Source organism: Balearica regulorum, chromosome Z, assembly GCF_011004875.1.
Source record: "Balearica regulorum gibbericeps isolate bBalReg1 chromosome Z, bBalReg1.pri, whole genome shotgun sequence".
Classification (NCBI taxonomy): domain Eukaryota; kingdom Metazoa; phylum Chordata; class Aves; order Gruiformes; family Gruidae; genus Balearica; species Balearica regulorum.
The window spans coordinates 16,229,325-16,515,840 of NC_046220.1; the positions used below are offsets into that span (position 1 = coordinate 16,229,325).

Here is a 286,516-nt window from a genome sequence, read left to right on the forward strand (position 1 = left end):
AGATGATGGATCCTGGAGATCCACTTGTGGCAGAAAGCAGGTCGACCTGCTCCTGAAGCTGGTGTCAAGGACCTCTTCTGGCAGACCTTACAGCAGCTTGCCTGGTATTGCAGATATGAAGGTTAACAGCCCTTTCTGCTGAACTCCATGGACAACACTGGGGTACATAGGACAGGTACAGGCCCTCTCAGTTGCCCCAGTAATGAATAAAAACTACCATCAGTCTATGGCCACTCTGACATCTAAAGATGAGTATCATCTCTTAGCAGTGTTTGTCAGCCAAAAGTTGCAAGTGTGGTCTCACCGCTCACTTTTAGCTGGCAAAACTGAAGTGGCAACATGCTAAACAATTTGGTGCCAGACGAAACAAACCTAGAAAATATGTCCTTTCAATATCACCTTCCTTCTCCTTGTTGGCTATTCTTACTATCCTGCCTCATGAAGCCCAGACAGAAAGATGAATCACAAGAAGAAAATACAGAACAACTCCATTTGATCCTACTCCCCCCATCCTGCAGAATTACTTCATTTGCCAGTAGTCTGGAGTGCATTGAGCCAAAAATCTCCGAAGGAAAGTACCAGAGCAGTCTGCCATAGAAAACACATAGCTCATATGTCAAAACATCAGGGGGTGATGTGAGGCTTAAGGAGGAGGGAACAGTGCTGCTGCTTGTGTAAGAGCTGGACCAGATCACCTCGTGTAAACAAAGCCAGCAAGGAGTTTTAAAGGCAGACATGCCCTCATTCACCTCATATGGGATGCAGGTATTTTCCACTGAAGCTACGTCTACAGGAGTTTCTCTTATCTGGTAGGAGAGAACTGAGCACAAACAGTACAGAACGTGCTCTAACTTTGAGATGCAGCATTTCTTTCATCTTGTCTTAAGTAACATTGCTTTCTGATTTATGTCCCATATATTAAATAATTTACAACCAAGGGACCTGCTGGGCTGGCTGGCACTCTCAGTTTTTGTGCCAGGCACATAGCATAGACTATTTGAGTTTCTTTTCTTCTTTTTAATATTCTGAAAAAGAAAGGGTTTGGATCCAGTTAAAGAAGTTACTAGGTTTCCTGCTTGTGCTTTCATTTGTTTGGGGTATTTGGTTTTTGTTGTAGTTTTTTTCCCTTGTAATTAGGGTAACACAGTTTATATTGCCTTTAATCACAGCATACACACTCTGTAATTACTCTGTAAATACATGCATATGAATTGTTTATATGTGTGGAGGTGGGAGAGCAAGAAAGTGGATGTAATTATGTGTATAGGGAAATGTAATGATTAATTATCTGGAGTACATAATCTTAGCAAGAGGCTTGATAAAGTGCAAGCACAACTGTCTCTCCTGTGTGTTAATTACTTCCAGAGAGCTTGATCCAGCTGTTTCTACTCATGCAAATTCCCATTCCAGTCTATCTGAAGGGGAGTCCATAGGCTGAAACCTGTGAGTGCTTTCCCTGAGCAAACAGCTCTCATCGATACACATTCACCCAGAACACATGAAGCTGTCTTTAGGTTGTGTGGCTCAATCTGCATTTAGAGCAGCTTAACCCTTCAGCTTTAAGCCAGCAAGAATGAAATAAGGGGTGTCGTCACTGCAGCTCTTCTGGTTCAGAGGAGGCAGAAGGGAGCTGCGCCCAGCTAAAAAGAACAATTTCCCCTGCTGCCTGACCCAGAACATCTGAATCAGTGCATCATTTATGAACGGTCTGTGTAATAACCAAGCATGTGAGAGAAATCCTCTTTCTGCACTGATGACAGAGGGAATAGAGCCAAATTTTCACACCCTCCATAAAAGGTATCAAGGCAGCTTTCCAAAAGAGCCCAGCTGGCAGTGGGCTGCATGGAGGAAAAGTTTTCTTTTTCCTTCCAGAGTTCAATGCCTTAGCAAACAGTACCTTCCAAAAATTGCAACGGAACCTAAATTTGGAAATTTTCAAAGGAAATGCCACTGTGTTGATGAACCAGCCACTGCTTCACTCGTTTAGGGCAGCAGCAGCAACAGCAGCATCTGGGTTCCTCTGCCTGGTGCCAAGATGAGCAGTACGGCTAAACATGGTGCGCATGTGCTCTGCAGCGGGGAGCAGCGAAGGAGCAGAGAAAGAACCCCTAAACTCACTGAATATACGGTTGTGCTACCCAGGCATGATGCAGTGATACCAGACTGACGTATATGATTTCTTACTACACATGTAAACTACTACAGGGCTTTTCTTTCTGGTTAACTATTTTTAGTGCAGAAGTTTTTCTTTTCTAGTGTTGTGAAAAACACATTTCCTGAGCCCTCAAATAAGGCTCTCAGGCAGCAATACCTTTTTATTTCTCATCCTTGCTGTCACTAGAGGCCTCATTTTGCTACCAGTTTTGGTGACAAGCAGAGCTAGCATGAGGATGCTTCAAAGTGAGCAGAGGAAGTAAGCCCCAGCTTAGTTCTTCACTCTCATAGCTCCTGCTTCTGATGACTTTGGGGCTAATAAGTGGCCATTCATGATGGCCTCCTTCCCCTCCCACTACAGACCTCCAGATTTCCTCCACAGAGGTACCAGCCACACAGCAATGTAAGCCTGACTTGTCTGCATGCACACGCTTCCTCACACTTCTCACAGTTTTTCCTTTTGGTGACTAAGTCTGTCTGTCATTTCTTGTATGAACAGATGACATCGGAAAGTATGTTTAAAAAAGTTCCTGTTGATTACTGCAAACTTAGATCTGTGGAGAAGCAAGTGTGAATAACACAACTTTTCCTAACACTCCACTCCTACATGCTCATCCTAACATTTCAAGAAAGCTAAAAGACCTGGCAGGAAAAAAATATCATGGGACTTGTCTTGCACAAGGACAGATGTAAGCATGTGCTTGCTGCACCAAGGACATGCTTCTGCATTGCTGCACTGCAGCAGTCTGGTTCAGGAAACAGGATACAGATATTTGGCTTTCTATCACCAATTCATACTGGATACCAGTGTTTTGTATGACGATGTCATTGCTTGCTTTGCCTGACTGAATGCAGCTCTCATTTACAGGGAACTTATTTCACTGGTTTGCAATTATCCCATTTTGTTGTTTATACTACCCCATTTCTCTCTTAAAACATTCCAGCCTGGCCTAGCTCTTACAGCTCATGTACCAGGTCACAGTGCAATGCTTGTATGTTTAAAAAGCATCTTGGCATAAAACTGAGGTAAAAAACTTTCTTATGATGTTTGCTACAAACCCAAGCACAAGTTAATTTCAGTCAAAACGGCTCACCAGACATGAATGGCTCACAGAGAAAGTAATCTGAGAATGGTTTATAAAACAGTGTCAGACATTTGGTTAAGTACAGCTGAAGCTGCATTAATCCTTATAATTTCATTCGAATTCTGTATGAAGAGGAACACTTCAATATCTCAGTCAAGCTATACTGCAATATTGCCTTATCTTTTTATAATTTCATATCTCTCTTGTAGCACATAATAGGTGGGAAGTTATAGTCTAAGACTTCTGCAGTTCTCAGTTAGCTGTTCACTACACTGAGCCTAATGTCTCTTTTTAAATGTTTCTTCCTTCTTGACAATCTGTTCTGTAAGCCAATGATACGAACATTGGAAAACACCAATAGCTATTAAATATTTGAGAGCAATGCTACACCCCTTTCTTCATAGTGTTAGAGAAGTCATTTATCCTAATGCTGCTGGTGGCATTCAGAACATTCTCAATCAATAGGTGGAATCTAATTTCACAGCCCTGATACCTCCACAGCCAGATTGTCTCAGCTGCAGTGACACCTATCAAAATGGTGTGAGGTCCAATCCTCGAACAGATGCTCTTTTGCTGAAATCAAGTAGAGCACAATTTCTCTACACTCCCACCTCTGAAAAGGCACTGTAGGAACATGCACGTCTCTGAAAAACACAACATTGATACCAGACTTACTGTAACTCACTGAAGTTTGTCTCATCCTTGGCAGCATTGAAAAAAATACCCTAAGTTAGTGGTTTGAAGTGAAAGTTGCTGGCGCTGTTACCTCACTCATGCTAAGTATATACCTTGACATTCAGGGAACTGGACCACAGTGATAACCATATGCAAAGTGTCCAAATACCTATGAAACAGACTATATTAAGGACAGTGTGACATCCCGATATAAACTAAATTTTACTTTAGTTTTCTATAAAAAAGAGTTAACTGCAGTTCTTCCGTAATAGGTGATAATTCATCATATCTCTGACATGATGGAAGTTACAGGACTCACAGTACAACCACTCAGGCTTTTGGTGTGAAAGATATCAGAACTACTTCAGGAACACTTGGAAAATGCAGATAACTTAAACAAACATGACAGGCTCTATGAATGGAAATTTAGCAACTTTAGCTTCATCAAGCACTTCCTTCCACTCCCAGAAGAAAACGCTAGCTAAAGATACGGTGAGGGTCTATAGACATTGTCACCAGATTTTCAAAGTTCCCCTTCCTCAGTCAGAGAGCACAGGCAGCTCACACGGTAAACAGGTACTAGATTTGAAAGCCTTTCAGGCTTTTTGCAACAGTGTGCAAAATGCATTGCACAAATCAAAGCATAAGCTTTAATTATGTGAGCCTGAGTGAAAGTTTGTTGAGTGAGCCATCAGTAGAGTTCAGGCTTCTTAAATAATAAGCAGGAACTTGTCTGATACTAGTTACGCACAGGTAAAAAACACAAAATCACTTCAGTTAAGTTGTGCTTCAGTTGAAGGAGGTGCTTGAGGGTGATGTTCAAGGTACAGCATTCTTGGTTCCTTACTGTTGTTGCATTAAGAATTAGAACTATTTTTAAAAGAAACTTGGATTATTTAATGGATTCTGTACATCCATCTGATCAGCAATAACTTAACATAGTGCATGATTCAATAAATGTCAGGAGCATTGATAGTACTGCAGAAATGTTGAGGAGCTCATAGTCAGAGGCTCACCAGAGACCTCTTGCCTAGACACCTAAGCTACATATCTCCCTGGAGAGAAAATGGAGATCTCTAACCTGGAAAACCATGAAGACTCTTCCTCCCTTGTCTCCTTCAGTGGGCAAAGGCAACACTGATCAGTTCCATTATTACAAAATCTGCTCACTGGGGAGTGACTGTAGCGTTTTGGGAAGCCATGCCAATCTCTGGAGTAAGAGCAATCTTTCCACTGTTGTACTGCCCAACTCTGCACAGACCTACTTCTAGTTACAGGTCACCAGCCAAGGTCAAAAGTAAGGCTTCCCATATCCATAAGGTGGCATTTTACACGTTTATCCTGTTTACCAATAAGCCAAGAGAAAGGTTTGGAAAATTGAGTGGGATCACAGTGCTTTGTTCTGAAAACTAGTCTATTTAATGTCACCTTTTATTGGTCCAGTCTGCTAAAGAGGAGTTAAGAGGAAACATGCTACCCAGCCAGAACAGCAGCATCCTGCAGAAATCCTGCATCTGCTTTCTTCTAGTTTAAATGCTTACAGAAGACGGGGGGGCAATCAAAAACCACGTCCAGCCTTATCACATCTCACAGTTCTGAGGTTTTCCATAAAATGCTCTTCCCCCACTGATTTCACTGGGGTTACACTGATACACACTAACCCACATCCTGGCTGTGTGTTCAAAAGGGCAAAGCACAATGGTTTTATGACACATTTTAATCTGCTATATGATTGTATTGTATTATTGAAATATGATAAATGTAAACCTTAACCTGGATAAAGAATAAAACATAAACTGAATTTACAATAAGGCAGAAGGTAAATATGCATTGTCTTCCATTGCTGAGCCAACATAACTCAATTAAAATACATGTGAAATTAAATTTTCAGTTGCTAAAAGCAACTTGTTTAAATACAGAAGTGCAATAAACCTACCAATACCCACTGCTGAATATTTGTGCCCACTCTCGCTTTTGAACAAATTAAAAGTACTAATGCATCAGATCAAACAACAAATATTGTAATAGAAAAACAGTATTAAGGAAGGAGAAGCCTATAAAATAGAAATGATTAGAAGCACAGTTCCAAATCTTAAGCACTGTTTTACAGAGAATTTTTCCTTTTTGGGAAGATGTATATACATTCACTAGTCACAGCTAACTTTGGACTCCTTGGTGTCCTTCATACTCCTTTCATTCAGCTTTAAAGCACCCTTTGACTTTGGTGGGCTTTGAATCAGGCCTCACAAGCTGCAGGCACTGTAATTAAATGCCTTCTACTTTATAATTGGCATGACTATTAGTGAATCAAATCAAGTCTTATGTGCATGTCTGCAGTAAAAACATTTCTGGGGCAGATCTTAGACTAACAACAAAGAGTCCTTGCAGTGGAAAAATACCATGGCTTTTTCTGTGATAAAAATCAGTATAGATATTCATGATGCTACACTTTTTAAGAATGGGAGTGACTGTCATAATGAAGCATGGACTAAGGCCATGATCTAGTATTACTCTCTGTTATTCTGTTACATAGGTATTGGCACCAGGACCCAGGAGGTTTATAAATGCTACTCAGTTATAATGAGAGGGTTTCACATTCAATTTTGTGTTTGTGTAAATGATTGCCCAAGGTGCAAATATCAGATCCTTTGCAAATCCTTGCAAAGCAGATCCTTTGCACCCTGAGCAGTCTGCCTGAATTCTGGAAAGGGGAAATAATGCAGACTGGGGCAGTTGTGGGTGCTTTTAGCAAATGCTGTAATTCATGACCTGAAAACAGATGCTTTAGCATCAATCAAACACTGTAGCTATGGCCTGTAGCTCAGTTTGAGGAGGTTCGCCCTGCACCTCTCACAGCTGATCCCATCTGCTTTAGCAGCATAAGTTGAGAGAAACACACTGCAGCATTTCATCTCTTGTGTTTGGTAGTAAGCTCTGCAGCAGCACTGTACAACAGGTATAGATACAGAGGAAGATGCCTAAATGAGTTTTCAAGCTGTTTATGAGTGCTAGAGAAAAAATCAAAGCACCTACTACAAGCTGCTGTTGAACATCCTATTGCATTTCGCTCAGATTTACCTTTGTTTGCCAGAAGATTTAAATAACAAATCTTAACACACTCTGTGGAGTGACAGCCATGCTTCGCATGTACGTCATGCCCCACAGGTCCCCAGCAATGCAGTGTACCATACATGCACACGTAGAAATCTCCAGGAAAAAAGTTAAAATACAAGACAATCAGTAAGACCATTTGAGGACGTAACACCAGATTCAGACAAACAGGCAAAGCTGTGGAAATAGATTGTTTAATTTTGGTGAAAAGGAGCTGGGTCAGGAAACACAGAAGCCAAAACTTCAAAATAAAGTAGCAGGGCAAATGATCAGTGTCCACCTACTCCTAGCTGAGCCACACATCTCTGCACTAGGCTCTGTTGTCATTTGCCTGCTCTGCTCCCAAATCTGTGGTTTGCTTCCCATGTGGATGAGTGATCCAGCTTCAGCAGGAGTGGAGGGGATGCTGACATCAATGACCCCTTGTCCCAGTAGTTAGGAAACTCCTTTGGCCTGCAGGAGCAAAAGATCTAGACCCCACATGCTGAGGAGGAGGTTTTCATCACACGGTGAAAAGAAGATATGGAAACATCATATGGAAACACACCATAGACAGGAGTCCAGCATCAATCTTTAAAGACAGACTCTGCATCTAAGGCTTAATCTCTACCTTAGAGGGAGGACATTTATTGGAAATTAGAGAGAATCCAGGCTTGAGTGCAATATCTTAAGTGCAACTGTCAAAATTTAGAAAATATTTAATTATTTTTTAGCATCTTTATTTTCTTTTTTTGTTTTTTTTTTTTTTGTTTTGTTTTTGGTTTTGTTTTCCTTTGCACAGGAGTTGCTGCCTAAGCAAAAAGCTAGTTTGTGGGGTTTTTTAAGTATGTTTTGGGGGAAGAGTGTCCAAAGCAACTTTCATGTGACAAAATGGCTAACTGCCTGACGATCTTTGAATTCATGCCATTTCAATTAAAAAGGTTTTCAAAAAATGTCAGTTTTCACAGGAGCCTTGTTGAATGTAACCATAAGACAAAAGACAACATCCACCATGTTAATTAAATAGGAGAGAGGGAAAGAGAGAAAGTAGAAGCTAGGACTTAATTAGCATAACAAAGATAATGGGGAAAAGAAACCCTAGAAATACAAGACAGGAGAATAGTAGGTCTTGCCAAGGACAGGATGGATAATAACATTTTCTTCTCTGATGAAAACACATTCTTCACCATCACATTCTTTCCACTTTTTCAAAAGTAAAATGGAAATGTGAACTTTTTATTCACTCATGAACTTCCAGTATTTAGGGGATAAGACAAATGGGAGATTAGCTGCTTAGAGAGCTGTGTAAGGAGTTAACAATTAAAAAAAAAATTTTTAAAAAAAGTCTTTCCATGCAAAAGAGAAAGTCTTATTGGTCTTATGTATCCTGTGACTGTTGCTTGTCATCATGTACACTTCAGCAGCTCCCGGGTGGCTGGATTTCCTTTTCACAGAGTACTGCTGCCCCAGTTGCTGCAGGGGCTCCTATTTTTCTGGGCAGCAGGAAAGACAAACAGCACAGCAAATTTCTGCAAAATAGCAGAGGAAGAAAGATTTAGCAGTGAAGTCAACTGTTTGTAGTCAAGCTGGTAAAGAAAAGAAGTTAAAACATCATCCCAATTTTCCCTCCCCTCCTATTAGAGGAGCACGCAGTGCCAAACTTAGCAACCGTAAAGCTGGTATAGTTTTAGCTTTGACCAAGGACCCTGGCTGGTTAGCCAGTGTAACACACTATGTCAAGGTGTGTTACAAGGGACAGTTGATTCTACCTCCCAAGCAGATAGGAAGAGGAACTAACAATGTGTCCAAAACATACCCACAAATTCTTTGCATTATTAGAACAGAGGAGAACCCCAAGCTGATGCCTACATGGAAGCTGTGCTGTACCCTTAGTGTGATTACCACCAACTTAACCAACAGCTTCTCTGGTCTAACAGTGTGACTGAGCAGGGACTGAGGGCCCATTCTTCACAGCTGCTAATTTTTGTGTGTCTTTTATATGCTATTTCATGCATATTCATAAAAGAGTTCATTTGCATGCTAGCTTACAGGTACACAGAGATTTTGATTTATTCTTCTACGGTGTGGTACTTGCCAGGACAGAAAGCTGTATTGCACACTATGTTGTGTTAGTGATAAAATAAACACAGCACTTGAATTTAACAAAATAATATTAGCCAGGCTATCATTTATCCTGCACCTGTTTCTTTAGCAGTTTGAGGACCTAAAAGGCAAAGTAGGCTGTAGAGCTGATCCCTCTGCCCAAAGGCACAGAATGCATTGAATTGTTTTGACAATGGTTTGGTTCATTTTATTTCATCACAGTAGGGAACAAAGTCCTCTGCACCAGAGAAAACACAACAGGGAATCACAGCCAGGATTATAAGCATCAGTTTATGGAGGGGAAATTATTTGAATGTCTCATTTCTGTTGAACCTTCTTGTTTCCAAGCCATGGAATAGGCTCTGAGTTGAAGCTGCATGGGAGACAGATGGGGGCTGGAGCCATAGCCCCCAACACCTGCATTAATAACAGCATGACCCTTGATGAAAAAATATGAAAGTCCTGAGCAGTGATTTCCATAGTATTTGAAGCCGACACTTCACAGACCGGTGTTTCCTGCTGAAGAATTAGCTTGTGAGCTAGCTGCATCCCACTGAGTTATGTTTTAATCACTAACACTGTAACTACAATAAAGGGGACACTCACTGCCTTTAGCGTACCAGTTCTCTCCACTGTGCTTCATTCATTAGGACCAGCATCTCCTGATTAGCTGCAGGGAGACCCCTGGAGTCACATTAATCCTGTCAATTCAGGCAGTCGCTGCGGCTCTGCAGGATACAGCTGCTGACTGCAGGATTAGAGAGATGCTCTTCTGCTTGGTTTAAGCTCAGCACGGGTCCAGAGGCGAAAGAAGCGAACACCTCCCCCCTTGCGCTGTGCTCGAAGGGCTGCACAGAGACACAGCAGTGCCCTCACCCACACAGGCAGCACCTCGGCAGGAGGGCAGGAGGGCTGAGGGGGTGCACTCAGGAGCCAGGAATAGTCACAACAGCACTCATGGCCTCAGCAGCCTTCCAGCACCGAGATCTCTCCTCAAGCCAGTCACCTACGGTCCGCTCGTGGCCAGTGGGGTGGAGAGAACCCAGAACACATGCGCTCATGGTGACCACAACTGTACCTCCAGCGCCTGGAAATCCAGGGAAATGGCAATGGGGCACTCCCTGAGCAACAGCGTGCGTTGAAACTCAAGCAAGTGGCACACTGAGCCTCTCCCGGGTAGGAGGACCTGCATGTGCTCAGGAAGCTTGGTGTTTCCAGGCTGTGCCAATGCACTTCTCCTGCAGATCAGCTAGGCACGTGCAAGGGAGGCAGTACTGCAGAGGGCAATGCCCATGCTAGATAGTGTTTCCTCACCATGCTGCTGGGAAGCGATATCAAATGTGGCTGGGCAGCTCTCCCTTCAAAGACACTTCCAAAGCAGAAAGCCAAGGGACACAAGCAAGTCCATAGTTTATTCCAGGGAAGTTTCTGTCAGGCTTTAAAACACTTTGCAGTGTGAAAAGGTAGTTAGCATTTCAGATAAGCCCAAACTGGCAGCAAGAAGGGCCAGGTTCTGCTTTCAAATTGAAACCCAATGGCTAGAAAGGACATATTGCAAGGCACCAAACACAGACCTGAGTCAAGGGCAGTTAATGACTGCTGTTGCTTTTGTTTTGCCTTTATCTGCACAATATCCCAGCAGCAAGCCCAGCCCAGGGAAACTGTGGGCTCTACCAGAAAGGTGTTCCTAGCACAGCCATGCTGATTTCAGCTTGTTCACACTGCTGAAAACCCTTGAGGACAGTTCACTTGAGCATACCTGAACCTCCTGCAGACCAGTGCAGGCACAGCATTGCAATGCACCATATCTAAGAGCTCCAGGCACTGACCGGAGCTCATCAGCGTCCACCGGTGAGGCTGCCCTCATCCCAGCAAAGTGATGACGTGAAAAATGTGAAGATGCAGCCACTAATTAAAATTAAAGAGAGAGGTAAACAAATAGTAAGGGAAACAGATGAGGAAAAGGGCCATGGAGAGGAAGGAGGATGAGCTAGGATTTAAGGATACCTGAGGGGGAAAAAAGTCTGAAGGGGAATGGTGCAGAGGAGAGAGGAAAGAGGGTGAATCCAAAGTCCCAGGTGAAGACATCAGTCATCTTTAGGGGCTGAGTGTCCACAACGACCACCCCAATGGAGATCCCGCCTTAGGAGCACTCCTGTCTGAAGGGCAGTCCTATCTGCATCAATTCAGGCACTCAGGGAGGAGATCCTGCCCAGACATCCCCTCTGTCTGTCCCTCCCTGTGAAGAGGCCATCTGGGGCTGCCTTGCAAGGCAGAATCACAAGGTGTCTGACAATAAGCTCCTCTTTTCGTCTCCACAACACTTGAGAGGCACTCTAACATCACTGTGATGAATAAATAGATGGCTAAATGCTGCTGTGTACAAACAAGCTGGCTGGGTGGGAAAGATTTCCTTGGCAGTTTGCTTTCTTTGCTGCTGTTCAGCTGTGGGCAGCATGAACTGGGACTTGTATTGATTGTTCTGCCTGTAATTTAGCATAAATGCAAATGCAGGTTGAGACCCAGCATGTTCTGTTTAGTAGAAACCATAAAAAGAAAAGGAAATTGCTATAAATTAAATGTTCCTGTCTCTTCAGGCATAGAGATGGGGATTCAGATTTATTTTAGCCATGGCAGAGAGAGGCAGTGACAGCAAAATAACACATTTATTTGAGATGGATTCACTAGAAGCTTGCATCAGTAGTGAAAGTTTTTTATCTTTGTAAGTATAATAAGAGACTTTAATATATTGACAATAGATAACAGCATAGAAAACCTTTGCAAATAAATAACATGATAGCAGCCATACATTTCAGACCAAAGGTTCATCTAGTTCAGGATCCTGCTTTCAGCATGGCTGCAAGCTGAAGCCCAGAGAAGAGTGAGGACAAGGCAAGTACACCTAACAGTCCCCTCAAAAGCTCGACCACACCTCTATTTGCAGCGCTGGAATCTTCCTGAGCCTGATGCAGGTACATCTTTGGATGCGTCTTTGTATGCCTGATGGTTTCCATACATCTGAAATCAAACAGCACATCTGGCTTCAACTTCCTGCCAGCTCGGCACTTCTGATGCAAACAGCTCTTTCAATGCAAGCTGAAATTTATTTAAGGTAGAAGGTTGTCTCCTCTCCACAAATGACTTAGATCAGTGATCTCAGTTCTCTCCATGTTTGATAGATTAGTGCTTAAACAAACCCTACAGACTGCAAAATGCCATTGAGTAAAGCAATGTTCAGAGAGGAACAGAAAACATTTTTTTTTTACTGAGATGCATGACTTTAAAATCCATTCCTACCCTTGAAAAGTTATTATGTGGATGCGAAATCCTTTACCTTTAGTTGGAATTTTATTACAGAACTTTCTCAGCAGCAAAAAGAAGTTTGATTTGCTTTGCTTTATTATGGTTTAGTTTTGTCAGTACTGCAGAGCCATCATGAATATGGAAAAGGGATCAGGTTTTGTTTTGGTATGTGCATCAACAATTGAATTATAAGCCAAAGGGACAAATTCAGACTCAGCTAAGTTTTACATATGAGACCAATAGTAAAATTAAAACTAGGTAAAATGAGCTTAAAGACATTAATACATCTGAGGTTTTTGTGGGCTTCCACTTTATTATAGTATGAAAATTTATTGGACGCAATGAGATGAAGGAAAAATACTTTTCTACCTGCACAATCCTGGCCTGGTTTTAGTGGTCTTGTGTCAAAATCAGCAGATCAGTCTGATCCCTTGTGTTCTGTCACAAAAACCAAGTGAAATCTAAATTAACTCACACTGGGGCAACTAAAGCAAAATTCACAGAGCAAAGTGCACAGCAAGAGCAAAAAGAAAAAAAATCTTCTCACGACTCTCAATACCACCACAGTAGCATTTCTCAGTAGCAGCAGAGAAGTGAGGCTTAGGTAAAATTAACCTTGCTGTCCTTACACTGATAAGCATGCCAAGCTGGCACAGTAGTGCTCCAGTGCAAATAGCCTGGGTAGGGCCCCGGGTTCCCATGTCCCTCAGAGGACACTTTGCCTTAGGAGGCAACAAGCAGTCCCTGTCTGGCTTCACTGACAGCAGCTGCTGTTACCTTGGAGGGATGCTGTCAAAAGCTCCCTTAATTCAGAAGACTACGTGGATAGTAAGATGAGCTGCAGCAAAGCAAGGTGAGATGAGTCATGATGTTGGTCAGACCTGCATGGCTTTGAAGGGATATTGCATATTTCCAGAGAGAAGAAGCATGTGAGACAGGGAATGCTGGAGTCACGGAAGGCACTCACCACTTCCCCAGACACACCTGGAGCTCTGGCAGAGACACTGCAGGATTATGCAGCATTTTATCCAAAAGGGAAAAAAAAAAGAAAAAAAAAAAAAGCCAAACACAAACAAACTCTAAGCACAGTAGGAAACTCCAAAGCCCATAATCCTCTCCCTAAGAGAAATGAACAGCAAGGTAAGTCCTCAAGGCATGATTACAGAGGCAGACACCCACAGTCTGCCACCTGTATTACTTATCTGCTCGACTTCACTGCAGTCTGCACTGTTGCAGCACTTCAAACTTCATAGTATTATCACTCCTAAGCCTTTTGTAAATCCTCCGTTCTAGGAGTTATATGGTAATAGTAGAATGTGTTTCCAGTTTTGGAAAAACAAAGGTTTCCAACGTCCCTTGATGCTGAGAAAAAGTCACTACAACACTCCATGGCTGGGTTACCTCTGCAAGCCAAGCCACCTCCCAGTGCCACAACTGTTTCACTTGTGAAGTTGGAACAGCCAATCCATAAAATTAAATGAGAGTGAAAATAAGCACCTTTAACTTTAAGAAGCAGTTAAAATCTGCTGCATTAGGATGAGCAGACTTTAACTCAATTCCCAGGATGTCTGAAACCCTCTAGACTGCCCTGGACTGAGGAGATAATGTAGCTTGGATAGAGCAAGCGCAGTTGTCTTGCTCTGTGCATCATCAGGCATTGCAGGCAGGTTATGACGGCAGAAACACGCAGCAGAGCGGCCTCTTCCTGAGAGGCAAAGGCAGGGATTAACGTGGGTTTTGGATAACCAGAACACAGGGTCTGTTATCCAGCACTGACAGCTTGGAAACATCTTCTTATTTTTTTACTGGAACCACCATACTTATTTGTTTGTTTAGGAGCACTGAGTCTGCCTTTGTTCTGTGAGATTTGGGGATGGATTGTATAGTCTAACCCATTTTTTACTTCCCTTTGTGACACCTGTCAGTTACTCAATAGCTGACAGCAAATGTTGTTTTATTGATTTATTTTTCTAAACACTACAAATCATGCCAGAAGATGGATGTGAGCCTGTTATAGTAAAAACATTTCTTTAAAACAGAAAGAAGGAAAAAAACCCAGCAAAAATAACCAATGAGCCAAGCTCGCTTCCCCCTCTCTCCTAAGGTAAATGGATAGTTGCAAAAAACGTGTGATTTTTTTTTTCCTTGGTTAAAGCTTGCCATCTGGTGGAGTGAGACCAGATCAGCTGCTCTGCTCTGGGAGGAAAACAGGGAAAAACACCCTCTTTCTTACAGAAACAACCGTCCGGTCTTCCTATAAGACAGAAGCTGGATCAATCAGACACAGCTGACCTTGTCTGCCTGGAAAGCTAAATACAGAGCTGAAGAATGAATGCTGGCACATCAGTAGATTTTGAACCTTGACGCCACAGAAGCTTTATTTAATTTGATCAGTTCACACAAGAGGTTTTAAATTGCCCTCAGCAAAGACACACTGCCATTCTCTCATAGATTTTTGAAAGCTAACATTATTTATGGTGTATAAGCTAACTATGTTTTATGATTTCAAATGAAATGAAAGGGAATCTCTAGTGACCAAACACCAGATAAATACAAACACTTTTGCTTTATCCTTGAATTAGCCCTTTGTGAGGCTTCTTACCAGCCAACTGAGTTATTCACCTAAGAAGAAAGGCAAAAGAAAGGAGAGACAAAGAGCGGGGGGGGGGGGGGGGGGGGGGAGGAAGAGAAAAAGAAAAAGAGAAATAAAGGGAGGAAGGGTAGGAGGAAGGGAGGAAGAAAGGAAAAGGAGAGATAGAGACAAAAATGAAAGAGGAAGAGAGATCAGAGCCTTCACAGAGATTTCAATTTGATTGCACCAGTGATATTCTTCATCCCTTGAAGAAGCTGTTTCAAAACGGTATGTTATGGAGCTGCCAAGGAAATATGATCATCTTTTAATTGCTGTTCTTTGTCCTGTAAAAAGAGCAGATAAAATATACTTATAGCCTACAGCTATTTAGAACTATCTTTCCCTCAGTTTCCCTCAGACTGGGTAAAATTTATAGTTAAAGTAAGGTTAATATGGCAAGATCTATTTTTAAAGCAAGCAGAAAAGCACTTTTGAATCCATGAGGTCTTTTTTTCCTTCTGCTTTATTAGAGAAAAAGCAATGATGATAATTATCGTTTTTTCCTTCTCATACCACTGGGAAGAAATGGGAACAGCAGGGCCTTCTGTTCCCTTCTACCAAGTGCTGGAGCTTGAAACTTTATTCTACTTGAAGGAAAATACTTCTGCTTTTAAAGTGAGATCCTGTTTATGCTGAAGCCAAAGCCAGAAATCTCTAGCCAGGGTCCTGAGGGAGTGTAAGCGTTTTGCTGGGCAGCACTGAGAGATACCAAACACCCTCCTTCCTGCTCTGTTCCTCACCCTAATCACACTTTGCGGTTATCAGCTGAAGATATACACATTAGTCAGTATATTATTTGTGGGAGCAAAAGCTGACTGACTGCTCAGTTCCTCTCCTAAATGGTATAGCCAACCACTCCCTATGAAGAACAGAAAGAGGAGGGAGGGAAGAGCAGAGGCCATGGGAGATTCCATCCTTCTTCCCGCCCTCCTTTGGTGCAACAGCCCAAAGCATCTCTAAACCCATCCAGTTAAAAGAGCTGTGGAAATGCAAGACAGCCTGCACTCTGTCCACCCCGCCCCTGGCTCAGAGAGCAGTTATGATCATGGCTGCTACTCATTTACTCTGCAGGCAGAGCCAGAGGGTGAGTTACGGTGCGATACAAAGGTAGCCCTCCATAAAAAAAAGGGTCTCCAGACCCATTCCTTATCTGTGCGCATGTGTGCTTGCTTAATTCACTTGAGTCCCTGATGAGTATCTGTACTAAAGAACTATTTGCCTTCCCCTTTTTAAATTCCTGACAATGCTACCCATCAGCAGGTCTCAGGGAGCAGAAACAGCGGCTGCAGTCCAGAACCCATACCTCTTTCCAGACAGCGCAGCCCTCTTCCCAATAAGGCTGTCTAACCCCAAATATACCAGACATCTCTCCTAACACAAGGTTGCTGTGGGGTGCTTGCCCTCAAGGTTTCTGAACACAGAAAAACTACTGCCCGAAGGCAGTGGGTAAGAAATAGGTCATGTGAGCTGTTATTATTATTATTGCTCTAAGTGACTTCAGACTTTGGAGCATGTAGGACTAATGGCAGTCAAGGCAGAGCATTAGGAAGTCTGTAGCAGGGTAATTCCACTATTGCAAGGAATGAACAGACATGTTGTACTGTTGCATGAGGTTAAAACAGCAAATACAGTCCTTTGTGTGTAAAAGCACCATGTGAAATCATTGCACGCAGTGAGAAACAGCACAAACTATCTTTTCTGATTTGCTGTTTACATAGACAGACCATGCCTCGTGGTCAAGGAATTTTTTTATCTATTGTATTTTTGGTTCAGCTGGTCAACCCCATTTTTATCTTTTTCTCCAGGATAGGTTGCTGGGGAGTTTAGGTCCCTCAGCTCCTCACCTTCCTGAGTCCCTCACTGTCCTCAGTGCTCATGGCTCCAGCTGTGAACCCACCTGGATTAGCTCAATGCAGGAAAATACATAGTACATTGGAATTAGGAATGTCTTCACTGAAGTCTTCCTGATAATCAGTTGCCCCAAAAAATGTAATATCTAAGAAAAGGAAAGGCAAAATTATAATTACTAATATAACACCCTAGAATTTATATGGCAAAATAAAACAACTTGCCATATAACAAGGAAGACAGAAAGGAGACATACTCTTACAACTGCAAGCTAAATTTGTCCCTCATCTGTGAAAAAAGACAAGATGCTGTAATTGATTTAATTGATTTACAAACAACACCTGTTGGGGACAATGTGAATGCTATCTACTTTTAGTTTCCTATTGCATTGTTGCAGAAACTGGGTTGTTTTTTCAGGCTACGTGGAGGAGCAGAAATTTCTAGAGAACAATGAGCCAAAATTCTTTTAAATTAATGAAAAGCCACTGAAATATGAATGGATTCAAACTGAAATAGATAGAATTAGATCTGATTTATGAATAACTGGCAAAAGCAGTATTGCAGCTCTCTAGAACAAGTAGCTGAGTAACGATGCTAATAAAGGTACCCTGTAAGTGACATGTAAGTGTGATAACAGCATCACAGAATCATATAATGACAGAATAGTTGAGGTTGGAAGTGACCTCTGAAGGTCATCTAGTCCAACCCCACTGCTCAAGCAGAACCACCTGCTTCAAAAGCTGGATATTCAAAATATCTGCAAGAATGGAGACTCCACAATCTTTCTGGGCAACCTGTGCCCTCACAGTGGAAAAGTATTTCCTGATGTTCAGAGGGAACCTCCTGTGTTTCAGCTTGTGCCCATTGCCTCTGGTCCTGTCACTGGGCTCCACAAGAAAGAACCTCGCTCCTCTTTGCACCCTCCCTTCAGCTATTTACATATATTAGTAAGATCCCTTCTCTAGGCTAAACAGTCCCAGTTCTCTCATTGTCCCCAGTCATTGAAAATTTTTGTCCCCAAATTGAAAATTCCAAATAAACTTTTCAAGGTCACCTAACTGTTGCCCTTGAAGGTTAGCTCTCACAAAGCCGTGGAGTTTTGAAGTCAATGAGACACCTAGGGTAACTCACAGTAGGGCGCAGGCCATGACTTCTCTCAAAACTTAGAAATTTGACAGTCTGTCCACATCTTTAACCACCTTACTGCTTGGAGAGACAGCCTTGCTGTGTGCCAGCACTGCTCAGCAGCAGCCAAAACCCTGGAGTGCTACCAACACCTTGCTGGCTACCGACACACAGCACAGCACTGTGGGGGCTGCTGAGGGGAAAATTAACTCCAGCTCAGCCAGACGCAATATGCAGGCACAACCAAATCTGCGGGTTCTTACCCTTGTGTTGTCCGTTGGTTTCAATAGCACGGCCTTAGTGGCAGTGTCAGGACACAAGGAATCCAAAAAAGGGGCAGAACTCTATTAAGTCGTCTGCTTTTCCAAGGCTGTCTCCATCCAGGGAAGGGCCACACATCCTTTCAAAAGTAAGGCTCCCCTTACCTTTGAGACTGGGACGTTCTCCTCCCTCCTTGGGACCAAGAAGAGGAATTACAATGGCTGGCAATGTGATCTAACTTCGACATGCACAGAGAAGAAGTGCAGGTGTGCACGTCCATACCCTCTTTGTAGCTGACAATATGCTCAAAGGGCATCACAATAATACTCTTTGACCTGTCCCTTCCCATCACTCCTACTGATCATGTGGCAGATGTTGTCAAATAAAGGCTACCTTGGTTTACACCCACTACAGGTTTGCACACACTTTTGAACACAATTTCAGCTGAACCCAGCAGCTCTTTTGAATCCGGCAGCTGACCATGGGAGCTGGAAGCAACATCACCCTTCTCATCTGAGCGTGTAGTACTAAAGTCAGCTCTAGATCTGTCTTGCAGATCTGCAGACTCCAGAACAAAACAGCTGTGACACCAAATATACACTAACTTCCACCCACACCTCTCCTTCCAGACCAGATCAGCAAATGCAAAGCAAATGCATTAAAATTATGAGCACTGGATCTCCAAATGTGCTTTAAAAGTAAAATTATATTAGCATGACAGTTCAAAGATCTTTCTCCCTACAGTTTCCCATTTTAATTTTTACATATATATATATATGATATTCTGCTACAAGTTCAGGTTCTCTGAAATCACAGAAGCAAAAGAAACTCTTCATGGAGTCAAACATGGTCTGAATACATTGAAGAACTGCTCTAAGTAGAAACAGCAAGTATGTCTTTAAAATTATGCAAAAGCAAGCAGGAGGGAAAGAGTACAGGGGAGAGTGAAGGTAATCCTCTGCAATAATATGATAAGAAAGCACATCAGAAGAAGAAAATTGTGTCAAGTCATACAAGTAAATGAAATATTTAAAATTAATCAAAATATTTAGGTCTAGAAGACCAGTGCAGGCAAGTAAAATAGACATAATGATTACTAATTAATTGTGTCACATGTGTTTACTGAGTGATCACTTTTATTGTTTTGGATTTCTAAAGACTTCTCATCACTACTGCATTTAGCCTACACTGTCATTTGTAATCATTTCTTATTCCCATCTGATTGCCACTCATCAGAACATTTGCTGAGCACAGCTCGATAATTACCCACTGCAGAGCACAGGGGGGTTCCCAATCCCAGGCACACATGAAAGGTGAGGAGGTAAACCTTTATGGGAAAAGGAGGGTTTTAATTATTTAAAACAACAAGAGATTTCTCAGGTAAGAACTCTTCTCTTGTTCCTCCCAAACTCGCTGGCAGGGGAAAAAGATAATTTTTTCTCCCTTTCCCCACCTGACACACAGTGTTTCTACATATGAAACTAATTGCTTAGATGCAGCTGCGGATGCTGAATTTGTTTGGTTTAGCTGTTGGGTGAAAACTTGAGTGCAGCCTAACAGCTGGGAATTCACCAGTAAGCAATGTATTGATACATTAGTTATCCTCAGAGCCCTCCTCTTCCCTTTCATAAATAAGGTCTGACTGATGGTTTTTTTCAAAAGTTGCTTACCACAAAGGAGGCAAATCGTGATCAACAGAATGGAGCTGGCACAAGGGGGCTGAAGGAGCTCAGAGGACGGCACCATGCACAGCTGGAGGAAGCTCCCTGTTGGGTCAGAGACTTCAAAGACAGGTTCAAACAGGGAGAGAAGGCGGGTCAGTCCATCAGCTGATGGAGATGGAGGCACGTGTCCCCATTTACCTTCGTGTATACAGGCACATTAGCCAGGAGCTACAAGAATTGTTCTATATGCCACGTATCTCTACCCCATAGTCACTTGGCACCATCACCCTTTCCCCATCCATCTTTCAGCCCACACAGTCCTACCATGTTGTAGACGTCAATGTGATGTCACGGTTCAAGGGCCATGGAGTGGAGGCTTCACCTCTGAACTGAAAAGCAGCCCAGCAAAGCAGTGAGAGAGAGCAAGAGCTGGCTTGGGTATTCTCAGAAAGGGTCTTGCTTCTCCCAGATGAGCATGCTGTGGTGAATAACTCCCATATCTGCAAAAAATCATTTCTAAGGATTTAATCATAAAATTGGTTGGAAAAAATACTGTTACATAGACATCCCAATGAACCTAAGGAGCTAGAGAAACACATGGGACAGGAGAAGAAAGTCATTTATATCCCTGCCTCTTCCTCTTCTCTTAAAGAAAGGACCCCAGGTTTTGCAGCATCAAAATCTTAAAGATGCCTTGTGCGCTTTACCACAAGGTTCCAACATTATGGCCTATTGCTTGTAGCATCTTGTCTCAGACAAGATGGTATAACCACACTCTTAACATCTTGTCTCACTGATGTCAGTGGCAACCTCTCTATTCCCTTAGTCAGTGTAAAAGGAGACCTGCAATCTGTTGTCAGTACGCCCACCTCACCCACTCGTACGTCAAATGTCCTGTGCTGGGTAGAGAGTTTTAGTAATACAAACAGATTACTGTCAATCCAGATCTGGAAATCAGGGGTGGTTCTTAGAAAAATGTGTGGTAGAGCAGCAAGATTCTTCAGTAACTGAATGGGTAAAAATATCAAGAGAGGATAGTATAGCTGTGATGTGAAAAGTAGCGCTTTACTACCATAAGCTTATAGGATTACTATTCCTAGAGGGCTTTCCTATTTGGCTCTTAAGATAACAGAATTAAAGGGGAGGTGGGGAGCGGGGTGTCATATCCTTGCAGCTGTATAGATATAAAAATATGAAGTTTCTCCCTGCTGTGGGTGGATATTAAATTCTACTTCATTATATCCAAGCACCACCAAACCCAGTGATTTAAGAATGAAAATGCTATGCAAATTCACGGCTGCATTATTTTATAAATCCTAACTTTATTGATTGAGCTGTCAGAAATATAAACACATTCATTAATGGTGGAGGTAATTGGACCAATCTTCAAAATGCAAATTATCAAAATAAAATCACTCTATTGCCAGGTTAAAGAAGAGAGAAACATTTCTCTATCTAATATTATCCTCTGGATAACACTATTTCATGCACTGATCCCTGCCACAAGTCCAGAGCTTTCATTTGAACTGCAGCACACTGCAAACAGGTCTGAGATTAACCCCTTCAAGCAATAAGGAGATGGAGAATCCATCATGCCCCTAGATATTTTCTTTGAAGCTTAATTAAAGTTTAAGAACACCATTAATCATTTCTCCTGTAATTTGGCTGTGCTTCTCCTTGCCAGATTATTTTATACATGGCGTGTTCAATTTCATGAATAGATACAGGAGAATACACTATGCCTCCAGCAATGGCTGCAAGCAGTTTTATGAGAAAATGGTTTCCTAGTATCCATAATGACACTCAAGACATTTCACTGCAATACAATAAACACGAATGGCAATCTGCCATTCAACACCAAAGATGTTCCCAGCCTGATCACAGGGACTGGTATTTGGAAACAGATGATGTTGGCATTTTCAGGCTCCACTCCACAAAGAGGAGGTTGTGGAGGAAAAGGGCAGTTATCAGAAATACAGAGATAAGCAGACTCGAAAGGATCAGCCATGCTTGCCAAAGTAAAATTAGGATTTGGGGATCATTTCTTAAGTGGGTAAGAAAAGTATGTGAGGTGAGTGAAATAGTTTATAGACCTAAATTAATTGTGTTTCCCTGAATACAGGATGACTGAGGGATGCCCCTCCTCAGGACTTTACCCTTGGCTAGTTTTTATTCCTACAGGGAACACCAGTGTCTCTGGGCACTTGCCAGTGTTACTGCTGAGCTGGATCCCAGACTTCGGACCTCATGTCTGCTGAGAGAGTAAACTTTGACTATATCTACACGGACAGCAACGTCTACTCCCAGACATCCTTGACACATCTTGGAGTCACATTGTAAAACCCCTAGCTGGCTTCAAATGTGACCTCAGCGTGAGCTACAAATTTTGGCAGGCATGATTTAATAGTTGCTAAGACAAGTCAGACCCAGCAGGCTGCAGGACCTGCAGAGGGTTTCCAGCCCAGCCCAGTGTAGCTGAAGCAGGTCGGCTGCCAGAGCCAGGGTGCTCCCCTCGCAGCCCCACCGAAGCAGGTGGCTGCCATTCCCCTTTCCCTGCACCAGCTGGAGCAAGGCTGAGCACAGATTCCCCACAGGAGCACATCTGCATGCACACATGCCTGTGCGCACATGTAAAATCAGTACACCGCTGATAGGACATTATTTTTTCCTCATTGGTCCCAGTTTCATGGAGCTCACACCTGAATTTTCTATTTCTCATGCTGTTTCCAAGGTCATCCCAGTCTAACATGTTACAGCTGATGCTGCTGCCTTTGCAAGGCTCTGTTCCCTAAAAGGTCCCCAAAGCACACCTCCAAATATCTGTAAAGCTCAGGAGTTTCTCCCCCTTAACCACTCGTGAAATCCAGGCATGCCTCACAGTATTGTCTATAAGTTTTTTCAGCTTCTTGGTGTGTTATCCATCACATCCAGCAACTTTTCATCTCATGTCCAGTAGCCTCTCATGGTCTGTTCGGTGAGGTTAAACCTCTACCCAGTGGCTAGTAATCTCCATGCATGCCTAAACAATATTTTCTTCCACATCACTGATGAAAAAATATTAAATATGGATTGCAAATCAGTCCCTGGAGACCTCAACTAAGAACAGTCAACTGGATGATGTGTCAACAGGATTAATTTTCTTGATCTTTCAACAAACTGCTTCTAAATTAGGTTCATCCAGCATACACTGATTTTGAAAAATGCTAATCTTTTTACACACGTATCATGCAGGACTGAGCAAAATGTCTTACAGAAATGTAAGCATATTACGTCAACACAATTCTCAACATAAAAATTAGTTGAATTTATTCATTATGTTACTACCTGTTTATTCCTCGTTGACTATGTCACCCCAAAAACTTTCCCCCTGATTATTTTGAGCAGTGGCTCCTACCTACTTCAGTTATCATATTTTCCTTTTCTGAGCACTCTCTTCTCTGTTTACTGAATGTTATTTGTTTCTTTTAAAAGAACAAAGGCTGATGATCACACTTTTGTATTATTATCCCCTGTCCTGAAATGTGAGGAATTCTTCTGCTTCTCTGTAGAGCTCTGCACAGAGATTTTGCAGCAAATTATGAAACCTAGTTTATAATTGGCTTTCTCCACAAACTCCCTCTTGGGAAAGATCGTTGAAAGCTTCACAACTCTATGCTGATTTTGGAAAAAAGCTTCACTAGTTCGTGCCTTCGCATGAAAATCATGCAATATGCAGACAGCTTGCACAATTTTACCGGAGCTAGCAGGAAGATTTTCAAAGAAATGAAATTGCATTAAAATGTGCTACTTTCTGGAAGCCAAGTGTTTTTCAGAGACCGATTCATTGCAACAAAGTCCTCCTCTAAATCCTCTTGCTGCTGTCAAGGGTAGACAGGGAAAAACCTGGGTATTTATGAATCAGTCTCAATAAAGGAAAACAAGCTCAGACTACTGCCTTCCTTGTGGGCATCTTCATTTGAAATTCTCTCTGGAAATTGCATTAGTTTTCTTATGAGAAGGTCCATATAATTTGCCTAATTATCAGCCTGACAGCTTTACATACAGCTTATATGCAGAAAATGAAAGGAATGATGAGGGAATTTCATGGAAGAGCTTTTATTTCCCCTGATAGAAATATCATCTCAACCTAATTTGCATGTTAACATTTCACATCGCCCTCCATATCTTATTGGTGGAAATATATCCACTCTCGTCTATTCCCATAAAAACAGAAAATGAGAATTGACATTTGTTCATCTTGTTCCAGCAAAGCAACTTCAAAAAGAGTGAATTTGGGTCAGACTAAGGCATTGCCTATCATAGAGATATTCAGACTTTTAAATACAAGTGATTTCTTTTAGAAACAGAGTTAAAAGGAGAAACATGATTGCATTTCTGCACCAAAAAACAGAAAATATCTATGGGTGAACCTAGCTGGTCATTCCTTACCCAGATTTTTAGAAGTGCCTTTTGATTTGCAAACCTGAGCACTGTCTAAACTTTTGAGAAGGCTGACAGCTATTGTAAACCAGTAGGACCTTCTGATTCTCATATCCTCAGGACTTCTGAATGGCAACCTGAGTAATCACAGGTTACTTGGAAAAGTCTCCAGTCACTCTCTGTCGCATTTTCTCCCACTTTAAAATCCATAGTACACCCATCCACAGATGAAGTGTTTTAACACTTCCAATGAAAAAAAGAGTGTGATTGCAGAGGTCTGTATTAGTGATCACTTGATATTGATTTACAGGGTATTTACAAATCCATAAATGGTTGATTTAATCAAAGCTACTGGGCTTTTTACATTACTGTACTTCATCTAGTGAAAGAATAATATTTTGTGTAATTCTGGACTAACAATAGCACTGCTGCCGTCTCCTTCAAAAAACAATTCTCCATTTTATTTTTACTAAGTTCTATGTGGCTAGAAGATGCACAGAAATTAAAAATTTAGAAGTCTGAATTCTGGGCTAAAAAGGAAAAGACAAAAGTATGAAGGGCCATGTAACTACACGTGGTTAACATTATTTGGGTTCTCTGCTTCTCTGCTGCCTCATGCTTTCTATTTAAACTGCAGTGTGTGCCACTAGCACACATTTTTGTAGGTAACCAAGACACCGTGGAAGAATTTGGCTGTATGTCATAATATAAAGTGAAAAGTTCAGCTATATTCTCAACAACAGTTTTCAGACTTCCTGGGGGTTTTGTGTGCTTAGATATATAACCTAAAATTTAAATATATATGTTTTTACACAGCATATGATACACATTCTCTCTAATATTTTACTCTTTTCTGTTATGTACAGAGACTTCCAAACAGGTTTTTTTAAACATGTAGTGTGCATTTAATAGGAAAATTATTACAGATACATTCTGTTTCTTGACACAAACTGTACTGGCAACATTCACATTTTCAAACTGAGGTTTTCAAGTCAACTCAGCAATAACGCTTTAAGCATAATATACTTCATTTATATTCTTCCTTGAGGGAGATGGAAACACAAACACCATCTTAATTAATTCATAAAGGACAGATTTAGAGTTATCACTAAATCTGTCTGCAAAATACCACTTGGGAAAATATAGGCAAGTGTCATTACATGTAGTGACAACTATCCTGCTAGAGAGTAACTTTAGAAACCTACAAGCCTAAATCATATACAGCATGGAGTAATTGCTGTTGTTACTGCACTTCCAGTGTGAGCATGGAAACTGCTGATCCTGGTTTATGTTCAGCACTCAAAACTGTTCCAAAGTGAGCCTAAAATAGACTTACTGAATGCTTTCAGAAAACTATTTCTGTTTTATATCTAAATAAACGGGTGAAAAAAGTTATTTTAACCACAATCCATACCATGACTTCAATCTCCTGAAAGATTTATATACATATATTATTTGGCTTCTTGGGTCAATAATTAATCTAAACATCATAATTTACTTCATGGATAGTTAACATACATTATTGGGCTGCATCCAAGGTAGGAAGTAAAAAGCACGTTTGCTATGAATAGTTGACACAAAGCAGATGCCATGTAAATAAGATGCAGGGAAACACAAAGCAGCAAGTTAGGAGGCTACATACATATAAACGAGCTGGGCCTTGGAAAGCCACCTTATGCAAAGCAGTAATGTTTCTCTCATTCTAGTCAAGTACCGAGCCTCTTGCCGTAAGAAATGTGCGTCCATCAGTGCTGTCTAGTCTTTCTATAGGCATAACACATAAAAAGACTATTACAATTATTTGCAATTATTTAATTCAACTCTTCTCTTCAAAGCTTCACTTTGCTTTAAAGATTGACCAATTCTAGTGCAAATTAATACAACTGATATTTTATAGCAAAGCAAGTTTCCCTTGCTGTTCCTGCTCTATGCTCAGAAATCTTGACAAATTGGCATACATCAATAACAGCAACATTCATTTTAGATTGCTACTGCTCAAATCTCAGGTGAACCTTCATGAACAAATCTTTTTTAATTATGCATTCATTTCAACATATGTTCAGCACACAAATGCTGCTCATTAAAATTTACCTGCATTCTATTTGGTATTCATTATTGTGCAGCATTCCCTGGAAAAAAGCTTCCAAACCACAGAGTCTCACCAAATAGCTGCACTAGCAAATGCTTTTCTAGGTTTACACACTAAATACATGGTTAAACTCAAAGCACTAAAATTTCAGCTTTGTGAAGAAATCAGTTTTGCAGGATGGAGGAAGGTTTTTTCAGTAATCCAAATGAGCTGATAGCAACTAGGCATCTTCAGGCAAGCATATCATCCTCTTAAAGCAATTTCAACTTCAATTTCAGGCTCTCTACAAGAAATAATTCTGTGAAATCCTACAGCCATTGTTAGGAAGAGGCTTCTGTGGTTACAACAGTCTTCTCAAGCCAGCAGAGGAACTTCTCAGGAGGGGATGATCATAGAAACATGGAAACATGGAAACAGAGAAACAACATAGAAACATAGAAACAACATAGAAACATGGAAACATAGAATAGTTTGGGTTGGAAGGGACTTTTAAAGGTCACCTAGTGCACGCACCACCACCCCACCCCCCAATGAGCAGGGCCATCTTCAAATAGGTCAGGTTTCTCACAGCCCCGTCCAGCCTGACCTTGAACATTTCCAGGGATGGGGCATCTACCACCTCTCTGGGCAACCTGTGCTAGAGTTTCACCACCCTCATCGTAAAGAATTCTTTCCTTATATCTAGCCTGAATCTACACTTTTTTAGTTTAAAACCATTACCCCTTGCCCTATCGCTACAGGCCTTGCTAAAACATCTATCCCCATCTTTCTTATAAGTCCCCTTTGAAAGGCCGCACTAAGGTCTCCCTGGAGCCTTCTCTTTGCTCCTCTGTCTGACAAGCTCTCCGAGGCATGGAGGAGCACACCCTGCAGGCATCAGTCTCCTCCCTCTACACCCCCTGCCCAGATCTGATAAGCCTGATCTTTCCAATCTGCCCAGGAAAAAGTGGAGCTCCTGTCACAGCACAATTACATTTTAATGAGCTGGTTTAATGTCACTTTTATTTTAAACGCATGGGAGGATAAAGCTTTCAGCTTTATCATAAATCTACGCAGTTCAAAGGGAAAAAAGGTGCCTCTCCCACCAGTGCCTCTGTACATCATCGCGAGCCTCAGCCTTTGAAGGGAGCTGCGCTGATCCTGGGCTACCACCATTAGAGGAAACCTTGCTAGCAAGTCCTGACACAGCAGGATCAAGTGCCTCCTACGGATCTCCTACCAGGCAGGTATTAATCAATCAAGCACAGCAATCCACATTAGAGTTTTAAACGGGTGAGGGAAAAGCTGTTTCACTCAATGACAAATTACACAGAAGAGAAGAACAACCTACTGGTAATTGGTTGTAACTAATTAAGCAAGCTGAACACAGAGCCTACTAATGATAGCCAGTTGCTAAACAGCTATGATTGTTAATTGTAAAAGTTTCTGGAGCCTTTTGACATGATCTCTGGCAGGATATATGTGAAGTCACCTAGAGGACTAAATTAATTGCAGCTTTGCCATGTCCAGAAAGAAAATGGGGAGGAAAAATACAATGCAGCTTGAAAATGAAAAGGTGATTATCAGAATTAAATTAATCCTTTTAAAGGGAACAAAGTCAGACACAGGACTTGATCAGCAGAAGTATGACAAAATGGGAGCAGGTGTTATAGGACTTGTCTTAAGAAAGTTCTCTTAAGTAAAAGGTGCCTTAAAAACAGCAAGTGAACCATCTTCATTTACTCAGTATGGTCCCAGACAGCTATCTCCAACAGCAAAGCAGTGATTCAGGCTCTATATATCTAGAATAATTCAGGAAAAAAGAACCAATTTTAAAATGAAACTTTTTTTTCTTTTTAACAGCCAAACTCTGTTTGAAGTCAAAGAAAAATAAAATTAGGAACTAGATACCCTGATGACTCATATCTGTCTCTGTTTTTCTCCTAGGTATCTTCCCACATTCATCCAACATGCTGACCAAACACCTGTAAATCTGGTAACTGATATACCAAGAGCAAGAAGAGATTCACTACACTGGACCAGGGCCACAACCCAAGTGTCAGTCTGCCTGGGTTTCTCTTTTGCAGCAGGCACTCTGGTACACAGAACATACTAAGGCCTGTTCTCCTTAGCAGAGAGTCAAAGTCTTGCTCACTTTCAACATTTTCTGTGCACATTATTTCAATCACCAGTCTTTCCAGTATGGATTATTTACCTTTCAGGTATTCCAGAAATGCATCTATTCTGTTTGCTCTTGCTGCCTGTCCTAGTTTCAGTTGAGATAGAGTTCTCTTTCTAGTAGCTGCTACAGTGCTGTGTTTTGGATTTAGTATGAGAATAATGTTGGTAATACACTGAAGTTTCTAGTTGTTGCTAGGTAGTTGTAGTGTCTACACTACGTTCAGGACTTTTCAGCTTCTCGTGCATAGGAAGCTGGGAGAGCACAGCCAGGACAGCTGACCCAGGCTGGCCAAAAGGATATTCTCCACCATAGAACCTCCTGCTCCGGACATAACTGGGGAAGCAAGCCAGGAGGCAGGACCACCACTCAGAAACAGGCTGGGGGTTTTTCACATGTTGTGAGCAATTGCATTTGTGTATCACCTGGTTTTATATTTTTATTATTTTTATTTTTATTATTACTACTACTACTACTGTTGTTATTTTCTTCCTTTGTTATCCTATTAAACTGTCTTTATCTCAATCCACGAGGGGTTTTTTCCGCATTCTCCTCTGAGTCCCACTGGGCAGGGGAAGTGAGCAGGCAGCTGCGTGGTGTTTAGTTACTGGCTGGAGTTAAACCACAACACTGCCCTAACAGATTATGTTTTCTGAAATATTTCATACAGTTAACCCTGCAACGCCATTAATGAGCTCAGATATTTACACTCTTCCAACTTGGCTTATGTAGTGGCCTCCATTACTATGTAAATATCAAACCAAGTTAAAACTTAATTACAACTCAGGTTCAAAACATGTCACTGCAATTTTCAATGTAAAAGAAATTCTCGCCTATGTTTCACAGTACAGAGTCTAATATGTCACATCATAATAGAGAGAAATCCCTGGAGGACACAGCATTGCAGGTCTTGTTAGCCAGGGAAAAAAGGTATGAAATGTAATCAGCCTGATGTAGTCTCTTGACATTCCCTTGGAGGACTGAATTATCTAACGTGAAGTCTAAAGCCAAAAATCAAAGGTGAGGTTGTGTTATTTTTGCTTCCTCCCTTTCTTCCTTCTTGTCACAGCTGAACATGGTTCACCCGATACACTCACAGTTAGACATTTACACCCACATTAGGCTCCTAAAGCAGTTCACATTTCTAAATTCCTGAGAAACCTAGCAGCTCCCATTTCAACTAACATCCTAACTTCCGATAACCATTATTTTGAATCTCTGCAAAAACGGTAAGGTTTAACTATAAGATAGCCACTGAATCTTCTATTACCTATTTGCCTCCTCAAGTGCATGACATTTTATTTTAAAGTGTTCCCATTATGTGTAAGTGTATGGTCAGGTATTACCTTCTCTGAGGTAGTAGCACTCTGGCAAGGTTACATGACTGCTGTTGCTCTTCCTATAAGCAAAATAATTGCCTCCCACCCTTCCAAGATTTATATGCATATCATAGAGCCTTTTAAGTAATTTGTGGATGGCAAATGTTTCTCCTCTCAGGAAAAGTGCTTGCATCCCCCATCATTTGAAGAAACAGGGAGTCATCACATGACATGAGGATTTGATATGATAATGCAAATCTATCTTTTTCCCCTTCAGCCACTCCATTACAATCCAGGATGTTATCTTCAGTATCAGGATTAACAGATTTTGCTCAGGTTGCTCCTCCAAGCAAGTAACATAAACTCTTTTCAAAGTAATGCAAGGATCATAAATCTCTTACTTCTTACAGATAAAGTAACTTTTCTTTCAAAATAAGCATGCTTTGTATGCTTATCTGTATTAAATGGCATTTTATGTTGGACATTTGAGAATATCTTCATGACCATCATGGCTTTTAATAGAATCTCATCTATGTAAGCACGGTTTGGAGGTTGTCCTGAGCAGCAGATACACATTATCCAGCTACCTACAATGAAATACAGTGATTTTTTTTTTTTTTTTTCCATATTAAAATTGTTATCTGCTGCAATAGCTCTTAGTTGCTTATCAGAGCTCGGAGGTGATTTGTCACACTGGAGTTGTCCCCATTTCCTATAGTGTAGTTTTCAGTCAATGTAATTATACTGCCCTCCTGGTTCTTGACCAGGTAAATAACGGCATAATAATGTATAATCCAAAATCTGTGTGAGAATACTGAGAAATTGCCGTGTTGCTGTAGAAAACAGGGTTTACTCTCAGCAAAACTAATTGCTCTGCAATAATCTTGTTTGTATCATAAGTACTCAGTAATCATTTGCATTATATGCAAGACCGTGAATGTGGGTTGAAATGCTCTCTCTGAGCTTTAATGATGCAATTTGTAACAACAGAAACAAAGTTTGGGATTGGTTCTTCAGAACTTGTATCCAAAGCAGTGATCGGGAATTACCAGTGAGACAGGAGAGCAGGGTCATTTGGTGTGGACAAAGCCTTATTCTGATGCCTGGGAGCTCACAGGACCTTCCATGGCTAAGCAGAGCTGGCAGGTTAACGCGCCTACTGGCACATCCAGCCAGGCTGTCATAAAAACACAGCATAAGCAGCGGAAAGGTGAGTAGCAAGGCACCCGCACAAGCCTCACCTTTGACTTCCAGCACCTGCACACCATCCTCTGCAAACCCCCTGAGGGCAGAGAGTACCACCCACTGTGCACCCCTGAGTCTATTCGGCAAATCACCTGGACACCTGCAGTAATACAATAAATTGCCCTGTGAGCAACCCAGGGACTTATTTCCAGTGAATTTGATTGTTCTAGCTGGCTGACTTTTAACTGAAATATACTGAGGAAATGCTCTGAATGAAGTGTGCTCTGCCATGCTTCATTAGGCAGCAGAGCATCTCTAGCATGGAGAAGCCATAACTGAGGAATTAGGCCCCCAGAGGCTTAGGCAATTGCCCCACACATGTTTCCAATGTATCTGCTCTGGCCTATAGCAGGGCTGTGTTCAAATGTCACCTTTGTTGGTTTTTTTCTTTACACAAGGGGATCAATGGTGTCTTTTCATTTACCAAACTAAGCTACTTCCATGAAATTTATAGGAATCTGGTGTCTTTGCCTACAACCAAGCCAGTAACCTAAAGATGGACAGAGGATAGGCTTAAGGGCTGGGACATGTACTTTCATACTGAATAATTATCAAGACATTATCTGGCACATTTTTTTCTGATGACAACTAACTCCTACCAGGCAAAGTTTGGGCATCATTTCAAGAAGAAGCAATTCCAAAATACAGCAAAGGGACAAGCAAAAGAGAGATTAGCCATGTGAACATGAGTTTTGGTCTGGTTTAACTATTATTAAAGATTGACGGTTTTGAAATCATCATCCCTTCAAGTTAAACAAAAACTCTTTAGAGGATGAACTCAGACAGACTCTCACAAGTTCATCTGGCAACATAAGCACGTAAACCCCAACTGTTTGAAAATATATCAAAAGAGTAGAAGCACTTCTTGGCAACCCAGTACTAAGGTGTGGGGGGTTTACAATAAAATGATTGAGTTCTCAGTGTTTCAGGAGGCCATTACATGCCATTCCCAGATTTACAGATCAGAATCACTAGCTTCAATAATCAAATGAATTATTGAAGAAAAAAATTGTTCTTCTGTAGCTTCTTTTATTTGCAGTACTTTAGCAAGTCCTTACTATCTTTATTTTATGGATGGAAAAACTAGGAAAGGTGAAATGTCATCCCAGAATTATCCAGCAGATGAGTTATCTGAAGGTAGGGTATGCTCCCCCTCCCTAAATATTTACATTTGCTTCCTTTCCGTCCTCTAGGAGCTGATAATCTTTCTCTTCCACAATTACAAATTCCTTTTTTGGGGGCTGTAACTGCCCTCCACTCATCCAACTAATATTGTTAAACCTGAAATTACTTTTCCCAGTCTCAAGCTCCAAGTTTTCCATGTCTGCCTGAGTAAGGGGTAGTTCATCTGTAAGCTTACATGTGTTTTCCAGTTACATGAGTCAGTCTAATAAATGGCAGCACTTCTTTTTACAAACCTTTGTTACGGCCTTAGTTCAACACTGCTACCAACCTACCAGAAAGCCTATTTAACAACTGGATGTGCAAACATGAGCACTGAAGATAGGTCTAGACAAAACAGTAATATCCTTAATAATCCTTGACAATCCTTGGCAGAGGAACCCAGACACCATAACTGAACCCGGATTTGCTGAAGGCCATGTAAGATTTCAGTCATATTGTCAAGAATTCAGCCCACACTACAGTCTGCAGGCTTAACCTCAGGCATATCTGTTGTTCAACAGTGAAAGATGACAATAACCCCTTATCACTCATTACAGTTTTGTGAAGAGAAGTGTTGGAAGTCTCAGAAACCTTGATCTCTTTCTTCTGCAGCCAAGTAGAAAGACTTCGGCTCACATTAGAAAGCTGATTTTTAAAACAACCAACCACATGCACAGTAGTTGCATTAGGTAAGGCTGTAGCAGCTGGAAGGCAGGATAAATGTGAGCAAACCTGCACAAGACTTTTGCTTCATTCTTGTCCTTTCCTTTCTCAAACCATGCTTCCTAGCCAGCTTGCTGATACCCAGCAGAGTGGAAGGGTGGGTTAAATGCTGCAATACTGTTGGGGTTTTGGCAAGGAAAAAAGAACAAGAAAGTCAAAGGCTGCAGCACATCACATATACCTCTCTTTTGGTGTTAGACCAGCAGGAACAGACATCTGAAACATATTTCACACAGGAAAAACAGTCAATGGACAGCTATGTGATGTAAGATTTATGAAAGGTGAAGTAAGCACAAATACAAGGCAAGGGATTCCTTCATAATAACGGATGTGTTGTAAGGGATATAAAAGGAATGTCCAAAAATCAGCTTGATGTTTTCTGTCAAGAACAACTAGAAAAATCCAATGAGGTCTTGACAGCCAGTGGTCCTTGCCCTCTGTGTCCAGACCACATGGACTCGCACATTTTGAAGTTTATGATTTTGTGAGTGTTGTAGAGTGAATGCATAAAATCAGCTTGCTTAAAAACTTTGTAAATACATTTCACATTCCTCTTCCAAAAGATTTTGCACTGAATTTTGTGTTAATTTCCCTGCAAGGGAGTCAGAGACTTGCATGCCTGGGATTCTTCTGCAATTGGGTTTGAAAATGCAGAGCAGGAAGACTGGAACAAATGGCTTCACAGCAATGCAGAAACTGTTCCTTATGTACAGAGAAGAATGGTATTGTCTTCTCTCCATCCTTGTGAGGATGCACCCCCTCAGGAGCTGAGAAAGAGTAGGTCCTGAGGCTGGTTATTCCCAAGCTTTCCCTGTACCAACTTCCTAAAAATCAGGAAGACATCCCTGCTCCATTAATCTGAGCTCAAAAAAAATGCGGTCTTGTGGTAAACTTTTTTTCTCTTTTTTTTTACTCTTGTGGTAAACTTTTCTTTCTTGCAGAAAGGAACATGCAGTGTTGAGGCCCATACTTGGTCCTTCTTACCACCTGGCAACAATCTCAGCAGAAAGTCCCATGCAACATCCAGCTTTGGCACGCTAGTCTAGAGGGAGTTTTGTCAATGAGAGTAATGATTTTGAGATTGTCACACAGATACAACTAAACTGATTCTGAGGATTAGTACTGCAAAGGACAGCCTCATTAAGTCTCGCACTGAAATGAGTCAAGAGTGTGCACGTTTGTTCTAGTGCATGGGATAAAATCCTTCTGTATATATCATTGTGAATAATTAAACAATGTTGTCTGTCAACCAAGAAGATTATTTCTACTCCAGGGTATCTCGCAGGAGTATTTTTATTCTAACCACAGTGGGTTACTGTAAATAGGGTAAAACCCAACTAGGAAATCTACTTCTTGATTCTGTTTTTTCACTCCAGTTGCAACTAAAATGTCTCTGTGAACATCCATGTAACCTGAGGTAATAATCTTACTCAATGAAAGTAACTTCTTCATAAAAGCAAGCCTCTGGTGCTGCCCTTGTCATTTACATTGTGGAGGAAAGGCTGGAACAGGCTATATTTAGCAGCTTTGTGCCTAGAAATGTCCGATGCAGATATATACAGTGATGGACAACAAGTCCTTGGTTTCTGCAACTGAAACATCATCTGTGTACTCCATTGGAGCTTCCTAAGATTTAGACCTTGTTTAGTTATAGTGTGGTTCTGTCTGCACTGGATTACCATGGCCATGTTTGGAGAGTGACGCTAGGAGAATATGGCTTATCAACTCTGTCCTCTCTGCACTGCAGCTATCACTTGAAATTGAAAAGCAACCACCACAAGTGGCCTCAGGGTATGTAGCAGTAACGCAAGGAGTGAAGAAAGCCAACAGCCAGACTAGAAGAAGCTACCTATTTAGCAAAGCTTCAAGGGAAATCTAGATCAAAAGAAAAAAGAGATTTTAAAAAAAAGGGAAAAAATTGCTGGTGATAATTGTACAGTGTTCTAAACTGTTTTCTAACTGCTTCAAAATAAACAAGCAAACAAAATGTGTTTGTGTGATAATCGATCCTTGTTGATCTCCAGTCATTTTACAGAACTGAAGTCCACATCTCCACCCCTGTCAGCCAAATATGCTCTTGACCTATTTCTCACCACCTCTGTCCTACTGAAAGACCTTGGAGAGAGACCCCCCCAAGGAGAAATGCAGAAGTGCAAACAAAAGAGGAGTTTGCTCTACTCTGTGAAGGTTGTTGCCTGGACTTTTGGGTCTTCTGGAATTCCTGTGTGGCCTGAGTTCCCTTATCATTAGTCCATTAAAGCGTGGAGGGCTTCCCCTCCCTCTTGGTCGCCATGGCACTTTGCAAAACTTTGCAGTGCACCAGAGCTGGGGTAGGATGGAGCCCTGGCTGCACACCATAACTCAACAGCAAGCTTAGAGCAGGTGATTGCTCCTTACTGCTACTTGCTGAGAAGAAATTACCAGTTTCTGAGATTAAGTTCGTGGGATTTTGCCTTCCTGAGATGTAATTCCTCTTGTTGAGAAGTTTTGTGGCGGCATGTAGCCTGTTACTAGGAACTGTGTCTTTCAGCCCTGCTGTAGGCACCTCTATGAGAAGACAGTCTGCTGAAGCCAGCTCCCCTTGGACAGTTTAGGGTTAGAGTTTGGCACCACAGGAACACCCCAACAACCAGTCATGTAACTTTCCTGTCACATAGTCCCTTCCTTTCAGTCCATGTACAACTCAAACCCAACCCCAACTTCAGGGTTTATTTCCTCAGGTCAGGCTGCAGGGATTTCGGTTTCAGGTTTGTTGCACCCTCCAGTGCTGTCTTCACTGACCTTTACTGTGTGGAAGTCATTGCACAATTTACACATCCCTCAAGTGTTTTCTCCTACCGTGCCAGCCCCTGGAGCAGCTCCTTGCAGTCCTATTGATGTCTGTCTCCACGAAAGACATTGAGCAACAGAGCAAGAAGGGACTCATGCCTGTTGAGTCACACACATTTCTGGATGTACTTTTTTTTTTTCCTTTTACATTTCTCTGCCTGCCCTGAGAATGACTCTTTTTTGTGCCAGTGTCACCAGCTCACAGGTGTCCTGGTTCTGGCAAGGATAGAGTTAATTTCACAAGGAGCCAGGACAGGTGAGCCAAGCTGGCCGGGGGCTATTCCATACCATGTGACATCATGCTCACCATAAAAGGGGGCTAGGTGGGCAGGGGTGGGTTTGGCGTGTCGGCGTGGCTCCGGGACGGGTCGAGCGTCTGGTCGGTCCGTCGTAGGGTCAGGATCGGTAAATCGTGCTCTGTTATCACCCATTGTTAATATCTGTTATCAGCACTGTTGTTGATTGTTCCCCTCTCCCTTGCTGTCCCAGTAACCTGCCCTTATCCCAACCCTCGAGGCTTTGCCGTTGTTTTTCCGTTCTCCTCCCCATCCTGCCAGGGGAGGGGTGAGCGAGCAGCGGGTGGCACTTAGCTACCGGCTGGGGCTAAACCACGTCAACAGGACAGCGCAGGAGAAAGGAGAGTGGAGGAGCTGGCTGCCTTCTCTGCTGTGCACCCTGCTGAGGGCTGCCGTACACAGCATGGGGCTTGCCTGCTAGCATGGCCAATGTGAGTTACGTGGGATGAGTACTTGGAGATGAGCATGGTGGTGATTAAACCATTGCATTTATTCCATGTTCATTTCAATTTACAGCTGACATAAGTAAAAGCAGGTCTGTGTCACTGGCCCACTGAAAGCATACTGCCTTCATGTTAAAGGTCAAAATATGTTTGTGACAGCCCAAAGCAAACAGACCTCAAGCCAAAAGCCTATGCTTGCCTCTGGTCTCTGCTATCTGAGCCTGGAGGTGAGTGGAAGTGTCTCCTCCTGCCAGGAGGCAGGGCTCAAGCAGCACTACCCAGCTGCCTGCCCTCTTCCGCATTTACCACCAGCAGTTCGTCTCATTCATCCCGGTGGAAACCTGCTGCTTCGTGAACCAACAAACCTTGTCGTATTCACCTTCACAGCATGCTGAGCAGGCAGGAATAAGTGTTAGTCCAAGGTCTGCAGCAAATCTGCAGCTGACTGTTGGCCTCCTCCATAAGAAGAGATGCTTTCACGGCCTGTGGCAGGGATCATGAAGGAAAGTTGGTTCCTATGCTCAGTTTCCCACTCCTCTGACATTTTGGGTGGTGTGTCTCAGTGCCTCACTCCCTGGAAATGCAGTGGGAATACATTTACAGATACCGCAATTACACATTTGGTAACCAAGCTGCGCCATCCCACCCCTTACCAGTCAGCTTACAAATCAGCTGACAGCAGCACCCACAGACAGGTTAGCACAGACCCCACCAAGGCAGGACCCAGATTTCTGACATGTAACAGTGCTCCACCTGACAACCTCATGAGAAGTGGAAGCTGGAATTTACCCATCTTGCACACCTGAGGAACAAAGCTTGTGCAGGACTTGGCTCTCAAGTTCAGGGACACCTACGCACCTCCAGTTCAGCATCCATTACATGTATGGATTGATGTAGTACTCTACAATTCTCTGGCAGATACGCAGCTGTTTTGCAGAGCACTGCAGCACAGCAACATGTACATTTTGCCAGTTCACTAGCAGTAAAACCAAATTAACAACTGAGAAGGAACATTAATTTAGCTTTTTCAAAATAAGGTTTTTGCTGGAAGCCACAACAATCACCAGTTCAAATCCCCAGCTTTTAGCAGGTAAAATTCCTGCCTGAAGAGATTGATCTGTCTAAACCAGCTTGCTTTCTTTTTTCTTTTAAAATGGTATTAAAGTCATTTCTCACTTTTCCCTTGAAAATAATTAAATGTTATTGCTTGTCAATCTTATTTAAGTTTTTTTTCACTGTCTCTTTGCCTACCACATCTCTCTCTGTCATTCTTTCCCTTTAGGTCTCAATTATTCTCAAGTATTATGTCATTAACATTATTACTTATGCACCAATAGCAGTACAGATAAATTAAGTTTTGCTTTCTCCTATTTGCCATCTGAATTATCACATTAAAAACTAAATAAATAAGGGCTTACCAAGAGCTCCTCTCCTCCTGACCCTTCTTGTTTTCATTAGTTTATGAGTGTAGACATTTATAAACAACAGATTTCATGAGCTTCTGAGACCTGATGTGATGTTAGATGTATTTCCACATTGGAAAAGAAAATAGTTCAGGACAGGGAGAAGCTTGCTTATAGTATTAAAAACCATGGTGACCCTGTCGCTACAGAAACAGGCAATCTGGATCTTGTACATGGCACACATGAGCTTTTGGGAACTGTTGCCATATACTGGAAACAGACAGGCAATTAATGATGGCCTGTTTATGCAATACATGTCTGCTTGTAAGCTGTTTGTGAGTCAGGGGCCGTGCTCTTGTGGGCACCCAGTGTGTGAAGTGTTTTGGCACATCACTTCTTTTTGGCTACTTCTTAGGAAGACTTCTTGACATTTTCTTTGGACACATGGGACATAAGATACATGTCTACTTCCTGACTGGTTAGTGAGAAAAGCACAGGCCCCCAAAGCAAAAATGTACCTTCACAAATGATCTTTCCACAGACCTCCCCCAGCATTACCACAGTGCGGAGAACCGTGCTATGTAGTAACACAGCTCTCCTTCTCTACTTCCCTTCCTCCATTTTTTTATTAGCTGCTGTTCTTTGCATTACAGGAGTCTGCAACAGTCCAGCCTAGATCAGGATCATGTTTCTGTCATGGTTTAATACCAGTCAGCAACTAAGCACCACACCGCCACTCACTCGCCACACAACTAAGCCGCTCACTCACCACCCCCATCCCACAGTGAGACTGGGAGGAGAATCAGAAAAAAAACCAAGTAACATTCATAGGTTGAGATAAAGACAGCTCCGTAGGACAGAAAAGGAAGAGAAAGAACTACTAGTAGTAGTAGTAGTAGTAGTAGTAGTAGTAGTAGTAATGGAACATACAAAACTAGTGATGCACAGTGCAGTTGCTCACCACCCACTGACCAGCCCATCCCCAAATAGCGATCCTCCCCATGGCCAGCTCCCCCAGTTTATATACTGAGCATGGCATGATATGGTATGGAATATCCCTTTGGCCAGTTTGGGTCAGCTGTCCTGGCTATACTCCCTCCCAGCTTCAGTTGGTAGAGTATGGAAAGCTGAAAAGTCCTTGACTTAGGGTAAGTATTACTTAGCAACAACTAAAAACATCAATGTAATATCAACGTTATTCTCATACTAAATCCAAAACACATCACTATACTAGCTACTAGGAAGAAAATTAATGTTACTTCAGCTGAAACCAGGACAGTTTTGCAGGATAGCATATGAATACCTAACATGAGACAGTCTCTACCCTCACAATCTCAAACTTTCACTGAAAACTTACAGGAAAAGAGGAAAGCATCACCATCCCTATATCATAGAAGCTTTCCATCCCAAGCAATGCAATTTGTGGCAGCACTGAGGAATGAACCTCAGCCAGAATTTCACCATCATTTTAAATAGGCATTGCCATTTATCACTGGCAGAAACAGCCTTGCATCTTGCCCTGACTGCCTGGCTTGCTGGCATTCCAGCCCTTCACCTCCTCATGATAGAACAAACATTTTTACACCACAAAGTGAAGTATGAGATAAAACTAAGAGGCAAAAGCAAGAAGCTGTTTAGTCCACTCCATTTCACTGGGGAGGCCCACCAAGCAACCATACAATTGCTTTCACTGGCATGAGGGAAGAGAGAGAGATCAAGGAGCCAACAGCAAAACTGAGTTTTCTAGAGGCAGTGCCAGATCATGTAGGTTTGTGGCCATGGCCAAGCTACCCTGCATTGCCCAGTCTGCTTTCTTAGCCAGGCAACAAGCTTTCTAATGCAAAGGAACATGAATTCTGCCTTGCCTTCCTGGTGCATTTGCAGCATAGCAAGGCAAACCTGTGCAACCTTCAATCTGTGCAAATGAAGCACCAGTAGGAGCAAAACTATACAATTCAGGGGAGAACTTCCCGTGTGATCATGCAGGCTCCCCATAAGACTGTAAACAGAGTGCCTACTACCACAATGAACACACTGGGTTCCCACTGTACAGTAACCGTGATATCTGTACACATAAATCACCTGTTAAAGCCTCACAGGGCTCTCAGGTGTTAATGCAGTACTCACCAATAAGAAGAAACATCAGTGTGCATGCCTCTGAAGACTTTGTCCTTAAAAATAATCAGAAGGAAATTCATGATCCAAGCAAAAACAAAAAGCAGACAGGAGTTATTTGCAGAAATTGTGTTGCCTGCTAGGACAGCTCATCAGCAGCCACTCCATCCAGGACCCTCTTTATGGGTCTTGGACACAGAATGCTGCAACCCAGCCCTGACCTTCGTTTAAAGTCATTTGTGCTCACAGGTGCCAAAGTAGACCTCTTCCTGCTTCCAAAATGTATGGAATCCTCTGGATTGCAGAAAATGAGTGCACAAAAAGTTATTTTGCATGCCTGCTGCAAAATCATACTTCCGTCCCGGGTCTCACCACACTATATGTCAATGTAGTACAAGACATCCGTTGCTGAACTTGCTGCAAAGTGCACCTCGGTGCAAAACCAAAGCTGTGAAAGATGCAATTAGGGACCTATAACAATTTTATTTTCTGGATCCTGCATCATTCTGTTTTTTCAGGAGTAGTGGGGACAGCAGTCTTTTCAGGTATCCTACTGCTCTTGGGAAGGTGCCCATCCTATATTGCCTGGCAGAAATTCTGATTTTGCACCTTTTCATTTCCGTCCTCTTCATCCCTTCACTTCCCCATCTAAAACACAAAACAGTTCAGAAGAAATAAACAGTGCGTATGCTGCACACAGAAAATGTACAGAGTGCCTTTGCACAGTCCTATGATGAAATCGGTTATTTATGAAGTGAAAGCTTGGTCAACAATCCCTTACAAAGTGGACAAGTGTCTTTCTATCGTCTTGAGGGGGCTTTGCAACAAGGCAGAAATTATTAGTGAACATGTACTACTGGGATGTGTGAAAAGAGAACAGTAAATGCCCCAAGCATTTCCCAGAGCATCCCACAGACTCCTGCTGAGGAGGTGGTTCAGGGACAAGTTTCACAGATGGAAGAGAATCAGCTGAAATCCACAAGGATCCAGCACTTTGCTGAACACATTGACATGAATTGCCCATAGAATATGATTTCTTTTTTTGCACCTCCCTCCATTTTACTAGCTTTTCCTCAAGATTTACAGTCATATAAACAAGTTCACCTCTTCCACTGACCTCATCCTTCCAATTCCTCTCCAGCTGTTCACTTTAGTGCCAGTGTAATTATCTCCCCAAAATACAAATAGATAAACGGTACAGAGAGGCATGCAGAGAAGCCATTTTGAAGCATTGTCAGAACCTGTTAGTGTTCTGCAAAACCCTTCTGAAATGAAAGACATTCAATAATGTTGCAATGCAGAGAAGAAGAGATCAATCAAGCTGCATAAAGTCTCTCCTTCCTACTGTGCTCATAGCTTTTTCAGACAGAACATCCTGGCCCCTGTATTATGGGGCTTTGGAGCTTGGGTTTGTTTGTTTATTTTTCTATAAATGAGTCCAGAAACAAAGGCATGAGAAGGATTTACTGGGTCATGGGAGACAGACAGGACTGATCATGGATGAGATGATTAACCACAAAGTTTAGGGGGAATAAGGCCCATCCCAAAGATAGACAAAGTGGCTGTAAGAAGGACCCAAATATAATCATCTCCTCTAGTTCGTAAAACCTACCCCTCCTGTCAGTTCAGAGAGCTCAAGAGACCATATTTATCAAAGACAGGCCACAAAATGAAAGGGTAGGTAGAAACTGGAGGCGGGGGCGGGCGGAATAGTTTACAACTCTAAAACACACTTTAGTTCAGAGGTGCAGGATGCTTTTCAGATGCTGTTTGAATAGTGGATAATTTACAGCCAGGGCTCAAACCAACATCTGCCATCTGGGATGTTTAATTCTGCCGGGAATCTGAGGAACAAGAAAAGCCTTATTAGTCTCAACATGCCTCTATTACGTTTCTCTTTTGAATCTTTGTGCTACAACATCTGTAACCTGTGCGTCTCTCTCTTATTTCCTAATAAAGGTAGATAATGGCACTGTAGAAACAGCACTGACATTAGCGTTACAAAATAGCAAACATGAAGGTGTTGTTGACACCATGTTATTGTGATGTGTTTTTATGATGACTTGAGAAATGCAATGCTTCTCTCTGATAACTGAATTTTCAGTGGTATTGCTCCACCGCAGAATTGCTCAGTTCTCTTCCTTCGTAAGAGCAGTGGAAAGAAGAGTCACAAGAAAAATGCATTTCATTTTGCTGTGCAAGTGAGTTTCTAAAGTGATTCTTTTATCCGGAAATTAAAAACAAACAGTTAAAAAGAGAAAATGCTCATCTTGCAATCTCAGGACAAGCAAACTTATCAAAAGAACAATTTTATAGAAGTCGTTATCCTGGCTCAGACCTCAGGCATGTTTAGACCGATACACTGCTCAATACTGTAGACTTCAGATGAACGCTAATAAACAAACTTCTAACACACACTGTGACAAAATACTTTGCCACCAAGGGAAGGTTTTTTAACCCCATCCAGTTAAATTTAACTCACTTTCTACATTTCAAGACTTTGTAGAGAGCAGTTGCCAAAAATCTGCCCATGTAACCAAAAAAAGTTTAACCTTTCTGAGAACTTTGTATTTATTAATTCGCGAGCTTTAATTTATTTGTTATCATTCAAAAAGAAACTGTACCTTTCTGCTCACTTTAGATATATTGTCTCCATTCCATGGAACACCCCATACGTCCAGATTCCCTTTGGGGAAAAAAGGGAAACATGAGCAGTGAGAATGTTTGCCCCTTTTCCTATGTTACTTCTGTTCAGTCTTACTTGTTTCCTCTTTCAGCTATACAGCTGCAGTCTTTTACAGTATCTCCTTCTTAGTCTCCTCGTAAGCTAGTCCACAGCTTATTCCCTGCTTCCCATAAACCATCTGGGAGACTGGAGAGCAAGGGAAGCACCACCACCACCCCTTTTACCAAAGCAGCATCCCTCGATTAGCTGGTCTCCAAAAACATGGGATAAAGAGGATTTCCCAGGAGGTGCAGGTAAGCTAGTGAGACAAAGTGTTACAGCTACACACACACACACACGTGCACACACACACTGTCCAGTGAATTTCAGAATAAATTGTCTAAAACCAGGACAATAAAATGTATTTACACTGAACTACCTATTTGAACATGAATCTTGTGCATGTTAAAAAAACACCCTGATTTCAAGCCTAGATGTGCCACTGATCAGAGACAGACTGCCATTGCATTGTTCCTAGGAGTGAAATATAAAAATAATAATTCACCAGACTAATTGGACAACATTCAAGTCAGCAATTTTTCAGGTCTTTGGGATGTGGGTTCTAACAAAAGTGATGAAGCTGTGATATAGATATGCTCTGTGATGCCTCATTTAACACTACCAGTGATGAATACTATGTAAAAGACTGTCTAAAATACACACTTACACATCTTAGGGGGATGTACTGATTTAAACCATTCGAGGCTCTGGTTTCCTGGTTTCAGACACTGGTTTCCACTGTTCTGCAATAAACTGTAAATTACTCCCTGGTCCTAGGTTTGATCTTGAAGAATGGATATACGAATCTGCTTTTTCCTATTATCTACACCTAATCCACAAATGGGCCTGTTAGGGATGCAGCAACAAATTTTAGCTCTTTCCTTGGCAGAGGTTATAGATCCCAGGTGCTTTGCTGCATTTCTGTGAAGCTTCAGAATATGCTTCCTGCTGATACACTGCAAGTGAATTAATGCTTCTTAGATGGAAATCACAAGAGATAAAGACAGAAGTCAGCTAAACTAAAATAATATTTTTCTGCTTGTATTTCCAAGAGGCAGCAAATAAGGTTCTGGACAGAAGATGGAAATATAAATAATGGGGTTCTACAGCAGTAGTAAAACACTCTGTTCATCAAAGCTGAAGGGCAAAACACTGAAAATGTCTCAAAACTGGGTAAAATTGGAAAGTGTAATAAGTGTATCATGAGTGTACTTTGCTACCCTCTCGTTGGTGTAAGACAATGCTCTATAAAGAGAGAGAAAGCAGATTTTTTTTTGTTATTGTGGACCCACTGCAAGGAATTACTCTTTAATTATGAAGGATAATGCAGAATAGACATATTTAGTGAAATGGAATCATCTATTTCATATGAGCAGTCATTCGATGAAAGTCTGTTTCCTTCAAATGGTGTTATACCATTTTGCACCAATGATGGATTTATCCCACCCTTTTTGTATTAATTTATTTTAATGAGGTTATTCAGTATCTTCCATCTGTGCAGCTGTTACTCATTCCATCCTCCCTACAGTTATTTTAGCACATCTGTAAGCTTCACTTCAGGCAAGGCAAGAGCTCAGTTTGTCTTTTGCTAAGTCTGGACTGTCTGATGGTGACCAGCCCAGCACCGTGTTGCCCCATGGATGGGACAGAGAAAATGAGTTCTTTCAGGGACAATGACCTCCTGTGACTTATTATACACATGGGGTTGAAAGGTTGTGTGTACCCTTTCACATTAATGCAAACAGAGGTCTTCCTGCAGATACTCTGCAAGCTGAGAACATGCATACTCCATATATTTGACAGAGGCAGTGGCAGGCTGAGGTCCAAGCACTGGGGCTGGCTCTAGAAATGTGTGAGAATCCACCTGGTGAGTTAGGAATAAGCAATGGGATGTTGACACTAGGCCTGGGAAGAATTAGGACTCATCTCAACTAAGCACACAAAAACTCCCGCACTTAAGCAAAACCAGAGCTCTTGTTGCTGAGGAACATTTTTTTGACCCTTGCAATACCAAAACTAACATAGCCAGTTCAAAACCAGCATCTGTTTGAAAGAGGTACACTGACCTACAGATACCTGTCAACGCTTCTGTCCAAATAAAACTCAAATTCTTCCTTTTTCCTACCTCTTATCAAATTTTCTACCCTTTTTTCCCCACTTTATACCAGAATTGCTTCTCAATGAACCAGCCAGTTCATAATCACAGAATAGATGGATATCCATAGCCTCCACAACATACAGAGAAAATATTAGTATTTTGCAAAGCATAGGACATTTTTTTCTTGGTAATGTGCTTTAATATTCAGCCTCTGAACCACCTCAGGAGTATGAAAGCTGGGAAATGGTATACCTAGGCATTGTTCAGGGCCAAACACTGCAGTCAGTCACTACAATGTAAAAAGTACGTGCAGATGACCTCTCCTAGACTGACATAGAGCAGATCTTATGAAGATCCTTATTGTAGCAATATTTCATTCTCTCCAGAACTGCACTGTCACACAATGCACAATGCTTCCAGCTGGCTTGAATGAGCTGTATGCACAATGCCTGCTACTGCTTTCTTTCCATAGTCTTTTTCCTTTTGGTCATGGGCAATGAAGTCAATAAACCTGCAGTGTCTTTCCTGAGTGTTTTACAAAGACATAACACAGTGTAACAATTACAGTATCCAAGAAAAAAAAAAAATTGTGTGCATGCATATATCATATTGCCTACAACAGCTTGCAGAACGATCAGTTCTCTCCATTTTCTTTCACTACCTTCACCTCCATCTCTTCATTAAGTCAGTGAGCTTCTTCTGACCCTTCCCACCCCTCTGCTGTGAATAAATGGAAAACCTCTTCAAAAGCTTGGTACTGACAGATTCTGCTTTCTCAAACACTAATGTGCATGTAACCTGCTGGTCGATGTTTTGTAGAAATAATGATGAAATATTCATGGGAGCATGATGGCAACAAATAAATGTAGCAAAGAGAGACTACAAAGCAAGACAAGAAGTCATTTATCACATTATTCTAAGCCAAAAAAAAATGAAATAACAATGCAGTCTTCCGAAGCCTGCTGGGTGAAACATGAGCCTTCAGTTAGACCTATTGGTATCAGATTCCTTTCTATTGCCATAGCAAATCAATCTGCTGGCCTCTGTTTGCTCCTTAGTATGATAGCTGCCACTGTAAAATCTCCTGAGTACACCAAAATAGATAGACCTTCCCTTATATAGACAAGTCGCTGTCTAGATAAGGCTGAATAATAACGTATGTAGCAAGACTGATAGTTCAAAACCAAAACTAACATGAATGAGAAAATACTGCCATGAAAACGACTCAGAAATCAGGGTAGCAGTCGTGGTACCTTTGGCAAAGTCTAAAAAGAGTGGCAGGGCTAGTTTCAGAAAGACATTTAAAAGTTTATTCACCAATACTCCTTTCCGTCTTAGGAAAGCAAAAAAAAAGTCAACGGGGTATTTTTTTCTGGAAATTGCTAAAGCTTCACAGTTGCCAGAGACAAAGTGGGATTCCAATTTTTAAGTACTGATTTCCACTCACACAAAGTAGATTCAAAGCACTAGGCAATCAGGATGGTAACACTTTTACAATGGCTTTGCAGAGGTGTAAATGAGACTAAGCAAAGACCATGGCACCTGACGCACAGACCACAGTTAGCTGCGAGGATATGAGAGCAGGTTGCCCTTGTCTTCACTACTGCAAAGTCACAGCATTTTGATCACGGATTTGATTCATCCCATTTATTGCCTAAAATGATAAAATGTTTTAGTAAAGCAAAGACTGTGAAAATTCCATCTACTGCTTAATCAGAGCTGTGCTTATGTGAAACCTTGAACCGCAATTTGAAAAACGATGGTCTATTGTTCTCTGCTTCACAAAATCATAGAGCCACCTCCCAGAGCAGCGGGGGGGGAGGTAGGAGCCCCAGGAGGCCCCTCATTCATCATCTGCACAGAGCAGGAGCTCAGCCCTGGGCTTGCAGCCACCAAGGATGGAGGCCCCAGGGCCCAAGGGTAGCTCCTCCAGGGCTTGGCCACTATCCTTGGAAAGCAAAAGGAGTTTCTTACATGCATCCAGGCACTGCTGTAAAGAGCTTGTCCCTTCCCCATCTCATTGATCCCCTCCCCAGAGGCATCGAGGTGCTGCTAGGTGCCCTGAAGCTCTCTCTGCTCCCAGCTGAATCAACCCCAGCGCCATTACCTTGGCATTACCTGCAAAATTGACAGAGTGCCTCTTGTGACCTCCCCAGCTCACCACTAGAGATGGTAACCAGGAGAGGCCCCAGAGGAGGTCCTGTGGGACCACACAGAGCACCAGCCTCCCAGCACATATAGCCCAGTGACCACCACCTTTGAGCTCAACCACCCAACCAGGTATTTACCCACCTGTTGGAACACCCACCCAGACTCTAATGCCCTGTGTGGATTCAGCGACATTGTGGGAGATTGTTGGAAGTCTTGATGAAGCCAACACACATGATATCTCCTGTTCTCCACTTATTCACAAATCTGATCATTTTATCACACAAGGTAACCAGCTGGTTCAGGCATGATTCACCCCTGGTCAATGATGCTGACTGTCCCAGTCACAAGTAATCCCTGACCTAACCTTCACTGACTCACTGGTTGTCCTCCTCCTCTTTGAATCCTGTTTCTGGAGAGCCCATGAGTGAAGACTGAGGCAAAGACAACATTGAGCACCTCAGTCTTATGTGTGCCTCTTTTTATGTAAACTGTCTTCCTTATTCAGCCCACATTTTCCTTGTTTAGCCTTTCACTGTTGATGCAGCAGCATGACTTACAAGATCGGATTTTGATATTCATTTTGCCCAAGACAGAACAGAAATGACTGCTATAAAAATAAAGAATGACAAATTCATTGGTATTATCTGACAATGACAAGTTTTAGATTACACTGAGAGTCCATCATGCACTTACATGACGCAAGAATTACTGTAGAAGTGTCCCTTAAAACTGTTATTTAATGAACAAAGAATCCCTTTTCCTATAGAGAAATTATTTCTGCAGATCTAAGGTTTATTTAATCAGAATCAGCTTTCCCATTTCCATTCTTTTTCCTTATTTTCATTCCATGCTTTCTTTCAATTGAGATCCCTGGAGATACTTTACCAGGAGATTGCCATACTTAGACTTGATGTTCCTAGGAAAGCACATCAATGTAACATTTCTGAAAGGCCAAGTTGTTTCCTGTTGTCCCTTAGGAGACAATATCACTTCGTCCTATCGTTGTTTAAATGTACCGAGAGCTTTTTGGCGCTGTGCCTGAACAGAGCTGTCAAGATTGTAAATTCAAGTTATAACCCAAGGAGCATTCACAATTTTATCTTATCCTGAGCTGCCTAACATCAAAAGAAATATTGAGAACACAACCAGCCTTCTGCATCGCTGAAATGTGCAGCTGCAGAAGCCTCTAATTCAAAGCAGTCAAAAGTACAGCAGCTGTTTTAGGGAAGGTTATAAATGAAACTCTGCTCCTTGCTGTTGCTGCTGTGAACCAAGGTAAGTCCACGTGGTAAGACTTTGTGTCAAGATGAGCCGCTCTGAGAGGCAGAAATGGAGGTGTATGCATAAGGAACATACTCTGGCAGAGGGCAGTGCAGCACTCACTTCCTTATTGCTGCCATTACAGAGGTTTCTCCTCCTCTTCAAGCGTCAATGGGCTTGACCTTATCAATGATGTCTGTAGTCCGAACTCATGTAGATGGAACTGGCATAGACATCTGGCAAACTGAGCCCAAACCTCCTGAAATCTTAGGCAGCCCTCCAGAGTCCCAGTCCATGGCTTGACCTACTTCATGGAAAGAAAACTTGATTCACTTCTTGAGTCGTGATGCTTGGATGCTGTCACCTTGGACAGACCTTTTGGGATGTATAACTTACTGTCCATCATTCCTCATAAAAATCCACTCTTTTAATTACAATTTTCACATCCCAAGGGCTTAAGTTTACAGTAATTGAAAAGTACATCAAAGCATGGAGTAGGACTGACTCCTGGATAATAATTCCCTCCTGTGGCATCATGGTTTTGAAAGAGGACCCCTGCTGGAAAAAGACCACTCAGAATCTTCTTATAAACACATGAAATGTGTTAAAAAGCAATATTTTTAAATTGAATTCTTAGGTTTTCCAACTCAAGTATGCATCTCTCTGACTGGGACATGGGCCAAGCTTGGAAAAAACTCAGATGCATGACTCTGCCTGAATTTTCATGTCAGATAGCTCCGAATGAGACACATGAGGGACGTAAATACATTTTCTGTATTTTATATTTGCACTCTTACTGCAACTCTGTTGAGAGGCAGTATTTCCTGGTCTTTTTTCCTTCCTTGTCTTAACATGAAATAGTGTTCATCAGCGAAATACCATTTGCTCATAAACATACCACCTGACTCTACTACTGCCTGTGTATTATAATATGCAAAATACATATATATATATACACATATATATATGTAGGAACAAAAGTAACTTTTTGTGTATGTGAGTTTTGCAAACATCGTGATGGCAAATGCACAGGCATATAAGCTAAAACATTTCTCTCGAGTTCCATCTTTTCAAAAGCCGTACGCATATATGTGCCAGTTACTACAGTGCAGAGGTTATTTATTTCACGTTTATTTAAAGGTGTGATGTGAACAAGAGTGTTGACCCCTCTCGCTCACTCCTCCAGTGAGCACAATAGGATTCTCCATAGGATAGGTTAGAAGAAGTGTCCCAGCACCAGCATTCCCAGGAGAAGATATGGATTCACCAAAAGATCTTCTGGGGCTTCAGCCCCTGCATTAAACCCTATTGCTCACTGTTTCACAGAGAACTGGGAATTTGTGGCTACCCAGTATAGCATCGTGAGTCCTACTGACCCCACAGCCTTACACAAGGCTAACATGGAGCACAGGAGAGGACCTGCAAGCTGTGCAGAGCTGGGGCACATCTGCTCTCCCCATCTGCACTTCTGTGGTGCTGGTTGCCCAACTCCCACAATCTATCTCCACCATCCTGCAGCCACAGAGCTGGGCCCACCCCTGTCCCACACAAGGGTCTTCCAATGTCAAAGTGCATCTCTACAAGGGATTTTCTTTTAAGGCTTCTGACAAAGAGCCTGCCTCCGTGTATTGAAGTCTTAAAACAAGAGCCTAAAAGTTTTGTTATGAGGAAGCATTCATGAACAGTGATAGACACAGTTTCCAGAGGTGTTGATTATTCCCATATTCCAGTTACTCCAAAAAAATTGGGTGTTTAGTGGGTTTCGGATTAAAAATCAAAGCACACTTACAAATAATGGATTTAGGCTCCACAGGCAGCCATCCTTCTGGTTTCTTTCAGCTTTCTGAATTCTTTATTCCTGAAACTTTAGCATTTTCAAGATACAACTTTAGGCCTTATTATATACTGCTGTAACATTTACAGCTCATACAACTTAATGCATGATGACTACAAGGTAAGATATAAGTAGCTGTGCCAATGATAAGCATGCTCTTGATGTATGCTGTGCTGCATTTTGTGTCATAACGACATACTGGAAAAGAGTAGTGAGTGGTTACATGGTCACAGTTACAAGTAACTGTACAATAAATCATATTGCCCAAATCTCTATTAATTGTGTTGTAAACCTTCATACACCATTGAGAATATACCTTCAATTTAAAGAAAAAAAAGAAGCTATCTTTTAAAATAATTGTTAGACATTTGGTTTGTTTGGAACCATATGTAAAAATGACCAGACCAGTACTTCTAAGACATAGTAAGCTTTGGCCTCCCTATTGATTCAGTGATTTCATTTAGAGATGGAAAAGACAAAATTCAGCTCCAGGATGCTTAGTTCTCAGTGGAAGGTGTGCGGATCCACAGCCCTGGGTTAGATCCCTCTCTTCAGCCAGTTTCTTACATTTCTGTTGAGTTTCCTGCTGTATTGACAACAGGACTGTGATCCCAGCAAGAAAGGCTGCATAACACCAACACAGAACAACGGTGGCAGTGTATCGAGAAGGTAAAGCATGGCCTTAAGATTTTCCAGTGGGGCACTCTGTCCACCTGCCAGCAGTTCTGTACATTGGAGGAATCCTGAGTACACTAAAAGGAAAGCAGCACATTTTAGAAAACATTGGAGGGCTTCACCGGGTTTGGTTTGGGTGACCAGTTTGTACAATTGAGTGCATAAACTGGATTAATATGGCAATTGTTCTTTCCCATTCCTGTTAGCATGATGAAGCAGTAAGCAAATCTCATAATTAAAGAGTGTCTGTGTAAATGTACATCCTCTGGAAATAAAAACACAAGATCCAAAATAGCATTAATTGTTCTTTGGTAAAAACAAAGATGTAGTAGAAATATACAAATCCAATGCCACAAAATGCATCAGTTGCCTTAGAATACCCAAATTCTCAGTAGCTCTGAAAATACCAGGACACAAAGTTTGAAAATGGGATTAAAGTTAAAATGGTTAATTTCATGGAACTGTTTTCTCATTTCAAGTTGGAAATTTGACTATCCTAAATTATAATGCTTCACACTTAACTTTTTTCTCCTTTAAGTCCCGGAAGTCAGATTAAAAAATACATCGAGCAATACAAATTAATGGAAATATACCCCTGCTGCCAAACTGGTTGTCATAGAAACAAATGCCATTACATTCAGAAAAAGGATTAAATAGCCAACAGAACTAACCTTCCCACATGTCAAAGCATGGAGAAGCTTCACATGGTAGCACATTACAGACATGCCTCACCCTTGGACACAAGTAGCCTTTCCTTATGAGAAGATCACGGTTTGATCTCCATGTCAGTTCAGCTCATGGAGTTTCAGTGGGTAAAGCCAGCTGCTGTAGTTGTTTCCAAAGCCTTATTAGTTGGAATTCATTCAGATGAAGTAATGAATTAAAATCAGACTGTAAAGAGGAGCCTTTCTCTGGTGCCAGACTTCTGGCTGAGGTCACTAAGCTCAGCAGCACAGACCACACGAGAGGTAAGGGGGCAGCTCTTTTGCACAAGCATCAAGACAGGGTATGTGCTACCCTGCCCAGGACCACTTGCACCTAAATTCTTGCTCTCATAAAAGGGCAAAACTAGGCTCCAACTCTAAGATGATGCAGATCTTTACAACCAGGTAACTCTTTGCATGCGTCAGTTATTTGGGAGAGAGCTAATCATAGAATCTTAGAATGTTTTGGGTTGGAAGGGACCTTTAAAGGTCATCTAGTCCAACTCCCCTGCAATGAGGGGGCAATGAGGGACATCTTCAACTAGATCAGGTTGCTCAGAGTCCCATCCAACCTGGCCTTGAATGTTTCCAGGGATGGGGCATCTACCACTTCTTTGGGAAATCTGTTCCCGTGCCTCACCACCTTCACAGTGAAGAATTTCTTCCAGATATCTAGTCTGAATCTACCCTCTTTTAGTTTAAAACCATTATTCCTTGTCCTATCACTACAGGGCCTACTAAAAAGTCTGTACCCATCTTTTTTATTAAGCCCTCCTTAGGTACTAGAAAGCTGCTATAAGTTCTCCCCGGAGCCTTCTCTTTTCCAGGCTGAACAACCCCAACGTGCTCAGCCTGTCTTCATAGCAGAGGTGCTCCAGCCCTCTGATCATCTTTGTGATCTCCTCTGGCCTCGCCCCAAGAGCTCCATGTCCTTCTTGTACTGGGGCTCCCAGAGCTGGACACAGTATTCCATGTGAGGTCTCACCGGAGCAGAGTAGAGGGGGAGAATCACCTCTCTCAACCAGAATCACCTCCCTCAACCTGCTAGTCACACTTCTTTTGATGCAGCCCAGAATACAGCTGGCTTTCTGGGCTGCAAATGCACATTTCCAGCTCATGTCCAGTTTTAATGCTGACACCTACTTCACCCTGATTAGGCTTTAGAGTAAATCAGGTATTGTGACACACAGGAATAATTCATTCCTTTTAGAATATCTATTTCACGGAGCTGACTTTCAGTCTGTGATCTGCACACCCTTTATGGCTCACAGACGATACCTAGTGCATCTGAAAAAAGTAATTAAGAGAAGCAAGCTGTTGTCTGTTGGCCTGAATTCAGGATACAGGTGTCTGCATCTCCAATCTCCATATATTTTAGGGGCCTACAAACAAAAGAAGGCTGAAAACCACTGCTTTTCTGGCCCTGACTGTACTTCACAAGGAAGACTTGATTGACTGAATAATCCCCATTTGTCCTTGCCTTACACCAGTGGAATCTTCCCTTTAGTTGGAGGACCTTTCACACTCATGAAGCTGTGAATACCTCTTCTGCTAATCACATGCTGAACAGACATGACACTCAAGTCTCAGAAGACTGAAGAAAACTTCCTCCACAGGGTACCTGGACCTATCCTAGTTGGACTCCCTCGTAAGAAACCATGGTGGACCTAGCCCTGGGAGGGACCTCAGCAAAACAACACCTGTTTACAACCTTAGAGCAACTCCTCCGTGACCCTACCTCACTTCAACCGCTGGACTGCGATGGTAAATCTGGAGCCATATATTTCCATATCCCAGCCCATCTTTGAAATTTTCCCTCTCTTTGCACTGACTTTAGAGCAAGTACACAGAGACTTAAGCCCCAATTTGGATATCTCAACCCTTTCCCCAATGTTAGGAGTGATAGATCCAAGCAATGGTCTGATCTGTGTCCTAGAACTGCAGCTGTGCTGACTGGCCCCTGCCCATGCCATAGGTACGTGTTTTGAGGGAAGGGGAAGGTGAAATTATTAACTGACTGAGATCCATGCCATGTGTTGGCAATGTGCTCACTTAATGTGCATCTTATAAAGCTACTGTGCTCAATCGATAGTCACTGTAGGGAAACATGCACTTTCACTGTTCATGCTCTACTGACACTGGAAATTCAACATTGTTAATTCATCTCACAGCTACTCGGCTTACATGGGGCCTGATCAGAAAGCAAACCAAAGCTTCGCCCTTGACTTCAGCAGACTTGCAGTTGGGCTGTTTCACTGCTCTGTTTGTGCTCCTGGACCAAACTGTCATGCAGCACCTTTCAGACCAGAGTGAATGTTTTTTATTGCAGTACTATATTCTCTGGAGGAACAAGTTTTATAATGAAAGCACTGACACTGACCCTTAACTAAAACACAGCTTTAGATGCTGCTATTGCTCTGCCTTAAGTCTCCTATCAGCTTCACAGCAATAAAGAAGAAAAAGCCAAGTCTTATGGTGCTGTCAGGGAGCATTTCAGTCATGTTCTGCACATATTCTTTTTATTCAACTTATCTTTGCCAAATTTTAAAGTCTATTTCACATCCTCTCTGAATACATCTGCCATTGTCATGGCACTACAACTTCACTTGCTTTTTGGTTTTATGTCATAATTAATTTGCCTCTGTGCATACAGTTCATAGGCTGATTTATAGCTTTAAAATAATTTCTAGGCATGTAGGTCAATTCTATTCCAAAAGCAAATCACAAAGAAATCTGGCCTTTTCTTCTGTCCTATGGAACTCCTCTTCATGCCTATATGTATATTAACATTGAAGAGCTCTAAGTGGCCAGACCCTGAAGAGGCCTCACCTTCCCCACTTCTGCCACAGGCTTTGCTATTGCATGCATCTCAAAAGGAAAGAACTGTGCACAGATAATTTAGGCAAATTATCCCTGGTCAGGAACTCAAGGCTCAAGCCTATGATTCAACACTCTGCCTGTGCTTGTCCATTATGCAGCACGAATAAAGCATGACAGAGAAGGCAGACTTTGAAAGCTCTGGATGTTTCAAGCATCTCCTGCCAGCCAGCCCTCATTGCTGATCCATCATTTCACAGATGAAGCACTGCAGAGAGCTGTCAGTATTGCTGTCATTATGATGAATGAGGCCACTAGCTACAACTTTCTCTAACAATATATTGAGCCCATCTATTGTCAGCATTTACAACACCCCTCTCCCAAGGTGCTCCTGGGCAGCTACCACTTTACCAGTTTGTTTATTTGAACTTGCTGGAGGAATTCTTGGAGTAAACACTTTATGATTAGAAATACAGGGAGTGGCTCATATATTAGAAAGTAGACATAAGCATTTGTAGCAGTCATCCAGTTAAATACAAAGATGCTTAGAGATCATATGCTTAGCCATTTTAGCCATTGCAAACTATATTTTAACTATTTTACCCACTCATTATATCTTTCATTACAAAACATGTTAACCATAAAATTGTATACATAGCCAGGTTTTCTAAACTCCCTCACCACTGTGGTATCTGGTTCTGTGATTTGTTAAAGTATTGTCTTCACAGTAGGACAGGCCTAAAGCCTTTCCACTAGCTTATCACCCACTCCTCTCCTACATCCACATGTGGAATATTTAGTAAGCTGGAAGAGCAAATTGATGCCAGTTCAAAACAAGGGAGTCCCCAAGCTGAAACTAATCGGACACTGGCAAATTTTCCTATATGTTTGCCCTGTTCCTAGTTTCCCCTACACGTCTGTTTTTGATTACTACTGAAGACAGAATATTGCCTTAGACAGACCTTTGGTCCAGTTCACCATGACCATCTTTATAGTCTTCACAGTGAAGGAAATGGTCTGTGCCTTTCAATACTGGCTTGTGAGCTATATGTGTATGCTTATATAGTTCTATGGTGTTATCAAGTGACACACTGATGCACTGCTAAACTCATCAGCATGGCTGAAATACTGAAGAGTTTCAAGTTTATGTGAACAGATTCTTTTTATTTTATTTTTTGCAATAAAAGCCTTATAAAATGAATTTCTGTATATGTTGGTCCCTGAATCTTTGTTGCACAATATTTTGTTCAGAGAAGCACATATGTATTACTTCTGTTTATAAATAGCTAGCTTCAGAAACAAAACTGAAATCATTTAATGATATAATTCCAACTGCAGAATAATATTTTGTTGCATAATCCTAGGAGCTCAATGGCAGATCTCAAGTCCCTTGACTCCACTGTAACGATCTCCCACAGCTGCTTTCAAATGCAGCCGTTAATCAGCAAGTACAAAATATTAAGCAATGTATATTGTCTTTGCTGTGGTTAAATAGGAGACAGAAAAAAAGAGGAAACTGCTCAACAGAAGCCTTGATTTTCCAGTTCTGAAGATAATATAATAATAAAAATAGCAGTAGCCAGCCTTTATTACTGCTCACATTTGTTTTTCGAAGGGAGATCCATAAATCTGATGCTTCTCTGAATCACAGTACTGAGCACCTTGTTGGAAAACTTTTCTGAGTCTGGAGAGGTGAAAAGAGAGTGGCTTTTACCTAACTCACCCCTGCTGAGGCTCTTTTGAGCCTCACCATGCAGGCTCTTTGGAAAGAAAAAAAATGTACAAAACTTCCTGTTGCTGCCTATTTCAGAAACAATGCAAACACACTCAGCTCCACACTCAAACCAGCCTACCAGCAAAGTACTTACAGACACATCAGCAGTAGTGAGTGTTAGTGTGTGTGCATGTGGCAGAATGAGAAGAAGGTAAGAGAACACAGAGATAAGAAGAGAAAAAAGAAAAACTGACATAACAATACCTCATCACAGTCCTGCAGCCATCAGAGGGATAGAGCTATCACTCAGACAGGATGTCAGGCAGGGTAAAGATAAAGAAGGACTAATACTCCTTACAAGAGAGTGCAAGCCAATGTTGCATAGAGTGGTACCAGGGATTCAGTGTCTCTGCCCTTCCCTGAGGCAGAAACTGCAAGGAGCTGGGCTGCCAGGTACTATCAGAGTAGTGTAAGACTGATGGCAGTTGAGAAGGTCAGCAAGAGCGTAGAGAGTTGGAGGTGGACAGGTGGAAGTGAGAGGGCAGGTTATCAACCCTTGAAGAAGCATCCTGGCAAACAAGTCCCAGTCTGGTGTTAAAGGCTCAGCTCCTGAGTGCATGGAAGTATGTAAAGCATTTCCTGAATAAGGAATCCCCTGAAGCAGGTACGCATGATGTTCAGCAAGTGCTGAACTAAAGTGCATGCTTAGTTCACAGGCATAGCGGCTATTTAAGCATTCCCTCCCTTCTGTCGTACAGCATCATTACAAATTAGATTCCTGCCCCCGAAACTGCAACAATAAAGCCTCTGCTTTGCAGTGTTATTCCAAAGAAGATGCAGAGAAATGGGTCATGACACCTTCAGCTGCAGAGCTAATCCATCATAATGCACCGTAGCTCCTACAAATTGCTGCCCCAGGCAGATAATGGCAAGCATTTCCAATCATCCCCAGATGGCTAATACGTGGCAATGGTTTGTAACCTGCATATGCTGGACCACCACAGCTGTTCCACTGAGCTATCATGCAATATTGATGGACGCTCTTTTTTGACCCAGAACATTGAACATGTTTAATAGAGAAGTATTGCCACCAAAATCATTCCCCTTCTTTCCTCCATATCCCCAATTCAAAGGTCAGAAGTAAAATCAAGCTTTGTCAAAGCTGTTTGGGTTTCTCACTTTTGGAAGGATATTTGTGCTTTCATCTGACAGCTCAGTTGAAATATTCTGTCCTATGTCAATAGAAAGGATGGTTCGGCACATTAACAAGCAGTCCACAAGTGAAATGACTCTCAGACCCTTACCACGAGAGTGTAGAGGTTCTCTTTGTGATGCTGTACACATCTGCTGCTTTCTCTGCCCCAAACCTAAGATCTAGCTTTTCTCTGAAATATGAAGATGTTTACTGTTTACTTTTTTTTAAAAGCTGCGTCTGAATTTAATCTTTAAGAAAGCCACAACTGAACAGAGGATGGCCAACCATTATCACCACACTTGGTACCATGTTATACATTGTAATGTCTCTCTCATGGGCTGAAGACAATCCCATGTTCAAGTTCTGCCAGAAAACCCTTCAAAATTATTTAAAGTAAAACAAACTCACTCCAATAACTTAACTATGTATGTGTACTTAAGTATGTATATGTATGTTTGTGTGTATACACACTGATGTATATACTTACGGTCACATATGAGTTATGGACAACTTAAGAGCCCAGCCCATGGAGGTTTTGAAATCTGCAGCAATCTTCCATCTAACTCCAGCAGATTGACATGGTTCAGCACCAGCCGCAGCTGAGCACCACGTGCCGCTCGCTCAGCCCTCCCCTGGCAGGATGGGGAGGAGAACGGAAAAACAACGGCAAAGCCTCGTGGGTTGGGATAAGGACAGGTTACTGGGACGGCAAGGGAGAGGGGAACAATCAACAACAGTGCTGATAACAGAAATTCACAATGGGTGATAACAGAGAATGATTTACCGATCCCATGACTGACTGACTGGACACTCAGCCTGTCCTAGAGGCACACTGAGCCTGCCCCTGCCCGCCTAGCCCCCTTTTATGGTGAGCATGACGTCACATGGTATGGAATAGCCCCCGGCCAGCTTGGCTCACCTGTCCTGGCTCCTTGGGAAATTAACTCTATCCTTGCCAGAACCAGGACACAGATGGAGCTGAACATTTATTTTGTTATTCATTTTCCCCTCTTTAGAAGCCTACTAGTACTCAATTTGCCCCATCTTCTATTTTCCTTTTTAGCCTCCCTTCCACATTACTTGCCCTTGGCATTGTTAACGGTCTATATTCTCACTGATGTTTTGCTCATTCAATGATTTTAAGACTGAAAGGTCTGTTAAATTGTTTGATCTGATTTCCTACGTGACCCAGTCCAGATAAGCTCACCCAGGTACTTTCACAATGGGCCCAGTGACTCACATTTAACTAAAATAAGCACCTTGTCATAATCTGAGGACATCACAGGACAAAGGATTCACCACAGCCTTTTTCTGATAGTGTCCTTTGGATGTCAGTATTTCAGAACCGAAAAGGAAGACTTACTTCCATTTTGCTCTTTCCTACCTTCATTTTCTGTCAGCACTTTCTGATTTTTCTCCAACAGTTTTGTGTATTTGTAGTTTATACTTAATCTTCTTTCTTATATGCAATTATGTGTAGTTCAGTACAACAGGAAAATGTAAGACTTTCTGTTTATACTGAAAATTCAATAAAGAGGTCTCATTATGAGGAAGAGATCCCACTCTGCAGTACCCTGTACTCAGAGAGATCATTTTCATACTCTCTACCAGGGAACAAGATATCAAGACACCTAGTCCTTTTATAAAGTATAAGAGGAGCGAATGAAAGTAAAGTTTGAGACAGGGAGGTGCTCACCCAACTCTATGAATGATGTTGAGCATGGTTGAGCAAGAATGACTGAACAACTCTTCAATGATTTCTTCTAATAAAGGACAGCTGGATTCCCAGCTATTGTATTTCAACATAGCACTGCAATCTTCAGGAAAAAAAATTTCACCTGCTAATTCCTGATAGTACACTGATGAAGTCTCACCTCCCATTCCTCCCTCCTCAGGCACGTGTTTATGTCAAGGTTATAAAATGCTTTTAACAGAGACATGTGAAATACTACACATAGGCAGAAATCATCACCTGAAAAATACGAGGAGGAAAGTACATAGCATCTCTAAGGAGATCACAGTGAATATATTGAGCATGATTTCACGCATTTCTGTAGGAAAGCAAGCATCATACAGGCATTCAGACACAGGGCTACAACCAAGATAACATGTGAATGCACCCTTGTCCTCTGGGAGTCTGTGTCTAGTGTTGCATCACAAGATTTGAACAGACCAATTTAAAAGGACCCAGAGGATCCAGTGAGGAACAAGAGAATGAACTGAGTAGTTGTTTCACCTACAGAGGAGGGACTTAGTGGTCTTCAACAGGGTAAAAAGCTATGGCAGAATAAAAAAAAATAGTCTGTTTTACAGTTTCACAAAACAGTACAAAAAGTAACAGCCTTAAGTTACAGAAATGGAGAGCCAGCCAAGACATAAGTGTAAATCCTGCTGAGGGTGAAGATGGAAAAGCATTTGCACAGATTGCCTGAGGAGGACACACACCTCCATCAATGGAGGATTTTAATAGGCTAGACAAACACCTGCCAGGAATGGCATGGGTGCAGTTAATGCTGCCTTGGGCAGAGGGACAGATTGATGGCCCCTTTAGTCTTTTTCAGCTCTGCTCTACACATAACTGGAATCAAAACAGCTAATAAGGAAGAGACATTGGAGTCGACTGCACTTACTCTCCCCAGTGAGTTCCAGATCACATTTGCTTGGATTTTGTAAGACTGAAATACATTTGTTTGCTTGTATAGCAAAAAATCTTCTACACAAATAACTTATAAAGCATTTCACATCATGGCAAATTACAGCTGTAAATGCAAATACAAGTAATATGTGGGGAAAGATTATGATATAGCCTCCAGGTATCATCTGGAGTCCTATCTGCTTAGTTTATTGATAAAAGATGAGCTACTTTAAACTGTCAGTGAAATGTCTTGCCATCTTACCTGCAAATTAAGCTATGTTCTTTCTATTTGGAATGTCATTGTCAATCATTAAGGTTCAAGAGCTGGAATTTTAACTTGTGAATTTTCTGATTGTTCACAGGGCAAACCACCTTAGCTGTATTGCCACTGTGTCACTATTCCTAGGGAAAATTAAAAAATTAGTGGGAAGATATAAGGATTGATGAAGATGAAGATGAACAAAAGACAAAAACCATGCAAAATAGAAATTATTACTTTAAAAACACCAAAAGAGTGAGAGCAAAGTCATTACAAGTGGCCAAACTTATTTCTTCCCAGTCACAGACTGTAAAAACCAGTATGGCTCGACTGCAAATTGCAGTGTTGACATACATCATCTGAAAATCTGTCCCACTTCTTTTATCTGGAGTTACCAAAGAAATGCATTTAGCCTGGTGGTGGTAACCAGAAGTCATTGTATGGTGTCATCTCCCAGACAGCCACACTTAAAAATGTTTCATCAGTTTTGCTTTTTGTCAGCAAGATGAACTGGTGATGGCTATATGAGAAAGCAGAGAAGGCCATACAACATAGCTGCCAGCATCAGGCAACAAATCAACACTAAGACTAAAGACAAAGCCACAAGGCTGGTTTTATCGTTCTGAATATATTACCTTGCTGTTTAGCATCAGTAATGAAAATAATGGCATGGCTTAACTGACAAACCATTAATTAGAAGTTTATGGTAGCTCTCAGTTCTCTATTCAAATCTAATCACAGCTGCTAGCTAGCATCATTGTTAACAGTTCAGCAGAATTGCTTTCTTCTACAGACTAGTACCAGGAAGACCATACCTAGGACATATTGTCCACATAGTGTTGTGAAAACAGTTAAAATAGCATTCATTCCTATTCTCAATCCCAGACTATATCCCAGTCCCAGGCTCCAAACAAGTTGACAGTAGTTTGAAGGCTTCCTGTTGTGCCTCCACTTGTTACTTGGCGCTCATTTGCATGATTTTATGCATGATGACAGGAACATGCAAAATATGTCAGGGTTCAAATACCTCATTTAATGTTGAGCATATAGGCTAAAACCAACATAGCTAAATATGGAAGCATATCATCATCACTGAGCAGATGTAAGAAAGCAGCCCCTTCTCCAAAGATAAATATTAGCTACAAGAGCACTGGCTGTTAAATTCTCTTATCATATACTTACAAGAACTGAATAATACAATAACTTTAAAAAAAATCACTCCCAATAAGCTATTCTTAAAGAAACTAAGGCATTTATAACACCCAAGTTCTAAGTACCAGAACGTTCTCTTAAAGGAATCCTTGTGGGATGGAAAACACTCCTCCTTTCTCAATTCTGGCAATAGCTTATAGCAGAAAGCTGAAAATGAAAGGATTCATTTTTTAATAGGGCATTTATTGTTCCCCAGAAAGGTTTAGGCATTGAATAGAAAATCAAATTAAACCCAGGTATGTTATGAAAGTAACCTCATTAACACAATTTATTTCACATGCCAGGAGAGACCTAGGATCTCAGATGTTCATGTTCTGTGATAAACAGTTCAATTTAACCTGCATATTTTTATATAAATCATCAATCTAAGAATACTCTAAAAGCAAAGATGTATGGAATTTGTATGCTCTGATCTTTTGTTAGTTTTGGTTTTTTTTAATTTCTAAATAGCTCAGTTTTCACACTTCATCTTTTATTACCATTAGATAAGACCATTTTCATCTTTACTGTAGGTGTTAGAATGTTTTCTTAACTGTTTGCTTGGACTTGCCATACATGAAACAATAGTCCCCTCTTCTGGACTGCAGTAATGTTGCACTTATTGCAGAGAAACTGCAGAATGGAATTCCTGTTAATGTTTACTGAAGGTTTGGATTTTTTTCCTAATTAAACAATCTTACAGTAACAAGAAAAGCCTTAAGGTCTATACACAAAGAAGTCAAGCACATAAAGAAAGAGAGGTGAAGAAATCAATGAAGTATTGGATTGTGGGTTTTTGCATTTGATTTCAGCTGAAGGCACTGACAGCTACAACAGCTGTAAGTAAGGATCTGTCACCATTTCAATAGCGAAACATGAATTCTCTGGAATGCATTGACTCCCAAACTCTCAGTGTTTAAAACACAAAACAAAAAACAAAACAAACAAACAACAACAACAACAACAAAACAAAAAAGAAAAACACAACCACCAGACCTGTACAAATCACTGAACTGGAAGGAGGAGTTTATTTTAAACCAGTGTTTAATTCAAGGTCTTTTGCTTTTAGACCTGAGCATGGATTATATAACTATAAACCAGCTACAGACTAGATTAGAAATAACCACCCACTGAGAGAAGGAATACTAGACAAATGAAGTAAGGAAGGCAGAAAAATCCCAAGGGCCCAAATTCACAAAACAAAATGGCCCCTCAAAGACACCAATCCTCATCTCTACCTTGAGCAAAGCATTAGGAAACAAATTTGCAAAGGAGCACAAGCATCTGAAACTAACTTACTCTCTTCCAAGTTCCAGAGTTTTGTTTGTGAAAAGCAACCCAGAAGAGTAAAGTATACAGTATGGAAGAGCTGAAACTCCTAAAGAACCTGCAGCTAAAAATGAATGGCAGCTACAAAGTCAATCTTCAAACAGATGGTACTGAAGTCCCCTCTAGAACAACACATGCAGAGGATTTCACATTGCAAGCCTTGCTTAGCAGACCTCCACAATTCTTGCCTTGGCTGGCAAGCAGAGCATGGGAAATGATGGCCTCCACAGAGGTCTCCTTGTGCCCTGAGAAAAGCAGAGGACAGGAAGGTGTAAGAGGTGCTGCCGTGGCTGTCATGCAGCCTTGCCTCAGCCTGCTTTTGTCTGAGGGGCCACAAAGGGAAAGGCTCTCCAGTGGGGGCTGCCCAAGTGGAGATGCCAAGCAGCCAGGCCCCAGGAGAGAGGCCAGCCAGAAGCCCACAGGCCTCAAGGTCGGGGCAGCCCCCAGGGAGGAGAGCTCTCCACCCAAAGTGGGGCAGGGTCTCCAGTGAGGCCAGGGGGTGAAGGGGTTCTGCTCCCTAAACAGCCCTTCTTTCCTGAGGCAGTGGGCAGGGGGGCAGGGGGGTTGCTGCTTCAGGGTGCACATACTTATAGACTGGCCTCCTAAACTGCCCCTTTCTGATGGCAGCTGAGATGCATGGGGCATGGACCACAGGCATGGGTATGTGGGCACCAAGAAGGCACCATGCGGACTTTGTCCCTGGCAGCCCTGGCCGCGACAGCAGCCACACAGCCCTTCACCCCGGAGGTCATTACCCCCACCTCCTGGCCAAAGCTCCCATACTGTGTCCCAGGAAGCTGACCTGGTGAGCCCACCTCAGCGCAGAGGCTCTAGGTCTCTCTGCTCTCCCAGACCACCCACCTGGTGAAGTATCGTGGAGCCTGGCCTGCTGGTTGCTCAGACCTTGACAGCCAGCGTGTTCCCTTGACAGCCAGCACTGGGGCCTGGCACGCAGGCTGCGCACATCATGCCCCACCACACTCCCTCACTGCTGCCTGGGGCCTCAGGTCTCAGTGTGGCACAGCTGGTACCCTTCCCACGCCACAACGCCAGGCCTAAAGCCCTGTCAGGCTCTGGGCAGGACCTCCCACAGGCAGGAAGGCCATCGCTGGCCTTTACCCAGGACTGATGGCACCTGCCAGCTGCGGTGCCGTGGCCGCGGCCCTGCACTTTCCACCCGTGCATGTCACAGTAAAACCAAATGTAAACTACAATATGAATCAAGTCATCATGCTGCTGCAAAAGTCCATTGTGTAGCCCTACCCCTGCTGGTGTAAGGCCAGGCAAGAAATATCTAAATAATGCACTTTGGCTGATAAGTAGGTTGTGATTGTTAAAAGCTGACATTTAACTGATATATTACTAGTTCGCTCAGTAAACCATGAAGAAACATTTGGACTTGCCAAAAGTAACGGGAAACTAGGGGAAAGGTAATTCCGGCAAGGGGAATTGTGACCACCAACCCATGGACCACCTACCCCAATTATACCACCTACTCAAAAGATAAAGGCAGAGAAAAGAACTGAGCATGTATTCTAGTTTGCATGCTAGGCGAAGAAATCTAAACCAATCATTTAATAGAATTACAATGCATGTGTATTAGAAAGATGAATATGTTAATGTTTTCTGTATAAATAAGCATTGAACTGGAGCTTTGGGGTGTGCTGCCTTAGGACAGACACCCATATCTGTGCAAATATGCAATAAAATACCTCTGCTCTGTGTGAATGTTGGCATATTGCACACCAGGTAAACGAACCCTCAGTTTTGGGACAACACGCCCACACGGATGGTAAGGATCAGCTGCCACAGAGCTCACTGCAGCAAAGGGCCTGTATTTGGACTACGGCAAATGTGACACTTAATCAAGACATTCCTGAACAGACATTGCTCAAAACAGCTCGTTAGGAAAGCATCCTCCCTTTCAAATAAAAGTGCCCCATTGAAAGGAAACAGTAAGACTCTGCAGAGGTTCATATGGACCTGGGAAGAGCAAAAGTTATAAATCCAAGTCCAACTCTAGAGCCTATAATCCAGCAAATCAGAGCCTTAGTTAAATAGCAGAAAGTTTTATTCAAGACTCCATGAACTCCAAAGGTTCAGAGTCTATTAGAAAACTTGCCCAGAGCCCATGCAGACTCCAGTGTGTCCTTCAGGCAGGCAGAAAAGACAGATATGCTTCTCTTCCATTTTTTTCTGTGCTTGATTGGTTTAACAATTGGCTGCAAAAAAAACAGTGAACTTTAGGAACAGGGAACTGGGCAGTGGAACTTTTCTACTCTGAAATCTAAAAGATACTTCTCCAAGAGATACATACTCCCAAAATTAGTAACCCAATGCTTACTGTTGGGATATGTGATAAAAAGCTCATCTCCACAGATACAAAAGAGCCTGGTGCTACAACGACGCAAGAGGAACATCTTCTGTAGCAACACAGCCACCTTTAGCTACCTTAAGAAACAGGGCTCAGTAGCTGGGATACTGAGCTGCTCCTTTCTGGTCCTGAATTAAAATAAATAGCCAAACATGTCTGCCGCAGTTGGCTTCCAATGGGGAGAGAAGCAGATGTTTGAGTCAGGTGTTTCTTTGTATGTTCTTTTTATGAAAGGATCTCAGACACCTGTTCCATCCCTATACGATGAAACAGGCTAGAGACAATTATTTTGCTCCTTTCCAGTGAAAAGTAGAACTGAAACTCAGCTTTTCTTCATCCTGTATTACTGGCACTTCCACTAACTGCATCTGATTTTCATAGTGGCTTTGCTCTTACTTTTTTTTTTAAGCCTGTCTTCCTCACTCGCAGAGACTTGCAAAGCTTCCCAAAGAATTGTGACATCCCTCTGCTCACAAAGGCCAGGGCCAAAAGTGCTGTCAGTGCCCGGGTATGAGCTGCCATGATTCACTTCCGTGGCCCTAAAAACAACTAAATCCCTTTTCACCACTCTGCTCAGATCAAACGTAGGCATTCTCATCTGCCCCTCATTTTTTCAGGGTGCTTCACGTCCTTAAAAAAGAGCTCTGTATTTAGCTTGAGAAGGACTGCACTTTTAACTTCACCACCACCAAAAGCAGTTGTGGGCTTGAGAGCAAAATTTATGGCTGTATAAAACTCTGTGGCACACCTCAGATCAGAGTGTGTCCAAGCCTTAGGAACACCAGCGTATTACATTCCCTCCCTTGAAATCTATTTTCAAGTAGCTTCAGCAGCAATGGAAAGTAAAATCAGTTCCTTATGTTGCAGCTTTCCATAAATGCCACTATTTCCACCACTTTTCAGACTCCAGCTGGGACAATGCATCTTTGCTTAGTGCCCTTGTTCATAAAAATAGTGATTGAGCATAATTTCATTCAAATCTTCCCAAAGAAGCTGCCTCACAAATCACAATGGGTGTATTAAACATTCTTTTTGTTAAAGGCTCAGATAAACTCACACGAAAAAATTCTGCAGGAACATCTTGGTAAAAATTTAAGAGAAGAATCCATGGTCCCAGCCTCTGGCAAAAAAAAGCTTCCTGCAATGAGTTGGAACTCTCCAGCCTTACGCACACATGCTAGACTTGCTGCTAAAATGTACCTAAACATTTTGCTGCATCACAAGAAGATACACAGAACCTGACACAGAAATTAGGCTTTCTGAGCTGCATTAAGTCAAAGAAGCTAATGGACTCTGTAAAAGCTGTCAGTTGGAAGTGAAGTTTGATTCAAAACACACGACCTTCACATGTAGGTGATTTTATCCTACAGACTACCTCTTACATTTATACACCTGTATCTTTTGTTCCTTACTCAAGTTGGCTTATATGTCCATTTGTGTACCAAGTCCTGCTGAGATATGGAATCAGCACAAAGATCTGACTTTGACATGTAAAACACATAGACCTGAAGCTGAGCTAAGGTACTGCTGATATTTTCCCATAGACCTTGCAAAATTTGACCGAATATATCCACGTGGGTCAAGATGGTGAAAGTATAATGCATCAAACTAAACACAGAGCAGAACTCTGTAGCCGGAAGCACAGTCACCCACTATAATCCAGAGGGAAGAATGTAACTGGCAACATTTAAAGCAGACGAGGGCCCAAGCTCTCTCCTGTTAAAGGAAATAAAAATTATACTGACTCAAGATACCTCTACTGCCCCTCACCTGTGCCTTCCATACCTGATGGCTGAGTGCTGGGAAAAACACAAAACATGGATAACTCCTTGTGCTGTTAAGCCCCTTCCTCTGTGGATCCTCAGGGGTGTTTGTGGTTGGATCAGAGGTTATTGGATGTGCAAATCTCTGCTGAAGAAAAAACAGGCAAAAACAGGAGGAGAGAAAATCAGAAGAGGAAACCATCTTGATTTATGCATACACTCATTTTAAGAACTCACTTGAACAGGTTATTGTGCATCATTTTCTTGCAAATAGGAGTTTGAAAAGAACTGGAGGTAGTGTTATTAGCCATGTTGTGATGCTGAAAAATGAAATTCAGAAACTTTTCTCCTCTGCTTCTACATGAGGAGCTTATTCAGGGGAGCTTTCTTTGCTCACAGAGGCAGCAATTGTCAGCAGCTCAGAAGAGCAGTGTTTTAAGCATGGTCGCTCCAGCCATGTGGCCTTGGTCCCAGCCTTGCCAGAGCAAACAAAAAGGGATTTCTTGGGTGCACATGAGCTACTTGGGACCACTAGGAGGAACTGACAAGTGACAAGCGACAGTTAGAGGAGACTACGGTTCACTACAGGGGTCAGAAGCCCCGTATCTGCTGACCAGATCTATCATCTGGGGAGGTTTGTTGCTTGCCTGGGGCTCTCATTAAGGATGCTGTGCAGAGGCTACCGAGGCTCATCTGGCCGTCTACGGTACAGTGCTGCTTTCTCATTTATGCACCAAAGATACTGCCAGGGGTACCTGAGAAGTATCAACTGTGCAGGTTCCAGGGGCACTGCTTAAGGAGATGGGCACACAAGTGTTGGTTTTCTCCATTGTGCCGAAGGAGGGACTCAACAGATGCTGTGGGTGAATCACTGGTTGCACATCTGCTGTTCATACCAGGGTTTTGATTTCCATGAGCATGGTAGCCACGGCAAGAATCTGAAATAGACCTAAGGAGAGTGAAGCTGGCAGAGGAAAATGGGTACTGTTGTGGTGGGTATCTGCTGTATACCAGCATAGGGAGGACCAGGTTAGGGAGTACTTCAACAAGTCCATGGGGCAAGATGGATTGCACCCAAGCATGCTGAGGGACAAGGTGGCTGATGGCATTGCAAGACCACCCTCAATGATCTTTGAAAGATCATGGTGGCAACTGAGAAAGGTTGCAGGTGCCTGACTCTCAGTTCTGTCTTCGAAACAGGCAACAAGGAAGATGCAAGAACTTCAGGCCTGTCAGCCTCATGTAGTCCTTTGGAAGATGGTGGAGAAAATCCTCCTGGAGAACATTTCCAAAGGCGTGAAGAATCAGAAGGTGCTCAGGGCTCAGGAGCAGTCAACCTGGATTTCCAAAGGGGAAATCAAAAGCTGTTTACAAAACAAATCCAAAGCTGCTGAAGCTCTCTCCCTTAGTGACTTGAAGGATGGGACAGAGTGCATGCTCAGCAAGTTTGCAGGGTGCACATGAGTGGGAGGAGTGGCAGGTGCAGCAGACACTTGTGCCAACCTTCAGGGGGACCTCAACAAAAGAAATGCAGAATTGGGCAAGGAGGAATGTGATGAAACTAAGCAAGGGCAACTGCACTGTATCTGAGGAGGAGTGGCCCCATGCACCAGTACACGCTGGGTACTGCACAGATGGCAAGCAGCTTTGCTGAGAAGTTCCTTGGGGTCCTGCTGGACAATAAGCTGAGCTTGAGCCAGCAATGCTGGCTGGCTGCAAAAATGGCCAACAGTATCCTGGGCTGTATTTAAAAGATGATTGCCAGTGTGTCAAGGGAAGTCACCCTTTGTGTCCCCTCAGTGCTGGTGAAGCCACATGTGGAATACCGAGTCTGGTTCTGGGCTGCCCAGTACGAGCAAGTTGTGGACAGATTGGAGTGACCCCAGCACGGGCTCTGAGATCCTGCTCCAAAATGGTGCTGCAGCTTGCCCAAGAGGCAACTCCTGGCACTGGAGCTTTGCTCTGGTGCCCCTGTGTAGCTTGCAGCCGCCTCACTGCTAGGGGTGGATGCTGGCCAGCCCAGGGCCAAGAAGAGTGACCTGCTCCTTCTCCCTGCAGGGCGAACAAGGGGATGTCAGCTCCATCCTCGCTTCTGCTCACAGCTCCGTTGAGCACACCAACGGAACAGACCCCCAGGGTGGGAAACAAAATGAGAATGACAACTATCGTGTGGGTTTCAGTGGAGTTTATTTTGCAGTTGGCAGCTGCTCTGGAGTGGAGGGTGAAGGTGAGATGTTTTGTAGCCCTAAACCCAGCAGGCAAGTAACAATGCAGGGCTGTGTTTTATTTTGTCTTTGTGGTTCAGTGGCCATGACGCCAGGACAGCAAAAGTGCTGGAGGCTATTCCTCTGCCTCCCACACTGACCTGCCCGCTGTGGCCTTTTTCTAGGCTTTTCTCAGAGCAGTGAGCCAGTGTCAGCACCAGAGGAGGGACACAGTACCCTCGGACTTGTTCTACGGCAGCACCTGTCCAGCCACCCTCCCCAGCACAAGGTCCCTTATGAGACAGAGAGGTCAGGAGGTGACAGTGCCAATTGCATGGCTGGTGCACAAAGTTCCCAGCGCAGACTTTCTCCAGCAATTTCCATCTTTTTTTTTTTTTTTCCCCTAAGACTGGTCTGAAATATGTTTTGTCAAACAAAAGTTACATCCTGAATGCAGCAATGAACATCTCCATGCCCAAAGCTGTGACTGACTGATCAACAAACCTCTACAAGTGGAAGGAGACTCAGAGCAGTTGGGCACAGGCAATGAACTCATGATGCTCAGAGAAGAATATAAGGAGCAACTACACCTGTTGTAAAGAAGGCTGAACTTATCTCAATGGAAAAGGTATCGGCTTTTGGTTTAGATTAACTGCCATATCAGTTGAGTGATCAAATGGTTGTGTAGGTAGCCTGAGTTAATCAAAAGATGTGAATGATTTCCTGAGCCAGACAGACCAGCATGGGGCTCAGCCCAACATAAAGCATGAAAACTGAGCAGCCAACAAAACAAACTCTGAAGAGAGCTACAGTCTTGAGCTGGCTTCAACCCATGTGTTTCTTCCTGGTGATTGGAGATACCCAGCATCATGACAGTGTGTATAAAGACCAGTAATGCGAATTTTGTTTGTACTGTGATCCAACTGATGTTGCAACTGCTATATTGTGCTTGTGTTGCGATTGCTGCTTCACTCCTCTGAATCAAAATCCCATCTAACATCAAATGTCCTCAAATAAGTACATTTGTTAACAACATATTAAACCCTTCTCATGTGGAACACCTAAAAGAGCCTGGTCAGAGTGCATTGGACAAGAGAAGCACGGGGACTGCAAGGCGGCATGGTCAGGAAACACTTCACCAAGCAGTATGCATCTCCAGGGGGGCTCAGTTTGCTCAAGACACCATACACTGCAGTATAATGCAGAACGGTTTGAAATGGCCATCCCTTTGTAGCATCAAAGGTAGATGGGAAAGATGTAAGAAGACAGGCCCATGTGCATAACACTGTGTACAACCTGCCTACTAATGTAAGGCCACAGCTTCACGCAACCAAAACAGACAGCAGGTGACACTCATTTGTGACCTTGATTCAGCTTAATTTTTAGTTGCTTCAAAAACACAGTAAAAAACCAACAACTTTGCATGTATCAAAAAGTAAAACTCTAAATATATTTATTATTCAGTTCCATTTGCTTTTCATTGCACAAATTTGGTTTTTATCCCCATGTTTTACAGTTTTTTACAAAGCTGTCAGGAGTTTTAGAAACTTAAAATGATCACTTAAGTCTATTTAGGCACAGTTCATTAACACATAACTCCACTTCCTCCACTTTTTTTTCTCTGTGTGAAAGATTTATGGTTGCACTTAAGCTCCAAATTGAAATACATTTCACAGTCTATGCTTTTACAGGCATACTGTCTAAAAAAGAAGTTTTGATTAAATAGTCTTGCCTTATCAAATGTTGCCAGCAAAGCCTAAATGAAAGCAACTTCTTTTCCAGAAATGCTGAAATCAATACAACCCTAAGATAAGAACCATAGTGTCCAACCATTTTCTATGCTAGCTAGTCATAGGATAACAAAGAAACAGTCCTTAGGAGGATTTAAAAATCCCCTGGAAAAATTACATTAACTTGGAAATAATTTAAATAATTTATTCTGTATGAAAAATAAGAAAAAAAAAAAAAACAAACCAGCAAATAAAACACATATGGTGACAAGGAAAGTGTTGTATCCCCTGGACTGCTGAGGCTGTGTCAAGTGCTCTTCCTTCTGATAATGACAACTTGAAAACCAGAGTGGGTATCCCTGGGGCTACCCTCTATGAAAATAGCTTTGAAGTTTGAAGCTGTCAGGCCTGTTTGACATGGCTGAAAAACGGTGAGCTTCTTGATTTCTTACATAGCTCTTCTCTTTGGTGAGAAAGCCTGACCACTTCTGCTGTAAGATTCATGTGTTTGGATTAAAGCTTTTTATCTGGGGTGAGCTGCTTTTCCACATAACTGCATACTGCAGTGTTCCCAGGGCACAGGAAAGTCCATTCTAGAGGATCTGAAATGAGCTGAAGTTTGTTTCAACAACTTTGTTATATTATTTTTTACCAAAAGAGTGATGTTAAATAAGTGGCTGATGCTAAAGGACTCTTCCCAAAGAGCATTAACATCTACCCCCTCTCTATAATGCTGCAGAAAGAAACAGTATTTGTGACTTTTTAGCACCCAGATCTGTTGTTGCTATTTAGAAATGAATGAAATATTTTTGAAAGCTGGGTAAAGTCTTTGCAGCAGAGCAAAAGGGATGCAGAAATCTTTATGTGAGTCTCATATAAGAGTTTTTAGTGCCCTTGAGCTCCCTGGTGGCTATTGCTTTCAGGGACAACCAGAGGGGTATCTCACATGAGCACAGGCAGTGCACAGCCTTTAGGTCCCCTTGCTAAGGAGTCCTGTTTGTAGGAATTTCTGACTATGGAGATTTTTTTTTTTTTTTTTATACTTTGGGAAATCATTAAGCTTCAGGGAACTAGCAAAGCATAGTATTCATTTCTATATGTGTCACAACAGAGGTGCACAGTTACAGATTAAACAGTGGTTGCTTGCGCTGCTTGGGTTTAAGACATCTCCATGAGGTCTGCATTTGGGGCAAGGAAAAACATTTCCCCTCCGGTGCTGCTGCTGTGCTCAGACCCTGGGGACAACTGACAGTGTGTTCTCTTGCCCCACACAATAACAAATGAGAGGAGACCCCCAGGCACTGACGAGGCAGGCAGGTCTGGGCACTCCCTTCGTGCTGCCACTGGCCCAGCTCTGCACATTGCAGGCAGACTGCATAAAACTGGTCACAGGTGCCAGCCCTGAAACCAAGGATGGGACCTGCATCCTGCAGCTGCTCTTCCCCTAAGCAAAGGGCTGGGGAAGGCAGCGAGCTACAGAGCTGGTGCTGAAGGGCACAGATGAGTGTGGCTGTAGGGCTTGGGGAGATGGGGCAGCCCTGGAGGATGCAGGGGGGTGGATGACACAGCTGGGAAGCAGGACCCTGCAGCTGTCAGTGGCTGCAGGCATGGGACAAGGCGCGCTGGCACATGGGAGCTAAGGAAGCAGCAGCTGCGGGCAAAAGGACAAGCAATAGTCCAGCAACCAGGGAGGGCTGTTCGTGACCAGCCATGGTCCTGTGATCCTCTTGTCACTGACACCACACTTCTAGCACCATTGCTGAAAGGTCAGCAGTGGGCTGAGGGTCCAACCCCCCGTCATCCTTTTGATCCCTCTTGGCAAAACCCCCGGCACCAACAGCGTGGGCAGATTCATTTGTCCGATGAGCAGCGCAGGACCATTGTCCCCAGGTGACTGTGGCTGGTCTTTGGCAAAGGGAGGGCAAGGCAGCTGCTGACTCAAAGGACCCAGAGACCTCTGCTGCACCTGCAGCTTCTCTGGCAAGAACCAACCCACATCGCTACCTCTTTAAGGTAGGACGTCCAAACACCAACTCTCCTTTATCTGTCACAAAAGTGCTGGCCCTTGGCAGCCCTAGTGCAGCCTCCCGCTCAGAGCGGGACTATCCCCAGCACCAGGTCAGGGCAGCCACAGCTTTGCCTAGCCACTTGGCTGCAGGGCTGAGCTGTGAGGCGAGAGGGGTGCATGAGGATCGCTTCAGAGCTAGAGGTGCCTCTGAAGTTCAGCTGCGGAGTGGCCTCCCAGGGCAGGAGGACAGCGGCCATGGGAGCCACAGTGGTGGGTCCAGGGGTGGGAGAAGAATCTGGCAGCTGCCTTCAGTCTCCCACCCATGTCATGTGGAGGGGTAGCAGAACAGGTTGTTCCTAGAGCTTAACAGGTGGCTTCTCCAGGACCAGAAGAGCAAGATTTTCCAAAGTCTTTCACTATCATTAATGCATGAGCTTCTGACATGAGTGAGCAGGCAAGCAAGGGGAGTTTGAAGAAGTGCAGCAAGTCCATCAATAACTGTCTGGTGTTGATTAGGGAAATGTGACCACCACAAGCCAGGGAAGTCCACGCTGCCTGAAGCATCAATTTTTCCCCCAGCAAAAACCCTAGGAGCAGTTATTCATAGGAATTAGTCTGCTCCAGTTGCCAGGGGTGCAAAGAGCTGCAGGCCAGCACCCTCAGTAACGGCCTGCGTCCATGCAGAGGTTTCTGAGCTCCAGCTCCAGCTGTTTAATTTGGACATCCCTCTGGTTTACCACCTCACGTAGTCTACGGATTTCTTCCTGTTGCCGGTAAAACATCTGCAAGAGCTGTAAGAAAAGTCACATTTTACTTCCTTTACACTAAGAAAACACAGCCTAACCTGTCAAATGCCACCAGTCCTGTCACATCACTTCTGAGAGAAACAGCATATAAGGAGGAGGCCTTCAACCAACAGACTGAACATCAGCAGTGCTCCAGCTGTCCACTAGCCTGGGCTGTGAGTGCAGGTCTTTGTGACTACCACTTAATAATGCTACATCTGCTTCATTCAGTGGCAAAGATCAGAAAAAATAACCTTCATAGCACTGATCACTCAAAGAGAGCCTAGACACAGAGCGTATTTGGAGTCTAAATTCCTGGATCTACCACATCTCCTACTCTGACCTTGGGCGAGTCCTTTTACTTCTCTTCTTTTTTCCAGTTGATCATGCTCTGTCCTCTCAAGTTGGGACTAGCCTGGCCGTTCATTGTGCATACAGCAAAGCGTTCAGCTCTGCACAGGTTGCTTCTGTAACCTCAGGGTGCCAGCTCAGAAACATGCAGAAGAATATCCCTTTTCATACTACAGCTGTGGAAATTCCTGCCACATCAAGCTGCAGACACTAAAATCTTTCAGAGCCAAAAAGGAGACCTGAGCACGGCTATGGGAAGGAAATCCTTCCAGGGTTCCTAAAACAAACAAGCTGCACATACTCAAAAATGTCCTTGAGCTGCCAATGACAAGGGACTTGCAAAACACTACAGAGATCTACCACTGTACAAGCTCTGGTTACTGTACAGGGAGGCGGTTGGCCATGGCTGAAGACAGATCATGGAGCTGCCAGGACCTTTTCTGGAGCCATTCCTGGGAGCAGGCTGTGACCAGCAGCCAGCCTCAATGGCACTGCACTGCCAACTTGTCCCCCAGCAGTGAGCAGCTGAGGCAGGGGCAGAGCCAGTCCCTTTCCCATGCCAGGGTCCACAACACGGTTGGACACTTAAGACTACATGGATGCGCCATGGCCCATGGGGTACACCCACTCCTTCCACAGGTGTCCCTGCTGCCTCACTAGGCTCTCTGAGCACAGCTTTCATGGAAGGGTTACACTGCATAAACTCCCTTCTCTTCTCCAGAAACTGGAGGTCACAAGGACCTCCTTGTCCCCAGCCAGCCACCAGGGTGCCACAAGAATGCCTAAGAAGTGGGAATACTGACTGTTCCCTCCTTTCCAGATCCCCTCAGATGGGATTCTGCTGGGACACATTTCTGCTTCGCATGTGGCAGCCAGGGCATGCAGAGCTTCTGCCCCCACAAAGAACGAAGAGCTTGCACTGGCCCAGGTCTGCAAAATAAATCCTCCTCTGATTCTGTCACCTTGTGAACTGCATCCTTTTGCCAGCTGACTCTGGGCTTCCCCACACAACCCCAACCCTTCACCCCAGACATTCACACCTCATTTTCAGTTTTCGGTGGTGGACACTCAAATATGTCAAAGCCATTGGAGAGGCGCATTTGCTCATTTTTTGGCAATTTCTCCTCCACTTTCAGCTGTTTTCTGCTGTCTTCGATGTCACTTGGCTTCTGCATGTCCTCCAGCAGCATCCTTCCTCCTCGACCCTGCTGCTGGCTTAGGTCAGTAGTTTTCATGAGTGGCTCTGGCTCAAGAAACTGTGGTGAGGCATTCACAGCTCCAGAGCCTGGTCTCAAAGATACCAAGAGAGGCCCTAAGGAGGGAGGCAGGTGACAGGTTAGCACACTCAAACCACACTCAGAAATAGCTGTAAGCAATTCCTTCAAACAACCTGCAGGGATAAACATGGAGGTACTTGACTGGAGCGGCTTCCAGAGTTCACAGCAGTGAATATTTTAGCCACCAAGTTATTTTAGCTTACAGTCATATTTGTTATGTCTCTCCTTTTCCTCCCTTCCTCTTTCTCTGGCACTTAACAGGCCAGAGAGCCAGGCAGCTTACCCAAGCCCTGGGGAGCTGAAGGGCTGGGGAGCTCTCCACGTGCTGACCTTTGTTAACTCCGTTCAGCCACTCCTGTGCTGTCAGTGCTGGCTGGGCTCCTGTGGTCAAGGGGTAGATGTCTTCCTGGTATGACTCCGACTGCAAGCAAACAAAAGTCCAGAGTCACTATGTCAGTGAGGTTTTGGCTTGGAGTGACCATACTTGATTGTGGCAGTGAAAGAAGTTTGTTCCCTTCAGCACAGGGAGTGTCATGAGCGCTCACCGGCATGGTCATAAAACCTTCTCACCGGCTCTGAGCCTCTTTCCTCCTCACCCAACTCAGAAGTGCATCTAAAGAGTGATTTTAATTCCTGCCAGTGAGGCCTTTACACATCCTGACAACAGACTGGGGGAGGCTGGTGACACAAGCTAACCCAACTCTCATGAACTCAGTGTTCCTGAGGATGAAGAAGTGGATGTGAAGGATGGATACAAGTCACAAATCATCAGCTGATCACCAGCTGACAGAAATTGGCCGAGGCAATAATGTTGGAGGAGCATGCCTGACTGGTATTTGAAATGAGCATTAGCTCTGCTGTCTCTCTGAATTCAAGGCACTCATAACTTCCAATTTTTCTGGAAGTACAGGGTACAGTGCTGACATTCACGATGTACCTTTGCTCACACAGTCACATGGGAGCTACCTTGGCTAGCTACAGATTCATGATCTGGGTCATTCTCTAGCCACACCAGCTCTGAGACTTACTTCTACATCACTCTCAGTGCAATGGGTCATGTCTTACATGCTGCAAAACAACTGCCTGTAATACACCTGCACCCACTGGGTATAGACCTGGGAACTCACCATTCCCTTTTTCCCAGGGAGGTGCTTCTTCCTTTCACAAGGAGATTTTCATGTCATCCAACCTCTCTCTCTGTCATTATGTCAAACAGGTGCCACCAATGGATGGTTTACAGCCAGCAAGTTGACCTGACAGTCAGAGAGAGCCCTTGCTGCACCCAAGCAGAGCAGATCGGTAAGCATGTCTTAGAAAGTTGGCCATTACACAGAGACCTAACTCTTGAGTTACCCAGCCAGAGTTTGTTGGCAGGGCTGCCCCACAAACGGACCAGCTTTGTCCCTCAGACCAGGAGAGAGAAAATCTCTTGTTCTACCTACTCTCCTGCCCCCAGAGTCACAGAGAGGAGGCACTGCCCTCTTTTTCACTGATATTTGTCCCAGACATGAACACGACCTGAGATTAACTTACCCGTCGAGGCACAATCATGGAGATGGGCTCAATCAGGCTTTTAGTTGGGATCAGTTTGTAGAAACGGAAAATCTCACAAGCTGACACTTCAAGTCCTCTCTTTGGCATCATTCCTGGTGGGATAGCATGAAAGAAACAGTGTATAAATCTCACTAGGAAAGTTAGTGTCATCTACCATGGAAAAGGGTCACTAAACAACAAAAGAAGTCACAACATCAGGTCCACAGCAGCATGGTCTGAAATTTGCACCCAAAACTGGTTCAGTGGCACAAATGACAAGACTGAATAATTTTTTTTTTGTCAGGTCACAGAGTTACATACAGGGTCTGTGGTTCTCCTGCTAAGCCTCCTGTTCCTTATTCATTCTCATGAGGTGCAAATAGAGTTACCAGGACTGAGCAGAACTGGCAGGTTATGCCACAGGATTTGACTGTCAGGATCAGCAGGAAGGGATTTCAGGACACCTAAATACCACCACGATAGCTATATGGGTCAGGCTGAAAGCCCTTCTGGCCCAGTTTCTTCGCTCCCCAACACTGTTCCAAAGCAGAATGGAGTATGAGAAGGGTGCGAACATCTACTTTGTCAGACAGCACCATTTGTTTTTCAGAGACTGCTAAGCCACACAAGGTCTCTAAGTACCTAGCAACCTCAGTGGATTTTTCTCCCATGAGTTTGTACAGTCCAAAGCCTACAACCATGTCAATTCCCTAAATAAAAGACATTGCCTCTCTTTGGAGACCCTGCTTCATAGTGTCCTACAGAAGCCTTGTTTTCTACTAATACCGAATTACTTCATTAAACAGTAGATTCTATGTGAAGGACTGTTGATCCTCACATTACGCATTCATCTAAATGCAAATCTAAGCTCCACTCCTCTACATTGTATTTTGTTTTGGCAGTATCGGAAAAGAAGCTATTGTGCAATAACCTTAGCAGTATTTTTCATCAGCAGAACAGATCAGGTTAGTAAAGTAGATTTGATACACTCAGGCCTTTTGAAAATATTTGTACACTTCCTTTTCATGGAAAGATTCTTAAAGAGACTATGACATTAAAATCACGATGCCGTACATTGGAAGGATTACAAAAGATGAATAATGGAAGGATCTTCCTGTTAAGCTTTAAGTAATTTATTCTTTTTCAATAACAGTGTGTTGGGTTTGCGTTGCAAGGTTTTGGTAGTGGGTGGGGGCTATAGGGGTGGCTCCTGTGAGGAGCTTCTAGAAGCTTCCACAGTGTCTGACAGAGCCAATGCCAGCCGGCTACAAGATGGGCCCGCCCTGGCCAAGGCCGAGCCAATCACCGCCTCTGTGATAACATATTTAAGAAGGGAAAAAAAAATACAGTGGGAAAAAGATTTTGCAGCCGGAGAGAGAAGTGCGAAGATGTAACACCAAGGTCAGTGCAGAAGGAGGGGGAGGAGGTGCTCCAGGCGCCAGAGCAGAGATTCCCCTGCAGCCCGTGGTGAAGACCATGGTGAAGCAGGCTGTCCCCCTGCAGCCCATGGAGGGAGGATGAGGGGGTGTAGAGATTCCACCTGCAGCCCGTGGAGGACCCCACGCCGGAGCAGGTGGAGGCACCTGAAGGAGGCTGTGGCCTGTGGGAAGCCTAGGCTGAAGCAAGTCCCTGGCCAGACCGGTAGACCCGTGGAGAGGGGAGTCCACGCCAGGGCAGGTTTGCTGGCAGGACTTGTGACCCCGTGGGGGACCCACGCTGGAACAGTTTTCTCCTGAAGGTCTGCACCCCATGGAAGAGACGACACCGGAGCAGTTTGTGAAGGACTGTAGCCCGTGGGAGCGACTCCATTTTGGAGCAGGGGAGCGATGAGAGGAGTCCTCCCCCTGAGGACAAAGCAGCGGCAGAAACAACAGTGCGCTGCACTGACTGCAACCCCCTTCCCCCGCCCCCACCCCCCGTTGAGGGGGGCGGAGGTTGAAGCCCGGAGTGAAGTTGAGCCCGGGAAGATGGGAGGGGTGGGGGGAGGTGTTTTAAGACTTGATGTTATTTTCTCATTGCTCTACTCTGTTTTGTTTAGTAATAAATTAGATGAATCTCCTTTCTAAGTGGTCTGTTTTGCTCGTGACGGTAATTAGTGAGTGATCACTCCCTGTCCTTATCTCGACCCAAGCCTTTTGTTACACTTCTCCTCCCCATCATGCTGGGGGAGGGGTGAGCGAGCGGCCGCGTGGTACCCTGCTGCCAGCTGGGCCTAAACCACGACACCAGTACAAGAGAAGGTAGGCAAGCAGTAAGAGTGAAGGCATAAAGATTTGGAGCACCCATTGGCAGAGAAATCCCAGAGTGGAAACAATATCAACAGAGTTCAGTACCAAAAATCTTGGAGCAGATTCACAAAGGGCAAGGAGCATCCTCCACCTTTAAATCCAGACTATCCACCTTGAACAGGTATGTGACAAAGGATGCAGCAATGTCTGGTAAAGCTGCCCAGCCCATGCTCTGCTGGTCAGAAGGGACCCCTCCAAGCTGTGACCCTGTAATACCACCTGTGATATATAGATGAGCTGGGCCAAGCTGACTGTTGTGCACCTGTAAACCTGGGTGGAAACTGGAATTTGACTCACTCTCTTTTCTAAATGATATTTTGGATAGTCCTAGACTCTGACAGCCACCATCCTCTTGTAATGTTAGACATACGCTGCCACTCACCAATTCCTTTCTGTGGTAAATGAGAACGATATTCCATCAGGTAGTTCAGGTATGGTTTCTCAGGGCTTATCTCATAGTACCGTATATTTCCATCACCCTAAAGGCAAAGAAAATGAACATAAATCAGGCTCTGCTGTTCAGTATGATGGTCTGAGAAGAATGCCTGACCCCAGAAGCCATGCAAGGTCAAGAATGAACCAAATATTTACCCCCAAATTCCTTTGTGGGAAGGTTAGGGCTCTGTAGTGTACCTTCCCACAGTAAACATGGTATGTTTGCAATGGAAAATGTGGGCCGATGCTGCAGCGCTCTCAGGCCCCATCCCATCAGCCCATACCCTTAGATTAACGTGCTTCAGGAGCATCTTTGACTTTAGCCTGACACAACACAGGCCAGGAAAAGAATCACACAGGCCACCATTTCTGACTTGGAAAGCACTTACCTTTCCCACAACATAAAGCATGTGTGTGTCTGAGTCATAGAAAGGAAACAGGAGTCCTGAGGAGCCATCCAGATCTTCCTCCAGTAAAGGCACTGAAAGGTCATTCTGGGCAGGACACAGGAAAAACAGACACCTGTGATCATCTGTCAGTCACCTCAAGTCAGGGACACCTTACCTGAACCCCCCCTGGCAGCAGCCCTGAGCAGAGGGCCATGCACAGACTTTTTCAAAGGTTTATGGGTAGGAAATGGGTGCTCTGTCCCTGGCTCTTGAGTGAGTGCAGCACCTCAGGACATCAATTCCTACCACTAGAACACATCAGGCACCTGATGACAAGTAGATAAAATAAGAAACACTGCCTGCCTCTACCTGGGCCACCAGACGTCAGGAGATGGAGGGGCCTTCGCAGCATGTCTGCATCACACCTGAATTACTCACGTTCCCTCACTACCTCTAGTCGAGGCAATACCTCCACAATAGTGTACTACCCACCACAAGAACAGTCTACAGCAGCCAAGCAGCCTCAATGCTGCACAGTGGGAAGGTGCCCATTGCAAGGGCAAAAGCTCCCATCAGCCTTTTGCAGGTAAGCCAGGTAGGAGGACATAGCACACCACTCCGTACACAAGGCTGACATGTCTTGTACAAAGCTGTCTCTGCACTGCTGAAAGGAGCAATGTCGGGAAGCCCAACAGGGCAGAGTGTGGCAACCCACAGCTGCCATTGAGGCTACTGTCACATAAATATGTATTTAGCATAGGGTTAATACATACTTTTTCCTGAAGAACTGCCTAGCTGCAGTCTCCAGAAAGTCAGAGCTTCTGTTTAGATGCAGTGACGGCATGGGTGGATGTGGACCTCAGAAAAATGCCTGCTGGGCAGTCCTGTGCCAATGCCTGTCCCTAAGGAGGCTGCACATACCTGGCCTCACAGGCCTTCCCACTGTGTTCTCAGACTAAGTGTGGCCAGCTCCTCCAGCAGCTCTGAAGGCAGTGAAGTCCTGATGTGAGACCCATGGTGTGTCAGAGCACTGCTCAGCTTTGTGGAAAGCCTTTGGATAGTAGCACAGTCCTTTGCCTCTCACATATGCAAAGAAGCCGTGTTCAAACATAGCCAAATGGCAAATCATAGACCTGGTCTACCAGCTTTGGCTGGTACAAAAGGTAACAGCACAACAAAGAGGCAGATTGTGCCACAGGGTGGTTGACATGGAGGGACAAAGTGAGATGCTGACAAAGAAAAAGCATCTCACTACATATAAGAGAGGTAGAGGAGAGTGGGGTTTTGTAAGGCTAGTAGCCATCATGATCAGCTGTCATGTCTTGGAAGTGACTAATAAATGCTACCTCTACTGTCAGGAATCATCAGAAATCAAAACCACCACATATCTTTTTCTCCATTGAGGGTTTCACCTGAGTAGGCTGTGTCTAGACCTCATTTCTCTTTGCAGTACTAGGAACAAATTGCCAGTAAGATGAGCAAGAGGTGCTTTTAAGTCAGAGCTGCAGTGACCACCCAAAGGTCTTTTGAATTGTTTCTTCCTGTACTCAGCACAGCATTCTCTTTGTTCTGGTGGATTTCTATGTTGAAAGCTTTGAAAGCTTCTTCAGAAACTCATATTCAGTTAACAGAGTCATAGCAGTAAGACCTATCACCCATTAAGAATTTAAAAGATGACTTCTGAATTACTATTATAAACCAATTCTTGGGTATTTGGCGGGTGGAAAAGTTATAGCGACAGCAAAAAAGAGAAAACTGAAGCTGATATGGTTAAGATTGCTGGTCCAACTCACTTGATCCCATAATGCAATTTGCCTATTATTCCACCGAGATGTTCCAGTAGAGAACAGCTTTTTCACATTTCCAAGGAACAAGACTTTATTGACTCTGTGAGACTTGTAGCTGGCTTCCTATAGGAAGAGAAAGGACATTGCGTGAGTAAGACACAACCTGTTGCAAAGCTGCATTTGACATTACATGACACCCCTGATTCAGTCACATCTGAAAGATCTGCTCAGCCTGGTTGAACTGCCGTGAGCAGGATTGCATGGGGATCCAAGAAAGGCGGCCTAAACTCTTCAGGACCATTCCCAAAAGCCCAATCAATCTAACTATTGATTCGCATACTTGCCACACAGCAATGCCTATTAGCTGTAGGCAGGATATTCTGCGTATACAAATTTGTGCAAATACCTACGAAACGCAGTCAGCTTCATCTTACCAACAGACACAAAGTACAGGCAACAAACCTGGCAGTGGGCCAAATGTACAGTTGCATCCACCTGTCCACTTGATCTCTATAAGCCCTCCCAAGGCATCCCACAGAGGACTGCAGAAGGGAGCTATGAAAACAGTGCACTTCAAGAAGGGTTTCAGGGAGCAACTAGCATGATAGCAAGATGCAGAAACCCTGTTTTCAACAATGACAGCAAGTGTTGCATGAAAAGTAGAAGGCAATAGCACCATCTGGTACCTTGGCAACACAGGGCACAGATAATTCTTCTTTAATGGCAGTGAATCTACCCAGAAGTGGAAACACTCCAAAGGGTGAGATCAGCTGTACCACAAACCTCTGAACCCAACCTACTTGTAGGACTGTTCCTGCACGAGGATCTATCAGGCGTATCTTTCTGTCCCTACAGGCTGTGGCAAGGAGACTGCCATCTGTGTTGAACGACATGGAGAGGACCACATCTTTGTGAGCATCAAGGATCTTCACTGGGTTCGAGATAACAGCCTCCTTGGTGTCAAGGTTCCAGATCATTATCTGGGGCAACAGAACAAAAAAATCAGACCTCTGCTGCCTGACCAATTGGGAACTCAGGCTACCCTATTCATTTATTTCTCTCTTCTCTACATGCATAGGTCTTACCATCATAAGTCGTTGTTCTCCAGCATTTAAAATAATTCCTGGTACTTAGAGCAATAAATCAGGGACACTCAGAATGTCCAATATTCTAATTTCCTTTGCAACCACATTTTATACATAAAAATGGCCAGCATCAGTGCAGATATTTGCACTAGCACAAGAATGAAGCCAAACAAAAATGCATAGTATTGCATATTGTATCCAATCCAGTAAAGGAGAAGGACAGAGTAGACTAAAGTTCATCACAATGCTGCAAAATTAGCAAGTCCTTTATGAACTTGTAGCAATGTCCTTTTGCCTTTGGGGTCACCATGGAATTTTCCCCTAAAGAAGGCTTCTGAACTCTTTAGCACTATCTTACAACTTGAAATTAAAACAAATTTCAAAACACCCCACCAAATACGGTGTCCCAGGAGCAGAGCTCCACAGAGAACAGACTCACCTTGTAGTCATAGCCGGAGCTGAAGAGGATGTTATTAGCAGTGGGATGCCATTCAATGAGGCCCACTCTTCGAACATGCCCAAGAAGTTCCTTCTTTGGACTGGTAATGTTTCTTGTTAGCAAGTGCTTGGGGATGTCCCAGATTTTAACCTGAATGGCACAGGATGGGTCTTTGTGAGATTCCTCAGTAAGGAGCTAATTTGGAACTTACCAGTAACTATTATTCCCTTCGTAGTCAGTAGGAATGCTCAATTCTCCTGGCTTTATTGAATAAAGCCTTTAAATTAGTGTCTTTACTTTTATGTGGGCCTGAAGACTCCTCTTAACTCTCTACATTTAGCCAGAAGTTCTACCAGTTTGTTTTAACTTGTCAATCCACTCCTTACACCTGGCCCAGCTGTCAGTACAATTACAAAAAGTTATTCCCACAGATCTTGCAGACCTTGCCTTCTAACAAACTTTGAGCAGAAACAAGCACATCTGAAAAACTTCAGCAAAGAGTCCCAGAAGATGTTATAGCAGTGATTGATCCAAGAAGTCCTCCACTCAATGCTACCTGATGAAAGAATTGAGAACTCCCCTGGTCAGATGACAGCTATAGTACTGTTTGTCCCATAAAAAACTGCACCAGTGTTGAACGCTTTGCAAATGACACAGCCATTTGTCAAAGTACACAGAAGCCCAACCAGGTGGCCACACAGTAGATGCCGTGAGCAGGGAGAGTGGCCAGCACTGCACTGACGTCACTCAACACTGGGAGTGTGCTGTCTCATAATAGGTCTACCTGCAGCCTTGAGTTCTTCCAGAAGGATGCTGCATGAAGACAAAAATCCTCTGTCCTCCTGGGGTGGAAGAAGACAGTAGAGGAAACCTGCAAAAAACCTATGCAGGTGAAACAAAAGAGTCTTTCTCACGCTAACTCTAGAAGCACAAGTATTTAGGATGCTAACAGATGATTAACCCTTTGGCTCAACAAAAATTACTATGCTTGTCATAATTTTTCTAGGACTTAGCCTGAAGCAAAAGGGAAATGCTCTTTGAAGTACATAGTTCATGGAAATTAGCCACACCTGCCCAAGTCTCCCAATGGCCAATGAGGATCACACCTTTCTAAGTCAAAGGAGAAGCACAAATTCTGGGACCTGCTGGGAAAGATCACGAGCACCCTTCTCAACAGTGTTTATCCCACTGAGGAATCAGAAACTTAAGGACCATGGGGTCCATAGAACTTCTACAGTGGTAAAAGCATCACTTCAACAGCTATCAATAAAGGAGTGGGGCTGAGAGAGTAGGAAGAGTTGTGTTCACACTGAGAACAACTGCCTAGAATGAACCATTCACTCCCCATGTTATGAAATGATTGGCGGTAAAAGTAGGGAAAAGCCCCTGGCTGGAATCTCAGGCTGCATTAAATGGCAGAAATTGCAATGCTTAGTGTGTAGAAAAAGCAGGTCTTGGAGCCAGACCTGCCAGGCCAAGTAGGAACAATTCATGAGATGTCTACCCTGCTGCATCTTGAAGAAAACCTGACAAAGCAAAGTAAAAGGCACAGACTTGCCCCTCTAACCACAGGGGAGAAGATCTTCAGCAAGCTGAATTCATACATGACTGATGATTTGCCAAAGGAATAGAAGGGGTAAGAGGATAAGCCCTCTCCCCATACTATTCAAACTCTCAGCCCCTGGCCACTTGCATCGGCCTCAGTCCTAAGCCTGGCTGAAGCAGCAGTGGGAACTGGAAAAGGCACTAGGTGTTCACAGAGACTATCCATCCCCTCCCATGCCCAAAAGTACCACTCTACAGGCTCCAGCTACAAGCCACAAAAGATAGCTCTCCACCAAGGCAAGCTCCAGACAGACTAGTTAATGGCCAAGAAAGTTCTGAAGAACGTGGGTGTCGGAAAATTTGCACCATCTTCACAGAAGTTTGTGGCCTTCCTCAAAAGTTTCAGGGAGACCTGGCCCAGTAAGACGCACCCTTGCACACAAGCCAGAACAGTGGCTTATGCTAATGTTGAGAAATGGCAGAGAGCACCAGGCCTTTAACAACAGACTGCAAGGAAGGCTTTGGCTCTAATGTCCAGCCCAGTGGAAGTGGCGGACACCGCTGGGACCCCAAAAACTTCCTCAGACTTCTCTCAGGACAGAGAAAGTGTTGCTGTGGAGGTACAATCTGTTGCTGTGGAGGTACAATCTGTGCCTTCTAGTACAAGCCAGGACAAAACGGATGTTGACCCCATGGAGTGGGTCCAACAGCAGCTACTGAGATGAGGAGGGGACAGGAGCACAGCAAATCTGTGGAGAGCTGGAAAGAAAATAATTTTTTCAGCACAGGAGTGAGAAGGCAAAGGTGAGCTCTTCTGGCTGCCCTTCAACTACATTGCAGAAAGGCAGAAAGAAGATGCAGCCAGACTCTTTGGAGATGCACAAGGAGAGCACTAAAGGCAATGGACACAAATGGCAGTATGGGCACTCCCTGGAGATCAGAAGAGCCCTATTTTCCCCAGAAGGGTACTCAACCCCTGGAAGAAGGGCCCAGTGAGGCCATGGGATCTGTAGCCTTGGAGATCTTCCCAACTCATCTGGACAAGTCTTTAACTGGCCTGCTTTGAACAGAGCTTGGCTAAGTGACCTCCACAGGTCTAGCTACCAGGTACCAGGAAAGACAGTCACACTAAGAAACACAGTCTGCTGTCCTCACTACTTAGGGGACAGGGAAGAGGTGTCACTACACTGTGTCACTATGCAGGGGACCCCTAAGGTCCCATTTCCTGGTGCCAGGATGATGACGGGAGGGTAGTACCAAAAATGAGAATACAGTCACAAACAGCAAGACTTCTTAGAACAACTTCTGATGCTGAGACCAGTGACAAACTCAGTGTTTCTGTTCTTTACCCTGGAGAATGATCCAGTGCCAAGTTTCAGTAGGAAATTGGAAAAGAAAGCTGACAGAGAACAGCCCTTCTGCATAGGTCCTGGGGTCCTGGTGCACAACAGAATAAATATGACCCAGCAGTATGCCCTGGCAGGGATAAAAGAAAGCAACATCCTGCTCTGGAACAACAAGAAAATAGCCACTAGATCAAAGGAAGTGATTTACCCCTTTACTTAGCAATCATTAAAAGACAGCTGGAATACTGTATCCATTTTTGCACCTCGCAGTGCAAGAAAGATGCTGATAAGTGAGTCAGGTGGAGGCCATCAGGATGCTCAGGATGCAGCAGCACTTGCCCTGTGAGGAGAAGCTGAGAGAGATGGCCTTGATCAGCCTGGAAAAGAGACAGCTTCAGAGCAAACTGATAGAAGCCTTCAATACTTACAAGATTACTGAGAAAATAGAGCCAGGCTCTCTTGAAGCGCAGGGCGGGACAATGGGATAAAACAGACTCTGACTACGCCAGGGAGGTTCTGACTGCATATAAGGAAAAAAATTTTCCCATGGGAGCAATGAAGAACAGGAACAGGTTCCCCAGAGAGGTGGTGAAATCTCCATCCTTGGAGGTTTTCAAGACCGAGCTCCACAGACCTGCACGTGCTCCCTTTCAGCACAAATGGTTCTGTGATTCTGTAACCACAGCAGGAAGCTTTGAAGCTTGTGCTCATTCCTCATCTGAGGCTCAAAAGAGAGGTGGTGCCTTCCTGCCACAAGTCCTTTCTGAGACAGCATGAAAACCTGGCATACAGGTTGGAAGATAAAGTAAAACCCTCACAGGCAGCCCAAAATCGAAAGAAGCCTTCAAAAAATATGTGAATATCCAAAGAAGCAAAGGCAAGTCACTAAACAGGAAGGACAACTCAAAGAGCCTAGATTTCCAATTCAGGAGTGGTGTTTGGCAGTGCTGAAATGGCAGAGGATGTGCACCAAGCCAGGGCTGGAGGAAATGACAAGAGAAACCTCCCTGATGCTGCGTGGCAGAGGGTGAATCTACCCAGTGGGAGAAAAATACATGTGAGATCTCTGGAAAAAAGCACAGTAGTTAGTCAGGTGTCCTCACTATCACAGAAGCCAACATCACACTTTTGACAGGACATGGAAAGCAACCTTTCAGCGGGTAGATATGGGCTAAATTGTCCCTTACAAACATGAATCTTTCAATTCCTAGCAACTAGTCTGCACCTTCACTAAAGTAAAATATGTGACTACATCTTAGTCATACTAACTTCAGCCAAACCACTTACTGCCTAAAACTTAAAGCTGATATGATGTATTCAATATCTTTTTATAGGTTTGCACTAGCATGAACTTTTGCATCTCTGGAGTCTTTCTGTGGTTTCAGTAGGAAAATGCATATTTCATTTATGCCTTTTGCAGAATAGTATGACACAGATTCCTCAGCTACCCCATAACTGATCCAGCATGACTTTACAGAGTCACTGAGTGTAAGAATAAACTTAAACTTGCTCTGCAGGGAATTAATCTAAAATAGCTGTTCCAGATTAGGTAGTGTTGAAGCTTTTATTTTAAAGTAAACGAAGAGTTTCATAGCAAGTAAACTTGAATAGTCATTCCATTTTAAATTCATATTCTGTTTTTATCATGCAAACACACCCCAAAAAACCACAAGCCCCCACAAAACAGATCTTCCTCCTCCCACCGATTTTGGTACATCATCTGGAAGGGATCACACAGGTCTAACATGAAGAGAAAAACAGGAATCTTACTCTTACCTGACTTTTTTATAAAAATATATATATATATGTATGCTTTCACATCTCATCCATGGGCCTTTTGGTTTCTTTTTTATTTCTTTCCCAAAAAAGGACATTAGCCAGGTAGTAACACAGAGTACAAATGGGTAAACTTACTGTGGCATCTTCTGAACATGAAGCTATTACAAAGTCATTGAACGGGTTCCACTTGATGTCCAAAACATTCCCTTTGTGCCCACATATTTTGGGATAATGTGGGTCAAGCTTGCCTGTCTGGAAAAAAAAACCCAAATGTCATCAAACCTAAGGTGAATTACAGGACATTTTCAAGGAAGATCCAAGCCAGCTCCAGCAAGAAACCTCTTTCTGCTTGTTATGCTCCAAAGCCCTGGGTGCTCTCTATCTGTTGAAAATCGATCTTTGCTGTCCCTCCAAGCCAAGTCCTGATGACACCAGCAAAAAGAAAGGAAAGAAGTTCTCAGGCCTTCCTAAGTACACACTGCTATCAAGAAATCTGTATACATGCAGCAATCAAGACTGCTGTAGTTAGAAGACAATGTTTGGCTCAGACACTAGAATAAAACTTAGAGGGGAAACATTTATGAAGGAGTTGAATCTTCCACTTTTTTTTTTTTAAAGATCTTAGGGGAAAAACAACAGAATCTCTTTCAGAAGATGTTTCTTATAAGCAGGGAAAGTTTTAGCTTATATTTTTTAGCCTCATCAGTTAGCATTTATTTTATTTTTTAAGCAAAAAGACATTTGTGACACAACTTACAAATGTAGTTTTTCTTTACCCAAGCTATCCACTTCTCTCTGATGGTGTTCAAATACAGCCATTCACTAGATTCAATCAGCGTTCCGGACTCTTAAAAAAAAATGCCACGTTTGGGCAGCGTCTTCACTGGTGCAAATCTTGCACAAAGTGCCCTAAGGCGCATTGAGGGTCTTGTTCCACATGGGGGCTGTGTTGCATCACGATAAACCCGTACTGCAGGCACAGTCTCTGCTACAAAGTGAAGTTAGTTTATTTATTACCCAGTAGGAAGTGTGCTGGGGAATTTATTAACACTGGAGCAGGTCTTGCTTCTCCCTGTCAGGAGCAGAAGTATGGGGAGCTCCAGCAACCACCTTGCATCCCAGACATCTATCCAAGAGCAAAGGTCAGTAACCTAAGGAGAGAGACATGGTGGCAAGCTGGTGATGCTTACCTTACTTTTATCCCACTCAGAAGAATCATAAATCAGAATGAATGCAAATGCATGCACTCCTGAAAAGCAGACACTTCTATTGGTGTAATCCCTGCACCACTCCGGAGGTGGGACTTAAGAGTGCACAGCAGAGGGGAATCAGTGCTGGCCCTAACCTGGATGTAGCTAGGATGTAATTTTCCCAGCCTTGAAAATTTGTATGGTTTTGAATGCAGAACAGGACATGATGTGTAACTATTCTGGCTTCACTGGAAAGTTTGTCATGTAGACTGAGACTAACCTGCTTTAAACTGAACACCCAGAGAGCTTTGAAATGTAAAAGACTGTGCTTCTTTAGACTACAGTCTAAAACAATTCCCTTTTATAACAGTGACAATACAAAGTGACTTGGGAAGGCAGAAGAGAGATAAAAGGCCTTTAATAAGCAGCGTTCCCCCCGCCCACAGTGTCCTTTTGCAGGCTTCAGGGCTTGGTTTCCAGCTGGCAACTCAATGGGCTGGGCAGTCAGCTCCACAGGGATCTGTTGATCCCTATGGGAAGTCCATCCCCTCCCAGAGCTGGCTGCCTGTCTGTTCCCCACTCCATTGGGGAGACTCCCAGGCTGCCCTGAGCCCACTCTGCCTGCTCCTTCACGCAATACTCTCCTACCCCCACATTCCCAGCACGCTCAACTGGCCCTGGAAAAGGAGCCCTTTCCCTCCCACCCACCAGTCCCACCTGCCCCAGTGCAGCCCTGGGACAGAGCAGAACCCATAACACATGAACCCCCAAGCTGCCAACAAATATATACGGCAGGTAGGGCTGTTGGCCTCAGAAGCACATCTGCATGTGGAAGTAAAGCTCCTCATGTGCAGGGCAAATTTCATTCACAGATTAAAAACCATTTCAGTAACTAGATGTGTTGGCACTCGTGTAGAGGTACCTGACTTCCACAGTTACTTGCAGAGCTTGAAAATGATTAATTTTTCAACCACTCACTTTCTAAGCTCCCAGCATTTTTGAAAAGTAGCCAAACTCAGAGTTCCTTGATGAAAACAGCTTCTAGCGGGACAGCTGTTAAAACTCTACCAGCAGATCTGTACAGGGTAGATTGCTGTGAGATGGGTCAGCCCCACTTCTCAGATGTTCTCCAAAAGGCACTAACACACCTTGTCGTCACATCATGGCTCAGCACTCGCATATTGCGTCAGTTAGGTAAGGCTTGAGGGGTCATCCCGGGTTTCATTTCATAGTTCTTGTCCCCAGAGAGAAGGGAGCGGGGTTTGTGTCTAGGAGGTCCACACAACCACAGACGTCCTCCCTTTCACACCTGGTGCTGACACACTGAAAGACTGGAGACTGCAAAGACTTGGGCACAAATATCTCCCTGTGTCTTGGAACTTTGTTCTCATTTTGCTATCCCTTTGCTTTTTACTGCAAAGGAAGAGATAGATGCAGTTTCAACCAAGTCTGGCCATCAGAGAAGGAAAAAGGCAGGTCTTTGGCTTTCAAAGGAAGGCCACAAAATTGCTCTCTGGGTCAAGATCTCTCCTTGGCGTGCAATGTATGCACTTCCCCAACACATCTGTGCCGGATACCAGTCTACACCCAGGCCGCTCTGTGGGAGAGCAGCTCATCTCCCAGTTACAGTCACTGAGCCCATGTCTCCTCGGATTTGCAAGATTTACAAAGTCTGTTCTGGGCATCAGGCAGCTGCTGTGGCCACAGCACTTCCCTCTCTGCCGAGATGTGCTGCCACTCCACCTGGATGGCTTCAATGGCACATCTTTATGAGGACCTAACCGACACATCCTGCAACAGAAGACCATTCTCCAAGTGGTGGCAAATATTCAACTAAATACTCTTCAGGCTGAATGCAAAGGCCTGCTGAAAGGAGAGTATCTATGGCAAAGAGCTCTTTCCCTACATAACCCCTGCAGCACTCAACCCTACCTTACCCCCAGGCTCTCAGAGAGGAAGAATGGTGCAGAAGGCAAGAAGTGGTATTTATTCAAGGAGAGATGAGAGAGTTTGGTGTCCATGACTCAGCAGGAAAGGAGCACAACAAACAAGCAAGGAGGCATGGTTAAACAGAGCGAGGTTGAGCCTAGATTCGAGCACATCCTGAGTCAGGCAGCCCCTCCAGCAGCACAGAACTCAAAAAAAGCAGCAGAGGGACAAGAGCAGCTTCCCAGGCAGGTTGTTCATCCTCCCCATAAAGTGCAGCCCTCCCTGTCCTGGTTACCATCTCCTGCTTTGGCTAAACATGTCATCCTGGCTCTTGGACTTTTCCTCCACACTGTGGCTGGCTTGGGATGTGGCTGCTCCTGTGAATCCAGTCAAAAGTAACCACAGGCCAGCTGTCCATCATGAGAGGGCAATATTGTCCTAGGCGTATGTCTCCAGACTGAGCTGCCTTTGGTGCCCTGGCAGCCGGGGGCACAAGGCAAGAGACCATTGCACTGTCTACCATGGGTCACCACACAGAGGAGGAGGTGGCAGCCACAAATATCACCACCAGGAGCACAAGTCAAAAGCTGCTGCTTTTCACCAGGTGGCATCAATTTGGAACTGTATCATGAAAAAAAGTAACTGGCATCGCAGCCCCCAGACTCAGGGAATCCCTTTCTGTGGGTGGCAGAGGGTGCTCTTCCCCCCCAGCATGGGTCAGGAACAGGTATTCGAAGAACAGCTGTATGACGCACAGCATGTACAGATCCTTTCCCTGATCCACCACCAAAGGTAAACCCTCAAGGGACTTCCTGAACTACGGGACCTGCATCTGAACAAATACAGTTCGTAGACCAACTCCTCTCCATAATTCCATCCTGTTTGAACCCCTTAATTTTTCTGGGCTCATCAGCACATGGACCAGTGACCTCCACATCTGGACTGCAGAAGCATTCACATCTGCTACTAACAGTCTGCTCCCTGGTCTCCAGGATCCCCTCCACCACACAAATCAAGAAGAATTGCTCCTTACACTTCTTCCTCGCCCTCTTCACAGTTTTATATATCTTGCTCATTTGTCTTTTTTCCCCAGACTGATTGAGGCCTAACCCACAAAGTCTTTCCTCGTATGAAATTTCACATTTGCATTGAAGTACTTTAATTTTGCTTTTCTGTATCTTCTAGTTCCATCATGCCTCTGACTTCTGCAAGCAGTATTTCGGATCTGGGTGGAATATCTGAGCGAGTGTTAAGAATGGAAGAATTGATACAAAAGACTAGCCGAGCTGAGAAGAGGTGAGAAGACAAAAGAATTAATAGTAAGCAGTGCAAGCACCTTCAGCTCGTTTTGCCAACACTTTAAGAGCTGGGTCCCACCCCACATCCCACAGTCACCAGCTGCCTGCTTATAGATGCAGTTCTGTGATAAAGACAAGTTCTTCAGCCTCAACAGATCATGGTCGAGGGGGCAGAACTGACTCAGTCAAGAAAAACAGGGTAGTGGTTAAGTTTAGAAGGACTGTCTCTGAACAGCACCAGCAGTGAATGAGCTGAATAAACAAAGTCTAGAAAGGCCGGGAACTGTGCTAGGTTCTTCAAGCATAGCCAGTTCACTTTCATCCTTAGCAAATATACATTGAAAAAGTGGCATTGCAATAACACCATCAATTAACTTTTAATTAAAGGCTGAACCTTTGCCTTTCATCTGCTCTGTCCTGATTCCAGAAAGCTCATAATCTCATACTGAATTTAATCCACATTATGCATGCCTAATTTTTTCTGAAGCAATAAACATCAGACAGACAGCTTCTCTCTCTCATCAGATCCCAAAGTCATCAAAACCCATAAACATGGGATTTGTTTCTGAAAGGGAAGCTTTTCTGGCATCAGTGGTTGAAGCTTAAGAGCTTTATTGCTTGATAACTATGTGTCCATTCCTTCACAAAGGAGAAGGAAGAGCAAAACATACCATATTCTCCTTTGGTCACAGCTGAAGCCATGCCACTAAAGCACCTTTCAGGTTTTGCCCTCTGTATCTACTAACTGCTTCTTTATTTGCAATTTCTCCTAGGAGACAAACATCTGAACATCACAGTTCCTGCTGATTACACAAGAAAGGCAAATGATATATGACATGAAGGAAGGTGTTAAAAAACTGCAAGTAGCAACATAAGATATCTAAGTACACACTTCCCAGGAATCACCTGTTAGGGCACCTGAGGCCCTTTCCATCATTTTGCAACTCGGGCAACAGCACTAACTGAATATTCTCCATGTGATCCAGCTCCCTAGAAAGCGTGGCTCTCCTCCAGCCTCTCAACAGACTCACGGAAGGCAGCTCACCTCAGCTGAGCTTACCTGGTGGATGGGAATGACGAGGAAGGCCCCCCCACCTGCACACTCAGTCACCACTGCAATAAAGTGGGGGTTCACAGCGCAGAAGTGGTTGTCATGGACGTTACGGGTGATGGGCACGCAGTCGTAGCACTTCTCCTTGCTGGCAGCCTTGCCATACACATGGCGGAACTTGGAACTGCGGTACTGTGGGTGCCACGACATCTGCAAAGGGAGAAACACAATGCTCCTTGATATAAGGACCAGCAGTCCCATCAAGGCTTGCGGACTCCCACTCCCCTCTCCCCAGCACAGGCTCACCCTCCCCGTTTGGGCTCCTCACACCAACCTTCAGCCAGCAACTGACAGCCACATTTTTCTCTACTGGTCTTCACTCCTTGGGCATGACCTGTCTCTGCACCCATTGCACATCTCTGATGGAGAGAGGAGAGTGCAGGGGAGAAAAGACAGCTCCTTCTATCACCAGCCAGCTGGGCTGTGCATGCACCAGCAGTCCCTATCACTGGAGCAGGGTCACATGGCAGCAAGTTGAAGAGGAGATGAATCCTGGTAGCACAGAGCTCAGGAAGCATGAAAGAAACAACACCTTGGGTGAGGAAAGCCTGAAAGATGGTGAGTGAACAAGTCAGTCTGGATGCATGCTTTGTTTAGCCCTCAGGTGGTTTAGAACAAAAAAAATGAGCCTAAATTTTGCTCACGTGAAGGGAAAAAGAGGTTTGACAGATCGTAGGAATAGTTACAGTCACCTGTTGGTTTTTTTCCCACTGACAATGACATTCTGCATGGCTGGTTTATAACTGCGCCACAGCCTCTGACAGACATCATTTAAAATGGTGTTTAAACGATATACATAAAGGACACTAAAAAAAAGAATCCCTTCCCACAGAGAGCCGTGAAGCTTAATGGCACTGATGTCAAATAAGAAACTACCAGTGTTGGTCAGAAAAGGCAATTCAGACTATTTAACTCCTGCTCTTTCCACAAGACCTAGACAGTAAAAGGCACATGGCAGGAATGGTGAGAAGATGCTACTGCCCAAAGGAGAATAAGTGCAGATCAGGAAAGAAGTTTATGGGTGAAAGAGAGCCCCACACAATCAGCCGGGAGTATGGGCAAAGACTGGGAGAGGGCTTGGTTTTGCCCCATATCAATCTGTTTGATGTGCATTTGTTGAACAGTATTATCAGTGATACTGGATCAATGATACTCCAGTTTGAGAGGGGAACCCAACCAGCTTTTGAGCTACAGCAAGACTTAGGCTGCTCACTCACGTGGGTAAGTCATTGAAGGGAATCATGCACTCAGTGGCAGGAAGCCAAGTTTATCATCACCTGACAAGCAGAGGTCTGACCAATTATAAAGCAGAATGTCCTTGATGGCATGGTATTGCATCCTTCTGGGATGACTATTAAATCCTAGGAATCTGTATTGCTTGATCCTGGGCAGTAGAACTGGAGCTTTACAAGCACCCAGCAACACAAAGAACCACAAAGCTCAAATTCCACATTGCACTGGAAGATTTGGGCTGTGAATAGTGCTAGGGCACAAGTCCTGTCCTATTGCCTGCCTCCTCCCAATCTACTGGCACATGTCAGAGCCAACCCCACCTTGGGCAAATACACATGCCTGTAAAAAATTGGCCCTGGCAGATCACCAGTTGCTTTCACAGTCATTTTTCTTGCTCACTTTTATCTTGGCATGTTTTACCTACATTAACCCTGCATTTGTCCATATTCTTAGCTGATTAAATTTCTTGTGCAGGAAACATTAGGTGCAAAACATTCTCTGATGCAGTGAGGGCTACCTATCCCAAACAAAATCAACGAAATGCAAATTATTTGAAAAAGAAAACAGCAATCCTGGGGAGCTAATCTTGGAAGAAGTCATGTTCAGAGGCAGAAGAAAAGCTGAGGCTATATGCAACTGGCTAGCTCCCCAAACAGACCCAGGTGCAGTGTTCTCAAACAACTTCATGCTCATTACAGCTTTAGTGGTTAGGTTTACTCACACAAGGCGGGGGGGGGGGGGGGCAGGGGAAATCACTGTATTGCAGTGGATGGTGAATGCAGTGGTTCCTTCTTAGAGCAGGAATATTATCTTTCCAAAAGGAAATTAATTGCCTGGCTGCAAGGAATTTCTAGCTAAACTGCTCTTGAGGTGGGAGAGTGTGTAGTCTGGAGGTTCAAGGCTTCTTTGCAGAAAGGAGTTGCCAAGCACACGCAAGATATTCATTATTGTGATATCATTCCTATAGAGAGCAGGAACACACAGCAAGATACTGACATCCCATACAGACTACCTGTAAAATGTTAATGGCGAATAAGGAATAAAGGAAACAAAAGGTATTAAATGCAAGTTCAGATGGTGCTTAGGAAAGCACCTATTTCAATTTGTAGAATTAAAATTCAATTTCTCTCCTATTTCAATTTGTAGAATGAAGGTTCAGGTGCCACAGGAATGGACTTCAAAGCACCTACAATTCAGACAACAGGGCAAGATATGACTGGGAATATCACAAAATTGGCAAATCCCAGCGGAACAGTGTCCCTCTTGACACAATTGCAGGCACAGCAGAAAGCTCGGCATTAAAAGAAAAAAAAGAAAAACTCTTCAATAAAATATGGTGAAAAACAGCCTGAATATGTGCAGCATCAGCAGACTGTGTCTGGTACAGTGGGAGACGCTAATCCCAAATAAAGCAGATGCATGGACATTAGGAAAAACTTGTTTGGAAGGAGTGCGTAGGAGTGTTCTGCCCTAGAGGTTGCTCAAGTGGTGATAGGTCTCTGTCCCTCAAAATCCTTTCATGACTTGATTAGTCAAAGCCATACCCTCCTTGATCTAATATTCCTAGCAGTCCTGCTCTGAACAGAAGGCTGAACTGGAGAAAATAAAGGGCACAGTGCCACCAAACCATACTGAAACCTTATGATTTACAATTGAAAAAGTTCACATCTTTTAAGTAAAATAAACCCCTGTGTGTACAGCCTGCCTGCTACAAGCCGTGCAGAGGACAAGATGTGGTTCCTCAGCAAGAGACAATCTTCCAACAGGCTGTTAATGAGAACAGCACGGACAGGGGTCTGACAGATCTCAGCTGTTAGACAGTGCAAGCTATGGCACCTACAAGAAGATCCTTGCAGAGGAAAGAGGTCACCATTCCTAGAAGTTCTCCATCAGAGCTCTCAACACACCAAATGCTGTGTTATCTCTAAATGCAGGCCAAATACTGAATGCATAGGTGGGTCTATAGGTACTAAAAGGACTCCAAAGACACTTATCCCCAAGCTGGTCCCCAGTGCAGTCTGCCTTCATGCAGGTTGCCCAGATCTGCCCTTCCACTACTGTCAGGACAATGTAGGAATGAGTCAGAGGCCACTGGTAACCCTTTTCCATCAGCAGTCCTGGCCCAGCCTCTTTTGCTCAGCTCCTGTACTTGCACGGCAGGGCAGAAGGGGCGTCTGTCTACAGCTACAAGTCTCTTCCTTGTTTTTTTCTTCAAGCAGCAGGTTTTCCAGTCACTTCTCCTCCCTCTACCTTCCTGGAAGGAAGGGGTTGGTTTATTCACTCCTGATCTGGTACTTCAACCATCCTGACCGCCCCCCACTCTTTGTTCTGCTAGACACAATGCCTTATTTGTTCCTGGGATACAAGTATGACTGCATACCATGTCCACTCTCTAGGGCTGAATGTGGAGCAGGGGGAATGGTCAGAGGGATGAGAGGCATTTCTGCTCCTTCCTCTTAACAAGAAGAGCAGAAAGCACCACAACAAAGGCAGAGCTGGGTGAAAAGCACTCATGGCCAGGTAAGGGGAAGAAGCATGGGTTTTACAGCATCTCCCATCCAGGGCTCACAGAATCTGTTGTGGTGCAGCTATCAAAAAGCTGGGCTTGCCTCCTTACACAGGTGTCAGAGAAGGCAGCTCTGTGAACGCTGTGTGGGAGATGAGGGTCTCCTCAGCTTACAAGTGCAAGATGACAACAGTTTCTGATATACCTCCTGCTCCCAGAAGGAGCTGTGGTGTGGCCCGAAGCACCACGAAACATCTGCAGTGCAAAAGTGCCAGATGCCTCTTCCGAACACAGCTATGGTGGGACACAGGGAGAGCTGGGCAGCAGCCCAGATAGATAAGCCGGGAAGAGCTGGGCTGGGCAAAACACTTCTCTACAGGGCTGTACATGAGCAGCTCCCAAGCACCTATTTAGAAGAACAGCATAATGTTATCTGCTGCATTCCTGTACCAGGCAGAGTTAACTGGTCTCTCCTCTTTTATTCTCCATCCCTGCAAGATTATCAGCTATTCAAAGCAGCTTCCTCGCAGAACAAGCAGCTTCCTGGCAGTGAGCAGAGATGGCCACTTGAGCCACCAGCAGCATTTCCCACCACTCATTCTTGGAGGCAAGCCCACCTTGAATCTTCTCCCATCTGGGGTGAGTCCTGCAGCAGAGCAGCCTTCGCCGGCTCCATAAGATCTGAGCTCCCAGATTAACCCCACACTACACTTCAGCTAATTTCACATCAAACTAGTCTGCCCAAGCCATGCTGCATTTAAACATTTCCATGTTCATCTCACCCTTTCCATGCCCCACCCTTGCCTACCACCCCAACATTAAGAGGCAGGGGGCTGCAGCATTGTCAGAGCTGACCCTGTGGCCACAGGGACCTAGCTGCAAAATCCTCCCTACAGCAGGATGCAGAGGCACCTCCATGGGATTCCTCCCTCCCCATCTTTCTGTGGCAAGCAGCAGATCCTGGTGTACAAGTAACTTTTCTCAGTTCTTCCAAAGCTGCTGAGGCTCTGGATGCACTTTGAACCTACCTCCCTCCATTCAAGGTTCCACCACACTGCAGGACCTTCTCACCAACCTCCTCCTGCCCCTGGTCACACAGGCTCCCACTTCCAGAGGAAAAGGGAGCTGGACAAGGAGGTTCCTGATAGTGGCAGGGCTACCTCTCCTCTCCCTCTGCTCACAGTGCCAGGCAGACCCCTGGGTATCCATTACCTCCCTGCACCCATACTGTGGTGGTGGGATCTGCCAGGGGGCTCTGCTCAGTGTTCCCTGCAAGGGTCCTCCTTTCCCATTTTTAAACATTCACTTCCCTCTTCTCTGTTTCAGGTTTTGCCTGTCACAATTATTTGGTGTCCTTCCAGGTTTTCTGTCCTTTACCGCCATCCATAGTGCAGAATAACAGACAGGGACACCAGGCTAAAGAAAGTGACCACTGCCCAAACATGTAGGGCTGGGATTAGGAAAGCTAAAGCCCACCTGGAGTTGAATCTGACAAGGGATGTGAAGGGCAACAAGAAAGGTTCTTACAGGTATCAGAGCAGTAAAAGGACAACTAGGAGAAATGTAGGTCTGCCGAGGAATGGGGCAGGAGCCCCTGTCACAAATAACACAGAAAAGGCGAGGCATTGAATCCCTTTTTCACCTCAGCCTTTATGGCTAAGATGATCCTTAAGGTATCTGGGGCCCCTGAGACCTGTGGAAAGTCCAAGGCAAGGAAGACACTTGGAGCTCTGGGTCCAGTTCTGGGCTCCCCACTACAACAGACACATGGATATACTGGTCCAGTCAAGATGCATGAAGCCAATGAAGAGACTGGGAGTATCTCTCATCTGAAAAGAGGTTGAGAGAGCTGGGACTGTTCACCCAGAGAAGAGCAGGCTCAGGAGGAGCTTATCAATATGTACAAATACCTCAGGAGGAGGAGTAAAGAAGACAGAGCCAGACTCTCCTCAGGGGTGCCCAGCAACAGGACAAGAAGCAATGGGTACAATCTAAAATACAGAAAAATTTAAATGCAAGGAAACACTTTTTCTGTGAGGGTAGTCAAACACTGGCATAGGTTGCCCGAGGAGGTTGTGCAGTCTCCATCCTTGGAGGTACTTAAAACCTGACCAGACATGGTCCGGGGCAACCTGCTGTTGTTGACCCTGCTTTGAGCAGGCGGGTTGGACTAGATGATCTCAAGGGATCCCTTCTAACCTCAACTATCCTGTGATTCTGTGATTTTAGGGCCTCTGGATCTCAGCCATGTGTATCTTGTACCGCCCTAAAAATGCCACTGGCAACATACCAAAGATGAACACTCATATGAAGTGGACTTTCAGCCCAATAAACCTGAAGTTTTTCTTGCAGGCTCAGCTCTCCCATCTGTTCCTCTGACAGGGAGTGATGACAACACAGTTCTTCCCCATTCCATGAAAACTGCTGGCTTTTGAAAATGGGCAACCATTTTCAAAACTGTGCACATAGCAACTGGTAAAAGGGATGGGGCGAGAAAGTGAGGGAAAATACACCAACATTTTATCAACAAGACAAGACTGGTTTTCATTGCAAAAACTTGCACCATCACCTCCAAAAAAAAGGCATATTTGTGCATTTTATAGAGCCCCAAAATTAAATATTTCACATAGTCCCTTAAAAATATGCTTTCTCTTAATGTTTTTTAAGACTAATGGGGTTAGCTTTCTCTGCACTGGAGGACTGGCCCCAGTGTACAGAGGGTCCCTCCTTGCACAGCCATGTCTGAGCAGGGTGAGCCAGCATCGGCAGAGCCCAAGGTCCTGGAAATCCTGTGTGTGCAGCACCGGGTAAGGCCCAAAGCCACAGTCCAGGGACGCCTAGCTCACCTTTCCTGCTTGTGAGGCAGCAAGGAGCCAGGATGCCCACAGCAGGGGCATGCAGACCATCCTTATACACTGGGCAGTGCCCAAAGGCAGCATATCTCCATCTTGAGAGGCAGCTGGAGCTGAGGTCTGGGTCCTGTCATCTCATCAAGGAGGTAGAAGATCCCCCTCGCTTGCTGCTCAGCACTCTGATGCCACTGTCGCAGCACAGAGACTGATACTGAACTGACAAAAGGATGAAAAGGTCTGATGAAGGGACCGTGGTTCGTCTGCCAGCGTGGCACAGAGCCCTTTGCATCCTGGAGAAAGAAGGAAGGCAGCATAGCCTTTGCAATCCAAGAATCAGCCTCCTGCATTCCCTCCTCATCAGCCTGACCTAATTCCCAGTATCACCAGCCTTTCTGTGGGGAGAGGGAGAACTGGGATGGAGATTGGACTAGCATCCGTATGTTTCTAACAATACAGCTGATGCAAAGAATGTGTTTAGCACTATCCTCCCCTCACCCAGCTCTCAAAGACCAAGTCCTAGGACCTTGTGGTTCTCACTCCCATCTCTTTCAACAAAGAACACTAAGGGGATTTTTTTCTGAAACTGCAAAGAGGTCCTGGAGTAGGGTAAGAGAGAACCCTGCAAGTACTCCTCAGATCTCTGCTTACCAGGTTGCAGCGGGCAATCAGCACCAGCTTTTTCAGGCTGGACAGTGTTTCCTAGACAGCTTCTGCCCATTGAGATGTGCAACCCTAGCACCGGGAGCACTATCATCTCATGAAAGAATATGCAGTGCTCTGTACGAAATAGAGTAAAATGCATCCATTCGCTTCATAGTTCCTCACTGCTGGCATAAACAGAGGAAGCAGTTCCTCTGCCTGTCTAAGCAGGACACTGAAACTGCAAGAGTTATAACAAGGACATACAGATAGTTTTAAACTGATTCCCTGAAGCCTCTCGCAACAGGCATTTCTAGGTGCTTGGCTCTGAGCTGAAAGAAGCAGGACACAACATGGACTACCCTGAGAGACAGATCTGATCATGTGGAGAGCCTCAGCTACAGAGCAGAGGAACTTTCATTCAAGCTGGTCTCAAAATAAAATTATCCTTATCTCTTGTCCAAAGTCTAGAATACAGCAGAAGGAGGCAGAGAAAGTTAAATCATGGCTGCAGTTTCTCCCACCTGCTAAGAACAGAGGTCTTGCTAGAATCCAAGCTCTCTGACTGTGAAAACTTTGTCTGGTCCAGCCCTTTGCAAGCAGTAGAGATTTGGACAACTGGCCCAGCATTATGGAGGGTAAGCAGAAAAACCTCTGGAGATGTCTTCAATGTACAGCACAGAGTGCAGGATTCACTGAAAATGTGCCTGCAATTAGCCCTACTGTTTCTGTGTATCGACAGGTTAAGTCACAACTTCACAGTGACAAACAGTTCATGCAAGGAAGGCCAGAAGAATTGATCTGGAAGTTTGCTGCTTACAAGATCTTTTGTTGCAGTAGCATTTCTCAGCTCAGTGCTCAAAATGGGTGGGATTCCTCTTCCTGGCCCAGAAAACCACTGGGGTACTTTGATTTCCACAAGCACAGCCTCCACCCACTGTCACACTTACCAGAGATGAACATGGAAATGCTTATGTGACCTCTAAAGAACAGACTCTAAAGATGGAGAATCCAGGTCCACCATGATGCAGCAGCACTGAAGGGACTTTGCTCTGCTTTAGCTCTGACTCTTTTACGAGGTGGTTTATGACAAGTGAGGTTTTCATGACTCATCAACAAAACCTGACTGCAAAGGTCCTAGCTCCTTGCCAAAAGTGTGAGCTCCTAAAAGGGCTGTGAAGTCCAGGGACACCTGCAGCACTCAGAAGCCGTCTTCTGAGAGCTATGCTGTGGCATATTTACTACTTTCCAGGAAATGTCAGGCAAAACAAACAGGCATATGCATGTCCAGCTGACTGGACATGTGCTTCACCATAGGCCAGCACGTTCCCGCTTGCCCCATTGCATCCCACTTACCATAGGATTACAGGTTTGCCTGCACTGTGCATGGAATTCTGAATGAATTTCTTTTGCTCCTGGACATAATAACCGCATGGAAAACGTGAAACATGTTTGAGTAAACCCAGACATATGGTAGCCTAATCCAGATGAAACTGAGCACCTTCTCCTCTGGTGCACAGTATTTTGTGAAAGAGTCACAGCAGCAAGGTGAGCCCTAATAGTCTAGAAACTCAAGACATTTGCAGCACTTTATTCTGCCTTTTACCATCTTCGATATCCTTGGCATCAATAGTGCCAGGAGCTGGAGGGCATACAGACCAGGAAGTTATCTTCCTGATACCCTGAGGAAGGCCTGAAGGAAGATGGATGGGCACCTTATCTCCTGGAAATACCAGCTCTTGGGTGTGGCTCCATACACTACTGTGAGCTGATCTCTCCAGCACACACACACTCCTGGCCTATTTCTGTTCTGGCACTTTCAGTCCCATCCATGAGCTGCTTTCTTTTGCTCAAAGAGCAGAAAATTAACCCAGGGTGAGGAGGTGAAATTTAAAAAATTTAAAAAAAAAAAAAAAAGAAACCCTACAACAACAGAATAAGGCACTTGAGCAGAATCGCATCATGAAAAGTATCTGATGTGGGTTAAACTGAGCAGAAAAGGATGGGGGTCACATCACAGCTGGAAGCAGAGGGAACTGGAGTGTCTTTGGCAGCGATGAGATCCCTTCAGCTCACCCAGGGAGCTGCTGCCAGGCATTGTGATGGCGCTGCTCCAGGAAGGGAGGAGTAGCTGCGAACCAGACCTTGCCTCGCTCCCGGGTGAATAAGCACACATATCTCCAGCAATGGCTGTATGTATATCACAGGCTATGCTGCACCCAGTTGGAGCAAGGAGGAATTCTGACTACATGAAGATCTGATGGGAGATGGGTTTGTAACCTGACCTAAAAGTTTGGGGGCAGGAAATCCCAATTAGCATGCCCAGCTCCTATATTGCACACTTTTCAGTGCGTGCCAGCCTTCTGTACTTTCCTAGTCCCCAGGGACCAGCAAACTCCAAAGGACACACCATCTGCCACCCAGCATCCACTACCATGTCACATACACAAAATGTCACAGAGGATCCCCACTGTGGGAGGGGAGAGGTGACAGCAGAATATGTGGGGTCCAGGACCTCTATGCATCCCACCACTGGCTGCCAGGAAGGGCACTCATTTTCTAATTCCAGGTGCACAGAGCAGAGCTATCAGCTACCAGGCCCCCATCCGCCAAACAGATGCCAAAACCTAAGCACACATGACTCTTTCTGGAGCAAAGAGTGTCCACTGCCATCCACCCTAATTCAGCAACTGGCTTAGTGTCAGCGGCAATTTTCCAATGGCTTTATGCAAGGGGAAAGGCTGAGCAATCCTGTCATTTACGAACCTGGATATTCTCTGTGTCCTTTCTTTCCTTCCTGCTCTGAAAATAAAAGCAAGGAATGAGGTAGACTGGCTCTGTGCTGAAATATTTAACCATGGCGTGAGCTATCTGCATTTCCAGGACAGAAATGATACACAACAAGTATGCAGAGAGGATGATGCTGGACCGCATGCTCCTGCCCCACTCCACATGCCTGCACTGGGATTTCAGTTCTGCTTGTGTTTCTCAGCAGCAGCAACACGAAGGCCAGACAAAACACTTCAGCACTGGGCACTGCTCTTAGGAAAGGTGGCAGACAGTTAGATGAGAATTCAGTGGAGAGTGGTAGTCCAGTGATCAAAACTGTGTGACCTGCTAAGAAATCCTAAAAGCTTCAGGGTGGAGATGATGGAGGGAAGCCATGACAGTAGACTTCAAACACGGAAAAAGTTGCTACAAAGACGACATAAATTGTCTGCTTTTAAAGTCTAGGGGAGACAGAGAGTCAAAAAACATGTGTTTTAACCGCATCAGAGAATTCTCCAATTAGGCAGCAGTAAAACTTTCTAACAGTCACAGGAATGGGAAAGGGAAAGGCATGAGTCTCCATCAGTGGCATTTCCCAGGGAGACTTCATAAAAGCTTAGCAATGACAACAGAGCTACGACTGACCTGATTTGGACAGGAGACAGACTCATAGAGCTGGAACAGAGAAATCACATAATACTGTGATGTCATGTGCAGTAAGCCTGCTATGTCTGGACTGTGGCAGGGGTACACCCGCTCATACTGGCTGCACTAACCCCCTCAGCAGGGCACCCAGCATCTCCATTTTAAGCAGTTTTCAGTTGCAATGCTTAAGGTCAGAATTGCAATTCTTAACATCCAGGGCAAAACAGCTGAATCAGATATAGCTACTGCAGAACAATCTGTTTCATTATGGTACTAAGATCCATGCTGCAAGCCAAGCTGTTTAGCAGTGGCCATCATTCCTGCCTTTAACAGGTTGGAGTAGCACCTTTTGAGGTGTCACTGTTCAGGGTCACTATTAAGAGTGGTACAGTGATAATGAAAGCCAGAAGTTTAATTTGAGTTCATTTGTTTGATGCAGATTTTGTGCCGAAACCTTCTCTACCGCTCTCATGAAAACAAGCAGGCCCTATTTCCCTGAGATTAAATTCAGCAACCGTATGGGAGGTCCTTTGCAAAAGGATGTGTAGAGGGAAAAGACCATCCCATCCAGATGCAGAGCTGAAGATGATGGTGAGCAGAAGGGGTGGGACCTCCAGAAGCAAAGATCAGATGACATCATGGAAAAGGAAGGAAACGAAGGCACAAAAGGATTCAAAGTGGCACAAAATGGCGTCTGGAGAACTCACAGGAGTTGAATAAATCCAGCAGGCACAAGAAACTTTTCTTGGCTAGACCACCTGGAGTTCCTTCAGGGAAGGTGTCGGAGGTCTCTGACCTGGTTAGTTTTTCAAGCTAACCAGGCTGGAAACCACCTTCCAGAGCTGCCCCGGGGCCATCCCAGCACCCATCTGCTATGGGACCAGGCTCCAGACATGAACTACGTCCCTCTCTCCGCCTTCATGCACAGCGCATCCAGGGGCCTGGCAGCACCCAGTGTGTATCCACCCAACAAGCATCCATCAAGACACAAGTCCTTCAGCCCTTCTGTCCCCATGTCAACACATACTGTTTCACTGACTCAAGGCTGTAGAGGGAGGAGGCTCACTACTGACTCCAGTGATACAAACGGCCATCCTACTCCACCAGCTATAAGATCACCTTTATTCAAAACCTTTTTTTACAAGTTTCATCCAAACTAAGCCTGTCACTGCCTATAGAGCATCACATTAGATGAGAGGTCCCTCACAAGACTGTATTACAATCCCAGTATAGAGTAAGGCACATAAAGGCTGCATGGATTGCAGAAAAAGCACTCAATTCAGCCAATGAAGACTTTCTAGGCTGAGTAACAGTTTGTAAGCTCTAAGAGAAAGCTGTCCAGCTCTGCCTGCCTTCAGGCAAGCAAGGGGAGAACCGACTGCCTGTCTCTGTCCCTATCTCAGGACTATTGCAATAATCAAAGGACAGCCAGAGCTGTTTTCTGGAGACCAAACCTGGCACAGCATCTCCTGAAGGGACAGACTTGCATCCTTACACTTACACTCCTCAGAACACCCCATGCCTGGGTGAGAGCCTTCCAATTCATCATGCGTAACGTGGATGATACATACACTTCACCAAACAATTGTTTTCTGTTTTCTTAGGTTGCTAACCTCTGAGCAGGGTACAAATACATGCCAATGAATTAATAATGGTTACGTTTGCTTCACGCTTCCCCAATTTTGCGCAAGAAGTCTCTCTTCTCCTTGAAACCTGCGCTCTGCATGGCTTGTGCTGCACTAGTGCATCAAAGCTGCCCTGGCATTGGGAGACATGGGCTGAAATCCAGCAGTACCTCTGAAGACCTCACCCCCATGCACTCCTGCGGAAAGCACATAACACAACAATCTTCCAAAACACTTTCAAGTACTGTTTTCTATTGTTCATGGGCAGGTTTCCAAACTCTGCCTATACCTCACCTGCCACTCTGAAAAGCACTTCAGATGTTCAGGTGATCCAGCCTGGCAAGCTGGATTCTTTTCCTCCCCTGTCCTTATTGACAGGGAATCAAGAGAATTTACAGTTCGGGAGGACTTTTCTGAGGTCCTAATCTCTTGAAAGTTAGTGATAATTTGAAAAGCAGAGGGACCAACAGAAAAAAATAAATTTACCCCTCATTCCTATTCCTGCATGCAGGGTCAAAAAGAAATAAAAAGAGGAGAAAGGAAGGAATGCAAATGCTAGCAAGGGGGATTCTGAAAGTTACAATGAACATTTCAATCTGAAATGCCATGAAAACGTTTAATTTCCCTTTTCATTTTCTCTTTTGGAATGCTAAACTTGTATTGCAAAGGTAATGCCTTTTCCCTTTCAACCTCATCATTTTTAGGTGATGTTTCTATGGCCAAAAAACCCACAGGGCAGCCTTGCTAGTCTCTTGAGAGTACTGCTTGCAAGTATCCAAGGAGAGTGCCACAAGAGATTCAAACTTCCAACTCCATGCAAATAGGCAGACTGAAACTGGCACAAGGATACACAGCTAGAAGGCTCCAGAGACACACATCCTCTTCTCCATCCTGTATCAGCAGTCCATGAAATAAAATCTTTACATGCACTCAGATCCAAGTAATAAAATCAAACAAAAGCAAGAATCACTGGCCTTCCTGAAATCTGCCTAGAGCCATGATTTTCTTTGTCCCCTTCTTCCCTACTGTCTTTATCTCAGTTTCATTCACCTTGCCTCCTCCTCTGCTGCTAAATCCTCTCTCCTCTCCTCCCTGTCCTTTTCTTCCACACTGCTGATCCTCTCCAAATTCACCCCTCCCCATCCAAAAATGAATAATGTAACTTGCTGCCAAAAGACAAGAAGAGTCACTCTGGGAGACTCAAAAAGCCCTTTCAACTACCTTGTCTCTGCCAATGATAATTAGATAATGCTTAGAGCCACATGACAAGAGCAAGATGTACATGAAGTCAGCTTCAACACTGCCCTACAATGAACACCAAGTTGTGTGTGAGACATTCCCATTCCCAATACCCTAGAACTTGTAGAAAGGAAGCAGTTAAATACATGATTTTAAATAAGGTGATTAATATATCATTAAATATTGCTGGTTTTCTGCCTAAGAGCCAGCTACATGCACTGTAAATTTCATGACATGACTCCATACAGAGCAGACTGTACAAGAGAGTTCCATAAATAGTACTCCCCATCTCCTCACTCTGCTGTCCCCACAATAGATTTATGTTGAAGCAGAAACACATCTTCTACCTGCTCCCAAACCAGGCTTGTGCACACAGGCAACAAGATCTTGGCCTCTGTGTCTCCACTTTAAAGAGATTGTGGGCCCCTCTTCTGATCACAGAAGCACGCTTCTTGCTGCATCTTGCTTCTTGCTGCATCTTGCTTCTTGCTGCATCTTGCTTCTTGCTGCATCTTGCTTCTTGCTGCATCTTGCTTCTTGCTGCATCTTGCTGAATCTCAGGCTGCTCCAAAACTTCCTGCTCTTACCTAGTAAGCATCAGGGTCCAACTGGGGAGCAGTGCAATACATACATCAGGTCAGCAAGGTCAATATTTCTTACACCTCCTGCAGAAGGCATTTGTCACCTGGATGTGGTACACTAGCAAGACTCACATACAAGCACATTTCACTGGGAAATGGCTGCTCCTAGCAGTTGACTAACCAGGCAAGCCAACTAAGTCCCGGGTCCACCCAGCTAGACTGGGACAGTTTTGGCAAAGACAAATACATCACATCATCATATTTACTCTGAGTAATGCTACTAATGCTTCTCCCACAGGGCAAAGATCTGTATCCCTGAGACCCGGTACTGCAGGCCATTTGCTCCAATACACCCTGCCCGTGCAGTTAAACAACAGCATTCAAAGTGACAGGCATTGAAAAAACAGCGTGCGGAGGAACTTCTCACTTCCAGATGGCTTTAAAACTTTGAACCTCACACTTGCCTTATGCAGAGAAAAGACTGTTAGCTGCAACCCTGATAGAAGCACAGCGATCACAAAACAAGCAAGCAGCAAGAAAGGTCCTGCTTGTTGTGCTAGTCTGCAGGTGCCACTTTCTAGCTACAAGCACCCAGTGCTGGATTTCCCATCCCATGTCTCCTTGTTTGCCACCAGCTTTCATGGCAATGAAAAGGGCTTCATTAGAAACAGCAGAGTGGACAAGCATGTTCCTCTTGCTAGATCAAGTGTTGTAATAAGATAAAATTATGCATGCAAGTAGCAAGCACTCATCACAAGAGGGTTTTGGAAGATGGGACAGACTCTTTCATGCCTACACGGACTTGGACATGAGCAGTCAGTCCATTGGAGCACGGTCTGGTCCAGCCATCATTCATTCTACCTGACAGAAATATTATTCCCAGGTGATTTCACCAGAGCAGTCACCTCTTCACACCTCACCCTGTTCCCACCCTCCTCTTTCCCCTTTCATCAGAAGCAGCAGTAAGGGATAATTTTATCACCAATGTTAGTGAACAACCCTCTGGCTTAGATCAAGGCCACCCCCAGCAATACATCTATGGCTGCAGCTTTCTCCAGCTACGCCTTGCAAACCCCCAGGAGGAGACCCCCTCACTATCCTGGTGTCTTGCACCCCCCTCTTTAGGTCAACCTACCCCCAGAGACTTCTGCTTACTGCTCTCCATGCATGGCCTGGAGAACCAGCAGAGCAGGCAGTACTTTCAGAGACACCCACCTCCTGCCCCCAGAGAGAACTCACCAGCAGCCTGAGGGAAGGCTGCTGGGTTGGACTTGAAAATCTCTTAATGACAGTGTCACTAACGATACGGGTGTACTCATAAACACCAAATCCTATGCACCACCAGGCAGATGAAGAGGAGTCCCTGGTTTGTAGCCTGCAAAGAAACTAGAGGAGACCCCCTCAAAACATCAAGTGAATTACTGCGCTGTCAATCTGTTGCAAGAGCAGGTGAAGGCTTTGCCAAGAGACTCCTTTGCTCCATTGGTTTGGGATCATCCTCATCTCATCCTATGAGCAGCTCTTGCTTCCCCATGATGAAGGCCTCTATCACAAAGGCAAATGCTCCTCTCTCCTGTTCTCTCCAGCTCAGTGACACCTCATTTATAACAAGCTCTTCCCAAGAGAATGTACATCCACAAATCAAAGCCAAACCCCCACACAGCTATCCAAACCTTGTATTGAAAGGGTCATGCTGTCCTTTCTCATTTTAAGTATTCCTTGTCTTGGGGTGTGAGAGTTTTGGGGTAAGGCTGTATGAAATACACTGCTGTCACTAGGGAGGAAGTATTGCTAGGAACTGACCATGGAGATGAACATTAACAGGTTATCTTGTCCCCAACAACCACAACAGCAGGCAGTGGTACTACATGGGCCATCTTCCAGTCCTCTGGTACCTAGGAGGCTGCTTGCTGGCACACCAGGTGTTGTAACAGATCTCCAGCATTTCAGCTCCTTTCTTACAGGAAATGTAAACCTTTTCTTTTGTCCAGAGAAGGCAGAAAGTCCAAACATTAACTTGCAACTATCTTTTGACTGAGGAAGTAGTTCCAAGCACAAATGAGAGCTTGTTGCAAAGGGGCAATAGAAGAAGCAACTAAAATTGTTAAGTCCCTGCAGGTGGCTTGGAAATACTCAAGAGCGCTATACTGGGAGCAAGAGAGGTTGAAGTTGCAGTCAAATGAAGAAAATGGAAAGGGGCTCACAAGTTTAGGCAGATTTAATATTAAAGAGCACAAATAAGCGGATGAGGAACAATTTCTAAATGGCACAAAAGGTACTAAATTCTCTCTCAAGCACAGCCACAGCAGGATTTTCAACATTTGTCTCCTCCAAGTTGATAATGGTCCATCCCAAAATGCAAGAAAAGAAGGAAAGGCAGCATGAGACCTGCATGGATGAACCAGGACATCCTCATAGAACTCAACCATAAAAAGGATACACACAGGAGGTGGAAGCAGGGACAAGTGTCCTGGGAGGAATATACAGACATTGTCCAAAGATGCAGAGCTGGGCTTAGGAAAGCTAAAGCTCACCTGGAGCTGAATCTGATGGGGGATGTGAAGGGCAACAAGAAAAGTGTCTACTGGTACGTCATCAACAAAAGGACAACTAGGGAAAATGTGGGCCTGCTGAGGAATGGGAATGAGGACTTGGTGAGAAAGGACATCGGAAAGGCTGAGGCATTGAATGTCTTCTTCACCTTAGTCTTCACTACTAAGACCAGCCTTCAGGTATCCTGGGCCCCTGAGACCTGTGGAAAGTCCAAGGCAAGGAAGATTTACCTTTGGTGGAGGAGGTCGGGGACTGGGCATGGCAAGGGCCTGATGGGATGCACACAAAGGAGCTGGGAAAGTTGGCCCATGTTATTGAAAAGTGATTCTTGGTTTTCTCTGAAAGGACTTGGCAATCGGGTGGATGTCCCTGAGGACTGGAAGAAAGCAAACGTCACCCTTATCTTCAATAAGGGTAAGATCGAGGATCTGGGGAACCACAGGCAGGCCCTTCAGCCTGAGCTTTATAAGGCAGTTAAATGTAAGAAGAAACTTTTTTACTGTGAGGGTGGTCAAACAGTGGAACAGATTGCTGAGAGAGGCTGTGGAGTCTCCATCCTTAGAGATACTCAAAACCCAACCAGACAATGCCCTGAGCAACCTGCTGTAGTTGAACCTGCTTTGAGCTGAAAGTTGGACTAGATGACCTCCAGAGGTGCCTCCATCCTCAGCCATGCTATGACCCTGTGAAATCTGCACAGTGATGTCTAGGGAGAGCATCCCAAGCAGGTACAATGAAAGAAGACCAGAACTTTCCATGTGTGTTCAGCATGAAGGAGATGAGAGAAGTTCCCATTCCACAACACTGCCTGCCGGGGACTTATCAGACAGGCCACGCTCAGAGGAAGAAAAATGAGCTGCAACTCAACCAGCTGACTTAAAGCAACAAAAATAGCTGGACTACAGTGTGCACTCTTTTATTTAAATCCAACCATATGAGGATAGCAAGAAAGCAATGTTAGAAGGTTTTCAGGGGAGGCTGGGGAAAGGAAAATGGCATCAAAGTAGTAAAAAAAAAGAACAAAGTTAGCAGATAGGCAGGTAAAAGTGAGATAGATGAAGAGTCAGCACAGCTTTTGTAAAGCCTTGCCAGGCCCCACAAGCCAAACTGCACTAACAAAAGCCAAAATCTCTGCAACACAGTGTACTCAGTTTCCAATGCTAGCATGGTTCCTCACCACAGTAATAAGGCAGCATGGGGTTAGCAAGAAGGTCTTCAAATGGATAAGTGGTTTGTTAAAAAATGAGAAATATCTACTTTTTGAGTGCTGTAGGCTTAAGTTCAAAATAGACTCTCACCACCCTATTTATATACCTACATGGCTCCCAGGAAGGATAAATTTGTGGAACAGATCATCACATCTTTTTTCCTATTCTCCGCATTCATTTCTCCACCTCCTTCCCTAATGATATTTTTCTAAAATTCTCCAGTAATGGACAGACCATCATCTTCCTGTGAAACATCCCAGCACTCAGCTGCCTTTACAATTTCAAAGCTTTTCTCCAGTTTTTACCTCATATTCCTGCTGTCAGCCACATTTTCTCAACAGCTGCTGAACCTGTCCTCCTCACTTCACCTCTCTTTCGCTGGTCTGTAATTTTCCAGAGCAGTTGCACCTAAAACTGGCATACATCTGTTTTACTAATATGGATGAGCAGATGGTTCCTTTATAATTTACCAGATACTCTCCTGTTCATATTTATCATTTGCTTGCTACACCATGTCACTCGGTTGTGCTCAGCCTGGAATGAAGTGCAGTCCCTGGACACTTTTCAGCAGAACTGCACTGGGTCTGATGGTACTGCATCATCTGAAGACCTGAACCTCTCCCTACTGAACTGCATCCTGATTTTCCTATGCCATTTCTTCAGCTCATCAAGGCAATTTCAAACCAGACCTGTCCTTCTGCAGGCTTCCTGCTCGTCCTGGTTTCCTGTTTATTATTTATTCCTTTGTCCTAATTACTAACAAAAACAGCATCAGATGGCAGGAAGCATCCTGCAAAACTCTTCTCAATAAATCCTCACATTTTGATAATTACCCAGCACATAAGCTCTCCCGCATAGTTCCCTCACCAGATTTACATGTACCTTACTATAGACAGGTGTATCCAGTGCATATTCCCTTATCTTAATTGTGTGGGACAGCACTGAACATTTTCCTAAAGTCAATATAAATCACACTTGCTTCTCCACATCCACCGGGCTCATGACCCTTTGCAAGAGGAAATCTGAGTGTGTTGACATGATAGGTTTTGCCATGCTCATTCTGCCTCTTTCATCTCATTATTTCTCCCACGTGTTCAGCTTTTTCTTGTTGTTCTAATATTCTCCATATGGAGAGGCTCAAGATTCCCTCTGTCTAGAGCTCAGGAATCTTCACCCTCTGCAGAGTCCTCAAAGAAAACCTGTTAATTGCTCTGAGTTAATTTCAGACAGTTCTTCATGTGTCCTGCAGCCCGCATTGACCGGGGTCCCCAAACATCTGCCATGAGCACTGCCTAACCTCACCTGCCCCACTGTAGCCCAAATCACCACTCAACCCTTCCTGCTGTTGCAGAGGAATTTAGCCAGGTTCGGGAAGGGCTCTGCATTTGTCTCTCCAGGAAGCCAATATGGTTGGAAGCTGTGTGCCCTGCCAGGCAGGACTGTGCTGCTGGGGGGATTACAGGTCATGCCAAGCCTGCTAGGTGACAACTCACTGGCTAAGCAACCAGCACCCCAGTAGCCACTGGGGTCCAGGGACTGGACCGCATGTGGGGCAGAAAACTGCTGCTTGTTCATAACAGCCTACCAGGTGTGCAAGTTCTTCGGGATCTCCAAACTTTCGTTCTCATGGGGCTTCAGAAATAGGTTTTTCCAATATGGGAGACTGAGCTCCAGCACATCAAATATCTGTATCGTCAGCAGGTTGTTCATGGACAGTCTTATCTGCAGCAGGAGGAGAGCTCCTGTGTCTGTGACTGGAGATCTGGAGCAACACCCAGGAGTCCAAATTCAAAATCAGTGAGCCAGGACACCTCTTGTCACAGTACACCTTAGGCTGCACAAAGTCTTGCTGTTCCTACTGTGAAAGCCAGGCTCACAGCGCTGTGCATCCTGGTGCCTCTCTGCAGGACAGGCTGTCTCACATCCCTGCCTGCACTAGGTTTTGCTCAGCATGCCAACAAATGCCCCTGTGTGGACATTCTTATCTACAGGCAAGATAGGGATGAAGACCATCTTCACCTTTTCCCCTGTGAGAACTACCCCTTTTGGGACAAGCCACACTGGTGTGATTGTATTAATGTAATTACAGGCTTTAGCTTCTACTGAAAAAGTATTCCCACAAAAATAAGCCTGGAAAGCCCAATGTTAGTAACAGGATAAGTAAAGGTGTCTGTGCTTTGCAATACATGGAAAGCAACAGCTCTAGAAATCCAGAGAAGAATCGCAGCTCACACTTCACAGCTCAGCAGGTAACACTATCAATCCCATTTTCTTCTCATCTTCCTTTTATCCCAGCTCTTTAATTTCAAAACATAAATTGTTGTTTCCCGCACAGGGAATGGGGTGGGGGATAGCTCCCAGAGAGCACTTTCTTTGGAAAATTTATGCATTCCTGCCAATTTGATTACTTTAGCAAGTAATCTATCATCCACCTCTTCGGTCCAGCATATCTGACTGTTGCCCTTTGCCAGTCGTTTCCCTGCAGCCAGCAGCACAGTCAGAGCACAGGCATCTGCACACAGCAGCTATGCCATATGGCCCGGCTGGTCAGCATTTCATTTACCCCATGTATGGATTTGCCACAGCCATGTTACAGGCTGGCATGCTGGCTCCAACCTTCATTTCAGGCTCTCTGGTTCACATTTTTGAGTTTGCTTTTTTTTTTTACCCACATGCTTCCATCCTCAAAGTTTCAAAATGTAAGATGAGTACATCCTCAAAAGGGCAACACTGAAGGCAAATAGAGAAACGTCAGTGTTATCTACAATTTGTAAGACAAACACATATGAAACAATTTCCAGCCTTTTACACATGTTTTATCACCATTTATGTTGAACTACTGCTTCAAGGCAAAACTAGAGCCCTCAGAACTTCATCACTAGCCATGAGCCTCCTGGGTCAGGTGCCAAATAAGCACAGATCATGTTGTTTCTGGTCTAGCTTCTCTCAAGCCTGCTCCACCAAATGGTTTGTGAGTCTCAGAGCTGGGCTCCCCTCCAAGTTATGCATGGTCTCCTAAGCACACCTGCAAAAGAGCAGGTCACGCAACCCCGGACACACCTTCCCGTCCAAATTCCACTTCTGCTGTGTAATAACATTATCAAGGAGAAATTATCAGTAATAAATTCCTTTGGATCCAAAGTCGACCACACAACATGATATGCAGCAAGCCAGAGCTTTAAACATCATCTGTACGTGTCATCTCAAACAAAACTACAAGCTCAGAGGCTACAGATTTATTGTTACAAGAGTAATAAACAGTACAGATATGGTGTTTTTCACCTGTTGGTTCACAGCTTGGTTCCACATAACGCAGGGCGGACACAATTGCCTCTTCCACAATTGTAAACTGAGAAGCAAAATCCTGCCTACAGGGATGTTGCCTCAGAGGTGAGGTCTGTCAGTTCAGAGTCCCCCGATAGACAACCTGACCACTAGACCATGGCCTTGACCATGTCACTTGATAGCCAGTTGCTAAAAGACAGCAAAGGGAGCTACAGAAAGAGTCATGTTCCTAGGCTGGCTTTTTATGCATTCAGCCCACAGACTAGTGCAACTACAGTCAACAGCCACAACTGGGAAACAAAGCCTGCCTTGCTGCATCCAGCAAGGTCTTCTCCCCACCAGATGTGATGCAAGCAGGAAAATAATTTCCCATGTTTGACTCTGGGGTTTGCCATATAATTTAAAGCTGTTTCTGCAGGAAGCACACACTGCCGGGTGTCAGCAGCTCAGAAGGGGATCTCTATGGGCTCAGACAGGCAGTCTAGGCACAAGCACACGTGCTGCAGTTGTGCCTGTTCCCACAAAAAGTGGGAACATGACACCCTGAATCCTGTGTGAGGTCCTGCTGTCTCCCGCAGCCCTGCTGCTGGTGGTGGGTGTCCCAGCATCTACGTTCAACAGTGGGAATCTTCATGGGTAAGACTACTGAATATGGATTAATGGAGAATCCAGCATGGGGCACTGCTACTGCAGGTGCTCTGTTTTCAAACCAGGTGTTGGCATGCATACCATACCTCAGACACTTGAGCCCAATCAGGGAAGGAGTTTAAGTTGGTGCCACAAGAAAACTGAGTTACTGGTGAAGTCTCACAAGACTAGTCTATCAAGCAGTTTTGTATGAATAATGCATTAAAAAAAAAAAAGCGAGGAATAGTTTGTAAACAAGAAAGGAAGTAGAGAGCCATTAGCTAAGTGATCTCACATCTTAAGCTTAAGAGCAGTCCAGGCTCTCCAGTGAATCAACAAAACCACACAAAGGACTGTACCACTTCTTACAGCCTCCAGGCTGTGCATTAGCTTTTAGCAAAGGTATCTACCACATGAATAATGCAGCACGTCTTCCAGAGCATCTGTACTCCAATCAATCCACAGTAGCAAATAAAAACCTTTCAGCACGCCTTTCTATCAGGCAGCAGGACCTTTTTACAGCTGCTCAGAGGCATATCCTTAGAAAAATAACCCTATCTGCTACCAGAGCTGGAAGCCTTTTAAATCGGCCAGCTGGGAACCAGCCTTTTAAATCAGCCATCCTGTGATGTGCCTTGATTTTATCAATTGCCTTTCTTTGTCTTTTGTTCCTAAAGGATCGACACACACCCTTATGGGGCTCAGATTAGGGGAGCTCAGACCAAGGTTTCAGTCCACTTTCGGAAACAGACACATGTCACCCCCAAAAGCATCAGCTCACAGCCTGCAGCCTACCCAGGCACCCTCTCCTTTCCCAAAAGGACAAGGTAGCCCCACCAGCCACACCGCACACATGCCACATCCCTCTTCTGCACCGTAAAGCAGCCTCTTAATCAAAGTATGGGTCCCCAGTGTGGGGGTATGGGCAAAGAGCATCCACCAAACCAAGCCTCCATCATAGGCTCAAACCTCTGTATTTTTAGAGGCAAAGCAGGTGATGGAAAGCAATGCTTTGTCCATGCCCATAACTAGTGCCAGTTTGAACATCAGTTCACTCCAGAAGCATGAAGGTCCCTTCTCCTCAGCAGCCCCCCAGGAGCTGTGGGAACTGCTTCTGTCACCTCATTTCAGCAGAACAACCTGCAGGTACTGGCTGTCTGAGGGAGAGCGTGCTGCTGGTGCAGATGGGTTAGGATCTGCAGAGCTGGCGTGGGACAAAATGACAACAGCAAGCAAGATCTCAAAGGAGATCATATTCTAGAGATGTGTTATCTTTCATCAGAAAATCCAGTGCTAAATAACACTCCAAAATACTTGCAGTTCTCCAGCATGACAAAGGTACTTAAATATAGTGCCTTGGAAAGCCGGTTGTGAAAACACACCTCTGCCTGTAGTACAAACATTGCGCAAATAGAGAGGACATGAAGCTGGGGGTGAAGGAGTCACTCAAGATAAAAATGAGTTGATTTCCTCATCTGCAAAACAGCAAGGCCCAAACCTCTCTCTGAGCGGGCACAGCAGCCCCTCTTGCCCCTTGTTTTCCGTGCACACTGCCCAGAGCAGGAGGTGAGCTCTCACACGTGTCCCTGGGAGGAGGCACGTCAGACCTTCCCCCATGCTAGCAGTAGGTCAAAGCTTATGCAGAGGGTCCCAGGTGGACACAGCCTCAGAAGAGCCAAGACAGTGGCTCCTCTGCTGACACAGGCATCATCTCCTTGGACCACAAGCAGAAGGGGGTTCCAATACTTTTGCCATCCCCAAATATCCACTTGGGCTGGGAAAGGCAAACATTGCATAGAGACCTGGCCTGTGCTGAACAGCAAGACTCCAGCAGCCCACTGCAGCCCTGCACCCCACAAACATCGTCACCAGCTGGTACCAGAGCACCTTTCTATTGAGGGACCCCGAAGCAACCCACCAAGCACCAAGAACATACCAAAGCCCCAAATTTGGCAAAACACACATTGTCCAAATCTTGTTCAAATTAGAAGATACACCAGGTGCTGTGAACCTCAAAATGATTTTAAGCACTTATGTCCACGGGCAGGCTAGGGCTGCCAGAAGTGAAACAAGATCACCCTTCACAAAGCAAGGTTGAGATGACAAAAGTCCGGTGGCCATCCTGGACGAGCTTTCCAACCACGTTTGTATTCAAAGTTGAAACCACAATGCACCCCCCAAAGCAGGCAGTGACGCCCAACAGGGTCCGGCATAGAAACTCCCTTGATGGTGACACTTGCTCATGGTATTGCCACATCCCCACCACCTGGTATTACTCCATGGCTGTGCTCTTCTGTCACACTGGCACAGCAGGGAGATGGACAAGGGAGCATATGTGCCTCACAAAAATAGCTCAGCCAGGTTATTTTTAACTGGGTCATCCCAGCACAGCCAGCGGCAATGGCCAGGAGCAGGGAAGAAAGCAAAGAGAAAAACTGGCAGAAACCACAGCTTCAAGCAACTCCCAAGAGACTCAGACTCTTCTATCACCTGACCTGACAAGAAGCCCAAGACTGTATTTTGGGTAGGATCCTCCAGAACATTGTAAAATGAAGCCATGTCAGGAAGTACTGGCTAAATTGTCACCTCTTCTTTATTTTATTGCTGGGGTCACTTCCAAGCCTGACACTGAATGTGTACTTGAGCCTCCCCTGGGACAAGTGGGAGACACAAAAAGAAATTTCGATAATAAAGCATACAGAATCACAGGAAACAGTTAGGCCAGAAGGCACGTTTGGAAATCCCGAGTCCTATCCTCAGCCCCCAAAGCTCACTACAAACGTAGGTCATGTTGCTCAGACTGTCCAGCTAAGTTGGAAGACTAACGAGGATGGAGACCCCACAGCCTCCTTGGGAAACCTATCTGCCTACAGTCTTGTGGAGAAGCCCAGGCTGCAGTTGGCCTGCAAGGCTTGTGAAGTTACCCAGATGTCTCTGGTCAAACTTGCTGCACACCAGGACCCTCATGGCTTTCACTGAAGAGCTGTTCTCTTGCCAGTCAGACCTAGCCTGCACCACTGCAGGGAGCTGCTGCCAATTGGGGCAGAAGTTGCCCATTATCTTTATTGAAGTTCATGAGGGGCTGTTTTTCCCCTCACGAGAGCCATAAAGCAGGCTGGGAGCCTCCAGCTCCCTGGTTGCTTAGGAAGCCCCAGGGCTGGGAAGTGCCCATGGAAGGTCTGTTGCCAGACCCTGGACTTCCCTGCTACATCAAGCATCACTCTTCCCATGAGCAACAGAAGTGATTCACCCTGGAGCGAGGGAGCCTGAGGCACCTGTGGCACCGTCACTGCCACTCTGCTGCCAATGTTGCCTGGAGCTCCACTTCCTGAAGGTTCACACCTCTCACTCGGGCACAGGGAGTGAAATACCACCTCACTGTACATGAATTTCCCCAGGCTGCAGGAGAAGTTGCTTCATGAATATTTTTAAGCCAACATCAGCTAGAAATCAAGCTGAAGAGCACAGCCCACCCTCCAATGAGTGTGAAGAAACTTGTGCTCGGTCAATGCAAGGTCAGTTTGGGTGTCCCAGGAGGGACAGAGGAATCCTCCAGGGATGATCCCACGTTCAGTGGAAACACCATTTTCTGGAAGTTCAACCTCCCCCTTTACCATATGTCCCGTGTCTGCTTCATGTTGTTTCCCTACTCTGCAAGCTCTGACAGAAATAAAGATGATGCATTGAGAACACAAATGGCTTCAGTCAACATGGCCTTTAAGAAATACAGCAGTGGGTCAGGAGAGTGTGAAAGGCTGGCAGAACCCCAAATGAACCCGAAACTCAGCTCAGTTTCATTAGGCTTATCCGAGCTCCCAGGAAGGGCAGGGGGTAGTATGACTGAAGCAGAGGATGGGGCCACCCTAGCCTTTTTGGAGGGCGAGTCCCTCCTTCCCCTGGTTCACCTCCAACTTTCCAAGACAGCCTGTGTGCTCCATCAGAAAGATAAAGCCAACTTGCCTGCTTTCTCCAGAGACAATACCCTCTTTCACTCTGCTGGTTACCTGGGCAGCAAAGAAAATATTATTGCTTATCAACTTCCTTGTGAGTACTAATGTACTTCTGAATTCAATGAGAGGGCAAATTCCACCTCACAGAGCTTTTCTACCCTGGCAAGATCCTGCTCTGTTATGAAAGAAAAGCAAATACAACAATAAAAACTGGAAGCCTCCTCCCCCTCCCTCCCCCTCCTCACGCCCTACCCTCCCCCCCCCGCAAAAACTCATTATAAAAAGGAAGTGGTGAAATGCACAAACTTTAAGAAATGTTGCCACATTTCTTGTCAGAAAGGCAGCGTTGAAAGACCCATCATCTGACCCTCTGCAAACTCAGCAGTTTCTCCCGAAACCAGATCACCATGCTTTCACTCTCCTATTTCACAGGAAGCAGCTTCCTGCTATTCAAGGCCAAGACAGCTCCTAAGTTTCAAGAATCAAAGTTCAGCGCCCGATCGAAAAGATGCAGCTGCGTCTCAGTAGCCTGCCATGTTGTTTGAGAAGATAGCTTGGTTCCACTGCTCTTTATCTGAGGTCTAAGCACGCCTGCAGACATGTGGCAGATGGGGTATCTCTGCTAAGGGCTACCGTACAGAAGGCTTTCCTTCCAGCAAAGCTGAGCATCACTGGTTTGGGGGATTTGAACACCCTCTGCAGAATCCCAAGACCTTGGTTATTTGCCCACGGGGTCAAAGTGGGCTAGCCAGAGTTCTTCCCAAACCTCTTCTGCCTACCTGAGGCTTTATGACTGCCACCAGGACATAGAAGCATTACGAAATCTGGAGTGGCCAGCAGGATGCCGAGGCAGTGGATACACACCAAGTGTAGATGTTTCTTGTGAGTTCTATGAAGGTTTGGAGGCTACATGCTTCACTTGAATGTCCAAAGATATGGCCCTTACAGCTGATGTGATCTAATGTAACCACATTCCCCCATGACTGAAGGTTTATGCCTTAACCAGCCCACAGGCTAAAATGCTTGCAGGATGTGGTGAGAATCTGGCCAGCAAGACCAAGCCTGGCCTCAGGATCTCATCTCCAAAGCCACCTAGGAAAACTGAGAATCTGATCAACCAGGTGAAAATGGAAACTGCTACAGATCTGGGGCACTAACAAGGCTGTGACTGGGTAGGAAAGCACAAGCACAGATGCAAAGACACAGCTCATCTCTGGTGGTCTCCAGTCCAGTGCCACAGAGAACCTGCCCACAGCTCTAAATCAGGGCAGATGTGGAGCTTCCAAAACCCCCAAGGATGAAGGCCTCCACCACCCTCCTGGGGATGCAGCTTTCTCTAACGTCTGACCTACTTCCCCCCAGCTGCAGCTTGCGTCCTTTTCTCCTTGTTACACTGTCACTGCCAAGAAGAGTCTGGCTCTGTAGCCCTTGTTTCAGGAATTGTATCCCGCTGTTAGTAAATCAGTTTGGCAGCAAAAGACACAGGTACCTACTGCCATGGACTAGAGAAGAACCAGCTGTGGGTTTCCCAGAAGTGAGCCAGGAGCAAAGGGAAACAGTCCCTGTCCTTCTGGGAGCAATGACAATAGGACCTTGTTCTTTGAAAGGTGGTGGGCAGCATCAGAGGTCTTCTCCAAACCTCATAGCTGCAGTGTTCTTCCACCTCCCTTGCAGCATCATCTACATGCAAAAAAAAAACCAAAAAAACATTTAGGGGCCCTCACAAAAGAGAGGTGTGGGGAGCGCTCCCACAGCCATGCAGCACCTGTGGAATTGCTTTATGATTCCAGTTGAGGATTTTCTCTTTAGCTGATTAAATCAAATTGACATCCCCCTGTTCTCCAGAAAACTCCTAACGCACTTTTGAGCTCTCTAACAGCAGGACCCATCTATCTGATGCACGACAAGGCAGCAAGAGAGTGTGGCAGAGGCAGATGTTACAGACACAACAGCCAATGCTTTCTTCTGCCGCATCACAAGTTTTAAAATTGATTCACCATTTAGAGCAGAGATAGCAGATTCAGTTTTCCTCTTTTTTGATTCTTACTCTGGCTTTGATTGATGCTGACTAAGTGGGAGGACTACCCATGCTTTCCCTGCCAGGGAAATAAGATTCTGTGCCCATTCATTCACCTGCTAGGCTTGGCAAATGTAGTCTCTGGGAAACCAGTGGCATCATTCTGAACCGAATCCATCGGTGCAAGTGCAGCAGTAGTGTTTGGTTCAGACCGGGAGCATGCTTTTGAAGCAAATCTCCTTATTACGGCCATTTAGTGCACTGCAGTTTGCACTGCAAAGCAGTCTGGAAGCATGCAGGCAGGATTCTCTCCAGATGAAACTAAAATCATTCCAGGATCAGAACACAGTGCACTCCATCTGCTAATGGGACCAGCAGGGTCAAATTAAAACATCCAAAATGCCTGTGGATATGAAGTCCTGACACCACCTCTTTCACTCCACAGGTCTAGTCCTCTTGCACTGTAGACATGGCTATAGTTAACAGACAGGTGAGGTCAGTCACTGCACACACGCTTTTCTGTAGACATCCCTCTCTTTTTGACCTTCAGCCTTGCCTCTCTTCAGATAGACTATTTTATTTACCTCCTCTCCTCCAAGTATTGCTCTCTTATATTGGTTTTGGGTGTTCCTCTATCTCTGACCATTTTGTTCAGCATCACTGCTCTTCTCTGTGACCAGTCCCCCTCTTCACATATCCCATACATCAGAGATGAAGGTCAGCCTCTCCTCCCATACAGTAGTTTATTTCCTACGTACTTAAATCCTGCCAGCTTCTTCGCATATCTCCTCCAGTATGAGTTTTGATCATCTTCCAGCTCTCTCCCTCTGCACTACCCCTCTCTCCAACCTTGCCAGCTGGGGGGCACCCCTGGCAGAACCTCCACATCCCAGCTGAGCTCTCCATTACAAGCCCGCTCACCCTCCCTCTAAACTGCTACTTTCCATGCCAGCCTATTTTTCCAGCATAGTTGATATCCATACTGACAAGCTGATCTTTTCTCTGCCTTTGAGTCAGCTCTGGGCATCTGTGCCTCAGGGACTTTTTGAGCCAAAGGCTTATCTGTCTGTTTAGCCAGCCCTAATGGATTTTCCGCCTGCAGATTCATCTAATGGCTTTTCTTGAACCACATCCCCAACATCCTGTGTCAATGAGTTCCACTGTTTATCTGTGTCCTGTAGTTCCTGGGCAGTGATAAACAGAGGAACAATCACTCCCTATCTGGGCTCTCCAACCCATCATCCTACCATATGTCAAAAGCCACATGTCACATCCCTTTTCCAAGCTAAACAGTTGTCCCTCCCTGCCTTCTCTTCTGCATTACTAGGTCTTCAATGAGCTGCAGAAAGCTAGCATTGCATGAGGCATTCAAGACACAGCTGCACTGTAGATGTATCCAGACATTATTTGATCTTTCCACAGTGCCAGTGGACAGCAAGGGGGGGGGGCGGGGGGGGGGGGGGGCAGCGGGAAACAAGCAAAGGTAGCAAGCCCTTGAAGTCTGGCTGTGAATTAAAGCAGCATTTGAACTCCTGACATAATGCAGGCCAGGCAGCTTGGGACACGATTTCCATGCCTTAGACAGCAAAAACAAAGACTGACTGTGTAAAGAGTGAGAAGAAAAGCACTGGGTAGGACACGACACACTGGGCCACACTGCACCTGGCTGAATATGCAGTTTTCTCTGGATATCGTATATGTGTTCATGAAATTACACCTACATCTAGGGCTTTTCAGTACCAGGGAAAGTTTTCAGGCTCCAGGAAACTTCTGCAGACTGCTCACAGCCAGAGGAGAGTCAGCACCATGCTCTCAGCTCTTGCTCAATCAGAAGTGACAGCAAATGGGAACAGTCTCACAGAGGGGCCCCCGAGCAGGCTTGAGGGCTGCAGGTGAGTGCTACCACTGCCCCGCATGACACCCTGGACACCCTGCAATGCCAAGGAAGTCCAGGCACAGGGAAGGACAGCAGACGATGACACAGACAGATATGGAAGTAAAGAAAGGGAAAGGTTTTTAGAAAGAGCTCAAAATAAAGATCTGAATTTCCTGGGGAAGACTCACCTTTCTGCAGGAGTTCAAGACACTTGCAGACTTACAGACTAAGACACCATGCAATCATCTGCCTGTACTGCAGGTGGCCAGTGGCAAGAGAACCCCACAAGAGTGAACGGTGTGTGAAACTCTTCTGCTGCCACATGTGGTGTCTGTGCCATTAATCTTCCAAACCCCCACAACTGAGCTTACTTGCAAGACAGGCAGAAACACGTATAAACACAGCTATATTTTTTCATATGTACAACACAAGCTGTCATGAAGTCACAGAAGAGTTCGTGTTGCAAGTCATGCTGTCAGGGAAGGAAGAATAGGTAAGACACTGGAAAACTCTTCTGAAATACACAAGATAATGGCTGGTTTCACTGGTTTCTCAAAATTGAAAGAAAGAGAGGGTAGAGAAGCTGTCACTTCATTTCACTCTTTACACATCAAATAGATCTACTCTCAATTAAGCTTTAGAAGTCCTGTTCCACTAATAGTCTACAAAGGGCTGGGCACCAAAACCAAGCTCTCAACAGTAAGAGATTCCCCAAGCTAACAGCAAGATGAGCTTTATTGAAACGTTTTTTGAAACCTCAAGGATGACCACAATATACTTAAGGACATCCTTTGATATTTTGTCTCCATCCAGTGGAAGAACCTATAAAGCAGATACGCGTGCTCCAGCAGAAAGTTAGGGATTCTCACCACTTGTCCAAGTTCAACGCTCAGCATGAGCGTTGGGAAAGAAGCATGGAAGATAAAGACCAAAGTAGACTTTCCAGGTGGACTGTAGCTATGCGTTTCCTTGGTTTAACTTCTTGGAACTTTGTTTCCTAATACCACTATCAGGTTTTCACATCTACTGTCATCACAAAATCACAGGCAAATTTAGGCTGGAAGGGGCCTCTGAGGGTCTGTAGCCCAAACTCCTGGCCAAAGCAAGGTCAGCCTCTAAGTCAGGCCAGGTTTCTCAGGGCATTGTCCACATGAATTCTGAAAGTCTCCAAAGGTGGAGGTACTACAGACAAACAAACCATCCTGCTAAGCCCCTCTCGGGCTAATACCTGTGACCTCAGTCAATACACATCAACCGCGAAGGCAGGTACCTACACAGTGCTCTGCCTCCACAAGGATGAGTCACCTACCCCTCCCTCTCCAGATCTCCAGCCAACAGGGTCAGTGAAGTCCATCCCCACTTAGAGTCGATATCCAAAGCGACTCAGAGGACTCCTGCCTTCAAACTGTCATCCTTCCAGCGACCATAAAACAAAACGCAGGAGACAAAGTTAGCTGTCATTTTGAGGAACAGGACTACCACCTTGGGGCCCTAAAGGCAAAGCCCAGCAGAACATGCTGAGAGGTTAGAGAGAGGAGTGTGTGCTCTCCATCATGGTGAGACAGGACGCTTTGGGGGCGACAAGCCAGCGAAAGAAATCTCTGCAAGATGCCAAGTAGCTGCTGTTCGGCTAATGATAGGCTGAGAGATATCACCTACTTCCAGAGAACACTGCTGCCTGCACTGAGTGACATTATGTAGAAGATTGTCTTATTCAAGTTTCTAGTTATGCATCATCCCAGGAAGCTCTTCCCACGATTATTCTTCTTTGCTGCTAAAAACACTACTGCCTTATTATTTTGCCAAACAACTTCTGCTTACAGCTACTGGCTTGCATTTCAGTTTGTCAGATAGATTGAAGAATCTATTATCTATAAAGATACAAGAGGCTTCTGATCTTGTCAGCACCACAGGAGAATTCACCAAAACACAACCTGAACACCAAGAAAGATGAAAGTGTCAACATTCCACTTGAGCTTTTACTTAGAAAATCTCAGTGACAGGTTCAGTTTTTCTGCTCCAGGACTTAGTTTGCCTGGCAGGGTGCATCACACCCATAGCTACTGCATAGGGCTTAATATATGGCAGGGGACACATGCCTCAAATAAATGCAAGGGGCCATAAAGTCAAGCTCTTCAATCTCTATTAAGCCTTTAAATGAATGTCATGATTTTTAAAATTGTGAGACACTGAACTCCTATTGATTTCTATGGAAGCTGTCAGATGCCAGGGTATCATTAGCAAAATCAATCTTTTCAATTAAGACTTCAGGCATCAGTTACTGCCATCAAGATCTTTGCAAATTCAAAGAGAAACATGAGCCAGAGCTATGACCACAGGCAGGAGGGGTCAGAAGAGAGACTCTGATCCTCCCTGACTGTAAGGAAAAGAGCCTCTATACATAGGAGGAGCTGAATATTATGAAAGCAGGAAGTTGGAGCAATGCGATTTTGATTTTGTTTTTGTTCCTCTGTGTGTGTATTTTGGTATTCAAATTAAATTAGAGAAAATGGCAGAGAAAAATAATGTGGACTAATTACATTTAAGTAGATGTTAGCAAGACAATCTTTGACTTCTTCTATTTGTCTATGGCAATTAAAGAGCTGTCTGGGTTCTCTGTGCCTATTACACTGCAATTTTGTTGCCAGCACAGGCTCCTTTTAGCGGCCAGATAGAATGGGAGAAACCAGAGGATGACAAAGAAGATCGGTCCTTCCCAGCACCGTTCACGTTACCAGACAGCACTCCCAATAACATCCATATGAGGTTCCTTAGAAAGGAGCACTGCAGCTGTTCAGGCAGTATGTTTTATATTTTTCAGGATTTGTGTATTCTTGCTCAGAGGTTTAAATAATTGGTTTTAAATGACCTCACATGTAACCATGTGGAAGATGGCTGAGAGCTGAACGGCACTGGCAGAACTGAACTCTCCACAGCCTGGAAAGCAAAACTCCACAGACACGCAATGGGAGAGGAGCTACTGTGCTACAGAGGGTGGTGAAAAGCCTGTCGCTGGATCCAGTGCAGATCACAGCAGTGACAACACTGGCTGGCATTTGGGGGCAGCACCTCTTCAAGGGTCCTTTTGGCAGATAGGCAACCGTGCTACACACAAACGCTCCCTGGCTAAACGAGACCCAGGCAAGGCTGGAGCAGGACAGGCAGCTTCAGGAGAGATTTGCTGCTCCCAGTCCCACACTCACACACTGCTGCATTAGCCCATCTCCCAACCCGGGAAGAGGGCAATATCTGAGAAAAAACCACTTGTCTACCAAGCATTACCCATTCCCCCTGCCTGTGATTCCCAGAAAACCTGGGATAGGATCCAGAGCTTTCTGGCCCTCCCAAGGAAGATTTCAGCCCTCTGCACAGGAGGGTTTAAATCATGGTATCTGTAGAGCAAGGATTAATTTCTGCTCTCGGGGATTGGCCCAGAACTTGCCTTGGCTCCTGCCTGCACCTTTTTCTGATTGTCCCTGCTCTACTCTACGCATGGGCTAGAGCCACGAGGCTCCTGTTTGCTTTACTAGTGTAACCCTGACCTGGAGAGCCTCGCCAAGCCACCTTTTGCTGGAGGAGCTCTCTCCCAGCATTGCCTCCTCTCCTGTTTAAGCACAACTCCCAGAGCTGCAGGAGGAACAAGATGGAGTTTGGCCTCTCCTGCTTTCCTGCAAGCTATCTAATCAGTTTCCAGGGACTTTGTCTCAATCTCACTGATAAAAATATCACAAATGCTGGGAGTTTCTGCTGCTTTGTCTTCCTTATTATTTTCCTTGGTGACCTTGTCCCATAGAGGGAGAGAGGCAGTGCAGAGTCATCAGTGCGGGTAGGAATGTCTGTGTTTCCTGGCACAGAAATAAGCACGGCAACTCACCAGACTAGAAAGAAACCCTTGCACAAACCAGAGCCCAGAAGGATGCTTGGAAGAGAGTGGGAGAGAGAAGCCAAATGTTGAACACTGCTCTAGAAAATGTGAAACCATGTGAAATAGAGCAGGGAGCAGTTCAACGGGGGAAGAGAGAACACGGCTTGGAGCTGCACACTGTCATTGGTCCTACTGTGGGCAGCAGCATGTCTCCAAGCTTTAGAAAGGGCTTTGCTTGGCTGAGGGTCAGAAAGTCCCATTTGTGAATTTCAAAGTGCTTTGGAAATAGTAAGTATCAGCATTACCCTAATAGAGCCCTGCAGGGTGTATTTTCAAAATGGAGAATTGCTGGCAAGCCTGTAATACCGCAGAGGGGAAATCCCTGGAAATAATAGGCCAGTCTGGCTTCTTCTTGCAAGCCAGTATAACCCTGTGAGCGTCAACCCCCCTCAGCCCATACAGCCTCCTGGATGATCTAAAGGTCTTTCCTGTTACTCCTGCGGAGAGGCAGAAGGCGCGTCAGTGTAATTGCTATGTGCCGCAGGCTGCTCGTCTCAGTCAGCTCTCCGCAGCCAGAGCAGTTCAACATGCACTTAAGGGAAGCCAGGTAATGACTACATGTGAAACACCTCACCGCATTATCGCTCTGGTGTCTTCCTGCCATGAGAGCAAGAGACCAGAGCATCTGTTGTGCATCAAGAGGAGGCCAGCCCCGGATGTTTCAAAGAGTAGCTGCTGTCCTGCCTCACCAGGGATGGGTGTCCCGGTCCTCTTGGGTCTGAGCAGGAAGTTTAGCAGCAAGGTCCCCAGCAGCTGCCCAGACATCAGCCCACTGGCCAACTGTATACTGGCTACCATTTTATTCCCAAAAAAGCCTGACGCTGTTTATAACTGGCAGATGGGAATACTTGGATAAGGTGGTGGGGTTTCTTTTCATTAAGCAAACACTTCGAGCAAACTTCCTTGGAGAAGGTTTATTTATGAGAGTGGAGAACAAGGTCTGGCCATTGAGGACCAGGACTCTGCTGAGGTCCCCTTGGACCAGCCAAGAGCAGATGGTGGGGAACTGATCTGGGACAGCCTCCCTCCACCCTGTTTCTTCACAGGAGGTCTCTGTCATACCCTGTCACAACCCACCCTCCAACCATTTTCCCATGGAAATCCCTGCTGTGGAAGTCAGGGCCCTCCAGAGTGGGATGAAGACCTCATGCTGTGCAGCTGCTGCTGTCCATGTAATACAAAAACATCAGAAGCAGTGAACTGACCAAGACATACAAGGAGCCTGGAGGGTCATCCACAAATTCAGCCTTAGCTTGCCCCTGAGGCAGCACTCACTCCAAACTATCACCTTTGCTTCTGGGGATTTACCAAAGCTTTCAGTTCTCTCCCAAAGTCTCCGTAACACTGAAGTGCCTGTGTGCCTGCAGCTCACAGCACAGGGACCTGCTCCGTTCTCAAGCGTACAACCCCAAAACACGCTCTGCACAGCTTTCAGGCATCTGGCAGTCCAGACAGCCCACACACAAGGGAGAACTGTCCTTGCATAGGCACCACAAACCAGTTCCAGAGACCAGCACAGAAACCTGCTGTGGAGTCAGCCAACCCAAAATCCACTCATTATCCAGCTACTAACAAATGGAGCAGACATAGAAACATTAACAATATTATCCATTACTGACATTTTCTGAGCAAGAAATCTGCTCAGAGAGGATGAACCAACATACTTGAGAGACAGGCAGAAATTACCTGGGGGGAAAAAGAGAGTGAGAAACCCACCACACCTGGAGATACCCTGATCTGCTATCAGGTAACCCACCTGCTGCACAGAGACAGCCAGCAACCGGTCTGATCAATGGGACGGAGGTGAGCAATGCTGCCAGCCAGGTTGACGCAGCTGGCACACTGAGGGCAGCAGTCTCCCTCTTCCCCTGGAATTGCCAAACCGATACTCATGCAGAGCTGCTTTGCCTCTGAGGAAGAGAGATCAGGAGGAGCTTGGGGCAGAGCTGGGGCGCAGGCAGCAGAATTATCTGGCTTTGTCGAAATATCTCTGGTACCTGGGCCTCACATTTCCTAGGTCTATGGCAGCTCTACAGAGTAGACAGGGTTTGTTTTGTTGCTATGGCCTAATGGATTGAATGAGTTTGAAATACTTCTCATTGATGGAGCTATAGCTTGTTTGTGATAATGCTAATTCACAAAACAACATTGCACAGGTGAAAATACCTCCTTTTTGCCTCGTCTCTAAGAAGCAACCAGCTCCCCGTTATCCCGCCTCCCAAAGCTTTACTCAGTTTCCTGAAATGCTCACAGCAAAACATCAACTCCCTGCATGCCTCCATCAGTCACTCCCTATCTCTGATCAAACCAGGAGAGATCTGAGCTCTCCAAAGCGGGCACAGCCAGTGGGAGAACAAAGGGAACAGCAGGGCTTCACAGGCTGCTCCTTTGTTAACCCACCAGGGACCCTGCATTGGGAAGCTTGAAAGGCAACCAACACCCAACTCCCCCAAAGTGTTCTCCGAATCCTCTGCAGAAACGGCTTCCCTTGAGCACCTGAGGCCATAAAAGGTTTACGCTGTCCAGGCAAATTCTCTTTACACTATGCCTTCTTAGGAGGTATAAGTGAACGGAGAAATCAGGAACAGCCAAGATGCTGCAGGGCTGTTTTTCCACACTCCACAGCAAGACAAGGAGCGCACCACTCCCTGCAGGGTGAACAATGGATATTCGGCAAGACACTGCACATAGCTGGCCTCCCCGGGCCACAGGGGACTTGTTTGCAAAGTGCTGTCATCATTACATACCCCTTCGCAACAGCCTGCCTTCACCCCTGACAGAGCTGCAGCATCAAAGCCAAACCCATGGTAAGCCAGAGTCCAAAGCTGTGCTGCCTGAAAGTAAGACCCCTACAAGGGCTTGTCCTGAAGGCGGAACTGGCACCAGGAGACCCTGCTGCCAGAGAGCATGGCCCACATGTAATTTATGTGGTTGTCATCGTGCTCTGTGCAAGACGTGACCTGCCATGACATCAAGCACCCAAAATCCCCAAGATTCTAGCACAAAAGGGCAAAATTCAACCGCCTACACTCACAGAGAACCATAGATGAGGCTTTCCTCTGTATCATAAGCAAAGTTACACAGAGGCCAAACCGTGCCACCCATTGCACGGGCAAGCAGGGTTGGCAGGAAACGGCACAGCCTTCCCGGGCAGGCGGCATGATGCTGACTCCCACCTGCCTGAAGAAGCCCTGTTGCTCCGCGCACCGGCCGCGCACCTCGCAGCGGAGCCCGGCCCGCAGCAGACCCCCCCCGGGCCCCTAACGAGGGCCGACTCTCGGTCCGTCACGCTCCGCACAGAAACCCCCCCCCTGCAGTTACCTGCAGGAGCAGCCCAAGGGCAGGGCGCTGTAGGGGAGCCAGAATCCTGCCCGGGGAAGGCGCGACCTGCACCGGCTGCGGCCAGCGGGGAAGACCCGCTCCCGCGGCACACGCCGGGGGATGCCCGAGGCCCGCGGCACCGGGCGGCCGCCGCATCCCCCGGCCGTCGGTGTCCCCGCGGCTGCGGGTGGCGGCAGCTCTGGCCCCGCACAAAGCGGGGTGGGGCCGGCGGGGGCTGCGGCACCCCAGGCGCACGGGTAGGACAGGGCAGGCAGCCCCCACTCCCCAGCGCCGCCGGGCTCTGCAGGCCCCAGGCTGCGGCAGGTGCCCCGGCTGGCGCTGGCCCTGCCCACGCGTGTCACGGCCCCACGACCCCCACCACCACGCCTCCGGTCTCATACCTTGCCGCTGGCGGCGAGGGTCCGGCAGCGCGCAGGGCGTGTGCATGGGAGCCGAGCCGCGCCGCGCCGTGCTGTGCCGTGCCAACCCGGCCCGCCCACGGACTCCGCCCCGGCCCGCCCTCCGCGCCGCGCCCCGCAGCCGGGAGGTGCCGGCGGGGACCGGGGTCTGCCCGCCGCCCACTGATGCGGGAGCCTCAGCCCGCAGAGCTCCGGGGCGCCTTACCGGGGAGGTCCGGTCCGGTCCGGTCCGGTCCGGCAGCGCGGCTGTGCCCAAGCCCCGGGCGTGATCTGCCGTGGGAAGCGTGGGGTTTGCTCTGCTTCTGTCGTGGGGAGAGCCCCTCCGTAATGACAGCAAAGTGCTCAAGCACCTCTCCTTTCCCTGGGCTGGGGCAGCCCCCCCGGCTTGGGCCAACGTGTGCGCTTCACCATCACCACGATCGGTGCAGGTAGGTCCCGCAGGTCTGTGCCTGGAGGCACGTTTTGAAGGGTGGGTGTGTTTTCCTAGGAGATCATCCTGGCAGCACCAGGATTTTACCATCATCTGCACAGAGGGTACCCACAGCCCTCACCTTAGCTCACAGAGCTGCTGAGGACATGGTGGCAAGTTCCTGTATCTTTGATGCGACCACCAGATACTGGGCACTGCACCCTAAACGCTGCCCACACCCCTGCAACACATATTAGTGTGCCAGGCTTAGCTGCAGCTGCTGGCTGGCTCAACAGTCCCGAGGAGATGGAGAGACACTGGCCTATGTGGGCCCAAAGCTGCAGGGCCTTCACTGATGGCAAATGCCTCTACAAAGCTTCTCATGACTGCAGAGCTCACTCAGAGTTTGGGGTCAGCTCGTACCTTGGCAGCAGCACAAGCCCGTCCGGTACCCTGGATGAGGAACTTGGCAAGTAGACAGCAATGCCCAAGATCAGCAATGCCAAAGGACAGAGATTTCCTTGGCCAGGTCACCCACTCAGCTAACAACACTCTGGTCCTGTCTGAACAGAGCCTGAGGCAGCTGGCTCATCTCCATGCTTCAGTCCCACCGGTCTGTGGGTAGCAGTGGCAGCTCTGGGCTGAGCCAACGGGCGTGACAAGACTCTGAGACTGGGTGTCCTCCACAAGTGAGATGCTGCACTTCAGGTGGCTCTGCTTTGATTCTGTGGCAGTGAGATAGGAGTCTGCCGGTCCCTCAGGACAGCTGAAGTCCTTTTGGGGAAGGAAAAGCAGGTCCTTGACAAGAGCAGTCTCAGTGAACCCTTCAAGGGAGTTGAGCAGAATTTCAGAAGCAACCAATAGCCCCCCAGAGTGATCTCCATGTCTTGCTGCCAAGTGCCAGGCTGGGACAACCCAGGAGACTGAGGCAGTTGAGCAGAGACATGGCTGTGGAGAAGCACTGTCCATGGATGGAGCACAGGAAGCAATCCAGCTGTGGACACAAATTGTGGCTGCTTGTGCAGCAGCTGTCCTGGACCTGCCCTGCCTACAGGAATTGAGATGACTTTTGGAACCCCTCAGGACCCTCGCAGTGCATGCTCACGTCTTCACCATAAGAAGTACAAGACAGGTCAGATGCTGATGCACAGATGATCTCTAGTGCTTCCTTTCACACACAGTGTGCTCCAGCCCTGCTGACAGCCTGTGTCCACAGAGGTGGCTTGTGGCAAAGAGCAACCCCACAGAACACTTGTCCTGCTGTGTGAAGGGCCTCCAGCAGCCCCAAAGAAAACACTGTTGTTAGTGCTTTCTGTTGGGATCCAACAGCAGAGTTTGGAGCAATGTGCCCTGTAACTCTCTGCCATCCCACATCCTTAAGTGCCAGAAACACGGCCAGAGGCAGGCTAGTGTCACCTCTGGACATCTTTCCCAGGCTGTGCAAATTAATGACAAGTGGAAAGCTGCCACGGCAGACAGTGGAGTTTGTTATGGAGGGGAGCCTGACAGCAGCGTCATCAAACACCATCATTGGCCCACTGCTGGCCAGAAACCATGTGCAGCACTGCAACCTGTGGCAAGCTGCTGGGAAGAGCAGAGCCAGCACCTGTTGTGGCTGCGCTCCATTGCAGGAGCTATATCCGTGTGGCTGCATTCATGGTATCTGTGCAGCTGTGGATAAAGCACCCCTCACCCAGCTGGAGGCTGTTCCCAGGGAGCAGGGTCCTGCCTAGCAGAAGTGGATGAGATGAGACAGAAGGAAAACAGCTTTCTGCTTGGTGATATGCCTTGCAACCCTGGGAAGGGCATGACCAGTTTGCAGATGCAATATACTCAGGTAGATCGATGTTATAATGGCGCACAGCACAGTACATCTGCACTGAAGAGGAGGTGCTGCAGGAAGCACTGCGCTCTGCTTCATCCCAGTTGGCTGAGGACAAGGGGCCTGATGCGCCCACCATGGGTTTGGATGTAGCCACGTGGAGGAAGCTGCTAATTAGTTATACCCAATTAGCATCATATTTAACAAGAACTTCCCTAGTTCCCACCTCTCCTGCTGTAATTATTTCCATCCCTGTGAAGTTCAAGATCACTGGCTGTGCCACCTGTATGGGGGCAGGTGGCATGGAGAGGTAGGGTGGAAGCTGGGCCCACGCAACACCCACCGGCTTCAGGGACCAATTTAAAATGCCTTTGTGATGGCAGTGTCAAAACTGGAAGTCTTTTCAGAGGCTGTGGCATTGGCATTCCCCCTCAATGTGCAAGAGCTTCTATCACATTGAAAAATGTTAAATTATCAGAAGATGAAGCAAAAAATATTAGTTGGTTTTCATTTCCTTTTGGAACTTTTCCTCCCTGCAAAATGGTGTCATAAACAACACTTTTTTACTAAGATAATCACTTTATAAAAGAAAAAATAAAGGTATTATTTTCAGCAGGGGGCTGTGATGTTGAGCTGAGTGCTATTTTTTCCCCAAGGGACCTTGAAATTTAATTTTACTTACCTTGGATGTTGCCTCAAGTCTCAAAGCTTCCTACCATCTTGACACCAGAACATGACAAAGAGGTTTTGTATTATGAAAATTAAGCTTAAAGCCAGAGCAGACACTGATCCACCAGCTGGAATCTCAAAGCCAGACTTTGCACTTGGCAGGAAGCCATCAGTTAACAACAAGAAGAAATGGGGACTTTGTCTCAAAGGTAGTGGACCATGCACCTAAAGCAGGCATCTGGCTGCAGCAGGACAGGGGACCCCTCACCCCAAACGTGCTTGCCACGGTTAATGGCGTCTCCTCTTCTACTGACTAGCCTCTTCTACTGACTAGCCTGGTGTGCCGTTTTCCTCTCTCGGGAGCTCCCGCGGCTCAGCAGAATGGGCACAGGGGTATTCTCACAATTCAGCATCTCACTGTGGCCCACAGCCTCTCACTGAACTCCAGGAAAGGAGTTAAATTACCTCAGAGGGCCTTAAATTACATCAGCTCCACCACTATGGCCCTGGCATGGGAAAGCAGTTTGTCGTCTTGCACCTAGCATGTCCCTAGGCCAGAGAGAGCTAATGTTCTGTAAAGGACCTCTTAGCACTGAAAAACAGCTGAAAAATTCCCAGCTTTGGCTGAGGCCACCAAAGTGAGCTCTTACATGGGAAGAGAGCCAGCACCAGGTCTTGAGTCTGTGATGTGGCAGGAGGTTGCCCAGCCTCCAAGCTGGAGGAGAAACTCAGCACTGTGGGATTGTTACAATGCCTTGTCCCTTATCTCTCTCCTTCAGCCTGGATGAGAAGCTCAAGCTTGGGATAAACATTAACCCAACACAGAAACAACCTCCCCAGGAATTCCTCTTTCCAGGGCAGCATGCGCTGGAATACAGGAGTGCATTAAGTGTCTTTGCTGTGCACTAGCACCTTTGCATGCAAGGGCTTAGCTGCAGCATATAGAGGTAATGGTGGTTCAGACCAAAGATCGTTCCAGCCCAAAACCACCCACGGCCAAAAAGGGGTGAAGAAGGGAAGCCTCCCCACCTCTACCTGTTTGCAGCTCAGGGACTTATGGAGCCAGCAGTGGCTTTCCGCATGTTTTACCACCCTGCATCAATTTGTCCTTGCAAAACCATATACACTCTTGGTGACCCCAAAGTCCTGCAATAAGGTGATCTACAGATTAATTGCACATGCTAGAGGGAAAAGAAAAAAATTGAAACCATCCTTTTTTAGGGTTACAGATGGTATAGTAAGGTTTAGATTAATGCAGAGACAGAAGGCTTAATTTAACAAGTAATGTTATGCATACAGCAAAGCTCAGCAAAGGCTGACTCTGGGGTGGAAAGACACCTGTTTTATCCACAGGCGCCAGCACAGGCAGAAGGAGCTACTGGGCTGTGCAACCAGGTCAAAGTGTTTTCCAGCCACAACAGTTGGCCATGGCAGTACAAATTATCCTTGCACACTTCATGCAGGGATAACCTCTGTTCAAAACACCCCTGGCACTGACTGATGCTCACTGCAGGTCTTGCAGAGGCCCAAGAGACTTGCATAGGGGTAAGCTAACCTCTGGGCCCAGTTGGCATCTCATGACATGAGTTCAGTGCTTTTCAGTAGCCCCAAAGTTTGTGGAGCAGAAGGGAAGTAGACTAGGGCCCAAGAGGACATGCTGGCTTGCCTCCAAGGTGCAGGTCTGCACACGCTTTGCAGATCTTTCTGCATCCACCACATTTTAGGAAAGAATGACCACAAGTGACTGGTGGGCAGTATGACCAGAGGAAATGGCCCTCAGCAAATACACAAAACCAAGAGCTGGTGAAGACACAACAGAAGACCCTGAGATGTCCTTCACTTCTGATTTCAGTTAAGAATTATTTTCAGAAGCTTCCATCAGGGACAACAGCTTGGTCCTTACATCTTCTACAGAGAAGTTTATTTTTTAATGGGTCATTAAATACCACATAGACCAATGTTTATTTATATACTGTAGACATATGTCAGGCTATGGTTTGGTCTAATAATACACATTTCAAATGCCTTTTTTAAAAAACATAAGGGCAGGATGGAAGGAAATATTTTTAAGCTGTTGCAAAAGGCTGTAGGAAGAATATAATTGTAAGTATACTTCTGAATTCCACAGTCTTGATTTAAAAGATAATATCTTTCAAAAGTCCATAACAGTAGCAAAAATCTGTATTTGTGTGTACCCATGCACATAACAGTATGAGTAAGTTAGATTAGCAATATCATCTGTAAAGAAAAACCTTCTGCCTTTTGAGCTTCTCTAGCTAGGTGGCACCATTTTAAAGCCAACTAATTTTTTTTTTACATACTGTGGTAAGACTCCAGTAACATTTTCTTCTCATCCCACACTTTCAATGCATGCAGTTGTCAGTGACATCAGTAAGATCTACCTCACTCTTGCCCATATATCCATTCTTCCTAAAACCTCCTTTCCACTTTGATTACTTCTGTATTGTGTGGTTGGCCTCCCCAGCTCTCTCCCAACTCAGACTTTTGTAATTCTTTGAAACTGGCTGCTTTGGTCCAGCTGTGCCCAAGGCAGAGCTGAGGTAGACCGTGTGCCTCAGGTGAATAGAGGTTGGTGCTGTTTCCACTAGAGTTTGTGATCTTGGCTACAGCCCACCTGGCTGAGAACAGTACAGGCTATGAATGCTTCTTTTCCCTTCCTCTGCAGGCACTGGTGACTTTATACCACAAGAGGTTTAAAGGAGGCATCATCCACTGAATGAGCTTGGGCTCAAGGTCAGTCTAAAAATGTAGAGCAGAGCCTCCCCTTACAGCAGGGTCTGCTGCATGCTGTCAGTGCCAGCACTGTAGGCACACCCAGAACGAAGCACCACCCAGCAGGAAAGTGGGGCAGCAGGATCTGGCACCACATTAGGGAAAATAAGTTGTATTTATCAAAAATAAGTTGTATTTATCTGAAGCATTTGATTCATCCTGGGTCTGTGGAGGACTGAGCGGCACAGGCAGGGCATCCAGCCCAGGGGATGGGTCAGCCTGGGAGGCAGGGGAGAAGGCCCCAATTCCCAGAGGTAGGCAGGGCATCTCTGTGTGCTAGACCCATGGAGGCCAGCTCCTTGGTTCAGGGGAAATTAATGTTTTTTTTCCTAAAGAACATCAAGCCATCTTTTGTGATCTAGTCCAAGTGGCTTGCAAGTTCACTCCAAGTACCATATGCCATGGGTCAAAAACCTTCAATATTGGAAATGCCTACAGTAAAGACCTCCTCCCTCCCACTATGAATGGGAAACAAAGACAGGGATATCAACATAGAAACCCTGCACAGGAAGAGCATAACTGTGAGGCAGAGAGAGATGGCCAAGGGTGAGGCAATCAGAAGACCCAGGTGTCCCCATTAGTCAAAGTCTCCATAACATTAGGCCCTGCCTGCAGCCAGGCTGTGGTTGGTTTCATACTGACAAGCTCTACGGAGCAAACTCACCTCTGGAAGGCACAGCGCTGCCAGGGTCAGGCCACCCATAGATGGCTCTGCTCAAAGCTAAACAAAGAGGAGTGGTAGCTCCCAGCGTTTCCCAGCCAGGCAGGGAGACACTCCCAAAGACTTCCACAGGAAACAAAATAAACTGGAGAGGCAACTCCACTCTCCCACAACCCATTTCACTTGTACCAGCCTGAGCCCCATATCCTCAAGCTCCCAGGACTTCCTCAGGCCCAATGCTCATCTGGAGGCAGTGTCATGACTCAGTAACTGCAGTGCTAAACACATGCTCTCCTGGCAGGCTACCCAATGAAGGCACCATGCCTTCAAAGAGCAGGTTTCCTTCCTGACCAATTCAGAAGCTTTAGGTGCCAATGAAGGAATGCTCTTGGTTTGTTATTTCTGGTGATTTTACTTGTACACAAAAATCTCTTTCAAGCCTCCATCAGAAAAGGTAGAAAAGCCCTGCCTGGCTGGGTCTTTTGCATCGTGACAACTTCTGTCATGGTACCACAACTTTTATTTCCTATGGACCTTCAACTGTAATCCTGAACTGCACAGGACAGGGTGGGCCGAATGAGGAGAAGTACAGAAGAGGATGAACTCCTTTAACACATTCCAATCCATTACAAAGTCTGGCTTGGTCCCCAAATGGTCCTACACCCACAGCCTTGCTTCCTGGGGCAGATGAACTCCTGCTGTGACTATCTTTTCCTCTCTGCTCCATCTCTTACAGACAGTTGCTACTGAAGACCTTCTGCAAGGCAGGAGGGAAGTGATGAGGAACTCTGGTTTTGTTACATCTCTTCTTCCTCTTCACTACCAACCTCCTTCAGGTCCTGAGGACCCTGCTCTGCTCTCTCTTTTACATAGGCTGCCTTGATCTGTTCCAGTTCACACAGCTCTGCCTCCAGCTCTTCCCTGTGCATTGACCGTCGGTTCCTCAGCAGTTTCATGGGGAAGGGGTTTAAGTCATTGAAGGCAATGTTCATCAGCTTCCTACAATGGAAAAGACAGGTCTGGTGAACTGATTTACTGGCTAGCAACAGATGGTAACAGATACACCAAGTACATCCTGGGGTAGGCAAAGAGTAGGGCCTCAGATTTCAGCTCTCTGAGCTTAAAAGTCACCAAGCAGGAGAATCTTAAAGGAATCACAGGCAACTCCTTCTCACACTAACACCAACGCAAGCAACACTTTAAACAGTCTTACACCACACCACCTTTTAAGGTACTGGTGTGCAGCCACTAGTCCGTAGATGGTGGATCAGATACCAGTTCTGATGACCTTTGGGGGGGAATATTCCTGACATTGAGCTGTTCTGATCACAGAAATCTTCAGACACACTACCACTGAAGGTCATGAGTGTTGCTGTGTTACCAAATACCCCAACTACAGCTGAGAGAAACCCAGGCAGCCAAGTGGCAGCACAAGTTCCAGATGCTGCAAAAAGGAGGCTGGCCCAGACTTTGTGGCCTGCTCTGCTGTAGCATGCCTTTACCCAAGCCAAAAAAACTTTAAGTAACACCATGAAGGGAAAGTCAAAAAGAGAAAAACTGATCCCTGTCCCATGGACCTGCCAATGCACATGCACCTCTCTTAACAGACTGGTCACAACTCTTTTTAGGCTGATCTAAGAGGCAAGCAAGCACAAACCCAGGATGGAAGGTTCTCTACAACCCACAGTCCTACCTGCCATCCGTGATCATTCTCGTGAAAAAGCGTAGGTACTGGTAGATCTCCACACTGTCATGAATTCTTAGGATTTCCTCCTCATTGTATTTAAAAATTGCAAGAGCATAGCGGAAAATCACCTGGAGGGTTGAAAGGTATTTGAGTTGACAAAGTCTTAGGCAGCTGAGGGACTAGGCCCTCCTGGTGTGAAACAAAAGGTGGGACACACAGCATTGCAGAGCAGGCTGGACACTGGGCTTCTGCTCTCAAGAGGCTGCATTAGGGCAGGCCTAAAGAAGCTAATCCCAAGAGGATGATCCTCTGTGAGCCAGTTTACAACCCTAGAGCATACCAGGTCCTCCAAAAGGACCCCATAGAGATTTTGCAAGGGTTCTCAGGTTCTCCCTATGTAGAGGGGCAATGCAAGACTCATGTTTTCAGATACTGTCTGCCCATCTTCTGCTCCCTGTATCTGTCATACTCTCAGCTGTGTCCAGGCCACAGAGCAAAAGACACCATGGCCTGTCAGAGAGCTGTTTCATAGCAGGACTACTAGCTAAAAAGTGCCAAGGGTACTGTGCACAGTATCAGGGACTAGGTCTGCATACTAGCTGCAAGTATACACACAACACAGAGGCTGAGAGGCATCAAGGCACCCCAGGTGGGTGCCTAACAGGCAGGATAGGACAAGAGGCTCAACCCCATATCTCTTTGACACACGTGTATGTCCATTGCCCTGCCATCATGTCACAGAGGTGGTGCAGATGGGAGGAAGGCCTAGACTGAGAGTTGCACCTTAGTTCCCTCGTACAAGAAGGCATCCCACACTCGCAGGAGGATGTCGCTGACCAGGCTGTCCACAAACGCCACCAGAAACCAATTGAAGGTGATGAGTGACACATCAATCCGATACTGCTCAAAATGAGCCATGAGGCGAGGCAGTTTCTCTGACAGGAAGTCTTTGAAGACTCTCTGATCTACCTAAAGTTGACAAAAAAAAAAACAACAATGAAGTGCTAGTCAAGAGCAGTCCTGGTGTTGGAGGAGAGGAGTGGTGCAATGGGCCAGTGGCCTACACACGCCACAGTAATCACTGGTGCTGCCTTCTAGCAGAGCATCCTTTGTCTCCCAACCCTTCAAAATTAGTAAGCAGTGTACTTGTATGTTGTACCCACTGCAAGGTGTGGAGCTGAAACAGGGCCAAGATACAAGCAGAGATACATTCTTCTCACTTAGAGGATCATATTCCTTCCCAATCTCAAAGTCAAGAGGGAAAATGCTGCCACATCTTCCAGCATTGTTCTTACTGGGTTTTTCTGTAATGTCATGAGCATCCTATTAAACGACAGGGATTAAAACCTGCCCAGGTCTGAATGACTGCACATGGCCCCACAGAATAAACATCTAGAATCCCTCTGACTTTGCAAGCAAGACCTGATCTTCTCACTTAGCTTCTCTTTGTGGTCTGAGTACTGTCTGTGGTCTCGTTCTGATTGTATAAGCTGAGACACAGAAACGCAGTTGGTGAGACCCTTGACCCAGATCTGTAAAGGTTTTATCTCAGGAAGCTGTGGTTTTATGAGGGGAAGTGCTAAGGAGCAAAATCATGGTTAGGTCTTCCCCTATGCCATATCATACTACCGCCCCAGCTGTGCCAGCCCACTTAGCTGCGGCACAGCGGTGTACAAACCAAATAAGGTGATATGCTTGCTCTTTAAAATCTGCAAGAGCTAAACCTTAAGTTTTTCAGCCAACTCAGAGCTTTCACTTTATCAAGTCAACACACCAAGCATCACCCTAGACCCTCCTCTTTACGTGGGTCTTGGCTAGACTTTCAGACACCAACCAGGAGGTTAGGAAGTCTTTCTGAAAACAGCTCCCTCAGCTGCCATTCTTTTCCTACCTAATGTAGGGGAGCCTCTGTGTCTTTAGTCTGCCGTGCTTTCCCTGTCAATCACTATTTGTCAAGTATTGAGGGCTGCTTATTATATCTCTCAGCTAACTACCTGCTCCAGATAGACATGCTGCTATCTGCACAGTGATTTGGCTGCTTCCCCAGGCTGTGGGTTGGCCTCTCCACCAGCACACCACTGTCCCAGTAAACATTAGTCAACCAATTCAGTGGCACAATCAGTCACTCTCAGCTACTGATACTTGCAGCCTCATCTATCGTGAGCCCACAGATACAACCCTCTTCTCTCTGAAAGGATCACATACAGTAAAGACACCAAGGTCATGGCCAGCCTCACCAGACTGAGCACTGCTGGGTGTGGGTGGTATGGGCGCACAATTACAATTCCATTGAACTATATGGGATTTATCTTTCCTCTGTGTCTGCCTGGGAGGACACATTATATCTGATACAAAACAACACGTTTTGAAAACCTTGAAATCCAGTGACTTTGAACCAGGAGGGTAAGTTACTCACAGAACAACATTTTACATCTGAAGGGCTGCAGAATGATGCCTTCTACATACTTAGTTCTACACATGTCACAGTTTGCAGCTTCACCTCCTTAAAATAAGTAACTGGGCATCTTCCTTCTGACTAACCTGACCTTCAAGTGATTGCTCAGGAGTGGCACCCAGTTTCCTAGTGCTGGGGATCAATTTTGCTGCTCCTCTGTGTGTAACAACTTTATACTCTCAAATCTACAACACCTCTGCAACGGAAGGGATTGCAAGGTGTGAGAAATCAAACACACTGCAAGTTGACTGCTTGCTTTTAAACCTTTACTGTAAATCACTGTATCAGAGTCCAAGCAGCTCTGAGGATGCTCAGCTCACCTGCGATGTTATCAGTGTGTCACTGTAGTAGTCTGCTGGCATTAGGTTCTCCACAATATGGACTAGGCACCAGAAAGCACTTTCCTCATCTTCCAGGACCAGGAGGGCAACAGCTGCCAATCTGTGATGGACAAGACATGGTAAGGCAATGCAACACTGCAGGAGAACACACGGGTCAGCACAGGAACTGGAGAATTCAAGATTACTCTTGGCATGAGCGTCCAAAATATCAAACATGGCAGGACAGTTGGTCAGAGAGTCAAGTGATCTGGTCTGAGGGTTTCTGAAGGAACCATGGGGCTGTGATTTTCTTTCCCATGAGCCTCTGTCAGCAAACAGGAAGCATCAAATACGGAAATGAGGTGACAAAGCCAGACTCCCCAGCTGATGGGATGCTCTGTAGATCTGCTGAAGTTAGCTGTGTGCTGATTTTGGCTATTTCCATACAGGAAAGAGCCCACTTGGAGATACTCCATATTATGTGACATAGCTGACCTTCCCATACATTCTTCTACAGCCCTTACCCCCTTCAGCTCTGACTTATCCCCTTTCAGCCAGACTGGAAAGGTGAGATCTAAAATCAAGGGCTCTCTAGAGTCGAAAATGATTTTCTGAAGACCATCCAAAGAATCACAGAATCACAGAATGGCAGGGGTTGGAAGGGACCTTTGGAGATCATCTAGTCCAACCCCCTGCTAAAGCAGGATCACCTAAAGCAGGTTGCACAGGATTGCATCCAGGCACGTTTTGAATCTCTCCAGAGAAGGAGACTCCACAACCTCTCTGGTTCCAGTGCTCTGTCACCCTCAGAGTAAAGAAGTTTTTTTCTCCAATTCAGACAGAACTTCTGTGTTCCAGTTTGTGCGCATTGCCCCTTGTCCTGTCGCTGGGCATCACTGAGAAGAGTCTGGCCCCATCCTCTTGACATCTACCCTATTTATAAGCACTGATCAGATCCCCTCTCAGTCTTCTCTTCTCCAGGCTAAACAGACCCAGATCCCTCAGCCTTTCCTCATACGAGAGATGCTCCAGTCCCCTTATCATCCTCACAGCCCTCCGCTGGACTCTCTCCAGTAGTTCCCTGTCTGTCTTGAACTGGGGAGCCCAGAACTGGACACAAGATTCTAGAGATGGCCTCACCAGGGCAGAGTAGAGGGGGAGGATAACCTTCCTTGACCTGCTAGCCACACTCTTCTTAATGCACCCCAGGATATCGTTGGCCTTCTTGGCCATGAGGGCACATTGCTGGCTCATGGAGAGCTGCTTGTCCACAGGATTCCCAGGTCCTTCTCCACAGAGCTGCTTCCCAGCAGGTCAACCCCTAACCTGTACTGGTGCTTGGAGTTATTCCTCCCCAGGTGCAGGACTTGCACTCCCTACCGAATTTCATTTAGTTCCTCTCCACCCAAGTCTCCAGCCTGTCCAGATCTTGCTGAATGGCAGCACAGCCTTCCAGTGTGTCGGCCACTACTCCCAGTTCTGTACTGTCAGTGAATTTGCTGAGGGTACACTGTTCCCTTGTCCAGGTCACTGATGAATATGTTGAATAAGGCCGGGACAAGCACTGACTCTTGGGGCACACCACTAGATACAGGCCTCCAACTAGGCTGCACCCTCTGGGCCCTGCCATGCAGCCAGTTCTCAATCCACCTCACTGTCCACTCATCCAACCCACACTTCCTAAGCTTGCTTACGAGGATTTTATGGGAGACGGTGTCAAAAGCCTTGCTGAAGTTGAGGTAGACAACATCTGCTGCTCTCCCCTCATCTACCCAGCTAGTCACGCCATCACAGAAGGCTATCAGATTGGTTAGGCATGATTTCAGAACAACAGGAATATCTGTTATTAGAGAGGCACTGGGCCTCTATATTCCAGCTAGAACAACACGAATAGCTTACACACTTTCCTCATGTGAAAAGGTCCAACCAGAAATTCCCTTCTTGCAGCTGGTGCCTCTTTTACTTGGTGGCACACTTCTAAGAAGTCTGGTTTTATCTTTCCTATAACCTTATTTGGGAAGTGAAAGAAGCTTTTAGATTCCCTGAACCTTCTGTTCTCCAGACAGAACAACCCCAGTTTCCTCAGCTTCTCCTCACGTCATTTGCTGCAACTCCCTCATCTCTAACACTTCCCAACACTTCCTCCAACTCTTCTCAGCAAAAAGGGGAATCACCAGGGTGTTCTTCTGCTGAGCACATTAAGACTTAGAAATTCAACCCTAGCCTCAGGCTGTTATTCTGGGACTGCCTCATTCTACCTCCTATAGCTGCTCCTTCCTATTCTGTAACTATGGAGATGCCAAACGAGTGAATCCTGCAGGCTGCTTGATCCCAGCAACAACACTGAAGCAACTTTTTTCACTAGGTGAAAATTTTTTCACTGCATGAAAATAGAGCCAAGACAGAACTCTAGAGAGGCAAGAGCCTCTTGAACCACAGGCTGGAGTACATGTTCTCAGTGCTATCCCATGAAGAAGCAGCACACCTGGCTCCTCACCTGTTCAGTCCCTGGCAGTATCCAATGGCAGGATTGTGCCAGGAGAATGCCAGCAGCACCCTCCGGAGCTTGGGGATAAGCTGGGAAGTGGGAGAGGAAAAATATTTGTTGTTGGTCAGTGTGCGGGGCAGGTCGAGCTCAATCTGCCGGCAGGCAGGGTGCTCAGTGCTCTTGCTCTGTTTTAACAGCCGCTGGTAGTGGTCAGACAGACGGCTACAGTGCCGGTTGACAATCCACCTCCAGACCCGTTGCCGATGCTCCACTGGAATGCCACATCGGATCAGGCTCTTCAGCTCTGCAGAGGGGCTCAGCTCTCCAACACTGTTCCACCTGTCACGGAGGGGCTTCTCTACTACTTCCTGGCTCCGCAGGTTGTTGGACTTTATCTCCAGGGCTTGGATTTTAGCCAGAAGTTTCCAATCCTCAACTTCATAGTCAGGTACAGTCATAAACCCATACTCATCGTACTCACTGGAGGGACACAAGGCAGAGGTTAGTTCAAAGGAAAGTGCTAGTACCTGTATCAAAGGCCACTCACTGCTTGGGGCCATGCCACCTACAGCCTGCTGCCAGGTTCCTGTCTCCCATGCTGGAGCACAGGTACTCCTCCTTCACTGCTCTGGCAGCTGCATGTGACAGCCTGCTATGCCCACTGTGTCAGAGCCTTGAAGACAAATGAGAGCCTGCAGCGATGGCACACACACACATACCCAAATACAAGTGTAACTTTGCTCTGAGCTACAGCGCAACCTCATCAGACCTCTCACTTCACCTGCTGCCCTGCCCCTAAGGGAGTATCTAGCTCAACCTATGTACCTTCTCCCTACCATGTCCTAGTGCAGACAGTTCTGTAGGAAGGGACTGCAAAGGCTTTGGGACATCAGACCAAAGAATAGAGATCCACAGTCCCTTCTGATGTCTCTCTGTACACAATGCAAATCTCCTACTGATCGGAAAACACCAGAAGTGCTAATAGTACAGATTGTTGAGGGTTTGTGCATCATCATTCCACAGGCTGGGATACTTGCAAGATACTGTTACATTCTTGACAGAGAGATGAAGCCTGGCCTGGGGAGTCTCATCACCACCTGGAGAACCTGCAAGCCTGACCAAACAGGTGAAATGGAAACTGCTACAGAACTGGTGCACTAACTGGGCAGGAAAGCATAAACACAAATGCAAGGACCCTAGCAGCGCTGGTGGCAAGGCTCTCTGGAGGTCTCCGGTCCAGCCTTCACTGCAGAATTGTCCTCAGCACTAGAACACGGCAATGGTGGCTTCATATGGCTAGGACTAGAAAACCCCAAAGGATGGAGATCTCCGACCTCCCAAGTGGCCTCCTCTCCTACAGAAGGAGTTTATCCTCATGTCCAGTGCTAACCTCCCAGGCACACCATGGCCATTGTCACTTGCCATACTGTCCGTCATTGCCAAGAAAAGTTTAGCAGTTCCATCTTTAACTTCCCCTTCCTGCAGTGCTGCTATCAGATACGTGTGATCTCCACACCACCGAACTAAACCAGCCTCCTCCACCTCCACTCCTAGGTCATGGCTCCAAGTCCCTGCTATAGAAATATTGCTGGATCTTTCTTGCCTGCTCATTCCCCTCAATGGCCAGACTCCTACAAGTGTGTGAATATTCCCATACTCTTGCCTCTTACCTTACAGGGTTCAGATTAAAACCTTCTTCTGCTTCTTCCTTCACATCCCACTGGAGCGCTTCCTGGATAAGGTTCCTCACCAACTCAGCATGGGAGCTGGGCAGGCCAGGCAAAGCCTCCTGCAGCTTCCGCAAGACTGTCAGGTATTTGCTCTCCATCTGGCAGTTTCGTGCTTGCAGGCAGGCACACTGATGGGGAAACAAGAGGGAATGAGCTGGCTCATTGATGGTTCTTCCTGTGTTGCCACTGCTCTCTACTGGCCTGGCCTGCACACAAGTGGCACTGGTACACAACATTTCTCAAGCACAGGAAGACCAACTGAGTTGAAATAGCAGGACAGTCTCTGCCACCACCATACTCCTGGGCACACAGAAGTAGAGAAAAGGAATGAGGACAAGTTCCATTAAGTGGGGAACTGAGGCCACACAGGTGAAAAGACTCACCCAATGTCCTGCAGGAAGTTCAATGAAGACTCCTGCTCAGTAGGAAGCAGCAGTTGAAAACAAAAACAAAACAGAAAACAGAGAGAATTAGGCTGCATATAGAGGGGACAGAAAGGAGCGTGGGATACTGTTGTACTACTTTAATCAGAATTTTGCCTCACACTGAGCATGTTGGCCTGATTACTTCCTTTCTGAAGGTTACGGCGGTTTCAGGATCAGAGAAGGGCCGTACGTTAGGAGGAAGGCAGGTTTTTAAAGGACTGGAAACCAAACAGATACAAGAATGGCAGTAACATTTCAGAAGCAGCTTTTTACTGTGTTCCAGAATCCAAGACTGTGGAGACATACCTTAAAACCCAGGGAAAACCCACAGAACAAACGTCAGCACACACCACCAGCCTGGGAAAGTGGTTCAGGACCAAAAGGTAGGATTAGACAAGATTGAGAGTAACCAGGTCATGCACACTTACAAGGCTAGAAATAAAAGCAGAATTTAAGAATACATAAGAACTCTGATCTAGCTGTAGGATGCGAGGTGCTGCCACCTGGCAGTGCCAAGCCTGGTAGAGAAATCAAGACTAGACGGAGCCAGGGCTCTGTGAGTCTGCCAGCTTTCAGGAAAATTTTTTTGTTCCCTACATATAGTGTCATATTATATTTGTATCCAAAAGCATAGCTGAAATGCAGAAATCTGGGTTAAGTTTCAGCATCCTTAAGGTTGAGCTTTGCAGGCATTTTACTTTTATTGAAGAATGAGAATGATCATGTCTAATTTGGGAACAACACAAAGCAGAAAAAAAGGCCACACTGAAAAAAAAACACATTGGGAAGAAAGCTTATTCCTGGTGTGTTTTGGACCAAAATCCATTCCAGTGCCAACTTTGGACAGAAATTAGTAACAGCTCTTGGCAAGGGAAAAAAAAAGTCATTTTGCCTTACCTTCATCAGGAGGGCTTTTTCATTCTCAGCAACGCTTGTCCAGAGTCGAGTAACCTGGTGGATCTCCGAGTTGAGAAACTGGTTCTGAGTTTTGTATGCATCAATATCATCCTGCCATGAAGCAAAACAAGTCACACAAGGATAGCTCTTCAGGGACTTGGAATGCCCTCCCAGTTCAGTTTTTAAATCCCAAGAGGGACCTCAGGTGGGGATTGTGTTAAGGACAAGAAAATATCTCAACAATTTTGTGTTCTGGGAAGAAGACAGGACTCCCCAGGACAGATATTGCCTACAAAGGAAATCAAGACATAGCATTAAATAGAAGTGTCATGCATAGATGTGACACTTGAAAATGCTAAGTGCGCTGCATGTGCCTGCATAGAAAACACAGAGACACCTGAGGGATATAAAGCCAGAGAAGCAAGAAAAGGAGATGAAGAATATACATGTTTTGTTCTACTTTTTAAAAAACTGACACCTGTCTCAGCCCCATGGCTGGCAGCAAAAATAAACACACTCCCACAACGCAGTAAGTGGCTCTTTGGGCAATTCTCCACCCCATGCTAACTGGTCATTATAACTGTGCATATAGTGACATACAACAGGCTGGATTTGAAAGAACCAGGATGCATTGGGAAACTTTGCAAGAGGGAAACACAGAGGAATAGAGCTAGTGAAGGCAGCGAGACTGCAGCTGTGAAACAAAAAAAGAGCAAAGAAAGAGGCAGTCACTGAATGGTGACACAAAGTCAAACAAAACAGGCTCTGAGCTGAAGCTGAAACTGATGCAGATGGTTTTGAGCATCCTATTGATACCAGGTGAGCCCCTTCCAGCCTGCCTCTGGTTTGGAGACAGATAAAGCAACTAGCAGAAGTATACTCTGTGCTTCCCACAAGGAACACCTTCCCACTGAACTAGAGGGCACAGAAATGGGAGCCTCCAAATGACCTACGCCATCTCACACACCTTCAGGTGCTCAATCTTCTCCTGCTGCTTATACAAGGTCTCTGCAGTGATAGTGTTGGCTTCTTGCAGAGGGTCAGAGAGTTCTTGGGCCATCTGTTCTGTCAAGGCCATGATGACTTCCTGTTTGGCGTGGTTCTTCTCCATCAGAAGTTGCACATGCTCCTTGAGTTCCTGGATGTGGCTGTCTCTCAGAGTCAGCATCTGCTCCAGTTTCTTCTTATCTTGCTCAAGAGCTTCCAGTCGACTGCTGAGATCTGTGATTTGTCTCACCTTGTGGCGCACCAGCTCCAGCCTGTCCTTATCTTCTGCTGCAGTGAGATACATGCTAGATATTCGCTTCTCCTGCTGGGCTGCCTCCAGAGCTTTGTGGAGAAGTTTTACCAGCTCCTGGAAAGGGAATGCAAAGCCATTACACCACAATGCTGCCCTGGGCAATGACACCATGGACAGCACAGACCCAGCTAGTAATGAGTGAACAGTGAAAGGTCCTCAGGATCTTGAAATTGACTCCTTTCAGAAGCAAAATTGAATGCAGCAATCTTGAAAACACAGTGCCTCTCCAGTAGAGAAGCTCTGCTCTCAGGGCTGGGCCTGAAGGGTCCCTGCAGGCCACAGATGACTTGACTTTAGTTGGACTGCTAACAGACAAGCTGCTGTTCATAGTGACTGAATTCTGACTTTCTACAGCCATCCTTCTTGGGAGGCCCAGCAGAGACCAGAGAAGCTGGAGATCTGGTCAGCAGTGTGGTAAAATAGGAGGGCAAGAAATAAAGCAGTCTGCATCTACCTATGCTACCAGAAGGAAACTGCTGTATCAATTTTAACTTTCCCTTTGCCAGAGTCCTCCTTCATTCCATCTCACATGAAGGCACAAAAGCTTGCCCCAGCAACATGCTGCTGATTCAGGTTCTGCCATCTCAGCCATTTAAGGAAGCAAATCAAGGATGCAACTGATTGCCCACCATGGGACCTGGCTCTGCTGCCTCTTTTGCTAGAAGAGCTACCAGCATCATTAGTGAAGAGCCTGGCACTGCTTCATGCATGTGAAGAAGAACAGTACCATTCAGGAGAGACAGCCTTTGCAGTGACCCACACACTGACTTCCAGAGTCAAATCACCTCTTAGCGGTGGATCACTGTTCAAAAAGAATGACCTGCTGTTAACAGCAAGACTCACCATGGCAGTTCCTGCCAGTGTCCCAGTACCTATTCAGGACTGTACTTCACACATTCACTGAGCAATAGAGGTGCACCAGCAAGACACCTGCAGAGTGCACTCGGATTTGTTTTGCCTCCCTTTTCCAGCCCATCTGCTAGCTGCACTTTCTAGCAATGGCTGGAGGGCATTCCCTTGCACTGGGCACAATCAGGCACATACAAAGACGTAACACCAGGAGCTTCAACTGGTCCCCAGTGAGTGCCTGCTGAGCACTGCTCAGCCTAACACCAAGGTATAAGGGAGTCCCTGTGACCACTGTCAAGGCTGCTCTTAGAAGCAGCTGACTATTCGCCACACTCACCTTCTGTGACTTGACTTCTTCTGTGAGTGTCAGGATCTGTTGCTGTAGGACACTCACTTTATCTACTGGGTTCGTCTCCCTAGACAGTTCTTCAGGCAAGCCTGGGAAGCCACTGTTCATCCACTTGGCTTTCCTAACCCAGTTCAGCCTGGACTCCATCTTTCCATGCTCTGGGATCTGCTCCTTAACTGAAAGGAAATAGGGTTAATTTACACAGAATTGTGTTGCTACTATGGCCTCTTGAGTCTTGCTGTGGAGGGATTCACAACAGCTCAGCAGAGAAGACTGACACATGACAAGGAAAATTGACCTGCTAGGATCCACAGGGTTGAAGGACAGACAGTAGGGATCAGCCACAGGTACCCCCCAGAATAAACAAAGCTGTGATGTTTTATGCTACCTGTTAATCCACCTTGCACCTTGCCCATCTATCTTGCACACAGCAAATGCAAGTTACCATCATGGAGAAGTAACTTCCCAAGCATGCAGTGGAGATGCTGAGCTTAGCCTGTAAATGTGCAGCAACTTAAATTCTATCTCAAAGAAATACCGATATGGGCTGGCACCATGGATGGTATTTTTGCCTCTGTGAAGGTTCCAGAGGTAGGAGATAGACAGCTGCAGCCTGAATCAGAGGCAAAAAAGTCAGTCTTGTGCCAACAGCATAGGAAGGAACCTGAGACAATGTGATAGAGTTTTCATGTCCCATGATGACTTGACACTTTCTCTCTCCATTTCCTGCTAAGTCTGACTCCCTGCTAGAGGGCATCATACTCAGACCAGCTCACACAGCTCAGTAACCAGCACCTGCACACCCTGCCTCCACTTCTTCCTCTTGCTCATCTGGGTTCTCAGTGTGTTCCTGGAATTCACTGAAGCTAAAGACGTTCCCATTGTTCCCCCAGAGCTGCTTGGAGCCACAGATATTGTAGACAGTGTTTCTGAAACAAGAAGAGATCAAGACAGCCTAGTGAACAGAAGTCATGATCACTGCAGATCAAACTATTGAACACCTCACCTCTCCTCATATCCCACCCTGCCTCCCAAAACCTATCATCTCCTTCATATGCTGAGAAAATGAACTGTTCACCATGCTGGTGGATTTGAGAGGAGCAAGATAGTAACTGGCTCCACAGAAAGGCGCACACAAAATCAGTACCAGCACAGCAATGTAAATCTGCTGGAGATCTTTCCCCGTGTGCTTGAGTCCTGTACATAAATGCATCAGGCTGGACAGAGGAATCAAAAGTAACAGTAGACCAACTACATCCCTCCCTCCCTCCCTTCTCTCCCTCTCTTTAGCTCTCTAGGGAAATCCCCAAGTGCCAAGAAAAGCTCAGCTATCTACAGCACAGCCAAAACTGCCACAATGATCACATTTGAAGCAGCCACAGGTCCTGTGCTCTGAACCACATTTAATAACCTTGCCACAACAAACTCAATAGACTTTGATGCAGTAAAGAGATTCAGGAACAAAATTGCAATCAGACTCAGAACCATTTTGTTACAGCTGCTGCTATCAGATATTGCCAGAGGCAATAAGAGATGACTTTACAGCATCATGCAAAACCAAAAATGCACAAGTATTTTCTGTAAAATGTATACAGGAAAGTGAGATAGTTGCCTATCTCTATAGAGGTCTTTTCCCTTCTCCTCCTGTGTGGCCCATCAGCTAAAGCAAAACAAGCCTCTTGTTCTGAGATCTACAAAAGAGTCAGTGTCAACTACTTCCTAACTGTAAATAAAGTTGGCATTTAGATATTGTTCTCCTTTTCCCTTGTTACTGTAAGGCTCCACAGCAGAAAAGCAGACATTTCTGACCTCAGGGAAGATATTGGCACATAAGATCAGCAGACCTTCATTCCCTGTAGTCAGCAGTTGACACTCATCCAATGTAACTTTCCTACTTTTCTGTACCTCATGCTGCACTTTGGTTTTCCACTGAGACAGCAGCAGCTCAGGGATATAATCAGCTTAGCTGAAGTCAGACATGCTACACTCATGAAGACCCAGCCTGACAGTGACAGAGCCTGAAGAAATGTTCACAGAACCAGGGGACCAATACAATTTGAAGCAGAAAAGAGGCAATTGTTATTCAATCTAGCAAAAGCAAGGCTGGGGAGGTGGGGAGGAGATTTGATCATGTTATTTTTAATCAAGTGAGAAGGAAAGAATGCTTAGCCTGCAAAATAATACCATTGATTCTGATCCTCTTTGGTCCCAGGCAGGATTTTTCTTTCTATCAGCATCAATTGAAACCACAGTAGTGGTGGTAAAAAAACTATAGCCAACCTCCCCACCAAAAACATTTGGCAGGTGCCAGGCTACCTACCACACCTTTGGCCACTTAAACATATTTGGTTATATGTAAATAAGTGACTAGGACACACTTAAAGAGGTATAGATGGGAGTTGGTTTTGTGCAACTGTAACTGCCCAATGCTTGTAACTTGTAGCCTTGATGGAGCTACACATTGCAACTGCAGACAGCAGGATCATTGTAGGCAGTGGGAATACTCACATACTCGAAACTCTGCAAGGAGTAGCAAGCTGTGCAGTGTTGGGCCATATTACAGGCTCAAGTGCCTTTTCCTTGGAGTTCCTGCTCTAGTGAGTGCACTTCATTCAAGCTCCTTTGAAACCACTTGAAAGTGATTATGGTCTTTTATTACTAGCCTACAGAATACAGCTCAAACTGCCTCTGTGCCCTTCTAGGAGCGATGTGCATATGCATGTAGTAGGCATGCAAACCACTACTTACACTGAAGAAAGCTTAACCAAGCCCTAGGTCTGCCACTAGGATCTTTGCTAAGACAGCTAGATGATGTAAAATGCATTGGAACAGGAGATGTGAAAAGATCCTCTGGCAGGAAGTTTACTTTCACCTGGAATATCCTTCAAAAAGCTGCTTCATGGTTCTTCCACCTAGGCAAGAGTCCCATTTCACACAATACGTGACAGGCAAGGAAGGCACAAAGTGGCAGGCCAGCATGTCAACCACACTGCAGCTCTCCTCATGCACTTACTGTATCTCTGTCCAAGGGTGCTTAAGGGAGATGTTCTGCAAAGCAGTAGATGTTTGGGGTGCAGGCAAAGACGCTGCCTTTAAACCCACTGCTTCTGTTGGTGTTTTCACCGGAGGCAGAAAGTCTTCACTGTCAACAACATCTATGTAAAAACAAACCAGGACACAGAAGCAAGCGAGCAAGACAGAACTCCATTGGACTTTGGCTCCTTCATGTACCTTGAGAGGCACAACATTTTACTACAGGTATACATTCCAAGTTTAACTGGCCAGGTGGAAAAAAGGACAGCAGAGCAGGTTTCCTTAGTTTTAGGTCAAATTACAGAAGGTTCCATGTCAAATAGAGTCAACTATTCAAAGACAATCAAATGACTTCAACCATTTGTATAGGAGAATCACTAGCCCTAAACAATCAAACTTTAACCACCTAAAGGAGTAAGGAAGGGAGCTGTTGCTGTTCTTTACCCCCATTGCAAACAGTGTTTGATAGATTTAATGTGCAGATAACACTCCACAGTTTGTTGTAAATGCCAGAACCTTTTAGACCAAACACTTACTAGGGAAGGGGCTATTTGTTTCAAACAAAATGTGCATCTAGCCATAACTAAAAAGGTGGATGCCCTGCTTGTGCCCTCCCCTGATCCACCGGCCTGTGTATTCCCACTGCTAGGAATGCACATCTTCATCCCACCACCACTGAAAAAATCTTGCTGTAAATTTCATAGGCCTGAAGAGGAAGGGGATATACCAAATGTGCACATTTCACATGTGTGAGGAAAATGAAGAGGGAATTTGTGATCATAAGATACCTGAGCATCTCCAACCACATGCTATGGATTAGGAGACAGCCCATTCACATTCAGAAGTTCCAAACATCAACCAAGCATTGATAGTTGGCACCTGCATTTAAAAACCTGGCCAAAACCTCTGCGCACTTACAGATGAGGAGCACCATTCATCACTGGGGGGGGCTGAAAGCAAAAGAAAGGCTGACATATGCAACACCTACTTGTTCTGCTAGCCAGGGGTTCATGCACAAGCTGGGAGCTGCCCACAGGAAATCTGCTCTGAGTGTTGCAAAATTCCCAACGTCTCATTTGTAGCTGCTGCAGCCAGTACATCATTGCCTGTTTGCTGATTGCCTAACATAACACAAAACAGGAAGGGAAGGGGAATAACCTCATCAGCAGAGGACACATCCTGAAGGGCTGACCGCCACTTTGCTGCCCAAGTCAGCAGAAATAAAGGCCAGCTATGTCAAGCCCATGCTATACCATCTGGTTCTAACTCTGATTTGGGAGGCAGAGTTCAGCACGGCCTTAGCAACAGAACCTCAGTGGACCACTGACCTAATTTTAAATGTTTTTTTAGTTAACTGTGCTCCAAAGCTAAGCAGAAATGTCATGATTATTTTAGCCAGGAATTGCCCACAGAACTTAATAGCGATTTGCATGGAGATAAAAATCTAGCACAGGTTCCTGCTGGAGCAACCATTTTAGACAAGGGAGCTCATTTCTGTTCAGCAAATTACATGTGGACTGCAGGACTCCTCAATGATTTTAATTCAGCACCCAGTTCAGCTTTTACTCCTATTCTGTTAAACAACAGCCATCTCGTAAGTAATGGAGTCCCAGTCTTGCCAAAACAATGCAAGTAATTTAGGTCCAAAGGCTGGTCCAGGCTGGGAGGACTGAAGTGAAACTCAAGCTAAGAGGTATCTTAGCATAAGTGTGTCTGTCCTGATTGGGAATGTTTCATAATGGCCCCCACAAGAAGATGCTGCTCCTTACCTTCAAAGTAAAAACTCTGCTTGGCGTTCTGATCTCAAAAACCCCTTCCCCATTTTCCACCTTGCAGTCAAAACTGGCGCTGGAGAGATCGATAGACCCCAAAGGGTTGATGTCCTGTGCAGTTCTGTAGTATAGTAAATGACATTTGGTTTCATCATAAAAGAACCAGCGAGACTTCCAGGTCTTGATGGGGCCCTTAATGCCCAGCTTATTCAAATAGCCACAGAGTTTTTTTCTGGATGTTTCTCTGCTGGGTTTCAGCTGTGTGTTTTCCAGTTCTCCAGAAGAGGAAAGTATGTTGTCCTCTTTCGCTGCGGCTCCATTACTGCTGTTGTTGTCTGGATTTGACTCCACTACATTGTCTGGAGCAGCAAGGGGACAAGCTCCACTTTCTGGTCCTTTTTTCATCTCTTACAGGAAATATAACCAGAATCAGATTGAAACAGGAAATTCTCTAGGTAAATAAGGAACAGCAGATCCCACTATATCATCATTGTTATAGAACCTGCAGCAAATGAAAAAGGAGGAATAAGCTCAGGTCTGGCATATTACAAAAAAAAAAAATCCCTTTCAAACTGCCCAGCCAAGGTCTCCAACTTCTACTTTTGGTCATTGCTCCCTGCCTTCCTCAGCTCAGATGACCTCTATATATCTGTTTTCTCCATTTTCCATTCCTAAATTAGCCTGGACTAGCAGCCAAGAAGGAGTACCACAATCTCTTGAGTGAAAAATAAGTACAGTTTGTGGGCATACCAAATTAATAGCAATAACCAGGGCAGCTGAAGCCACAGATAACAATGTTAAGTAACAGTTGCAGAAAACATGGCAAGATAACAAGCTCTGGGGGAGCACATACTTGGGTCAAGGGATTTCAGGTAAGTGTATCCTGGCATTTCCTCTGAATGTTCAGCTATTATTTTAAACCATGGTGTCTGGAGAAAAATCCAGCGTTATGCAGCATCCTTATAATTCATTTGTGTCAGTTGAGAATTGCTGTTAAAAAGCCTGCATGTTATGTGTTAGGTCTCCATCCAGTGGCCTAATATGATGGATTATGCACCAGAGAAAGCAATACTGTGATCCTTGCAAAAGAGCCTTGGTTGTTCAGTGGCCAAAGTAACCTGCTGGGTTCCCAAGAGGAGTGCAATGTGCAAGAGAAAAATAGAAAAATAAGGCTGGAAGGAATCTGTGAAGATATCTAGTCCAACCTTCCTCTCAGAGAAGGGGCCGGCTTCAAAGCCATATCCAGCTACTGAAATCCACATTCAGATGAACTTTGATCATATGCAAGGATGGCAATTTTGCCACGTTTCTGAGCACTTTTCCAAGTGCTTAACCATATGACAGGTGAGATTTTTTGCTCAGAGCTGCAGGCACCCATGGCCCTTGTATAAAGAAAGCTAACACTCCAGAAAAATATCTATAAATAATTTCTTGCATTTTTTCTTAAGTAAAAACATGGTTTAAAGATCAATAAATGAAAAGACTACCAGAAGCTTCAGCTCAGACACTAACGTATCTGAAGCAAACACATAAGCAAATAAATTGTTGCAGTGTAAAATCAGTGGGAATCCAACTGCAGACACAGAACTATTGAATACAACAGGCAGCTGTGCAGGTGAATGGAGATTAACACAGCGGAGCACACAGAGACGTTGCCCAAGCTCAAGCTCTTAGGAATGACTTATCCTCATGGCGGAAAGAAAGCCTGGTGGAAAGGAACCATCATCAGGAGGAAAAAGCAGTCTCAAATCTCCCTAACAGACCCTGGGGCTTTTATGGCAATACCAGCATAAGGACCTCCTGTACCGTCTGAAAACTCTGTCACATTTCTACCTCTCGCCAGCATGATGGTCCACGGGTCCACACCGTGGATAGGATCAAGTAAACATTTTAGGTTCAAGCACTAAGTTGTAAGGAGTCATGTCAGATCTGCATTGCAAAGCACTAGAGGAGAAGATCTCACCTCCGTAAGAGAAGCGGAGAGATGCCCCTGGAAGTCACCATCTGCCGCTGTAGAGCTACTGCTGCAGGCACCACCAAGCAGGTAACCACTGCCTCCAAAATAAATCCAAAGGCCACAGAAGAGGGGCTTCTGCCTTAAGTTTCCTTCAGTCCAGTCGCTGCCTGGGAACTGTCTGAAAGAGACATTTAGCTGAAAGCCGGTCTGACACTGACTCATGAATGGAAAGGGAGCAGGGTGAACCCTGCACAGACCTTTTTCGAGCTGCTGGTGTGAGCAGCACAAGGCAGCCCCCCCGCCCCTCCCCGTGCCCCCCCCTCCAGCGCCGCAGATGCGCCTCCCAGCCCAGCTGCACCGCGCTGGGGCACAAGCGAAGCCTGACGGAGCCTGGCACAGGGCTGCGCTGCCCGGCGCCGCGGAGACCGGATCCTGGCACCACTTGTAACCGCCCGGCCTGTGGCGGGGGGACCTGAGGGCCGGGCCGGGGGGGGAGGGAGGGGAGCATCCGGGCCGCTGGCCGGAGGATGGTGGGGGGGCGGGCGGGGGTTCCGCATCCCCGGCCGGGGGTACCTGCTCCGGCCGCACAGGCTGCACCGGCCGCCGCCCCGCGCTTCCTGCCGGGCCGGTCTGGCGGCGGGGCCCGGCGGGGCGGGGCCCGGTGCAGCCCGGGAAGGACGGCAGGAACGGGGAAGCGGAGCAGGAGGAGTGCGAGGTGGAGGACACCAGCTGCAGAAAAAAAATAATAAAAAAGGACATTTCAGCCGGGAACTGGGAAGAAAATGATTTACCGGAGTGATGACATTGAAAGCAAGCCCAGAGGGGGACAGCTCGTGGGGTGAAGGGATGCACCCAAACCTGCAAAAACGCCAGGGCAGTGACACAGACCCACTCCTCACTGGACCCCACAGTGCAAGAGCCACAGCCATGCAGTCAGGGCAAATTGGATAAGGCAAGTAAATTTCACACAGTAAAAACAGCGGTACTTGGTTCCACAGGAGATCAGAGGCCAGTAGGATCAAGCTGGGCCAAAGGGTCTAGACTGACTCCTGAAGAAGCCTTCAAAAGAGGTACTGCAGGGCATAGAGCTGTCAGAGACTGCCCTAACGCAGCGGTGCAGGTCCTGGGGGAGCACAGGGGGACGGGGCGCACAGCAGCACACAGCCAGGCTCACATGCCCTCTGGCAGCTGCCTTTCCTTCTGACAGCGCTGCCAGGCCCTGCTTACCCCCAGGATAAGGAGTCTGTATGGCTTTGACTATCTCTGCGTGCAGTGATAGCTGAGCCTTGATGACATGACTCATTTCCACTGGTCTCAAGAAACCTTTCTCTGAGTTTAGCCAACTTTACCAAATTTTATCACCGACTTTAGCCAAGTTTAGTACCCCAGCAGCAAGAAGCAAAACTGTCCTGATGTCTGGTGGCCCATCCTTCCACTGGCCTAAGCTCCCAAACTGTAGTGCACGTGAAGCTGATTACAGCATGCAAACTCTACACGTTTCGGTAGCCAAAACCAATTTGACCCAAATTCAGCCCACAGTGGTTGGCCATTAGACTGGATCAGCACTGGTGGAGTCTAGCCCAACTAGGCAAAAGGGGAAAGTGTGAAGGATATACCTGCATGAAGTCCTTCTCCCCTCTGAAGGCTGAGCTGCCTTCTCCTCTCTCTCCAGGTGCAGCTGGAGGGAGAGGACCTACGTGTAGGCTGCCCTCAAAATGCCTTAGAAGTCTTATCTGGAGGTCAACCGGTTAGTACCAGCATGGCTGCAAAATAACCATCCGTCTCCCTGTGTTAACTTACGCCCTGTCACAAGCATATGCAACTACATGGGGAACTGAGCTGGTGAACAGCCGAAGCACTGGTTTTTTGTTGTCTAAACAGACCCGCCATGCACTGCACAACTCACGAAGGGGAAGGTGGTTGTAGCACCAGCAGCAAAGGCAGCGCAGCAGGAGCACGGGCCGCGTGCCTTGTGCTGCCACAGGCCCGCCTGCCCTGCGGCAGTCGCGGTCTGACACGGGTAGAAAGTGCCAGCCCTTCGCCCCGCACAGCCGCCTGTGCCACGGCAGGCCAGGAGACATTGTCGGGGAGGGGCTCGGCAAGAGACCCCAGAGGAGCGGCAGGTGACAGTAAACGATCTGCACCTAACACTACCAGCTCGGCCTAGCGCTGGCCGCATTGCTGGACACAGCATTTTCCGGTGGCAGCCCCTCCCAGCCCGCCCAAGGAAGGCTCTGATGCCTCCGGGAGCCCTGGGGCACGGTTTGATGCGAGGCCGCGGTGCGGAGCGATGGGCGGCGGCCGAGACCGAGAAGCCGCGGCCCCGGCAGGGCCGCCGCCAGACCGCGCCTACCCAGACAGACTGCGCGTGCGCCCTGCCCACACTGCGCCCTCCCCACACTGCGCCCTCCCCACACTGCGCCCTCCCCACACTGCGCCCTCCCCACACTGCGCCCTCCCCACACTGCGCCCTCCCCACACTGCGCCTGCGCCTCCGGTGGGCCACACGCGCGCGCACCCCCCACACCCCTCCCAGCCACTCCTGCCGCCATATTGCGCCTGCGCGGTCCGCGCACGGCGCCTGAGCCCGGGGTTAGCGCATGCGCCGCGGCCTCCGCCCGCACGCCCACACCGCAGAAGATGGCGGCGCTGTGAGCGCGATATCCCTTCACCATGAGGAACCTGCGGCTGCTGCGGACCGGCGGGTGCCGCTCCGCCGCCGCCCCGGGCACCCCGCAGTGCTTTTGCCTCAGCGGCGAGCTTGGCACGGTCCTCGTGGGCTCCCAGCACGGCCTTCTGGAGCTGGGCCCCGCCGGGGACTCGGTGAGAGCTGCCGCCGGGCGCACCGGGAGCCGCGTGTCAGCTCTCTTGTCGCTGTCAGGCGGGGGCTGGGGCTTCGGGGGAGGGTGCCGGTGCCTGTCGGCTCTCTCGTATCGCTGCAGCCGTGGTGTAAGGAGCGGCTTTGGTCCGCCAGTTACAAAGCTGTAATAAAGCGTTTGGGCCTCTGTCAGCGGCAGCGCGTCGGTGCCCGCCGGGAGCTCGCCTCTGGACGAGTCGTGGCTGCCCTTTGATGTGGCTCGCTCTTGTAGCCTTGTTTGCGAAGTCTTGGAGCCTTCTGCTGCTCCGTGCCACCGCTTGCTACGGTCTCTTGGTGCCTAGAAAGCTGGCTGTGAAGCTGCACTGTGATCTTAGTGGCTGAAGTGATTTCCTGTGCTTTTAAAATACCAAATTTGCCCCCAAGAGGGTGATTGTATTTGATACAGGTCATTCCTGTGGTTTAGTCTTAAGCATGATCAGTTGTATGAGAGACACAACTCACAAAACTGGCAAAGGGTTAGTGAAGAGTATACAAGGAAGCTTTTGAAACCATGTTTTAGGGGAAAAAAACCTATAGCGTACCACTAAAAAAAAAATGCTGTTGAGCCATAAATTCTTGGATTGCAGCATTTTCTCTGGAAATACTGTGCAACTTGGAGGCATATAATTCCCTCAGTATGTTCAGTTATGAAGTTAGCTTTGTGGCTTTCCTGAGATCTCATTTGTAAAGAAGGATATTTTGTGAAAATCTCCATTGTGGTCTGTTTGTGAAGGCTATCAACTAAAATATTTTCAGAATTAAAAAATATTCTCAAGTCCTAAATATGCCTGCTTCCTTTTCTGTTTGGTGGGGGGGGGGGAGTATTTCAGATCTTTATTACTATAGTTTTTTCCCTGATAACTGGATGTGTAAAACATTTATGCAGCTAAGCTAGAGAGAGCTATTTTAGCTAAAACTTTCGTGTTTTGCTGTACCTAAATGCACATCGAAATGGTTTTCCTTTGAATTCTTCTATGCTGTGTCTGTAAAGCCTGAATGCCGGCTTAAAAGTATTGTGACACTTAAAGCAGCTACCCATTCACCTCTTAATGTTGACACTATGTGGAGAAGTAAGAAGAGGGGGTTGAAAGATGATTAGCAAGACAAATTGGAAATTGTAGTATTGCCATTTATTATCTGCTCCCTTATGTGAGTTTTCTCATTGTCTGTCTAGCACTTTTAACATCGAGGACCTTCACAGTTTCCTATGCATAAGTGAAGATAAGTACTTGAATATTGGCTGTTTTCTGGTGCCATTCACATACTTCTGTTGTGTAATGCTTTGTGTAATTGCAGTAGGATGAAATATGCCATGGGTGTTACTCTGTCATTTCTGCAAAAATCCCAGTGAGGTGATGTGTACCTAATAAGTCATTGGCTTCTCTATGTCAAGGTGACAAGAGAAGTTTCCTTGACTGCAGACGGTTTCATGCCCGAGGATGGAAGTGGCTGCATCGTGGGTATCGAAGATCTTCCAGAACAGGAGTGCGTGTGTGTTGCTACAGCAGCTGGAGACATCCTGCTGTGCAATCTCAGCACGAAGCAGGTAACGTGGCAGGAAAGACACAACAATTTCAAAGGAAAACATCACACTTAATTTCTTCAGGGGGCAGTTTTGTGTTTATTACATATTGAGGTGTGGTTAGTCTCCCTTTTCTGGCAGATGAGCTGATTTTTGTAGGATCCTTGAGAAGGATTAAGGAAAGAATATACAGTCCATAAAAGAACTGGAATTGAAACAGTGGCTTGCCTGTCCACAGGCCTAGTCCTGTATATTTGCTCAGGGGGCTGTTGGTACACACCCAGCAGCACAAGATCCACTGAGTAGTCTTACAGAAATAGGATATTGCTGAGACTTGGTACAGAATAAAGTGTAGCTACCTTTTTATTATTACCAGTCAATACGGAACATCATGCTGATGTGACTTAACTGAAGAGAGGCGAAAGTGATGTGTGTTGTGATTTGGAGAATATTTGGAATAAAAAAGCCCTAGAAAACACTAAAGGGAAACAAAAGTATCTTAGCTGAGTAGATATGGCAGGAACTGAGATACTTGCTTTCTGCTCCTTCCTCAGTGTCAGATTTGTAAAATCTTCAGCAAGATGCTTAAACAGCACAGCAGCACTCTCTGAAATCTGCATCAGCTCCCACAATACCAGCCCAACAATGCAGTTGTAGGTAGGCATGAGATGACAGTGGTCTGTCTGGGTTAACTGTCAGATTGTGGTTATTTGCAGCTCACCTGTTTTGGTTCTTGTTTGGGTTTGATTTGCAGATACCACTTAAATATACAATCACCTGTATCTGAAAAAGATTTCCTGTTTTGCACCTTAAAACGTGATTCATGAGACTTTTCTTGCACTGATCTATGGTTCAGAGTTGAGGTTTAACTTCAGGTCCTTTATTTCAAGGCTTTTTGGCTTACTTTCTCAGTTTTAAAGTTATGTTCTTTTGGTACGGTCTAGGCACCAAGAAAGAAGTCTTGAAGGTTACTCTGCTTGTTCTGAAATCTTTTGCATGTGGGTGATGGTTACTCTGTCCACCAGTGCTTAGTCACACTTTGTTTATGTGAAAAGATTGTGACACCCAAGCTTAATTCCTTGAATGGCATTATCTTGCTGTTTATCACAATTGTTCTGCTCCATGCCTTTTGCAAATCAGGCTAACATGACAGAAGTTCTCTGCCCACTGCTATTGCTATTATGTACTTGTGATAGTCCTGTAAAACTGTCCCAGTTTTTCATAAACTTTGAAGTTAGTGCAGCTATATACAATTATCAAGTTCAGCGTGCACAAGCTGATCAGAGTTTTAATGGATACAGTGTCCTGTAACTGCATGTTGGAATTCTGTAGGTAAGAACCATTATGTCTGTGTTTTGTGTTTGTTTCATTATGTTTACCAATGTAACCACAGACCCAAGCAGGCAATATTAGTATTACCACTGTATGTGCTGACATAAGACTGAGAGTTGCAGAATAAAGAAAATGCTAATCTCTAAATTTTCTGGGCTGTCATATATAAACATTCTGGAACAGTCTTTGGTTAGAAATGTTTCTTTTGTTTCATTCAACACAAAAGCTAAAGTAAGACCTGTGACTTTTCTACATAGGAGAGGATTTCCCTCCCTTGGTGACTGATTGTTTTTGTGCTGGGATGGTGCTGCACTGGTGTTCCTGCACTTCTGTGATCTTATTTTGGTCTTGCAGGTGGAATGTGTTGGAAGTGTGGACAGCGGTCTGAGTACCATGAGCTGGAGTCCTGACCAAGAGCTTGTTTTGCTTGCAACAGGTATCAATAACAGCCTGTAAGCTTTCTGTCTTTAGGAGTGAAACTCACTATGACCAAAATGTAAAACACAGTTAAGTTTAAAATGGAAGAAGCAAAATACAAAGTTACGAAATTGGGACTAAGACTTAAAGACTTTGAGAAAAAAGCCACCTGATCCTATATATTAGATATACTTTCATGATCCATGAGGTGCTTTGCTGATCCAAGGAGAAGCTGTTAAGACCCAAAAAGCTGAGTTTTGTAAAATGGTAATTAGTCTTTCACATCTTCCAAGGAAGTATATTTGATCTTGCCTCTAAAACATAAAGACTCCTGCTTTATACCCCGATTTGATTTCTTAGTAACAAAAACTGCTTCTTGTGCTTTGGTAGGAAATGTATGTGTCACAGGCTCGACTTAGCTACAGATGTGTCGCACCTAGAAAATAAAGTTAGCCTCAAGCAAAACAGAATCACAGAATGCTTGAGGTTGAAAGGGAGCTCTGGAGATCACCTGTTTCAATGCCTTGCTCAAAGTAGGTTACCTGGAGCAAATTGCTGGGAACTGTGCCCAGTCAGGTTTTGGATATCTCCAAAGATGGAGACACCACAACCTTTGTGGGCACCCTGTTCCTGTCTGTGACCACCCTCACAGTAAAAAATCGTTTTCTTATGTTTTAATGGAATTTGCTGTGTTTTGTTTGTGCCCATTGCCTCTTGTGCTGTCACTTGGCGCCACTAACAGTCTGGTTCTGTCTTCTTTACTGTACTCCACCTCCCACATTAGATATTTATACACACCGATGAGATTCCCCCTGAGCCTTCTCTCCAGAGTAGTCTGACTTCTCTCAGCCTCCCTTCATGTGACACATTCTCCAAGCCCTTAATCACCTGTGTGATTCTTTGCTGGACCCATTCCAGTATGTCCTTGTCTGTCTTGTACTAGGGACCCCAAAACTGGAGCCAGCATTCCACACATGTCTCACCAGCACTGAGTAAAGGAGAAGGATCACCTCCTTCAACCTGCTGGCAACACTCCTAATGCAGCCTAGGATGCTGTTTGCCACCTATGCAGCAGGGGCATACTGCTGGCTGATGTTCAGCTTTGTGCCCCTCGGGAAACATGGTTCATTTTTTTTCAAAGCTGCTCTCCAGCCACTTGGCTCCCAGTCTGTCCTAGTGCCTGAGATTACTATTTTCCAGGTGCAGGACACAGCTTTTTCCCTTGTTGAGCTTTATGAGGTTCTTGACAGCCCATCTCACCTACATGACAAGACCTCTGTGGACAGCTGCACAACCTTCTGCTGTACTTGCTACTCCTCCCAGTTTTGTGTCTTCTACAATCTTGCTGAGGGTCCCATCCTCCAGGTCATTAATGAAGATGTTAAATGTTGGCCCTAGCGTCCAGGGGCACGCCACTGGTGACTGACCTCAAGCTGGACTTTTTACCACTGATAGCAAGCTTTTGAGTTTGACAGTTCAGCTGGTTTTCAGTCTACTTCACTGTCCTTTTATCTACCCCATTCTTTGTGAGTTTCCCTATGATGATGTTATGGGAGACAGTGTCAAAAGCCTTATTAGAATCAAGATAAGAGTGCCAGGTACTTATTTTGAATGTGGAAAGAACTTTTTAAGGTTAGACCAGGAAGCTTGTTTTTGAAGAGAGAGCCTTATCGTAGGATCATAGAATGGTTTGAGTTGGAAGGGACCTCAAAGACCATCTAGTTCCAACTGCCCTGCTATGGGCAGGGACACCCTCCACTAAACCGCATTGCCCAAAGCCCCATCGAACCTGGCCTAGAACACTTCCAGGGAGGGGACCATCCACAGCCTCTCTGGGCAACCTGTGCCAGTGCCTCACCACCCTCACAGTAAAAAAATTTCTTATATGCAATCTAAATCTATCCCCTTTTAGTTTAAAGCCATTACCCCTTGTCCTATCACTCCATGCCCTTGTAGACAGTCCCTCTCCAGCTTTCCTGTAGGCCCCTTCAGGTGCTGGAAGGCTGCCATAAGGTGTCCCCGGAGCCTTCTCTTCTCCAGGCTGAACAACCCCAACTCTCTCAGCCTGTCCTCACAGGAGAGGTGCTCCAGCACCTTGATCATCTTCATGGCCTTTTTCTGGATTTGGTTCAACAGCTCAATGTCTTTCTTGTACTGGAAACCCCAGAGCTGGATGCAGTACTCCAGGTGGGGTCTCACAAGAGCAGAGTAGAGGGGGAGCATCACCTCACCTCCCTCAACCTCAGCTTGAAAGTGGTGTTCTGTTCCAGTTTGAGACTTTCTGAGCTTTGAAGGATATGTTCTCTTTAGTATCATAATACCATTAGAAATGTTTCTATATTCAACTTCATGACAAAAAAATAGGACAATATAGGAGACCATTGAGTTTTTATTTGATGGACATACCATTACCAATACTGTATTTAATATCTTACCTTCCAGGAGAGCAAACACTCATCATGATGACAAGGGATTTTGAACCAATTACTGAGAAGCAAATCCACCAAGATGAGTTTGGAGAAGGTGAGAGGTGCACTGAAATGAAGTTGTTCAAACTGATGTCATTGGTGTGTTGTAAGCATGTAGAAAGTAAAGACATGGAGCTGAGAGCTTACTGGGCCCCAGGAGACATTTTAGACTGTAATGCTGCTGGGCAGCTGAAGGGAAATGCCAATATTTTACTTGTCAGCATAAATTCAAGTAAGTTCCCTGTACTAGAGAACTTTCTGGGCTATGTAAATTTTCTGCAGGTTTTTAGAATTAAACTTGGATGGAAGGTGTGAGTGGCTTGGAGATGTGGTTGTGTTTACCACACTGTGCGGAGTAGTGCTGTAAATCTCAAATCTTCCACTACAATGATTTTTTTCTTCTTCAGGAAAGTTTGTTACTCTTGGCTGGGGTAAAAAGGAGACACAGTTCCACGGATCTGAGGGAAAACAGGCAGCGCATCGCAAACAGACGGTATTATACTAGTTCTTTTATGTTAGGCACATACTTTTCTGAGAAAACATGTATAAAGAGAGTTTCAGTTATTCCTGCAGTGCCAGTTTGCCACTGCCTTCCTGGTAGTTGTCTTCATAGGTTTCTTCTGTTTCTGTGATCTGAAATCCAGCATTTTTATCCCCCTCCTAATTCAAGATAGCAGCTGGGAGTACTTAGGACTGTTCTTACAGAACTCAAAGCAAGAAGATTTGCAAGCACTAGTACTTGCAGAGGTAAATCCACCCTTAAATCAGCATGACTGATTTTGCCTTATGTGTACTATATACTAAAGTATTCATATGAACAAGAGAAATAGCATACATTTTGGCTGATAGGAGCAGAAATAACAGTAGTTTCAACTCCCAGAAGGCAAGAGTAGAAAGATTTGGGCTACTGAGCATCACCAGTCATGTGAGGCAGCTCCCTTTACCTGTACATTTTAGCTTTTTGCTCCTTTGTCTAGCACTTCCTTGTCTGGGTCTTGTTTTCTCTACTTTTTATTTGGTGAAAAGTCAGGTAGCTAAAAACACTCCACTGCTGTATTCTTCTTCTTGTGTTTAAGTTGCAAAAGCAAAACTGTCCTCCTGAAACCTGGCAGGCTGGAGCGCAGAGACATGAAATGTGGCCTGTTCCAGCTTTACTGTTAGGAGGGACAGGACAAGGCTTGGCTGTATCTGGGAAAATAAGCCTAGTTTGACAAAGTTAAACCTTTGAACAGCTCCCTTCTTATGTGTGTTCTGTTGAGGGTTGGGGTTTTTTCTGGCATTGTTCTGCGAAGAACACTACTTGTCATCCCAGCTTCTGTCTGCCATACAGACTGCGTGGATGGCATGCCTTTCTTGCCTTTCTCTTTCCAAGGGGTTGTGACTCCAGGCATCAATCATGATCAAACCTACAAGCAGAGACCCTGTAGAGTGGAAAGATAGCATGTGAATAAACAGATATATGCGCTTGCAGGAGGAGTACATTGAATTTACAGACAGTTTTAATTTTAGTATTTCCTAAAAATAACTTTCTGAGTAATGAATTTTTAATTTTGCAGCCTTAAGATTTTTTAATGGATTGATTTCATGCCAAGGTTCTTGAAAGAGCTGGCTTAGCAACACAGTCTGTTCAGACAAAGACAGCAGTTGCCTTTCTAAGCTTTGGTGCAACTTTCTTTTGTGTGACTTCAGGAAGTGTCACCTACTTCAGCCTGGGATGATGGCAGACCTCGAGTGACGTGGAGGGGAGATGGGCAGTTTGTTGCAGTGAGTGCTGTCTGTCCAGAAACAGGTATGGGACTAAACTTCTTTGAAATACCAACATGTGTAAGAAGCTTCTTAAGCAGAAACTAGGCAAGGCAAGAACTGGCTGCTGTTCGTGGTCTCTTGGCCACTTAAAGCAAGGGTGAGTTGAGCTAGTTAATTGATGTTTTCTCTGTTTTGTTGTTCTCAGAGGCATTTTATAGCACAATCTTTTGAACACTTTCTTTGCGGTTTGGTTTTCAGTCCAATGAGAAGCTAGGAGGGGTTTCTTCTTAGTAGTTAGTATCTGAACTGCTTTCACTAATGTTAAATCACCACTCAAGCTCTAAGCAATCTCTGATGGGCTCCCAGTGCCAAACGAGTGAATCTGTTTGGGTTGCTGTACCTGCTGTCCCTCATGTTAGCAATTTCGCCTTGCACACTTTTGTTTAAACACTGGTAATACTTTTCCCTAGGTTTTGCCCTAAAGCAAAAGAGGTGATAAGTACATACATTTCTTTTAAGACTGTAATGGATGGCTTCCATGATAAATGTTACTGAACAGTTTAAATGTATTGGTCAACATATTGAACTGCTCCAAACCGCACTGCTCTTCCGCTAGTTTGGCTTTTTGCCTTCAGTACTTCTGATCAGAGAGTATCTTGCATTTATAGGAAGAGTTTAACATTTCTGTGGTGAAAGCTGGAAAGGGAAATGGCTATGACTGAGCTACATCAGACTGAAATTCCTACTCAGTTCCTTTAGAGTCACTCAGTTACTATGGGAGAACTGCCTGAGACAGAGTAAGTTCTTACCCTCTAAGGTGTACAAGAGAAATCTCCTTTTAGTCACATGCATCAAAATTTGCTCTCCTAGCCTCATAAAATTAGAAAAGTCTCTTCCCAGTGCTTTCTTACACCTTTGTCTCATTGCTACCTCAACCTGTAGGTGCTCGGAAGGTCCGAGTATGGAACAGAGAGCTTGTGCTGCAGTCAACAAGTGAGCCTATCTCAGGATTAGAACAAGCACTATCCTGGAAGTGAGTAGCAAAGCAGTCTGCATACTTTTTTATTCCCTGGTCACAGTCTTTGATCAGCATCAATTTCATTTATCCTGTGTTTATTTTTCCCAAAACTTGAAGAAAGCTTCCTTCTGATCCAGCATGAGGAAGAGTAGCCCTTTAAACCTTGAAAAGCTTAATACTGTATTACATGTGGGAAGAAGGGATAGATTCTCTGCACAGTCTCAATGTCAAGTGGTTTTGAACTCAACTGTATAAATAGCAATGTTACAGGTCCCTTTGCCAGTACTGACATTTACTTGCTCACCTGAGAATGTCATGAGCCCTGGAAAATGTCTGTGCTGGACCTATGACTTTTTCTGAACAGCGCTGAGGAAAACACATCCTCTGTTGCCCTTTTCTTCTTGTCTCTGGAGAAAATGCAAGATGATTGGTGTTTAAAATGACAGCTAGTGATTATGTGAGCAACCGCTTTTCATTTGGCTCTTTTTTAAGGCCTTCTGGAAACCTGATAGCATCCACGCAAGAAAAACCCAACAGACATGATGTGATTTTCTTGGAGAAGAATGGACTTCTTCATGGGGAGTTCACCCTCCCATTCCAGAAGGGGCAGGTCAAAGTAAGTGCTGTGTCTGGGCTTCTTTGATTACAGTGTAATGGAGAGAAGGACTAGATCTTATCCAGATTCTAGGAGGAAGTTTTTAACTTAACACTTTAGTGCTGGTTCTGATGGGACAAGTGACCTGAAAAGAGAACAATGATGAAAGCTGTGGAGAAGATGCAATGCCCTCTGTAGGCCCATAGTACAGAGACAAGTACAGTAGAATTGTAGCTGTGGAGTGCTTCTGGCCCCTATATACTTTCTACCAGGCAAATGCTTCAAAAGTGCTGTTCATCGTGTAAGCAGTTGCAAAAGTGAGGTGAAATACTCAACTTATCCCAGATAAGAGAAGTGAAAAGCTACTGGTATGGCATTACTTCAACTTCTGCCTTTGGATGCTGAGAGGTCTTTTGGCAGATGCTTCCTCAGTGCCAAGGAAAGCAAAGAGAACACTGCTGTCGTGTTTGTGATTGTATTGCCTCTTCAGCTGTGTGGAACAGCTGTGACAGGTTCTGCTTCAGGATGCTTTGCTCCATCAGTTGGGAGATTTGCAATACACAAGGGTTATGTTAGTATATTAACCCATGCACCTTACATTGTTGAAAATAAGGAGCAGCAGCTCTCATGGTCTTGCAAACCAATTGGTAGCATACCCATCCTGCACAGAAGCAGCAATATCAGAGCCGTGTTTGTTTCTGCAGGTTAATGAACTGCTTTGGAATGCAGATTCTACAATCCTGGCTATATGGCTGGAAGACCTGAAGGTGGAAGACTCCAACCCAAACAGTTATGGTGAGAGCGCTGTGTGAGGCTCAGGCTCTTACACTTGCCTGCAAACATGGTTAGCAGTGGGTATTCCTCTGCAAGTTAGGAGACACCAGGGAGGCTTACCTACAGTTTTGAGACCCCTGTGCAGGTCAGGTTCAGCTGGAGCTCAAAGCATCTTCCAGACTGCTGTAACTGGAAATGGCATTAATGGAATGCTAAAGGTGTGAGCCCTTCGTAAAACCTGGGCATCTTCCCACAAGGGGAGCTGAAAGAATTGTAGGATCGACTCTTTTGCACAGTCTCTTGTTAAGTTTTCTTGTGCTAGGTGTTGTATGATACAGCCCATGGGGTGAAGGCTAGAACTATTATTTTCATTGCATTTAACCCACTCCTAGAAGAGCAGTAGAGGGGGTGATGGTTTGAGATGGGTCTCAAGTAGTAGCTGTAGTAACCATTTGTTTTTCTATAGTTCAGCTGTGGACCACAGGGAACTATCACTGGTACCTGAAGCAAAGTCTACATTTTGGTAACTTGGAGGAAAATCAGTTGGTGTCACTGTTGTGGGACCGAGAGAACCCGTACAGACTGCATGTACTCTGCAAGGGTTGGCATTACCTCTCCTATGACTGGCATTGGACCACAGACCACGGGATGGGGGAGAATAGCCAACATGTGGCAAATGTGGCTGTCATAGATGGCGGTAAGCAGTGGGACTGCTTTGCAGCTCTGGGGTCAGAAGAGGTGGCATAGCCTTTTGGATGCAGACTGGATGGGATTACGGTAGTTCTTCTGTTAGCTGCTGTTTCTACAAAGCTCTTAGTGGGGAGGACCATGTAATTGATGGAGGTTTCAGAGTAGTTCAATGGGGTTAACTGCTAAGGGCACAGCAACTGTATTTTCCTGTAACATTGTTTCTACTTTCAGTAAAGAACCTAACAAAAGCCTCTCTAACATTTGGACTGGGTTACAGCTTGGTTTTTTTTCTCTTCTCTTCCACAGATAAAGTGCTTGTCACAGCATTCCAGCATGCTGTGGTGCCTCCACCCATGTGTACCTATGAGCTCCAGCTCCAACAAGCAGTTAATCAGGTTGCATTTCACACAGATCCCAAGCATAGTGGAGACATTGCCATCCTGGATGCTGATAACAAGATCTCTGTGTACAGATATGGTGAGAGCATGTTGCACTGTCTCATTAAAGGAGACCCTCTGTCCCTGAGAAAAGTACCTTGGGGAACTAGTAGGGTGGTGGTCACTCAAGCCTTTTGTAGTTAGGAGTGAGATATATCTGGTTCACCTTGGATTCAAGCTCAGTTAGAATCATAGAACCATAGAATGGTTTGGGTTGGAAGAGACTTCAAAGACCATCTAGTTCCAACCCCCCTGCCATGGGCAGGGACACCCTCCACCAGACCACATTGCCCAAAGCCTCATCCAGCCTGGCCCTGAACACTTCCAGGGATGGGCCATCCACAACCTCTCTGGGCAACCTGTGCCAGTGCCTCACCACCCTCACGGTAAAGAATTTCTTCCTAACATCTACTCTAAATCTATCCCTTTTTAGTTTAAAGCCATTACTCCCTTGTCCTGTCACTACACTCCCTGATAAACAGTCCCTCTCCAGCTTTCCTGTAGGCCCCTTTCAGGTACTGGAAGGCCGCAATTAGATCTCCCCGGAGCCGCCTTTTCTCCAGGCTGAACAACCCCAACTCTCTCAGCCTGTCCTCATAGCAGAGGTGCTCCAGCCCTCTGATCAGCTTCATGGCCCTCCTCTGCATTTGGTCCAACAGCTCCATGTCCTTCTTGTACTGGGGCCCCCAGAGCTGGACGCAGTACTCCAGGTGGGGTCTCACAAGAGCAGAGTAGAGGGGCAGGATCACCTCCCTTGACCTGCTGGTCACACCTCTTTTGATGCAGCCCAGGACACGTTGGCTTTTGGAGCTGCAAGCGCACACTGCTGGTTCTCTCATCTCCAGTACCTTCACTGGCACAGGAGCATTTTGATGGTGCATTGGCTTTGTGAGAAGGCAGTGTTCAGCACTTGGCTATGTGCTCATGCTGATAATACTCCCCTGCCTAGCTTCAGCTTAAGTAGGGTGCAGCAACTGGTATGTTGTGTAATCTGTTCTGATGGCATGTTGCTGATTGACACTGGAATAGCTTCCTAGGGTCTATGTGAGGCACACAGCGCTCCCCAAAGCAGTGCTATATACAATGTAATATTCAGTGTGCTGTGAGACAAGAGACTGTTGCTGGTGTCTCTGAGTTTTGTATTGTGACGTTACAAGGTAACTCTGTTCCCCAGGCTAAATGTTAATGAGGATTAAGTGTTGGGTGTATGTGTAGGGATGGTATTTTCTGACTTTTTTGGTAGTTTCCTGTAGCATCTACTTTCAGATAAGAATAAAGATGGAAGGGGCTCTGTTGGCAGGATCTCTAAACTCTGCTTTGTTCTGTGTTTGCTAGGACAGAGCACAATGAATGACCCCACTGTCAGGTTTGGAGCTGTAGGTGGAAATGGATTTAAAGCAGCTGTGGAAACACCATACCTGGATAAAACCTACAGGTAATATAGAACTAGTACAGCTGTAGTGGGGAGAAAAAGGTAATACCTGGCTTGGATGTTTTAGAGGTCACAGCTCTGACCACTTGTCTCAAGATTTTGAAGAGGTTGTCAGATAACGTGGTTTCATTGTGCTGACACTGTGGCTGCAACTAGTGTTAAGGATTGGGCACCACAGTGGGCAGGTTGTCTTGAGAAGTGCTCTTGACTGAGCTCTGGATCTAGTGACAGATGGTCAGTGACAGCACTGAGATAGCCTTTCCTGTGCCTGGTGCTCTTGGCAATCATGCTGCACTTTGTGCTCCTGCTCCCAGAGCCAAAGGAATGACTTTGCAGTGCCCAGGTCCACTGAGCAAGAGAGCTGATTGCATGGCAGGAACAATGACAAGGTAAAAAAAACCACACCCTGCTCTACATTTGTTCCAATACACAGTTAGCATGGGAGCAGTATTGCCTAGGGAAAACAAGTGGTGCTCCCTGGGTCTTGTCCTTCATCTCCAGCCTAGCCTGTGGCAGGATTCATGCTTTGGGTGACTGTGTGTTTGTGCACTGGAACCCTCCCGGCCGTGCTGTGTGTCTGAATAGCCAGGCTAAGCCTGGGAAGACCTTCACCTCTCCAGTGAGGTGGCCTACTGAAATCTGGTTCTATGTGCTTCCCAATCTCTCTTTATTTTGCGACAGAGTTGGTGTGAGCAGTGACAACAATGAAGTGATGAATCCTCTAGGGCTCCGATTTCTCACCTGGCTGCCAGATGACAGCTTCCTGGTGGTTGGTCAGGGTCGACATGCTGCTCAGTCTGTCCTTCACCATCTGACTGCAGTGCCTCATGTGGCTGAGGCTGAAGAAGAGCACCTGAATTTAAGGTACTAGAGATCTGTCAGTCTGAAGTCTGAGAGCACCTCTGGACAGTGCCTGGAAGGAGTTAAGTCTTTCAGTAGACGTGCAGCCTGGAGGCTGTGGGTTGGGGAATTTGGCTCTCTTCCTGCAGGAGAACCAAACAACTCTTGAAGCTGCCTATTGGTCAGGACTTGCCTGTAGTTATAATGCCTACACCCAGCCTGACAAGAGGGTGAATGATAGCATGCCTGTGTCAGTACAGGATAGCTCTGTTCCTTTGTCTGAATTCCATGCCCTCAGAGGGATTGAATTCCTCCATTCTACCCTTTGCCCTCCATTATCAAGGTCCAGAAGGGAACTGGTAGCCCTTGTTACCCCTGTCCTCACCTGCTGGGCTTTGTGCAATCAATTGAACTAAAACCAGGTCACAAAAGGAAGCCAGCTGGCGTACAGAAATCTGCTTCCTAAAGGGAAAAGGGATCCTGAGAGTCACTTTCTGTAGCACTCACACAGCAAAGACAGGCTGATTTGCATATGAACTGTAGCTTAGAACAAAAGAAGTGTGGGCTCTGCAGAATGCTTTAAGTATGCAGACAGTGCCTAGCAGTTAGGCAATGTCTGTTGGCTGGAATTGCTGGTGCTCTGTGGTGCCAATGTCAGCTGGCATAGGTGTGAAAAGACTGCAGAGGATCCTTACATGAGCAAGGTCCATGCTGGAGATGTGCATCCTTCCATCTGGCCACAAGAAATGCAGCATCTAGGTGTTAAATGTATCTCTTGTGACTGATGTTCTGTGTCTTGTTCCAGGTTGTCTGTGCCTTTAGATGGAGAAGTGATCAGCCTGTGCTGCAGCCCAGTGACCAAAACTGTAGCTCTGCAGCTTGCTGATAGACGGATCCTGAAATATCTCTGGGGTAAGCTGGGTCTTATTAAAGTACCTGGTCTGAGGTGTAGTTATTACAGATTTCTCAGAACGTTTAATGAGATGATTTGACTTTCAGGGACATGTTTGACTCTTGCTTGTAGTTGGTCCTGCCTTTCATGCTCCCTCTGCTCTCAGAAATGGGCCAAATTTGTGTCAGAAAGCAGTTAATGCTGTTGAGAATAATAGTTCAGACTTTTTGATTTGAAAAGATGACTTTTAGTGATTTCACAAGTGCTGACTGACTGCCATGTCCTTGGCACTTGTGCCACAGTGGAATAAAGGTGCTACTGACCACCTTCTGTGTCCTGGACTTTTGTGTCAACATTCCATCTCTCTGTCAGTGTAGCTTATGCCCAGCTCTGGTTTTCTTGAGATATGTGTCATGTGGTTGTAAAGTCTGAATCTTTGGCTGGAAAACAGTTTGATCTTCTTTGCTCTTTAGAGGCTTCTACTCCAGTCCTTGAACCCTGGCGGACTAACAATGGCTCTGCTGTTCAGTTCCCCTACCCTTGTGTGCAGACCTCTATCACGAGGATCAGTGGTGAAGTAAGTAAGGCTGTGAGCGGATTAGCTCAGTTGTTCTTTGTGTCAAATGTGCACCATGATCCTCTGCCCAGGGTCCAGTGATACTTCTTGACGGCGATCTTCATAAGGCCCTATGCTGAGCTGAGAGCATATCTTTCCTTGGCTTCTAGAGCGTTTCTGATGGCTTGCAGTTAACACCCAATCTCACTGTTCTATGAATACACTGAATAATGTAATTGAAGAGCGAAAAATTTCAGAATTAAAATTTCCTGCAGTCACTGCCTTCCTCTTTTTGAAAACAGCATTTTGCTCCATTTTATCTGAGCTTATCCTATTAGCAAATATGGCTGCATTGAGGTACTGCAGATCTTCTATGACTGGTGATGGTATCTTGAGAGTTACAACAGCTTAAGGAACAACTAGCTATTTTGCTGGTAGCTTCAGGATTTCTTTCCTTCAGTGCGCATCCAGGTGAATGCTGTACAGAGCTGCTTTGCTGGGCTCTGTACTAGTGCTTTTCATCTGGTATTTTGGACCAAACATCGCTGAATAAAAAACTAAATTATCTGGCATGGTTTCTGCTTCTATTTTTGTTAATGTGCAGCTTCTGGTATAGGGTAGACCAAGCTAGGTTTCCAGCCAGAAGTGTTTAAAGACAAGTAAGCCCTCCTGGTATAGACATTGCATGATTTCCTCTCCACCTTCTAAGTAATTCACATGAGGTACTCAGTACCTAATTGTAAGGTACTTCAATCCAGTGCTAGTCGGTGTTGTGAAACACTGTAGATTGTGACACTGATAGCCTATACTTGCCATTCTTTTTATTTACAGGAGGTGATCTTGGGCCTTACAGATCGGTGTCGTTTTTTTGTTAATGATACAGAGGTACTAAAGTTTTTGCCCCTCATTGCATCCCCTTTTCCTCTGCCGAAGGCAGCTTTCTTGTTCCACTCTATACAGCAATAAACTTCATCATTTTTCTACAGGTCGCTTCCAATATCACCTCATTTGCAACATACGATGAGTTTTTGTTGGTGACAACCAACTCCCACACCTGTCAGTGCTTCTGGTTGAAGAACATATCAGTGAAAGGTAAATGCCAACTGTAGCTGCCTGCTGCCGGCTGCTCATCACCATTGTCTTGGAACCACAAGATGTCCCTGTTTTTCACATCCAAACCTGCTGTATTTGGGTCACCTGGAGCAACTGTTTAAGAGATGGAGGAAGAGAGCTGCTTTCAAAAATCTGTCAGAGCAATGAGCACAGGGGACTGACTTTGTACATCACATGCTTCTGCCAGGGAGCAGGATTTGTTCTGTAGTTGTTGTCCTTTCACTGTTTTCAACAGCTTAGCCCTGTATTCTCTCCCTCCCCTCCATGTCCAAAAAAAAAAAAAAAAAAAAAAGTGCTGTGTGCTATTTGAGGGTGTTGTGGAGAAGGGATCTCAGTAGAAAGGACTTTTGGTGGCATCTGGCTATGAGAGGTGTGATGACCCTGGGAAGGGTAGGATGACAATTTACTCGTCCTTTGCATCTTTCAGTGCTCGTCTCATCTGGTCTGTTGAGCTGTGTGATCCTGTTGTATAGCGGGCATATCTCTACTTTGTGTACAGCAGCACTTAGCACTAAGAGGTCCTCTTCCTATCTGAAACCATTGGAGGTCACCAGTGTATTGTTGACTCAGCACAACCTTGCAGGGCCACATAGGAAAGCCTGGCTGGGGTGCTGTGCTGCAGTGTGCCGTGTGTGCTGATAAATATGGTGTCTTCAGCCCTTCAGACTGGCCTGAGCAGTGCTGCTGCACGCAACAGTGAGACCCTGCGCAAGGTGGAACGAGGTTCGCGTATCGTCACCATTGTGCCCCAGGACACAAAGATTGTGCTGCAGGTCAGTGTCTGCTGAGGTCTGCTATCGGGGGGGGTGCAGGGGTGCTGTCTCAGTGGGCAGCTGACCAACCTGTGAACAGTGCATGCAGTGCAACAAAGCTGCTGCCCTGTACTGCTGCAGCACAGCACCTCACAAATCAGCTGCCTGGCTGGATGTGGAGGGATTTTGAGCATGCCTGTGGGAGTTAGGTTCAGCACAGGCAGCTGGGTATGTGCAGAACTGGGAAGGGCTATTCACATTCCTAATGGCTGAGGTAGTGTAGTGCTACATATTGTGGCCTCTGACAGTGAATCTCAGACTCACCTCTTGGTACTTGCTGTACTTGCTAGCAGCCTTCCATTAGCCTTAGCACTAAGTTTGAAGTGCTGAACTCACTCTTCAGAACCAGCAGAGGTTCACAGAATGGAGAAGGATGTCACTAGAGGCGTGTAGCCCAATATCCTCCTCAAAGCAGGGCTAACCTGAAAGCTTGATCAGGTTGCTCTGGGTCTTGCCTGGTTCAGCGGAGTCCAGCCTCCTGAGGAAGGAATGTTTCTGAGCTGAGAGAATCTTCAGGTTTTTCCACAGTTGTTGAAATTGCATGTCCTTTGAAGTAAAGAAACAGGCCCACACACCTGCAAGTAGCAAAGAGACCTAGAAAATTAGCCAGTCTTCACTTTGCCTTCAATGTAGGCAGAGTAACTACAAATAAATAATCCTGTGGATCTTGTGTTATAGATGCCAAGAGGAAATCTGGAGACTGTTCACCACCGAGCTCTGGTTCTTGCCCAGATTCAGAAGTGGCTTGACAGGTAAATGGCACTGGTGTATTCTGGTCTCGTCTCCCACAGTCTGAGCTGTTAGGGGCTGGCTTGCCTGGTTTTCTTGTGCTGGAGAAGGGAGGGAAGCTAAACTCAAAGTGATTTATTTCGTTAGTGGGAACAAAACGGTTTCTGGAGCTACCAGAAGTCCAGCTTTCAGCAGTCCCAGGAGCCTCTCTCTTCACCTCTGAAGGTTGTGTGTACTGAGACTGGGTGGGTGGGAGAAGTCTTTGTCTGCTCCCTTCTTCAGGCATCTCAGTCACTTCATGATGAAGCTTGCTGTTTTTCATGTTTTATTTGTTTAATTGATTTGCACTTAAGTTTTCTGAAACGAACTTGGTCCATTAGATTGAAATGTAGTTCTCTATTTTAAGAGAGGAAAAAAAGTAACGCAAGGACTGGATTTCTTCCTCTACCTGGCGTGCTGGTCTGTCCCACTGCAGAGGTTGGCAATGAGAGGATTGACCTTGCGCATTTTTTTCTGGAAGGCAATCTACATGGCTTATTGCCTAGGCTATTCCATTCCCAAGGGGTCTGTGTTTATCTCTAGTCAGTTGCCTTTATTTGCAGATATTGCACCTATCCACTATGTAAACTATCCCACTTGACTCATTCCTCCAGGCTTATGTTCAGGGAAGCATTTCAGTGTATGAGGAAGCTGCGAATCAACCTTAATCTTCTCTATGACCACAATCCCAAGGCAAGTATGCCCAATTCTGTTGTGTTGTTTTCCATATCCATCTAGCCTGGAATCCATTGACGTTGAACAATGGTCTCTAAAGAGTAGGTGGTGCTGTCACTTCTGCTTTCAGCAGAGATGGCTGCACTGCACTGCTGCAGCCTCATGCAGGCAGATCAGGTTTAGCATTTCCTTAATTTTGTACGTTCAAAGCTCTTTGAATTTGTTCTTGTACTTAATGTACTTATTCAGAATAACAGTAGTAATAGTCTTGTTGATTTCAGGTATTTCTGGAAAATGCAGAAACCTTTATCAGGCAAATAGAGTCTGTGAACTATCTCAACTTGTTTTTCACAGAACTGAAGTAAGTATAATTCTGCAAGTGTAAGCATGCATGTAATCAGTGGTGGTACATTATTTTGTCAAAATACTGGCAGCTTTTCAATGTGGGTGCAAGGAGTCAGAAATCTGACATGTTGGGTCATAAAGGCTTGAGTAAGCTCAGTAGTTTCAGGGACAATCAGTGTGGGTAAATTGAACAGAGCAAGTTTTGCACTGCTTATCTGAAGCCTGAGGTCAAGATACTTGCTTAGATTCCCAAATCAGGTCCCCTGACTTCTTTCTCAAAGGTTGAGTGACAAGAAGCTTTAGAGTATTGGTAGCTTCAGGACTTCTCAAGCTTGCTGAGGTAAATAGTTGTTTAGGAGCTGGAGCTGTCACTTAGCTGTTCTGCTTTATTTTCAGTTTTGACGTGACTTTAAAGCTTTGTCTAGAAATAAAAGCAAATGGCTTAATTTTCAAAGTGCTCTGTGCTCAGCGCTCAGCATCTCCATAGTGGATTTAGCAGAAGACAGCTGTATCTTGAAAATTAAAGTCTTGCCTTCTGATTGTTTTATGCCACTCAATTAGTTGTTCTGACCAGTTTCTTTCCAATGCCTCTCTTGACTGAGAATCAGTTGGGATGGATGAGAGATGTTGGAGAGCTTTCTGGTAGTGTGGCAGGTTATGTGTCAGTACTGAATGATGTATGATCTGTTTTGTTGAGTAGTTATTTTCTGCATACATTTGTGTTTCTTAATGTTATTGTCTTTGTGCTGGGCTATGTGATGGACAGTGCTGGTATTAACAGTATCTGTTTTTATTTAGAGAAGAAGATTTCACAAAGAGTATGTATCCATCTCTGAATAGTAGCAGTAATGCTCTACCACACCAGCATCGTGATCAGAAAAAAGTAAACCTCATATGTGATGTGATGAGAGTTGCCATGGAACACATTGACCCTCAAAAGTGAGCATTTTCTTATTGTAGGTGAAGGAACCGTTAGAGATTTCTAGTATGTCATTGTCAGAAAGCAAAGCTGTCCTTGGATTGAGAGGAGCCCTGAGGAGAAGGACATGGGGGTGTTGGTGGATGAAAAACTGAATATGAGCCAGCAATGCACGCTTGCAGCTCAGAAAGTCAATAGCATGGGCTGCATCAAAAACAGCGTGACCAGCAGGTCAAGGGAGGTGATTCTGCCCCTCTACTCCGCTCTTGTGAGACCCCATCTGGAGTACTGCGTCCAGCTCTGGGGGCCCCAGTACAAGAAGGACATGGAGCTGTTCGTGGCCCAGAGGAGGGCCATGAAGCTGATCAGAGGGCTGGAGCACCTCTGCTATGAGGACAGGCTGAGAGAGTTGGGGTTGTTCAGCCTGGAGAAAAGGCGGCTCCGGGGAGATCTAATTGCGGCCTTCCAGTACCTGAAAGGGGCCTACAGGAAAGCTGGAGAGGGACTGTTTATCAGGGAGTGTAGTGACAGGACAAGGGAGTAATGGCTTTAAACTAAAAAGGGATAGATTTAGAGTAGATGTTAGGAAGAAATTCTTTACCGTGAGGGTGGTGAGGCACTGGCACAGGTTGCCCAGAGAGGTTGTGGATGGCCCATCCCTGGAAGTGTTCAGGGCCAGGCTGGATGAGGCTTTGGGCAACGTGGTCTGGTGGAGGGTGTCCCTGCCCATGGCAGGGGGGTTGGAACTAGATGGTCTTTGAAGTCTCTTCCAACCCAAACCATTCTATGGTTCTATGATTCTAACTGAGCTTGAATCCAAGGTGAACCAGATATATCTCACTCCTAACTACAAAAGGCTTGAGTGACCACCACCCTACTAGTTCCCCAAGGTACTTTTCTCAGGGACAGAGGGTCTCCTTTAATGAGACAGTGCAACATGCTCTCACCATATCTGTACACAGAGATCTTGTTATCAGCATCCAGGATGGCAGTGTCTCCACTACGCCAGGCTGGATGGGGCTTTGGGCAACGTGGTCTAGTGGAGGGTGTCCCTGCCCATGGCAGGGCAGTTGGAACTAGATGATATTTGAAGTCCTTTCCAACCCAAACCATTCTATGGTTCTGTGATCTTTAACATTACTTATTTTGCTTCAGATCCTCTGAGGTGAGTCTGTGCTCCACAAACCTCAGGTAGCTGTACATCTGCTGAGGATGCTGTCCTGAAAACCACATCATCTAATAATTCCACAGATAGCAAAACAATTTTTTACTACAAGAATCAAAGTAATAGATGCAGGATGCTATAAAGGTTTAAGAAATGCACTCAATTTAGGAACAGTTTGTGTGGCGTGGGGGACAGAGAGACAGGAGCAAGATTGCTGTCTTTTTGCAAGAGATGCTGGCTTTTTAGAGCAGCTTGCCTTTCGGAAAGATTTCAGCTGTTCCATTTGAGACTGAATTACTTTTGTAATTCATATTTCTGAATTATTACCTTTTTGGTAGCCATCCTGCTTGGATAAATCAACACCAGACAAGGATAAAGGGTGGGAAAACAGGATAATAACAGTGGTTAGTGAAGCAGTGTTAAACCATTGGCAGCTTATATTTGAAACTGCAGATAGAAGAGCAACAGATGGTGGGTTGCCGCTGAACCCAGAAAATTGAGACACTTTTCAGCAAATGGTTTTGGAAAACAAAGCATCCCCTTAGCTGGGAAAGCTATTTTGAAATAGTACAAGTGAATGTATGAAAGTGGAAATAACCTCCTAGGAAGCTTTCCTTTTATAAAAAAAAAAACATTTTCATGCCAGATTTGATTTGGAAAATTGTGTCCAGCTATCTGAGCTTTCAGAGAGAGGTGTTCTCTTTCCATTATACTGGCTGGCATGATAAGGAAGCTCATTCTACTCAAAACACAGTTCCAGTCTTGTGACATGGTTGGGGAGACTTGCTAAGTAGAAAAACCTTTCTGATGTATTTTGTTCTTTTTCCATTTTTCCTACCTTCCTTTAAAAAGATTGAAATACCTGAGTAGTTTTGTTCTGTTTGGGTTTTTACTAAAATGTAAACTAGAACTTGCATCAACTGTGCTAAAATAGGAATAAGTAGTCTTTCTGCCTTCTCACTTTTTCATTTACTGTTTCTGTTTTCTTCAGATACTGCCTATCAATACTGACAGCACATGTAAAGAAAAGTCCTCCAGAACTGGAAATTGCTCTCCAGAAGGTTCATGATCTTAGAGGTGGTGTATCAGGAACTCAGAAGTTCTGAAAATGGGTAGTTTGCAGGAGCTTTCATTGTTAGCATGGTTCACCCTGAAAATTATTTTAAGATGAGTGTTCATGGAAAACAGAAATGTACTTGAAACTAGCTGTGTGTTAATGGAACAGCAGCATATCAGCTAAGATACGCTGCTGTACATGCCCTCAGCTCATCCTTTTATCTAGGTATGTCAGCAGATAGCCCAGAGTTGAAGCTGTTTTCTCTTTCTTGTCAGAACTCTGGTTTTCCAAGCGTGGCATAGGAGATTCCTATTCTGTGTCCTGGTATCTCAAACCGGCAAACTTTGCTTTTATTCTGTGCTGATATTTCTGACTTGTCACTGTTGCACACTGAACAAGTTACTGTGCTTGGGCTGGTCCTTGAGGTTGCCCACGAAAGGCAAAGTAACCCCTCCTACAAGACAGAATGAGCTGTTAGTTTGATGGTCCCTATCTGGTGTCATGGATGTGCTTGGTAATGCATCCCTCCCTCAGACTGGGGTTCCACTGCTGATGATGCAACTGATTGTATGCTTCTTTGTCTTGTTACAGAAAGCATTACTCCAGATGTCAAAGCTGTGAGTGCAGAAGAAGCACTGAAGTACCTGCTTTTTCTTGTGGATGTCAATGAATTGTATGATTATTCCTTGGGGACGTATGACTTTGATTTAGTCATCATGGTGGCAGAAAAGTCTCAAAAGGTCTTAGCTTATAGTTGCAGCTAAGGAACTATTTTTCTGCTTTTCCAAAGGTTTTTTGTAGTCTGCAGATCAGCCCACATGTTTTGTTAGTCATAGCTCTGTACCCAGGCAGGGTTCCTGGCTCAGAAGTCCTGTGCGTGCTTGGGACGATGCTGGGAAGGTGGCGTGTCTCTGCATCCCTTACTACTTGTTGAGCACAGCTTTGGGATTTGCTTGTGCTCAAGGCAAAACAGGGCTCTTCTAGGGCAGCACAGCACGGCAAAGTAGCTCTGGGGAAGGGAGGGACTGTCGTCTGAAGTGTTGTGACTGCATGCCTTATATTCCCAGTTCTGCACTCTCTTGATTCTTGCTTTGGTGGTGGCCATGATAATAGCATGTATCTTCCAGGAGGTTTAATTTGAAATCTCTGAATGGAAATGCCCATCAGGATCTTCACAGTTTCCTAATGTTACAGCAGAGCCTGCTGTCCGTCAATTGAAACACTATTCATGTTAAGAGATTTTATGACCTTTGATGTGGGGGAAATTGAACAGCATTACAGCTGCAAATTTGTACATGATAATAGCTAATAGAAAACAATATGTGATACGATACATATCCTTGAATTTTCATAGAACCATTTTGTTTGGAAAAGACCTTTAAGATCATGGAGTCCAACCATTAACCTTGCACTGCCAAGTCCACCACTAAACCATGTCCCTAAGTGCCACGTCTATGCATCTTTTAAATACCTCCAGGGATGGTGACTCAGCCGCCTCCCTGGGCAGCCTGTTCCAATGCTTGACAATCCTTGCAGTGAAGAAATTGTTCCTAATAGCCAATCTAAGCCTCCCCAGCACAACTTGAGGCTGTTTCCTCTTGTCCTATTGCTTTTTACTTGGGAGAAGAGACCAACAACCACTTCACTACAACCTCCTTTCAGGTAGTTGTAGAGGGCAATAAGGTCTCCCCTCAGCCTCATTTTAAATGTCACCAGCCTTTACATGCTGCTGAAGTCCATGTGGGAGCCTGGTAATTTAAGTTAGTGATTCCTGGCAAGAGTACATATACAGAATTGATTCTTTAAGATGGCTTACATTATTTAAAAAAAAAAAAAGCCTTTTTATAGTATTATCATACAATTTCAAATATAGGATTGTGTGTTGGTGAAGATGGGGGCAAATAAGTGTCTTACTAGATGAGCTCAACTGCAGTTTTTATTATGCTTTGCAGGACCCAAAAGAATACTTGCCCTTCTTAAATAACCTCCGGAAAATGGAAACCAATTATCAGCGATATACAATAGACAGGCACTTGAAGAGATACACAAAAGCTCTTGGGCACCTCAGCAAATGTGGTAGGTGTCCTGCATTCAACGTCTCTAAGGAAAAATACTGCAGTGGAACATATCCATTTTGGAGAGCCTTTGGGGGGAAATAGCTGAAGAAAGAAAAGGATTGCACAAGGTCATCTTCCATCCTGGTAGTGCATGGTTAACTTCTGCTACACATTTTTTGTAATGTAGCTTGGTGCAGCGAGAAAGGGGCGAGAATGTTTACTGCTCTGCGATCATGAAGCATAAGTCTTGTTTTGTTCCTGTTGTAGGTAATTTGTCTCCAGTTAGTATTCGTGGCAGAAGTGGAGCAAACCTCAAGGAAGTGAACACCTTGATTTTGCAATAGTAGAATAGGTGCTTTTGTGCTTTTCCACCCAAGCAGCTCCAGTGGCTTCTTAATGCAATGAACACCAGTGAATCCAGGCTGGATTCACTAAGGCTAGGAGCCATGAGAGCCATATACTTTCTCTTTTATTGCTACAAAAAAAAAAATTCTTTCCGCAGGTCCTGAACACTTCTCTGAATTTCTGAACTTGGTGAAGGATCAGAATCTGTATTGTGAAGCCTTGAAGCTGTACCCCTGTAGCACTCGGGAGTACAAGGTATGTGAGCACGTGACACTGCAGTGTGCAAGCTTTTTATTCTCACGCGTATGTTTGCATATCCTTGGCACCTTGAGTGAGGGCAGGAATTGAGACAGCAGCTGCTTGTGTTCAAGTTCTGCAGATCATTGCTGTTTCTGTGTTGTCTGAGACCCTCCTCGAGATAATAGCTGGAATGACTCTCAGCACTGACCCTGCGAGGTCTGGTCATCAAAGGAGTGGCTTTTTCTTCTTTGATCCCGTGACTAGGAGAGCACCTGGGAGTTCAGTTTCCACTGCACTATCTTGTGGTGTGCTGGAGAACTCTTACCACAGACAGACTTTTCTTCCTGTCTTGACCTTTGTGATACCAGCTTTCTGTCTGGCACTTGCAGGATGTGTGGGGACGCTTTGTTATCCTTAAACTACTCTGAAGAGCACTAGAGAGCTTGGGGTACTTGCAGATGTGCTGTTTCCTAGAGTGTAGTGTCCCTTGTTGGTTTCAATATTACTGAAGAACTTTAGCTTGCCCAAGGCTGGGGTAAAATGTAAATGAATGTGTTTAATATAATTTACTTGAGATATTGTAAATACACAACACACAAGCCTTTGTAAAAAAAGTAAATTAAGAAGTAAGAGGGGAAATACAGAAACTCAGTCTGTTTGCAACATGGTGAAAGCAGAAAGGACTCTGTCCTCGTGAGGGAGGTCTGTTCCTGACTGTAGCTCATTGAGAGTCTTTCTTTATTCCTTCTGTATTCTTCCAGTCAAATCCACCCACCCCGTCTTTATGGCAATTGTGAGCTTTGAATAGCATAGTGAAGCTCAGGGTACTGATTCACAGGAGCCTGTGCTTATAGAATTGCAGGGCTTGCATCGTCCTTTGTGCCAGTGTTTGACTCCTGGAGTAAGTTGGTTCAGGGAGACATTCTAACAAAAACCGCACATGTGAGTGGGGAAGAAGGCACTGATTTCCTGCAGTATGTCATTTACCCAGCCTTTGGCTTGGAGAGTTAGGTACCTCCCCGTGTCTTTTGCTTTAGCTGTGAGGTTTCTCCATGCACTAATCATCAGCCCTTGGCTTGATACAGAGTAGGATAGGAACATTGTGCCTAGAGGTTCCTTGCGAGAGTGGGAATAGGCTTTTGTTGATGGGCACTAAATTTTTACTAATGGAGGACTGCTACTGACTCTACAGCTGATTTCTTATTTCCTTTTTGTCCCTTTCTTGCAGGATATCAGCGATGCATATGGGGAGTACTTGATTCAGAAGCAGCTATACGAACAGGCTGCACTGATACTTGCTCGTGCTGGTATCTTTACAAAAGCACTTGATGCTTTTCAAAACAGTGGCAGCTGGCAGCAAGCTCTGTGCATGGCATCACGGCTTGGTTACACAAAGGATAAGCTGTCCAGCCTGGCACACAGCATGGCAGGTAGGCCTTGAGGAGATGCAAGTGTGGAGAGCAAAACTGGCTGCTGTTATTTTTGGTTCATTTTGATTTTGGTTCATTTTGATTTTTCCTAAAATTTAGTTAAACCCTCAGTCTTCAGCAGTGTTATTCTTAAAGGGAGAACAAAGATCTCACGTTTCCCAAGGGTATGTGTGATTTCACATAACCTTTGTTTCTCAAAGGAACCAAAAGATGTTGGGGCTGGGCTAGTAGGCACCCAGGAGTTGCCAAGCTGGCTGTGGCCTTGGATGCTTCATGCTGACTGCTTCATGCACTTTTTCCTTGCAAACAGCTGCTGAACTGCTGTTCCAAATTGCCTCTTTGGTTAACGTTAGGGAATGGAGATTCTCTGAAGTGTCTGATGTGACTGAGGCCTCTAGACATCATTGACATAAAGTACTGTGCCTAGTCACAGACCTAAAAGGCTATTGGATAATTCAGAGCTGCATCTTCATGTTTTCTCCTTAAAGCCTGCTAGCAGCAAGGACCAACTGGTACATGTAAAGCTATGTGTCATCCTACTGCAAGAGAAAAGGGTAACTGGTTTCAGAATTTGTGCTCACTAGGACATACCAGACTGCATGCGTGAGATATGTTGTGGACCTGGCATATATTTCAGCAAGAGAAATGGAGCATCATACTGGTTTCTGTGTTACACAGAGGCAGAGTTTATGAAAGTTCCACTTACACAGTAGGAATGTGGCTCTTGGGAGTGTAGCCTTCCAGAGTTGGATATTCCAGTATTTTCTTTTTCTGTCACTTAATGAGATTTGGATCCTTCATGTCTTGCCTTTAATACTTTTTCTGGTGCCCATCTTAATTACAACTGTAATTTAGCAAAATGAGCAGACACAAGTTGTCTTGGGTGACATTGCTTTGCTTGAGTAATTTCTCTTTTTCCTTTTTTTTTTTTTTTTTGGTGTTGTGTATCACTTGCTCTCTTACATTGCATCCTAGCATACTAACCACTGCCAAAGCTGGTTCTGACTTCTGGGGACTAGAAGCCCTGAATCCCACAAGCTTGACGGTTGCAGTCCATACCACAGAGAGCAGGTGGCAAAGTGCTCCCTGCATATAACAAGGCTGTGATACACTGAAGCTGTCAAGAGAGATTTCCTTTGTACATCCTGCCCCCTCCACTTAAGAGACTCTTCACTATTTCTGTCTCAGACCTGGAGGAAAACACTGTCCAGCTGACCTTAAGGGACATGCACTAGCAACTTCAGAAGCAACTGGCTGATGGTGTTGCAAGTTAATGAATTCTTGGCATCAAGAAGCCCTTCTTTTTACTTGGCAGATTAAGTGTGTGACCAAGTGTGTGTAGAACGTGCCTCAGTGAGTGGGATTTTCCTCTACGTTGTAGTTTTGTGGCACAAAATCCAGCTGCTTCTGAAAAGCTGAACTCCACCTTTTCTTGTAGGAAAACTAGTTGAACAGAGAAAGCATGCAGAGGCAGCCATACTCCTGGAGCAGTACACTCAGGTAATGTAATCACCCTCCACATCCTCTGTCAGAGAGATACGCCATCTGTGTTTTGTGTTTTCTCCTGAGCCATGTGTGACTCCATGCACACTGACAGCAAAACAGTCTGTGCCATGGGGTCTCTTGGGGAGGGCAGTGCAGGTCCAGGTGATGCATTGAGCAGGGTGGGGATGAATGCTGCATTTTCCCACTCCTGAACCTGCTCCTGCTTGGGTATGAAAAGCTTTTGTCTCAGAAAGCTGAAGCATGAGGGCTGGAATAAAGAAGACAGTTCCAGAGGGATTTCCCCTCAGCATGGGAGAAGTAACGTAGTTTGGGGTTTTTTTTCTGTCAGCACTTCAAAGCACCTGGCATAGTATTGTTTTCCTGTCCTGACTGATACTGCTGAGTAGAAATGTGCATCTGAGTAAGTGCTACTTGAATGTGTATTACTAGCATCAGTAGCAGTACACGGTTGCTCTTTCCTTCTAGGACTATGAAGAGGCTGTTGTCCTGCTCTTAGAAGGGGCTGTCTGGGAAGAGGCTTTACGACTGGTAAGATTTCAGAGCTCAAGAATCAGTGGAAATATTTCTTTAGAGTGCAAGAACAGAGGGATGAGATCTGGGTTAGATCTTTAAGCAATACATTGTTTTGTTTCTCTGATCCAGATTCACAAGTATGGTAGACTGGATATCTTGGAGACCAACTTCAAACCTGCTATTCTGGAAGGTGAATCTGTGCAAGAATCTGAGACTTCTCTGTGCTATAGAGGCTGAAGAATGTCTTTACTGGGTCTGTGAGAAGTCGCAGCACTCCAGTACTGGAAGCTGTGTGGAAGGATGCTTTGAGTCTGCCCAACTGATGCTGCCCAGTAGCTGCATTTGGCTCTGTTCAATGCAGCTTGAAGCCCTGCAGTGTCATGAGCTCTTTTTAGCTTAGACAAGCTCATTCTGAGCTTTTCCAGACCTCACAATCACAAACCGCAAAGAGGTCTGTGTCTGCACGTCCATGAACAAGCAGGGCTGTCCTTGTTCCAGAGCGCATGCAGCAGCAGAACTATGGACTAAGAAAATGGATGACTGTCCTATAAGCTTTTAGGAATAGTTTTGATGGTTTGGTTGGGGGTTTTTTGGGGGTGGGGGGTGGGAATTCTACCTTCCATCCAGAAAGGATCGATTGGTTGTTTTTCCTTTTTGTGCTATGGGCAGTAGGTTTTATGAGTTGAGGGATTTTTTTCTTTAATTCAAACCTAATTAACGTAAAGAGATTTGCCAGAGAGGTTTCTGCTCTTCCTGTATCAGAAACAGACTCTTGTTCTAGAAAATGCTTGTCTGGCAGGTTAATTCACTCTGCATCCGGGTGCATCTTGTTTGGTGGCCTCCTGTATAATAAGCTTTGAATTTCCTTCCACTTGAGTCCTTTTGCATGCTTTGCACCTGACTTCTGAGCTTGTTGAAGGAAACTTCAGCACTTCTTGTGTAAAAAATGCTTTTCTGCTTCTGTTGCACAAATGTTCATGTTTTGATTTTCTTACTGAGCAGCTCAGAAAAGTCAGCTGATCTTCCTAGATTCTCAGAAAACAGCATTTCTTCGCCATAAGAGTCGCCTGCAAGTGGTCCGAGAGCTGAAGGAGAAGGCTTGTGAGAGCCTGCAGGGTTGGTACTGAAATGCAGACAGACTTTCTCCTGCATAAGTAATTGTGATCATCTTTTTCTTTATGGTCTCCATTCGCCTGGTGGAGCTGTGGTCTCTTTTAACTCCAGTGGTATCTACAAGAGTAGAACAGCATTCTTCTCACCCCCTCCTCACACCATACTTAGACTGTGATCGTTTGACCTTGCTCATTCTGTAAAGACAGCTTTCTTTTCAGTGCTATCTGTGTCACAGCTTTCATGGGATCAGAATGCACCTGAAAGCTCTTCAAAATGACACAGCATTGTTTCCACAGTGCCAGCTTGGCCGGGTCAGACAGTGCTCAGCATGTCCTTTGTGCTGAGTGCCTACCAGGCATATTCACCTGCCAGCTCACACAGGCTCAGGGCAGTTTTCTGAAAGCAGAATGCTTTGTCCTGGTCCAGATTTGCTGCACTGAGATTGTCATCCCTCTGATTGTGCTGTTTAATATCACAGTCCCCACCAGGGCAGAGGAGCAGTGTTCCTCTCACAATTGCTGTTTCTTCTCATGTGCTGGCTGAGAGGGGTTGAGAGCCGTAAGGCCCTGAAATGCCAGCAGGTAGAATGAATCTGCACAAGCTGCTTCTCCAACAAGCTACATAGATTACCCAGAGAGGAAGCTTGGAATAACTGTGACCTTTTTCCATACTGTGACAGTTGTTAATGTGTTTTGCAGATTATGAAGTGCCAAGTTGCCCAGGATTGGATTTTTTCTCTGAAACCAGCAGTGTTGTGACAGCCAGTGACATGAACAGCAAATATTCACAGAGCAATTCAAGAATATCAGCGTAGGTATCTGCCTCCAAATTAGGTAATGGCTACCCTGGCATCAGCATTTGGGAGGGCAGCTTGCTTATGCTTGGCATGTTCCTCCTCACAGCTGTGCGTGCCTTGAAGCTACTTTAATTATAGGCATTTTGTGGTTCTTTTAACTCTTACTGGGAGGGGGAGAGGCGAAAATGCCAGAAGCTACTAGTGCAACAGGAACTGAGTGCCCAGCGGAAGAGCTGTGAACACAGACTCTGGGCAGGAACTGGCTCTGTGGGTGTCGGGCATGTTGCCAGAATAGCTGGCTGTGGGAAGCTTGATACAGAATATAGGCAGAGATCCTCAAACATTAACAGCTTGTGTGCATGGCGTGTGGTCTTTGTCCTGGGTTTTGGGTGGGGGCTTGCTACTAAATTTCATACCGATGTCTTCCCACAGTGTTGCTTTTGAGTGCTCTTAAGAATGTGAGCTGCAGTGTGGCGTGGGGTGTGTTAGAGGTTGGTGTGGTCTGTGGGACCACTTCTGAATTCCCTAGCTGACATGTGGGAAAACTGTGGACTTTTTAGGGCACTCCCTGTGGCCCAGATGAAAAGAGGAAGAGAATGCAAACGAAGTATTCAGCATACCTGTGTCAGAGTGCGCTGATCCTTTGGGGACCTTGTGTAACTATTACTAGCCTATGATTAGAAGTTGTTTTCCTGTGATAACGGGCAGAAACGGAGCTGATTAGTGCACAGCTTGTAGATATCAGAAATGAAAATGTGTACAGGCAAGCACAGACCCTGGCACTAAATTGTTTTAAGTAGAGCTCAGCTTTGGCTGATAGCGACTGCTGCCAAACAATTTAGCTTTCTTTGTGCTTAGAGTAATGCTTCAACCTTGCTGGAGCACAGAGCAGTCCTTTTTGTAGTAGAGAAACAGCCTGACTACTGACTTGTGTTTCAGACCACAAAGGGTATTGGTTTAGTAACATTGAGAACATTGACACAAAGATACATAAGCTTACATGCAATCCGCTCTCACTGGAGAGAGTAGAGCTGAGTAACAGGTTTCATGGACACAGTTGAGGTTCCTTCAGACTTAGCCTTTACAGCTAATCCTGTTGCACACACTATAATTTAGCATCCTCCTTTCCAGGCGATCCTCAAAGAACCGGCGCAAGGCTGAACGCAAGAGATACAGCTTGAAGGAGGGGAGTCCTTTTGAAGATATGGCACTTCTGGAAGCCCTGGGAGAAACTGTTCGTGCTGTTGAGACTGTGAAGGGTAGGACACTTGATGATCTTAATCCACTCCACAGCTTGTGAGGACAGCTATGGCAGTGTGCCCCCTCTTGTTTCTAATGGATGTGCTGGGGAGAGAAGCTGCCTGGTCCATAAGGCCATCTGTGTTGGATGTTGATTTAGTTCATCTGCCTCTGTGCCTGGAAGAACGCGTAATAGTGTGAGCTCTCCACGTTTGAAGTTTGGGAGCAGAGGAGCCAGTGCCATGACAGATTTGTCTCACATTTGTACTCAGGCACGGTAGGGGCTGGGTAGGGACAGAACCAGTTCTGATTTGCTACTCCCCTTCCTGTGCCCTGATACAGCTGTTTATTTAGCATAGATGTGTTAATTGCTATTGCTTGTGCTTCTGTTCCGTCTTGCAGGAGACATACACATCCTTCTGAAGCAGCTTGTGCTGTTTGGTTATGATGAGCAAGCTGGGGCACTGCAGCAAGTCCTGGAAGAGGTTTTGCGGTTGATGGAGACCTCGATCCCAGAAATCTGGACTCCAGACCTGCAGCAGAATTCTGTCAACCCGGTCTGTGCTCATCCACAATACCCATCACACCTGGTATACAATACCAAGTACTTAGCAGTATTTTGCATTCTTCTGCAGAGAGTCCAGAATCTTTCCCTGGCTTTCCAGATCTGATTGGGGTTTTTTTTTCAGTAGAGGTAAAATAGATCATCTGTGCAGTACCTGCCAAGTCAGTACGCTCAAGATGGGTACAACAGGTATAGCCTGCGGTGTCCCTTGCACTGAATGCCATGTTGGACATTATGAGCCTCACAGGGCTTGTGTTACCTTGTCCTAGTGGTGACTTCTTTTCATAAGCTCTGTCTTAAGTAAATTGTAGAAGATAGGAACACTGTCTTCTTTTTCAGGTGTGATGGTTGAAGTGTTAGCATAGCTTTTATGTATGGAGTAGTGGTTGTCAGACGTGGTGGCATGAAGTGGAAAGCTACCAGACTGGTCAATTTAGTCTGAACTGGTGTATCATAAGCAGTGTATTGCAAAAAGAAGGGTTATGTCAGGCTTCTGAGCTTCAGCTTAATGCAGAATAAGAAAATAACGAGGACTGCACTTAGGTCCCTTCCAAAGTAAGTCTTTATTTCTAATAAGTAGTTTCTGAGCATTTATGGTGAACACGAGATATTCCCCAGTATCTTTTCCCTAACGACTGATTAGCAAGACTCTAAGGACAGATTGAAACTGTTCTGTGTGACAGGGAGCCGAGATGCTCAAATGAACGTTAAATATTGCTGGCACTATAATGAAAGTAGTCCTGCCAAGTCATGACTCAGTGCTGTGAAGAAGTAGGTGCTGGGATAAGGGTTCTGTGTCCTGAGAAGCTGTCTGAAAGCAATTCTCTCTTTCTGCCTCTCTGTTAACTTTTCTGAGACATTACTGGGCTTTGATTGCATGTCCCTGGTCACTTTGTACTCTGAGGTCTCCTGCAGGCAGCTGCTTCTGCTTTTGGAGACTAACAGCAGAGTTTACTTTGCAGGTATCCCTGCTCTTAGCCTTGCTTTGTACAGGTTGGAACATGGATATTGCCTCTTCGTACAGGTCCTGGGACCCAATTCAACTGCTAACAGCATTATGGCTGCCTATCAGCAGAAGAGGATGGTGACTCCTGTTGTACAAGGTTAGTTGTGGCTCTGAGTTAGGCATGGGTGTGAAATGTCAGTGAGGTCAGTGGGCTTTGAGGCTTTCCAGGCATTGCTGGCTGCCAACAGTTGCAGCATTTATTCAGTTGTAGTAGTTTCTTGCTTTTCTTTATGGTGTACCCTCCCACCTTTTGGCAAGTGAGTAGCCTTCTTAATAAGATTTTCTCTGAAGTCCTGTGCTAAAACTACTGGCTGAATTATGCTCCTGACTTCCTCTGTGTGTGTAGTGTCTGTCTGTTGCGAGGGCATTGGAAGTCTGGTATCTTAAGGAATGTGTGAGTATTGTTGTTTAACACCAGCCAGCAACTAAGCCCCACACAGCTGCTCGCTCGCTCCCCCTGGGTGGGATGGGGGAGAGGATCGGAAGGGTAAAAGTGAGAAAATTCATGGATTGAGATAAGAACAGTTTAATAATCGAAATAAAATAAAAATATTATAATAATAAAATTAATTAATTGTAATTAAAAGAAAAATAACAGAGAAAGAAACAAAACCTAAGCAAAGCAGGTGATGCAGATGAAAAACAATTGCGTACCACTCGCCAACCAATGCCCAGCCAGTCCCCAAGCAGTGACCGCCCCCTCACAGCCAACTTCCCCCAGCTTTATATACTGAGCATGACATCATATGGTGTGGAATACCTGTTTGGCCAGTTTGTGTCAGCTGTCTGCCTGTGTCCCCTCCAGCTTCTTGGGTGCCCCCCACCTTCTTGCTGGTGGGGCAGTGTGAGAAGCTGAAAAGTCCTTGGCTTGGTGTAAACATTGCCTAGCAACAACCAAAACATCTGTGTGTTACCAATGGATTGTTCTCATCCTAAATCCAAAACACAGAACTATACCTGCTGCTGGGAAGAAAATTAACTCTATCCCAGCCAAAACTAAGACAGTTAGATAATTCTGCTTGTAACTTACCCACTGATTTTTTCTGTCTGGCTTTGGCAGCCAGGCCAGGCTCTTGACCAGGCCATGCTACAGTCTGTCATGGTGCTTTACCATCCTGAAGTCCTTGCAGCTAATGCATACATGGGGCTGTGAGACCTAGCAAGGGCTGGTCCCATCTTCCCTCTTGTCTTCCCTCTTCCCCACTAGTCTTACAGTCTGTTTCCCTACTAGTCCCGGAATTGCCTGGAGAAATCCTCTAATGAACCTCTAGATGCAACCTGTCTATTGCCACTTGCCAGGGCTGGCTCCAGAGAAAACCTTGTGCCTCTTATTCACACCTAAGAGCCAGCTGGCTGTTGTGTATGATGTCCCAGTTATTGCTGAACGAACAAGAGTTCTGCTTTCTGACACTGACAGTCACCTCCTTGTTCTGAACGACAATATTTAATGGAGAGGGGACTTACTTTCCCCCAGAGATTTATTTCTGTAAGCAGTTCTGCTGGGTGATCAGTCACTAAAGGGAAATGTCATGTGTCAGAGACTTCTCAGTGTTCTTTGATGTAGAGGAAAATAAGTAGTTGACAGCTCCTGAGGAAACCATATTGCTGTTACCCTCTGTTCTGACACTTGTGCTGTTTGCCTTTCAGATCCAGAATTACTTATTCCACCAAAACTCAATAAAAATCTACAGTGGAAATTACATCTTCTCCAATAACTGAAAGCTAAGGAATCCCAGTGGACTCTGAGCTGTAACTTTTCATATAATTTAATTACATCTTTACAGAAAACATTGTTGTCCTGGTGTTTCTGATACACTGTTCTTAGGGCTGTGTAACTGAAGAGTGCCTACACCAGTGGAGGGTGTGACTGTATGACATCACACTAATGGGGGCAGCCACTCACATCCCGCTGCAGCGGTGGTTTGTCAGGTTGGGGAGTAACGGTGGCAGCTCCGAATGCTGCTGGTTGAATCCAACATCTCCCACCACTGTTCCCTCCCTTCTGGGATGTATCAACCCCACCGTGTTGGACAGGCTCTTTTCTCTGCCATCACTCTGTCCCCTGGATGGTACCTGCCATGATGACAGGTCACATTTTAAGCTGTTCAGCCTGGTTTAGAGATCTCACCAGTAAGTCTGTACCAGTAATGAATTGTTGTAGTTGCTAAACAAATGAGTTGTGTTTTCTCTGTGGAAGCTGGATGTTAGTAATGCCAGATTTTCATCAGAATCGTTTTGTTAGATCAGTGAAACCTGCAGTACCAACAGCCATTAAGTGTCCTGAAAGTATACCCATTTCCTCAGGTAGAGGAAAACCTGAATAAAAGCAGGGAGTGGGCTGGGGGGTGTCAGTGTCACACACTGCTGCATAATACTGCCCTAATTATCTCAGTTTTGAGATAGCTGATGCTGCTGTATGGCACTGACATCAGCAGCTGTACCCTGATTATGCTCTCTGCTATTGCAGAACAGTTCCAGCTGGAAACCGATCTAACTGCATACCCAAGAACTGGATTTTACCCCAGAATACTGCTATCTGACTTGAGAAGTAACAGCAGCAGTCCTGGGAGTAGAGGAGGGGGACAAGCTCTGCAGGGCAGGCTGGAAACCCTTTCAGTAGTCACAGCCCTCCCTCTCCCTCAGTTAATTTTGGCTTGGCAGCTGCTGTGTTCAGTGCAAGCCATAACGGTTAGGTGCTGTGGAAAAATGCCAGCACAAAGAAGGCACTTCCTGTCTGCTGGAGGTATCTGATGACACAGCAACGGGCTGTGTTCTTACTGCACAGCATTAGCATGTGTCTAGTGCTGCAGATCCTTGCTTTTGTGATGTGAGAACTCCATCATATTGGGATGGCCGCGTGGGCTTGTGCTGTATGTGCTGGGCTGGCTTGGGGTTGGAGTGATAAAACAATCCTTTGTCAGTGAAGGATTGGAGTGGCCTATTCTGGGTGGTGTGTGGATGGCTTATGCCTGTTGTCATGTGCTGGAAAGAAATTCTCCAAGAGTAAAGCCTTGAGATAGCAAAACACATGAAAGGCTGCACAGGGTAGGAGTGTTGTACTGGGTCTGGGTCTTCAAAATGGTAGCAGAACATAGTCCAAGATGAAATACAGAAGCCATCTTTCAGATCTAGGGAAAGGGGTGATGAGGGATTCTGTGGTCCTCCAGGGTATGGAGCACTCTTGGCCCTGCAACTGAAATACAATGCTGACATTGCTAATTCCTGGCATTCCTATATCTGATTCCAAGAAATGCTGAGGCCTTGCACAGCCTAATCTATTGTCTAGAAAGAGATCCCCTCTTTAAAGAACCCAAGAAAAGTAAAACTACTGCTGGCTTACTGAGGATTCATACTTGTGCCTAAACACAGCAGTTCCTTTAATGTATGTATATGAGTTCTGCTTTCCATCATGGTGATGGTAAAAGCTGAAGACCCTCTGGTCTTAGACATACTTTCCTGTACTCCCATCAAGGCAAAACCACTTTAAGCTTGCCATCCAGGTGGAAGACCAGTCTTCTAAATCATTCATGTGGTAATTCATCACTGAACTCCATTGTCTTCCCCTACCCCTCTCCCTCCTGAGTGAACTTTAACTAAGGAGCAGTAGAGCAGGAAGCAGCACCTACTGTCCTGGAACCTCCAGCGGGGATGTCCTGCCTCCTGCCACCTCCTCCTCCTTCCCCTCCTGCAGCTGCTGAACCTTAGCTGCTTTTCAGCAGCAGCCCCACATCTGCTTTCCTGTGATTTCTACTAGGATACTCTTTTGCTTTCCTAGTGACGCACGTCATCTCCAAATACATTCTGCCATGGCTGCTGTCTTCACAGACACATTGACTCTTCTGAGTCCTGTGAAGGCACTTACAAACAGGTGCAGTTACCAGGAGTTGAAGTAAGCTGTTAATGCAGAAATAGTGTGTTAGTTTAAGTGTGGTGGGTTGACCCTGGCTGGGGGCCAGGTGCCCACCAGAGCTGCTCTATCACTGCCCTCCTCAGCTGGGCAGGGGAGAAAAGGTGTAACGAAAAGCTTGTGGGTCGAGATAAGGGCAGGGAGAGATCACTCACTAATTATGATCACGAGCAAAACAGACTGAACTTAGAGAGGAAATTCTCTAATTTATTACCAAGCAAAACAGAGTAGAGGAATGAGAAATAAAATCAAATCTTGAAACACCTCCCCCCACCCCTCCCTGCTTCCCAGGCCCAACTTCACTCCCCATTTCTCTCCCTCCTCCCCCCCAGCAGCACAGGGGGACGGGGAATGGGGGTTACGGTCAGTTCATCACACGGTGTCTCTGCTTCTTCATCCTCAGGGGGGAGGACTCCTCTCATCGTTCCCCTGCTCCAGCGTGGGGTCCCTCTCATGGGACACAGTCCTTCACGACCTTCTCCAACGTGAGTCTCTCCCACGGGCTACGGTCCTTCACGAACTGCTCCAGCGTGGGTCCCTCCCACGGGGTGCAGACCTTCAGGAACAGACTGCTCCAGCGTGGGTCCCCCACGGGGTCACAAGTCCTGCCAGCAAACCTGCTCCGGTGTGGGCTCCTCTCTCCATGGGGCCACAGGTCCTGCCAGGAGCTTGCTCCAGTGTGGGCTTCCCACAGGTCACAGCCTCCTTCAGGTGCCTCCACCTGCTCTGGCGTGGGGTCCTCCACGGGCTGCAGGTGGAATCTCTACACCCCCTCATCCTTCCTCCATGGGCTGCAGGGGGACAGCCTGCCTCACCATGGTCTTCTCCAGGGGCTGCAGGGGAATCTCTGCTCCAGTGCCTGGAGCACCTCCTGCCCCTCCTTCTGCACTGACCTTGGTGTCTGCAGATGTTCTTACATCTTCTCACTCCTCTCTCTGGCTGCAAAAGCTCTCTCTAGCTTCTTTTTTCCCTTCTTAAATACATTATCACAGAGGCGCTGATGGGCTCAGCCTTGGCCAGCGGTGGGTCCGTCTTGTAGCCGGCTGGCATTGGCTCTGTCAGACACAGGGGAAGCTTCTAGCAGCTTCTCCCAGAAGCCACCCCTGTAGACACACACACACACACTCCACACCCCACCCACCCACCCCGCTACCAAAACCTTGCCATGCAAACCCAACACATTAAGAAACGTCCCAATTCTGAGCATAGGTGGCTATATTGTTCTCTGGGTACCCAGCCCCCTGAGCTGGAAGACAGGGACGGGCAGCAGAATGAAACCCCCATAATCCAAGGGGAAATGGTTAGTAACCTGCTACTCCACTCAGACACACCCAAGTCTATGGGGCCGGATGGGATCCACCCAAGGGTTCTGAGGGAGCTGGCACACCACTTTCCATCATGTATCAGCAGTCTTGGCTAACTGGGGAGGTCCCAGTTGACTGGAGGTTAGCCAATGTGATGCCCTACAGGCCTGTCAGTCTGACCTTGGTGCCGGGGAAGGTTATGGAGCAGATCATCTCGAGTGCCATCGCGTGGCACAGACAGGACAACCAGTGTGGCCCAGTCAGCATGGGTTCATGAAAGGCAGGTCCTGCCTGAGTAACCTGATCTCGTTCTATGACAAGGTGACCCACTCATTGGATGAGGGAACGGCTGTGGATGTTGTCTACCAGGACTTTAGTAAAGCCTTTGACACCATTTCCCGCAGCACTCCCCTGAAGAAACTGGCTGATCACGGCTTGGATGGCTGTACTCTTTGCTAAGTAAGTAAAAAAACTGGCTGGATGGATTCCGAGTTGTGGTGCATGGAGTTAAATCCGGTTGGTGGCCAGTCACAAGTGGTGTTGACCAGGGCCTCAGTGCTGGGGCCAGTTCTCTTTAATATCTTTATCAATGATCTGGATGAGGGGATCAAGTGCACACTCAGTTAGTTTGCAGATGACCTCAAGGTGGGTGGGAGTGTTGATCTGCTCGAGGGCAGGAAGGCACTGCAGAGGGATCTGGACAGACTGGATCGATGGGCCAAGGCCAACTCTATGAGGTTCAACAAGGCCAAGTGCCAGGTCACACACTTGGGTCACAACAACCTCATGCAACACTACAGGCTTGGGGAAGAGTGGCTGGGAAGCTGCCTGGTGGAAAAGGACCTGGGGGTGCTGGTTGACAGCCAGCTGAACATGAGCCAGCAGTGTGCCCAGGTGGCCAAGAAGGCCAACAGCATCCTGGCTTGTATCAGAAATAGTGTGGCCAGCAGGAGTAGGGAAATGATTGTGCCCCTGTACTCGGCACTGGTGAGACCGCACCTCGAGTACTGTGTTCAGTTTTGGACCCCTCACTACAAGAAGGACATTGAGGCGCTGGGGCGTGTCCAGAGAAGGGCAACGAAGCTGGTGAAGGGTCTGGAGAACAAGTCTGATGAGGAGTGGCTGAGGGAACTGGGGTTCTTTTAGTTTTGAGAAAAGGAGACTGAGGGGAGACCTTATCGCTCTCTACAAGTACCTGAAAGGAGGCTGTAGCCAGGTGGGTGTCAGTCTCCTCTCCCAAATAACAAGTGACAGGACAAGAGGCAATGGCCTCAAGTTGCCTCAGGAGAGGTCTAGAATGGATATTAGGAAAAAAAATCTCTTCACCAAAACGGTTGTCAAGCATTGGAACAGGCTGCCCCGGGGAAGTGGTGGAGTCACCATCCCCAGAGGTATTTAAAAGACGCGTAAATGTGGCACTTAGGGACATGGTTTAGTGGTGGACTTGGCAGTGCAAGGTTAACAGTTGGACTCCATGATCTTACAGGTCTTTTCCAACCTGAATTATTCTATGATTCTATGGTTCTATATGGAAGCCCAATTCTCTTGTCAGAAGTTTGTCACCTCTCTGCTGTCTAGCTTCATTAAATACAAAAGAAACTATTTCAGGCGCACAGTATCACAAAAAGTGCAACTCCAGCAGCAATCTCTTACTTACAGCAAGGAGTGGAAGGGAGATGCTCTTTAATTTATTCAGGTACCTCTGTCAATGATCCTTCTAAAGCACCCAGTGTCTTCCTCAGAAGCACTTCTTAAAAATGCAGGAAGAACCACATTCTTCATATTCACTCCTGTAAACCCAGAGCTCCTGGAAAGAGCGGAGTGAGGCCAGAACAGACCCACCAACCCAAACAGAAGACTTTCTTTGAGGGGATGCAGCTGTGATGAGGTTATCACTGGGGCACAGCCTGGCCAGTTCCATCTGGAAGCGGTCGACAAAGCCCTCCATCATAGTGCTGCCCCCACACAGCAGGATGTTCCCCACCATTTTTTTGTTGACGTCAGCATCACACTTCTTGAGACAGGCAAGCGTCAGCTGCAAGAGCCCTGGCTGCTGTAAGCCAAGTAAGGCTGGTTTGAAGAGCGCTTCAGCACAAAGGAATCTCTCCTTGCCGACAGTGACAAGGTGTCCATCTGGCAGCTCATAATTCATTTGTTCTTTCTGAATAGGCAAACTCAAGTCCTGTGTAAGGTCCAGAGAAGTGTAACAACACTTCTCTTTGAGATCTTGTACGATGTCTAGCTGCTGTTCTGTGAACACGTGTCCAGAGTCATTTAGTAACTTCATGAGATAACATGTGACGTCCAAGCCAGCATAATCTACTCTCCCAGTGATGCTACGTATCACATAACCTTCATAGACGGGAACCACGTGCGAAGCACCATGGCCACTTTCCACCACAAGAGCTGAGGTTTTTCCGTAAGAGTACATGGATAAACGGGACTGGTAGGCAAAGTGGACGGCAGGTATGTGAAATCCTTCAAACATCATCTCGGCATATCTCTCCTTGTCAGTGATGGAACACAGGGGAGGCACTGACACTAGAACAGCATTGTCCTCTGGCTGAATCTTCATCTCAGTCTGGAAAATACACTTCAAAGTATCTTGGACACAGTTCCAGTCCACCACTATGCCACGTCTTATTGGGTTGATGAGTGTTAAGGGTACGCTGCTATTCTGAAGCTGTCTTCCAACAAAGGTTTCTTTCTGATTGCTCCCAGTCTCCCGTATAGGCTTACCAACTGTAGATGAAAAAATGCAGGAAGGCCATGCATCCCCTGCAAAGCCACACTTGAAGGAACTCGTGCCAATGTCTATGACTACTGCTTTAGTTTCCTGCATGGCCTTGAGGCTACCCTGAGTCACAGATACGTGGCTGTCCCTTACAGGCTCAAACAGCCTGGATATGCTGCTGCCGTTCTTGCAGACCGTTCCAGTACAGCTGCAGTGACTTCACGTGTTGGACACGCATCTCAGTAGGATTGCCCTGCCACCACTCTACCTGGGGTCAAACACATGCCTGGAGCCCTGGTGGCACTGGTTCTACTGATGCCACTGACTTATGACATCATACATAGGCTTGCCCCTCAGAAACCAGTGCTCTGTGTACAAGTACCATGACTCAGACAGCTGCGCACCATTTCTACATAGATGGAGTGCAGGTGTTTGTGCTTCACATTGACCTGCTCCAAGAGCCCCTAAAAATCATGACACCCACCCCCATGTTACAGGCGTGGGGCATAAACAGTGCGCTTAACTGTGAGGCAGCGTGGCTTTCATTTCTGGCCTGCGTCTGCCACATGAGGAAGACCACCGTTCTCAAGTGTTTACAACTGCTCTTGGTTCAAAACAGTCCCCATTGCTAAGCACTGGCATTACTTCACCTCTGGGGCCAGAGCGTCAAGACTGAATCTCCAGACTGGCTGTGCTTTTGTCATTGTTTCTTTTTTTTAATAAGTTTTGCTTTCTAAATTAAGGCATAATATTACTAATGTGAGCAAAAACTAAAGTGTGACTGGTGTTTGAAATTACGTCTCAGCCAACCCCTCATCCCTACTGTCCCCCGTTCCACTACAGGAACATCTCCTCTTTTCCAGCAGCAACAGGTCACTCTGCACCAGCAGTAACACGCTGCTGCACAGGGTCATGAAGAAGAGGCACCCTCTCCCCACAGAATACATTACCAAGAATTGGGAACCGCACTTTCCTTGTCTAACAAAAGCTCTGTGTACTCTTACTGAAAGCCATTTCACTCAGAGGGCATCCTACTTAACAAGTCAAAGCTGGGCTTAGAATGAAATTAAACGCTACAAACCAGTTCTAGACCCAGAAAAAGATTTCTATTCTACTGCTCTGCTGTCTATCTGGGAGTCCACATCTTGACAACAATCAAATGACAGAGGCTCACCAAAACTAAATGAAACCACATGATTTCTGTGCCAACCTCAATACATGCAGCCAAGCAACTGCAAACCTCAGTAGTTTATTACTCTGGGGAGCAATAAAGCCGGTTATTGTGTATTATGCATGTATTTTTATATATTAACAATTAAATACATCCTTGTACATGAAAGGGATAGGCTGCCCCTCCTAGAGTCTGAGCAGTGACTAGCCTGGTGATGGGTGATGCCTTCTCCACAGCCAAGGGAAGCTCCACAGCACTGAAATCTTCAAGCCATGCTGTTGACAGTGAGGTGGGGATGCCATTGCTGATGGTCTGTCCATACACTCTGGGTACACTCCTCTGACAGTTTTGCTGTCAGCCACACCAGCCTCTGCAACACTATCACTTTGGAGAAACTTCAGCGATAGGCAGAAGACATCAACAAAAAGACCTCTAAAATCATTGTTTGTTTCTTTCCTTTCTCAGTAGAAACCTAGATCTGGGCTCAACACCTCAGCTTCTCAATTAAAATAAATCCTTTCATCCAAACAAAACAACTCTTCCAGATTTGGTTCACATACAGATCAGAGTGGCAGTACCACAACAAAGCTGCAAACACACCTTCAATTTCAGTAGTCACTTTATTTTTTTTTTTAATTTTTTTTTGGTGTGTCTAAGCTATTACAAATTTAGTATGCTGCTGTTTCCAGGCTACTTTTTCCCCACATACTTTTGTCATTCCAGTTAACAAAAAACCATACATGTCCACTAACATTGCAAGGTCTCTGTTTTAGCCTGAAATCCAAAGACAGGTTGTAAGAGGATTTTTCGCACAGTCATTTTGGCCAATGTTTCCTGAGATGTTCCTTTAACTGTGGGATAGTGGACAGCTGTTGTTTGCAATGATGGCATCTGAGGGGCAATTTGAGAAGTTCAGAGACATGATCTTTCACCATCACTTTTCCCTTGCTTCTTACCATCTCTATCACATCTGAAAAAAGAGACCAGACATACTGGGGCCATGTGGCATCATGAAACACATGACACTGCAGAATCTGCACACTGCTTCGCATGCACAGCATGTCATTACTGCATTCTAATTTAAACCAGTCACAAAATGCAGTTGACTTTTACTTAGTGCTATTCCCCATATCTGAAAGTACATTAAACTTTTCACTTGTTACAATAGAATTTATGGCTTACGCATTTGTTTGGGAAAAAAGCCCAAAGCCAGAACCCACAAGCGGGATTACACGTTACAAAATACCTTTTATAATCATTACCTTGAGAGTTTAAGAAGTAGTCTGTAGTAAAAGAGTTCCAGTGCTTTTTGGTTTTCAGGGCCGGAGAATCAAAATCCTGGCTGATGACATGCAAATGTAGCTGACTGAAACAAGTATTATGTAGATAAGAGAAGAATAACGTCAATGCTCAAAGTTCTTTTGCAGTAGTATTAGTTGCAAACATGATTCAGCAGAGTCAGACTGCCAGCCTTATGGGTCAGTCTCACCATGTTTGACCCACAGTGCTGTGACAGAAGAAACACAGTCTGTTCTGGAAGCGCTCTCTCATGCCAAATGTTTCACTTAAACAGTCAAGGTTGTTAGTCTGCCTATTCTATTGGCCCCAAACTACAATCTACATTCCTGATAACTTCCAAAAAGGCAGAGATAGTAGTTTTAATAAACCAAAGGTTTAAACTTTGTAGAGTACCTGAATGGGATTTATCAGTGACTCAAAGCTTCAACCAAGAACTGGAGAACAACCTAGGAACACTGACTGCACTGGACACAGGCACTGGATGCAGTAACATCTGGAATTACTTATACACAAGACTCAAATCCTTGCTCTGTATGAGGCAGGACTTGAGTCACTCTCTGATCCCAGATTGGTGCCCTGGGAGGGGGGGATGCCCTAGCACTTGGGCAGTGGCAGTACCACCTCTTTCATTGGGACAGGACGACAGGCATACCACCGCCCCAGCTACAGACCTCTGCTAGGGGAACCTATTTCCCACTGGACCCGCGACACCTGTGTAGCCCATCAGCATGTATGCAGCAGTGTGCGCACAGCTGCACCAAAAGGACTTGGACACCAAACTGTAGTGTTTAGGAGGATTAGTTGTTCTTTAGCAATGCCAGATCACATTACAGATTGATCCCCAAATCTGTGTAACTGGAAGAACAGGGTCTCCACCTGATGACCCATCTAGGTCTTACCTCATGCTGGGGATAGCATGGTAACCCAGTCTGAACTCCAGGCTCTCTCTGGCAGGGCACTGGTCAATCATTTTTTGCCCAACTGCATGCATATGTTCCAGGAGTTCAAGATTGTCCCTGGTGACTGACTTCAGGCTTGAAATGGGGTCCCATGGTAAGATGAGCCAGTGGTAACGTGCTTTGGGATATTTGTCCTTGATGACTACAGTCTTTTCATCTTTATAAACCTTGCAAAACAAATAATTAGATTATTTACTGATTGAAAGACTGTTATTCCTATAAGCACTATATTTAGTGGATTTTGAGATGTTATCCATCTGCACATCCCACTGCGGTTGCAGAAGTCCCCAAGCACACGTATGCATGCCTGTAACTGGGACTGCCAGGAAAAAGCCAGGAAAGATTACTGGATGGGGAGAAATATCAAGCAGCAGAGCATTCCACTTCAAGGCGGCCTTTTGCTGGAACAAAATTGGTCCAGGATACCTGCTGGTCTAAGATACCCTCTTCCATACCATGCACCAGGCAGCTATGGAGAGATGTTCCAGTATCCCTCTTTATATACTTGAAGGAAAAAAATCTTTCTATTCTTACATAGCAATAAGTTAACCATTGCTACAGGTGGATATGAACTCCCTTGAAAATCACCTGGACTCAGATACCAGTGAGGTCTAGGAAAAACTACGTCCATCAGGCTACATTCAAGCTTTGCAGTCACTGAAATTATCATCACAGCACTGTGCTCAATACAGAGCACACAGGAATGCACCTGACGGCGTCATCCTTCACAGATTTCTGGAGTGAAACACAAGTCTCAGAGGTGCTACAAATAGCATGCTCAGCGCTACAGACCTCCACTGGCATTACAAAGGGTCTGAGCTATTTCAATTCATGCTACCCAATGTCCTACTTTGTAAGATCACTCACAAAAAGGAGAACAGATTCCTGTCTATCATGCCCTTCTCCCCGTTTTCTTTTTTTTTTTTTTTTGCCTTCTGCAGCAATTTGATGCAGGTGATGAAGAGAAACAGTAGCAAAGCATGTGGAGGAACAGGGGGACAAGCTGCACCGGCAATAAAAATCTCTCAGGTTCTGAAGCAGAAACTGTGTGCTGTGTGATCTCTTAGCAGCGATTCTATTGGTGAGAGATGGATGATGTCTTTGCCATCTTTACTCATTATTGTCATATGTTTATATACAGAGCTGATCAGTCTTGCTCTACAGGAAGATAATTTTATCAGCACACAAATCATATGACTGTTTTTTTTCAGCAACAAGACTGGTTGGTGCTGTCATTTTTATATACACACATTAGTGTCTGCATATGCAGCCAGTGGGAATGGGATCATGATTAAGTGTTTTCAGAAGATATATTGGTTTTTCATCAAATATTAAATAAATGGCAAAGATAGGAGTTCTATTATTTGTGAATTTAGTTCAGAACCACAACTAATAAAGCTAACACTAAGTCACAAACAGTTACTTGTGTTCTAACATTCAAAGAACAGTTTTAAAACCAGCTTATCTTGCGGGTCAAGAAAGCACTGTCTTGGTAAGTGCTATATGAAATTCCACCTAAGGGATGAAGATTAAACTTCATGTTTGAAAAGTAAGCAAGTATTTCAATGGCTTTATCATTCCCCACAGAAAGTAATTTGAAACTGCTGGCATTTCCAGGAGAATGGGCATCCAGTTCTCTTACAACTCTACACAGTTCAACACTTTAGACTTGAATTTAACAAAAAAAAAAATATCAAAGATTAAAAAAAATCAAAATATAGGGCCCCTCTAATTAGTTATCAAGGAAATTATCTTCAGTTTGAGGGTGACCATCACCTGAAAGGGCCCAGTGAGACTGTGAGATCTTCACTCTTGGAGATCATCTCAACTCAAACAAAAGCCGGGGCAACCACACTGAGTGCAAGTGGTCAGACTGGGTGACCTCCACAGGTTTTCCAACTAAAATTCTTCAGTAATTTCAAGACCCAAGTATCACAGGTGTCTGTGATATCCATCCTCCTGAACACATACTCTTGCTGAGAAGTACAAAGGGAAAAACAGATCTTTAACATTAAGATGGCCATGCAGCAGTCAGCCAGCCCAAACCGAGAGTAAGCTTCAGACCTTATCCTGCCAGACTGTGGAATATTGATGGAAAGCATTCTCCCTATTTTGGAGTTAAGCTAAACAGCTTGGTTTTTAGGAGTTGTCTACATATTTGCCATAACTTAAAAATAAAATTAAAGTAGGTTCTATACATGGATAGGGACGATTCTCTCAGTGCTCTCTCAGAATACAGTAACAAGAAAGTGTGTATACACTGCAGCCACAAAAAACATTTGTCAAATTTTTGCGTCTTGAGTCTGACCTCCTGGTTTGGGTTTGCATGGCAAGGTTTTGGTAGCGGGGGGGAGCTACAGGTGTGGCTTCTGTGAGAAGCTGCTAGAAGCTTCCCCTGTGTCTGACAGAGCCAATGCCAGCCGGCTACAAGACAGACCCACTGCTGGCCAAGGCTGAGCCCATCAGCGAGTGACAATGCCTCTGGGATAACGTATTTAAGAAAAAAACAAAGGAAAATAAAAACCATCCAAAAAAAATAGGAGCATTTGCAGACAGAGGAGTGAGAAGATGTGAGAGAAACAACTTTGCAGACACCAAGGTCAGTGCAGAAGGAGGGGCAGGAGGTGCTCCAGGCATCAGAGCAGAGATTCCCCTGCAGCCCCTGGAGAAGACCATGGTGAGGCAGGCTGTCCCCCTGCAGCCCATGAAGGTCCATGGTGGAGCAGATATCCACCTGCAGCCTGTGGAGGACCCCACACTGGAACAGGTGGATGCCCAAAGGAGGCTGTGACCCCCTGGGAAGCCTGCACTGGAGCAGGCTCCTGACAGGGCCTGTGGCCCCATGGAGAGAGGAGCCCACACCGGAGCAGGTTTGCTGGCAGGACTTGTGACCCCATGGGGGACCCACGCTGGAGCAGTTTGCTCCTGAAGGTCTGCACCCCGTGGGAGGGACCCACGCTGGAGCAGTCTGTTCCTGAAGGTCTGCACCCTGTGGGAGGGACCCACGCTGGAGCAGTTGGTGAAGAACGACACCCCAGAACTACAGTTGGTGGAGGACTGTCTCCCGTGGGAGGGCCCCCAGGCTGGAGCAGGGGCAGAGTGTGAGGAGTCCTCCCCCTGAGGAGGAAGGAGCAGCAGAAACAATGTGTGATGAACTGACCGCAACCCCATTTCCCTGTGCTGCTCCCCTGTCCAGCTGAGGAGGGGGAGTGATAGAGCAGCTGTGGTGGGCATCGGGTCTCCAGCCAGGGTCAACCCTCTACACCTCCCTAAAAGCAGGCAGCAGACAACAAAAAATGAGCTCAAGGCAAACCATTATGCAACCAGAGAGAAGCAGAGTGAGGGAGATCCATGTGGAGCATCCACAGAAGGTTAAAAGAAATCACCCAGGAAATTCCTGTGGGCACAAAGAAACTGGGTGGAGGAGGAGCCAGGGGTTACATCCTCACAGCTGGCACAGACGTGTTGCAGTAAAGAGTGCTGGAAAACAGGAAACTGCCCCATGTTGGAAACAAGGCGGTGCTGACTGCTGGAAAATAGGAATCTCCGTTACTTGCTCAGCTTCACGCCACATCTCCATTTTAGTTGGTTTCCCTGAGGAAACAAAGAACAGCACTGCTTGCCTGCTCTCCCAGCAACCTTTTTGAAATCCGTTGGCCAAATCTGACCGTATAGAGAGCTCAAAGATAATTAAGATAATGAAATGCTGCAAAATCAGTACAGTAGAGACTCCCAAATTAATGCTACTACAGAGAGATGCAAGTACAATTCAGCCCTTAAGCAGTATTCCACTGGTTAATCAAATCATTAAAGTAAACTGCAGAAGGAAGAAAGAAAGTTCATTTAACTTTGTTAGACAGGAACTACTGTAAAATACAAAGCGTACAGCTCACCTGCATTTTTGGGTCTTGCATGGAGCTCTTTAGACCCTGACTCCAGTGTCCTAAATGTTCCTAAAGCACAGAAGGAAAAAAATAAGATAATTAAGAATCCAATTATATGTTTTAAAGCATTCCGTTAAGTGCTTTCATTAGTATACAACAGTGAAATAACAGGTGAATGACAGCTGAATTATTTCCTTTCTATAAATGCCAACACACCTGCTCCAACTGCTCTCACAAAGCTACTTTTGAGAGCTTTTAACAAGATACTGTTAAGATTCAAAGTTAAGTCTTTCAAACGTTGGAAATTTAACAACAAGGAGCTCTAGATCTGTTTGAATTTAATTGGCACACATGTTATGGCACAGTCCTTGATTACTATTTACGACAGATTACTAAAAGACCCTCTGCTTCATGGATCACAAGGGCTAAAGGAAGTACAAGGATCTCCATTAATTGTCCTATCACATGCTGCTCTGCATAGAACAAAGAAGTGGTTGCAGTGTGTGGCCCTAGTCTTAGATGTATTTATTTTTTTATATTGTGCAAGGCAAGGAGTAGCTTGTACAGAAAAGAAAGGCACAGGAAGATCAAGCCAAAACTAGCAGACATCTCTTAACTTGGTTACTGAATGCCTAGTAGAAGGTGCCTCGAGTGCACTGTTTTTCAAAACAGATAATGTTTTGTCTGTTCAGATTACTTTACAGGCATTATCAATGATGATCTTCATCAGATTCTTCTAGAGGAAGATGTTCAAACATTATTATAGTGCTGACAGAGAAACAGTGTGAATTGTCTTGTCTCCCTGGCTCATATGACCAGAAATCTGGTCCTAATTTAACTCGCCTGCGTTCGCAAATGAAATAAGTGGTCAACTCATCACAACCTGGGACTGAAATTTTGTACTGAGGCGTTTCACTTCTGTCCCTTCTCCTCCAGCAACTGCACTGTTATAGTTCCAGATGCACAAAACAGTCTTTTATTTTGTCCATCTCAGCAGGGCTAAAAACTCCCTTTCAAAACATTTTGGCAGGTAACATTCACTAATGTAAACACAGTTCTATCATAAGGAATGACCAAAGCAGGAGGGGAAAAAAGGCCATTAAAAATTAAAAGAGTGACAAGTTGTTCCATTCTCTGTGTGTAAGCTTTTAGACAACCACTGCTCTATTTGTAACACCACAGACTTCATCTCAAGGTCCAGCACAGTATCCTTGTGTGTGACTCCAGCTACACTGAGCTCACGTGGACTGTCCAAGCAGACACTGCAGCAGGAACCAGAGATTAATCCTCATTCACTACAAGGAAGCCCCTTCACACAAACCCACTCCCCAGCTCAGGTTAGAACGGGTCCCAGGTAACTTTCTCAGGACCTGGGTGATATCAGGAGCAAAGTCTTTGCCTGGGCGCATGTCAGCTCGCATACTCTGAATACTCTGAGGATCTGTGTTCACCTGAGACGCTTCCCCATCAGTAGTACCCACAAAAGTAAAAGATCAGAGCCCCAGTGGAGGAGACAACTGCAGCAGAGTCAGCACAAATACTAATACCAATACACTTGCCTTTTTGCTCGAAGTTCCTTCATGAGGAGATACACCAGTATTGCTTAGCTTGGAATTTGCAGAACTGCCTTGTGTATCCACCATCTCCATCTTCATTGTTTTTCTGGGCATAAGCTCTACATCATCATTCTCAGAGGAGACCTCACGTGGCATCTTGTTGGTTTGTATTTTCTTTTCTGCTTCTGTAACAGTTTTCCCTGACTCTTCAGCAAATTGCACCGTGTAGGGGTAAAGTTTGTTCACGATATGCAGAACTTGGCCTGGCTTCATTTTCACCTCTTCATCCTTGCCAATATTCACGAGATCAACACTAGTTGGGTTGACTCCTATCTGTGGTAGGGAGAAAAAGGGCGGGGGGCAGGGGGGAAGCAAATTATATTTAACTGGAATCGCCAACTACCACTCTGTTGTCCTGGAATATCGCTATCCTGGAAAGCAAATGTGGTTTGTATTCACTGCACCCCCTCCCCACGCTGACCCACTCTACAGGATCAAGGAGGTCCAGCGCTGGAGACATCTCTCTACAGCCCAGTCTTGCAATCACAGCTGTCCACACACAACCCTCAGGGGCATGGCATCACAGGCACCCCACAGTTCTGTAGCAGCTGGCTACAGAGTTACAGCAAGACCTATGCCGCACTTTCTCAAAAAAATTAACAACCTGTTAAACAACTGTTAAAATAATAACAGCCTTAGTAACAATGATTTCTGAAGAGTAACAGTAGTTTTAACAAATTATTCCAGACCACAGATACCCAGAAAGTTTCCTGTTTTCAAATTATTTTACTTTCTCTTTCTTCTCCTTTTTACTACATTTTGTTTTCTGTTTCTACCAAATGCTGTCCTATCAACACATCTGCCTTCAAATACACAAGCAAGACTCTTCTGGCTCATTTCAAGAGAGAAGGGAGTTCAGGCTCACAACCACTGGCTCACCAAGCACAGCCCACTGCTAACACTTACAACACACTCCCTCCTGCATGGGGGGGGGGATCAGGAAAAAAGTCTCTCTGAGCCCCCAGAAGTGTCCACTACAAATGGATCAGCTCCTTGCTGCTGTTCTTTTTTTCTTTCCCAAGCTGAATGTGATAACCATTCTCCTGCCCACAGAAGACTGTTCAAACACAGTGACAACATTTGCCTTTTCCTCCAAGAGAGGCTAAACCTCTCTGTCCACCTTAGCTTGTGCAAAGTATATACCAGCTTACCTGGATTTTAAAGCTTTTATTTTCATTTTGCATCTTACACTTTCACAAAACCAACTCTGTTATTTAGTCTGTTCCAGCAGAAAATTAGGACAGCAAGGTCAACGTTTTACCTGCCTCTCTCATTGCATCAGTTTACAGCTCTATGCAACTCTAAAATAACTTTCCCCTCAAAATAGTGTTTTAAAGACTGAGAGGTTGCTTGAAGTTTAGCTGATAATCGAAAAGTAATACATTTTCCTCTGTCTCAGGCCTAACTGCTAACACAAAGTGGTGTGGGCAACCTACAGTGACTGCTTGATAGACGGATTTTGCCTGATCATGAGGGTGACCCTAGGGAAATTAGGAGTCTTCGACTTTAGCAAAATGCTTTTGGTTAATGTTTATGCATGAAAAAAGCTTTAGGAAACCAATTCTTCCCTATGACTGATAAAATCTGTCACAGAACGTTTCTTTAGCTTTGTCACTGCGATACCTGCCTGCTTCACAAGATGGTACTGTGCCTCTCATCACTTGGTATTCACTCCACTAAAGCACCCACCTGATTCCAGCCAGAATCTCTTCAGAATACAATTCTGCAGTTTCACTCAAGTCAAGTACATTTCACACGCCCTGAACCAATACGTCACCAAACAGCTGGTAACTGTAACCCTGCACCACACAAAGCACCTGGGAAGCAACTCTAGAGCAGGCAGCGAAAACATGCTACTACCCACTGCCAGAAAGTATTCCCAGCCCTGAGATTCCAGTAGCATGGTATTCACATTGTGGCTAAGGCTGACCTCTATGATAAACTCTCTGAGAGATCTTTGCCAGATTCACCAGATACAGGCTGGGTCTCAGTGCTTACCGAGCTCTGCAGATGTTTTGACAAAAGACGCTACTCCTCCGTAGGCAGAACATGTTGATGTGTTATCCACACATGCTGAGGCTGCAGGCACACATACATGCCCCAGCACCTGAAGCCAGAGAACTTTCCCTTCACGTTACCTCAGGGATACTGGTGCTTCTAAGTATGACAGAGTAGGCCTACATCCATCCAGTTAGTAACATGAGAACGCCTTCAGTGCTGTCTCACATCCCATCCCTTCCCAGAGGTGACCACACCTTTGGTTCTATCAGCCATCAAAACAAAAAAACGTTCCACAACTGCCCAGTCCCATTAACACAAGAACCAATTTGACCTTAAAAGAAGGGTTGCCTCAGCTTTAGAAGATTAAGGCTCAGGAGGCAGATCAGCAAGTTTAGGGGAAGAACTCCAAAATCTCTCAAATGTAGTGCCTGGAAGAACAGGTTGAGGATTCACAGCAGCATTCCCTGATGCTGCAAGTCTGGCTGTCTGACACCGAAGCATATCTGGAAGGAATAGTGCAGTCTTTCAATTGAGGTACACACACACACACACAAAAGAAAAATAGATCCCTTCCAAGGACCACTCGCTGTGCTCTCCTCGGTCACAAAACAGCTTCAGGCCCTTCAGACCCAGTGCTCAGAATCATCATTTGCAGCATTTGTGGAGTTTAAGTACAACCACCGTCCCAGTATCAGAAATATTGTATATCCATTTAAAAACATACCTGCTTAACTGTGACATACCCCTTGTTACAGTCTGCTTTTAACTGAACTGGAAAGAAAGAACAAAGTGTCACAAAACATTGCAAATAAAAAAGCCAGAACTCTGTTGAACCACCGTTGCAGAAAACACTCCTGTATTTCAAGGAAAGAGAGAAGCTGATCTCTGTGAATGTACGCAAAGATACTTCTGCCTCATCCTCTGTTTCCAGGACCACAGGTAAAACAGAACCAACCCATAAACAGAGTCACCCCCAAGTATTTCACATCATCGATCAGCAAAATTACTTCAGAATAAAGGTGAAATCTGTGCAAGTCTCCTACACATTCTTACTATTCTCACCAGCCCTCCATGATAACAAGGCACAGAGCAGGACTGTGTCCAGAGGGAATAAAGATAAGGCAGGGAAGATGTGGAGTATTTTATAGATCAGATATTTTTATATGTTCTCTCAGCGCATCTATAAAATAACAACAGTTATACTAAAAATCAGTTGGTGGAAGACTAGGGAGATGAAGTGCCACTCACAAAGCAAGAATGCAAGCAGTGGAACATGACTGTGGGCCTGGGCACTCATGTTACAATTCAATGCCTTAGTTTACAAAGGTGAACTTCTGTTATAAGGTGTCTCCTCTGATTTTTTAGGACCCAGAGATCTCCATAAGTGCTTATAAAAAAAGCTTGATGACTTCAAGAATCAGGCAACACAATGGACCATGCGGAGAAAGGAGACCAGAAGCCTGTGACTGCAGCAGCAAGCCTAAGGAACATCAGATTTCAAGGAAAAACTGTGATTTCCCATTTAGACCCTGCTCAAAGCAGGATTACAAATGTGGCCAAAACATTGGTCCATTAGCTTCACTGTAATTTAGCCAACCAGAATTATGTTTACTGATGAACATGAGTGCTGTACTCATGTCTCACACTCTTCACAAGTTTGGTAGCTGCTGCACGTAGAAAGCAGGACTTGAGCTAAACCTTACCTTGCTGCCTTGAACACTTCTTATCCGTTATCCCAGTCTCTGGGCCACGCCCAATTACCACTGCTTCCAAGTGGGGCAGTTTCATTCGCTGACTGCATTTCTCCTTCCCCACAAGCCAACAGACACGCATCACTGTGCTATAGAGCAAAACAAACTGTATGTTACTAAAACACAGCTTCCCAATGGGTCATCTCCCTGTGGAAGGGGGTCCAGGAATCCTACTGCCAGCCCATTCACTAGCTGAGTCACTGCTGCTAACTGGCTTCATGTTTCTGAAATTCAAGGCAAAGCACAGCATTAACACTAGCATAATCTAAGAGCAAGCTGCTGTTCAAAGGGCAATCCTATTTTTCTTCCTTCTACATCACCATACATTCTCACACCCGCAGATCATATATAGGAAATCAATCAGATCAACAGTTTCATCTGACAGAAAAGCCTATCCCCCAAAAAAAGTGATTTGTTTCTGACTGAATCAGAGTTGATCTGAGAGATTAACTTACCCACGAAAACAAAGAAAGCAGAAGACAGGAGGACAAGAGAGGGGGACAGCTTCATTTAGCAACAGTCTGCAGATGGACCATGCTACAGAATTGGACCTTCAAGTTTACACAAATTTGACCCTGGACAGCAAAGATCCCGCACCCTCCCCCCTGCCTGGTGCTAAGCACTTCTCCTGACTCTGTGGTAAGCTTATCCCGGTGGAAAGCAATCCTCCGTCCCCACTGCAACACCAGCACTGTCACACACTGAGAAACGTGCCAAGTGCGGCTAGGCCCACCCAGCTGCACCTCCCCGTTGGCCTGCTGGTCAGGACGGGCCCACTCCACCGCTCGCTACAGACCCCACCTCAGGGTGCCGCCTTTACCCTCAATGCCCCACCACCCGGGCGGGGGACCGGCACACGGCAACAACCACCAGCACCACACAATCGATGCAGAGGGGAGGGAGCTCCCGCGGATGGGAGGAGCATCCCAGCTCCGCCGACCCCCAGCCCCCCCCCCCCCCCCCCCCCCCCCCGTCGCCGCCGGTATTTACCGACCTGCGGCGCCGCAGGCCTGAAGGGGAGCCGGCCCCGTCCCCATGGCAACGCTGGGCTCCACCCTTACCCCACGCGCGGGCCGCCAGCGCCGCAGCCGGCCCAGCCAATCAGCTGCTGCAACGCGGCCCCCGCATGACCAGAATCAAGGCGCGGCGCGCGGCCCATCGCAGGCGCCTTGAGCCCGCGCGCTCCGAGGCGGAAGCCAGGGCTCGGCGCAGGCGCAGTGGTACGGAGCGGGGCGGCCAGCCGGGCCGCCAACAGGCCTGCGCGCTAACCCCGCCCCGGCTGTCAGACCCGCGGGTGGGCGAGCGGGGCTGGAAAGGCGGCGGACGGGGTGCCGCTGCGTACCCGCCTGCGGTTCGGTGCCTTCCCATAAGGAACTGCCCCGCGCCCAGCCGGGGGCAGGACCTGCCCAGTAGACGCGCGTACCGCGAGGCAGCGGCGACTGCTGCCCGACACGCAAACGGCGCAGCCGGAAATGCCTCCCTGGCGCCCGCCGCGCGCCTCAGCCCCCCTCGCGGCGTAAGGCGGGAACGGCCGCCCGCCTAGAACATGCGCAGTGCTGTGCACGGCCGGTGCATGCCGGGAGTAGCGTCGGCGGGCGAGCTGGGCCGTCCAGGGTCGGCGGTGATTGGCCAGCCGCTTTCCACCTCCCACTCCTATTGGCTGCCCGCCCCCTCGAAGCGTTGCGACTGGCGAGCTGGGATTTCCGGGGTGGGGCGGTGTCGGCTCAAAAGCGCCCGGATGCGGGACCGGCTCGGAACTTTCCAGAAAACTCGGGATCGGAGCTGCGCGAGGAGCCGCCGCGGGGTGCGGGACCGCCCGCTGCTCAGGGGCCGCCCTCCGCCATGGTGAAGGAGACTACGTACTACGATGTGCTGGGTGTAAAGCCCAACGCCTCCGCCGAGGAGCTGAAGAAGGCCTACCGAAAGCTAGCGCTGAAGTATCACCCCGACAAGAACCCAAATGAGGGCGAGAAGGTCGGCGGCGGGACGGGACGAGACTGCGGGCCCGGCTGCCCCGCGGGGCGCTGCCGTGGAGGTCGAGGGGACCGACTGTGGGGGGGATTTGGTGGGAGCGCGGCCGGGGGTGGGGGGCCCGCTGGCGTGCGGTTCGGGATTTCAAGGCCCGGGTGTCTGAGGCACGATGTATGTCTCTCGCAGTTTAAGCAGATTTCCCAAGCCTATGAAGTACTATCAGACCCAAAGAAGAGGGATCTGTATGACAAAGGAGGCGAGCAGGCCATCAAAGAGGGTGGCTCAGGTGGTGGTTTCGGGTCACCCATGGACATATTCGATATGTTCTTTGGCGGCGGTGGGAGGATGCAGAGAGAGAGACGAGGTAACCTGCCATCTTCTGATTGTTTCCCAGACTTTACAGCGTGACTGCTCTGGTAGACAGGATCAGAGACTATGAGGATAATGCCGTAGATATAAGACTTTAAATAGTGTTAAAATAAGGTTACAGGCTTGATCTCAAAATCGGAGAAAACGTTGTACCTAGCCTTTAACGGGGAGACGAGTCGGGGGAGGGCATTTGGTTCATACAGTGGTAGTTTGGTCTCTTGTGCATTGTTACATGTTAATAGCTAACCAGATTTCGTGTTGGGAAAGTCTTTAGCCCGACGTAAAGCCAGCTCCTAATAGGCTGAATAGGAAATGGAACGGCAGTGTAACTTAAAATCGTTTTTTTAACGTGGCTACCCTAAACGTGGTGTCTAAATGTGATCAGTAACTATACCTAAATAGGACAGCCAAATCAAATTCTGTCTGTGAAAACTTTTTGTTTTCCTGTGCTATTCTGTGGAATTGAGTTCAAGCTGCAGTAAAGTGCTGCTCAGAAATTAAAGTCCAGACTAATCACACTGGGAAAGACCGTAGTGTTAATTAAACTGGTTGAGAGTAGTGCTGACCTCATCACTTCTTAGTGTGGACTTGGTGACAAAGGGAAGTAAAAAGAGTTTGTATCAAAATGTTGCAGTGTTGTATCAAAGTATTCCTAGTAAGCCAAAACTTTGCTCCTTCACAAAATTAAGCCTGCAGTAGCTAAAGTTATAATTAATTCCTGAGTGTAAAAATTTAATTACGCAATTCGCTTTCCAGAAAGTCCCCTGGTGAGAGGAAGAGAATACTTTGCTGACTCTAGACGATGTCTTCCAATTCCTTGGAGATAGGTTGTTAAAACTGAAGTCCTGCTGTTATAAAACTTAAATGTCTAAGGTTCTACATATTTCTGCTTCTGTTACAGGTTGTGCTTTTACAGAATAATATCTTGACTTATTCTAAAAGACAAGTGTTACTGACAAAGCCATTAGAATTGTTACCTAATTTGACATGATAGGAAGGGGCTATTGACTAATACCAGGAAAATGAGTTAAAGCTGTATTAAAACAGGATGTTAAAGCTCATAGACTTGGTTTATTGTGACTTGAGCATAGTGACATGGGAAGTTTACTCTTACTTAGAGGCCAAGCTTTCAAACTTGAGTAAATATCCATTTTTTTTTTTTACAGGCAAAAATGTGGTCCATCAGTTGTCAGTAAGTTTGGAAGATATGTACAATGGTGCAACAAGGAAACTTGCACTGCAGAAGAATGTTATCTGTGATAAATGTGAAGGTATCTGTGAAACTGAAACTAAACACAAGTTGCTTCTACAGCTTTCAGAGTTTTTTTCTGGCAGCGCTAACCATCTGTCTCCAACTTTCATTCTCCTCAGGTCGTGGTGGTAAGAAAGGTGCGGTAGAATGCTGTCCTAATTGCAGAGGAACAGGCATGCAGATCAGAATTCACCAGATTGGGCCAGGAATGGTGCAACAAATCCAGTCTGTCTGTATGGAATGTCAGGGGCACGGGGAACGTATCAGCCCCAAGGACCGGTGTAAGAGCTGTACTGGCAGAAAAATTGTTAGAGAGAAGAAGATACTAGAAGTTCACATTGACAAAGGTGAGGTGTCTTACTAAGGTGAAGTATTGAACTTGGATGTACTGACTGACTTTGCAGCACTCAAACAGAAGCTTTAGCAAATGCATGGTGTTGATTTGGTGAGTAACACCACTGAGTGCACGTACAGTAAAATTGCATGGTATTGGCTTTAAAAAGTAGGACACTTGTTTTTAGGGAAGGTTGATTACTTCTACATCGCATCTAATACCTGTGCACGTAACTAAAAATGAATTCTGAAACCTGCAGTATTGTAAGTGGTGAATTATTTTTGAGCAACCTCATAAGCGTGAATCTTGATCAGATAGCTGGACTGATTAAAATAAAACTCATCACTTGTGCCTTAGCTTACCTAATGAGTTTTCCCTGCCTGTAAGGAAACCGTGCAGACTCCGATCACTTCTACTGTGTTTCAGTGTGAAGGGGAACCAGGTCTGCTATAGTAATGGGGTGCAGAGACAGTGCTAAGCCTCTCATGCTTAGAACTCTTTCCTATGCAACCCTGACAGTGCTGCTCAGCACAGGTACTCTTTGCCTGGCAAAATGCAACAGCACGATGGTGTTGAGTGACAAGCGCATCTCCATTGAGGAGGCTGCTCAAAAGCTGGCGGAGAAGTCTGGAGCAGTGCAGCTTGTAAGATAGAGCAAGCTGACAAGCACATGGCTTCTACAGACTTTGCCTGATTATCACCTGCAACTGTTGTATGCATAAGCATACCTTACGCAATGCCTGGATTTGTTTTTAACAGGAAAGTTGTACAGTAACATTAAATATGAGGGCTAATAGGGATATATTACTGACATTTCAAACAGGGAAATCACTGAGAAGAGTTTCTCTTTCTTACAGAAAAACAAGACTGTGAGCTAGCATGAGGCAGCTAGAATTTATGGTAGAGAGACTTATGTGGGGGTGAAATGGGTTTCTTAAATGACAGTTGTGGTCCTAGGGAGAAGGCTTCTTGCACTCAGCAGGCACTGAGCTCATGTTTCATAAGTAGCTCTGCCATGTATATTTATAAAACTGAAGAAGCTCATTGGTCACTTGCTCTCAAAATGTATTTTGTATGCAGTGTTTCTGTTTTCTTTTTAGTACTTGTGCTGATAATATTTCCCTTAAGGACTTTATCTTGGCAGGTGGCTGTTTTGCACTACGGTTAGTGATCTTGCAACATAGTTCAGGTTGGCACTGTTAAAATCTGTTGGACATGTGGATTAAAAAAAAATGAATGCTTCAAGGGAAGGTCCTGGTGTTCTAATTTAAAATGCGGAGATCTCCTGGTACCAGCTTGTGCCTATAAAAATATTTCTTATTGCTGCTTTTCACTTAAAAAATGAGAAATGTTTGTTTTCTGCAATAGGAATGAAGGATGGTCAGAAAATAACATTCCATGGTGAAGGGGACCAAGAGCCAGGACTAGAGCCAGGGGACATTATAATAGTCTTGGATCAAAAAGACCACTCTGTATTTACAAGGTAAAACACTCCTGAAGTCCTTGGTGTTAACTCCTGAGATGCTTGTCCACATGCTTCCTTGGTTACCACTCACCTTTTATCTGCTGGAAATACTGGTAGCTAGGATCATGTGGCTAGAACTCACCTGTGAGTTTGGGTGGCCAAAGGAGCACTGAGGTGCACAGGAATCCTGGTACAACTAGTCACAGCCACTTGTGTTCTAGTAGCACAAGGTATTCTTTTGTGAGCTTTGGCAGTGGAAGGGGACAGAAGGGAAACAAAACCAGTTACAGTTACTAAGAGTTTACAAGTCTTGAATTTTAAGAACTCTTAAAATACTCAGATTTTGTTTAATAGTTGTGAATATTTGTGATTATTTCCTTGCTTTTTCTAGGATAGCATTTCATCACTTATCTCCGAAAATTACCATTTAGTGTAGGCAGCTGTTCATTGCACACTTCAAGGCACAAAAAACTTGCAGTGTGTTTACTTTTGCTCAGGGATCTTACTTATGATGAACTTAGTGATTATAGCATGCACACATGAGACCAAAGGTGGTTTCCCACACTTCATCCTGCCTGAGTGCACTAGGCAGGGTAATCAGTCCTGTCTGTTACTGCAAAAGTGACTCAAGCAGCATTGACTATATCTCAAGTATTTTGTGATACTGGACAGTACTGCTTTGTCTTGCAAGCCTTCTTGTTTCAAGTTACTGTTTGTGGAGTGAGTCTGTCCAGCATGTTTTGGTCCAATGAAACGCAACACAGGTCATCTTGCAGAATTGTGTTGCACTTAGTGTCTCACTGCTTCTGTTCAGAGCAGTAATTAGGGAATCAATGGATTTAGAGAAAGCATTTGTTTCAATGCTAGCCACTGGGATTGTACTTGTAAATAGAAGTGGTGAGTGAAAGGTTCTTGGGAAACCTGCAGCTGGTCTGCCTTACTGGCCTGTATAGTGCTGAGCTCTGGAAGTTGCTACCAGAACTCTGTGCTGAAGAACACTGAGCTCACAGGCTAATAATCAGTTCTGTTCCATTTGGATAAGCTTACTCACTGATTTTTCCTTAACTTCCAGTGAAACCAGATACTGAATCAGCTATGCCATAGGGACAGTCTAAGCCAAACTGCATGGTTACCTGTGACTTCACACCTCTGCTGGCTTATTTTTGTCCACTTTTCTGCCCTCTGCCTTCAGTTGTAGTGTGCTTACATAACCCTTGATATTACTGGTCTTGTGGGGTTATGCTGAGGTCATGCTGCTCTGGGACAAGTGGAATGTTCCCCCTCTCCTGTCAGAATCTAAAATTAACTTTTCAGGCAAGCCTCCTTCCAGAGACCTTTAAAACAGATTGAGTGAAATAACTAAGTTCTTTGAATAGGCTGGAGGATTTTGTAGCTTTTGAACATGCAGCGCATGCAGACATCACTAGCACTCCCATGCTGAAATCAGAATAGGCAAGTAAAACAATTACATTATCTCTTCCACATAGTTCTTGGTGCTTTCTAGAGAGTAATTTCATCATAACCCAGAGTGGCCATCACCTGTTCAAACTTCCCTAGTACCAGATCTTCAGAAAGTGAGTGTAACAGAATAATGTAAAGCTAGCTGGTGCACTTAAAGTATCAGTCTGCATAAAGGAAGGGATTAATTGTCGTAGCTGCAATGTTTAGGAGGCTATGGGATTTTCCTAGAATTGGGAAGAAGCAGTGAAGTGAAAGAATGCAAGTGAGCCTTGCTGTACTTATTTCTCTTCAGTAAATACTTTTACACTTTGGATAGCTAGACTTGATCAGTAATGGCTCTCAGCGTGGGTACTGTTCCTGTAATTGCTGGTTTGAGGTGCCGCATCGATATTCAGTACTCTTTAGGTCTTCGGGCTTCTATTAAAATTACAGCTTTATTGTCCTTGCCAAGTTAAATACTGAATTTGGGTATGATCCTTTTCCTCCTTCTCCCTTGCTGTGACTGTTTTTGATTGATTCTGCCTTAGACGAGATGAAGACCTTCTTATGTCTATGGATATTCAACTGGTTGAAGCACTATGTGGCTTTCGAAAGCCTATCACCACGCTGGATAACAGAACTATTATTATTACCTCCCATCCTGGTAAGCGTTGGTTTGCTTTGTGCTAGAAGTCCAAGCATACAGTGTACGTAAGCTGGAAATTTAAAGGAACAGAAACATCCCATCTTGATGTACAAGGGGGGATGTGCGCTGGGATCAAGCTTTTTCCTCTAGTCTTTGCAGTACAAATCTTTAAACAAAAAAGAATTTTTGGATAGCAGTCAGCAGTAACTTTCTCTTTGCGTGATATAGTAACAGACCTTACCTCATGGACATACTTGTATCCTGAGGATACCTCATGAGAATTGAAGGCCGTGGGTCTCTGAAAACCACTTTTTCAGCCTTGGAACTGATGGAGCACTTAATAAATTTGTAAGTATGCTTCCTTTGGGAAGCATAACAAGGTTACAACAATGTAATGTAGACGTCATCCTGCTTTCCTACTCAGAAGTTACCAGGCAGTAAGTCCCTATTAGACTACTACCTATTGGTGTAGCTGTCTAACACAATATAAAAGGTTACATAAATATTGAAGGGAGTTAAAACTAAAGCTGCTTCTGTTGCCTGCATGGATCACTTCCTTCTTTTTTTTTTTGTTTTGTTTTATTTTTTAGGCCAGGTTGTAAAGCATGGGGCTATTAAGTGTGTGTTGAATGAAGGCATGCCAATTTATCGCAGACCATATGAAAAAGGACGTCTGATCATAGAATTCAGGGTAAGTGGATCAACTTACTTCCATGACACAGCTCAGCACTGAATATCCATCCAAAATTTAACCTCTAAGCATTACCTCAATCAAGAAGAGATACCAATTATCAAATGTCCTGATTTGGTATTTGTTTTTGACAATGGTGAGAACATGTAGTCCATCAAACAGAATTGCAGTTCAGAACAAAGAGAAAACTTCCGTAACACTCTGTTCTGAAAGTACTTTAAGTACCAGCATAATTTCTTCAGCGACCTTGTGAATTTTCATTTGCCTGGCATGTTCTTCAGTTTCTGTCATGCTGTAGGAAGGATGGATTAGTAACTCCCCTTATGCTGGAGCAAAGGAGTAGGCTGGAAAATGCTGATTTCTCACTGGAGAGAAGCTAATGCTGGGAGCTGTGGGCGCCAGCTCTGTCTGCTACAGTTTCAGAGGAGATTCAGCCATATCTCTAATGTTGATATATCCTGTGCTTTGCTTCTAGGGTGATTCCAGGGGGCAGCCTGATGCAGAAGAAATGTTGGATAAGACTTGGTTAAGTTTCCAGAGTTAGAAGCTAACTTTTTGTAGGCATTGAGTCACTAAGCTATTTTTTTAGGTGTTTTTTAAGCACTGTGTTCGTCATCTGTGATGGTAAAGCTGACTTCGGTACATATTTGACCTCTAGTGGGATGGCAAAAGGCCAATTCAGGCAGACTTGAGTAACCTCAGTTCTTGATGATTTCAGGTGAACTTCCCAGAGAGTGGCTTCCTCTCCTCAGATAAGCTGTCTTTACTTGAAAAACTGCTACCTACAAGGCAGGAAATTGAAGAAACTGAGGAAATGGAACAAGTGGATTTAGTGGACTTTGATCCATCTCAAAAAAGAAAACATCACTATAATGGAGAAGTCTATGAAGATGATGAGCATCACCCTAGAGGCGGTGTTCAATGTCAGACATCATAAATTGGCCAGTGAATAACTTGTGATGCTTGTTTTGTATGCATTAGTGGATGATTGAAGGACTACAAGCAGTTCACCCTCAGTTCCTACTATTTGTTGTTCTATCCAGCCATAGTCATTTCTAAAAACAAAGAAATAAACTAAGTAATTAAACTGACTTTGCAATTTGTATAAAGCTCCAGGATGCTCAAATGAAGGCAATTGCACTTGACCCCTGCGTTTTGGTCAAGGAAACTCCCTTACCTGCTTGTCTTTTATTCCAAGCCTTGTAATTCCTGTATGTGTGCAATTGCCTGGGCTTAAACTAAGATTCTGTGGTATTCTTTTTAGGAATTCTAGATCTTACACTCTGTTAACAAAGTATGCACAAGTACTTAAAATACATGGTAAGATACAGTTAAGTTTTGTACCAGTTAGGATAACATGGTAATGTTTTGGGGATTGTACTGGTGTTTGTTAAATGGGGACTGGTTCTAATGCAGCCACATTATACATGAAGCTGACAAGGATGTGGTCAATCTTCACAGGCCTGTTGAAGTCATGCAATCCACAAGCTCTCTGAAGCTACTGCACTTGAGGTCAAATAGTCCCTTCCTCTCCCAGCTTTGGTCCTGACCCTGGAGCTAGATCTGACTGCTGTTTGGCTGCTGTCCTGCAACATACTGCGCATAGAGCCAGTGGTTGCTTGGCTGCTGCAGGAGCTTCCTTCACTACTGTGCTGGAGTAAAAACCTCCAGGCTTTATCAGCGCACGTGTGGTTGGGAATCTGTCAGCCTGCTGGCATGTGAAGCTTGACTTCCACCTTGATTGCTGAAAGCAGATACCCCTCCATGGTGTGTCATGGAGAGCAGTACCAGCCCTGCCTGTGGGCATGTGAACCTGCAGAGGGGATGAACTGTTGGTGAATACAACCAACTGATGCATCTAGGATGTTCTGAAATTAATGTATTGTGTGCGTTATTTCAAGCTGACTCTTGAAAATTCTGTATGAATGTTCTAATTATTGTAGATGAAGCATTTCCAATATAATTACAAAATTGTTTGTTGCCTCTTTTCTTAGACCAGATGTTGGTTTAAAGATACCACCCCCTTCATTTTAGACAGCTATTCACAGAAAAATCTTAGCAAAAAACTTCTTTCAGAAAATATGCTGAGAAGACAGGTCCAGATTTAACCTCTAGTGTGGTAGTTTAGTCTTGTTCTGCCATCTGTCTTGGGACAGAGCTTATTGCTTTTCATACTGCTTTGAAGCAAAAGCGTCATGAAGAGAACTTGTTTTTTCTTCCTGGAAATAGCTGCTCCATGGTGGTACACGTGTTGTAACTTTAATATCTGGAAACTTAGTCTTAGAAAACATCTAGCTCTTGTAAGTGTTAAGTGTTTCATTTTCTAGAACACTGGTAGTGTGATTTTTGTACCTCAAGTGTAGTTCCCTTTTGGGTACCTACAGAATACTGATCCAGTGCATGTTTTGCCTTTTTTTTTTTTTTTCCTGTTTGTCTCAGCAGCAATAAAATTATGTGGGCAAAGTGTCTTTTCAAATTCTACTTGAATGAGCTCATCAGTGAAGTGTACAAGTGTGACCAGCAGGAGCCTTTGCTCTGTCACCAGTTCAGTTTGGCTGAGTCAAGGGGAGAAAACCAAGTAATCCTACCTCTGGCTAGGGCTGAGACTCCTGCACAACTGTCTTGAGACTGAGCAGCACTAAAATACACTACCTGTTTTCAGTTCAGTGAGCACCCTTGGGGCTTTTTCCTTAACCACTGGATCAAAACAGCTAGGGCAAACAAAGCTCAGTGCAGTGCTTTGAGGATGACAACAGGATGTTACGTTACTTCAGATTACTCTGTATTATATAGAAAACAATTCCATAGCCTTTTTTTTTTTCCCCAGGGACAGTTTAGTTTTCCTTTCACTGTACCCATTACCATTGAGGTGATGCTTCTGTTCTTGACTTACTCTGACGACTGTGATGGCCAGTTCTTCATGCTGGATGACACCACAGCAAGTCCAGAGGATGGGCCAGATCCTTCCAGGAAGGTGGCTGACCAGAAGCCTTGGCAGAGCAGCCCAAGGAAAGATGCTATTGCTAATGCAGGAAGGGCAGCAGAAACACCACCAGTTTAGCGTTCTGCTTTGAAATGAGCTGGTGGCTAACATAAAAGCTGTGTCCCAAAAAAATACAATGGCAGCAGTAGAGTAACCTTTCAGCAAACAGCACTAGCAAATGAAGGCAAGAGCTGGCAAGGAGGACCCAGCCCTTAGACCTTCAAGCGTGATGCTGAGAACAATATGTGGCCTCTTCCAAGTTTCTTAGTTCTCCCCAATATTCTGGGTATCATACAGCTACAGCAAGCAGCAAAACATGCTCTGCCACTGCAAAGTGAAGTAAGACAATTTTTTCTGTTGTCTTTTTGCTCTATGTGGGGGACAGTTTCCCATTTTGGGGAACGTACAGAATGGACAGCTGTAGAAATTGAGGATAAAGTAGCACAAAATAGTTGCTTCCATAACTACCAGCATAGTAATCAACTTACAATAGCCTGAGTTGATGTTTGCAATTACTTCGTGTTTCAGTTTCAATACCAAATTCACATCATCAAGCTCATAGTCTAGTCTATTACAATGATTCTTTCCACTGTGTGCCAGGCATGTAGGGCTTGTTTTTTTTCCCCAGAAATCTAGCAGCTCCGCTATGCCACAGGTTTGCTGTGAAACTGAGAACGCCCACTGCAGACTCATTTAAGAGCCTGCTCTCATTTTTGTTTCTGCCTGTAAGACTTCATGGCCCTAGCTGTCCTCTCTTCCCTGTGCTTTGCCTACCTGCTACCCAGCAGCCATGCAAGAAGTTTGCTCAGCCCAGGGGTGTAAACTGCTTTGAACTTAGAGTGTGACACAAGGTCAAGCAAGCAAGCGGCTTGCCCTATAACTTTTTCATCAGCAACTTCATCTGGGAAAGACATGTTCTTGCTTCCATTTGTGATTGATCGGTGCTCAGGGCATTAGTAAGGCACACTGAGAGAAGCAAGGTTTGATTCAAGCCATCCTTTTTCAAAACCACAGATGAAGAAATGCCAGGTTCCATGTTTTCTTAGGAGGTAAGATGAGCACTGTTATAGTGCCCCAAAAATGGGAGACTTCAACCACTCTGATATCTGCTGGCAGGACAACACAGCAGGACATAATCAGTCCAGGAGGTTCCTGGAGTGCACCAGTGAGAACTTCCTGACCCATCTGATAGAGGAGCCGGTGTGGATAGGGCTCTGCTGGACCTCGTACTCACCAACAAGGGGCTTGTTGGGACTGTGAAGGTCAAAGGCAGTCTTGGCTGCAGTGACCATGAGATGGTGAAGTTCAGGATCCTGAGAGCAAGGAGGAGGGTAAAAAGCAAGCTCTCAACCCTGGACTTCAGGAGAGCAGACTCTGATCTCTTCAGAGGTCTGCTTGGAAGCCTCCCTGGCATGAAGAAAAGCCCAAGAAAGCTGGTTAATATTCAAGGCTCTCCTCCTCCAGGGTCAAGAGCAGCCTATCCCAGTGAACAAGAAGTCAGGCAAAAATGCCAGGAGGTCTGTGTGGATGAACAAGGGACTCCTGGCCAAACTCAAACACAAAAAGGAAGCATCTGGAAGGTGTAACCAAGGACATGTAAGTTGGGAGGAACAGAGAGACATAGTCTGAGCATCCAGGGATGAAATTATAAAAGCTACACCTCAACTGGAGTTGAAGCTGGTCAGGGATGTCAAAGGCAACAAGATCTTCTATAAGTACATAGTTGGGAAAGGCTAGGGAAAATGTGGGCCCATTGCCGAATGAGATGGGGCACGTGGTTACACAGGACATGGAAAAGGTTGAGGTACTAAATGCCGCCTTTGCCTCAGTCTTACTAGCAGCACTGGCCTTCAGGAATCCAGGTCCCAGAGCCCAGGGGAAAGTCTGGAGCAAGGACGTACCTTTGGTGGAAGACGATCAGGTCAGGGAAGACTTAAGCAAACTGAACATACATAACTCCGTGGGCCCTGTGGGATGCACCCACAAGAGCTGTGGGACCTGGCAGGTGTCACCACAAGGCCACTCTCAATAATCTTTGGTCAATCATGGTGACTGGGGGAAGTGCACAAAGACCAGAGGAAAACAAATGTCACTTCTGTTTTCAAGAACAGCAAGAAAGAGGATCCAGGGAACTAAAGGTCTGTCAGCCTCACCTTGATCCCTGGGAAGGTGATAGAGTAGCCAATCCTGGAAACCATTTCCAGGTGGTGGACACCAAGTTAAACATGAGCCAGAAACATGCCCCTTTTGGAAAGAAGGCTAGTAGTATCCAGGTTGCCAGCAGCTTGACAGAGGTGATCCTTCCCCTCTACTGGTGAGGCCACACCTGGAGTACTCTGGTTCCCCAGTACAAGAGGAACATGGACATACTGGAGAGAGTCCAGCAAAGGGCCATGAAGATGAAGGGACTGGAGCATCTCTCCTATAAGAGAAGGCCAAGAGATGTGGAACTGTTCAGCCTGGAGAAGAGAAAGCTCAATGGGGATCTCATCAATGTCTATACATACCTGAAGGAAGGGGACATAAAGGACGGAGCCAGGCTCTTGTCAGTGGTGCCCAGTGACAGGACCAGAAGCAGTGGGCACAAAGTGAAACACAGGAGGTTCCCTCTGAACATCAGGAAACACTTTTTCACTGTGAAGGTGGCTGAGCACTGGCACAGGTTGCCCAAAGAGATGGTGGAGTGTCCAACCCTTCCACCCTCAGACATCCTGTCATTCTGTGAATAAAAGTTGAAGGAACACTTATTTATTGATTTGGCTTACAAAGCTTCTAATTTGGGAAGACAGGAAAGGCTTAACTACTTGGCAGCAGCACATGCCGGCTGCCAGACAAGCAAAGGCTGTTTCCTGCCCAACAAAACAGGGGCACTATCAGAAGAATTTGTTAGTACACATGGAGCAGTTTTATAGGCTAAAGGACACAAAGAAACTGAAGAGGGCTTCATTACCCCATTTCATACTGCAAGCAACACCTGTTGTGGGGAAAAATGTTATGCTCCCTTCACTTCAGCAGCATCCATCCCATATCTTGCTCCACAGGTAGCCAAAGAATTCCCCCGAATCCTACTCTGCCCCTGAAAATAAAGTGTTTAGCCACCCTTCTCCTTAGTATTCACCTAAAGCCTGTGCTTTTCCCCCTGACACTCAGACCCACATTTGCCCAACCTGTCTCTCACAATTCACCACGACCCAGGTCACAGTGTTTATTTACAGCTATCCAAAGAACACATGCTGGAACCCACGTCATCACCAGGAACTGGAGATGGAGTAACCATGCTGAAGGACACCCAGAACCCATGCAGACACTAGGCAGAAAGTGAAGAAAAGCTGTACCTGAAGAGCATTTGTAACTGACTTTTAGCGTCACCTTTCCTGTAAATCTCTGCAACACACTTTCTCTTCTCTCTGACTGAACACTGGTGTTATCAAGCTGCCCTCAACCAGAGGTAGGCCCTCTCACCCAAGCTCATGGTTCAAAATCCTCAGCAACATGCAGAATCACGGATTCATGGGGGCTGGCAGGCACCATGGAGATTGTCTAGTACCTCAGACCTCATGAGAATTTGGCTGCTTTACAAGATATCCAGAAAGGATCTTTTCCTTTTGAGATCAAATCTTCAGTTTTCAGCTGGTCTCTCTAAATCTTACTAGGACTCAAGGGAGGGTTTGGCTTTTCTTTGTGGATGGCAAGCTGGTAGTGGAATTAGAGCACAAATATGCCCTTTATCTACAGGCTCACACATTACTCAGACAAAGTATTAGCCAGAAACTTTAAAAAATAAAGTTACATCCCCCGCTTGCATGAACCTAAGCTCGCTGCTTTTTTGCTGAGATGCCAGGAGTTCTTCCACATACATTCTGCAAGCACATACAGGCAGCTGATCCCTGCCAACCAAGGCTGAAATTCATCGATCCTCAGTTGAGAAACAGGATGAACCAACCTAGGAGACTTTCACTATGTGGCCTTCTCCCCACAAAACATTTTGCACTCTGCTATGCATGACAGAACTCAGCAGCTCCAATCAAAATAATTCTAGAATAAAGCAAGACCTGCAGCTGAACAGTGCTTTCTTTAATATTAGTTAAAACACTGATGTTGCCTTGTTCAAGTCTTACATGAAGGTAAGTGGCATAACACCTGGCTGATTCTTTCAAAGAGAAAATGTCTTCCTAGATTACAATAAAAAAATTAGCATTTACATTAAAAAAATAATTTTCAAGATTATCATTGTACTTTTCTGCCAACTGCCAGCTATTTTACAAATTACAGCTGCAGCCCAGAACGTAAGTTTTACCATTGTCCTTTCATAAGTATTAGTACATTTCACTTTTTTGTGTGGAGAACTTGATGCAATAAACTCTGAAACTCTTAAATAAAAAGGACAAAAACCACCAGATTTTCTCACTTCTTTAAGCTAGAGAATGTATTTCAATCTTTAAACATTCGGGATTCTGACAGCTTTATTTGCTACAACCATTTTTCTTTTACAGAACAATGTAAGATACAGTTTACATTGAGGATTGTGTAATCTGAAGGCAAAATGAACCACAAGTTAGATAATAAAAATATTTTGTCAAGATCTTCTCCTGTATCAAAAGTACTAATTGCCACTGTCAAATGTTTCTTATGCACCGGTGTCTTTTCAAGCAGGAAAAATAATCACTTTTTGCTATCTAAAAAATAACTTTGCCACACCCAAGGAAGTAAAAAACAACTTAGGAATTAAAACATTACAGCTAGACATAGAACTAAACACTACAGTTGTAGTGAACAAGCAATGCTATGTCAGAAGTTAAGCTAAAGTTTCTGTGTTTCCTTAGACCAATATGAACATAGACCCAATCAAGCACACCAGTCAGTGCTACAGGAGGTCAGCCACCAGCTGACAAGCAATACTTGCATTAGGATCAAGCCCTTCAGCTGGAAAAAATTGTCATGTTATTTAAATTGGAATCAATTTATTAAATCAAAGAAGTTATTACTGTTTGAAAGATTACAGTAGTAGGAAAGCATTCTACAAGAGATGAAGACAGCAAAAACTATGGTGGATCCAAATCTATACATTTGTCTCATTATTACAGAAAAAACTCATTTTTTGCTGCATCCTAGAAAAACAACGCTCAGGCTTTAGAAGATTCTGGTGTACATTCACAACAGCGTGCATTCATCAGGATCTCCAACAGAATCATCATCTGCTTCAAATGGAAGAGCCTGAAAGCTTCTTTTTATCATAGAGTGCTACATAAGTATCACCCTAACTAGATCTACAGGTATATGAATTTTTAAAAAAAATCTTACAAATAATTACTTAAAGTTTAAGTATGCCATGCCCTGTCGGGAAAATAGGAAGCTAAACTGAATAAATTGGGAAAAAAAACAACTGCAGCATGTCCTGCATCATAGCACGAGGTACTCAACCTATGTAAACTGGCTTTTGCATGTTGTGTAACATTGATCCTCTGAGGCCTGATTCAGTTAAAAACTAGTCTGAAGACATTATGCACTTATAGGAAGAGGTCCCGTGTAATAATTCCTTTTAGGCTGGAAGTAAAACAAAGGAAGAAAAAAAATCTCTCAAAAAAACCAATATAACACAAAACTAAACCATCCCAAAAAACAACTCTCTCTCACTGCCTCATTAGGCAGTTTATAACAGGAAGTGCTGGGAGATGGGGAAGAATAGTTTCATTCTGAGGAAGCTGTGTGACATTACTTAATACATATAACTGGGAAATTACAGTAAAAACTGTAAACAGAAAAGCCCACTGGACGAGAAAAGCCTCTGCCTTCAAGCTGAGGGCAGACAAGCCTTATCTACATTCCAGGAAAACTGTGCTTTTGTTTCAGGAGTGGAGACAACTTTCCTATTCCACATAATTCACTCAAAAAAAGCATTTTACTGTATTCTAGGAAGTCAGTAACCACTTGTGTATAGTTCCTAGCTCGTTTAACTTTTATAAACACTGTAGGAAGAGTATAGACTTCAGGAGACAGAAAAAACACTCTCACTGAAGTTGCTTCGGCTATTCTGGTAAAAATAAAAATATCTGATGCTGATGCTATATTTAGGAATCTACCTAACTTTAAACCAAGAAGTAAAAATGTAATTCTCTGGAAAACTGAACTGAAAATTGAGCAAATAGCACACTCTGTGCATTTAGATCTTGTTAAAGCACAAACACCAATAGCCTGCAACTAACAGGCACGCTTTATAATTCATTGTCAAATCAAATTATGGCTTCCAGAGCTTGAGGAGGCCATCTTCGCTGTAAGTGGAAATCAGGTTCTGGTGTGGGTGATGAGCAATGCCAATGACATCTTTTTCATGAACCTAAAGAATAAGCAGAAAGATGCATCAGGAGATTCTTCCTTTAGCAGATTCAAGCCAAATATTCTCTTCAAAAAAGAACTAGAGGAAAGCTAGACTGAGGTTCGACATGCTTTGTGCATACAGCAAAAGCAGAGGAACATATGCCTCAGTATTAAGCTCCAGCACAAACAATTTTTGTGACATAGCAGTTATTATTTGTTGGGGGAGGGAAGGTTTACATCCACTGAAATCCACAACATCTAAGTGTTCCCCATTAAACATCAACATTCAAGCTGAAATCCCTCTTTAGTTTAATTTAAGGCAAATTTAAGCCTGACAGCTTGGTCAGATTCTCCATCAGCTGGAGCCCAGGTCAAGACATGTTCTAGTTCAAATAAGTTTGAACTAGAACTCACTCTTGGCTTGAGTGGGTAAACATTTTCATAACATTTAAAATTAAAATGGCTCTAAAAAAGCCTAAAGACATTCTACAGCAAAGTATTCCGGAATGCATTTGTTACCAATCACAGCTACTAGAGGTGAAAGATTCCTTGGTATGAGACTTCTCCTTACAGATCTGTCCTTGTGGACTTCATAAATAATGAACATTTACTTCATCCTTGTGTTTACAACTCTGCAAAAGCCCAAAGCTAAGAACTTACAGTCAGAGTTCTCTCCAGCTTGCCGGTCACTGTGCTAAAGCAATAGAGCACAAAATCTTCACCAACACAGTAGATCCATTCACCACGAGGTGATAGTGCACAGCAGACAAAGTCACCACCTTCTCTCTTACCAGAGCTAAAACTTCTTACAATCTGTAAAGACATCCCCCCAAAAATATTTGGCAGGATTAAATTACAGTACATCATTACTATAATCAGAGCAAAAATATTTAGGCAGTACTAGGTTTGTTTAGAATGCAGCTGCAATCACTTTCTGCAAGTCAAGCTGTTCCATAACCTGGGTACAGAGTAGTTTGTCATGAAAGTAAACTGGAGAAATCAGGTTTAACCCAAGGCTAGGTTATTAACTAGGTTTTTGGCATTCTTAAAATGACAGAGAGACTTGAAAAGACACCAGTAAGATCACATACTTGTCCTTGCATATTCATAATGACGACTGTATTTGATCTGTTGCAAACAACAAAGTGTTCTGGGTTTTTAGGCAGCAGAATGACACCATTCACAGTAATGTCTGTCCCAGCAGTGCTGCCAAGAGATTTGAAGGTGTTTGAGCACTCCGTCGTCTTCACATTCCAAACCTAGAACAAAAAATAAATGTAAAAATGTATTAGCTTTAAGAAAATAAAACAAAAATGAGCTGATTCATGATAAAAGATTCAGAATTTTTAAAGACTGCTGAAGGGAAATATGAATTCCAGAAGCTGTAGTTTAAAGCAGATTTTAAAAAAATAAATTATCACATCTATTTTGAAGCATGGACACCACGAACAATTTCACTACAACTGAACTGAAAGTGAATTTCTATTATCCAAATTCGGCCTGCCTCCCTTTCATTAAGCATATTCCCTGCGGGGTGAGTCCAGCCTTGCTTTCTGGTTTTAGCTGGCTTCATAGCCCAGTGAATATATGTGCAGCCTCTGCACATGCAATTTGCCTTACACAAGACAGACATGAAAATCGCTGAAAAAGCAAAGCCTCACTGATATTGCTGGGAGAGACATCCCAGCTTAGAGCTGCTTCAGGCTCAATAGCACGCTGTTCTAGCTGTTTTAGAAATAGGAAATGGAACTGCTTGCTTAATTTTTAAAATAAAATGTAACTCACCATCAGTGGAATATTTTATATTATAAAATAATATATATAAATAATACATATTATATAAAAATATATAATATATAATTTTTTTATATATAATATATATAAAATTAACATTAAAGATACCACCTTCTTATGCTATTCCCATGATTGGGACAGTTTAGCAAAGAGTGGAAGTTTGAAGTAACACCCCATTAACTATGAGCAAAATGTATTACACTCTCCTAGGCCACATCTATAAACCAAACCTGCTTACCCAACCCCCATGCACTGCATCCATGCCCTATTTAATGCAGCTGCTTCTATATTCATTTCTTTATTTATTATTAGTCAGTAATGACCTGTACACAACAATGCTTTACTCCTCTTTACTACTACACACTAAGTAGTTCCACTCTTTGCTGAGACTAGAAGCCAAACTTATCACTTCTACAATCAGTTTCATTAATGCTAGATAACCTAGCTTACACAGCAAGGGACTCCTAAGCACCAAGAAACAAACAGGTGTCCAACACAGTAAGCAAGAAAATCCCATTATTTCAAACAAGGGAATCCCCACATTCTAGGACAAGAGGTGTCACAGTTAATTCTATTTCTAGAATAAAGCAGGAACAGGCAGGTAAGTAATGCATTTATGTCCTCCTTTCATAAATACAGAAGCAGAAACATGCTCCACAGCAGTTTGTAAGCAGAGCATGAAACTTCATCACTTCTCATTTGCACCAATCTACAGCAAAGGTCACAAGCAGAAAAACTTACTGCAGATAACTTCAAGTCCTTGTGCAATGACTGCAGCAGTTATAACAAATCAGATACAACATGCAAAGAGTCTGAATGTATTATTTACTAAGAGTAAATGCTATCTTACCTTCACTGTGCCATCAGAGGATGCACTGATAATATAGTGGCCGTCCTGGGTAAAAGTAGCTTCATTAACGAAGGAAGAATGACCGCGGAATTCCTTTAAAGTTTTCCCAGATTTTAAACCATGAATCCTGTCACACAAGAAAGGTCACCAAAAAGTGTTAAAAATCCACAAGCCAGAAGTCTTTATCACAAGCCTCTTTCATCAAAGACATTATGTGTTCCTGATAAAAGCTTAGGGAAATACCATCAATCTTCAGCCTAAAAGACCTGTATGTAATACACACTGTACATATTAGAAGACAGCACTATGAAAGAGGAAACTATGAAGCTAACAAAACAAAAAATACAGAGTTAAGTTAACTTTAAGCAAGGTCAGCTTGCTCAGGGCCTTGACCAAGGCCTTGTTCAGTTGAGTTAAAAATTCTTTCCTTAAATCCAGCCGGAATTTTTCTCTTTTGCAAGCTGTTGCCGCTGCCTCTTACTGTGCAACTCTGCAAAGAGTTTGCTCAGTCATCTAAGAGGAAATTATATTGCTAATCTGCACCAGCCTTAAATTGTAGTACCTACAGAAATACGGTTTCCAGCAGAAGTCTGAAGCCTTGAGAATTAAAGTCCTTATTCCATTTGAAGCTTGCTGTCCTTGATTCAACATCCAATCTTACATAATTTCAATTAAAATGCGTATGCTGTAGTTCATGTATATATTAGGATTTAATCAGATTAACATCTCTCATGAAGATGTCTTGTAATGCCTGTTCACTGTGCAGTTGCCTCCGGATTCACACGTTTCTTCATTTTCATCTAAAGCAGTACCATTGGTACCACTGGGTTTTACAGTACAGGCAAGAGCCTAAAGCTATTAAACATATTACATAATCCCATTCAATTAAACATAAAACGTATACAGCCATCAAGCACTGGATTAATCTGATTCACAACGTAAGACCCATATCCTGCAACTCAATTTTGAAAAAGACAGATGAGGAAGTTTGAAACCTTGACAAACCTGACAGAGGGACTGAGAGAAACCTCATGATGTTGAGAACAGATTGTTGCAGAACCACCTCAGGCACCAGAATCTCCTGGGGGCTGACCAGCTGCAGAGGAGGTCTGCAGCGAAGGACCTGGCAGGCCTTAGGGAAAACAAAGTGAATGCCCAAAGTGAGCATTGAGGAAACCCAGCCACACACCAGATGTGTTAGGAGAGCCACAGTCTGCAGATCAAGGTTTCCCCCTACATGGCAGAGGTGTAGCTACCTCTGGAGGACTGTGTCCAGTTTTGGCCCCCCAGTAAGGGGCCACAAAGACAGCCAGAGGGCTGGACCACACGGATGTGTGAGAAAAGGCTGAGGGCTGGGTGTGTTCAGCCCAGAGAAGTGAAAGTTCAGGAGCATCTAATTGCTGTCTTCCTTGTAGACAAAAAAGTTAAACAAATTAAGTAAGTCAGAATATCCCCAAAGAAGAAAAGTAACTGTTAACTAGACAAAACTGATCTAAGTTGCTTTCAAGTGCAGCAGAGGGTCTGCGCAGCAACAGCAGAGCTTTGTTGCAAACCAAATCCACCCAGCAGTGAGCAAATCCCCTTCTGTAACAAGACACCAAATAGGTGCAGGATCACAATTACTGCACTACACAAATGCTAAGCAACACTTTCCAGATGCTAAGAGCTGCAGGAACAAGGTTGCTGCCCATCTGGTAACTTAAGAGTAGAACAGAGTCTGAGTATTTTTGTGACTATTTGCTAGTATTAAAAGTTAAAACTAACTTTCATTCTTGCTTTTATCCACCCTGGAATGATCCTTAAAAAAAAGATACATAAATTGTTACTGAACACCTGAAAAATTGTAACTATTCAGTTAACATCACTACCTAACAAGTTTTTACAGAATAAATAGAATCGGATTCTTCTCAGAGGTGCACAGCTAAAGGACAAGAGGCAAAGGGCACAAGTTACAAAGGAAAAAAACTAAACCAAACTGTCTTTCCTTATGTCCGAACAGGATTTTCTCCAAAAGGGCTGTACACCCCTAGGACAGAGGCCAAGAGAAGCAGTGGGGACTCCACCCACGGAGATTTTGAGAACTCAGTTGGACAAGGCCCTGAGCAACTGGTCCTAACTGAAAGAAGCATATTGGACTAGAGATCACTAGAGGTACCTTCTAAATTAAACCATTTTATAATTTATGCCTAGTCTGCCATACGCAGGTTGCACAGATGCTTGAGCTTTCTTAGAGCACAGATGCAAGCCTAACCACCTTTGCACCTGTCCCACAACAATCCGTTGCTTTATCATGTTGTTGCTTAACAGATTATCTGCACACCAGGTAAGCTGCAGTAACCGTATGCATGTAAGTCCTAGCACATGGAAAGTGTTAGGTAATGCCAAGTTTGTTTAGTTCAGCCCAACCATATTAAGAGGGATGTACTACTTGGATTTTCTGCAGGTAAAACCTCAAATCCAACCGCTGTAACTGAGCTTACAGACTTGCTGAACTACACAAACTGCACTCCAAAACAACTCTGGAGTTTTAGAAAGACTGAATTCCCATTCCTGGGTTCCCAATATCTCAGCTTGTGGGCCTTCAACATCATGAGCAGTCTCACGGCCCAAAAGGAATGCCACAGACATCGGGAAATTAAACTATACAGATTGGTTAAAAAAACCCACAGCTCATATCCCAACATAGTGCTGGTGCTACACAGCAAGGTGTATCGGGTTTGCGTGGCAAGGTTCTGGTAGCGGCGAGGCTACAGGGGTGGCTTCTGCGAGAAACTGCTAGAAGCTTCCCCTGTGTCTGATAGAGCCAATGCCACCACTGGCCAAGGCCGAGCCCATCAGCAACAGTGGTAGCACCTCTGTGATAAAACAGTTAAGAAAAGAAAAAAAGAAAAAAAAAATCTAGGAGCATTTGCAGCCAGAGAGAGGCATCAGAATACATGAAAGAACAGCCTTGCAGACACCAAGGTCAGTGCAGAAGGAGGGGGAGGAGGTGCTTCAGGTGCCAGAGCAGAGATCCCCTTGTAGCCCATGGAGGTCCATGGTGGAGCAGATATCCACCTGCAGCCCATGGAGGGAGGATGAGGGGGTGTAGAGATTCCACCTGCAGCCCATGGAGGACCCCACACCGGAGCAGGTGGAGGCACCTGAAGGAGGATGTGACCCTGTGGGAAGCCCACGCTGGAGCAGGGGCAGAGTGTGAGGAGTCCTCCTCCTGAGGAGGAAGGAGTGGCAGAGACAGCGTGTAAGGAACTGACCACAACCCCCATTCCTCGTCCCCCTGTGCCACTGAGGGGGGAGAAGGAGAAAAATCAAGAATGAAGTTGAGCCCAGGAAAAAGGCAGGGGTGGGGGGAGGTGTTTTAAGGTTTGGATTCATTTCTCATTACTCTGTTTTGCTTGGTAATAAATTTGATTAATTTTTCTAAGTTGAGTCTGTTTTGTCCATGACAGTAACTGGTGAACAATCTCTCCCTGTCCTTATCTCAACCCAGGAACCTTTCGTTATATTTTCTCTCCCCTGCCCAGTTGAGGAGGGCAGTGATAGAGCAGCTTTGGGGGGCACCTGGCCTCCAGTCAGGGTGAACCTACCACACAAATGATGGTTTACATGACGAATGGAAAGAATTCCCATGCCCAAAGACAGAACTACAGAGACAGCCTGGAGAAATAGGAATTATCTTTTGGGAGTGTAGAGAAAAATGATCCTCTGTGGCTGTTTTTCATCTCTGAAAGAAGTTTTTTTTCCTCTTACCAGCATAAATGTATAAACCAACTGGCCAATTTTTCTCTAACAGAGATTCTAAAACAGTGGTACCTGTCAGAGAATCACAGAGTAACTTAGGCTGCAAGAGACCTCGGAAGACCTCTATTCCACTGCTCTCCTCAAAGCAACATCAACTTCCAAGTCATTCATGGTCTTGTTCAATTTAGCTTTGAAAGTCTTCAAGGGTTGAGATCCCACCCCACCCTGACCCAACTCTCAGCATTGCCCAAGCACTGCTTCTCAAGGGAAAAAAAATTAAAAAATCCTTATATACAATCACAATTTTGCTTCCTGCAGGCTGTCCCTTGTAGGAACTCTGAACTTGAGAAGAGTCTGGCATTGTCTTATCTACGACTACCTCTGGATAAGGCAACTAGGTCCCTTCTCAGCCTTCTTTTTCCAGGCCTGGCTCTGTCAGCCATGTACACCACGTGCATCTGAAGAGATACTAAGATCAAAAACCAGCACCACAAACCACAGGAAAGGCTGTACTGCCATTTCTAGATACAAATTGCAACTCCTGTTCTTGAAGCTCTCAGGGTCCATCAGCCTGGCTGTCTTCCAGGGTTGGATCTCTAGCATTCCCTGTCAGACTCCTGGGAAGAACAGATGCCCAGAAAACACTTTCTTTGGATCCTTCTTCCTCTTGTTCCCACTCTAAAGGGAGTTATCTGGATCCAGGAGAGACAAGAGGGGCGGATCTGGGGGCTAGATTACATTCAGGGTGTGAGCTGGGACAAGAGACCTTTTATGATAAGGGCTAACAATGCATGAATTAGACAGGGAGAAGCAACACAATGCAAAGTGATTGTCCTTGAACTGTAGGGATGCATCTTATCTCTTCTCACCCATATGTGACTCACAGGGACACAAAGACCCTTATTCAAGGCCACAGCAGAGCCATGAGTACTGCTAATTGAGATTCCCAAGCACTTTTGGAAATTTTGCTCTATTCAGCAACTACCAGGAGGAAGCAGAGAATATGCACCCAAATACTTCAAGCTGCTCTGAGAGGATTTCTTTAGATAGTAGGAAAAAAAGAGCCCATGATACTGCTTCAAAAGGAAAATAAACCGGATGGAACCAACTACTGCCGTGCCATCTATTAAAGATAGTAAGTATGATTAGGCTGTCTAGGCTGTTTCAAAAAGATGTCATCATCCTATGACCCTCAGATCTTTTGTTATTTTTGAAGGTTGACACAACTGTTTCTTAAACTAGGACTCTCCCAGAAAGAAAACACACAAGGTCAATGTAAACAACAATAGAGCAGAAGTTGTTCTTGGCCCCTAGCCCCGAAATAATGCAAGTTAAGCAAGGTGAAAGGTCAAAGTTTCAAACTGTTCCTCTCCAACTCTCAGCATTCATGCTCTCCTATTAGTATTAAAACTCAATGCAAAAGGATCAAATCCCAATTCAAATTAATCTATAATCAAAAGGTTAAGTGCTTAATGTGAAAATTCTGTTTTCTTTTCTCCTGCAATGTAGGTCACACATTCCCAGTTTACTTACCTGATTGTCTGATCAAAAGAAGCACTAAGAATTTGGCTGCTGTCTTTAGAGAAACTGAGGCATGTAACACCTTTACTGTGTGCTCGTTCAAATCTTCTCAGACACTGACCGCTCTGGATTTTCCACACCTAGAGAGGAAACAGCAAATGAAATACAGGTGTCTACTTTGTCACGAGATCACAGAAGCTTAATCATCAGAGCCAATACCTATGCATCACTAAACTTCATTTGCTTTTACACGGAATTTCAACATTACTGCAATTACAAGTGAATCTTTCTGGTCACCACCTCTACCAACATACCATACAAAAAGATTTGTACCTTGATCTTTCCATCTTGTGCTCCAGTTGCCAGCATTTCTGTATCTCTGCTGAAGCACATGCACAGCACTGCATCATCCATCATCATAAAATTATCTTGTGCCTGGTACTTCAGATCCTGAATGAAAGAAGAATAGCCACCAGTCAAAATAGTGAATTCAATGAAATATATTTTAAGGCAAAGTACAAAAGGGCTAGAAGTTTTAACTTCAGTTGTATTTTATAACCTATCATCAAACAGACCCCACAGCATTATACAACAGGGAAGTGCTGCTGTCACCATTTTAGAAGCAACAACAATGATCCAGAAAGGTAAAAAAAAAAGTTATTGCAGAAAGAAGTCCATGACAAACCAGAGAATTAAACCCATGTAAAGATTCCAGACTGATATTTGAATCACCCAAGCAGACATCCTGTTCAGATTCACAGTCCCCGAGAAATGAAAACAAACATAAAGTATAATCTCAAAGAATAAAACCAGGTGGTCTGGTGAATGAACTATCCATGTGAAATTAGGTGCAATTTACCTTCCTAATCTTCCCAGTAGTAAAGTTCCATACTTCAATGAAACCATCAACAGAGCCAGTAACCAGATACTGTCCGTCTGGGGAAAACCGAGCACACTCCACATGCGACTTCTGCCCAAACTGTTTTAAAGGAGAATACAAATTAAGCTTAATAAGCAATTTAAGAGAAGCAACTCATTAAAACAAAACTGTAGTCTCATTTTGGTGGCAAAAATACAGTATTTTCTAGAGGTATGCATTCACAAATTTAACGTTAAGGTACAAAAACCTCTGTCAATACCTACATATTAGCACTTGAAACAGAAACCACTCTCCTTTTAATACAATAATATCTGTAAAACTTGTATCAAACAGTCCATGCTTACAGCAGCAGTTGGGTTCATTGTCTTCATATTTTTGTTTTTACGGCGAATTGTGTATGTCAACAAACACCTTTCCTGGACCCAACATATATCCCTAGCAGACTTCAGAAATTTCTAAAGTACTACAACTTGCTTCACTTGGAATGATGTTTCTCCAGTGAAATTCTCATGGAGAATGTTTGGTATTTTTTATATACAATTTTTAAATTTTAAATTTTTAAATACAAGTGACCATGACAAGTGAGTATAGGAAAAAAGTTTTCACTAATCGATACAAAAATCCAACATCAGTACTGGTAAACAAAACAAGTTATAATACAGCATTTTCACCAAGCTGCTACTGAACACAACAAATTGATGTCACAAGTTCCAACTCATGACTTCTGAAAAACATTTTTTTCCATTCATTATGAAAACTAAGAGAGCTACTACAGTGAACTAACACTTCTCACTGTACAGAACTGCTTGGTGAAGTTGAAAAGCCTTCACAGGAAGAAACTGTCTATTCCATATTGTGAGTGCTGCAGGACAACTACGCCATTACAGCACAGCTTTCTGTCTCTTTTGTAATCTATATGATAAAATCCTTAAAAAGGAGATACTGATAGTATTAGTAGACCTGGTAAGTAATAGTTCATTATCGAAATTTAAGTGATCCACAGAAGCTAATTGCACACACAGAGGTTTAAGACATGAGTATTTCCTTGCACAAATAAAGGGGACTAAGCAAACCACTTTTGAAAGTTGAATGATTCTGAACTGTGAACTCCAAGAAACAATTAATACATTTATCATATTCACAAATACCATGAGCACCCAATCATGATAAGAGACTTAATTTCAGACTCTCATGAAAAGTCTCCAGACGAGATAAAGCACGGAGAACTTTAAAAAAAAAAAAAAAAGAAAGAGAGAGCAATGACTTAAAAAGAGAACAGAAGAGTTCAGGTGGTTTACCTCCCAACAGAAAGCACGGGAGGGAATGAGCAGCAGTAACACACATAAAAGCAAACACAATGTCACCTTAATATGTCTGCTCAGCTGTGTGGGGAACTTTTCTTCTTCTACGTCTTTCACAGCTGCTTTGCCTCTGAACAAGTCAATTGTCATACCAGGAGGAAGCAGGCCCTGATGCTGCTGCCATTTCAGTGCCTTTTGAGGAGTTGAAAGCCATACCATTAGATATCAGTTAACATGTCTTCCTCATCAAAACTTGCTTCTAATTAAGAAAATACAGCAAGAGTTTCTTGGACCCTTATAAATTGTACACCTGTAGAGTTTGAGACAAATACACTGCAAACAATTACTTGAAACAAAACTTAGCAGATAATGCTTCCTAACTCGTGACCACAAGCAGAATAGAATATTATCCCCAAATGTTTTTTGCAAGTGAGAACGACTCCGGCCCACCCTTCTCATTCTACCCTCATTACAAGGCATACAGTATGTACGCAGTGTGAGTTCAATCTTGTGTTAATTTAACTTACCCAACCTGTTGTCTATTTGTCCAGAACTGCATACATTAAAATTGACACATAAACCTTCTTGGAAGGCACAAGTGAACCTCATTCAAAAGACAGAATCTTATACAACCCCTTCAGCAGAGAGCTGCCTTCAGTCACATGACCCACCTGTTATGCCAAGATAATTTAATTGGCATACTTACAAGCTTAAAAAGGAAGATGTAAGCCATAAAACAGCAAAATACATGAAATGCTGTCTGCATAGAGTACCAATTAATACATTCTGAGAATAAAAGAAAGAGTTGTAAGTACAACAGAAACAGTGTGTGTTAGTATGTACTTTGAAAATAATCTGCTCTATGCACTGAGTATTTGTTCTATGGGAAGAAATCTACTGCTGGAGCACTGACTTTTCCTACAACTGCTAAATGCTTGCCACATAGAGAAGATATAATTTTTAACTATACCACATGTAAATGCAGTATTTTTAAGCTTCGCTTTTACAGAGTTGGAAAATCAACTACCTCATTGTTAGTTTTATGCAGCCAAGATCTACAGAAACTGACATAGCTACTAAAATATTTTTCAAGAATTACCTGCCCCAATAGCGCCATAAGACGAGATGGAGGAACGACACTGACTTCTCCAGCTAAAGCTTGTGCAATAGCAGCTCTCCGCTTCTCTTTGCTGCTTCCATCTGGGTATGCCTAGAGAGAAGTTATTTTTATGAAGTGATTCTTCTAAACCATTTTCCATAAAAACTTTCATTGCTCTGAATTGAAGCCTTTCCACATTAGGCCTTCAAAACAGCCCTTCTCCTTAAACACCAACCCTTGCAACCAACATTTGGGATATGCTTTCACTAAAAATGTCAGATTGACATAATCAGTTAGAAATTATTCCTTGTTATTATACAACAACAATTTTATTTACAAAATGCACATTTTCTTCTCCATATATAAGAAAGGAAAAGCAAGGCACAGACGTCATCCTGTGGCAGGATACAGGTATAAATCTCCAAACTCCCACCTGCAGTATACTTCAAAACCACTGCTCTGCTGCTTTGTGATCAAGTGTTACACATCATTTCCCAAACACTTCACAAAACACGTAAAATCATCAAACTGGGGAGCTGCGTGGCCTCACTCCCAGAATGGAGAAGAAAAGATGCCGTACGCTGCTAGCAATTTGGACTGATGCTAGGAGTCATGCAAAACAGCATTGTGCAGTCTCTAAGAAAAGCGTAACATACCTCACGAGGATCAAAGTAAGATCTGGCCAGAAGGTTTTCAAGGTGGATGTAACGCTCTGGCTGAGTTTGTTTTAACATGATCATAGGATCTGTTTGTCTCAGGAGAGACCTGGCAGCACCCAGTTCCCGGAGCTCAATCAACTCCAGCACGACCTGCATCAAGAGACAAACGTCCGCATCAGCAAAGGGTAAGTGGAAAACTCCACAGAGGGGCTTCCACCCAGACCAGAAAAGGCTGCACGCAGCCTGCACTCACTCACCTGCTCATAGAGATCAATGAGGGTCTTGTCGGGCAGCTTCAGCGACTGTATAGCTTGCAGCACAGTGTCCCAATGCCCGCTGTTGATGTCAGCCACAAAGCTCTCTATACTGTCCACAGTGTTGAGGGACACAGTAGTTTCCTCCTGAAGGGTGGCGAGGGCTCGGTGGAGGCTGTTCTCCTTCAGATACTGCATGATCAGCCGGATTACGCTGCAGGGGAAGCGCGCAGTCACGGCACCAGCCCCACGGGCCGCCCCTCCCCGGGGACCCCTTCCCCAGCCGCCGCAGCCCTCTCCCACCCGGGTGCCCAGCCGTGACGAGGCGGGCATGCCCCCGCGACCGCGATCGCCCTCGTGTCCCCCCCGATCACCTCAGGGACAGCCCTTCCCCCACGGCCACGCCGCCCCTCAACAGCTCCCGCGTCGGCCCGGCTTCACCGTCCTCTCCCGGCACCACCCTGCCGCCAGAACCGGCAGCGCCCCCGCCAGCCCTCCCCGCCGCCCCCACACGTACTCGGAGGACTCGATTTCGATCGACATCTTGAGCCGCCGTCACAAGTCACGACAGGCCCTCCTCAACCTCCACCACGACTTCCGCCCTCACGCTCCACCGCTTCCGGCTCGCGCCACGACGCACGGGACCGCCCCTCTCACCCGACCCGGGACTCCCATCACGTAGCGGAGGGGGCGGGGAGCGGGCGACAGGCATGCGCGCCGGGACAAGCCCGCGCCACGCCGGGGATAGTGCGCCCCCTGGTGGTGGCGGGCCGTCACTGCGGCGCAGTGCTGCGGGCCGTGACGGGGCCTGGGCCGCGCGCAGGGTGCCCGAGGTGGGGCCTGGCTGGTGCCCTCGGGGTGGGGGTCCCGGGGCCCGTCCTCGGCAGCTGCAGGAGACGCGGCAGCGTTCCTGCCCCCGTTGTTACTCGTAGGTAAGTGGGAAAGTGTATTGGGCTTAAGGCCTGCGATGAGGCACAAGCCAAACTCGGGCTTTGTGGAAGTGGAACTCCTGATGAGCAGAGTGCAGCGCTGGTGTGGCCAGGAATGCTGAGAGAGAGCACGTGAGAAAGAAAAAAAGAAAAAAGTTGGGACCGATGTTCTTCCAGGAGTGGCCATCAGTTCTGGGAACTGAACGGGTTTGGGTTTTTTCCCTGTCCCTCAAAATAGCAGCACTGCCGCTTTGGTGGTACAGCAAGTGTGACATCAAGGCAAGAGCACTAATATAAGTCAGCCTGCATAGTTACTCTGCAAGTTGACTTTTCAGTGTTATCTTGGAAGTCTGGTCTGTGCCTTCAGTGTAAGCCTTGTTTGAGCATTCCACAGTTTGAATACAGAACTCAGGTTTTCCAGTTGGTTTCCCACAGACCTGCAGTCCACCCACTGTCCTTCACTCATCAGGATTCCAGAAGATTCCCTGCAGCGACACAGACACGTCAGAGTGTGGGTCAGGCTTGGCGCAAATGTGGAACAGCTCCTTGCCTCCTGCTTCTTTGCATGTGCAGGTTTGCAGATGCAAACCGGGGATCTTACTTGCTGTTTGCAAGCTTTAAGCCAGTGTAAGCTCAAACAGTGTGAGCCCCACAGTGTGAGTGGGGTCCTGTGTGAAAGAATGACACTGCATAAAGTAGTATTTCATTAGTAGGGAAATTAATAGCATATCTTGGCTGCTTTAATTATAGACTAAGAATTGGAAAAATGCTGCTGTACCAGGGAGAGCCTTCCAATGGTGAGGGGAGACATGAGAGACAGCTGTCCTTTAAACACACAAAGGGTGGCTGTGGGAGGTCCAGCCGTGCTGCTTGGACTCTGACCGAGGCCAAAAGCCTTGAAGCTCTGGTTAATGCTAGCAGAGGAGTAAAGCTGACTGTGTCCCTTCTGGCTGCACGTAGGCTTAGGTGGTCTTGCAGGGAAGGTTGCGTCCCAGCGCTGAGGATCTTGATGCTTGTGTCTCCCCGGTGTGGGGCACTTCCCACCTGTTCCCGGTGAGTGCCTGGTACCGGTGCTAGACTGCCAGCACATGAGGATGTGGAATCTGCTGTACTCAGCCGCTCTTGGATGGACTTGTTCCTTGCTGTTTTTTTAGGCTTAGCATACAATTTGCTGGATGAGCCATGGAAAATAGAGCCGTGTGTGAGAAACTGCCTGCCTTTGCCAACGAAAGCTGTTCTTCGCTCTCTCTGTCCCCAGAGTGCTTAAGAAACTAATCCAATAGACTAAAGTTGAAAAAATAGGCACATGGCTAACATTTTGCATGCTGTTGTTTCTTCTCTGTGATCCCAACTCATTTTTTTAACTGCTATCACAGAGATGCAGGGATTACTGCTGGGAAATATAGGTTAATCTTTCCAGGAGTATTTATTGTTAATGACAGGTGTGTTTATGTCTGTTGAAGGTTGTTTTGAAAACAAGGCTGATCCAGACTGTTACAAAGCAAAGCCTAAAATCCAGAGATGGCAGCTATTTTTGTGCTGGCAGAACACAGGAATCTGGCTCAATACATCAGTAAATTCAGCTGGTTCTCTCTGCCTGCCTGCCCTCCCTCCCGTGTTACTCGCCCCTAGCAGGAAGAGCCAAACAGGCAGGCTACTTGGTCCTGAACTGTCACAGTCCTCAGGATGGCAGTTTTCTGAAAGGTGCTAGCGGCACAAGAACACACTAACAGCCTGAAAGGATGTTGGTGGTGTATACCCCATCTGGCTTTCCTTCCCTGATAGCTGCAGAGGGAGGTGGACACCCCAGCTGAACCTCCTGGTGGGGTGAGTCAGAGCTTGCCATGAACTTCATCTGAGAAAAGGGTCCCAATGCACCAAGTGCTGTGCAACACATGAGAAGCAGACTTTGGCTTTGTGGCTAGACGCAGCTACGGCCAACCTGATCTGCTGGCAGCAGTCCTGCATCTGGAGACCTCCAGAGGTCCTTCCAGCCAACACTCACAGGATGCCAACTCTGGCTGGCAGAACATTAAATAAGGGGAGGAAAGGTTTTCATTTTATATTTTGGCTCCACTGGGAAATAGATGCAAAGGGAGATAAACAATCTTGATACAGTTAGGCAGCACAGATGATCCGCAGTAAAACTGGGAGTTTAACCCAGTCCTCATTGGTCTCAGACCTGGTCTTTTGGTGAGAGCTGAGCGAGTGCCTTGGAATCAAAATTTTTAAGGGAAGAATTTTACCTTTTTTCCTGGCAGAAAATTTAATAAAATAATTTTCAGATCGCTCCTGATTCAAAAGCAGTTTTCTGCACTCCCCTCCTGTATCCCTCCTGCTCTCTTGCTTGCCTGGGAGAGCAGCTTGAGCACCAGGCCAGGAGTGAGCTGTGCCTTATGCTGACCAGGTCACCTGTCTGCAGTGGCTGGGGAGCAGGATACAGGCACCAGCTAGGGTGCAGAATCACAGCCCACAGCTTAGGGGGCTCTACACCCGTGAGGACCCTCAGTTTCACTGCCAGACAACCGTCTGGCTTCATGTGGGACTGGTGCCTTAAGCTGCAAGGCTTAGTTTCCTATGGTCCAGAGCTGTGCTACGGCACCAGGAGGCCACATAAGCTTACGGTGACAATGATGTCCTTTCTCTGCTCTCTGAATTACAGCCTACTGACCTGCAGTAGAGTTTTGCTTTTCTCAGCTTTCAGACCACAATGCCGGAAATGAGTCCTTCCATTGAAGTGCATTTGCTGTAGTCTCAAAATAAGATGCACCCCTCTGAGGCCAGCATCTTGAGAGAGGCTGCACACGGGAAACAGCCTGTGTCATTTCTGTCTCTCTGTTCTTGAGAATATTTTTTATGAGTCCCAAAAAAAAACCCCCACCTCAAGAACCATGGCTTGCAGGGAGACACGTGTGACTTGAAATCACCGTGCAGTTCCAGAGAGTCCTTAAACCCGTGCAAAAGCAGGCTTTGCTTCTCATTGTTGGTGAGGCAAACCACATGCTAGGCCATGCGAGGAGACACAGATCAATGGACATTATTATCCCCTGTGCTGGGCATCCATCAGGGAGAGATGCGGAGAAGTAGAGGGGGTCAGCAAACAGCTGCAAGGCGGGAAGGGGCATGGGGCATGGGGCACGTGGCCTGCAGGCAGAGCTGGCAGGAGCTGGGCTTGGCTACCCTGGCCGAGGGGAGGCAGGAGGGGGGTTTAACATCAGCCTAAAACTGCTGGAAGGGCAGCTGCAAATCGCTGAAGGCTTTTGGTAGCCTCAGCCAATGCAGCAAGGGGCAATAGCCACATGTGCTGTGGGGTTGTAGTGGGCACAACTTCACCAGCAGCCCTGGGACAAGGCACCAGGGAGGTGGGGACAATCCCTGTCCTGGGGAGGGGGTTTTAGCTGTGGCCACAGGAAACCTGGGGGCTGAGAGAGCCCTGCCACTGGCTGAGCTTGGGCTGAGAGCCCCCTCTACGAGCCCTGGTGCTGCTAGGACCCTGCAAACTGCAGACCACGTTCTGGCTTTATCCAACCCTTGGCGGCACGGCGGGGAGGATTGGTAATTTGGGCCTGTCTCTGAGAGATATCCAATGAAATATGTCTTGGACTAATTAGGCTTTAGGGCTCAGGAACTCCGTTCCAGTTGCCTGGCCTCTGTTTTGACCCCTCTTTTCTTTGAAGTTCATAGAGAAGAGGGGAAAGGAAATGAGAGGAGAGGCCCTGCTTTTCCTGTAAAATGCCTCATTCCTTATAAAATAGTTTGGCAGAAATCTCTTTCAGCTGGACAAGCTGAATACTTTAATACATGCCTGCAGTCATTTTCCTCCCTTGTCTCATTCCTCTGGCTGCTCAGTCACTGTTCCGCATCAGTAAAACTGTGGATGCACAGATAGAAATACTCCTTGAAGAGGTAGCAGAGAAGATCTCCAAAAGTGTGTTAGGGGGCTCTGAGTTGCAGCAGCTGCATTATTTCCTGGGCTGGCTGGAAGTGCACAGCACTGTGTAGTACAGCAGGGCTAGCTCCAGCTCAGCTCTGGGTTTTCAGGCCTTTCTTCCAGGCAAGCCTGCTGGGACACACAGCTTCCAGCCTTTGCCAGGCCATGGAGAAACCACACCAAACATGCTCCCGCCTGCCTTGTTGTTGCGCAAGGAGGAAAGCAGCCCAGGCACGGTGAGGGAGAGGCATGTGGTATCTCAAATCTCTCCTGGGGACTAGGGATGTTTCAGAGCAGGGGGCAGCTGAAAGCCCCAAAGAAAGTCAGCCATATTACCTTCCTCCCGCCGTAACACAGAATCACCAGATCTTGTTAGGAAGGCAGCTCTGAAGGTCTGTAGTCTAGCTCCCTGGTCCAAAGCTAGATCAGGTTGTGCTGAGCCTTGTCAAGTTGAGTTCTGCGCACCTCCAAGGATGGACATCAGGTCTCTGAGATGCACCACCCTCACGTGGAGGAATTTTCTCATGCCTAGCTGGAATGTCCCATCCTGCAGCATGCACTCATTGCCCCATGTCCTGTCCTTGTCTGTCTCTAAGAAGAGGCTGGCTCCATTTTTTCCAGAACCACCAGTGGATGACCCCTGTGAGGACCCCCTAGTTGTTTCTTCTCCAGGCTGGGGAAGCCCAGTTCCCTCAGCATATGTTTGTACACCCTGTGCTGCAGCCTCATCACCACCTTTGTGGTCACTGCTGGACTCTCTCCAGTTTGTCAGTGTTGTCTTTGTACTGGGTAGCCCTGAACTGGATGCAGTACAGAGATGAGTCTTGAGCAGCACTAAGTGGTGAGGAAGGATCACCTCTGCTGTGCTGAACTTCATGACCTTGCTTCTGGCCCATTCCTCCAGCCTGTTGAGGTCACACCGGGTGGCAGGCCTTCTTCCCGAAACATAGCAACCACTCCCGCAGTTGACATTAGCTATGGGCTTTTACTCATCTTTTCTCAGGTTGGCTTGAAGCCCATCTTTGCACTAGATGTGTGTGCAATGGGTTGACAAGGGTCCCGGGAGCTGCCTGAGGTTTCCTCTTCTCTCAGCGGGCATCTAGGGCAAACCGTGGGAACCGCTGTTTTCCTGGAAGGTGGCCTTGCAGCAAAAGGCAGCTTGCACAGAGTGTGGTTAGAGCTGGAGCCACTCTTACTTCTCCTTTTGAGAGGTGAAAGGATGGCCTGAATGCGGTCAGAGATTTCCTGCACCTACGCTTGGTGGCGAGCCACCTGCAGTCCTTGAGCCGGAAGTTTCACATCCTCTTTGGGACCAAGCCTACCCCACTGCTGCGAGGACGAGGACCAAATCTGGTTGCAGCAGGGCCTGAGCTCTGGTTTGGGTGAACAGCAGGTGATGGGGAGTCTCCAGCTTGCCCAGTGCTCTTCACGCGTACCTGGGGGTCTGAAGGGGTCTGCAGCAGCATGTAAAGGGCCTGTTTTCACACTTTCCGCTGGCTTCGTCTTCGCCCTCTGGCTTCTGGCTTGGGCATCGCAGAAGCACTGGCACCTTCCCTAGGCTGTGAGGAGCCACTGACCTAAGGCAGGTTAGGGAAGGAGGATGCAGGAAGGAGGAGACCAGGGAAGGTAATGCTAGTACTGGGCTGTGCGGGGAAGTTTTCTGCCATTTGCAGTGAGGAACAGCAGCTGAGGAGCGTGGGGAGATCCAGCACAACTTGCAGATGGCCAGGCAGTTGCTGGAGTTCCCACAGAGCACAGCTTTCAGCTTCCATTCCTGTAGTTTTCCACATGCAGTTAGCACAAAGTGTCTGCGGAAGCCATGCATGCAATTATGCACCGGTGCGGGGGGCACGGGGGTGCATTAAACCACTAGAGCTGCAGGCACCCCTGCACAGTTTTCATAGAGGTGTCTGCTATGCTTCTTATCTATCTGCATGGTTTTTGAAGTCCTAAAGTGACATATGAGGACAGCCAGGCATTTATTTGGGTGTATACAGAGCAGAGGAGGCCTCCTGAAAGCAAAACATGTCATGGTGTACTTAGGCTGTATCATCTTGGAGGGGGAGACCACGTTACAGATTTATTACTGAAGCTGGACCTTGCAGCCCGTTGGAGTGATTTTAATGTGTGACTCATGTCAAAACTGCTTCAAGTTCAGAAGTGAAATTAGAAATTAGGCTGAAAGGGCTGTTATTCACAGGAAAAATTGATTCAAAACATTTGCCTTTCATTTTTAAGGACTGCAGGCAGGGGAGAACTGTGAGAAGAATAATTTCTGTGTAACTGGAGACTAATCATGAATAATGACACTCCCTGGTGACGTTAAATAGGATTGATTATATTTAACTTGCAGGCTGTTATATTTCCAAGTCGTAATCTTGGGCTAGGCTCTTGGACACTTTTACAAATGAGACAAGATGCGATAACACGAGCAGCAGGAGTAAGGAAGGGACAGGGAATGGTGTTTGCGGCTTGGCAGGAGGGAGCCTTTCTTCGGTTAGCCCCAGTCCCGGTCCTGCCTGGGGATCATCATCATCAGCAAGACACTCAGTCTGCGCTCTCAGGAGCAGTGGTCTTGCTGTTCTGTCACCAGTGTGAAATGCCTTTGCCCATGACTGATGCTTGGCTCTGGAGCAAAACAAGGGATGTGACAGCACGGCGAGGCTCATCTGTGCCCAGGTTGCAGCGTCAGAGGGCTGGGGTTCGGTATCTTGTGCTGGCTACTGCACTTTCCTATGCAGCATGGCAGGAGAGCATCCAGGTGGCTGGGATTTCAGGCACCAGTGGCATGAGCAAAAGCTCTCTCTTCAGGCTGTTCTTCCCTGACACACCAAACAAAAGCAGTTTTAGTGCCTCAAAATGTGCAAGCTGCTTGTCCTTCATTTGGCTGTGTCTCTGTCTCTGGGTGTCTCTTGGGGGTGCAGGACAGGGGACCAGCAACTGTCCCTTTGAAAGGGCAGCATCCCACTGGAGAAGGGTGCTTTATCCTAGGTTAGGTGAGTGCAGGACAACCACAACTCCTCTCACCCATCTGTGCGGGAGGCTGGGCAGGGATAAAGCTCACCATGCTTTTTCCCCAGCTGGCACAGGAGGGCTGGGCTGATGGGAGGAATGGCTGCCTGGACAGAGAGACACTCCAGCAGCCTGTACTGCTGCCTGCCTGGTGGCAGCACGGGAGCTGGTGTCCTCTTGCTGCTTTGTGTGCAGCCTGACCATAACAAACCTCAGAGTGGACAAGGTACACTTTGGAGACAAGCAGAATATTCCAATTAAAAGTGATTTATTTTTTATTTTTTATTTTTTTTTAATAATACCTGCAATTTCAGTGTGCAGCAGGGTGGCTGGATGAGATCCCCAGGTATCCTTTCCCTGTCACTGAGGAGCACACACCTCACAGGGGCCGAAGTCAAAGTTTAAGAGTCTTGGAAATATCTGCTGGGACCCTCCCCTTATTGTTTTTATAGCCAGGAGCCCAAGCTGAGTGGGGGGAAGCCCAGCTCCTCCTGGCAAAGGGAGAAAAGCCAGCTACTTGACATTCAGAAAAATCAAAGCTGACTCTTGCCTTCAGAATACCCTCTAAGCCAAGATGGGAACACCACAGCCAAGGTGCGTCAGCTTGCACCCATGTCTCCTAACAAAGACATATTTAGCAGATATTTCCACTGAAGCAGGATTTCCTTTTTATTTGTTGCAACATGAGAAGCTATAGGCATTGCGTAGTGATTTAATTTGTTACGTACCACAGACCATGTTTTGTGCTTTATTGACTAATTTAGTAAAGCACCTTCAGCCCCTGCTGTTTATGAACAACTTGCTTCACCCAAATGGTTTCAGACCCCCAACAGTGCTGGTGGTGGAGTCTCTGGGGGTCTCGAGCTCATCCCCCCCATTCAGACCAAGGCTGAGTGTGCTGAAACAGCTCAGCTCAGAGGTGGCAGCGGCTGGAGATGTCTGTAGGGTAGTGGAGGTGAACACTCAGGGCAGCTCCTGGTTCACCTCCTCATGCTTTCATGTGTCCGTGCACAGACTGGCAGGGGGATGCAGCTGAGCCCAGGGTGACATGTAGTGTTGCACAGGAGCCAGCAGGACCCTCTGAAGGTCTCCAACCCCAGCACACAGCAGGTCTGTCCCCAGAACGAGGTCAGGACAGCTGTGGCTTTGTGCAGCTGTGTTTAAGAACCCCCCCCAAGGATGGTGACCTCCTCCCTCTCTGCTGTCCTGTCCCCCTGCCTGTCCAAGTTGTGGTAACTCAGGCAGATTCCCGTGCTCATAGCAGTGGCAATAAACACATCCACAGTTCCTGCGTATGCTGAGGGTATCTGCAGAGGCACACCATGCGGTGAGTGCTGGCTGTGCGTCTGATGTTTGCACTACAAGGCAAGGAGACCTGCTGGAGACCTTTGAGATTTCCCAGCTTGGCTGTACAATGCCTTGAAACTGTCCTTGCTGTGAGCAGGGGTTTGATGGTAGGCACCACTGGAGGTCCCTCCCAACCTGAATTTTCCTGTGATTCTGCTGTTGTAGGTTTGCTTGGCTTTTGGTCATGTTCCTCTAAACAAGAATTTGTTGAGAACAAATTTGCCATAACTTGAGCACTGTTGTGGTGAGAAGGCCGTACAGAGCCGCCTTCTTTTATTTGCCACCCCAGAAGACCTTCCTCTGGCTTACACCAAAAAGCCAGGTTGCTACCCAGTGTCAGACCCTTGACCACATTGGGCCTTTTGGACATGCTGGCAGGTCACAGCACTACGCCAACACAGATAGGCCATAGAATCAGCAGAGGATCCAAGGATGGTCTCAGAGACTCATTGCTGGCATTTAAAGAAGAATTTTGTACCTCTGCAGTGATGTGCGTGACAGGGAGCCTCTCCTCCCACCGAGCCCCACATGGCCATGGGGTGTGTGAGGAGTCAGGCTTGGACCGCCTCCATCCTGATGTTCCTCTCATGAATAGCACCATGACAGAGCACCCCACATTCCAAAACTCTGCCCCAGGAATAGGGGAAGGCCTTTCTGTGACCAAGATGCATGGCTGTTTCCTGAAGGCAGTGCTGTGCTCTTGTTCACATGCCTAGAACCAAGAAAAATATTACAACAAATACCAACGCTGGCTGTGCTTTCCTGTGATGGGAGTATGGCTTCTTTTAAGGCACATTTCAGCTTCAGGTGTCAGTTTGCTATGTTTTTACTGAGTGCAACAAAAAGACCTGGATAAGGAACCATCCCTCATCTGGAGAAACTCTGAACACCTTTGTGGGGTAAAAAAGGAGAGGGAGAGGAGGGAAAGGAGGAGAGGGAAAGAAACAGAGAAAGGAGAAAGGAAAGAGGAGAGAGGAAGGGAAGGGAAGGGGAGGGGAGGGGAGGGAAGGGAAGGGAAGGGAAGGGAAGGGAAGGGAAGGGAAGGGAAGGGAAGGGAAGGGAAGGGAAGGGAAGGGAAGGGAAGGGAAGGGAAGGGAAGGGAAGGGAAGGGAAGGGAAGGGAAGGGAAGGGAAGGGAAGGGAAGGGAAGGGAAGGGAAGGGAAGGGAAGGGAAGGGAAGGGAAGGGAAGGGAAGGGAAGGGAAGGGCCCACCTAGATACAACCAGTGATGACATTGCTCAGTTAGAGGCTCACTTCAGAGTGCACGATAGCAAATTTTGGAAAAATGATTATGATAACCATTTCAGAAATAATTAACATAGTTCTTTTCAATTGCTTGATTAAATTGCCAGCAGCATCATGTCTCAGGACAAACCCTGCTATTCAAAGTTTGACTAGTCAGGGAAAATACTAGAAGCATTACAAGGGGTCTACAGGTAAGACAGTGAAGAAAACTCTGGCTCCTGTTGTCTTCCTTTTTTGTAGATTGTATATTTCTATTTTTACTGCTTTTAATAAAAATCTTCCTTTGCCAGGGAACATCAAAAAACAGAAGTGGTACAGCAACACATGTCTGCAGACAGAAGATTAAGCTCTGGAAAACAGGAGTTTTACATATGTGTGTATGTACACACACACACATATATATGTACACATATACTTACGTAATTCTTCTGTTTTTGTTTTTTTACAGTGCTGGAAATAATCATTACGAGGGAGTGGCTGACATGATGAAAGGCAGAGCCTCAGTCCAGAGGGACCTCTCTAAATGGGAGGACTGGACACTGGGATGCTCACAAAGCCCAGCAGGTAGAAGTGCCAGTGGTGCGTGGGGTGAGGGAGGGATAATGCTCAGCATCAGTCCGGGCTGGGAAGTGACTGGTGGAGCTGCTGTGTAGGGCTCGGAGGTAGCTGTGAACATGAACTTGAACATGGGCAAAAAGTAATTTTCATTGTGAATAATGCAAACTGCTTACTGGGCCGTATGAGGAGGAGCACACCCAGTGCAGTGGGGGGGGTGTTGGAGATTCTTCTGTTTTTGTGACTCCAAACAGCTCTTCAAGACGATACATTATAGTAAGGACAAATGGGTGATGATGCTGGCAAAGTGCAAGAAAGATTCCTTCTCAACCCTCTGTGGACCTGCTGAGGCCATAGGTTGTCAGAATGGCGGAAACCCAAGCGTTTCAGCAGGGAGACCAAAGTGAGCAGGTGTGATGGCAGAAGACGGCAGGCAAGATGTTCTGCTGTGTGTTAGGCACTGGAGCGCACACTATACAGCTTGCTGGCATTGCTTATATAACTCATCCTCTGGACGGGGCAGCCACGAGAGCTGCGCTGGGGTGCAGCGTGCCAGCAGCACCATCCCTTCTGCTTCCTCCTGGGGCCATCGCTTCTGGCATGCTGGAAAGGCAAAGGTTAGGGTGGGTCTTGCGACACAGCCTGTTCCTTTCTCAGTCAACATGGGAGTTTTTTGGCACTCTTCTGTCCTTCAGCTTGTTCTTACTTTTTGCTTCTGCTAGGCATTGTTTTCTCTGGAGGCCAGGGATCCTTGGCCACACCATGTTTGCAGTGTTGCTCTTGCCGGCATCACCATGGTTTCTGCTGGGTGGGTTTCTGACTATCGTACCATCTCGTGTTAGCAGAGCAGGGGTTACTGAAACACTGGAGCAGTCTCTGCCATGAGCTGTTGGTGCAGCAGCAGCAGCCCACAGAGTTAAACATTAGCAGGAGTTAGTTATTTCCCCTAAAGGAGGCTCTTTATAGCTCTGCCCTTATTTTGTATTGTAGTCCCAGCAATACTGTAACTCTGACAGCAGGGGTTAGAAATTTGATTTGTTAAGACATTGCAATGTCATTATGTCTGGTGCTTTTTCAGAGTTTCCTGGATGTTACTTGAAACAGGATAATCACTTACTCATGTGCAACCAACGACCACATGGAAGCCGCTCACAAAAGAAGCCGCAGCCTTTGCTAACAAAGGAACTCCTTTCTGTTTTATTTTTCCAACCAAAATTCCCAAAACAATTCCTATGTTCTGGCTTTTGTGCTTGCTCTCAGTAACAAGCAACCCCAGCAGGGGTATGGAAGATATAGGTCTTTGGTCTTAGAATAAGTACCTTTGTCTGCATTTTTTTCCTGTAGGTAATTATTCCTAGTCTAGAAATGTCAGAATGGGGAAGATTTTTATTCTTTGGACTCATCTGTCTAGTGCATTCACATTACCATAGATGGAATACTTCAGAGAAGATAGAAGGATTTCAGTTTAATCAGGTCCAGGCATAAATTTTGGACCAACAGCTAATACAGCAGAACATCAGCAACATCTGTCTCCTCTCTGCACTCAGATCCAAGAGGACTCAAGAGCTCTCCAGGCATTTTTATGACAGAAAGATTTGCTTAGTCAAGAACCGTCTCCCCTTTTCTCCTCTTCAGTTTTCCTCTCGTTCCCTCCCAAATGCAAATCAGTAACCTTTATTTACACCAGGTCTGAAAAACATGGCTATGTTTAAATATGAACACAGATGGGCGTTTGTTTTTGGGGATGTCAGTCAACCAGGAATGCATAATCAATGTGAGTAATAAATTACACACAGCACCTCCATCTGCTCAGGCATCCCTGGGAGCCCAGAGCTGAACTGGCTCATGATTCCCAGGATTGAGAGCCCAAAGCAGGGGCAGACCAGGGACAAGTCTGCTTCCCAGCAGGGAACGGAGCTCTGGTGAGTTGGGGTACAGCAGCTGGCACATCAGCACAGCTGGAGCATAAGAGACATGGCAGGAAGAAATGCTGGAGCAGGGACACATTACGTGGTGGCCGAGTGGGTCTGCAGGATGGGTGGAGGGACTGATGTGTGAGGTGGACCCGAGGTAGGGTGGGGGGTGCTGCATAGGGACAGCTCATCCTGGGACATACCAGTGGGAGGCACCCCAGGGTGAAGGGCCAGACCATTTTCCATCAGCCACTGTTCTGGAAATGGGGTAGAGAAACAGATGGGGCCTCACCTGGCGACTCTGTGCATCTCCTGTGTTTTTGGGCGGGAAGCAGCTCCTCCAGAGGTGAATGGGGGAGGGGGAGGGGTGTTCAGTCTGCCCTAAGGCTGAGATTAATTTTCTGTGGGAGGTGCCCAGGTTGCCTTTTCACAGCCTCAGCCCCTGGGAGTGATGTTCTGTGGCCTCTTGTCTCTCCCTCCACCCTCACCTTTGGAGATCATACATGGGCCCTTGCCAGAGGCAGCCAGGACTACATCCATCTGGTGTTAAGGATCCACGCCGTACGTAGGTGCCGAGGTCCTAGAGCTGGGGGACTGTCAGCTAAACAACTACACAGCTGATCACTCACACCCTCCCCAGTGGGACGGGGGAGAGAACTGGAAATGGAGAAAAAGTAAAACTCCTGAGCTGAGATAAAGGCAGTTTAATAGAACAGAAAAGGAAGAGAATAATAGTAAGCAGAGAAATAGAATATACAAAACAAGTGATGCACAGCAGAATTTCTCACCAGCTGAAGCCAATGCTCAGCTAGTTTCCAAGCTGCCCTACCTCCTGGCCAACCCTGTTACATACAGAGCATGACCATGACGTCATATGGTATGGAATATCCCTTTGGCCAGTTTGGCTCAGCTACCCTGGCTGTGTCCCCTCCCACGGGAAAAGTCCTTGACCACTTGGCAACAGCTAAAACATCAGTGTATTACCAACATTATTCTCATCCCATAGCACTAACCAGCTGCTAGGAAGAACATTAACTCCATCGCGGCCAAAACCAGGACAGGGACTCTGCAGCTTGGTCTTTTGCAGCCACAGTGAGCCACTTCTCTTTCTTGGCCACATCCTGATATGGTGAAACATTACATTATTTGACATCAGCTGTTGTCTCTCATTTGTCTCTCTGGGGAAGGCCACGAGGCTAAATCGTAACCCCTCATGAGGTCATCTCTTCTGGTAGGTTTGCTGTGACGGGCACCTTCAGCAGCCAGCAGCGATCAGTCACTCAGCAGGACGCGTCTTGCGTCTTTACAGTGGTGAAGTGGCACATGTGACATGCAGCGTTCAGTCACTCCAGTGGGAGGGATGACCCAGCTGAGTGTTGTGCAAGTAACAGTCCCGAGCGTAGAGAATGGGGATCCTACACAGGACAAGTCCTTCAGAGGTCCTGCGAGACGTAGACAACCAGCTGGCTCATACTACCAGGAAATCAGAGGAACACTTAAATCAGAAGGGAGCTCTGGAACTCTGTAGCACATGCCCTGCTCAAAGCAGGCTAACCCCAACATCAGGACTGGTTATTCTGAGCCTTGTCAATTTGGGTTTGGAGTATCTCCAAGACGAGTTACCCTGCCAACCCTCTGGTCCCCGGCTGCACCCCTCCTGTAAGGAAGCAGCTTTCCCTTGCATCCAAACAGCATTTCCCCCGTGGCAACCCATTGCCCAGAGGATGGTAAAGTAAACACGTACATCCACCTTCCCGTGGGCATCCTCCATGGGCACACAGGGACAGCCATGAGACATGAAGCCACCAAGCACTGTGCACCTGTTGGGAATGGGTCTTTGGGGTGGGGAGGCAGCTACGTGCTTGTCTGACTGCACAGGGAAGCAGCAAGGAAACTCGGTCCCCAAATCTGTGGTGGGGATGGAGCTGACACAGGAAAAAAAAAAAAAAAACTTCTTGAAGCTCAGTCCTGCTTCGTTTGCCCTCCTGCTCTGCCTAGCTGTGGTGAGGCCAGCAGGAACGACGGTGGCACGGATGCGGCTTTCTCACTGCCTTCCACAGGCAGCAGTGCCAGGGCAAGTCCCTGCGGTCTCAGCTGGTGGCAGTGGGTTGGAGCTGTGCCTCCCAGGCGGTGGTTCGGTCCACGGCTCATTTTTTCCAGGGCTGGCAGAAGTTAGTTTGCAGAAGGGAGTATGACAGCATTTCAGGCATGATGACAGTGGTTTCCATGACAACCTGAAGGCATGAGTTGGCATCTCCCTGCTGTGGTGGCCGGGGAGCACACAGAGCTGCCTGTTCCCAGCTTCACTCTAGGTATGGCACATGACAAGGTAATGCCGGGGCAGCAGAGGGGAGTGTCTATAAGGTCTGAGCTACCCTGAGAGGAGGAAATACCTCAAAGAGAGGATCTAATCAGTTTTTATGCCAGCTAAACATGGGGATTCCTTTTGCAGAATGAGGATTGCCCATACCTACCTGAAGGATGCATGTTCTGCTTAGCATGAAGCTCCTCTTAACTTTTTCCAAGCATGTGTGCTTGTGCTCTTGCCATGTGCTGGCTGGGGCTGTGCAAGTGTGCAAAACGTTGTGTCCAGATACACAGTGGTTCAGACCTGTGGGCAGGAGCAACAGGAAAGCTGGAGCACTGTCCTTCCGTAGGCACAGTTGCACAGTCTTTGCAGCTGCCACTCGACAGCGGGAGCCACCTGTGTGATGGACCAGCAGGCACCAGGGTGTGCTGTGAACATGACCCACTGCAGCTGAGGCTCTCCATGGAGCAGGGAGCCGCAAATTACCATTAGCAGCAGGGATGTGCTCCCACAGCTCTACCTTCTGTGTCTGTGGGAGTCAGATGCTCCCAGGCAGTTCACCATGCAGCCCTGGCCTGTGAGCATCTGCTTGTAATGAGGAAACAGGAGGTCAGGAGAAAATCTCGCTGGAACAGCAGGACTTCACCCAGCACGCACCCACCCATGCTGAGCCTTGCTGCCCAGGCTGTGCACCCAGCAAGTATCCTCGGCATCACTGTGCAGGGTTTGGGTACCAGAAGAGTACCCTGATATCTTTGCTCAGGATGTGCAAGGAGCGAAAGCCAAGCCAGTAAGAAATGGAGATGCTATTCCCTCTGCCTGGGCGAGGAAAAGGCATAACAGCACTAGTTATGCAAGTGGTGTCAACCTTTCTGGCATTCAAGGTATGCTTCAGTCTTACATGTGTGGCAAAATATATTTTCTTCACACGCAGATTGTGTGAAGAGAATCACATTACTAGTTCATTGTCCCTACCTGGGCAGCAGGTCTGAGTGACAAATGGTGCTGTGAGGATGTGGGGAAGTCCCGCAGTGTTTCTTTAAGTGCTCTGTTTTGCAGCCAGTAAGTGCTGTGTAAATACTGGTGTGGTGGGAGCAAGCTGTGCTTGAAACATGAAACTCCTCTGAGAAAGGTCGTGTGCTTCCTCCGGGTGCATCGCAGGATTGCTAGCAGGAACCAGCCCAGATGAAGCACAAGGTGGAAAAACCTGTCCTGGCGTCCGTCCCCCAAGGCATTGCTGCCCCCCACCCCCTGTTGCCCTTCTTGGCTGGGTGGTCCCTGTCCCTCTCTGCTAGGAACGCGTTGGCACTTCTGAAGGACCATTGCCCTCAGCCTGCTGGTTTCACACTTCCCTCTGTCCTGATACATGTGAATATTGAAATATTAAGATCAATTCAAGCAATTAGAGCCATTGCTCAATAGATATAACCAAACAAAAGGGAAACCATTGTAACTTGGAAAATAATTAGTTGTAAGATAAGGAGCTCTGGAACAATCTCATTTTAAACAGCTCGGCCTTGGAAGAACAGATGCACAAAGATAAGAAAGTTACAAGGTGATCACAAAACCAGCCTTGAGGGATAAGGTATAGCTGATACCAGGACTGAGTCTGAAGACCACCACCCCTGCCACCACCCCCCTGAGGACCACCCGGAGGTGCCAACAAACATCCGCGAAAGACATTCGCATATGCTAATGAGTTCCCGGAAAAGCCATGAATGTGATAAGCACTACTCAGAAATATAATGAATAGGTATATTAACATAGTATAAATACTTGTTAGTTTTGTCTTTTGGGTGTGCACGTTAGGTGGAGTTATCCCCCGTGCACCCAGCGCTGCAATAAAAAATGCCTGCTTTCTAAAACTTCAAAATAAGTCTCAGTGAATTATTTTGCTGCTTTCTGGTAACAGTCCAATGCTGTGGCCAAACTGCTTTGAACACCTGTAACCCACGAGCGGTCTCCTTGCCCCATCTGCCACAGAGGACATCTGTCCCGAACACCAGCGGGGCCTGCCCTTGGGGCCAGAACAGCACAAGCTCCTCTCCTCAATACAGCCACAGCTCCCCGGACTCATCAGCTGTCTTGCAGTATGTTTTTAAAGCTCTGTGTTTGTAGTGAAGTGCCACTAATTTATTTCCTGGAGGTTGCCCAAAAAATGTTGCAACTCAGGCTTTCTCTGACATATGATTTTGGTGTTGCGCAGGGTGTTGTTTCTTTTCTATGCATTGACCCACAGGACTGACCTTCCTGTGTGTGGGTTTGACCCTCCACAACCACACAGATTTGCCTGGAGCTCTGTAGCCCAGCCGCCTTATTTTCTGTCCTGTGGTGCAGTGCAAGATGTCTCTGCTGCCTTTTTATATACTAGAACCTTGCAGAAATGCATATGTGAACAGACATACATGATCCTCAGGATATTGTTTTGCCAGGTATGGTAGATCCAGGGTAAGATACACACAGACGTTGCTCCAGACACAGTGTGGACCCACAGCACAATGCAATATTTGGGCAGCTGAGAGTGTGGGCATGACCGTTCCCATGCTGCCCAGCTTTTTGGGCATCCTGCAGGCTCACCCGATTGGGTCAGTCTGCAGTTCAAAGAACTTGCCCTCTTACTTTAAGGACCTTCGTGGTGGATGAAGTGCCTCTGTTGCTGAAGAACAAGCCCACAGGCCACTAGAAGCAGCACAGATTTATAGCAGGCAGATTTTGGGGGTCCTAGCAGCAGTGTCTCCAAGTGTATAGACATCTCCACAGTCTCTGCCAGCAAGAGGTGTGCACTCATTGGACAAGCATAATGACAGACCTGGATGTCGATCCTTCAGCCTGCCCAGGGTTTCAGAGGTAAGGAGGTGTTTTGTACATGCTGTGCCATGGCTCTGTCCTGTGCATGAGCACATTCAAGTGTCCTGCTCTGCAGAAACATGGCAGAAAAGTCCCCGATCTGTGACACTGATCTGCTCTCCAGTCAGGCAAGCTATTGCTGACATCAGGCTGAGGTTAAGAGCACAGGTGTTCACTTTGGTGCCAGCAACCCTTTCCTCCATCCAGTTCCCTTTGAGCCAGGATGTTCCCTGTGCACTTGATTTGCAACTGTGTCTTGAGGGAGCCAGGATGCCAAGCAGCTGTCCAGGGGTGAAAAGTGTACAACCATGCCACAGCCCCTTTCCCTTTCTTGATTCTTGACTTCCCAGGATGCAGTTTTCAGCCCAGAGACTAGTCTCCCTCTCAGTGTGCTTAAACACAGGCCAGGAGCCCCTTCATCGCTGGCTGTCCTCCAAAACACCCATGCTCACAGACTCATCTGCGATTGCATGGCTTCCCTCAAACAGCTGAGCTGTGAATGTCTTAGTGGGCAATAACATTAAATAAAGTATGGTGGCCAGCAGAGAGAGCAAAACATGCCAAAGGGCCCTTCTGCTGAGCTGCAGGCCTTCTGCCATAGGAAGCACTTTCTCATTTGGCTTGCACAGTCCTGAAGCCAGGGCAGGGATTAGGATTTGGGGCAGCAGGGATGGAAGGAGTGGGCTGCTCTGCTGTGCCACCACCGCTGCGCAGCAAAGTGCTAAACCACAGAGGGACCATAAGTGATGGGACAACATAAACCATATGCCTAGCACCTGCAGGTTTGGGGGCATTGCTTCCGCCAGCCACCCTGGTGGGTGTGATGTGAGTAAATATGGGCAGCCTGTCACACAGGACCAGGACAAGTGCAATCTCTGTCCCCATCATGTTCCCTCATCCTCCCAGATTTTTAGCCTGAAACTGTTCAGGAGAGGAATTTAAAAAAAAAAAAAAAAAAAAAAAGTTGCTATTTGAAGAATGCAGCAGGGGGGAGAAAATAATCACAACAGAGATAAGGAGAAGTCAGTCGACTTGACAACTGCACCAAACAAGCTTCTCTGAGGCTCCGGCTGGTTTAGGATGGGATGCTGCAGCCCACTTCCCCTTGCCCCAGGCTGCCGGTGCTGCATTAACATCAGCTCTGCTGGTGGGGGCTGGGGAGGCAGCTCTGGGGCAGCTGCAGGGGAAGAAGAAATACACCAGCGGGGTCAGGGCGGCAGGGCAGCATCTCTCCCCATCCCCTCTGCCTGTGAGCCACACCAGCTCCTCTCCTCCGCAGCCGTCTGCCGGGCTTCCCTCTGGCTTTGTGGTCACAAGGCTGTTTTGCCAAGAGCACGTGTAGGTTTCAGGCGCCACCTCAGAGGGCTGTGCAGCTGTCCTGCCCTGTCTTCCCAGTAGGATTTTTGGGGGCTTATCTGCTTTCCTCCCTGTCGTGGGCTGTGTTGCATTCAGCTGCCAAGATTCCCGCATCCTCGCCACTGCTCCCTTCGAGGACCAGCTCTGTTTAATGTCTATCTGGCCACGTGGCACTCCTCTGGCAGACTGCTGAAGGCCTTGTATAAATGTTCTGCTGGAAAATATCCGAGGTCTGGGGTCTAGTCCCCTCCTCCCAGTGACAGAGAAAAAGCTGCATTGCTCTTGGCTTAGAGTTCAGGAGATCAGTTTTGCCAAAACCAGATGTCTGTATCCACTTTTGCTGTCCCCAAGCTGGGGCTTTTGCACCTGATGCTTGTGGAGAGGCTGTTCTCTCACTGACAGGCAGTAAGGGATTTGGCAGAGCAGAGGTTGGTCTCCCAGGACTGTGCACATCTGTGGCTTGGCAAATAAATAGTGAGAGAAAATAGGTCCCTTGGCTGGACAACCTGCAAAAGGGAAGATGGATGGACAGTGCTTGGGCAGGTGGATGCATGGCATTCGCCTGGCTGTTCCTGACACAAGTGATGAGGCTCACGATGTGCACCCAGAAACGAAGGGGGATGCCCTGAGTGTTGAGATCTGGCAAGAGCCTGTGCAGACAAGATTAGGAATTAAAAATTTCATCCCCTCAAGATTAAATCGTCCACCCAGAGGAACAGCCTCAGATGTGCAGGTGTATCCCAGCTCACAGGAGTGCTGAGCTTTGCTTGTCCACCCAGCACCATTTGAGCATCCTGCACACGCTGGTCATTTTAACTCACTGCTGTGCCAAACTTGCTCAGCACTTTCATCTCTGATAAAATAGTTGTGAGGGTTTAAAACAGAAAATGCAGTTGGCCAGGGAAAATGATATTCTTCCTGGCCCTTGCAGGTATCCAGCTCTGCAGCCTGAGCCCTGGTTTATGGTCTCTGTCATAACACAGAGCTGCAGAAGTTACCTGCAAAATTGTCGATGCCATCTCCCCAGAGACATACCCAGTGTCAGGGGAAAAAAAGGAGCAAAGCAGAGACCGTTTTGATGGAGAGACTGAAGGCCAGAGGGGACCGTCAGAGCATCCCTTTTGCTGTGCTGTACCTTTCAGCAGGGCTCAGAAACGCTCTCTCCCTTTTGGATATGTGGCACAAGGTAATCTTCCTGCTGTGGCACTCCTTGCTCATTTCTGCAGCTTCTTTGAATATGCGTGTTTCCTTGTCCCTCTGAAAATACAAACAGCAACTGAGTGCTTTTCCTACCAGGAAACAGAAGCAAGATCCCTCTGATTCAAACACTGTTACGCGCTTACAGCTGGAGGTTGCATTATCCCTATTAACTGCAGGACAAAGAGTTCATGGTGTGACCCACAGATACGCTTCAGTCTCTCTGCAACACTGCCTTCCAAGGCAGATCTTACATCTGGCATTATTGGCCGCTGGTTGCATTTCTGTCATTTATTTATTAAAGTTAATTTCACCAGACTGTAATGATTTATTCAGATCCAGAGCTTCCTGTAACAGAGCGCCATTATTTGCTATGCCACCATGTTTCTGCCATCTGCAAATTTCATAAAGGTTTTGTAACAGCTACTTTTTCAAAGGTCACTGAACCACTTTTTAAGCTGTTTCTTTTGCATAAGGCATGGATCTTACCAAAGCATCAGGTGATATTAAGTGAAAAATGCTTTGAGGAAATCTGATTATGTAACAGAAACACTATTCCCTTTATTGGATTGAAGCAATAATCTTGTGCTGGTAGGGTTTTTTTGAAGGAAGAAAAATAGAAAAAAACAAGTTTGTTTAACAATGCTGTGCCTCATGACTAACTTCAGTAGCAGTTTTCAGCCTCTTTGTTGATCCTGAGTGCCAAACTGACATTTGGATAAGTAGCCAACTGTTCCCTTGCCCTTCTTTTATCTTCATGCGGGAAATACTGTGCCGGTTTTCTTTTTCTGCAAGGAACTGCAATGAAAATATTGACTGGTGTGCATGGAGAGTGCATGGGTATGGGAGCACCTGCAGGAACAAGTGGCAGGATGGGCAGCCACAGACAGCACCTGCATTAGCTGATTACAGGGGTTCTGCTGTTTTCCAGACCACCCCAAAACCAGGGATGGTCTCAAATACACAACTTCCTAAAGGAGGCCATACTGAAGCCATTAAAAATAGTGTTTGGAAGAGAGGGAACAGGGTAGAAGACATAAAATGTCCTGATAAGGAGACAAAGTGCATCTTAATGGTTCCCAGAAGAGGAGCAGGATGGAGACAGGAGACCACAATCACCATCAGCTCCTAATGGGTAGAAAAAGGCAGGACTCAAACGCAGCACACAGCTCCTGTGGCAACAACCCAGGAACCATGGTAAAACCTTAGCTGCCAGTGTCCCTTTTACACTGCATTGCCATTAAGTGTCCCTGGACAGCATTTTGGTGCTTACACCCTGGATAGACCACTCAGATGCTCCCATCTTGGACATTCTTGTGAGTAAGGGGAGGAGGGGGGTTGGCAGCGAGGAAACCAGCTTAGTTTCAAAGCTGCCGCTGTCACCTGGAGCTCCACCAGGAAGGACATTGCTGCTGCTGGTAGCAGCCCCAGTCCTTATGCTAAAACAGCGGATGCTCACTGCACCAGAACCCTGCCCTGTACTGTTGTACTTGTTGCCAGCTTGTCATAGTCCCTGGTGTGTAAATTGGATCATGGTACGAAGTGTCTCTTGTTATTAATGTGCAATGTAAGTGTCATAGCAGTAGAAGCCTTGAAAGTTTTGGAACAGGTCAAAAACAGCAATTCCAGAACTATAAATAACTTCCTGGCGGTCGATTAGGTGTGCAGCCTCAAAAGCTGGGAAAAGCCTGTGTCAGGAGTACCAAAGAAAAGTGGCAGCAGCTGAGCAATGAGAAACACATCTGAGCAACAGGGTCAGGCACCTGCTGCGGCGTGGGAAAGCAACACCCGCCGGCGCCATGCAGGGAAGGGAGGGGGGGGAAGCCAAGGGCTAAGAGCTCCCTAGAAACTCAGACGCTTCGAAGAAGTGCCAGGATGCTGAATGTGGTGTGTTTCTGGGGGTTCTGTCCACAGAATCACCACTGTAGGATGACTGTGGGGCTGTGAGGGCCCCTGCTCCATGCAGCCCTGCTCTCCTGGGGACCGCATGCAGCCAGAGAGTGGCTGAGGTTAGAAGGGACTTCTGGAGCTCATTTGGTCCAACTCCCTGTTCAAGCAAGGCCACCTAGAGCCAGTCACCCAGGACCATGTCCAGATGGTGTCTGAACATCTCCCAGGATGGACATTCTTCCCATCTGCATGGTTACAAACCCTTACAAAACACTTTTGAGCTGCCAGTGTCACCCAGGCTGCTGCATGGTGCTATGAGTGTGTCTGAGCATGCATTTTTGTGCACATTTCTCCTATCCAGTGCTCCAGTCCTCAATGAAGCTTTATTATGTATCAATTCAATCACAATTTTGGGCAGCATTATAATCTAGCACCTGTGGGACAGACTACTCCTTAGCAAAACACTTCAAAAGCAGGCCAGTGGAAGTGTTTTAGACATGCTGATTTTTGAAGTATCTAATTTTGCAGAGGGAAAACTCCCTGGCAGAGTGCCACATCAGCGGAGTACAGCCGTGCAGTTTGCAGTTGCTACCACTGACTGTGATGTTCAGCTGCCCTTTACATGTTAAGGGTTTGTACCCTCACTGATTTCACACCACCTCTGCAATCAACTGGTTTCTTTTCCACTAGAAATTCTCATTTTGGCAAAATCACAGCTTTGAGGGCTGCTAGGTGGACCTCTGTGAGCAATCCCAATTTCCACTCATGTTCCCCATGTTATATGAGCAATCCTCATTATATCAATGAGGCATGCTGAGACCTTTTGTTTTTATAGCATTCCTGGTGAGAACTACCACAGTGTTCATGCAAGTCAGAGGTAACCAAACCACAGTCAATTACTGCCCCAGCAACTGTGTTTTCTAAGGCAATGATGGTGTTTTAGAACAATTTAGGCAGGGAAGGATCTCTGGAGGGGTCTTGCTCGATCCATTTGCTCAAAACCAGGGTAAATCTGAATTCACATTAGGTCACTTGGGGCTTTGTCCAGGTGAGGTAGAAACTGTAGTCTTCCCCTTCCTATCCCTCCAGAGACACTCAACCCATCCCCTCAGCTTTGTGCTCCGTGGTAAGACTCCTGCTTAGACCAAACTTTGGAAAACCACCCAGACCTGGAAAATACATGGTGCAAACTTGTAGCAGCTGAGTGAAAAAGTGAGTTGTACAGACACATGCAGAAAGTAAGTGTTTTCTACCTGAAATGGGCAAAACTCAGATGTTCTGAGAGCACGCTGCATCCGTGGACTTGTTTCACCTCCACACCCCATCTCACATATTGTCATTGATGTCCTCACACAGGCTTTCTCATTTCCTTGTCTCAGGCGTGTCCCCAGGCATTGATGCTTAGTGAGTGGATGAGCTGGGCTGAGCTTAGCACTACCTCCTCTGCAAGAACACATCTGCCCTGGTTGTACTGCAGTCTGAAAGGCAAAGAAATTGGACCACCAACAGAAATATGATCTCTTCTCCCTTCAAAGCTGATTTTCTCCAGTGCTGGTCTCTTCTCTGGCACATCATGCTCTTCGCTGGGCCCACGTATCTCTGAGAGTATTTCTGAAAATGGGGAGGACAATAGTTATGTTGCAGAGATGTCTCCTTCCAGACTGATCGAGCACATCCTGCCCCTGGAGTGATGCTCTGGCCCCAGACCTCCTTCATCAACACTGCTCTTCTATGTGAGGACTCATCAGTGAATTTCCCTTAGTGCAGCCACTAAATCCCATGGGAAAGAGATATGGTGATGACGACTTTTCAATTTTTTTTTTTTTAATTTTATTTCAAATGAATTTTTTTTCTGTTCCAGACTGTGGTTTGGAAAAAGAAAATTGGGGCATTTGATAGGTGGGGTGCTGCTGGAGGGATGACTTTTCAGCCTGTCTCTGTGTCACACGTGAGCCTGCCAGTGTTTCCCATTTTTTGACCAAGCTGTTTCTCTCCCTTTCAAAAGTTACAGGGTGTAAAAAAAACCCAGTCAGTGAGCTCCTACTGCAATGTCCTGCGTGCCAGCAGCCAGCACCTCCACAGACGCCTGGAAGAAATGCTCAGTGTCCCTTTGCCAGCTCCTCAGTTGGACTCAAGCGTGGAAAGCTTCACAGCTCCTCCCTTTCTCTCTTGCAGCCGGGCAGCTGGTCACAGTGATAAATACCATGCTGAGTTTTGGCTTTTGAAACACAGTGCAAAGCGGGTTTGGAAAGCACAGGCAAATGTTTGGCTCCATGCTTTTTCCCTGGCAGTGCCCTGCAGGCTTCTCCAGGCTTGCTGGCATCATCCATGGCCCTAGCTCCTGGACACCAAAGCAGCAGTGTCCTTTTGCCCAGCTCTCCTGCTGCTCCACTGGCTCTGGCTTGGTCCTCCCGAGGGGCTGGTTTGTTGCTATATTGGTCAGACAGCTGGGGAACGACTGACTGACCCTGGAAACCTCTCAAGTATGGAGACCCCCCCAGCTGCCACCCCAGTACGCTGTCCCTAGGCTGCACCACCCTTCCGCGGAAGGGGTTTCTCACGGTGTCCATCCTGAACAGCATGTGAAGGGCAGGAAGGTAGCCAGGAAGAGTCCACAGGTCCAGGCTCTAGGACTTAACCCCATGCCTTGTCTTCCGCACTCAGCTCTTCACTGCAAGATCTACTGCAGGCTTGAGAAGTCAGTCACCTCTGGCTCTGCACAGATCTTGTCTCTGTGCCGAAACCAGGACACATCTGCGTTGCTGGTAGTTAACACTGAGAGCAGTGGACAGAAAAGGAAAACAGGCCCCAGGAGCGGGGCTGCTGCCTTGGGTAGACAGAAGAAAGAGGTCTTGAATGGGTGCATCGTCCTCAAGTGCATAGACATTCTGCAAATGGGATGTGGGCAAATAAGGACGGATCCAATGTCAGCACTGCTGTGCTGAGACACAGAGCAAGAGCAAGGGGTGAGCACACCCACTTCAGGCTCCTTCCAAGGGGGTGAAAGGGGTCAGCAAACTCCAGCTTAGTTCTTTTCTTCCTTCTAACAACAGCCTCCTTTCTTCTCTTTTTTTTTTCTTTTTTCTTTTTTCTCTCTTCTCTCTTCTCTTCTCTTCTCTTCTCTTCTCTTCTCTTCTCTTCTCTTCTCTTCTCTTCTCTTCTCTTCTCTTCTCTTCTCTTCTCTTCTCTTCTCTTCTTTTTTCCTCTCTTTTTTTCCCATGGGCTGAAGAACAGAAAGGTGTAGCGGGGTATGGAATAAATGTCAGAGACATCTGCTAACCCATCCTGGCCACTGGCAGGCAGGTGGAGCTGCAGGTGGGAATGGAAACTCTGCTAGAGCCAAGTATGGTCTCACAGCAAAAGAGGCAAGGGATCCTTTACAAAATGACATGCTGATCTGGTCCAGGGAAACCTTGGTAAGCAGTGGGGACAAGGGTGAAAACCTACTGACGCTTCTTAGCTGCTTCTTTCAGCAAGGGACAAAATTTCCACGCAGGGCTTCTTCCAGCCACTGTGCTGTGTGACTCCTGCCCATTCCTCACCCACCCAAGCAGACAAGGGGAGGAACAGCTCAATACTCTGGGGACAGAAGTAGGAGAAAGTGGAAGGTCCCTCTCAGACCATTTTTCTACCCATAGATACCAAACATAACACCATGAGAAGAAAACACCTGAGATTGCTGTGCAATGCCTTTCAGGGTCCAAAAGCTGATGAAAGGTGCCAGAGGGACCTCCTACCCTCCCCCAGCATGTCCCTGTCCAAGCCCTCTGCTGCAGCTCAGTCTGGTGGCCACTTCCATACAACGATGCTCCTGCACTGTCCCCAGTGCACTGGTAGCCAGCCCTTGGAGGGATGAAACAGGCAGGGGCCAGTGCCCTCTTCCAGAGCTGTCAATATGGTCTTCAGAGCACGCCTCCAAGCAACCGTAGGGGCTTGAGGATGTCCTGCCCACTGTGCCAGCCTGGGCCCCAGAGGCTGGTAGCTGGTTACAGCTGGGAACCAGCCCACCTCTCCCTGGACACTGCTGGGAACCTCAAGCCAGCTGCCTAGCCTGAGCCACAGTCTTGCAGCCAGAAAGATCTCTTCCATGGAAACTGTTTCCATGAAAAAGTGCTAAGGAAGACAGGCAAACATTTGCATCAGTTTCCCAGGAATGACTTCTCAATTTCCACACTCTAGCCAAACCCACAAGCATCCAAGGAGCAAGCAGCAGCCTATTTCCCCCAAGCAGCTGACAGCCTGGGTGAGGGCTTGTGTCCCCTGCCTAGTTGCAGGAGGGCTTTGCATGCCGTCCCCCTACCCACAAGTAAACGAAAAACCCTACGGTTTTCTGGTGTCATCTACAGCAGTGTCCTGGACCTGCTTCTCTAACACTGGTAAAAATTTTGCAGTGCAGAGAGAGAAATTCACTCAGAGCCACAGCCAGAGAGGGAGGAAAAGCTGGAGAAAGCTCCTGTAAGGAGGCTAAGGCATGGTGCAGTCCACCCCATCAGCCAGAAACCCACCCAGCCAGCGGGGTAATTCAGAGTACTGCTGCCAAACGTCGTAACTGAAAATACTTTATTTGACATCAATAGTAAAGTAGGAACATTAGATTATACATCCATTGATATATAAATGATATAAATGCAAATGCAAAACCATCTACAGGAAACCCACAAGCAGTCCAGTACACAAGTAACATCCCAGGAAAAGCCGCATGCCAGGATCCTCCCTCATCCTAACAAGCAAACACTAATCCCAAAGAAACCCAGCATTAGCGTTTCCTTTGCAGTTATTTGTTCTGGGTTTCAACCGTTATACACAGTATCACTTTGAGTGTTGCTACCAGTACAGGAGAGGAAAAAACACCAACCACCACAGGTCATGGCCAGAATTCACTTCTGTGCACCATGAGTGTTTGTAGAAAAGGCCCCCGAAAAGTCCCAGGGAGAGAAATTTCATGGCCGGGTTGAGTCAAGAGCATTTTGTGAGTTTGACTGATACAGTTTACACAGGGACAATGAGATCTGGAAATCACGGGTCAGCACCGAAGGGTGAACAAGCAACCAAAGGCAGCTTTGGTTTTGACATGGCTTGTGGCAGTAGCAGTAGCAGAGAAACTAAGTGACAGTTTCTTGCACTGCTAGCATCTCTCTGCTGAAAATGGTTTTCAGGTTTCCTGATTTTCCAGTTTCCATTTCTCCCCTCTTTCAAGGCACATGTGTAGAAACCTTTGATTGCAACAGCTGGAAACAAGTGCTCAGACCACCTCCATGACACTCAGTGATTTCAGCATATAGCAAAACAACAAGTTGTTACACTAACTTTTTTCTAATCTTCAGAGAATCCTAAGGGAAGGAACCTCCCCAAACCAACCACTCAATTACAACAGGTAGCCCCTTTGCCTGTTAGCAGACAGACACCACTACAGCTGACGATCCCAACTCTCTGATTCAACTTACAGAAGGCTCAGCACAACATCGAGGTGCTCTCTGCAGAGACCTGGGATTTTCAGTGTGGCCTCGATGAGTTTTGGTGCTGGTCTGCCACCACTGCGGGAGTGGGGCCCTGCTTCTAAGGCACCTTTTTTAAAAAAAAAAAAAAGACAAAAAAGTCCTTGCCTGTGTCTCCATGACTGGTGCAGACTACAGCTACACCAATGTTTTACAGGTAGACATTTGACCTGACTTCTGTAACACATCCTCTTCTTGTACTCCTTTGTATCTGCAAGAGCTGGAGCCTGGCCTGCGAAAAAGGAGTCATTTTTTTTAACGCAACAATAAGCACAAGAGAGTGGCTCTTAAACACAAGCCTGCTTCCTTGCACTTTGCTGCTGCTCCATGCAAGGTCACCTTCGCTCAGCTCCCGGCACGACTGAAGCAGCCAATCTGGCCAGAAACAGCTTTTAAGCGAAAGGAGTGAACACTTTTTCAAAGTGACACTGAAAGAAAAGGCAGCTGGGTGTCTCCCTAGTAATTAACGTCTGTGTGCATACTTTGAGCCTCTGCTGGTGTAAGAAGGAACACACTATCCCCCAGCCTCTGCAGGATCCCACCCCTGCAGTGCAAGGGTTCAGCAAAATCTTCAGGTCTCAATTGGAAAAAAACCCAAAAAAACCAAACAAACCAAAAAAAAACCAAAAAAAAAAAAAAAAGAGGCAGTGCTGAAGATGATCCCCAATACAATGAGCGTCCCTGATTTCAACAGCCTTCAGCACAGGCCAAGGAAGTGCAAATTGCTGTGGTCAGAGCTGGTGGCAAAGTACTTGCCAGAAGGAATTCAGTTCTCATTTCTGGCTGAGCTTTAAATCACTTAAACCAGCTCCAAGGGTGTCAGCACTTGAGGCTTCCATACCGTCATGGGAAGGAAAAGCGGGGTGTCTGTACAGGTGGTGCTCTGACAAAAAGTAGTACTCCAAAACGTGCATGTCCCTCAGAGCCTGAGAAAACCAGGAGGGAGTTTCCGGACAGAGGACACACATTGCAACAGGCTTTAGGCAAAGAAAAATCGACTGGATGTCAGCCCTGCTGTGAATATCTCAGCACCGCAGGAGATTTCATGGACAAATACACAGAGCAAATATAATACACAGCTTATATATAATGATGCACATAAAAAGCCTACTAGTCTGAAGATAAAGGAGGCCTTGAATCATATCCTATTATGCTGCACCCTAGATTAATCTGCTATTAAATATATTGCTTATGATACACAAATTACTTTAAAAAGTTATTAAAATGTTACAACAACAACAAAAGTAAGAAGTGAATTCAAGTTTTATGCATGACATTAAAAGAAAAATTTTGGGTTTAGGAAACGTCAGAGAATGTTTAAATAGTGTGGTAACTTTCTACGACTGTTAAGAAGTGTCAGCAAATTTTAAGGCCACGATTTCATCGTGCAATTAAATTAATTAATCTTTATTTCAGGGGAAAAAACCATAAAAACCCAAACCCACCTCCCTCCGCCCCCCTAAAAAAACCCAGGTGGTGTGCTGAGGCAAAGTCACTATCACATCCAGAAGTAAGTTTATCTGAAGCCAGCAGTTTTTGCTGATGCCATCTGTGTAGCTCCCACCATGTGCAGAGAGCTCACTGGCAAATTCTGGCTCAACTCACTCAAAGCCTCCTTTGAGATTAAAAGAAATAATGACATTCATTGAATCCAGACTTGATTATTCAACACTTGCTCTGCACACAGAGAAGATGTTTGTTTTGGTCACTATGAGAAAAAATGTGTGATATTGTCCCTATTAAAAAAATAATCTAATGCAAAGCGTAAACTTGTACAATTTTAGCAGCATTTTACACTCCTTCATAAAGTAAAACCAGGAATTAACTAAAAAGAATGTTTTCATCCACCTAATTTAAAATATCAAAATATCACGGGCAGTAATTGCTGATGCATCACAGTTGTAATCAGTAAAATTTGGGTCCAGCAATTTACTCAACATGGGGAGCACTGCAGCAAACAGATCAGATTCAACATTTTGTGGCAAAGTAAATATTTACAACTCTTATGTACAGTTTCTGGACTTACAAAACAATGGAGCTAGAAAGTTGTGTAAAGTGAAGTTTTTTTTTAAAAAAAAAAAAAGGAAAAAAAGCACTTGTCCAACCAATTTGGAGACACTTTGGCATGCCAAAAGAGGTCTTTTTTTTTCTTTTTTTCTTTTCATTGCAACTGTTATAAAACCAGCAGATCTAAAGCATCACTGAGGCCAGATGTCCTGGGAAACGTAGGCAAGGTCTCTCTGTGTCTGTGATGTTAGCTATTTGGTGAGCCAATATCCACTGTGATCTTTGTATACAGAGGATACTTGTCAGTTTTTAACACCTTGTAGGATAGTGTATTTAAGCCGTCAGAACTCATTGTCTCCCTTGTGTGAGCAATTCGGTCAAACCTGTGGAAGGAGGGGGAAAATAAAAAAACAAAGAAAGAAAAAAAACGGGGAAAAAAATGTTTAAACAGCCCAAACTTCGCATGACATTTTCATAGCCTCTCCTCTCAGGCGGCATCTCCGGTGTTTTACGAACAACCCGAGTATTAGTATGGGTCCCATAAACTCCCAGATTTGGCCAGCCTGAGCATTGGGCAAAGGCATCCCTAGGGGGTCAAATTTTAGCCAGAAAAAAGCAGCCAAGCTTTTAATTCACACGGGTCCTTTTCCAGGTTTTATACGCCAAAGACAAGCTGGAAATAATTGCTCTGAGCTTAATTTGCTGCGTTTAAGAAACAAACAAAACAAACCAAACAAACAAAAAACCCCACAAAAAAAACCCCCACACTGGTGAGACGTGTTTCTGCCATAGGGAAATCTTGGGAAAAAGGTCTGCACTCAGGTAATAAACTGGAGAGGGGAAGGGAGCAGCTTACAGTGCAAGGAACAGAGGTCAGCAAGGGAAGAAATGTATTGCAGGCTTTCCACAATCGGGCTTTTTGCACAGCAAAGAGCAAAGCCTAGCAGCTGGAGCAGCAAGGGCAGGAGGTACCCCTTGAATCTGCACGGGATGGAGCAGACGCACCTCTCGGGGTTGGGTTCGTTCTTCCGGTCCCGGGAATGCCGAATCATTCTGCACTTCCCAATGATAGCATCTGGACGGGATATCCCCATGCCTTTAAACACCAGCCTGTAAAAAGCAACTTGATTAGACACCCATGACAGGCGACAGATGTGGGATGCTCTGCCACACCTTCCACAAATAACCATTGGTTTTGGGGGTTTTGCCGTTTTCTTTTTTTTTTTTCTTTTTTTTTTTGAGGATGCCTCTAGTGCATTTGGAGGCTTGCTAACACCAAAAGTGGGGAAAGTCAGTCCCTTTCCACGTGGACACGTCAGCATGGGGAAAATAGATGTCCCCCTGCCAACACCAAGGATGTGCTAATTCACCACACCCTCACCTGCACTACCAGCCCCTCCAACACCCAACACCTGCATTAACCTTGCTCCAGGCTGTAGACTAGAATTTGAATGGAAGGCATCTAGTTTTTAACGCCTCTGGAAAGGAGCCAAAAGAGCATTTTTTTCTGGATGTGAAGGCTGCAGTGCTGCTGGAAAATGAAGTGAATGGTGGTGAAGCAGCATGGGGGACACACACACATGGTCAGAGCTACAATGGTCTCAGCTGGGACCCATCAGGCAAGGGGCAGCCTGTCTTTGTTTGCATGCTCTCTGCAAGGCAGCTGCAGTTCATGGACACCAATGCTGGAAAAGTACTTGGTTTCTTCCTCTTTGCATCTCCCTTTTCATTTCTATATTGCATCTGCTCCTCAAAACCTGAGAAGAAGCACCACCTTGCTCTGAATGCCCTGCCCCACTGGCAACCGCCCTGGGGCTGTGAAGATGTAAGGCAGCACAACCCCAAGTCCACCCTCTGCCCCAGTCTTCAGGCAGGCGTGGTCCCAGCCTGCCCCATGCAAACACCTCCTCTCCACAGTTTTGAACCTTGCTCCTCTTCCTTCCAGGCAGCAAGCAATGGCTCACCTCATTATTTAGGGCCACTTACAGCCTCATAAACAAAGCTCCCCTGGGAACAAACGGAACCAGGCTGCCGACCTAAGCAAACCTCAGGCTGTATTGGGCTGGGGGGGGTCAAAGTCTTCTGCACCCTGCATTGTGCCCTGAATCCCCTTCCTTCAGCCAATGCTGGGTGATGCAGAAGAGCACTGCTCCAACCTGCGCATTGGCGTGGATGCTTGCAAGGCTGCGTGGCGAATGAGCGATGCACGTGTGGGGCAGGGGTGGGATTTTTCCAGCTGAACCCACTCCCCAGCACACCTTGGGAGCTGTGAAATGGGGTGCGAGCACCCAGCAGGAACATGCTTTCGCTGAGCCAGCAAGTCGCCCACACGCCACCTCTGTCCCCCTCCCGGAGGGGAGGCTCCCACAGTTGGGGTGAAAAGACACCCTCCACCCCCTCACACCCTGGTGAGAGCAGCAGGTCTGTGCTCATCCCCACCCAGAGGCACTCAGAGTGCAAAAAGGGGGTATTCATTTACCTGTTATAAATGTCGTCATCTTCACCACCCCAGCCCCAGTAATTGTTTGGGAACCCATTGATTTTTGTGAACTGCTCTTTGCTCAAGGCAGACACACCTCCAAAATACTGATTGTAAGGCAACCTGAAAGCAGGGAGAAAAGGCCATTAGAGGAGGAGAGGTGCTAGCCAAGGAGCAGCCAGCCTGCCCAGAACGGGCTTGCCACTGCCCTTCACCCCAGCCCACTGCAAGACAGCATGCCTGCCTGCAGCAGGGAGCAACACGTGTCTTGGTGGCCTGGACTCGGCCTAGGCAGAGGGAGCTGGTGACCTCAGTCCCAAATACAGCTGGGAAATATTTTGCAACTGCAAACGGCTGCAGCCTTTCACTAAGTACACTGTCCTCAAAGGACAGGCTGGTGAGATGCACATCACTTTGCCAAAGGACAGATGGGTAACATGCATGCCCCGGGAGCAGCAGGAGCTCAGCAAGGCACTGGAGATGCCACAGAGCCTTCTCTTCCAGCAGCTCCACCACTCACCTCCACGCTCCCCAGTGCCCCAAAGGAAAGCTCACGGCCCAAAACTGAGCTGGCAATATGACCTTGCACACACAAAGCCAACCAGCTCCTGCTCGAAACACGGGCTGATTCACCAGGGGATTGGGGACAGATGAAATTCAGACCCACAGCACCAGGAGAGGGCCCACGCAGGGATTACCAGGACCTACGGCAGACCTTGTCACTGCTTCAGCAAGCAGAAGAAACCCCTGGGGCCTGCATTTCTGCTCTAAGCTTCACCTAGCTGCAAGAAAAAACTGCAGCTGCTGTGGTGCTGGTGACAGTCCTGCTCCAAGCAGGGCTTGGGTCTGGAGTGGAGGGGTCCTGCTACCAACACCACTGCTGTATCTTCAGCAATACTGGTCACCATGGGGTCACAACTGGTTTTTGCTTTAAAGATGAGGTTTTAAAATCCCCCTTGGGGATTTGGAACAGGAAAAATTAAAAAAAAAAAAGGAAAAGCAAGACTTTTTTTTTTTGCAGTAGCTCGCTGAACCCAAATGTATGCTGAAAGGCATTTCGTTTTGTGTTGCCCTGAGATACCAAGGCAGGTCCCTCAGTGGCCCAAAATCGAACAGCCAAAAATAATTCGTTTTGCTCTTAAAATAGTGTCTGATGCAGTCTTCTAAAAGCTGCACATAATTCTCACTGTGTGAGAGTGTCTCATTTTTCAGACTGGGTGGAAACACTAGCTGTCTTCCAGCTTCCACCCTGAAACACAAGAAGGGATACGTGGGCATCTACAAAATGACGGGCTCTTAGTATTTCCTCGCCCTACATTTCACTTTCCAGAAGCTGTGAATTTTAATAAACTGCTCAGCTGCATTTCTCCGCCTTCCTCCCCTCCAGCCGATCCCGCTCGCAGCCACCCGCTCCCTGCAGGGATGCACACGCCAAGACAGGCTTTTGCCAGAGACATTTTCCCAGGCTTTCAATGGTAGGTGGGGATGTGTAACGCTGTGCCTGGCCAGCTAGGCTAACGGTGGTATTAGAAACAAAATGCCCCTCCAGAAGGTGTCTTACCGAAATCCAAATTTATCCATGGATACAGAGAGGTGCCGTGGTTGGCTGTAACATTTGTAGGTGTTCCTGTCATCCATTGGGATGAGGTCTACGTCACTAAACACAAAGCAATCATAGTCATACTCTTTCAAAGCCTCTGCGAATCCTATATTCAGCAGTTTAGCACGGTTAAATTCTTCTTCTCCATCCTAATTTAAAAACAACAAAAAAAAAAACAGTTAAGTGATTTAAATTTACAGTTGTCATGAGCAGTTTCTTACCTGTCGCCATACGCTGGTGTTGCCGCACTGGGTTGGCACGTCTGATGGACTGAGCTCGAGCCCAAGCATTCCCCCCGCAGCGCCCATGGGACATCTGCAGCGAGTCCCCCTCAGAATGCCGCCCATGGGACGATGGCATCCCAAACAGCTGCAACCATGGACGCAGCCGAAATGGTGGAGGAAGGGCTGGACCTGGCTCAGCTCCTGTCTCCTGGTGGGAGGCTCTGAGAGGGCAGGTTTGATGCTGAGCAGTCCCCCCATCCCACTCCACGCACAGGCATTTTGGGTTGAATTTTGTGATAAAGTTTACGGACTGCCAGGGCAAGGAGCTGGGCCTTCCTAGAGCAGTGGAGAAAAGCAAAGAGAGATGACCTCCTCTGGAAGAAGGGACCCTTGCTACAGAGAGAAACCTTGGTGATGCTTTAGCTTACAGCCAGGACAAGGACCATGGACTAAAACCTTTCTGTGGCCACGATTTTGGCCCACTCTTCCTAAGCTCTGCCACAACATGGCTGCAGGACTGTGGCATGGCCTCTGCTCAGCGGCACATGTGACCATGCACCAGATCCCGATTTGCAAAGCACGGGGTGGCACCAGGAGCTAAGGTCTGCTGCTCTGCCGCTCGCTCCTGCTCCCATGCCAAGCCCTGGGCAGTTGCGCACACACAGGAGCAGGATGCTCCCCAGACCCTGGAAAGGGTGCTGCTGGTTCAGCATGTGGCAGGACACACAGCATTGTTTACTGGATGGCAGGTTGGTGCGAGCCGCTTCCTGCAAGGGCCACGGCTTTGTGCACCGTCTGCTGCGATGCACAGCCCCTTCTTTGCTGCTCCTTGGCCACCCAGAGCACAGCATGAGCCACCATGCACGCCGGGGGCCTCACTGGGAAAACGAAACCAGGAGGGCTGTCACCATGATGGGAGGGACCTGAAAAGAGCTGACACGGCAGCAGGGCACGTTTATCCTAGGGCAGGCGCAGTTATCAAAGGGACCTGCAGAAAGCAGGACAGGAAATTCTCTGCTCTCCTCCCCGAGCAATGATGCACCCGAGGAGAAATTAGTTTGGCCTCTCTCAGGCAGAAACATTTCAAAAGCACACGTGGCTTTGAGCACAAGTACAGGCTCGCAAATTGCTCGAGTACTTTTGAAAAACAACGGGATCATACCCACAAACCTGAGAATACCAGTGGTTTGAAAGTAAGGATTTCCAATCCAGGACCCAATTTTGCAGCACGAGCTTTAAACCCAAACCCTGTGCAGGGGAACCAAGCAGGCGGAAGGGAACTCATAGGGCATCGCTGAAGGAGGCTGAAGTTTTTTGTCAGCCTGGAAACCAAGACTGCCAAATCCTTTCTTTTCTACCACCTTCCACCTTTCCCCATCCACACCCTTGGAGCAGTGTCAAGCCAAAGGACTCCCTCACCATGCAAGCCATCCCCCGACCCTGCAGTACCCACACCCGACGTGGGATGCGAAGCGAGGATGGATAAAATACTGTGCCCAAGGAGCAGCAGCTTAAAATATCACCCTTCTCCCAAATGACTTTGCCTGGTTAATAAATAATCAGTTTGGAAACTGTTTAATCCAGACTGGTTAATGGACCTGTAGCTGGACAGCCAATACAGGTTCTTGAAACAGCCACAAATATCTTTCAAATGAAGGTTTTAACAGGCAAGTGTCAAACCAAGGTTTTCAAAAGCATTCATCACCTGCCTCAGGCATAAATGACTTCACAGGGAGGAGTGAGCTTTCGTGGAGGAGGATCTGAGCAAATTCTCAGCATCCTCACCCGAAACAAAAGGGTTCACGCAATAACTAAGGTGGTGGGAAGATGATCATCATCATGCAAAAGGAAGAGCAGTAAAAACCTGAGTGCAGAAAATGAAGGCAAGTCATGAACAAAGAGGCTGGGGAGAGGGAGCGGCTGAGGCTGTGGGATTGGAGGGTTTTCCTCCCCCAGTGAAGGGGACTGCCCACACCCAGCTGCTGAGCACTCCTCTGGTCCCATGGCACCAAACCCAGGCTGGCTCCATAGTCCCACGGGGGACTTTTCCCAATGCTGGTGCAACGTGCAATGTGCTCACACCCCAAAGCATCTGCTGGGTCCAGTCTAGGAGAGTGTCCTCATTCCACACCCTTTGGCTGCTCTTTTCAAAATGAAATTCGAAGGCAAAGGACACTTCACACGGATTTTGTTACCAGCAGAGGCTCAGCCTTAATTAACCCAAGCCTTCAGGTAGCCTCTAACACTTAGGGATTAACAATGCTACAAGGAGCTGTGTTTTTAAACCTCTCTCCAAAAAACCCCAAAGCACAGCGCACTGACTGGACCAAGAATGCACAAGACCCCTCTCACCACGTCACCCACTGGCCCCGCGCGTGGAGAGGGACCAGACACATGCAAACACTCCACATCGGCACCACTGCTCTGCTCCCAAGTGGCCACATAGCTTCATACTCTGCGATCCAAAAGGCTTGGGGGTGGAGGGGGAATCACAACCGAAAAAGAAAATAAAAACACCTCTCAAAGCCATTTTTTAGTAACTTTACAGAAAGCAGGTAGCTGATGCAGCAAACCTTGCAATGCTGTTAACAATTGCGGCTTCTTGGAGGGCAGGAGGCTGGTTTTCTGTCCCAGACAGTATGCAGGGCTTTACAACGTGTATCGGAGTGAAAAAAGAATGACAAGAGGTTTTGCTTTTTGCAGAAAGCTCTGTTTCTTTACCTAAGGCAATGTGGAAGCACCAGCATGCTTGCAGTATCTGGGATTCAAATCTCTCAAATCTCAGAAACATGCTGCAGACTTCAATCTTTGATTGATCCCCAACTTTTTGAAAGAAAACAAACAAACAAAAAAAACAAAGCAGAGTTGGGAAATCTCCTTCCTATGCTGCTGTCCCTTCCGGGTCAGTGCAGGGCACAGTACCACAGGCAACCCTTGAAAGCAGATAAAGCAGCACTGAAGAAGCCTCCAGCCCTCGCCTCTGCTTCGTAGCTCCTCATCCCGTGGAAGCTCCCTGTTATTTGCCACAAGGAAATGGGTAAGTTTGGACTTGCTTGGACAGAGGAGCAGCATCCTGAAGATCTAGGCAGTGCAAAGGGGACTGCTGCTTTGACAGTGCAGCCCAGCTCTAGATGTAGCCTCCACGCTCATTCCCTAGGCTTTCAACCAGAAAAGATGTAGACCAAGCACATTTTTGCTTTTTTTTTTTTTCCCTGACAATTTTTTCCCTATGTTCTCTTGTCCTGAAACTTAACCTAGGTCTGAGTTCAGTGCTGGTGCCCAGCACCTGTTTTTGGGTCTTGATTTTACTCCCTATGTCTCTCCCAGCACAACCAATTCCATCCCCATTCCCTGGTCTATAGGAGACTGGCTAAAGGGCAACAATCCGCTGCCTCAGTCCTGCAGGGTCTGACGCCGACTCCTTCTCATATCTAGAGATGATCAGCCTGAGCAAAACCAGCCAGCCTTTTTTACTTCCAATCCCTTACTTTTGCTGAATCTGGTTTGCTTAGCCAGACTCACCAAAGGATGCTACTTTTTTTAGTGCCAGACAGATAAAACTGAGGGTTTTGTAACTGTCACTTAAGCTAAAGGGTTTGCAAACCAGCAAGAAGCCATCTGTCCCAATTTTATCCTGCCTCCCACTTCCATGTAGGAGGCAACTCTGTTGTTCCTGCTGCAGACAGCACAGCAGTGCAAAAGACCCGTGACTGCATCTCTCTCACCTGGATCCTAAACTCACCGGGTCTCGGAGAGGTAATGGTGAGGATACGTGTTTCTGGACAGCTCAGAGAGAGCCATCAGCTCCAATGGGAGGTTGTTAGCTAAGTCAGGGATTCCCCAGGACAGCCTGAAGCACACGCACAATGTCCATGTGAAAGTCCACGCTCTAGTGGACTTCGGAGGTAGAAATAGATTTCCAGGGCCACGCAGAGACCCTTTGCTGTTTCTCTGTCAGAGGGTGTTTTGAGGCCTCAGCACCACTGCATCGGGCAAGAGGAGAGAGCAGCCACAGGGGAAACTCACCCCCACAACACTGTGAGGGTAAGCAGGAGCCAAGCACGATTCTTCCCTCCTTTGCCTGCATAGCTGGGGGTCCTGAAACCCCCTGCAAAACAACATGAGTAAGTGCAATGCCCCCAACCACTTCGCACTCACACATGTGCGCACACGCACACACACTCTGAAAATTGCTACCGAGGATGTTGCAGGTAACGCCAGGGGCCAGTGGAAAACAGTTGAACTACTACACAGTTTTCAGGGAATTTGCTAAGTCTCCCCTTTCCCAAACTCCAGTCTGGTGGCACAGGTGTTTGCACAGGCTGAACTGCAGCAAGAAAACTCATTGCTAGACAGGAGCACCCAGGTGGCAACAGCTAAAGGTGCCGGAGAGCACGTGGGTAACAGCGGGAACAAGCGAGACGCCACAGATTTGCCGCTGCCTTCTCATTTGATGGAGTCAAGCTTGCATGGCATCAAATGGGTGCTACAAAAAGCACACCTAGCCACATCCTCATCTCAGATTTATCTGAAAGATCCTACAACTGCTACTCCATGCATCAGGTTTGGGTTTGGCTAGGGGTGGGTTGCGGAGGGTGAAGAGTAATACATATTTTCCACTGGCTCCTGTTACACATCGGACATTTGACAAACATCATCCCCCTGACTTCAGCCAAGTGCTACTCTGAGGCATTCAGGCACGCAAGAACAGCATGGTGGAGAACACAATGGACTCGTGACAGAAACACATTGCGCTGAAAGGAAGAAGTTTGACATTACCAGTGCAGCAGTAGCAGGGCTCAGCGCTCCTCTTTCTTTCTATGAGATGCAGAGCACAGAAGAGCACGTAGGCAGCGTGTAAGAACCAGATCACACAGTAATTCTCCTTGCTTCAGTGATTGCTTTGCTATAGACAGGATTAACAAGTAAAGGTAATATTTCCCCACTAGAAGGAAAAATAAAAAAAAAAAAGGAGGGCAGATGCAAAGGGAAGGACAGACAAGAGAAAGAGAAAAGCAATTGTCAAGACAGCAGAGAAATCAGACCGTTTTCCTTCTGTACTTCTGGCAGAATTAATACATTTTCTGCAACCCTCTCTATTTAATGTTCCCACTCACCCTTGAGAGATGCATCCAGTGGGTTTACTAGCACTGACCACTCTGCCTCTTCAGACACAGCTCGTTAGAGGCATGCAGAAGGAGCATGTTTATTTTACAAATCAAGTAGTCTTACTTGCTAACCTACATCTGACTGCTGGATGTGTCCAGGATACATATACCCTGCGTACTGGATGTCATTCCCATTCCAACTTTGCTGAAGGGATGTGTCTGAAAAAACATTTGCCTCAATAATCTTCGTGAGGGTTAATTTGAGAGCACACAGACAGCCCCACAGCCCTAGAACTGGAGGACAGGACCAGAGAAGAGGAGCCAGCAACGCGGGGCAGTGCAAGCCAGCATGCACCATCGCAGCAGCAGCAGGAACGCCACTCAGGCTTCGGACACTGCCTGCCTTTACAGGCACCGGCGCAGCTCCACATGATCGGGCTCCTCGCTTTTCTTACCCTGGAGCACTGCTGATGGGGAAATACCAGCCTCAGCTGCACGGCCGGCTCTTTGCGATGGAGACAGCCGGTCGTCCACAGGCAGTGCCCCCAGACCACGGGCAGGCAGCTCTCCCCTGGTCTCCGCAGAGCCGGCCAGTGAGCTACACCTGGCCAGGAAAGCAGCAGCGCCTGCCGCAGGACAGCTGCTGGAAGCCACATCACACCCTCACTTCCGAGCCACGGTCAGACAAAGGAGGCATGCTGCTCTGCCACCTTCACCCACCTGCACCCCAGTGACAGGTGGGGACCATGGCTCAAGCAACCTTGTGGCACCAGTAACTTGCACAGGCAAACGCTGCAGGTGCAAGGAAATGCAGCCTGAAGGATGAAGGGCTGGGGCTGGCCCCGCGTTGCTAGACCACAGCAGCACCGGCTGCTCTTTGCATTACGTAGGAACGATCTCCTTACAGGGCTTAATTTTAGGGCACAGCGTGCCAGTCCACCGGCTGCAGAAACACCTTGTGCCCTGAGCAACGTGGCCACCAAGCCACAGGCACAGTTGGCTGCAGACACTGGAGCATCTTGGCTGCTGTGCTTGGGAGCTACTGCTAATTCCCCAAAAATCACTTTTGCCCAGATCTCTGGCACCCTGGAAATGAGCAAACTAAGAGAAATAGTAGTAACAGAGTATTGGTTTTCTCTCTAGAAAAAGTCTCCCCTTACTTTCGATTCTGTGAGGAAATTTTTCACTTGAGTGACCATTGTAAATATTCATGGTGTTTGATATGCCCAAACACATCAGGTGATCCACAACTTTAAGGAGTTACATTTAAAGAAGCATGTTATTTCATCTCAGTTTTTACAGAGCTGAGAAAACAGGATATAAATACATATCCAAGAGAGAAACTGCACTGTGAGATTGTCCAGCCAGTGGTCTCTGCTGGGGCTCTCGGAACTGCATCTGCCTTTTCACATTGCAGCCCATACAAATGCCTACACATTTTAAGCTTTTCCAAGTGTGAACAACACCCACTTATTTAACCACCACTATGGTATAAATTAAGACAGCTTGTTTGGAGTGAAACATGTCTTTTTTTTTTTTTTTTAAAGACAGGTCTAAGGCCATCAGATATTGAGAAAAAACCCCAACAAAGCCCCCCCGTCACTACTTGTTTCTTTTCTGTTCTATTCACCTGAAGACAATCACTCACCAGCTCCACTGCCACAGCTTTGCTTTCTGCATCCTGACACTTAGTGCACTATTACTAACATGAACAGAAGTTGCTTGAGAAAGTAAGTGAAATCCTACAGCTTTATGGCTTGATGCCAGATTAAGCATTAACGCTACCATGTCACCTTAAAGATCTCTGTATGCAATTCCTGCAGCAATTGGGAAAAAGGAACATTTGGAAAGAAGTATTAGAGTGGGTTGTGCTATCAGGGACTTTTTCCCTCCTCACCAAGTGCCTTCTTTAAGCAGAAGCTCTTTAGAGTGAATCGTGCCTGACAGGAAGATGGGACCTCAGGTTTTCCATTAAAATCATCGAAGCAAAATTGCCTTTTTTTTTTTTTTTTAAGCAACCTTATCTCTGCCTGCCAGCCCATTGTTGTTCAGGATAAAGCAACCACTCCTCTGTTTTAGGGAGCACAGACACTGTTATGAGAGTTGTATGAAGCCCTGTGTCTTTAGCATCTTACCTGGTTGATAACATATACTCCATAATCTAGTTGCTGCCTTTGGAGAATTGGGTGCAGGTAATAGAGCCAGTACTTCAGGTGCTCCTCTCGGTTCCTGAATGGTATGATTATTGCTACTTTCTGAAGTGCTATACAGTCCTTTGGAGCAAAACGACCTCCTGCTTTGACCTCTGGATTTATTCTCGCCACTTCATCCAGGTTCACAGGCTGGGAAAACTCCACACGCAGTGCACCAACTGGAAGAGAGGCAAAGCACAGAGCAAGTTAGCACATACGATCCATTTCTCTGAGCACACATCCTTTACACATGTTTGTTACCTGTCTTGTTTTTTAAAAACAGAGGTTTGGATCCAAACATAACCCCAAAGTGGATGGAGGTGTTGAAGCTTGGATCAGCCATACCCAAAGCAATTGCAAACACCATTCAGAGCAAACTGCAAACACTGGACCCTTTTGGCATCAGATCCCAGACAAGTCGCTGATGCCAAGTGAGTCTTGAAAATCCTCTTATCTGCATGGCAAACCAGCAGCTGTGCTCCCACTGGCACGTGCACCACAAAACCAGCCTAGAGAAGAGTGATGACCTCTGTGCTCTCACCCACCTCGCACAGCGTGAGAGCTGAGCACTTCAAAAATAGCCCTGCTCTCCTACCGACGTAATTACTTACGCCAAGGCTAGCCACATGCAAAGTGAATAAAACCCCCTTTCTTGTTTTTTTTTTCTCTTGTAGATACTTTCAGTGCTCTATAGGCATGCCCATTGTTTATTAAAAGTCCTGTGTTAGAACTGTTAAAAAAACATATCGAGATTTGCATGCAGGTTGGCAATTCCTGCACATGGTTTCAACAGTGGTAGGTTTTGAAACCACCAAAATAATCTGTGCCAAAACTGGTACGTAAAACTGAGAAGCCCTCTGGCACCACAGAGAGGATGGCAGCCTCTGAGCTGCTCGAGGCCGAGCTCAGGGAGTGAGGGCAGTGACAGCTCCGGGCACTGATACAGTCAAGGAGACCTACTTTGCAAGATTTTGGCTCACGTGTCTGCACGAGTGCTGTGTGCTTGCCTTGAGCTTCTCTGCTCTGCCACGTTGGCTCCGAAGCAGTCCCTCCCATACAGCTGTACGTGGGTCCGGGGCTAAACACGGCGTTGCCGACCAGAGCCCTTTGTGGATGCCCTCTCTTAACATTCAGGCTGGCCTTTCTGCAGTATTTGCTCCCAGCTGCTCCGGCCCTGATGAACAGGCTTGCTGCAAAAGCCTAACGAGCACGGCGGCTGCCCGCAGAAGGACATCTCTTGCTGCCATGTCCTGCTCCCAGCAATGGTGAGCTAATAAATTGGGCTTTGCACGCATGCTCAGTTCACACTAAAATCTCTGCACTGGGTGGGGATTCTGAGGCCTCTGTGCATAAAGCAGAGGGTCCTCACCATAAACACTAGGCTGGGGATGACTCCTTTGAGATTTGTCTGCTGTCCCCTCCCCCTCTCCTCCATCTTGGGTGTCCACACACACACGTGCGTGCATGCACGCACTCACACACGCGTCTTAGAGCTACCATCTCCTCTTTGCATTTGCTGAGGAGACCCCCAGGCCCCTCCGAGGGCACGCACAGTGTGCGCCCTTCTGCGTGCACATGCCAGTGGTGGGTACACTGCGCTTACGGAGCCCCTTAAGAGAGAGGTGCAAGTAATTTTTAGAGCTCTAAAAGACTGTGGCCATCACAATTGAACTTGTGCATACCCCAGCATGTGACTACCACAACAGCAGAAATAATTCTCCAGGCTCACGGCCCATTCCCTGGGTATTTATCTAGAAGAAGCTAGTTTGGTTGTGCTGCTCCACAAACCTGTGCTCACTCAGGCTGGAGATGGCAAGAAGGAGACTGGCCAAACAGGCAGAGGTGCTCAGTGTACCCCCAGAGGCAGCGAGGAAGCTTTGCTGCCAATTCACTGCCTGCACAGAGGAGGCAAGATCTTGCAGAAACCGGCATCATGAGCAGGATGCGCAGGGATCTCCCGATCTCTGCATTTTGCACAGGTTAAATGGGCAAGTTTACATGTTTCCCTCTCACTCAAGGAAAAGGCAGCGATTTCTCAGACCCCAGGCACTGGGATCAGTCCGCCCATGCTCTCAGCACTCCAGAGGTTCCCAGCTGCACCCCCAACGTGCCTGCCTGGTTGCCCTACGGCACAAGCCAGGTCCTGCAGATGCCTGCCCTGCAGCTGCACAGCTGGGGCCGAACCCTGTCTGGCTGAAAAGTGGCTTACAGGGAGAGCTGGAAGAGTGCTCTGCAGCGGGAGGAAGAGGCAAGAATGGGAGGAACCGGGGGCAGGAAGGAACATGCAGAGGCATGACTGGGACCGGGGCTTGGCAGTGGCAGGATCCGGGGGCCAGGCACAGCCACCCCTGCTGCTGGTGGGACAGGCAGGGAGGGGACAGGCGCCAGAGCAGCAAGGCCAGCGGAGTCCGGAGTGGGGGAGAGAGCGCATTGTTTCCTCCAAATGTGGTTATCGCTTCCCCGCCATGGTGGTGAGTGCCCTCCCAGAACAGCCTCTGGCGTCGACCCATCTCCGTGCCTGCTTCTCCCTGCCCATCCCTCTGCCCCCCAATGTCACCTCCGTTAGGAGACTGACACTCAGTCAGGATGATGCTACACTTCTGTGCATTCAAAACAGCCAAAGGTGTTGCACTGGGCACAGTTCACCTAACCGGTACCAGGCAGCAAATGAGATTATGTTGGGCATCTGCGCCCAGGGATGTTATTTTCCTGCCTTCCTCGCACCCCGCCGCCGGCAGTGGGACCGACCCGGTGGGACGCTGCAGGAAGCAGCGGGGCGGAAGCAGCACATCCCTTCATGGGGCCCTGCCAGCCCGGCCCGCTCCCAGGCGCCGGACGGCTGCCGTCCCACTGAGCAAACCCCTTCCTGCTAGGGCGGGCTACGTTCTCTGCTCCCAGTTGCTGCACTCTCTGCTCCCAGTTGCTGCTCCTGAGAAACAACTGCGAGCCACATCAGCCCAGGGGATGCTTTCTGGTTTAATGAACAAAGGCTCTTTTAATACCTCGCAGTCGCTTGCACAGCATAAGGGGGGAGGAAATGAAAGTTTGCCATTTAGGCGAATTTACAGGGGAAATCTCCCACTGGTGGCTTGCGAGCTCTAGCTGGGCAAGAACAGCCGCAAGCGTCTGGATGCTGCAAGCAGGGCTTTTTGCAGGCTGACACCCGCCAGCCACCTTGCCCAAATGCAG

At 45.9% G+C, this 286,516-nt stretch overlaps 8 protein-coding genes and 1 long non-coding RNA gene across 19 annotated transcripts in view; 3 read left to right on the forward strand and 6 right to left on the reverse strand.

Moving 5' to 3' along the window:
• Positions 1 to 70,495: 70,495 nt before the first annotated feature.
• On the reverse strand, positions 70,496 to 130,733 carry CORO2A (coronin 2A). 2 transcript variants are annotated; one of them, XM_075740492.1, is made up of 12 exons: positions 130,629 to 130,733; positions 93,326 to 93,526; positions 87,984 to 88,100; positions 83,179 to 83,328; positions 82,455 to 82,634; positions 81,661 to 81,777; positions 79,868 to 79,972; positions 79,426 to 79,522; positions 76,756 to 76,868; positions 75,553 to 75,643; positions 74,986 to 75,257; positions 70,496 to 73,600 (listed from the first exon to the last, which is right to left on the reverse strand). In XM_075740492.1, the coding sequence occupies exons 2-12, from the start codon at positions 93,524 to 93,526 to the stop codon at positions 73,469 to 73,471; spliced, it is 1,575 nt and encodes a 524-aa protein (XP_075596607.1). In that variant the 5' UTR covers positions 130,629 to 130,733; the 3' UTR covers positions 70,496 to 73,468. The 2 variants fall into 2 exon arrangements, with proteins under 2 accessions (XP_075596607.1, XP_075596605.1); XM_075740490.1 differs by lacking the exon at positions 130,629 to 130,733 and adding an exon at positions 127,481 to 127,622 and having other exon boundaries at positions 73,323 to 73,600.
• A 4,758-nt stretch (positions 130,734 to 135,491) lies between these two features.
• On the reverse strand, positions 135,492 to 156,996 carry TBC1D2 (TBC1 domain family member 2). Of its 6 annotated transcripts, none has more exons than XM_075739845.1 (15): positions 156,836 to 156,996; positions 156,269 to 156,440; positions 154,303 to 154,712; positions 153,522 to 153,654; positions 152,514 to 152,655; positions 150,296 to 150,429; positions 149,489 to 149,676; positions 147,970 to 148,356; positions 147,003 to 147,113; positions 145,621 to 145,808; positions 143,960 to 144,430; positions 141,463 to 141,583; positions 139,471 to 139,656; positions 138,694 to 138,815; positions 135,492 to 137,999 (listed from the first exon to the last, which is right to left on the reverse strand). In XM_075739845.1, the coding sequence occupies exons 3-15, from the start codon at positions 154,708 to 154,710 to the stop codon at positions 137,798 to 137,800; spliced, it is 2,793 nt and encodes a 930-aa protein (XP_075595960.1). In that variant the 5' UTR covers positions 154,711 to 154,712; positions 156,269 to 156,440; positions 156,836 to 156,996; the 3' UTR covers positions 135,492 to 137,797. The 6 variants fall into 6 exon arrangements, with proteins under 6 accessions (XP_075595960.1, XP_075595958.1, XP_075595959.1 ...); XM_075739843.1 differs by having other exon boundaries at positions 154,303 to 154,807; XM_075739844.1 differs by lacking the exon at positions 156,836 to 156,996 and adding an exon at positions 156,520 to 156,541 and having other exon boundaries at positions 154,303 to 154,807.
• A 1,879-nt stretch (positions 156,997 to 158,875) lies between these two features.
• On the forward strand, positions 158,876 to 193,290 carry ELP1 (elongator acetyltransferase complex subunit 1). Its single transcript, XM_075740288.1, has 36 exons — positions 158,876 to 159,085; positions 160,513 to 160,665; positions 162,328 to 162,409; positions 164,833 to 164,913; positions 165,266 to 165,351; positions 166,548 to 166,647; positions 167,547 to 167,637; positions 168,115 to 168,238; positions 168,922 to 169,012; positions 169,458 to 169,688; positions 169,988 to 170,158; positions 171,454 to 171,553; positions 172,232 to 172,414; positions 173,196 to 173,302; positions 173,756 to 173,859; positions 174,670 to 174,723; positions 174,825 to 174,930; positions 175,609 to 175,724; positions 176,442 to 176,515; positions 177,146 to 177,224; positions 177,488 to 177,567; positions 178,350 to 178,490; positions 180,627 to 180,712; positions 181,284 to 181,432; positions 182,645 to 182,768; positions 183,252 to 183,349; positions 184,563 to 184,764; positions 186,203 to 186,264; positions 186,736 to 186,798; positions 186,913 to 186,973; positions 187,786 to 187,899; positions 188,595 to 188,706; positions 189,824 to 189,951; positions 190,334 to 190,488; positions 191,521 to 191,599; positions 193,150 to 193,290. Exons 1-36 carry the CDS (start codon positions 158,936 to 158,938, stop codon positions 193,215 to 193,217), a joined length of 4,005 nt encoding a protein of 1,334 aa, XP_075596403.1. The 5' UTR covers positions 158,876 to 158,935; the 3' UTR covers positions 193,218 to 193,290.
• Positions 193,291 to 198,142: 4,852 nt separating this feature from the next.
• On the reverse strand, positions 198,143 to 200,096 carry ACTL7B (actin like 7B). Its single transcript, XM_010297833.2, has one exon. It carries the CDS (start codon positions 199,553 to 199,555, stop codon positions 198,452 to 198,454), a length of 1,104 nt encoding a protein of 367 aa, XP_010296135.1. The 5' UTR covers positions 199,556 to 200,096; the 3' UTR covers positions 198,143 to 198,451.
• A 1,123-nt stretch (positions 200,097 to 201,219) lies between these two features.
• APTX (aprataxin) overlaps positions 201,220 to 286,516 on the reverse strand; it is a 125,218-nt gene continuing 39,921 nt past the window's right edge. The window contains exons 1-8 of one of the 5 annotated variants that reach the window (XM_075740294.1): positions 213,471 to 213,652; positions 212,081 to 212,217; positions 211,102 to 211,148; positions 208,320 to 208,649; positions 206,770 to 206,829; positions 202,817 to 203,043; positions 201,881 to 201,984; positions 201,220 to 201,588 (exon numbers count right to left, since the gene is read on the reverse strand). In XM_075740294.1, coding sequence (XP_075596409.1) covers positions 201,434 to 201,588; positions 201,881 to 201,984; positions 202,817 to 203,043; positions 206,770 to 206,829; positions 208,320 to 208,649; positions 211,102 to 211,148; positions 212,081 to 212,217; positions 213,471 to 213,496 — 1,086 coding nt within the window. In that variant the 5' untranslated portion in view covers positions 213,497 to 213,652 and the 3' untranslated portion in view covers positions 201,220 to 201,433. The other 4 variants (XM_075740290.1, XM_075740293.1, XM_075740292.1 and 1 more) reach the window with 4 other exon arrangements.
• On the forward strand, positions 213,857 to 222,270 carry DNAJA1 (DnaJ heat shock protein family (Hsp40) member A1). The gene is made up of 8 exons (XM_075740295.1): positions 213,857 to 214,102; positions 214,286 to 214,463; positions 215,635 to 215,739; positions 215,840 to 216,067; positions 217,423 to 217,537; positions 219,508 to 219,623; positions 220,196 to 220,296; positions 221,015 to 222,270. Exons 1-8 carry the CDS (start codon positions 213,971 to 213,973, stop codon positions 221,231 to 221,233), a joined length of 1,194 nt encoding a protein of 397 aa, XP_075596410.1. The 5' UTR covers positions 213,857 to 213,970; the 3' UTR covers positions 221,234 to 222,270.
• Positions 227,679 to 242,334, reverse strand: SMU1 (SMU1 DNA replication regulator and spliceosomal factor). The gene is made up of 12 exons (XM_075740289.1): positions 242,211 to 242,334; positions 241,697 to 241,907; positions 241,437 to 241,589; positions 240,781 to 240,891; positions 239,745 to 239,873; positions 238,360 to 238,479; positions 237,834 to 237,950; positions 237,513 to 237,640; positions 232,239 to 232,365; positions 230,686 to 230,853; positions 230,255 to 230,407; positions 227,679 to 229,613 (listed from the first exon to the last, which is right to left on the reverse strand). Exons 1-12 carry the CDS (start codon positions 242,234 to 242,236, stop codon positions 229,515 to 229,517), a joined length of 1,542 nt encoding a protein of 513 aa, XP_075596404.1. The 5' UTR covers positions 242,237 to 242,334; the 3' UTR covers positions 227,679 to 229,514.
• Positions 251,089 to 255,142, forward strand: LOC142599431 (uncharacterized). Its single transcript, XR_012832991.1, has 3 exons — positions 251,089 to 251,811; positions 253,790 to 254,633; positions 255,121 to 255,142. It is a non-coding gene; the product is annotated as an uncharacterized LOC142599431 (long non-coding RNA).
• Positions 269,800 to 286,516, reverse strand: part of B4GALT1 (beta-1,4-galactosyltransferase 1) — a 26,545-nt gene continuing 9,828 nt past the window's right edge. Inside the window, exons 2-6 of the mRNA XM_075741132.1 lie at positions 283,271 to 283,506; positions 275,765 to 275,952; positions 274,204 to 274,326; positions 272,730 to 272,834; positions 269,800 to 272,107 (exon numbers count right to left, since the gene is read on the reverse strand). Of these exons, the coding sequence (XP_075597247.1) occupies positions 271,972 to 272,107; positions 272,730 to 272,834; positions 274,204 to 274,326; positions 275,765 to 275,952; positions 283,271 to 283,506 (788 nt within the window). The 3' untranslated portion in view covers positions 269,800 to 271,971. The remainder of the gene's footprint in view (positions 272,108 to 272,729; positions 272,835 to 274,203; positions 274,327 to 275,764; positions 275,953 to 283,270; positions 283,507 to 286,516) is intronic.

Coding starts and splice junctions, on each gene's coding strand:
- SMU1 (XM_075740289.1), bottom strand. CDS start 242,236: ATGTCGATCGAAATCGAGTCCTCCGA. Junction 240,892..241,436: donor CTTACTTTGATCCTCGTGAG/GTATGTTACGCT, acceptor ACTTCTCTCTAG/GCATACCCAGATGGAAGCAG. Junction 230,854..232,238: donor CCTCTGATGGCACAGTGAAG/GTAAGATAGCAT, acceptor TTTTTGTTCTAG/GTTTGGAATGTGAAGACGAC.
- CORO2A (XM_075740490.1), bottom strand. CDS start 127,531: ATGCTCTGGTCTCTTGCTCTCATGGCAGGAAGACACCAGAGCGATAAT. Junction 76,869..79,425: donor TTTACCACAGAAAGGAATTG/GTGAGTGGCAGC, acceptor CTATCCCACCAG/GAATGATGCCAAAGAGAGGA. Junction 75,644..76,755: donor CCATGATTGTGCCTCGACGG/GTAAGTTAATCT, acceptor GTTTGCTTGCAG/TCGGAGTCATACCAGGAAGA.
- TBC1D2 (XM_075739845.1), bottom strand. CDS start 154,710: ATGAAAAAAGGACCAGAAAGTGGAGCTTGTCCCCTTGCTGCTCCAGAC. Junction 150,430..152,513: donor CACCCTTGGACAGAGATACA/GTAAGTGCATGA, acceptor TTCTTGTTTCAG/AAACACTGTCTACAATATCT. Junction 141,584..143,959: donor TACTGCCAGGGACTGAACAG/GTGAGGAGCCAG, acceptor TGTCCATCACAG/ATTGGCAGCTGTTGCCCTCC.
- ELP1 (XM_075740288.1), top strand. CDS start 158,936: ATGAGGAACCTGCGGCTGCTGCGGACCGGCGGGTGCCGCTCCGCCGCC. Junction 177,225..177,487: donor TCTATGACCACAATCCCAAG/GCAAGTATGCCC, acceptor TGTTGATTTCAG/GTATTTCTGGAAAATGCAGA. Junction 190,489..191,520: donor AGCAGAATTCTGTCAACCCG/GTCTGTGCTCAT, acceptor CTCTTCGTACAG/GTCCTGGGACCCAATTCAAC.
- DNAJA1 (XM_075740295.1), top strand. CDS start 213,971: ATGGTGAAGGAGACTACGTACTACGATGTGCTGGGTGTAAAGCCCAAC. Junction 214,103..214,285: donor ACCCAAATGAGGGCGAGAAG/GTCGGCGGCGGG, acceptor TGTCTCTCGCAG/TTTAAGCAGATTTCCCAAGC. Junction 217,538..219,507: donor GACCACTCTGTATTTACAAG/GTAAAACACTCC, acceptor ATTCTGCCTTAG/ACGAGATGAAGACCTTCTTA.
- ACTL7B (XM_010297833.2), bottom strand. CDS start 199,555: ATGCAGGAAACTAAAGCAGTAGTCATAGACATTGGCACGAGTTCCTTC.